The sequence below is a fragment of the Canis lupus genome, chromosome 2 (assembly GCF_048164855.1).
Source record: "Canis lupus baileyi chromosome 2, mCanLup2.hap1, whole genome shotgun sequence".
In the NCBI taxonomy this organism is placed as follows: domain Eukaryota; kingdom Metazoa; phylum Chordata; class Mammalia; order Carnivora; family Canidae; genus Canis; species Canis lupus.
The window spans coordinates 70,401,727-70,690,084 of NC_132839.1; the positions used below are offsets into that span (position 1 = coordinate 70,401,727).

General features: G+C 42.1%; 2 protein-coding genes and 2 long non-coding RNA genes across 18 annotated transcripts; 2 read left to right on the top strand and 2 right to left on the bottom strand.

Moving 5' to 3' along the window:
• Window positions 1–18,647: 18,647 nt before the first annotated feature.
• CLNK (cytokine dependent hematopoietic cell linker) lies at window positions 18,648–221,763 on the top strand. Of its 4 annotated transcripts, none has more exons than XM_072806178.1 (19): window positions 18,648–18,945; window positions 80,259–80,311; window positions 139,190–139,261; window positions 148,129–148,157; window positions 157,674–157,711; window positions 161,989–162,133; window positions 163,530–163,636; window positions 169,613–169,658; window positions 181,163–181,188; window positions 181,403–181,422; window positions 182,675–182,785; window positions 189,471–189,498; window positions 192,796–192,814; window positions 194,685–194,766; window positions 196,747–196,787; window positions 203,580–203,710; window positions 205,974–206,051; window positions 210,123–210,278; window positions 218,083–221,763. In XM_072806178.1, exons 1-19 carry the CDS (start codon window positions 18,943–18,945, stop codon window positions 218,227–218,229), a joined length of 1,332 nt encoding a protein of 443 aa, XP_072662279.1. In that variant the 5' UTR covers window positions 18,648–18,942; the 3' UTR covers window positions 218,230–221,763. The 4 variants fall into 4 exon arrangements, with proteins under 4 accessions (XP_072662279.1, XP_072662302.1, XP_072662294.1 ...); XM_072806193.1 differs by lacking the exon at window positions 18,648–18,945 and adding an exon at window positions 67,032–67,231; XM_072806201.1 differs by lacking the exon at window positions 157,674–157,711.
• Window positions 49,029–100,584, bottom strand: LOC140621182 (uncharacterized). 5 transcript variants are annotated; one of them, XR_012020933.1, is made up of 14 exons: window positions 100,374–100,582; window positions 82,270–82,417; window positions 80,120–81,673; window positions 77,345–77,418; window positions 67,131–68,095; window positions 63,935–64,086; window positions 62,902–63,032; window positions 58,424–58,701; window positions 56,976–57,159; window positions 54,044–54,224; window positions 53,260–53,471; window positions 52,485–52,540; window positions 52,341–52,394; window positions 49,029–51,817 (listed from the first exon to the last, which is right to left on the bottom strand). It is a non-coding gene; the product is annotated as an uncharacterized lncRNA (long non-coding RNA). The 5 variants fall into 5 exon arrangements; XR_012020929.1 differs by having other exon boundaries at window positions 52,341–52,540; XR_012020934.1 differs by lacking the exon at window positions 56,976–57,159 and having other exon boundaries at window positions 52,341–52,540; window positions 100,374–100,583.
• A 17,949-nt stretch (window positions 221,764–239,712) lies between the features above and the next one.
• Window positions 239,713–242,743, bottom strand: LOC140610481 (uncharacterized). Its single transcript, XR_012012123.1, has 3 exons — window positions 242,056–242,743; window positions 240,082–240,451; window positions 239,713–239,991 (listed from the first exon to the last, which is right to left on the bottom strand). It is a non-coding gene; the product is annotated as an uncharacterized lncRNA (long non-coding RNA).
• Window positions 242,744–246,389: 3,646 nt separating this feature from the next.
• On the top strand, window positions 246,390–263,477 carry ZNF518B (zinc finger protein 518B). Of its 8 annotated transcripts, none has more exons than XM_072806238.1 (3): window positions 246,503–246,517; window positions 253,870–253,960; window positions 256,838–263,477. In XM_072806238.1, the coding sequence occupies exon 3, from the start codon at window positions 257,042–257,044 to the stop codon at window positions 260,285–260,287; it is 3,246 nt and encodes a 1,081-aa protein (XP_072662339.1). In that variant the 5' UTR covers window positions 246,503–246,517; window positions 253,870–253,960; window positions 256,838–257,041; the 3' UTR covers window positions 260,288–263,477. The 8 variants fall into 8 exon arrangements, with proteins under 8 accessions (XP_072662336.1, XP_072662339.1, XP_072662363.1 ...); XM_072806253.1 differs by lacking the exon at window positions 246,503–246,517 and adding an exon at window positions 246,865–246,987 and having other exon boundaries at window positions 253,873–253,960; XM_072806242.1 differs by lacking the exon at window positions 246,503–246,517 and adding an exon at window positions 246,869–246,987.
• The last annotated feature ends 24,881 nt before the right edge of the window (window positions 263,478–288,358 follow it).

Below are 288,358 nucleotides of genomic sequence, written 5' to 3' on the forward strand. Positions count from 1 at the left end.
CTGGAAAATATAATCATTTCCTAACATTTGTATTCATTTCTCTGAGCTGTTGGCTTATTTCTGGATATTAATTTAAATCCTCTCCTAATTTAATTAGAGGTAGGATTTAATAGTGTTGGGTCTTTACTTTTTCTTTTTTTTTTTTTCCTTCCTCTTCTTCTAGGAAAGAATGTTAATTTCAGCAATCCAGGATTTAAAGTATCTGTATTTATTCTGGGACTTAACAGCAATGAGTGGGGATTAATATTTGGATAGGGAATATGGGAGTGCAATCACTGTGCCTTTTGAAATTAATTAAAAATGTTTTAAGATTTTTTTAATGGGTTATTTAGTTAAATTACTCTGAAGTAATGAACTAGAGTGAGCCCGGCTTTAACAGAAGTCTTAGGCATTTCAGTGGTTCACAGAGCCTGGTTTCGAGGACACCCACTGACTCACTTTTCACGTCTAGACTCCTCTCATTCATTCAACTCCCCACCATCCTACCTTCCTCTCACTGCACTTCAGACAGCAGTGCCATTCAGTTCCTCTTACCTTTCCTCAAACTCCGTGGCCATTCAAGCCCTCAGACTTCCTTACTCCTGTTCCTTCTGCTTGAACACCCCCTCCCTGCCCTTATGCAACCAGCAAATTCCTACCCAGTATTCAAAGCCTTGCTAAAGCATCCTTTCCAGTGAATCTTCCAGACAGAATTTATATATCCCTTCTTTTAGCGTTTCTATCCCTCAGACAACTACATATGTGTTTACTATACAGCACTGCATTTGCATTTAAATGCCCATTTGTCTTTCTAGAATTTAAGTCCTTTCAAGTATTATTTGCCTCTGAATTCCCCACCAGGCAGTACTAAGACTGTTCAGTAGTACTATTTTGTATCCCCCACCAGGCTTAATGTATGGCTTGAAAACCTGAACTCATCTCCCCTACCCTATCTTTTGTAAGGGAAAGGGATGTAACCACACAATGAAAGTTGACTCTTATTTTTAACCTACCGAGTAGATTATACTTCCAATTCATCAATAGTGTGGGTTGAATGCAATCACAGGTGGGAGACTCAATGCAATTCTTAAGTGCCATCTGAAAAAAGAAAAAAAAAAAAACAAGGACAGAAAACTATCGATTTTATAGCTTGGAATTTACAATTTTCTGTTTGAAGGAACACCATCGACATCAAGAATTGAAACGAAATAACAATGATATGGTCTGATTAAACTGGATGAGCAACGTAGCAGAATTTTTTCTGTACTAGGAGCTTTCCTACTTTGTGTTGTGAGGGACTCAAAAGTGAGAACCTTGATAAGGAGCAGAGCCCTGCTGCTTGCTTTCTTCCTTGGCTTCTGATTGTACCTGGGCACCAACCTGTGATGCATGGCAAGGATAAAGTGTATTTTAGAGACATGGAATGAGCATGAGATTCAGAAGTCATCGTCTAAATGGCTTTTTTTTTTTTAAGCTCAGAAATTTAACAAACATACTTAAAGCTTCTGCAACAGTGAAATTCCCCAGAGAAGCCTCATAGTCATTTTTTGAAACCTAGGATTTTATAAAACATACTGTCAAAAATGATTCGGTAGACTCAGCAACATCTGCTTTATTTTCCCTGTTCTACATCTTATTTTTTATAGCATCATGAGTGAAACACATGTCACACGCATACATGTGTCATACATGAGCTCAGTGATCTGATCACTGGCCAGCAGCTCTCCTGATATCTTTTCCTCATATAAATCATGCTGTAGCCCACATCAAGCACCCTGCACAGGGCCTGCCAAGGTAGAACGTGGTTGAGAGAAGGGAAGTCTCTCTTCCTACTTCCTCCCCTACCTCCCTTGAAAGGGAGTAAATTCACGTTTAAGCTTTCCACTATAAAGAGTGCCACGTTCTGATTTACCTTCTAGTTTCCAGCGAATTGAGAAATCAGATCACTAAGTTTATTTGACTTACATAAAAGAAAAGAATAAATGGAGCTAATGAAAATAAAGGAAGAAAATTTCTAGAAATTTATTTTAAAATGTATACCCAGGACAAGACAAGGGGTCAGTAGACTAGTGATGAGGCCACACTGAACAGCTTTCATCTGATATAAATCAAACATTCCTTCGACAAGCATTATTGCTTTGCCTACTGCATTCTGGTCAATATACTGGACTCTGGACTCAAAGATGAATTAAAATGGAGGCACCTGCTTGGCAATCCAATAGCTAACAATTTAGTGTGAGGACAAAGGCACCTAGTTTTGTAACCATCTACTTTCCCACCACTGTAATAGAGCAGATGTTCGGGCACAGAAGGGAGAGAGACAAAAGCCCAGGGCCCTGTTAGTTCTATTAGGGGAAAGTGGGTGCTAATTATCAGAGAATGCTTTGCTGCAAAGCACTTGGGGAAGGGTGCTGTGATAGAGAGTGGATCATGACCTGCAAGATATGAAGAGTAATCAACATGTTCTAGACTAGGAAAGGACTTGGTGGCATGACCAGATTTGTGTTCTGGAAGTGTGATATTCAGAAAGCTCACCTTTATTATGCTTTTCTAAGATCTTCAGTATATATTGCAATCTTCCCTAATTTGATGAGATGGTAACTTCTCATTATCTAAAAGTACCACCAGCGTAGAGGTGCCTGGGTGGCACAATCAGTTAAGCATCTGGCTCTTGGTTTTTGTTCAGGTGGTGATCCCAGGGGTCCTGTGATCGAGCCCTGCATTAGGCTCTATGCTCATCATGGAGTCGGCTTGGGACTCTCTCTCTTCCCCTCAACCCCCTACCCCTGCTCGCTCACTTGCTCTTAGGCATGCGTGCGCGTTCTCTCTCTCTCTCTCTCTCTCAAATAAATACTTAAAAAAAAAAAAGTATCACTAGTGTAGTAAAAAGTCTCACTCTGCAAGTTACCACAGTCCAGTGTCAGTAAGACTGCTCAAGGAGGCGGATCTTTTCTTGTCACGAGGACAGAAGGTGTCAGTGGGTGGTAGGAAACAAAACTATGTGGGTAGCTGAAATAAACAAGAAAACCCCATAGCTTCTAGTTTTGTTGCGGAAAAGATTTCAAATCTTTTTTCCTCAAATTTTCTGTGGCTTAAATAAAATCTTCTGAAAATGATTTCTTTGTCATGATTTATTGCTTTTCATGCCTCTTTTTGTCTTTCAACGGAAGGAAAGAATTGCTCAGTGTCTACCAAGTACCAGGCACAGTGCTAAGGTGTTTCCACACATTTTATTTCATCTAATTTCTCCCAAATATCTAAGGAATAGAAGTTGCCTTCTTCATGTTCTAGATAATAAGACTGTGACTTGAAGTTGGCATTCTTTGCCAAAGCCCACAGGACTGGTCAGCCATGGTTTTCAATCACTATTCCTTCCAGGGCTACCATGTTTGTTCAGGTGGGCTGTGAGTGGTATCCTGCAGGGTTGTACAGTGTAACAGCCCAATCATACCTCTGTGTAAACACCAAAGGCTGGTAAGAGGTGGTGCCTAGTACCCTGTCATGCCAACAGCCATCTTTACACCAACTCTCAACTGCATTAACATATGGCACTGAAGAATTAGCAAGAGGACTCCTTATACCAGAAAGTCAGCAAACTCACAGTGGCAATTCATCCATTTTGGAGATTTGTTATGTTCTCATAAAAATCTGTGTAGAAAAACAAAGAATAATAATTATTTCTAGGCTTTACTTAATAAGATCTAATTATTTGGATTTTCATTCCATAGTTTCAGCTCATTTACTTTACCCAGAATCTCAAGCTCCCCAGAACAGCTGAGAACACAAGGAAAGACAAATAATGACCCCAGAGCCTCCAGAATGCCCTTCAGAAAGTCCATGCTCTGATGCTAGGCAAATTATCCTCAGGGCTGACTTACGTCTTTCCTCCAGTCCACTCCTCATGTTCTCCTGAGAAACTATGTGGTTTTTCACTTAGAAAGGATTCTAACACATTTGATTGTGGGTTGACCAGCCCATAGCACAGGAAGTAACTACAGAGATGAAGGGATATGAGAAGCATAAAGAAACTAAAAGTCCTAATAGTTGACTATCTTTCCTGTGATGGCAGGCATCCATCCAGACTTCAGGAGGCCCCTGAAGGATTCAGTCTAGAGGAGTCGACAAACCAAGCCCACAGGCCAAATCCAGCAGGCAGCCTATTTTCATAAATAATGGTATATATACTGGATCACAAACAAATTCATTCTCCAATGCTGCTTGCATGTTGCAATGACAAAGTTGAGTAGTTTTGAAAGAGACCCTATGGCCCGTAAAGCCTAAGCTATTTATTTTATGGCTTTTTACAGCAAAGACCCGCTTTAGATTAATCAATGGTACAAGGATTTTTTCCTGGCCATCAGGTTAAGCTCAATTTTGTGGGTCACTTCTAGGCAATAACTCTCTGGAGCAGCTGGAGAATTATCTCGTAACCATGGTACTCACAAGATATTCTGAGCATCATCCAGTGAGCAAATTCCCAGAAATACAGTTAAGTCCTTAAAACTGTATTGATGCTTAAAATAGTAACCTTTTCTTATAGGAAAATTTGCTTAAGTGATATTAGTGGGTCTTTCTGCCTGGAATATTCCCCCAGATATCTGTATTTCATTTGGGGCTCTATTCACATGCTACCATCTCAAGGACCCCTGCCCTGACCCATGGTCTACATGGCCACACTCTTTGTTGCTGGACCTCTATCCTTTAATTTCCTTCAAAGAACTGAATGTTCCCCATCATTGTATTGTAGAATCATTTGTTAATTATCAGTTCCCTTTCACCAGAATTCAGGATGTGTGGAGGCAGGGCCTTTTTCACACTGTCACCACCGTAGCCACAGCCCCTATGAGTTACCCCTGCTTGCTCCATGAACACTTGCTGAATGAACACCTGAGTGGAGTCAAGCAATAGCACTAAGCAGATGAGACATTTGCTTTCCTCTTATTAGTGGTCAGGAGGCTTTGAAAAGAAAAAAAAAATCAAAACGTGAACTATTTCCTTTTTTAAATTAATTAATTTATTGAGAGAGTCTCAAGCAGACTCCACACTGAGCCTAGAGACCAACATGGGGCTCAATCCTATGACCACAAAATCATGACCTGAGCCAAAACCAAGAATTGTCTGCTCAACCGACTGAGCCACCCAGGCACCCCAAAACATGAACTATTTCTTTAACTCTATAGTATACTAAGAAGTCTAATCATGGAATCATGGAGAAAAATATTTCTTTTATTCTCTGGTAAGGCAATGAGACAGAGTAGTAAATGCATGGAATGACACTGGGCTGAGTTCAAATTCCAGTTCCACTTTTTAATAATTGACTTTTTTATATGTAATATACTCCAATACATATATACATTTATACACATATTTGCATATATATTTATATTTTTAAATGTTTATATATTTATATTTTATATGCACAAATATAGTACTTATATGTACATAGTTGAATTTTTATATGTAAAATATATATACATATATATGTTCAAGATACATATACTATATATACATATATGCATACATACATACATATATAAGTATAAAATGCAGTTATAATTAGTTACCATGATGAGTTATTAGGAATGAAAAGGATTTAACCTTTTTATACATAAAATACTTGAATATGTACACATGCATGTATACATATGAATATATTCAATATTCATATTTTATATATGAAATGCACAAATATTACACACATAAATATGGTTGAGATTAGCTTCCACAAAAGGCTACTCCGAACCAAGGAAGATGTGCCCCAAAGACTCAGTGGGAGCTTGGCTCCCGCCCTGCGGGCTGCTTGAGTCTGCCACAGACTGGTTGGGTCTGCCGCCGGCTGGTCCAGACATGAGGTGCCACTGCTCAGATCTGCCTCCATGGCTTTTTAGTAAGCCCCCAGTTCCCCTCTTTTCATTTTGAAAGTAAAAATGAGAAGCAAAAGTCATCTCCCAGGTGAGCGTGCTCCTTGGGTCACTGTCTCCTTTGTTGGGAGGGAGAGGCTGACTCACCTCCAAGGGAAATTCAGGGTCTTTGGAAAAAGGCAGCAATATGCTTACTATTTTCTAGAGTCTTGTTGGTCATCAGAGCCTGACTTGAGGCACCCCAGGGACTAGCCTTCTCACTAGAACAAAGCCCACTTTATGCCTTCAGTGGCCAGCAGCCTGGCATCCGAAAGGGACTGCTGGTTACCCCCTGCCTGCAACCAGCGCTTGCAGTCAGAGGGGACAGCTCTCCAAATCAAGGGTGGGGACACGCTCCCCATTCTCGACTCACTGCCAAATAGTACAACCACTGTAGACGTTTTTGGAATAAATAAATAAATAAATAAATCTTTCAGCATAAAAAGCGAATTTTATGCTCTAATCAAAATAACTTCCAAGTTTTTTTTTTCTTTTTTCTTTTTTTTTAATGCCACAGTTAAAAGGCATTCTATGAAAAGGGTGCCCTGGGAGAAGGAACGAGAAGTGAAGGAATGTTCTCAGCCAGACACTACCTCACTGTGGTAAGAAAAACAGAGTAAAATAAAATGAAATGAAAGATTTGCCTTTTGCTTTTGAGAAGGAGTAGCCAGCTCAGCAAACAAAGAGCCCTTCTGAAATTTTAAGGACTTCTAATTAGGACAAATAAGCTTGGCCTCAGGCTAATTGCCATCCCTAAGATTTACAACCTCCAGCTGCTTGGAGAATTTTTGTTCTTTAGTAGGATCCTTCCAGCGAATGGAGTCACTTCTTGTTTATCTGCAACACTAAGGGAATGGGGGATTTTAAGTCTATTAATTCAGGTCAGAAATAACTAATAAAACCAGATGTGGTTTCAAATCCCAGGTCTGTTACTTCACAGCCGTGTGATCTTAGACAAGATCTTAACCTCTCTGAGCTCAATGTGTCATTTGTAAGATGTGTAAAATATTGCCTAACTTTATTTTTTAAGGTTCTATTTATTTATTCATGAGAGAGAGAGAGAGAGAGAGAAGCAGAGGAAGAAGCAGGCTCCATGTAGGGAGCCCAGTGTGGGACTCGATCCCAGAACTCTGGGATCACACCTTGAGCCAAAGGCAGACACAACCACTGGGCCACCCAGGAGTCCCTGTTGCCTAACTTTAAAGGCTTGATAGAAGGATCCATTTTCAAGGTGTCTAGAACAGTGTGGCTTGGAGTAATTCCATCTTATTCCTTGACATCTGCATACCACACTTTAAGACAGTTGTTGGAAAATGGCTCAAGACCATAACTTAAAAACCTAAGACAAAAGTGATGGAAAATGAGATGCTTAGCATGGGGAAGAAAAGACTTAAGGGGACATGAAAATGATCTTGAAACATGGGCTATGAGGTAGGAGAGTGATTGAACTTGTCTAGGTGACATGAAAGGGAGGAAAAAAATTCGCAATTACAGGGGACATACTTCGGTTTAGACTTGAGCTAATAGGGGATATTAATTAAAAGTGGGTTGTGAAGTCAGATAGCTTTTAGTTATTTTATGAGTTATATGACTTTGGGAACATTCCATCACTTCTTAGGGGTCAGTTTTGTTTCTGAAAAATGGAGCCAATCATAATCCTCAGGACAAATTTAGGACCTAGATATTAAATGCTTAGTGATATAAAGCGCTCTATGCCTTGCTCATAAAAACATAATAAAATAGAATGTAACATAAAAATATAATAATAATAGCAGCTATTATAGTATCCTGACATACAAAGAGAGTGGTCAGAGAAGGAATAGTAATGATTCCTGGGCTATGATGTGCGGCTAACCCTGAAGTACCCATTTTCCAGGAGGGGATTCAAGCAAAGATCATTGCCCTAGACTTTCAAGATTCATCCTGACCTCAGGAGGGTAGGATTCTAATGTTGCTGTTATCCCAAACATCTTTTCTATTGTTGCTATTTACTTTGTTGGTGAAGGGTTTTTTTTAAACAAAAAAGACATATTAAGACATATGTCTTTATTAAGACATAAATCACATATCATAAGATCCACACTGTTAAACTCTAAAGTTCAGTGGGTTTTAGTATCCCATAGAGCTGTGTAGCCATCACCATAATCATGTTTAAGAACAGTTTCACCACCCCCTAAAAACTCCCATACCCATTTGCGGTCACTCCCCACCTCCCCCAATGCTTCTCTCCCAACAAACCCAATCTACTTTCTGTTTCTCTGAATTTGCCTACTCCGGACATTTCATATATGTAAGAAATCATTGGTCTTTGGGAACAAGCTTCTTTCACCTAGCATGTTTCCTAGGTTCATCCATGGTGTAGCATTTATCAGTATGTTATTCCTTTTTATGACCAAATACTATTCCATTGTATAGATATACTGCATTTTGTTTAGCCATTCATCTGTTGATAGACATTCGAATTTTTCCCACTTTTTTGCTATTTGGATAATGCTGCTATAAGCCTTCATAAGCAAGTTTTTGTATGGAAATAAATTTTCATATCTCTTGGGTATATACCTAGAATTGGAATTTCTAGTAACACTATTTAGTATTTTCTCCATATCCTAGACAATCATATTTTGGTTGTCTTTTTCTGTTTTGTTGTTTTTTTTTTTTTTTTTTTTTAGCCATCCCAGTGTGTGTGAAGTGGTGACCATGGTGATTTTTTAAAATATTTTATTTATTTATTTATTTATTTATTTATTTATTTATTTATGAGAGAGAGAGAAAGTGCATAAGGAGGGACAAAGGGGGAGGGAGAGGGACAAGCAGACTCTAAGCTGAGGGCAGAGCCCAACACGGAGCTCAATTTCAAGATGCTGAAATCATGACCTGAGTCAAAACCAAGAGTCTAATGGTCAACCAACTGAGCCACCCAGGCACTCCTTTTTGTGATTTTAGTTTGTGTCTCCCTAATAACTAGTGAGAAATATTTTATGTGTTTATTGGCCATTTGTATCTCTTCTTTGAAGAAATATTCTACATTTCTTTGGGAAAATGTTTATTCAAATCCTTTCCTCAGTTTTTGGCTGGGCTATTTGTCTTTTTATTGTTGAATTATAAGATTTTTGTGTGTATTCTGGATACAAATCCCTTTTTAGACTTTTGATTTGCAAATATTTTCTCCCATTTTCTTATTTGGCTGCTCACATTTTTACAGATATCTTTTAAACAGCAAACATTAATTGTCATGAAGTCTATCCTTTCTGTATGTTTTCCTTTTGTTGTTTATGCATTTGATGTCATATCCTAGAAACAATTGCCTAACTCAAGGTCACAATGATTTAACCTTATGTTTTCTTCCAGGGGTTTTATAGTTTTAGCTGTTCCATTGAGGTTTATAATTCATTTTGAGTTAATTTCTATATATTGTGTAGTATAGAGAATCCAACTTTATTCTCTTGCATGCATATATCCAGTTGTCCTGGAACACTGATTATTATACAATAATAATCAAAGAGATTAGTCTTTCTTTATTGAATTGTCCTGCAAAAAATCAATTGATGATGAATGTAAGGATTTATTTTTCCCCTCTTGATTCTATTGCATTGCTCTTTATGTTCATTCTTATACTAATGCCCCACTATCTTGATTATTATAGATTTATTGTGAGTTTTAAAATCAAAACACACCAATTCTCCAACTTTGTTGCTTTTTTCAGGATTGTTTTGGCTGATCTGGGTCTCTTGCATTCCCATATAGATTTCATTATCACCTTATCAAGTTCTTCAAAAGAAACCTCCCAGGATTTTGATAAGGGTTATATGAAATCTGTAGATTAATCTGGAGAGCATTGCTATCTTGACAATATTAAGCTTTCTGGTATATGAACATAGGATATCTTTTCATTTATTTAATCTTCCATTTCTTTCAAAAATGTTATATAATTTTGCAAGTCTTATATTTCTTTTGTGAAATTTATTTTTAAATATTTTAACTAGTTTTTAAGATTGTATTTATTTATGAGAGAGAGGGAGGGGGAGCTCATGAGTAGAGGGAGCAGAAAAAAGAGAGGAAGAAGCAGACTCCCTCCTGAGCAGGAAGCCCATGTGGGTTCAATCTCAGGACCCCAGGATCATGACCTGAGCCGAAGGCAGACAACTAGCCAATTGAGCCACCCACATGCCCAAATATTTTATTTTTTTGATGCTAATATAAGTAGAATCATTCTCTTAATTTCATTTTCAATGTATTCATTTCCAGTGTATGGAAATACAGTTGATTTTTGTACGTTGGTCTTGTATCAGTTTAAGCTTATGGTGGACATACCAGCCATACCTGTACCATGGTATATAGAAAACCGGAATTGCAATCTGGTGAATTCACAAGTAGAAGATGCTGACTTTTTCTAAGAGCATCAGTTAGAATTATGTTTTAGCTCTATATTTATCAGAAAATTATTTTAATTGTGCTTTTGTCTCTGAAAGACTTCATCAGAGGAGCAAACAGACTAGTATATCAGCAGGAGTGAGGACCCAGAGGCAAAAATGTGCTTTGCTCTGCATGGCTGTGCCAGCTACCTACAATTTCATGCTACCTTTACATTCTTGTAATAAGGGAGAGTTGAACATAGAAATACTTTTCTTCATTAACAATGTGCCAGAAAAAGAAAGGGAAAAAAATCCCAAGTCTTATTCAACGTGTTGTCCTCAGGACAATGTTTTTAGATTATAGCAAAACCTAAAGAAATCAATGATTTTTGTTCAATCTGTGCTTCTTGTTTTACACAATTTCAGTGTATTTTTCCCAGACTACTTCTGCTTTTGCTCCCCAGGGACCTTATTCCATTTTCAATTTTAACACCATTCTCGTTTTCAAAATCACTCGTGCTGCACACAGAAATAGAAATGTAGGCTACCTGAGTCAACCTGAAAAAGTAACTATCCAGTCCTTCCCCTTCCATAAGTGACCCCTGAGACACTGCAACACTGCACGCATCTCCCCTTCAGCCCTGTCCACATGGGTTACAGCTATAGGCTCATATATATCTGCCCCCACAAACCTCTGAAGAAAAAAGAAGCCTGCCCTTTACATCACTGCATCCTTAGGCATCCAGCACAATGTCTGGTCCGTAGCAGACGCTTAGAAAATGTTTTCCAAATGAGTGTGCAAGGGAACTTTCTTTTGAGAGTCTCAAAAGAAAGAGTCTTTACCTTTTCTGAGTCCCCAAGCAGCTTTACAATCATAACTGCTTTGGCATAATTTTTCCAAGCATTTCTTCTGACATTTCTTCTGGGAAATAATTTTACCAAAAGTCAACAGAGTTATTGAGCACCTGCTGTGTGGAAGACTCTGCCATATGTCATGGGGCACACAAAGAACAGAGCTTTTGAACTAACTGGGGACACAATTTGTTTAGGTGATAAAAATAAATGCCAGCATTGACCAAGTGCTTACTGTGTGCCAGGCATGGCGTTTGATGAATGTTACTCATTTAATCCCTGCAGCAAATTCATGAGATGGGCACTGGCTTTGTCCTCTACCACAAGTGAGGAGATGACACACAGGTGAGCTGACTAGCTTGCACAAGGTCATTCAACTCATCAATGGTTGAGTCAGGATTCAATCCCAGGCAATCTGACTCCAGAATATATTCACTTAACTTAATGTACTACTATATGCACAAGGCCCCAGATGACCGCCAATGGGTAAACATTCTTAATTCCTATAGTGATTTAGGGAAGCAGATGACTACTACCGTCTGGGATGTTTATTGAAGGACTCGAAGAGGTGGTAGATTTGAGTTGGCTGCATAAAGCTGAGCCAAATTTAAAGACAAACACAGGACCCGAAGCAAGGAAGAAGTATGGGCAACACTATGGAGGCAGGTGGGGGTTCCAGCCATTCTGAAGTGATGGTGAATAGTTTCCAGTGCACTATTCTGGGCAATGAAGATCAGATAAGGTGAAGTTCATGCTCCAGAACCCTTATAGAATAAATGAACTCAAAATAAATAAGTCTTATCCAGTGATGAAATGTGCTATGAAAAAAAAAGAATTTAAGTGAATTGAAAGGAACAACGGAGGTGTTACTATTTTAAATAGTACATGAAGGAAATGGCCTCTTTGAGAAGGTGACATTTCACTAGATACCCAAAGGAAGGAGAAGGAGTCACATGGAAAGCTGGGGATGAGGCATTTCCAGGGAGGGGGAACAGGAAATTCAAAGGCCAAATGCAGATTATTCTTATTGAGTTTGAAGAAATTCAGGAGGCCAGTATGGCTGGAGTAGAGTGGGTGAAGAAGTGGGAAGTGGGCCCAACAAGTAACTGGGGCCAGGTTCTGTAAAGTTTTATAGACCATCACAAAGGCTTTGGCTTTTCTTCTGTTCTAGACTGTCAATGCCCCTCCCATCTGACACTTGGGCAACATATAGGTCTTTTGTTTGATGAAGACCACTTTATCTGAGTGTTCCTGGATCAAAATGTAAATGAGCAGGTACCCAGGAATGTTGGAGGAGAAATCTTCTTAATATAATTGCTTATGTAGAGAAGCAGTGAGAATTGAAGCTGGAAAAAGTAGATTAGGAGTTGGTCTTGGCTGCCATGCTGACAAATTTGGGCTTTGGCCGTGTGCCAATCAAAAGGTTGGAAGAGGACTCTATACCAAATGGACGATACAATACTCATAGTCCCCATCTCAAATATCCTCCTATTTTATATGTCATGAACACTGATGATTTTCAGATTTTTTAAAAGATTTTGTTTATTTATTTATGAAAGACACACACACAGAGAGGCAGAGACATAGGCAGAGGGAGAAACAGGCTCCATGCAGGGAGCCCAATGTGGGACTCAATCCTGGAACCCCAGGAAGACGCTCAACCACTGAACAACCCAGGCATCCCGATTTTCAGATTTTTTAAAGTATATCTGACTAGGTGAGATGCAGGAAATCAATGAAACCAAACTAGCAAAGATATCACCATCACTGATCCTGGGACAGGTGAGATGGATTCCAGATGATTTTATTTTCATGATAGCAGATGTTTTCTGAGAATTTCCTATATATGAAGCATTTCCAGGCATTTCTCTGAAGCATGTTTTCTTATATTATCTCATTGAATCTTTATAAGAATGCAAGCAATCAGAAGAATCTTGATTTCATAGATGTGGAACTTGAGACCAGGAGAGGGTGGATAAATTAGCCACAGTCACACTGGGTGGGTCTGGGAGTGTTTTCATTAATATTTTATAGTCCTTTTTTAATATCATCATACAGTAGTATAAATATTTACAGCCAAGTTACTTAACCCAAGGTTTATGAACAATTCCCAGCAGTTCCTAAGAAATTGTTCATAATGGATGAACTAATATATTCTCCGTAACATATAAACTGAAAACCTGTATTTAAAGTTAAGAGAAAAAGTTGATGTATTGCACACAGGAGGACACATAGAAAAATGTGAGTTTTGCATTCCTCCATCGATCTTAGTGATATTGGGGAAGAAGAAGAAGGAAGAGAAGGAGAAGGAGAAGGAGAAAAAGAAGGAGAAGGAGGAGGAGAAGAAAATTCAACATTTTAAAGATAAGATTTAAAAATTTAAATATATAGGTTTCTTTATAAGATTCTTATAAATATCCAAATAATTACTTAGAAAGAAATTCAGTAAGGATTTAGTCCATATTTTTCATTTTCCAGGGGCTAAAAATGACTTGTTCAAGGTCCCACACCTGGTAAACACCTTCAGCTATACTAGTTTCAGTTACTCCTCTCCCATCCTGGGATTTTTTTAATTGCCCAATTGTGAATCCAGATCTGATTACCAATGTAGCTACCATAAGAGGAAAGGTCAGATTTACCAAGTTAACTCCGTCAAAACCCCACATTTCACTCCTGAAGAAAACATGACTTCCTTCTGCCTCTGAGTGTTGTGTTCAACTTTGTGGGCTGGAGATTTTTCCTATCAAATGCAGCTACCCCAAATTTCTCCATAGAAGTCAGACATAAGAGCTATGAGTTTCTCACATTAATGATACCACATATAAACCAGGAACACGGTGTCAGCAAACTTCCTTTTGACACCAGTTTGATTCCATTTAGCAGAAGAGACATCACGGCAAGAGGGCGACCACTCCTTCTAGCCCTCTTGTAACTACAGATGACTCCCTCCGACGCACCTGCTCTTCATTCCTGTTTGTATAGTGGATGGACTCCTATGGACTGAACATTCGATACCTGTCTTATCAGATACAATTGGCAAAAACATTGTTTTCTTATTTGCCTTCAAAAGAAAAGTAAATCAGTTGTAGGTGACTTTGCAAAATTAGGTACTGATTTTAAAAAATTGGTTTACCTTCTACCTTTCCAGGAAAGGAATAGAGAAGGAAATTGGCTAATTTGATATCAATAAGAGAAAACACCCTTTAGAATTTCCCAAAGAGCTGAATGAGAAAGTCACAAAGAATGAATGTGATAAGAAAACATTGGCTTTGCATCCCTGTGTGACCTCCCCTGAGCTCTATTATTCACCCACGTGTCCACCTACCTGTCTATCCCACTATCCACATCCACCCATCACCCAGCATCCATATCTGTCTATAAACTATGTATATAGGTAGATATCTATACATTTTAAAACTTTCTCATTTTATAGACATACACGGCTCTTATAGCATAGTCTATACATTAGCAGGGATATTGTGGTCATTAAAGACCCACCCTTAGCCTGCAGTATTTGTGGAGGGAGACTGATGAGTGATTATAATGACAATTGTGGGACACCCAGGTGGCTCAGTGGTTGAGGATCTGCCTTTGGCTCAGGTCTGGATCCCGGAGTCCTGGGATTGAGTCCCACATCAGGATCCCCCCAGGGAACCTGCTTCACTCTCTGCCTGTAACTCTGTCTCGCTGTGTGTCTCTCATGAATAAATAAATAAAACCTTTAAAAAAAAAAGTAATGACAATTGCATGGGATAAACACTGAGGAAAGGGTTAGCACAAGTGCTGTAGAGAGATGATGCCTGTGGAGACTCCACGGATGAAAGGGCATTATACAGTCAAGGAAAGGGAAAGAAAAAGCAGGCGGAGGATACCAAGATGTGGAGCTAGAGGACAGAAGTCAGAACCCGGTCAATCAGGAAAGGCAGGACCAGGCTAAATCTTTGGTTCCACTTTGAAGTTGTTTTTCAACAAAAGTCATGAATGTATTTGGAATCCTGCCCAGAACACCTGTAATCCAAATATAAATACTGTGGTGTGCTTTAATTCATCTTCCCAGAAAGAGGGGAGCACTAATGTCATGTATAACATTCCAACTGCCAACACAAACCTGAGCCTATTGTCAGTTTATATTATAAACATGAGTGCTTGGGTGTCATTTGACACTATCTGCAAAACAAGTTATTGGTAAGGGAGGGCCTGGGCGGGAAGAAAAAAAAAAGGAAAGAAACAGGGGAGAAAGTCATTGCAGTACTAGATGTGTGCATTCTGGATCACCACTTGGAGAGTTTGCTTTTCCATTGAATATGTTGCTCTCCCGGGTGAAAACAACAGAGAATTTCAGTTATTATCCAAGTAGGATTAAGAATCTGGTTTCCACACTGACGCACGGATCTAACACACTCTCCTCTTTGGATTCGGTCTTTTAAACACAGCCTATTAAAAGTTGCTTTAATTGGCATTTTGTTGGAAAGTTAATGCAAACTTACCAAAAATAGTTTGTGGGAGAAGCAGATAAGAACACAAAAGAAAAATACATCCTAATTGCACAACTTCTTTGCTTTCATTCAATCTTCTTTTCAAAGGCAGTTTTAAATATAGTGGCTCAATAACTTAGCCTTCGGCAATCTGGTCTCCCCTTGCCTCCATTATTCCTGGAGGGATCTCACTCACTTCTGCTTCTATTCTTCTGCTCATATATTGTTGGTGAGAAGGCTTTCTTATTCATCCAGCCAATACTATTGATGATGCGTTGCAGATGTCTCCTTGCTATACACAATCTCAGTTTGTTTGACTTCCTGTTCACCTCTTTTTCATGAAACTACATTTTCATGTGTGTCCTTTGAGAACTGCTTTAAATCCTGTGTCGGGGAGATTTCACTGCTGCTGACTTTTATTCCTTTTACAATGCTGAGTCGCATTGACTATCTTGTGCCAGGTAACAAGTGTAAAATGTATATGTAGTCCTCACCTCCAAAAAGTTCATTGTCTGGTGGGTAAGACAGATGAGCAGAAAATTACAGTAAAATGCAGTATGCAAAGGGTTAAAGAGCTATACAGAGAAAAAGAGAAAGACAAAAGAACACAGGTCAGCAGGAGGGCAAAGGGAAGTTTCAATTCTGGCTACCCAAGACAAATAGGTCTTACATGCCATGACGTGATATTAATCCCATGGATTACTGGACTTGTCCAAAGCCTCTCTGATATTTCCTTTATTTGCACACTCTTCATTTGCATATTCTTTTTGCATAATAATTATATGATTACTTTTTTCCTAAAGCCACAAAAGAGCCATTGAATATTTAAATAAAATCAACCTAATTTGGCTACTGGCTCTTTCTCCCTAGCTATATTTCTCTTCTAGTTCTGCCATATGCTCTTCTGTTTATATGTACCTTGCTTCTGCACAAACCCACACACCTGCTCACCTGTCTCTGGAGCAAGTGTGCTAGTAAGACCAGTAAGTATGACTCAGAAAGCAAAGCGGCCATCAGAGGCCGTGATCACATCACCATCAGGGCCATCGTAGAGACCACCACATCTGTGTAGCACTTAGCAAAGATGTTCAGTGTGTATTATATGCATGTCATCAACATTCATAAGGAAACTTCTTAACAACCCCATGAAGCTGAGATTATTCTCTCTGTCTTGCACATAAGAAAGTAGGTGTTCAAGGGAGTCAACACTTGACCAAGGTCATTCAGCTGAGCAGTACTGAGCCCTTCCTTTGAGAACTGAGGCATAGGCTGAGAATGTGGACCAGACTCTAGGTTAGTCAAAACTGGGCCAGAGTCAGGCTCACAAGATTGGTGAGACTAGGAGTGGTTCTAGAACTCCTTAAATCCCCTATTTTGGCACAATTCTAAGAGTTCTGGCTGGGGGGAGGCGAGCACGAAGCAGTCAGGACTGATAAGACAACTCTGAGTTCCCACCCTGCAGCTAGGAGAACTGTTCCCCCATCTTTGCTCACCTTGCTCTACATTAATCTCATTTGACATGTCAGAGCTGCATAACCTCTAATGGAGGACCGGCTTTGTTCAAGAGCCTGTAGAGACAAAGGACCCAGCAGGGATTGAAAGCTAGGCCTCTGAAGTTGTGCAGCTTATGCCCCTTTGCTCAGCCAAGGCTGCAGGCAACACATTAGCTAAAAGTTCTGAGTGTCAGGTCAGCTTTGTTCTGGTCACATCTGACCTCCTGCCTCAGTTCTGGAAATAGAATATCCTTGTCATTCCCAAGGCCAACTGCTCACATGATGGCTCAATACTAGTCCCAGGCCCTAGCCTCTTTTTCTCCCCCTGAACTCCAAGTTTGATAACTGGATTGCTACCACAACCCCTGGGCCTGAGGCTCTATTAATTACCCATTACTTTCATTAACCCCAATATTTCAGAGACTGAATCCCAAACTTATTCTTCCATGACTTATTTTCTATTCTCAGATAGAAGCTTCTGCTAAAACCAAACATGAAGTCTGAGCCCAGCTCCTTGACGTAAGACCCAGCTAGTACTACTAACTTACCGCCTACTAAATTCTAAGCACTTCCTGGCCTCACACTCCCACGATTCTGTCTTTCCTTCAAGCTTTATCCTATTATCTTACACATTTTCACCCTGATGTTAAGTATAAGATAGGACCAGGACCTGACACCCTACCACCCATAATAAAGTCTCAACCTCTTAATACGCAGAGTGTGTCTGTGATGACATGAATCCAGCAACCTCTTCAGCTTCCTCTCTTACTGTCATCTGTTACACCTGTGATGACCAAACTGTGTGGACTTCCTGAGTACACCATTCTGTTCAACTCACTCCCCATTTACATTTCTTGAGATATTCTCTTTTCTACTTGGCAAAAATCCTCTTCAAATCTAGAGCTTACATTACCTCCTTGGTGATGGAGAAATATACCTGTCCCTTGAGAGAAAGAGAGAATATGTGTGTTTTTCTAATATCTACTGATGGTTGATACTATCTGTGCTTTTTTCATGAATTTCTATCATTCCATTCACTTGCCCATCCAATGGGTGCACTGGTAGAAACCTAAATCGAAATCCATTTGACTACTTAGCTATCTTGCTCCAGGGCTATAAAATGGCAGCTCCAAGGGCGTTCATGGTTTACAACCGTTCTTAATAGATCATCATGCTCTTTCCTACTAAGCCTGCCCAGGTCTCAAAACTCTTTGTAAAGTACTGTTCTAATCTATTCAAAATGGAAGATAAGCCTCTATTCATCAAAAGATTCCATGAGAACTATAAGAAGGCAAGCATACACCTGGGAGAAGATATTTGAAATGTACATAGCAAATGACTAGCATCCGATCTCATACAATGCTGACAAATAACGAAAGAAAAGGCACATTTTCTACCTTCACTCTAGGAAGGAAGATTCCTGGTTTGGGAGTAGGGGCAGGGTGGCAGAGACTTAAGTTTCCTAAACTTAGCATTATGAACATATGAAAAGAGCACCACGGGAACATGCAACTGTTTGATGTCAATAGCAGGTGTGGGTCAGACTTTTGGCTCCACCTTGGCTCTGCTCACCTGCTTTGTCCCAGAGCCAGCAGACTCCTGCTAGCAGCTTTGTGTGCTTATGAATAGCTAGCAGGGACTTCAACTTGATTTGGTTCTCCTTGTTCACGGCACCCGTCAAATAGACCAAGGTATTTACAGATCCTTACAGAGGAGCCAGAAAGGAATGAGCTTTCTGAACAAGCACAGACAGAAAACATTTTGACAGTGAAGAAAATTCAATGGTTCTGTCTATTATGGCAGCTGGGATTTGGCTATAACATAGAAGACTCATGGTGAATGCAGATGCAAGTCATCCAGCCATATGTCTTGCTAAATTGTTGTGCTTTCAATGGTGAGTCCACCAAACTTTTCTTTTATAAGCTTCCTTCAACTATGAAAAGGACAAAATTGTCAATAGACTAGTCTTCTTAAAAGGGAACCCAAATAAAGAGAGAAAGATTGGGCTAAGGGATGTCATGTTTCCCTCATCTGATTCTATAACGCTGTTGCTTTTGCCATAATGTTGTGAGAGGTGATCAGTGTTGGCTCTAAGCCAGAATGCTGGAGCTATAAGATTATCAGTAGATTGATAGCATTGCATGCAGCAAAGTGGTCAGGCTTTGGTGTCAGGTGTGTTCAGGCTCTGCAAGTCCTGGGATTGGGAATAAGTTTCGTAATTTCTCTGAACTTTGGCTAACTCAATCACAAAATCAGTTGAAGCTCTTCACAAGGCTGTTGCAGAGAGGAAATGAGATCCCACCGTAGTGTAGACACTTGGTAGGTGCTTATTGGGTCTGTTATCTTTCCTTATTAGCACTCCTAAAAGATAGTGAAAGAGTATGCTGATCTAATGGGCTGGTAGTGAAAAAAAAAATAGACTAACTTTACAGATGCACTTTAAAGAAGTAAGTATTGATAACATGCTTCCAGAACCAACTCTTTAGGAGAATAGCATCAATGTATGGTAGGCATGCAGAAATGTCAGCTCTCCGGGGCCAGGCACTTCAGTATTCATTCTCTGTGGATCTCTAAGCACTTAGCTCCACAGCAATACAAAGCTAAAATTCTCTGAAAAGTTATAAAAGCACCTCGGGACAAAATATAACAGACATTGGGTAAATAGCTCCTATGAATCATGACCCCAGTAAGAGAACTTGGAAGACATGGTACCTGACACATAGCAGATACTCAGAATGAATAACTAAATTAATGAGACTTTCAAAAGCACATAAATGCAAGGAAGTCTAGGGAACAGATAAAGATAATAATCACAGAAGATAATTTGTTACTATTCACTGATGTGCTGAGAATTTTAATATACTCATTTCCTCAACACCTAACCTGGAAAAAAATGGGGAATATTCGTATCCCATTTTATAGATAAGAAAACTGAGGCCCAGAGATGTTCCCTAGCCTACCCAGTGTTGTATAATTAATACATCATGAAGGCAAGGATTTGACTGCCTCCAAAGCCATTTTTCTTAAGGCTAACTCCAGCCAGGATGAATGGGGTCTGACTCTGAGTGGACAGTGAAAGGGAGAAGGGGGGCTGCTGTCAGGAGTGTCTGAAGTAGCAGTGACCCAAGGAGTATGGTGCCAGGAGGCGGGTGGTGGCACAGGGTGGATGGGTGGACAGAGGTGCTGTGCTAGCTTCAGGGTTCCTGCCATGGGGAAGATTAGAGCAGACACTGGCAGATACACCATGAGATAGGCAGCTATGGAGGCAGGAAGCTGTGGCTAAACCTTGGGGGCTGAGAGGGCCAGAGACAACAGTGCCGTAGCAGGCACAAAGAGAAAAGAAATCTCCAGCAGATTATTTTCCCTCCTACTTGAGGCTCTTCATCAGTTTTCCTAATCTTGGGTTGTGCTCTCTGAAATCTCCTGCACAAGGAATTTCCTAAAATGAAACATTGCAGCATTTACTGTCCTATTCACTCCCGCCAAGAAGGAATGGCATAAATAACTCAAATCATTCTTTTTAGGATCTTGCTGGCAAAAATATATTAGCAGATATAATTGTCTGACACTTCGAGGAAGTGATGTTTCAAAAATAGGAATGCATGAAGAGGGAGAGAGAGAAAGAGAAAACACCTGACTCACTTTGCTTCCTGTGGCTATTTATTTTAAAGACAAGGCTTTTTTTTTTTTTTTTTTTTTTCCTGGCCTCAAGTTGCTGGCATAGTTATATACCTACTTATAATGCACAAGATAGCATGTTGAGAACCTCTTCTATCTGTCCTCAAAAACTTCAGTCTTTCTTTCATTATCACAAAATTTCAGAGTTGAGAAAGATAGTCTCTATCCAGAGCCGGAATCCTCTCCCTGTGCTTTTACTCAAATTCAACCAAAACCACTCAGTGACAACAGGAACCCTCCTTCTCCTCAATAGGCCTTTTCCAAGTACATTCTGATCATTCCACTTCTGCTTATACACCTGTGAGGGCTTCCCTTATTATTTGGGTGAAGAGCAAAAAGCCTTAGAGACCTGGCCAAGGTCCGTCTCATCACAGGGGCTCTGTACCTACTGCTACCTCTGTTGAACCCCCCATGCCCAGTTAAATCCACTCCATCCTTGTGCTGCTGGATACAATTTGCAGGGGCTCACAGGGCTGACTATTACATTTTCAAGAATATTATACGCTGGTTGTTAAACAGAGCTTTTATTTTAAAATGAAATAAATTATATTAAAACAAGGTAATAAATACTCAAAAGATATAATTTCCTGATTTTTTTTTTTTTTTTTTTTTTTGCTACATTGCCCTACTCCCTATGCTTTTTGTTTTCCAGGTTTGTTGAGATATAACTGACATGTAACCTTGTGTATGTTCAAAGTATACATGGGCTGATTTGATGCACTTATATATTACAAAATTATTACCACCATAGTGTTACCTAGTATCTCCATCATATCACGTAATTACCATTTCTTTCTTGTGTTGAGAACATTTAAGATCTATTCTTTTTTTTTTTCATGTTCAATGCCACAGTTTTATTTTTTTTAATTTATTTTTTATTGGTGTTCAATTTACTAACATACAGAATAACACCCAGTGCCCGTCACCCATTCACTCCCACCCCCCGCCCTCCTCCCCTTCTACCACCCCTAGTTCGTTTCCCAGAGTTAGCAGTCTTTACGTTCTGTCTCCCTTTCTGATATTTCCCACACATTTCTTCTCCCTTCCCTTATATTCCCTTTCACTATTATTTACATTCCCCAAATGAATGAGAACATATAATGTTTGTCCTTCTCCGACTGACTTACTTCACTCAGCATAATACCCTCCAGTTCCATCCACGTTGAAGCAAATGGTGGGTATTTGTCATTTCTAATAGCTGAGTAATATTCCATTGTATACATAAACCACATCTTCTTTATCCATTCATCTTTTGTTGGACACCGAGGCTCCTTCCACAGTTTGGCTATCGTGGCCATTGCTGCTATAAACATCGGGGTGCAGGTGTCCCGGCGTTTCATTGCATTTGTATCTTTGGGGTAAATCCCCAATAGTACAATTGCTGGGTCGTAGGGCAGGTCTATTTTTAACTGTTTGAGGAACCTCCACACAGTTTTCCAGAGTGGCTGCACCAGTTCACATTCCCACCAACAGTGTAAGAGGGTTCCCTTTTCTCCGCATCCTCTCCAACATTTGTTGTTTCCTGCCTTGTTAATTTTCCCCATTCTCACTGGTGTGAGGTGAGCAGATCAGCGGCCCCACCCCGGAGCCTCCAGGCCCTGCAGACGGAGTTCCTGCCGGAGCTGAATCCAGATCTATTCTTTTATCACCTTTTAATATGCCTGTGTATAGTATATATACATATATATGTAGAGAGAGAAATTTTATATATATACATATACATGTATATATATTCACAATATTATGAAAAACTTTATATATATACATATATATTCATGGTATTATTAATTATAATCACCATGCTATACATGATATCTACTGAACCCATTCACCTTATAACTGGAACATTTTACCTTTGACCAATATCTCGCTATTTCCTCCATCCCACCTCCAGCCTCTGGCAACCACCATTCAATACTCTTTTTCTATGATTTCAGCCTTTTTAGATTCTACACTTCAGTTTTCATAAAGATTTATTTATGTATTCATGAGACACAGAGAGAGAGAGAGAGACAGAGACACATGTAGAAGGAGAAACAGGCTCCATGCAGGGAGCGCGATGCGGGACTCAATCCCGGACCCTGGGATCACACCCTGAGCTGAAGGCAGATGCTCAACCGCTGAGCTACCCAGGCGTCCCAGATTCTACACTTTAGATAGAAATGTTAGCACACAGTATCTTTGCTCATAAGGTCATTTCTGTGTGGTAAAATTGCTGTATGATGGTGGTTACTGTACTTGCATATACTGTACTATTATAGTTACTATACTATACCCTCCATAGTCACATATGCCACATGATAGCCTGGAACCAGACATAGAAAGAACATATAGACCATGGAAACTGGCAGATGCTACATATCAGGGCTTGTTCCCTTCCCACGCCTCTGCAGAGCAAGTTGTTAAACCTTTAGCAGCACACCATTGCTTCAAAAATCATCTCCATCCTCACTTCCTGTGGACGCCTTCCCAGATCCCCCGTCTAGGTAGATCCTCATGTGCTGTGACTTCATAGGTTTGGATAGTTTTCTCATTTTGTAATTACCCATTAACAGTAAATGGCACTATTAAACACATAGAATTTATATTCTATGAAAGCAGAATGCTTACTGGATTTTGCACACTATTATGATGTCCGTGGCAACAAAATGATGCCAAACTCATAAGAAGTTCTTAATAAACAGTTGTGGGGATGATAGCAAACTCAAAATACTACAAATATTTAACTTGAGTTGAAATCTTCATGCCCTTTATAGGCAGAATAACAATTTATTATCTTAGCATATGAATGAGAATTATTCTTAGGAAGAAATTATCTTCTTTTGGAGTAACACTAATAAGCTTTGTGAGGTTAAAAGGAATGCCCCCTGAGGACTGGGTGTTAGCGGCAGCTAAGGCACAAAGGATGTGGCTAAACCCTCTGCGTGAGAGAAGAGGAATGGGTAGCCTAATAGCAGGAGGACCAGGGGCTGTGAACTCACTGGTGTGAAATCCCCTGTGGTTGGATGGCCAGAGGATGTTTAAGAAAGAGGATGTCTGGTATTTCATTTGAAGTTTTTGTTGACATGAGGTAAGTAACTCTTGGCTCTTCTCTTCCTCCCTAACCAAGCACAAGATGCTGTGTGTGGGCACATGAGTGTAAATTAAAGGAAGGGCTACATTTCATGCTTGAATTGATACTACAGAATGTGTATGATGACAAAAATAAATCATAAACTGAAATGATCGAACATGTATAAGAGTTGAGAATTTGAGGTAGTCATAGTCAAGAAGACTAGAGATTTAGGAAAGCCTCCTTGGGGGTTTTAGACTTCAGTTCATGAGGCATGTAATGTTTTGAGTTGATGGTTGCCATTAAGTTTGTTCCTCAGATCTCCAGGTGCTGGAAGCGCAGTAGTGGTCCTATTTCTAAACTGAGAGACCAGAAAATGCTTTATTTGTGTCTGAAAGTCCCCTTTGAGGAAAGCGAAGGTTTGGAGCCAGCTAGACCTATATTCAAATGCAAGATTAAGAATGCATTGTCCCAGCCCAAGGTCATTATAGTCATCCAACAAGAGCTACTGGAGGCTGAACTAAAGGGGAGCAGGAAGAGAGGAGTGGCAGATTTTAAGATCTATTTTGGAGATCATGTCATCAGTAAGACTTGTTGATTAATATAGAAAATGAGGAAAACAGAGTAGTCATAAAATCATTTTTTAGTCTAGTTTATGAGGGGATGGTGGTATCATTTAGCAAAATGGAAACAAACTACAGGAGTACCATGGTAGGAAAGGGAAATCTACACAGTGTCAGTTCAGTGGTGCAGTGATGGCTTCTGTTAGAGCAAGGATGGCACTAGCTGTTGGATGCTAACCTTCCACTTAGCAGGTGGGTGCCCAGAAATACTCATGGTGAGGTGATTAGGGTCACAGAGGCCCCATCTGTTGGTTCCTGCTCTTCACCTCATATTGTGCTGATCAGCATCCCGTGGGTTAACTTGGATAAAGTTAGAGGTTTGAGTCATATGAATAAATGTTTATATTTCAAATCCATTTCTTTTTGAGAAGCAAATGGCAGTAAAAATATCGGCTTGAGAATGCATATGAAAACTGTTCTGGGAAATTTCCAATATGCATCTTTCATGACTTATTTATCTAATCTTTCCTACTTGCCAGAATTATACATTAAACATTGAATGAAATGTGGTCAAGTAAATATTATGAAGGAAAAAGGGGCAGAAGGGACAGGTAATTATATATAAATTACCTTTTTCAAAACATGTAATATTGTTCTTGCAGTTTAAATTTTAATGAAGTGGGAGTGAATGGGTGACGGGCACTGGGTGTTATTCTGTATGTTAGTAAATTGAACACCAATAAAAAAAAAAAATAAATAAATAAAAATAAATAAATAAATAAATAAATTTTAATGAACATCAAGCGTAAACCATGGCATCAGGAAAATACAATTCAGATGTGACTTCAAAGAGCTTACCATATCAAAAAGCCACAGAGACACCTATATTCAAAGTTACAAAGTACCAAATGAAACATAAATACACAAATTCAGAAGAGGGAGATATCATTCTCACTTAGCAATGATCCAAAGGTTTGAGGATGTGATACTAATGATGGTTATGCACTGTCAGGAAACCAACAGAAATCATTCTATAATATGCATATGGATTGAGGCTTATGGGGAAAAAAAAGCCCTATAGAACCATGAATCGCTGTATGAAGTAATTAAACTAGGATATGTTTGGTACATGATAAATAGACTATCACAAATATAAGCTGAAATTATGAGAAAGGACCCATCACAGACCAGGGATTATAAAGTCATCATAAAGTAATGGCAAACCTGAGCCATTACTTGATAAAAGTGCTTGCTGATCAAGGGGAAACCTGGACATCTTGTTAATTTAGGCATTGGGTCATGTTATTTCCCAACATTAAGGTCACCTATACAAATGGAATATAACTATATAAAATGTGTGGCATGCATGCATTCTTCTGAACAAAATTTGCAAATACTGACTCGGAGGAGACGGGAGAGGTTTTGTGTGGGAGATATGTCAGGGTTTCCCTGACGTCATCACTATTGACATTTAGGGCAGGACAGCTGCTGTGCATTGTAGGACGTGTGGCAGTATCCCTGTCCCCTACTCACCTGGAGAGGCTAGAAGGCCTTTCCCAGCTGTGGCAACCAAACAAGTCTTGAGACATTGTCAAATGGCCACTGAAAGGCAAGAACTGTTGAGCTAAACCTGCAAAACGTAAAGGATTTGAGAGGCACATAGAATGTGCTCCTAACCACATGATCTGGGGCACATTTCCTGAGCTTTCTTGCTTTAGTGGCCTCATTTCTTAAAAAGGCATGATATGAGCAGGTGCATCATGGGGTTACTGCGAGAAGCCAGTAAGGGGGTGCACATGACCCTGAGAACTGTGTCTAGCACAAGGGCAGGGTGTAATCCATGCTGTGCTAGTTGCTAGGTGTCTTCACCATCTTTCCTATGTGTTTGTGCGGAATCTCAGGTGCAGAAAATCAAGTGGAACACACTCTTCAGGTCATGAGACAACATCAGCATTTGTTTAAAGGGCCAGGGCTTCTTTCTTTCTTTCTCTTCATCACTCATTCCTTCTCACATTTCCATTCTCATATGGAGGAAACTCTTTAGAATGAGGGTCTCTATTATTAAATATTCTTGTGCTTGGGTATGCTTTTAACTTAAATAAATTCCATTGAGCAAGGAACTTCCCTTCCTCCCTTCCTCTTTTTCTTTCTTCTTTCTTTCTTTCTTTCTTTCTTTCTTTCTTTCTTTCTTTCTTTCTCTTTCTTTCTTTCTTTTTCTTTCTTCTTTCTTTCTTTCTTTCTTTTTCTTTCTTCTTTCTTTCTTTCTTTCTTTCTTTCTTTCTTTCTTTCCTTCTTCTTTCTTCCTGACCTAAGACTATGTTTTTTTTAAAAGATTTTATTTATTTATTCATGAAAGACACAGAAAGAATGAGGCAGAAACATAGGCAGAGGGAGAAGTAGGCTCCATGCAGGGAGCCCGACGTGGGACTCGATCCCAGGACTCCAGGATCACACCCTGAGCTGAAGGCAGACGCTTAACCGCTGAGCTACCCAGGCGTCCCAAGACTATGTTTTAATATTGACCCATGGGTACCTCTACTTCAGTGGTTCCTGACCTCAAGCATATAACAAAATCTCAAGGAGGTCTTGTCAAAACAATTTTCTGGTCCCTACCCTAGATTTTCTGGTTCATTAGAACCGGGAGGGGCCCAAGAGTTTCTGTTTCTAACAAATTCCCAAGTGATGCTTATGCTGCTAGTCCCAGCACCACAGCACCACCGATGCTCTAGTCCGTATCTTCTAGCTGCTGCCTTAGTACTGTACTCATTCATTCTTCTAACGGTGGATGACCTGGCTGTCTTCACTTCTCAGACTTCACAAATAATGCTGTGGTCAGCAACATTGTTGTGCCTGTCCCCTCGCACATTGGGTGTGACTTTCTCTAGTTCTCTACTAGCAGTAGCATTGATGGCTCATGAGATGCATGTGTGCTTATTTCATTAGGTACTGCCTGACTACACTTCAGAATGGCTGAGCCTGGCTCTACTCCTACTAACTGTGCTTTATCCTCATTTAACAGCGGAGAAATTATAAATCATGAAGTTAACTAAACTGACTCCCTCTGCTCCAACCATTAACACAGCTAGTGAGTGAGGAGACTTGGTGGAAACCCTCGTCTGACTCTGCCCTGCTGGTTGCGTATTGGGTGATCTTTCAGTGGCTTTGTGTTCCACCACGGAATTTTCCACAACTCTCAAACTGGCCTTTGTTATGCACCTCACCCTAAAGTGTGCATATTTACCCTCCCTGGACCTCACAGTCTTATGCTAGCAAAAAAGAGCCATCATTTTGTTCAGAATTTTACCAATTAAAAGAGTAAAGGCACCTGATGTTTATGAGTTTCCCTAGATTTGGATTGAATCCACCAGCCTGGTCAAATTCCAATTTTTATATGCCATGAGTCAATTGCTGTCACATATCCTCCCACCCTGCTCATGCAAGTCTCAGATTTTTGCCTTGACCTCCACAGACAGGATGCTGTGTCTAAGGAAAGAACTCCAGATTAATTGTGATATTCCACAGACACCTATGGCATGTTGGCCTGTCACTTGCATTGTGACCTTAAAAAAATTACCCTTTATTCATGTATGCCCATTAGAATTGATAAAGCATCTTCATGCCAATGACCCCATTTAACCTTTATCACCTTTGCTAGGCAATGCCAGGTAATAAGTGATTCTAGGTCACGTGGCTTGTAAGAGATGGGGCTAAAGTTCTGAAGTGAGCATGTCCTTCCCCCTCCACCATACTCTGAAACATCTCTGACCTTCAACTTTCTTCTGTATAAAAATGAGAAGAAGTTACTGGTTTTTAATCTTCAATCATTTCACAATTGGAAACTTAATTACACCATATGTGGAATGAATTGTCTCCCCCAAATTCATAATCATACCCCACATTATCTCAGAATGTGACCCTATTTGAAAATGTGATCTTTGCAGATGTAACTAGTTTGAATGAGGTCATATTAGGTCCCACCCTACTCTAATATGACTGGTGTCCTTATAAAAAGGATGAGGTGAAGAGGCATACACAGGATGATATAGTAGAAACCAAGGACTGGAACAGATAACCAACAAACCACCAGAAGCTAGAAAAGAGCCCTTCTCCTATAGTCCTCAGAAGGAATCAATGCTGGCAACACTTTGATTTCAAACTTCTGGTCACCAGAAGTATACAAAAATAAATTTCTGTTGTTCTAAGCTCCCCAGTTTATGGTACCTTGTTACAGCAGCCCTAGGAAACTAATGTACATCCTAATATATTCACTGCATCCCAACTAGTAGGTCTCTTTCTCTTCAAATCTAGTTCCTACATGTTACACAGAATGTCTCTTCAGCTGGGTATGGGAATAGTGGGGGAAATGAGAGTAGAGCTTTCTCTTTCTACATCTGGGACCCATCTGAAGGGTAGTTACTGCTCATCACTGAGAAGAGGTACAGGTTTCTATGCAGAAGCTGTCGAGCCAGAGACTAGAGAGAGGAGGGCACCTCTTCTTCCGACTCCAGAGACTATCTTGTTGACTGTTTACCTTGAATTAAAACTGCACAAAATGTAGGTTGGGGCCCAGGCAAATAAGGTGCTGTAAGGTGATGTAAACATGTGAGTCCCAGGCCTGATATAAAGCCACAGAAGGTTGAGATTGTGTGCCTATGTAAGGCATTAGAATTAAATAATCTTTTCAAAAAACATTTCACCCCATGGGTCACAATTAGTTATCCCTGGCTTAAGCAAAAAACATCTTCAGCAAAAAAACTCACTTGCCAAACCAAAGGTGTTACAGGAATCTGAAAAATTATGCCCCTTGTCAAGGTTGTTTGGCTCTACTACACCACAGGAGAAACTGGCTGTGAGCTTAACAGTTATGGGGTCATGGGATCCCTGGGTGGCGCAGCGGTTTAACACCTGCCTTTGGCCCAGGGCACGATCCTGGAGATCCGGGATCGAATCCCACATCGGGCTCCCGGTGCATGGAGCCTGCTTCTCCCTCTGCCTGTGTCTCTGCCTCTCTCTATCTCTCACTGTGTGCCTATCATAAATAAATAAAAATTAAAAAATTAAAAAAAAAACAGTTATGGGGTCAGTAACACACCCACTTGTGCTCCGTTATCCCTTGGCTGACCCTCAGATTTCACCCACAGGCCTCTCTTCTCTTTGTCTCTTTCTCCACAAGTGTACTCTCTCCACCCTCTGCCCTAGGATCCAGCAACCCTCACCTCCAAAATAATACACCCAGTTTGCCTGCCTCCGTAGCTAAGAACCAACACCCCTGCCCCCCACCCCCACCCTATCAAGGGAAGCATGGGTTCTGGGCATGAGGTCTGCTGAGTCACCAAAAAAGGAGAAGACTCCCTTCACACACAAGGGCGAGGGTTTAGAAAAGAAATCATGGAGTCATATGAGCCTTGGGCTGCATCTGCTTCTGCCTTGGAGAGTTTCTAAACAAACCCATCTCTTCATCATGGAGCTCTTTCTTTCCCAAAGCTCCATCTGATTAATACTTTTATTTACCCAATATTGAGCACCTACTGTATGCCAGGCACTGTTCTAAGCACTTACTACACCACAGTGAACAAAACAGGTGAAGCTCCCTGTTCTAGTGAGGCTGATGTTTCAATGGGTTGGGGTGGGGCACAGGAAATAAACTACAAATGTAATAATCAAGTGAGCCATATATCCCAGGAGGTGATTTGAGCCACAAGAACAAGGAAAAATAGAGAAAAAGAGGTAGAATGGAGAGTGGGTGTTGTAGAATTAATTAGAGTGGCAGGATGGGTCTCCTCAAGAGGGTGATATTTGCACAAACACTTGTAGGATGAGCTAAGGTAGTTATTCCTGCAGATATCTGACAGAAGAGCATTCCAGTAGATTAGCAGGTGCAAAGATCAAAGATGGGACTCTGCTTGCCGTGTTTGGGGAGCAGCAAGGAGCCCAATGTGGCCTGAGTAAAGTGAGGTCAAGAGAGACATCTATGTGACTGACACACCAGGAATTCATATACATAATATATAAACCTATAAGAAACAATTTTGGGATCCCTGGGTGGCGCAGTGGTTTGGTGCCTGCCTTTGGCCCAGGGCGCGATCCTGGAGACCCGGGATCGAATCCCACATCAGGCTCCTGGTGCATGGAGCCTGCTTCTCCCTCTGCCTGTGTCTCTGCCTCTCTCTCTCTCTCTCTGTGACTATCATAAATAAATAAATAAAAAAGGAGAATTATAAAAAAAAAAAAATAAGAAACAATTTTACTGAAAGCATCCTTATTCTGAAATCTCTCACAAAGTGAAATACACTGAAATTCCTGAGCAAACTTATGTCCCCTCCACACACAAAAATAACCAAAGCCACACTTCCTTCCCTGCTGTCTCCCTCTCTCCCTGGCCCCTGGGGTATTCTCAGACCTGTCAAAGATTACTAGAATTTCAGTGAACATAGATTAATGTGATATAACTGAAAGAGGCCCAAAAGTCCCACGATTTGGTGATTTTCTAACCAGCTTTTTCAGTAAACATTTACTTACTATGTACCAGTAATATTGAACAGTAGATATGATTATTATTAGCAACATTATCATTACTGTACAAGAGTCCAAAAGCTGGGAATACTAAAATGAACAAGAAACAGCCCCCGCCTCAAACAAAGAAAAAAAGTGGACAGAAATGAAAAAAATATTTTCCATCATATAATAAAAGCTAACATTCCTCAGCGCTAAACACATTTCAGTTTTCTGAACATTTTCCACGAGTTATTCCTCTCAACCCTTATCTCAGTTCTGAGACATAATCCTATTTGCATCCATCAAGTCATAAAAAGAAAGAGGTACTGAGAGGTTAACAAGCTTCCTGAGTTAAAACAATAAGTATGTGGAAAAAGTGGAAGTCCTGTTCTTTCTGATTCCTGAGCCTCTTAATGCACTCTGTTGGCATATAATTAGAATTGGAACAACGTATAACATTTCAGTGCTACAGGAAAAGAGAAGAATAGCCATTCACTTTCCCTCTGTGGAGTAATAGGAAAGTCACCAAAAGCTACAGAACAGTGGTGCTTCAGATTTACCCGTAGGGAAAGGACTCCTGTGAAGGAAACACGCAGAGAACATGGAAAACATAAGGAGCCTAGTTGAGCTAGCAAGAGATGTGGTGGGAAAGGGACTTTGGGGCCATGTTGTGAGAGCCTAGTGATCCCTATTTAGGAACTTGTTTTTTATACTGGGTGTAATCAAATTCCATCCTGCTGAACGCACAATTTTACTCAACCCTATACAAAATTGGTGGATTACTCTCATAATTCATATCCACTTCGTGTCTACCCTATTTCCTGGGTTGTCAAAAGGCTAATAATTTGGCGCTCAGCTCTGAAAACATACTTCCTTCACATAGTCAATGAGCAGTTACAGAATTAATGAAATGTATACTCATATTTTTATGCCAAGCAACCTGGCAAGCCTTCGGAATAGAATAGGCACATATCAACATTGGATGGTTGATTAGTTTGTTGACTGGTTGGTAGTATACTTGGTTGATGAAATGTATAAATGAATTTCTATAAGATCCCTAAATTCAGAGCCCATGTCGTGTTTATTCCTCCATTCCTCTAGTGCTTAATACCATACCTCATGTATAGTTGGTCTCACTAATTATTGTTTGAATGAAAGATAAGATGAACAAGTGAATGAATATGTTTATAAATGAACGAATATATGAGCTTATTAGCAGAGAAACTGAGCGCATGAATAAAATAAATGAATAAATGTGTCGCTGTTCCACCCAATCTGTCTTTCCCTACATGGAATAGAGACTTTTACCTGCACACACCACATTCTTTCTGTATTTCTTTCAACCTCTCTTCTCCAAAACACAATCCAGAAGTAGCCTACATTGCTGGGGAGAGGACTATGTCACAGTGCGTTTTGTCATTCTTCAATTAAACTTTTAAAATTTGAGATGATTGCAGAATCTCATGTAGTTATAAAACATAAAGAGCTCTAGAGTACCCATTACTCATTTCCCCCCAGTGGTAATGTCTTGCCAAACTATGGTACAGTGCCACAATCAAGATATGAACGTTGAAAGAAACAAGATACAGAATATCTCCATCACTGCCAGGATCCCCCATGATGCTCTTTTACAGTCACACCCCCTTACCCTTACCTTTCCTTCCCTGTATCCACACACTTCCTTCCCACCTTCCCAATCCCTGATAATGATTTATCTGTTTTCCGTTCCTAAAATTTTCTAACTTCAAGAATATTAAATAAAGGGAATCATACAATAAGTAAACGTTTTGTTACTAATTGTTACTAATTTTGTTACTAATTGACTTCTCCCACTCAACATAACTCTCTAGAGATCCATCCAAGCTTTGTGTGTATCAATAATTCATTCTTTTTTATAGCTAAGTAGTATTTGATCCTATGGATATACCTCAGACTATTTAATCATTCACCTCTTGAAGGACATATGTGTTCTTTCCAGGTTTTTTTAGTACTATCAAGAATAATAACCTGTATTTGTGTACACATTTCTGTATGAACATAAAGTTTTCATTTCTCTTGGATAAATGACTGGGGTAGGGGTAGGGATCCAGCTGTTGAACATTAGTGCTTTAAGAATCTGCAAAACTGTTTTCTAGGGTACCCATATCTTTGTACCTGAGCGATCCAGCAAGGATATTAGAGACACTGGATCCCCCACACATTGCTGGTAGAAACATAAAATGGTACAGACTCTGTGCAGCCACCTTGTTGTATTTCAGCCATTCTAATAGGTTAGGTACTGATATTTCATTGAGGTTTTAATTTGCATTTTTCTAATAGCTAATGATGTGGAACATCTTTTCATGTGCTTATTTGCCATCTGTGTCCTCTCCTGTGAAATGTGTGCTCATGTCTTTAGCCTATTTTCTAATTGAATTTTTTCCTATTGAGTTTTGAGAGCTCTTTAAATAGTCTAGATATTAGTTCTTTGTCAGGTATGTGGTTTACAAGTGTTTCCTTTCAGTCTATAGTTTATCTTTTTTTTTCTCTTAATAGCCCTTTACAAAGCAGGTTTTCATTTTGATGAAGTCCGATCAGCCATTTTTTCTCTTATGAATTATGCTTTTGAGGTCAAGTCTAAGAACTTTTTGCCTAGCCCTTAGCTGGAAGATTTTGCCCAATTTTTTTCTAAAAGTTTTATAGTTTTACATTTTATATTTAAGGCTATGATCTGTCTTGAGTTAATATTTATATAAAGTATGAGACTTAGGTCAAGGTTCATTTTTTTTCATTGCCTCTGGATGTCCATTTATACCAGTCCTATTTGTTGAATAGACTGTCTTTCTGCCATTGATTCACTTTTGCGTCTTTATCAAAAATCAGTTGGACATATTTGTGTAGGTCTATTTCTGGATTCTCTGTTCTACTCCATTGCTCTGTGTCTATCCTTCTCCAAATACCACACGGTCTTGATTACTGTAGCCATATAAGTCTTTCAATTGGGTAAACTGATTTGTATGCTTTATTCTTTTTTTTTTTCCTTCAAAATTGTTTTGGCTATTCTAGTTGTCTGCCTTTCCATATAAATTTTGGGGCCACCTTATCTATAGTTACAAAAAAAAATCTTGTGATCTCTATAGTAATTGTGTTCAGAAAGTTCCCAGTATAAAACACAAACCAAAAAATTAATTATATTCCATACACTAGCAATAATATGTGGACACTGAAATTACAATACCATTTATAACCATTACAAAGAACAACAACAAAAAAAAACACTTAGATGTAAATCTAAGAAAACATGTACAGGATTTGTATGCCCAGAGCCACAAAATGTTAATGAAAAAAATAGAAGGTGATCTAAATAAATGTAGAGACATATTTTGTTCATGGATTGGAAGATTCAATATAGTGAAAATATCCATCTCTTCAATTTCCTTACTACTTACAGGGCAATCCAAGTGATCTATTTCATATTGGATGAATAGTAATGTTTTTTATTTTTTGAAGAATTAGTCTGTTTTATCTAGGTTGTCAAATCTATGTGTATAGAGTTGCTCACAGCATCCACTTAGTATCCTTTCGATGTCTTCAGAATCCGTATTAAACCTCCTCTCCTTGCTGATAGCAGTAATTTCTGTCTTCCCTTTTTTTTTTTTTTTTCTTTGTCAATGTTTCTGAAAGTTTGTAAATTTGGGACACCTGGGTGGCTCAGTGGTTGGGGGTCTGCCTTTGGCTCAGGACGTGATCCCAGGTCTAGGGATCTAGTGCCACATCAGGGTCCCTGTGGGGAGCCTGCTTCTCTCTCTGGTTATGTCTCTGCTTCTCTCTGTGTGTGTCTCATGAATAAATAAATAAATCTTTAAAAAATAAAAATAAGTTTGTAAATTTTATTGATATTTTAAAAGCAACAATTGTTTATTTCATTGATTTTCTCTAATGTTTTTGTTTTCAATTTCATTGATTTCTGTTCTTATCTTTATTATTTCCTTCCTTATGCTTCCTTTGGCGTTATTTTGCTCTTTCGTTTTTTCCTAATTTCTTATGGTAGAACTAGATTATTGATTTGAGATTTTATTTTCTCATATATGTAGTCAGGGCTATAAATTTCCACCTGAGCATTGTTTGAGCTATATCCCACAAAATTTTGTATATCTCATTGTCATTTTCATTCAATTCCATGTATTTTGTTAATTTCCTTGAAGACATCCTCTCTGACTCATGAATTATTTAGAAGTGTGTTGTTGAGTTTTCAAGTGTTGGGAAACTTTCCTGTTATTTTTATTAGTGATTTCCAGTTGATTGCACATGGGTCAGAGAACATATAATATAGGATTTGAAGTCTTGAGTTTGTTGAAGTTTCTTTTATGGCCTAGGATGTAAACTATCTTGGTATATGTTTCATGGGTCTTTTAAAAAATGTGCATTTTGCTACTGTTGGTTGCAATGTTCTATAAATGTTGATTACATCCTCTTAATTGATGGTGTTGTCAAGTTCTCCTATCCTTGATGATTTTCTGTCTGGTTGTTCTATTAATTATTGAGAGAGGGGCCTGATATTTCCAACTATAACTGAATTTGCCTATTTCTCCCTCAGTCCTATCAATTTCGTTTCTAAATTTTGTAGCTGTTTTCTTGATGCATATACATTTAGAATTGCAACATCTTTTTGGTAGGTTGATCTTCTTACCATATATGTCCCTTTCTGTGATAATTTTTTCTCTGAAGTCTTCATCTGATATTAATATAATCATTCCTACTTTCCTTTGATTAATATTTGCAAATTAATTAAAATAAGATTAATATCTTTTTTCATCCTTTTACTTTCAATCTACTTGTGTTATTGTATTAAAGGTGAGTTTCTCACAGACACATATAGTTGAGCCATACTCATGAGTTTCTATTCAGTCTGTCAATATATGTGCAGATTAAGGTGTCTGGTGGCTCAGATAATTAAGTGGCTGCCTTTGGCTCAGTTCATGATCCCAGAGTCCTAGGATTGAGTCCTGCATCAGTCTCCCTGCTTCTCAGGATGTCTGTCTGTCTCTCTCTCTGCCTCCCTTTCTCTCTCTCATGGATAAATAAATAAAATATTTAAATATATATGAGTATACACACATATATATATCCAGATTAAATGTGAATTTGACTATATTTAATATAATTACTTGTGTTAGGGCTTGAAACTGACATTTAGTTTTTGGTTTCTATTTGTTCCTGCTATTTGCATTTCTGCCTTCTTTTTCCTACCCTCCAATGGACTTTAATTTTTTTTTTTTTACTAATGACATTTCTATTTATCTATAGAGTATTTGGGTATATTCTTTTGAATGGCTTTTCTAGTGGTTGCTCTAGGTATTAACATGATATATATAAAACTTACCATGGTCTACTGGTGGTATCATTTTACCAGTTCAAGTAAAGTATAGAAACCCTACCTCCTTTCACATCCCTCAACCCTCTCTCATTTATAATCACCTTAAATATTTCCTCTGCATACATTTAGAACCACACTTGTTATAGTTTTCACTTCAACTATCAAACATAATTTAGAAACTCAAAAGGAAGAGGAAAGTCTATTTGTCCATATTTCAGCATACTGTGTTCTTTTGTCCTTTCTGGTGTTCCAAGATTCTTTTCTTTAACATTTCTCTTCTATTTAGAGAACTTCTTTGGCCCATTTGTTACAGTAGTTATGCTAGTGTCAAATTCTGTTTTTCCATTCCAACAAGGATGGGTGGAAGAAAAGTGGATCGCAGAATGGCGCTCTGTGCTGGATCAGTAAACTGCAGGCCATGTGGACAAAACATCCGAAGTTAAATTTGATTGGAAGATAGGAAATAAATTACTTTGTAAAGCAAGCTTGATCTTGAATCAAAAAGGTTTTTTGTTTGTTTGTTTGTTTGTTTGTTTACATAATTTAAGAACATGATGGTTTTTGATCAGGTGTGGCATGATCAAATTGCATTTTATAAAGACTAAATTTGGCAATAAAAAAATTCTGTTTTTCTTCACCTATCTATGTCAATTTCCCCTGCATTCTTAAAACATATTTTTACTCTACATAGTATTTTGGCTTTATAGTTCTTCTTAATTTTTTCAGCACTTGAAAAAATGTTGTACCATTTTTTTCTGATCTCCATAATTTCCCGATGATAAATCCACTCCTATTCCAATTATTTTTCCCCCAAGAGATAAGGTACTAAGTAATTTCTCTCTTGCTATTTCCAAGGTATTTTGTCTTTAGCTTTCAGAAATTTGACTATGATGTATCTTGGTGTGAATGTCTTTGGACTTACCTTGTTTGGGTTCACTCAGCTTCTCGAACATGTAGGTTTTATGTCTTTTACAAAATTGGGAGTTTGTCAGTAATTATTCCTTTGGGTATATTTTCAATTCTGCCCTCTTTTTCTTCTCTTTATGGGAACTTTCACTACACCACTGTTAGATTTTTTGTTATAGACCCATGTGCTGCTGAGGCTCCTTTTGTTTCCTTGTTTGTTTCAGCCCATTTTCTTTGTGCTCTTCAGATTGGATCATTTTTATTGTTTTCCATCCAGTTCATGATTCTTTCCTCCTCCTGTTTCCATCCTGCTATTGAGCCCACCCATTCAGGTTCTTGTAACTGTATTTTCACTTCTAAATTTTCCATTTGGTTCCTCTTTCCATCGTATATTTCTTTGCTGAGAATTTGTATTTCTTTGCTAAGATTCTTATTTTTTCATTTGTTTCAAGTATGGTCTGAATTGCTCGCTGAAGCATTTTTGTGATAGCTCTTTAAAATCTTTGTCAGATTATTCTAGCATTTCTGTCATCTCATTGTTGGCATCTATTGATTGCCTTTTCTTCATCAACCAGGACTTATTCTTAGTATAATGAGTTATTTTAAATTGAAAGTTTATAATATGGTCTTATGTTATAGGACTTTGGATCTTATTTTTTTTTAGATTTATCTATTTATTTATTTATTCATGAGAGATACAGAGAGAGGCAGAGACACAGGCAGAGGGAGAAGCAGGCTCCATGCAGGGAGCTTGATGTGGGACTCGATCCCGGGACTCCAGGATCATGCCCTGGGCCAAAGGCAGGCACAAAACCACTGAGCCATGCAGGTGCCCCTTGGATCTTATTTAAACCTGACATTTTAACTGGCATCCTCTGACACCACTCTGACAAGGGAAGGAGGTTGTTGCCTCATTAGTTCTAGGGGTAGTGTGATATGAAACTCTAGATTCTCCATGTGGTCTCCAGAGTATCCAATGAGAGGTGCTCCTCGTTAGGACTATGTGGAGGTAGAAGTTCTTCTCCTGACTGGACCTTACTCATATCCACTTGTTTGGGGGGTGAGAGGTAGAAGTACCTCATTAGAACTCTCACTTAGCCTCTTTTGACACACCCAGTGCGTGGAAGGGTGGTGAACACCTCACTACTGTCCAATGAGGAACACCACATGGTCTCCACAGACACTATGATGGAGAAGGGACTCATTATTGCCTGGCAGGCATGAAAATTCCAGCTTCCTGCCCAGTCTCCTCTGACACCATTCCAGCAGGAGGTTTGGGGTGCCTCGCGACAACCTGAGAAGATAGAAGCCTAGCTCCCCACTCAGCCTTTGTAGGCTTGGGTAGGCCAGTTTTTTGTGTGGTGTTTGGGAGCAAAAAGTGGTTATTTTCTAGATGTTTTCTGTCTTGCCATCCCTTTCCTGTTACTCAGGTAGTGAGGTTAGGCTTTTGATGAAGCTGTCTTTATTAGTGCCTGTTGGCATTTCTGAGCTGTTGGGACATGTGAAGCAAAAAAAAAAAAAAAAATCAGAGACTCATCATCTTATTTCTTTTGGTGGTCTAGAAGTCTTCAGCCAGTCAACCATTTCCCCACATTTTAGAGTTTCCATATACCTTTGTTAACATGTCTAAGGTGTTTAGTTGACCTGGAAAAAACTGGTCAAAGTACATCTCTTCCATTTTCCCAGAACGAGAAGTCTCAAGGCATTTTTCAAGGTTCCTATAGAAATATTACATTGTTCACATTTGGCCCCAACTGACACATTTATATATTTCTTAATAACCTATTTACTTGACTTTAACAGAATTCCAAATCTCAGACCAAACAAAAAGTCAGCAGGAGAAGAGGGGACAAAATCATAGAAGTTTTCCTGAGCGAGGAGAGTGTTAGCATTGCTACTTATAAAGAAGAAACCTCTTGAGAATTAATTCAGATAAAAACTGCTTATTTTTTATTTAATATTGCTGAAACCTCTATTTGGTGGCATTCACTCAGAAATCTCAATTTTAAAAATAATCTTGCATGCTCAACTTTTGGTTAGATACCATTAAAAAAAAATACTTCACTACCTTTTCAAACAGTAGAGACTCAGGAAAGGAATTCACTTCTTGATGACTCAGATCCTAATTCTAAGCTGCTTGAGCAGCTTTACTTTCTTTCTGCCAGGGAACGGCAAGCTCCCAATGCTCTTTTTCATAGATGCCATTACCACATCCTTAACTCCTGCTTATAGTTTTTTGGGGGATTGGAAATGAGAATACCATGCCTGGCAGAGTTGTGTGTAGATCAAGAGCCAAACGCTTGCATTGAGGACACAGGGTCTTTCTTACCATGCGACAGGGAGGGGATTTGACTCATGGTGGGTTTTATAATTTTAGTATCACTAAATAATTTAAACAATTCAATATTCTTTAGTTATTCTCTGGATGGCTGAGATTGCCAAACAAGCAGAAGTTAAAGCAAAAAAAAAAAAAAAAAAGAGGAAGAAGGAAACAAAGAAGAGAAATTAAGTGTTATTTTTACAGTGATGGGTTTACTATTATCCTGTTGGAAAGTGGTTGACTGTTGATATGAACCCAGTAATACACCAGATCCATTATGGATGATATTATTCTAACTATGTCCTACTTCGCAGAGTCATGGTAAAGAATATTACCCACATTTTTTAAATGAAAAAACTGGATTTAGGAAGCTAAATGAATTGCCTGAGGTCACACCCATCACAAACAAAGTAGCTGGATTAAACCCAGTTCTGCTTTTATCTTTTCCAAGATGACAGTGTAGGGTGGGTGCCGCAAAATCTAGTTAAGCACACAGGCAATAAATCTCATGCTCAGTATGGCTATCTAAAAGAGCGCTTCTCAACTCTAATGGGCATAGTGATTCCAACACAGTAGGTCTAAAACAAGCATTTGTATTGTATATTTCTGACAAAGTCTCAGATTTACCTGATGCTGCTGGTGCACTGGCTACATTTAAATAGCAAGGATCTAAAAGATCCACTTTGATATTATGTAAAGGCAGGGATATGGGTTTGATCTTTAATTGAATGTATTTCAGGCAATTCATTGTTTTGGTTGGTTTCTTTTTTTTTTTGCATTTAAAAAATGCAACATAGTCATAAAAATTACATGGCTGCTTTATTACAGATACTGAAACTGAACAGGAATGTTGATTTAAGGCAAAGAAAAAAATCTTAGGGCATATAAGTGAATTAAAAGAAAATGTCTGAACATAAAAAAGAAAACTAATCCCTTACTTATTACCAATAGTTTTCAATATTCTTTAGCTGCATTGACCATAACTACTAAATCAAAAATCAGAATTGATAATTTGACAAAGATTAAAAATGAAATTTTGGTAATGAGGATGACTTCTCCATTGAGATCTGGAATATGTCACCGTTAATATGGAAATAATGCCCCCCAACACACACAGACACATACATACCCCACTATGAATGTGTTACCTAAAATACTTTAGATTAAAAGAGATCTAAGGGCCTAAGGCTGTTTTTATACCAGCTGCTTATCCTGATTTTTGAATCTGCAATTTGTGTAAATCAAAATAATAACTCTCTGCATACCGATCTGAAAGAAAATATATAGCCCTTTGAACAACACATATCTAAGTATGTACTGGAAGATTCTATTTTTCATGGCCTTGCCTCTAGTTTCTCTTAAGTAACACAAAATAGTGATACATGGGTGGTTCAGTGGTTGAGCATCTGCCTTTGGGTCAGGTCCTGATCCTGGGGTCCTGGGATGGAGTCCCACATGGGGCTCCCTACAGGGAGTCTGCTTCTCCCTCTTCCTATGTCTCTGCTTCTCTCTGTGTGTCTCTCATGAAGAAATAAATAAAATCTTAAAAAAAAAAAAGTAACACAAAACATTCCAGTCAGCTTAAGTCCCAAGTACAATCTTGCTTTACTATGTAAAAAGTGTATTTCTAATTTTAAAAACAAAAATACACCAAAAAAGTGTATGTCTCATTTAAAAAATAAAATCTCAACCTTGATTTAGAGTCTAAGCTCCTCTCCCACCCTCAGTGGGGAGGCTGCAGTCAAGGAGGGGCTAGGTGGCTTTTGCTATTTCTCCTTACTAGCACTTTCTCCTACCACTCCCCTCAGAGTCTACCTGCATAGATTTGAAGCATGTGGATGAAGAAGAAAAAGAGAGTTTGACAGGAAAGTTATTTTTTGCCCAATAATGCTGTGAGTTGGTGGTCTGGGTTTGGCAGTTCTAATGAGGACCTTGAGGTATCCAAAAGACGGTCAACCTCAGAGACATCACCCTTGTGCCTGTTCTTAGCCATCTCTCCCTGCAGTTCTCTGATGTGGATGATGCCTCCATCTTCCTCTGGCTTTTCTTCTACCTTCTGTACCTTCTTTTCACTGAAGTCATTCACCCTTCTGGGTGCCATCTTGCTCAGGAGCTAAGATGACTCCATACCAGTGCTCTCTCTTGCTCCTGACACTCATGTTGTCTAGGAAAATACTCACTGACCTATCTTTTCTACAGAGAAATTCTTGAAGTACATGATATCCAGCACAGCCAACACCCACTCCCAGCACCCCCCCCTTCCAGCTCATGCATGTTGCAGCTAATCAGCTCTTAACTTGAGATTTGTCAAAGAAGACTCAGATTCCAGAACACTCTGACCACCCTCCCTCCCATTGCAGAGGACTTACACGAAATTCTCTGAGTGGTCCTGCCAAAGACCACCCCCTACTAGGTGTGAGGTGGTGAGCACCTAACTCCTCCCTTTCTTCTTTGTGAAGTATAAGGCTCTCATAGTTCAGCAATGCATTTTCCAAAAATATATATTCAAAATTTTTTTTCCCATTCTCCACCTTGCTACCTTTTTGATACCCTTATGTGGTGTGACATCCAACTAGCTTTTGATCATCTAACTTTGAACTTTCTGCATATAATCTAGTACTTTCTTTGAAAGGTGATAACCATTGTCTCCTGGTGCCTCAGCCAACTTTCTGTTAAATATGCTAATGGACCTCTGGAATCCCCAAGAGTGTTTCTGAAACTACTTCCAGTTTCAAATCTTTTCATGGGACACATCACAGAACTGGTTTGGAGCACTTTTTTGTAAATACCTCAGAAAATGGCTGGCATTGGAAAGGACATTAGAAATAATCCACTTCAATTCCTTCCTTTAGTAAAGAAGATGATCTGGAGTGCAGAACATGTATTGATAAGGTCAAGTCACCCAGATTCTGAGCAGGAGAACTGCAATGAGGCCAACTGCCTAACTGGCAGATTTCTCCACTTTGCAAGGGCCAGGAAAGAGTCAGAGGTCTCAGTGTTTGAAATTTTTAAAAACTGAAAGAGAATAAAAATATCTTACCTTTTTAAAATGTAATTCAACCAATATTTCAAAACAAAAAGAGTTGTTGAAAAAATATAAGCATTATGTGTTTCCAAGACTCTCTGAGACATCTTGTTTTATGGATTTATATATACTTTTATATTTAAAAACTATTTGGCAGTTATTCTTTGGGAGAGACTGTTTTGTGACTCAACAAGTATTAGGCTAGGAGGTCTTCTATGAGATTAAGAGATTAATGATCAGTCAGGGAGTTTTTTTTTTTTTTTCCCTAAGAGAAACCAGTGGTTCTTGTGTTCATGTAGAAAACCAGGCCCTGCACTGCATTAAAGAAGCTCAGTGGTCTTGTTGACCCTAAAGACCACAACATCAGTGCAATGAAGCAGTTAAGAACAAGGATGCTTTAGGGTTTCAGACATGGGTTTGACCACCAGCTCACACCTTTAGAGAAAGGAGAGTACGTTGCCCACAGGTTCAGAATTTATTACCTTGGGCTACAGAGTTTCCTCTTTGCAGAGAGGCTAGGACCTTCACACCTTGAGCTGGAAACCACGCATGAGGCCAAGATTGACCTTTGGGCTATGGTATCACTCACCCTATATTAATAGTCAAAGACCTCAGGCCCAGAAGAAGACATCCTTATAGAATCTGGTGTCACAGTCAAAGCAAATCAACTCTCCTACCTGACTACTTGATGATGATTCTCTCTTAGCAACTCAATCATTTGGCTTTTATCAGCAGAGAATATGTGAAGAGGACCATATAAAAAATTACTAAGACAGACTGGGAGCTTGAGGAAGGTGGCAGTGCAGTGTAAAGGGAGACAGCATGCCACTCTCTCATAGTACTTACCCTATATGTCTGAGAGGCATTGAGCGGTTCAAGAGAGAAAGCAACCTGACTCTGGGGTTAAATACATTAACAAGATGCAGTGAGTTCACCTCCTCAGTCAAGGTCCCTCATCTCCAGAGCAACAGTGTCTTTGGTCATAAAATGAGGATAGGATACCACCTGCCTCAAGGAGGTATTGGAAGGATGGACTACTGAGTTAAAACCTTCAAATCGGCTAGAACAGCACTTGGCACACAATCAGTGCCCAATACACATTAGTTCTTGTTATTAGAAGGACTATGCTAAGGAACATGTGCCAAATAAATGCATAGAACAGTCTGGTGCCCCTTCACTTCTTTACAAGTGTTTCTATAGCCCATCATTTTCCCCTCCTCATCATCATTCTGACCAGCTTCACTTTCATTCTCCTATCAGGAAGCTGGGTAGCCACCCCAGCACAAGTCAGTCCCTCATACCTGTCCATCCTGATTACTCATTGCCCTCAGACCAAGTAGCACAGAGAAGCATGCACTCCTTATGCCTCACACCTCTTCTCAGAAACCCAAGGGGCAGCTATTCACCAGAGCATCAATCTTTGCACTTTCTTGACTTACAATTCCCAGAGAGAGGGAGACCTGGGGTAACACTTTTTCACTTATTGTCTTTCAGAAATGATCCAGTCTAGATAATAAGCCAAATGGTTACCATATCAGTCATCAGTGATGCGACATAACAAACAAACTCCAATCCAATGACTTAATAAACATTTACTGAGCTTGTGAGTTGGAGGATTGGGGTGGCTGGGCAGTTCTGATCTAGGCCACACTGCATTGATGTGAGCTGCATTCATGCTTGCATCGGTGACATCACCAGGAATGTGTTATGATGACTGACTGACCTCCCTCACATGTCTGCATTGGCAGCTGGGGTGGTGGGGTTACCAGACCATGTGTCCCCCATCTTCCACAATTTAGGCTGGTATTATTTATGCCTGTTATGGCCCCCATAAATTCAAGTGTTGAAGCCCTAACCCCCAACGTGATGGAATTAGAAGGTGAAACTCCATGATGAGATTAGTGTCCTTCTAAGAGAAGGAAGAGACCAGACCCCTTTCACTCTACCATATGAAGACATATATGTCATCTGCAATCCAGGAATAGGGCCCTCATTAAGAACCAAATCAGACAGCACCTGGATCTCAGACTTCCAGCCTCCAAAACTGTGAGATATAAATGCCTGTTGTTAAAGAACTCCGGTCCTCAGTATTTTGTTACAGCAGCTTGAGCTTACTGAGCCAGTGGGCTACTTGATATGGTTCCAAGAGAGCTAAAGAAAGGATCCAAGTTTTTTTGAGGCCTGAGCTTCAAACCAGCACATTCATCTTCTACCTCAGTCTACTGGCAAGGCAAGTCTTAAAACAGCCTAGACTTGTGGGGGGCAGGGTAGTAGATTTCACCACTTGGGATTAGCAGGGAAATCGCATTCCAAGGGCCCACCTTCAACAAGGGATGAGAATTATGGCCTCTTTTGCTATCAATCTACCAATATCATCAAACTCAGAAATAGGAGTTTCAGGATCAGAAAAATTCAAGTTTGAAATTAGCTGTGAGGTCATGGGAAAATGATTTAATCTCCTGAGGACTCACATTTCTTCACCTATAAAGTAGCAATAGTAATCATACTACCCTCATATGAAAGTTCTAATGATTAAACAAGAAAATTCTATGAGTACGGTGTCTGGACATATTTAGCTATTAGGTATTATAGTGGTACTCAACAATCAGCTTCATAGATATTTTATGTAAAATACCTTCCAGTGAACAAGATTTTTTGAGTCTCCTGAGTATTGTATTTTATAAAGGGGAATACAGTCTTGTATTGAATTGAATTGAATAAGTCTCAATTTCAAAATTCCTGATTCCTGTCTGGCACCATACCACTATCCAAGATTAAGGGAATCTTATTAATATGAAGCTTACTTATTAAAACTATTGAATATCTTGGTTAAGTAGAGTATTTTAATGCTGTTTCCTATGTTCATCCAAACTGATTTGTTAAGCCAGGCTTTTTAATAGGCATATTTATTGCATAGGAAAACTCTGGAAAGACAGCTTTACAACATAATCATAGAAGTGGTCCCCATGGCATTGTGGCAGTGCAGAGTAAAATCTTGGTCTCTCCTCCTTTAATCTGTTACACTGTGACTTCTTTCTGTGACATTCTAAAGTCTAGGAATAAGGGCTCTTGAATCTCTTTGAAAAAACTTAAAATTTTTCCAATATCCTGCAAAGACAATATTCCATCTTATCCAGTCCAAGCCTTCCTGTATATGGCCACCAGAGTGATCATCTTAAAATGAATATCTGACAAGTCACACCACCCTCCCTTGAGCTCTCACAACAAAGCCCTTCATGATTGGGCCTCTGCCCACCTCCTCTGCTCAACAACACCCCGTCTGCCCTGCCAGGTGCTTATTATATGTTGGTGCTTATTATATGTTGGTGCTTTTTTTATCAACATACCTTGATAAAAAGTACAGCTACATCTGAATTCTGATTCTTCCTCTTAGCATGTAATCTTAAACAAGTTACTTATATTTCTGCATTTAGATTCCTTATCTTAGAAGAAAAAAATAGTAGTATCCAAAATGAAAACTTAAGAAAAATTAATAGGTATAAGACACTTAGACTAGTGTCTGGAAATAATAAATACTATGTTAGCTAATCTTCCTATTATCTAATATAACCATCCTGAAATGATACAGAATCATTTTTCTGCTTCCAGATGTAAAATCCCCTGTGCACAGAAAGATGGAATAGTAACCATAAGTGACACAGATGGGCTTTGAGCCCAGGTGTCTCTGACATCAGCACTGAGTGCTGTCCACTGTGCCAGGCTCCCTCCTGCCACCCTTCCCATCAGAGGGAACTGCCTACTCTTCTCGGGCAGTGCCAAGGCGTCTCTCCCCTCTGTTGTGCTGCCTGGAAACCCTGCATCCCATCTTTGTCCACTGAAGGCCTACTTTGCCTCTAGTGTTCAAGTCAAGTATCATTTCCTCCCTGGGAAACTGCTAACCTTCTCCATACAGGCTCAGGCAACTTCCTCAGATCTAAGCACACCCTACACTTTCTGCTGGGGACCCATGCTGAACTGTACTGCCATCACTTCCCTACCAATTTGCTGTAAGATGCTTGAAGGTGACAACCAGGTCTCATTTCCTCCCCTATCCCCTTAATGAATGAGTGAACTTTTGCTGTGCTCTTAGGAAACCTGTAATCCTTGGCACTAGAAGTGACAGCTCAGAGACCTTGGAAAGGAGATGCATAGTGCCTTGACCTTGTCAATAGCCAACTGGGTAATGTGGGCTTCACTTTCTTTTACCTGTACAAAGTTAATAACAAAAACCTTCCTCTGTAATTAAAAGATTTGGAGGAGAGATCAAATGAGGAAAATGAATGGGACAGCCCATGACATCCATAGGAGATGTATAGATGACACAAATTGTCCTCTTCCCCATTGGGTCCCCGTAACTGATTCCAGACTCTGGATATTTTCAGATGCCTCAGGAGGGATTGAAATGGAGTCTTCCCCTTGCCCACTGAAACCCTAGTGTTTATGGTGGCATCCTGCTCATAAACTAGGGAGTCCTGGCCTGTAGCCCTTGGCTGGTAACTTCTGTGTGGAGTCAGCTCAACACAGAAACAAATCCGGGATGGTTTCTAAGTGTCCCGCAAGTGGGCCCCTTTGGCTTTGAGTTTATAGTAATAGAATCCACAACCCCTGGGAGAGCACTGGAGGTGCTGTAGAGTTCAGACTCTACATGACTCTACATGACTTTTCTATGGAAGACCCAGATGAGAAGCAGAAAGGGGGCGACCTGCCCCAAGAAACTCTTGGTCTAGAACTCTGAGATTTTGAGGCAAGCGGGCATCCCACTATACCTGTTTCTCACATTCTTCCCGTTTCGCAGGAAATATCTGAAATATCTTTAATCCATATGCAATTATGTTAACCTCTCTAGAGGATAGAGCAAGACATTATCACAGATCCACCCCATTCCTGCTTCCTCCTCTTCTCACACTCGCTCTGTCTCCAGACAGGGCTGCTCATCCATGGGTGAAGAAACAGGTAGCCATCCAACAAAATGGCTTGCTAGATCACATAGTTCATGAACAGTGATGCCAAAACCAGAGTCTATGGTTTCTGAAACTAGTCCAGTACCCCTTACCCAATGTAAACAGTACATTTGATTTTGTGTGACAGTGCCAATGATGACAGTCCTCATTCCCAGCAACTGTAAATGTGTTTGTTGTGTTATGCAGCGAAGGGGAATTAAGGTTGCAGATTGAATGAGGTTGTTCATCAGTTGACCTTAAAGTATCCTAGATAATCTTGGTGGGCCCAGTGTAGTGACAGGGTCATTCATTGTAGAAGAGGGAAGCTGGAGAGAGGGTCATAGGGATACAACTTGAGAAAACTCAACCCAGTCTGGCTGACTCTGAAGATGCAGGAGGGGCCATGAGCCAAGGAACCGGGGCAGCCTCTAGAAGCTGATAAGGCTAGAACTTAGATTCTCCTATAGAACCTCCAAAAGGAACGTAGCCCTGCCTCACCTGAATTTTAGCCCAGTGAGACCAAGCTTGGACTTCTGACGTCCTGTAACCAGTATTTCCCAAGATCCTACCAACTGAGGAAGGACAAATGGGTCCTAACATGTAAACATCTGTGGTGTTCAATTCTTTCTCTACAATTTTGGTAGGAATTTCCGCCTTCAGACCCCATTCCCTCCACCTTGTTCTTTGCTTCAGGGAGGCACTTCATCTGCACCCACTTCCCACACTTAAGCCAAACCATCCTGTTTTCTCTATGCTTAGATACCACACTGACCACCGTGGTTCCACTGAGGCACTGGAGCCCTTGACTCCACCAAGGACAGTGTTGTTCCACAGAGTCTTCTATTCATCAGAGTTCAGCCTCTCCTCCCTAAGCCTCTCATCCAGCCTCCTCCCACCCCCGCCATGGACTAATGTTCAAGAATAAACCTATGTGGCAAATAACATCTGATTTAGGAAGCCCTGATTTCTGACCCCAGAAGCATTTCTATTGATCAAGCATATAGCCCTGACCTCGTGTTCATCTGGTTAAATTTACTGGGAATTCCTTCCATTCTTCTTGGGACCAAGGAGTCTCAAGTCCAGATGGACACATTTAGCGATGAATTTAGGAAAGGCAGGAAATCTAGTAGGGAGTAGGTCTGTTTTAGTTTATATGTACTGCAAACTGACTGTGTGACAGACATTTCACTAGACACTTTATGTAATCCTGTCATTTATTTTTCCCAGTTCAGGGCTCTGAAATTCAGAGACTTAACCCTTCCCCAATTCCACAGCCAGGAAGTAGAGTGTCTGGAAAGTCAGGCACAGGGAGGCTGGACCCCATGTGTATGGAAGCTCCACCTACACCAGCTGCTCTGAGCAAATATGTCATATCTGGAACCAAGAGTGGGCGTGCTGCCCTAGCAGCTTGTCCCTGCCCAGCGTGGAGGATGGACATGGATCTTCTCCAGAGTATGGCTGATCAAGGGAGGGAGGGAAGAGAGCTGAGGTAACACCATCCCCAGGGACTCAGGGTAGGCAGCTGACATCAGCCAGGAAGGAAAAAAAAGTTCATTTTTAAAACAGCCAAAGAAAAATTAAACTTGCAGTTCCATCATTTCATATAAAAAAAATCAAGGATGAAAATAAGCATGGTTCCAAGTTATTTTATTCTGAATTTATTTTTAATGCCAATGACAACAAAATAGCTCTTTTATGAGTCATTTTACAAAACAGAAAACATGATTTCCTGAAGTGGCATTTTATGGAAACTTAAAGAAAACTACTATTTGACATGAGAAAGATGGAACATAGCTAACTCTGTTCACCTGAGGGTCTTCCACCACCCTGCTCCCTAGAATGCTCCCCTCACTCTAGCTACCTCCCTCTTCTTTCTGCAAATCTCATTTACACTATTATTTCCTCAGGGACTTATTCTCTGGTCACCCCTGATTTTACTTTTTTTATTGCATTGTAATTCAGTTAATTAACATATAGTGTAACATTAGTTTCAGAGGTAGAACTTAGTGGTTCATCAGTTGTATTTAACATCCAGTGCTAATTACATCAAGTGCCCTCCTTAATGCCCAACACTCAGTTACCCCATCCCCCCCACCTCCCCTCCAGCAATTCTCAGTTTGTTTCCTATAGTTGAGAGTCTCTTATGATTTGTCTCCCTTTCTGCTTATTTTATTTTTCACTCCCTTCCCCTATGATCCTGTTTTATTTCTTAAATCCCACACATGAGTGAAATCATATAATTGTCTTTCTCTGACTAATTTTGCTCAGCATAATACCCTCTAGCTCCATCCATGTTGCTTCAAATGGCAAGATTTCATTCTTTTTGATGGCTGAGCAATATTCCACTATATATAAATATATGTGTGTGTGTGTGTGTGTGTGTGTGTGTGTGTGTTAAAGATGGCAAGATTTATTAGGTTTGGAATCCACCTCAAAGACAAGAGTTGGCACATGCCTTATGGGATTATCAGTGATAATAATCAAAATGTTTATCTTGTAGGCTGGCACATTCAGCTTTGAACCAGGAGCCACAGTCATTAACTATACCACTAGCCCACATGTTGTAGGTTGTTACTTTCCATTTAATTAAGTGTTTCAATGAATATTTATATATATTATTATAATATAATATATATTACTTATAATATTTATACAATGAATATTTATATATATTTATATATATATAAATATCTTCTTTATCCATCCATCTATCTGTGCTCTTTCCATGGTTTGACTATTATGGACATTGCTACTACAAATATTGGTGGTCATTCCCTCATTTTATAAAAGCCCCCATTATATAATCTCAAAGAACATTGTACTATCTCTTCATTGCATTTCCTGAAATTGTGATAATTATTCTGTATGTGTTTATGTGCCAGGCACTTAGACACTTGGATGTGCAGACCCAGACAACATTGCTCTTTTGGAGCTTACAGTCTAACTACGGGAGCTGGATAGTTTCTGTGTCTCTCTCCATCAATTATACTAAGAAGTGCAGAATTCCAGAAAGCAAATGGACTTCAGGCAAGAAGTGTGAGAGCAGATAGCAGGGGACATAGGCTAGTCATCTTTACACATTCGACATACATATAAACATATATCTCTTCTATAAGATGTTGTCTGTCTTGTTTGGCACATATTAGGTGATCGGTAAAGGATATCATTGAAACACTTAATGGAATGGAAAGTAACAACCTACAACATGTGGGCTAGTGGTATAGTTAATGACTGTGGCTCCTGGTTCAAAGCTGAATGCAGCCAGCCCACAAGATAAACATTTCTATTATTATCACTGATAATCCCACAAGCCATGTGCCAACTCTTGTCTTTGAGGTGGATTCCAAACCTAATAAATCACTTGCCATCTTTAACTTATTTGTTCTGTCACCTGGGTTCTGTTCCTGTTGACATCTCCTCCTTGAAGGGGTGATGATGTGACATGAGCTTTTGCTGATGTTCTTTTAGTCTCTGATGGTCCTTCTAACAGTCTTCTTTAGCCCATTTATATGATGGGCTTCTCCCAGGCTTCTCTCTCTGTTTCCTGCCCAAGGCTTAATGTGTACCCAGCAAGAAGAAAAAGTTCAGCTGCCATCTAGATGGGAGTGCATTTATTTATTTTACTTAATAAGTACTCGAACAGCAAAGACCACATTCCAGGCACTATTCTAGGCATTTTGTTAAATAATAATTCAATTAGGGTTAATAACTTTCACAATTCAAGAGTAAAACATGACTGGAAGCAGAATTCCAGACTCATATCCAAGAAATAGTGGTGCAAGTGGATGGTGTTAAAAGGACTTGGGCTGCTTCACAAACTCCTATAGCACCTCCTTTCTTGAAAAATAGCCAGTTGTCATATCACTAAACACCACTGTGAGAAGCCTCCAGTCACTTCTATGCAGAGTGCCACCTCTCAGTCCCTCCCTCCAGGTGCTGATCCCCACCATATTCATCCAAAATGTGCATGCATCATACCAGGCATATGTACCTTCAAGCAACTCTAGCCCTCCAAAATAGGGCTATCTTCCTCCTTCCTGCCCCATTGTATATGTTCCTATAGACCCATCCAACCTGGCCACAGTCCTTAGAATCTCCCTCTTCACCTGCCTAGCCCATCAGTTCTAAGCCTTCCAGTCCATATTGGGCACTTGGCCCTTCCTGACCATACTATCTTTCTGAACCCTAGATCCTAGACAATTGTGAGTCTCCCCACTGGTCTCTTTGCTTTGGGTTCCCTCTCTCTTCTCTAAATATATACTTTTCTAGGTACCAGATACTCTAGATACTTTACGAGACATTCTAGGTACTCTCCTTCACACCTCCTCCAAATGACCTCATGGAAAATGGAAATCAGATCGTGACATTTCTCTGCATAAAATTCTTCAGTGGCTTCTTATTGTCTTCAGAACACAACAGGGAAGTCTTTACCTGGAAGGGGCAAGATAAATATGCTGACGTGTCTAGTATTACCTTTGGCATATGAGTCTTCACACTTGTGTGCCACAGGCATCAAGCTATAGGTCTCCTTCCCAGTCCCCTCTGCCTCTGAATAGGCAATTCTGTCTGCGTAGAATCTGCTTCCCACTTTGTCTAACTGGCTAACCAGTCCTTCTTCCCTGACCACCAGCTGCAATGGTAAAAGATGGCAACTAAGTATATGAGCCAGTCTGCCTGGATTCAAATCTCAACCTCCATACCTAAGGGGTGACCTCATGCTACTGCTATTCCATGCCTCAGTTTCCCCACCTACAAGATGGTAACCTACTTCACAGAGTTATAACAAGGACCAGAAGAGCTAATATACGTAAATATATGGTGACCCATGGCAAGCACTAGGTGAGTTTTTTATTATGATCAACTCCTGCATATTACCAGCTTTCTCCACAAACCACTTATGTATATCTTTAATTTGTTCATTCACCAACTTGCCTGTTTATTTTCAGTCTCTCACCTAACTGCAAGTTCTTTGAGAGCAGGGGCTGGGTTTTATTCATCCTGCCAACATCTAGAACAGAACATGGAGAGGACCAGAAGTTCAATGGAGATTTGCAGTCCTAGCAAAAGAATGCCAGTTTTCAGCTGGGCTCTCACCTACCCAACCTGGTGCAGAGGGGCCAGGAGATATCATTTAATGTAGGACACTCAACCACACTGGTAGGAAAGAAGCAAGAGAAAGAGTTGTTTTAAGGAGAGGATTGCACTTCATGTTCACAGGCAAGAGATACAACCAAGCCTGAAATAGACAATGTCTTCTCGCAAAATCTGTAGCATGATTTTAAACATTTCCTTGTCAAAGTATTGACAAAAAATGAAACAAACATATCTTATTCATGTCCATAAAAGTTGGATGTGATGGCCCCATGAAATCTTCATTTAAAAAATGGAAGAATTCATTAAAGGCTTAAAGAAATTTTGACTAGGTAAAAAGTAGAACAGCTAAAACCTCATAGGTGCAAAAGATGATCAGCTTAGGACACTCTTAACGATCAGAAACAAACTGAGGGTTGTTGGAGGTGAATGGGGGGGGTGGACTAATTGGGTGAAGGACATTAAGGAGGGCACGTAACGTAATGAGCACTGGGTGTATATATAACTGATGAATCACTAAACTCTATCCTGAAACTAATAATACATTATATGTTAACTAACTTGAATTTAAATTAAAAAAAAAAAAGATGATCACCATTTTTCAGCAAGTTGGAATCATCACAATTTGCTGAAGTGTTTTAGGCAGTAAAACAGTTGAATGATACAATTTCTAAATGCAAAGCCTCTGCATAATTATATATTATATACACCATGCATATATTCTGCAATGGCATTTGCATATTCTTGTTTGCATTAGTTACACAAAACCATGTTTCTTTTACCTATGAAAAAGGAGATTTTTCAGGTAATTGTCCCCACCAGTTCTTGTTGCCTCATCAGCCCCAATAAGAATCTAAACTCCTTTATTGGTCCCCTGAAGAAGAGGAGATGCACATGGCTTAGAGTCAGGAGGTCTGAGCTCCAGTATGGTCACTGCATTCAAGCTGCATGATTAACAGGTCTCTTCACTTGGCTGAGTCTCAAGCTTCCTTATCTATAAAATTAAAAATAGAAATAGTACCCACATCACAAGTCAGGTTCTGAGGTTTGAATGAGGTAATGAGTGCTAAAATTTTGGAGACTGTGAAGCACTGTGGATATAAAATAGGAACCCACCTACATGTTTCAAGCAAAATAATTTATAATTCCAGGGTCTCTAAAATCACCATAAACATTTCTTTGGCTTTAAAGTTCGACAGGTTTGGATTCCTTTCCAGATTTCCTAGATATTTTTAACCACAGTGACTTCAGTTGCCTGTAGAATGACCTTCAGTTTTCTATAAAATAATCATATCAATCTCACAGCATTTACTGAGTGCTTGCAATGTTGGATGCATTAGTAGAAGATCTCATTTTATTACCATTGCAATTCTCATCTTCTTTACCCACAAAGTCAGCACATTCCCTTCCTCCTCATTCCTTAAATTCCATAACTAGACATTCTTCCCTTTGCCAAACCTGTCTCTTCTCTAATCCCTATTGAAATGCAAACACTTTATACATGAGTATATTAGTCAGGATTCTCCAAAGACAGGCAGACAGAAAGATAATAAGAAATTGGCTCACATGGTTCAGAAGCTGAAAAAAAGTCCCAAGATGCACTGTCAACAAGACAGAGACCCAGGGGATTGAATGTGTAGTTCCAGACTGAATTCAAAGGGCTGAGAAGCAGGAGAACATGTGGCTTAAGTTCCAGTTTGAAACTCGAGACCCAAGAAGAGCCAATGTTTCAGTCCAAGTCCAAAGGCTGGAAAAGATCATTGACGGAGCTCAGTCAAGCGAAAAGAGATCCCTCTTACTTAGTCTTTTTGTTCTAATCAAGTCTTCAAATGATTAGATGAGGTCCACCCACTCTTGGAAGAGCAATCTGCTTTAGTCTACTGATTCCCATATTAATCTCATGCAGAAATACCCTCATAGATACTCCTAGAATGATGTTTGGCCAAATGTCTGGGTACTCCATGCCTCAGTCAAGTTGACATATAAAATGAACTACCCCAATGAGAGTTCCATCACAACTTAAGTGGAATAATGCTCCCTTGCAGATTTCAGTTAGAAGGTGGAAATATCTGAGAAATATGAGGATTTGGGAAGGTGTGCCATCAAGGGACAAGTGGGTCTAAGTGTGGAAGGAAAAAGCAGAGAATACCACATACAAAATAACGTCACAGATTTTCAGAAATATGACCAAACTTGTCATATATATTGTCACATTTTATTTTTCCATTAGTCATCCATTCATGTATTTATGTATTTACTTTCAACTTACTTTTACTGAGGGCATAATACGGTCTAGGTATTACATGGGTGTAAGGGCCAAACAATCAATTAAAGTATGAAGTTTGTCCTCAAATTACACCTGGAAGCTGAATGCATGTTTTCAGATTTCTTCCAAATGATACACTTATGAAACCCTGGACCTGTTGGTTTGCAATCTGCTTTAAGTCTTATGTATTCCAAACCCACTACCACCAGTACACCACCATCTCCACCAAGGTCTTCTGACTTCTAGTCCCATCTACATAGACTAGGATTTCACAACCCACCATCTGAGTTAGCATTCCTTCGTTTTTCAGTTTAACTCTGAATGAAAAAAAAATGTCTATTTCAGCTTTTATCCCCACACTCCTATTTATGTCACACAAATCAACACAGAACAGTCAATAATTCCATAGATGCATATCCTGTTACTGTCTTCTTGGTCCAGTTTGATTACCATAATAATGAGATGATGATGATATTTAATAACAATTTCTTAAATTCCTATTCCATACCATACCCTTTTATAATTACTCTTTTGTTATTCTCACAACCCACAAAAGCTAAAATAGTGTCCATTATCCAAATAAGTTCACCAAAATTTAGACACAATGAACAGTTTACTCAATGTTCCCAAGATAGTCAAGAGCCAAATTGGGTTTTGAAGCCATTTCTGTGTGACCCTTAGTCCATTCTTCACCTGCCACACCAGGTAGCTTTGCTGAAAAGGAGCCAGCAAAGAGAAAATTAAAAGCAAATGTATCCCATACATACCCAGTTGTTTTGCTAGCTGCATGAAAAATGTGTTTTGAGTGTGAGAAGCCATTCTTGTTGGACCCTTGAACTTAAAGAGTGAATTATTTGGAAGAAAGTGGGTAATAATTATTTTTCCCTCACAAGTTCATTCATTGCTGAAATTGTTTTCACTATACAAATACTTGCAAATACTATCAGTTTCTTTTCCTCACAAAGAGAAATGATGGGCTGAAATTTCTTGGCCGCTCTAACCTCATTCTGTAAGGAGTTTCCTAATGATTATGCAGACTTTTAGAAGATTGTCTTAGTTTTGCCCAAATATCCATGTCCCCAAATTTTAGATGTTAAATAAATTACCCTAAGGCTCAGCAATTCCTAATGAGTAACTTTGGGATGGAAGTAAACATGAGACCAATCCAATGTCAGTAAGATTACTGCCCAGAATCTATGTGGTAGCCTCTGGTGACTGCAGGTACACAAATAACTTTTCTTGAATGGGCTTTAAGATTTCTTTTGCAATCACATGTCTGGAATCACTCACCAGTGGCAGGAAATGTATCATAGTTTGGGAGATGATAGGTGGGTTTGCAAGCCATAGCTAGACATTTCTCAGTTATTCAGGCAAATAAGATGTCAAGGGCACATACTCTGCTTTCTTCCTCAGTTTACCTTAGGCTGGAACACTGGTTCCCAGACTATGATATGCATGAGAATCACCCGAAGAGTTTGTTTAGAATGCACAGCACTATACCTAAACCCAGAGATTCTTTTTTTTTTTATTGGTGTTCAATTTACTAACATACAGAATAACCCCCAGTGCCCGTCACCCATTCACTCCCACCTCCCGCCCTCCTCCCCTTCTACCACCCCTAGTTCGTTTCCCAGAGTTAGCAGTCTTTACGTTCTGTCTCCCTTTCTGATATTTCCCACACATTTCTTCTCCCTTCCCTTATATTCCCTTTCACTATTATTTATATTCCCCAAATGAATGAGAACATATAATGTTTGTCCTTCTCCGACTGACTTACTTCACTCAGCATAATACCCTCCAGTTCCAGATTCTAATCATGGGATGGGTCCTTGGAAACTGTATTTTTGACAAGTGTCCCAGGTGATTCAGAGAAAACACTATAAAACCAACCACAGAGGAAACTTGTCTTAACCTTGTTCCCCAGAACACAGAGCTTAGAAAATTGGTCCTAGGAAAGCTGGAATGAAAGCCATGGGAATGTGACAGATTAGGAGGGAGATTCAAGGTGATAAGATGACACTAAGCTGGCTGAGCATTTTGTACCATGCCCAAGTAAGTGTTCCATCCCACTGTTACATGGTGCTATCTTCCTAGGGTCCTCAAACACTATTGTGTTCTGAACAGTCCTTTTTTGGGGAATGAAGGGGAAAAGCTTATCTGCCAGTTTATATTTCCCAATATTCTTTATGGGTTTTAACTCTTTATACTTCCATTTGGCTTTTACATAGATACCTCATGCTTCAGCAGCAAGTGAAGTGCTCAGTGTTGGAGGTAAGAGGCTCAAGGAGTAAATATCAGGTTAGGTGCTGGCTGATTGTGAAGTAGATGTGGCATAAACACAGTAGAAGTGGCTGAGGAAGCTCATGTAGAATGTGACTGCACCCAGAGCTAGGTCCTGATGGATATCCAAAAGGACCTGTGGTGAGAAACAAAAGCCATCTGATACAGAGTCCAGTGTCAACTTGCTCCTTACTCCATCTACCTGGAGAAGAAAGTCTATTGACCGGGACAAAATGGAGTCCTTAAAGACATCCAGGGGTCTGAACTCTGTGTGGGCTAATAAATGGAACTCAGAGCTAGAAACTCTCCTCACCACATGTATTTCCAATTTGGACAAGATGGACTGGAGAACCACATGGCTGGAAAGTTGCCCTGGATCAAGCTGGAAGGGAGAAGGAAGAGAGCCTTGAGGATGTGACTTGGGGAAAGGGTTTCATTCTCCCTTCTTATATCCTGTGTCTGTCACAAGAATATCTAGAAGGCCCTGCAGGGTTGAGATGGCTATAAAGAGAAGCAAGCATGGAGCAGGACATAGAGGTCAGTCTGGGAGGAAAAGCGGAGTAAGGAAAGGTTTCAAGTCCGCCATCTGTGAGTTAGGGCAAGGCTGGATCCAAGTGCTTTCTGGTTTGATAATACTGAAACTCTCAGAGATTCAATCTCCTTCTTTTTAAATAGGGATGATGCTCACTTTAAGAAGCTGTGCCAGGTCTTACCCAAAACAACATACATATAGTACCTGGAGATGTATAGGTATCCAACCAGTGTGAGTGAATGTATTCCTCACCTTCTTGTCCAAGGTGTAGTCTAGTACTATAATTAAAAGCTGCAGGCTTCCACTCAGTACCCCCAGTCAGATAGAAATTAAATGGAATTTGGGAATCTTGTGCAGACAGCAAAAGAAGGCTTATTGCACTATGTTTATGCCGTAGGTGCTTATGCTGCTCAAAGGCTGATGTGGCAATGGTAGGGTCCTGGAGGATGAGTCACCGATGGTTTCCCCACATCCCCCATAACCAAAAGCAGAGGCTGAAGGAGTTGGTATACCATATCAAGAAAATAGGACAGACAGGCAGAAGAAAGGCCTAGAAGATTTGAATACATTATCTCAAGTGCTAATTGAAGAGAAATTATAGCTGCTAGTCATAGGATCTCTAAACACCAGCATTTAAAGCTGTGATCTCCCCCCTACAACATATAAATATGGTCTATCATATTTGTATTCCTGAAAAGCCTCACATCATTTATTTAAAATCACATTATAAAAACTTTCTTTTGGTGAAGATAAAAAGGGGTTTGGAACTTGGTCTTGCAATATAATGATGTTTCAAAGTTATAAATACATGTTTCTGTGTTAGTTTCCTAGGGCTGCTGTGACACGTACTGCAAACTAAGTGGCTTACCACCACAGAAATGTCTTCTGTTACAGTTCTGGAGGCCAGAAGTCTCCCATCAGGGTGTCAGTAGGACTATGATTCCTCCAAAATCTAGAGCAGAGGATCCTTCTTTACTTCTGTCAGCTTCTAACAGCCCAGGTATTTTTTGGCTTGCCACCACATCACTTGGATCTTTTCTTTCATCTTCACATGGCCATCTTCTCCCAGTGTGTGGCTGGGTCTTCACATGGTATTCCCCTTTCTGTGTGTCTCTCCTCTTGTTACAAGAACACCAGTCATCTTGCCTAGGAACACCCAAAGGACCTCATCTTAAATTGGTTGCATCTACAACGACCTTATTTCTAACAAAAAGCTTGCATTCTGATGTACTTGGGTTATAATTACAACATATCTCTTTAGGGGGGGACACAATTCAACCCATAGCAGGCTCTAAAATCAAAACGTCACTAACAAAATCCAGTCTTTAATTATACCTAACTTTCACCCCTGAGTCTTTTCTCCATCCACACCATCAGAAGCACTATCACATTGCTTCTTACACATTCTCATCCCTTTCACACCCATTGCTACAATAGACTAGGCTCAAGAAAAACCAAATAAAGCAGCAGTCTTGCAAACCCAATAGCACCCCAGACACCCTGACACCCCAGAACTGGTTCTACTTCCCAACTGAAATTCTATTATATATACATTCATAAGCCTATAATGAAAACCCTGTCCCCTAATTGATTGATTAGAATATTCAATCCATATTCGGCAATTGATCAATACAGGAACTATGCCTTCATCCAGGACCTAGTTCTAACCCTGTGGAGTCTTAGTATTCAAGTTATTTGGCATCAATTAAAAAGCCTATTTAACCCTTTATTTTCTCTTTTCCATTTGCTAACCTACAAGGCTGCTTAAGTACTGTTCCAGGTGCCAGAACAGAGCATAAACAACACAGATCAAGCCCAGGCTCCATGGAGGTTGTATCATTCCTTTGTTAATATTCATTGAGTACCTACTCTGTCCCCAGGGATGCTTGCTATGGCAGATCCCAACAGGGACAACCTCCCCCCACCCCCTGCCCTGTCATGGAGCACCCTCCTCGTTCTCTCTCTAAAGTGCCATAGAATTCTTTCATTTTTATAAGCTTCTTCTTAGAATCTTAGTTGTGATGGACTGAACATTTGTGTTCCCTCAAAATTCATACTTTGAAATCCTATCCACCCCCCAATGCAATGGTACAAGTAGATGACACCTTTAGGAGGTGATTAGGACAAGATGAAGTCATGTGGAGAGGGGCTCCAGTAATGGTTCAGTGCTCTTGTAAGAGTCACAAGAGAGCTTGCTCCCTCTCTCTGCTGTGAGGATACAACCAGAAGCTGGCAGTCTACAATTGAAAGACAGCTCTTTCCAGAGTCTAATCATGCTGGCACTCTGACCTAGGATTTCTAGCCTCCCAAACTGTGAGGACTAAGTTTCTCCACTGTTGATAAGCAGCCCCAGTCTATGGCACTTTGTTACGGCAGCCCAAACTAACAAAGACACTAGTCTTCCTCTGGTGGCTATAAAATACCTTTAGAATTTGTGTGGTCATTAAGAAACCATGCTTCTGCTGCTTCTTCGAAAACCCCGGAGTCATAGAAGGTTCCCAACACACAGATGGCAGCATGGACTGTATGAGGAACTCCAGCCTTAGAATCCAAGTCACAGAACTGCCAGCTTCATGACAGCTTACTATGGACTCAGTCACTACCTTTTACTTTGTTGAGCCTCTGTTTCCCCCTTTTCAAGAAAGAAAAACTGTTGGCTTGGGCAAGTGACCTAAAATTTAGAGATCCAGGTTTGTCCTTGCTCAGTGGTTTCCCATCTGCAGGGAACTTGTGACTTAACTGTCTTTAGTCTCAAAAGTTATGCTGAGTGGTAGGTGTGTTATAGACTAAGATGCAAATGAAGAAAAAGTTCAGGAAAAGTGGGGCACCTGGGTGACTCCGTCAGCTAAGTATCTGACTCTTGATTTTGGCTCAGGTCATGATCTCAGGGTCCTGGGATCGAGTCCTGCAGGGTGTCAGCTTGAGGATTCTCTCCTCTGCCCCTCCCCCTTCTCTCTCTTGCTCTCTCTAAACTAAATCAATAATGTTTTAAAAGGGTAATAATCTAAAAATTATAGCTACTTTACTTACACCAGCTATGGTTGTTCCCTATTTGCCTTAAAGACAGAAAAGCAATTTTAGCTTCCTTCTCCTTCCTTCTAGAAAAGAGAAAATGTAAAAAGGAAAAAGGCAGAGAGAGAGAGAATGAGAGGCTAAAAGCCCTGTCTCTACTTAAAAGCCAAAGGTCCAACTCCATTTTTGGTGTTAAGTTTCACCTCCTTCCTCTCTTCTATTCTAAGTCCTGCCTTGCCCCACTGTCTCCCCTCGGGATAGTTCATCCCACATGCTAAGTGAAACCTATCAAGGGTTCCTCCGTGCAGTTAGTGCTGTTTGCTTTTTCTTAATCCGATTCTCGCTTCAAGACCTAAATTCAACCAATGTGAGGACAGATGGCATAGGGCCCTTTGCCCTGCCAATTTAGCAACCCTGGCAACGATTCAGCCCCTGCATGGAGAGGGAGTGATTTTGCCCGCATGGTTTAAAAATACCACAGTGTTTTAACCTCCGGCAAAAGTGTTTGGCAAACAACCCATAGCAGATTTGCGTGTGTGTGGATGATGTCATACTCCTCACCAGATTTGTCTAAACAAGGCTCTGCTCAAGATAAATGGCTAACTGTGGCTGCCATTTAAATGTAGAATCAGCAGACATAGTTGTGCAAGACTGGAAAAAGATTCAGCTGAGAAGCTGGAACTTGTATCACTGTCTTTGTTCTTCTCCTGACTCACCTCGGTGGTCAGTCAGGTTCCTCCCCTTCCTCATTTGAAAATGAGAGGTGTAGTTTACAGCCAATTCCTTTCACTGAATTTCTGGATGACACAGTAGGATTTTGATACTGCAAAGGACTCCAAGATGAGAAGCAACTACAGCCACCTTCAAGGAATTTATGATTTAATGACATATGAAGTTCATCCCCCAAAGCTCATCTCTTCCTCAACAATCTCTTACAGGGTTGCCTCCATTCAGAAATCCCTTCCTTCCAGACCTGCATCTGGCTGGATCCTTTTCCTCACTCAGACCTCAGAGTAAATGTCATCCCTGCAGAGACTCGACCTCACACTGCCTTATATGAAGCAACTCTACCCCATATGTCCCAGGCCACTCTCTGTTCTGTTATCCTGTATCATTCCGTCATTGAGGTGCACTTTCTTTTACATATTTCCTTCTCCCTGGCATTTCACCAGGTACACTAGCCTCTGCAAGTACTTGTTTCCATAGCCTTGGCAAGACACTAGTGTTCTGGAGTCTTCATGATGCCAAAGCTGTGAGGAAGCCTGTAAAGGCAGTGGGGACAGATGATTCTGAGGGTGGTGATGTTGAGACTCTGCTCTATCATATGGGTAATAGTAATAATTCTGCCAATATGGAGGCATTATTGTGATAATTAAATCATGCATTTATGTGAAGTGCCTAGAACAATGTCTTACTTAATGTTAGCCCCATGAGGCTCTTCCAGGGGAAAAGTAGCGTGAATTAAGCATTGATTCGTATTTAATGAATCTTCATTAATTGATAAACCATGTAGCATTTCTGTGAATAAAGAATTAAAGGAGACCAAGGAACCTGAACAGAGATTTAAGGGAAAAGTTCTTTCTTTCTGCATGTACTTATCACTTCCACCCTATGATTTCCAAAGAAATTTGGCTAGAAAATAAATCCAAAGGTCAGAAACCTTGTTATGTTCACAACGGCCCTTGAGATCTGACCCGTGAGCTTTTACACTAAGCCCTGGTTCTGCCTATTTTGGGGTTTGCCTTCATGTAGGATGTGTTAGGGTGGTCAGGCCAGGGAGCGGGGGATGCTTAAAGGTGATTTCTGGAAAGAACGGACTACTGTGGGAACAACCTCACCTGCTAGAACTTCCCAGACACCAGATGAGTTTGAGTATCAACTATGTTTATATGTTGAGGTTTTCCCTTGGAAGCTATTTCTCAGCAGTCATGAAAATTGCCCAACTGCAGCCATAGACTCGGTTGACATTGAGCATATCTGAAACAGCACGGAACTCAACTCACATTCACGCCAAGATTCCCCTTTGCAGAGTGCTCATGCAATGTGCGAGACGGAACACAGCTAATGGAGAGAGGCTTACAATGTGCTTCCTAGAGCAGATAGGATATAAGATGAAAGGCAATTAGCATGAGGTGAACCCCTCTTCGGGGCCTGGAGTCAAACTGCCTGAGGCCTGGACATAAATAGGTGCTAAACTATAAAAAAGTCAGAAATGCTTGTGCCAATTAACCTGGATTCTCATAAGAGCTCTCGTATAATTCATAAAGAGTACATGGATTTTGGTCCATTATAGGAGACAGTACCCTCAACTCGGAATTTATAAAACAAACACACCTATCATGATGGTGTTGAGCAGTCTCTCTTGTGCTTTGGGGTTTATAGATGTATTTGCAAGTTGCAGAGTCAAACCCAGGCCTTGACACCATCTCAAGACCAGCTATGTGACAGAAGCCTGAACTTGGCACCTAAAGGAGGACAAAAGATCACTCAGTATTAGGATGCTGACCCAGGACCAGCAATTTTTTTTAATCATCTGAAGTTATTTTGTTAAAAAATTTTTCAAAAGAAAACCAACGAGAGAGCAAGAACAGCAGGAAAGTGATTAGGCCAGGCTTTATCACCTTTTTTCCCCCCTCTCCAATACTTTGCCTCAGCTTTAGAGAAAAGTGAATGCTTCTGTATAGAACGTTTATTCATAAGAAATCAGTTTCTCCAGGGAAAACTGGGTGACAGGTACTCCACACGATCTCTCTATATGATTTTGGCAATTGCTTGTAAGTCTAAAATTACTCAAAAATGAAAATTGTTTAAGACAATAATTTTTAAGTATAGATATGAATTTTGGTTCCTACTTATGTGCATTAAATTCAGGTTGAAAAAATATTTAGAGAACTCTTTGAATGGGCTCTAGGTTGTTGACATGTAGTTACACTTTCTCTTCTACCTTCATTTATGAAGTAAATTTATCATTTTGTGTACTGGAAATGCTATGAGGTTAGTAGTGTCACACTCCTTTGTAAAGGTGAGAAATGAAAGAATCAGTTAAGTTAGATAACTTGCTGGAAGTCATTCAATTAGTGGACCCGGGAGGGATTTGAACAAAGCCAGAGTAATTCCAAAGCCCGACAGTCTTGCAGTTCTGCTTCCCAGCAGGGGCCTGCAAGAGCCAGTAAAACCTTTCTTTCCCTTCATCCTAGGAACTGTGGTCCTTGAACATGATTAGGTCTTGAAAGTCCTGCTTTGTGTTTTGTGTGTGTATGTGTTTATCTGTTTTTTTTTTTCCTGTGATTCTTCCATACAATCTACCCAAGGTCTTCATACCCTGAGTGGACTAACCAGATAGTGAAATCCACAGAGACAAACTCACTGTGTCAAGTATTGACAGAAATATCCCATTCAGACCCATAGGCAGCTCAGTCCATACACTGCATCCTTTGTCCACAGATGTTGTAGATCACTTATCCATCAGGCAGTGTTTCTGGTGGCCTTCTATAATGCATTAGTGGCATTGCAAAAGCACTCCAGAAAAAAACAAGGGATGAATATCAATTAGATGCCAGGCACAGCACTAGACACTTTGTAGGAGACAAGCAATGTAATCCTCACGGTAAATATTATCATCACCAATTTGCATATGAGACAAGTCCTTGGCCCAAAGCCAGGTAGACTTTCAGTGACACATATCAGTAATTTTGATCTGGCCATTAAAACCCAAACTCCTCTGGATTTTCCCAACATCCGCCAGGTTGACTCAGGATCCATGGACCCAATAAACTATGGAGGTGGGGTGTAGAATGTGGTGGGCAGGAGATAAGAATTCATGAATCAATTAACATAAAATAAATCATCATCCAAATCAAAGATGACTGTGAGTTAGTCCTCTCCCTGGGGATGTAAGGTGCACAGCAAGAAAAAGGGAGATGTGGATGGGAATTTGTGGGTAGCTGGCTCATACTCAGAGAACACAGCCAGTCTTTCTAGCTGCTTCTGCACTATGCCCTCTTTGTTGTCTCTGCCTCTCAGTCACCTTTGTTTTTTTAGTTTCTTCCAGTGAGCTACATATGCTGTCTCTTCCACCCTGGCATTTAGATATACAGTCACCTTGGCCCAGAACATTCTCCTTGACCTTTTCTCCCCCTTCTTCCCCTTCTGCTTCTTTCCCTAACTCTTTCCATTCTTCCTCCCTCCCTCCCTTCCTTCCTTCTTTTTCTCCTGCCTTCTTTCCTTCATGTCTTCTCCCCTGCCCCCCTTCCCCTCTTTTGGTCCAACAAATTCTAACTCATCATTAAAGACCTTTAAAATCACCTCATCCTGAGGGGAGTCAGTCCTCCCCAAGCCCTCAGAGTAGAATACCATCTACACTATTAACAACATTCTTGCTATACCAAACTATATTCAATTCTTCTTTGGTAAAAAGCAGGGGGTTTTCATATCATCAGGGTTTGAGTTCCCATTGTGGTCCAGCTGCGAACTAGATTCCAACATGGGTATTAGATTATTTCCCAAAGAAGGCCACAGTAACTACTTTCCCTGTACCTACCCCTTGGGTGATTTTCCCCCACATTCATTCTGGACTTGCCCATGGGATTTGCTTTGGCTAATGGGACCATAATAAACAGGATGCAAGCAGAGACTTGGAAAAGATTTGAGCCTTGAGACTTTCCCTCTCTGCTGCACCAGACCCCTGCAACTACCACGTATTTGAGCCTGAGTTAACCTGCTGGATGATAACAAGTCAAGTGGAGAACTGAGGCATCTGGCTGACCTCCTGCTAACCAACAGAAACAATCAATGTAAGGACCTCACATTCTCCAGCTGCCTTCTAGCCAACCAGCAAAGACCAGATAATCAGGTATTGCTATGGGTTGAATTGTGCCTCCCACAACCAAATTCGTATGTTAAAATCCTAACCTCTAGCACCTCAGAATGTGACCTTATCTGAAGACAGGGTCTTCAAAAGGTAATCAAGTAAAAATGAGATCATTAGGGTGGACTCTACTTCTGTGTGACTGGTATCCTTATAAGAAAGGGAAATGTACAAGCACAAGAAGAATTCAACATGAAGATGACGACCACCATCTACAAGGAAGGAACAGAGGCCTGGAAGGAACGAATCCTGCCAACACCTTGATTCAGACTTCTGGTCTCCAGAACTGGGAGGCAATGCATTTGTGTTGCTTTAGCTGCCCACTTTGCAGAACTTTGCTGTGCAGCCCTAGGAAACTAACACAGGCCCAGACCAAATGAGCCATGCAATTGTGAACTCAAGAAAATGGCTACTATTTTAAGCCCCTGGTGCATCAGAAGCTAATTGATAAAGTGAATAAATTACTTGAATTTCCCTAAATTTCAGTTTTCACAATCACAAAAGGGGTTTAAATGTCTTTTCCTCACATTATTATCAGTAAGATTTAGTAGGATAATGCCTACAAAGTGCTTAACACCATTCTTGGCACGTAATTAACATTTAATGAGTGCTTAGTTTAACATTACTTTGGGGTATATATTAAGTCAAAACCCGATTTATATACCCAAGAAGAGACACACTTCTACCTTTGAGTTTATTTTAAATGATGTTGGGATTTATTGTAGAATTCAACATCAATTTGGGCAGCCTGGGTGGCTCAAGCGGTTTAGTGCCGCCTTTAGCCCAGGACGTGATCCTAGAGACCCAGGATCGAGTCTCACGTCGGGCTCCCTGCATGGAGCCTGCTTTTCCCTCTGCCTGTGTTTCTGCCTCTGTGTGTGTGTGTGTGTGTGTGTGTGTGTGTGTGTGTGTCTCATGAATGAATAAATAAAATCTTTTTTAAAAAGAGAAAGAATTCAATGTCAATTTCTATAAAACCAGAAGGTCAAGTGTCGAGTGCCGGATTACACCAGGCACTTGCAAGATCTTGCTTCCAGCTGAAATGAACCAGAAGGAAGGCAGAGAGAAATTAAATATGCTGAGCACCTAACATGTGCTCCAAACCTTGGTACATGTCTTCATGTACATTATTTTGTTCATTTCTTGGAACAGCTCTAAAATATAAAATTTTATCCCTCAATCATAAACATGGAAGCTAGTTGAGAAATGGCAAATTGTCCAAGATCATAAAACTAACAATTAGTACAACAGGAATAAGAGCCAGGCATTTCTCGTGCTCCCTCTGTTGTACCTGAGGGATGTAGTTCATGTGTCTTGTGGTCTCAGGATGCCACTGGTAACATCAAGTCATAGGATAGATAATTAATTAGTTTCAGTGTACATGTGAAAAGGACTAGCAAAATCCATCTTTTATGCTTGAATGTTGCTCAGAAATCTGTTTTAGCATATTCTAGTAATTGTGAAGGGCCACTGAGGGACTCCATGTGTCTTTAAGGACACTCTTTTGGGTTGGAAGACCTTAGCCTCCGATGGCTTCACATACTGCACTTCAACTGAAGAGGAAGTCCTACCCACACACAGGTCCTACACCCTAATCTGTGGTCACATTTCACAGGAAACCAAGCCTAAAACAGACCTAGGAGGAGCTTTTTGCTAAAGGACACTGTTTAGCATTGAGAATAATTCACTGTCTTACGGATTACTGGCTCCTGGAGTTCTCTGCAATGCTGCCACAGGGGCTCCTCGCAGAAGACCAACATCTCAGCACGGGACCTTGTGCACGTCCATGCTCTTCAGGTAAACTAAGTAGGCCAGGTCCATCTGGGTGGGCATCTCACTGGCATGAATGATCATTAAGAAAGAGCTGACACCAAGCAAAAAAAGGTTTTTATAATGTCCAATGCTGGGCCTTCTTTAAAGCATTGAACAGCATAAAGAAAGCCAGCTCCCTTAACTCACTTTTTAAAGATCCCTTCATTCTGTTGGAAGAAAGAATCAAGATACCTACCCATTAAAAATTAAAAGACTAGATGTTTTCAATCTTCTCATCCTGGAGCTTGGACCCCCTGACTGTTTGCTACTAAAATCTAAAGGCCAGGCTGGTTGCTGGCTTTCTTGGCTGACCTTCATTAGGACAGCCCCCTAGAAAGGCAGCCTCATTTCAAAATAGGTCATTGAAAGTAGAAGTTAACTCCTGAAGCCCCTGTGGATATATATTTTTTAATATTCTAAATTGAAATCGTTTCCTTTCTGGTTTGGGGTGACTTTGGAATCATGCTGACCATCCTCTCACTCACAAGGATGAGGAGCTCAAATGTAAGAGTGAAGGTGGGTACAATGCTTGCCCTCCAAGATGCCAGGAGGCATCTCTGCCAGGTTTTTCTTGGAGAAAACAAACAAAATCTAAATGAGTGAGACAGAAAAGAGAGTGTAATCAAGGTCTGTTTGCTTTACAAGATATTGACATGGCCATAATTTATCAATACTGACTTTTTTATTGTGTACCAATGTTACTTATCTGATTATCCTCTTTATCTCTATTGTATTGTAGACCCTCGATCATGTTGCTCCATGCTGTTGATCCCTGAGGCTCCCTCAAACCATAGGGAATGGTTATTTCAAAACTCAGGAAGACAGCAGTAGGTCAGGCCAATTGGAGGTCTGCCAGAGAAATGACACAATTTCAGAAAGCCTCTGAGAAACTTAAGATAAAATATGCCCCAGAGAAGGAGGAAAGGCAACTGGCATTTACAACTCTGTCTCTTGCTGGCCAGTCTGTGTGTAATAACTCACTTGATCCTCACACCCCACCTTGAGAGTTAGGTAATATTCTCCTCGGTTTACAGAAGAACTTGAGTGGTCCGAGTAAATGTTCAAGGTTGTCCAGCCACTACTGTCTTAAGAGAATTCAAAAGTACCCTGATTGCTCCTGAGCTGACTGAGAGGAATGGTGTTTTTTGGCAGCTTCCTAGGGTTCATCTTGAAACTGTTCCTGGAGTAGTGTTAGAAATATCTAATAGTGATATTTCTCTTTCTTCTCTCCAAGGAGCCTTCTCAGATGACTCCATGAGCAAGACCATTCTAAAACCAAAGATTACACTTTTCTGTACCATCTGGCCAGCGCTGGCCTTAGCATCAAGGGACCCTATTTCTAGCTCACTCTGCCATGAGTCAGGTGCTGTCCTGGAAAGACTGTGGGATTTAACATCTGACAAGTTGGTCAGAATCCAAACTCTGCCATTTGGATCAGACATATTACTTTAGCTCCTCCAATCCTCGATTCCTGCATCTTTAAAATGGACCAAGATCACTTAACACTTGCACGGACAAACTATTTAGCTTCGATAATAAACTATTTGTATTAAATGAAATATGATATATATTTAACACTTAGTAAGCACTCAATAAATGTTGACTCACTCATCATTACTTTCCTCACCCCAAATCAACACTAACCTTATTCCTAAAACATGCCCATAATCACCATAGAACTTATTAATACATATAAATATGTGAATATTTGATTTTAGTCATCTCACTAGACAATAGTAATATATCACAGTTGCATAACCTTAAAGTAGCCTTAAATAAGTAGGCAGGATATTAGAAACGACAAATACCCACCATTTGTTTCAACGTGGATGGAACTGGAGGGTATTATGCTGAGTGAAATAAGTAGAAGGGGAGGTGGGTGGGGGGTGGGGGTGACTGGGTGACGGGCACTGAGGGGGGCACTTAATGGGATGAGCACTGGGTGTTATTCTATATGTTAGCAAATTGAACACCAATAAAAAATAAATTTATTAAAAAATAAATAAATAAGTAGGCAGGATGACATCGGGTCATTTAAAAGATGTTGCCACTAAAACTCAGAGAAGTTGAAATAGATAGAGAAGGAGCTTTGAGGTCAGTCAAAACTGTATGTGAATGTGACTTGTGACGTGTGTCTTTGGGTAAGTGGCTTAGCCTCTCTGAGCTTCTGTCAGCTGTTGCTGGTGTGTGTAACTCAAAGCTGGGTAAAATAATATACTTTAGGTGTGAAAATGAGAAGCAAATGTACAGACAGTGTCTGACACAGAAATGACATTCAGGAAATGGACAAATGGCCTCTATGCAGTGTCGCTGCCAAGGTCACACAGTGAGTAGTAGAGCTTGCTCTAGAAGTATCTTTTTATGAACACCACTACATAAAGTCATTATATTCATATGTCAACTATACTTCAATAATAACTTTTAAAAAGTAGTTATAGGCACCATTGCAGACAACTGCTAAGGTCTACCAAGACCTGAGTTCTGTCTGGACAGTTCCTCCAGGCTATGCCTACGCATTCTAGCGTGAGAAAAATACAGCACTTAGAGGGGTTACATCATTAAACAGAGGTAACTGCTGGAATCTAAATTAGGTTTAAGATTTTTGCAGATTGAAACAAAATGTCCAGTGATGTTGTGAATTATCAATAAGTGTAAGAAATAAGTCTGTTTAGATAAGTTCAGTATCAGTAACTTAAGAAAGAAAAATTACCATAAAAAACAGAATTGTGGGGAAAAAATCATTGTGGGAATATACTTTGTGGGTTTTGTTTCTTTTGTTACTTTTGTGAATGGAATACTTTAAGAATCATCATGATGGTTTACTCTATTTTTAGTAGATTTATTTATTCTTCCTCTCTACAAGAGAATGCTGAGGTTCAGAGAGATTCCCTACATTGTCCATTTCATACAGTGATTAACAGGGAAAGCCAGAAATGGGACCTGGGTCTACCTGAATCCTAAGCTACTACTTCATGTGAGATGCTTCATCCATTCTTCTCCTGAACGTGTTCAGGGTCACGCTCATAGCATCACTTTCCTTCAAACTAAACAAAGCATTTTAGGATTCTCAGATAGACCATGAGAAATAGTAAAACTGGTGTTTGATCTTGGTTATTTTATTTCATTGGCGATACTAATTGAAAGATTATTTCCCAAAGATTTAAGCATGAAAAATAGAAGTCTACTGTGCTGAAATGGCACTGTGTATAGCTACCTGCCATCTAAACCAAGAGGAGTCAAAAGATCTGAACATGACATGGAAAGTCAATATCCATGTGTTCGAAGACGCAGCCTTCCATTATGGTGGGTTTTCTTTAGAACTTAGTGTGAGATAAATATGAGGGGTGCCTAATGGCCCAGGCCTAACCTCTGAGAGGGTTAAGGCTTTGTGGAATCCTTGTGGACCCATATTTAATCATTGGCTTTGCAGATTTCATCCAAGGCATTCAAAGTTGATGGGATTCAGGGATGTTATCTCATCCTGGCATTCTGACCCATATATCTATCTTATGTGATAGATAGGGTTCAAGTATTAAAAGTGTATTCGGGTTGTAAGTTCCTTTCCAATAGACCAATCTATGCAGGACACCAAATTATTGCTGGAAGGTAGTTTTCTGAAAACAAAATCAGAGCTATGTCATTACAATCACTCGACTCACTGAGCTATTGATGGTCTGATGTCTTGATAGGCACCCAGGAGCCAGTCTGCCCCATGACTACTTATGATGGCCATAGATCACATCCCCCTTACTCCAGGACCTGTCCAGGGATCTCCTGATGAGCTTCATCTCTATGGGCATTCCCTGTTAGAACACTTCCCTATCCCAAACTCCGACTTCTGTTCCCAAGCACTTCCTACTTCACGGCTCCACCCACTTTTTGAGAAATAAATAACCTGGGTTTGGATTCAGACTGCTACTTCCTAGTAGAATGATTTCAGGCAAGTTATCTAACCTCTTCGAATCCCAAGTTATCCTTCATAAGATGGAATTGCAATACCTTTCTGGATGTGTGGGGAGGAATGAGATGTGGTATATAAAAATTACGTATGCACTATAGTGCATGGAAATTATTAAGAGCAAAGTAAAGGATAATGGCTATATTATCATTTTTAGCACCATTAATTGACATTCAGGCGAGCTTTTATTAGATTCTTTGGCCTCTTTTCTCTCTTTAAGAATTTTGACCTAAAGAAGTCCTATTTTAAGGTGATATCTCCAGAAAGCTAATCTCATCATTTTCATATTTATTTTAATCATTCATCTTTCAAAGCTTTGGTAATATCTTGCAACTTCTCAAATGTATAGATTCTCTGAAATTATTTATATTTAATTAAAAATCATAGAAGTTCTTTTAGAGTAGTTTCCTTGCCAATTTCAAATCCTCACTGTCCTTCACGGTACTGATAAATTTAGAAATTGGTCAATAGTTACTTGTTGAGCTAGACTGCATAACCGTTTATAGTTGACAAGATACTTTCACTGCCATCAGCCCACTTGGCCTTCAAACCCATCCTATGATCAAAGGAGGGTAAGTGTTTATAACCCCTTTTTTCCAGTTAGAGAAACAGAGTCAAGTTGCACAGTGCTCTATATAGTTCACCATACCTGGGCTTAAAGACTTGCTTCCCATCTTGCCCAGTGAGTGATTCTGAATAAAAGGAGGGGCAATGAAAGAGTTAATTATATGGAGGAAGCTCAATTCAGGGGTTAAGTTCTAAATGCACTTGAAGTTTCAAAGGAAGCAGTGACCTCATCTGAATCCATACTGTGCATTTGTTCACTAGACAGATTTGGCTCAAGAGGACTCTTGCTGAACAAAATGACAGAATTGTTCGATATTGAAAAATCTGGGTCATTTGGATTGTTGCCGTAGGATGAAATCTAAAGTAAACAGGGTGTCCTACATAGGGTTCTGGCATTCAGCAGACAGTGTTATTATTATTATTGTTGTTGTTGATTACATTACTCTCAGCCCAGTGCCTATTAGATTACCTGGCTTTTCATCCCCCATCTTTGGATTTAAAGATGCTCTCAAATTTCTTTAAGACCCACCTTACTATGAAACAGATCCTCTGAAAATGACCAGCATTATTAAGCAGGTGGTTAATAAATGACTATTTCAAGAATGACAGTACTTTCACCATCAGCCTTTGGATGTTAGTGAGGGAGGTAGGGTCACTGGACCTATCTCCAGGGCCGGCCTGTAAATTATGGCAGATGATGACAAATAGATGATAGATGGATGGATAGATAGACAGATAAGGGCCTGGCAGTACCAGCCCTAATCAGTGTGCTCCTGCCATGATTTATGAGAGCCAAATTCAAATGGGTTGAGGCAAATAAGTACACCTTTAAAAAATAATATGGAAACATCTGATCAGGCTCTCGATAATCTACGTTTTGTTTTTGCTACAGTCTAGTTTTATCTGAGCAATAAAACCACTTCAATGATAAGAGAGCAGGAAGAGGGAAGGACAGGAGAGAAGGAGGTGAAAGAGGAGAAGGAGACAGATGAAGGAAAGGACAGAAGGAAGAGATGGTTGTGAGGAAACAGCATGAGTGAGTGAGAAAAAGGATAAAGCAAGAGACTATTTACTACAAAATTGGGGGGAAAAAGAGAGGAAAGAGAAAATTCCTACCACAGAAGGAGGGAAATCCCTTCTGCAGAAGAGAAAAGGAGATGTCTTTTGAAAATAAAATGCACCAGGAGAGATATGTTCCAAAATCTATAGATTGCATCATATCATTAAGGGTGTTTTCAAAATCATTTTAAAAAAAAATGGATGCAGGTGCACATCGCCTCGTCTTGAGATACTTAAGGGAAGTAACTTGTTACCAAGACAGTTGCAAAATCTTTTTTTTTTAAATATTCCTGTACTTAATAGCAGAAAAACTAGGAAAGCAGTCTCCCATGTTCCTCGAAAAAAAAATCTATAATAACAATCCATTTGACTCCAAATGCCTCCATTTGTTGGAAATCCAATAAAATTAAATGTTATACTTAATTAAATGTAGCTGATTGCTCTGACCAGGGTACAGAAATAGAAATCCAATCAGCATACAGCTTCCTCTAAGTCTGAGCACCTCTAAGATGTAATTTTCTCATTTTTTGTGTGAAAACAGAAGAAAATCGTATATAATTGTGACCAAATTAATAAACACCTGCATCTGAGAAGTCAGATATTTCAATATGTTTGCTAAAAGCATATGCAAGCGTGCACACACAGACACCCGTGTGCACTCCCTGGCCCTCTGCCTCAAAATACTCACACGGTACCCCCCTCTTTCCCCGCCTCAACTCAAAGTGACATCCATCATTTGGAATCTGTCGGATGTGACTATGTAGAGAATCAGATGTGTACTGTATGCACTTTACGCTGGGTTCTTTTCCTGTTTTCGTGGTTTAATGAGAAAAAGCATTAAGCCCTAATTCGGACCCTCCTCTCCAGCCTTGACCCAGTTTTAGCTGCAGAGCTACATTGCACCTTCTTGACTGTCTCTCCTATTCTCCTCAGCAGTTCATAGTTTGCTTCTTCCATTTCTTGTGTCTGTTCAGGCACACTGTCATTTAACTAGCATGATGTTTCTTAACCTTTGAAATAAAGAGGCTAGCATGTTTATAAGCCTTATCTTCAAAGAATGAGTGAGAAATATTTGAGAGTAAAAAAAAAAAACTATTCTTCACTGTAAAAGCATTGTTTTTCCTTCATAAAATATTAATTTCGGATCAGGGCTCAGGTGAAATGCAGCAGAAATATTTATGATAACATGTCTCTTTGCAAGCTCTGTTTGGTAGCACTGGTGAATTCCCAATGGAAAACAAGAGTTCTCCAGGATAACAAGGAAATGTGATTTGTTGCTTTACATATTTCCAATTGTTTAAACTGCTTATGGTACCATAAGGGTATTAATTATTTTTGGATTAAGATCCGCACCCAAATCCAATCCATTTATAAAACAAGTCTCTCCTTCCTAACATATTCACTGAGACCCCAGGCGGTTTCAAGCTCAGAAGCAGCCATCCTGGTTTTAAAGCACAAATCTAATGTGTGTTCTTTGGGAATTCTAAACCAACGCCTATCTATAGGACCTTGCTTTCTTTATTTTAATAGTTTTCTGAAATATTAATGTGTTTTAACCATCAAATCCATTATCTTCTTTAAAAAATGATTTCAACCCACACAGTATTTAGTAAGCTAATTGAATATAATAATTGGGACCATCTGATCCTCCAAAATTGTAGGGTTATGTGGCCAAAATGGATGCTTAGGGCAGGGACCCCCACCCCTAATCTCAGGATCCCAGCCATGCTGTGCACCTCTCTTTGATAGGGTCTTCTTTATGCTTGAGAGCAGTGGATTGAGTTTTAATGGGAGGCAGCAGAGGGTATAGTAGTGTTTCTCAAACTGGGCTTCATTTTGGATCCCAAAGAGCTTCAGAGCCTTAGGTGTCTGTAAATCTCATGAGAACTCTATCAGTGAAATGAAAGCACAGATTTCTAAGTCAAAATTAATTAAAAGTGTATTGTTTCTTTTGTCGAGGCTTTGGAACCTGGTACATAGTCAGGCAATTATAGTGCCCATGTTGGTTAGCATTTAGGATTAGATTTGCACTGGCATCTAACGTTTAATACAGTTGACATCTCTCCTTGTTGGAGAAATAAACAGTCATCGTGAAAAGAGGTGGCCTCTCCCTGAGGACTCCCCACGGCCCCAGGATCTCCCGCCTGGCCCCTCCCTGACTGTGGGCCCCTGCAGGCAGAGTGTAGTCTCTTCTCAAGAACCTCATGTGCTTCTGCCAGCATCCCACCGCAGAGCCAGCCCTGGCCATATTAGTGCCATTTGGACCAAGGACCCTGCTGTGGCTGACAGATGGCACCTGAGGATCATTTCTCTTTGATCACAAAAGCCATGCTTAGGCTTTGTTTCTATGGCTAACTAGGAAGAGAAACTGAAAGAAATGCCCCAATTCCTATAAAAAATAAATGTGCAAACACATGAGATTTTCTCCCTGGCTACACCTTGCAGCCTCTCCTGGTTGCTGAGTAAGGCAAGAAAAGCAAGCATCCAATGATGCTCTTTCATCTTGGACAATCTCTAGTTCCAGAAGTCCCTTGATGGCCTGCAGGGGTCTCCCCCTTATTTCCATTATTATGCCCTAAGTAGGGCTCAGGGTGACTCATAAGGAGCAATAGAGGAACGAGTAAGGAAATCTTCCACTGACCCTGTAGGAGCTGTCTGAACCCCTCTGGGCATGCCTTCCTCCGCATTCCAATACCACTGTGTGTTCCTCTATTATTTACAGATACATATTTAATTTCACTCTGTACAATCGCTTACAGCACCATGGAGAAAACAAACCAGTGTTGTGAGGCAGGGCTTTGCTCTGTGGTCTCTAATTCCTCGTATTTAGATGGATGGTGCCCACCGCATAGTAGAACCTCAATAAACATTCACAGAACACATGAACAAATCCAAGCCCAAAGGACAGATGTGGGAGCCTGAGTTTTACTCACTCATTGCCCATAGATAAGACCTGACAGAGGAATTGCTGCTTGGTGAGATTAGAAGCCTTTCCCACTGTTAACTATGGCATCAGTGTTTGGACGTGATGGATTTGCTTTACACATCTCACTGAAAATTAACTTAGAAATAACTCTAAGCATGTAGAGGATTCTTTATAAGCACTGATGTGACTGAATTTCCATTTAGGATGAGCCCAGGACAGCAAGGCAGGTGGAAGTGCGCTCCTGTGACACTTCACTCAGGAATCTGAAAATTCCAGTGAATGGCACCAGGCAGATAGAGCTCAGAAGGGAAGCTTTCATGTCCACTTCCTTCTGCCACCATCGCCATCAAAATACCTGGGGCATTTTTAAAAATATCAATACCTGAACTACACCCCACAACAACCGGATCAAACTTTCTAGGGAATCAATATTTGTTAAAGCTCCCCAGGTAATTCTGAAGGGCGGACAGATGTGAGAACCCATGTTTGCCCCACCAGTGGTCATGAACGGCAGGGAAGTGCTTCTCATTTCTGAAGACTAAAACCTAAAAATCATGTAGGACATTTAATCTTAAAGTTCAACTTAGCCTCAATCACTATCCTTCCATATCTCAGATATCCTATGGATATCCTCACAAGAGCCCTACCATAGCTCTTGGGTTACCCCCACCTTATAGATAAGCAAACTGAGGCTGACAGCAGGTAGATTGCTGTCCCAACATATAACTAGAAAGCACCAAGGGGAATGGTTTGCAGCACCAGCTTATTGTACATGCAACGTAGGGTGTGTTACTTAACTTCTGTGAATGTCAGTTTAGTTTTGTATAAAACAAGAATGATAATATGGACCATACAGGGTTACCATGGTGGGGCAGGGACACCTAACAGGTGTTTGGTGTTCATCACATACAGATGCTCATTTTTTATAATATATCACCTTCATGAAGCCTATGGACATGAAATTCTTTCTGTCTGACTCGCCGTATCTCATTCTCATGACATCCTCTACAAAGTGACTGAGATCAGATAGAACTAGAGCATTCTGGGACAGGTCTTAGGTGCTCTGAATAAAGCAAAGAGCTGTTTGCCTCATAAAGTGCCATCCAGGGATCGCTGGGTGGCTCAGCGGTTTAGCGCCACCTTTGGCCCAGGGTGTGATCCTGGAGTCCCAGGATTGAGTTCCATGTCAGGCTCCCTGCATGGAGCCTGCTTCTCCCTCTGCCTGTGTCTCTGTCTCTGTGTGTGTGTGTGTGTGTGTCTCTCAGGAATAAATAAATAAAATCTTAAAAAAAAGAATTTAAAGAAATAAGTAAAGTGCCATCCATTACATCATGCCATTACTTGGATGGCTTGTTGTGGGTCACTAAGACCCCAAATTTTGCTTTTTAAATGCTAGAAAGTTTGGACTCCTTTCATGACATTTTAAAATTCTTTTTATACAGTAGGCTGTTCACATATCTTGAAAGCTGCTAGTAATATCTTTTTTGAACTCTTGTTAAGATTTTATAATACAAGCTGTTACAGATCAAATAATTCACAAAGGTTTAAGGACAAGGCAAAAGTTAAGGGGTTCCTCCCCAGTCCCTACCCTGTCCATTCCTGATGTCCTTCATGTGAGCGCTTTGGCAAAGCCTCTGCAATGTTGCTCTGGAGGAAGCTTGACTAGAGAAGACAATAAAATGGGAGAAACATAATTACATACATCCAACTTTTTTAAGACTATTTGTGTTACCAAATATGGAAGAGCTATAGTTTTTTTTTTTTTAAAAAAAAAAAAAGAACTATTTTACAGAATCTTTGAGCTAGAAAGGACCTATTTGGACCAACCTGATCATTTCTCAGGTGAAAAACTGAGGCAGAACATTTCAATGCATTGCTCAAGACAGTGAGTGCCAAGTGAGGCTGGAAAGCAGTGTCTTCCCTGGCCACCTCCCCAGGCCTCAGATCCAAGGCAGTAAGCCTTGCAGGGGACCATCCTGCACCCTGTGATTCCTTCACTCTGTACCTAAAGCTGGCCAGGAGCCAGGCACAGAATGGACCCTCCATAAAAATTGTCTTCCTTTTTCCATCTCAACACTGCTCTCTGATGCACTCGAAGAAATGAAGTGAGTGTATAAGCAACACATTTAAATGGTGGGTGGCCCTAATGCGAGGAAGGGGGTGCGAATCTGTCCTGAGTGACCATAATCAAGTAATTTAATTCCTCTGAATATTAATATCCGAAAATCAATGTCAACATAACCCTAGATAGCCAAATATAACACGGTGGATGTTAAAGCAACCTACAGGCTTTACTTTGTTATACAACTAATTGCCTAAGCATCTTTCCATAACATCTTATAGTTTGCAAAACATTTTCAGATGCATCAATTGATTTCATACTTAGAACAACACAATAAAAGAAAGATGTGGGCATTAGCATTTATAAATGAGGAGACGCCACCTATTCCTACAAGGTCACACAGCCAGTTAATGACAGCATGGGGACTGAGGAGCATTCTTCAACGTCCAGTACGGGACTGTGTTCTAGGGATAAAGGTTCAAGCCCTTTCCCCCACCTCTATGAGGAGACAATGTTCAAAGAGGCCAAGCACTAGATAGTCTACACCACATCCAGAGAGGATTGTCAGCGGATGAGAGCCCAGCAGCTCCCTCCCCTTTCCCTGTTACCACTCACTAGAAGCAGAAGGTGAGGCGGTGAGGCGAGCAGCTGTGAAGTCACACACAGGACGTCTGAGCACCTGGAGCTTAGTCTGGCTTTTACCAACTTTCATTGCCCTTCCTGGTCCAGGATCACATAGCTGAAGCCGAAAGCCCATCCTTTGTCATGCATGGTCCCTAACGATCAAAACCCAGTGGATCTTCCCAAGTTCTTTTCCATATACTATCAACATCCAAGTTGCTGACCCTCGTGGTCCCACCGATCTGGGCAAAGCCTCTCGGGAACACTACCTATTCTGACATCTTCATTTCTCTGCAGATGGCACTGCATTTGCCTGGCACACCTTCTCTAATTCTGAACCAAGAAGATGTAGAATTAGTCTAGAAGACTCAGTTCAAGTACTACCTCCTTTGTGATGACTCTCCTGTCCTCCAAGACATAGAGGATTTGTTTAGTTCTATACGCATCTGTTTTTACAAAGCACTTTGATAACAGCCATCACAGAGAGAGGCAGCATCTATATTGTACTGAGTTTTAGGAATGCCTTGAGGACAGAGGCTGTGTCTTATTGGGCACAATATTTGCAAAAGTCAGCTTTCAGTAAATGGCAGTCAGATAGATGGATGGATAAATGCCAACAGATGAGTGGCAGAATGATCTAGAAGTGCCTAGAGCTCACTGGGGGTGTAATATGGTGGCTGGCCAGGAAATGGCATCTTTGAGTTCTGTGCATTTGGGCTTTTCTTGCACATGAGCGATCTTGGGCACATAAGTTAACTACCCTGAACCTCAATCTTCTTAACACTGAAGTGCACTCCCTACTCTGCTACGGTCAGCTGGGAGTCCCAGGAGGCTGACGGAGAGAAACTCACCCTTGGCTTCCTGTTGAGTTTGGCCAGTGGGAGACAGCAGCAGATTCGGGCCAGGAGAAGCGTGAGACGGGGTTTTCTGCACATCCACCACAGGGAACTGTGTGTTCCCTCCCTGTGTGTCTCTTATACTGCAGAAGCCACAGTACCCTTCTCACTAGCCCCGTGTCTGGGTCCCAGTGACCCCTGGATTCCCTGGCAACCTCCAGGACCAAGCATGGTAAAAGCACCCCCAGGTCCTCCACTTTCCTTTGTGGATTCCCTATATCCTGTTCATACCTTTTAATCCATCTCTTTATTAAACTTCTCAAATTACTAATTTGAGCATGCTGTTTCTTGATGGAACCCCAACTGATACCGGGGGCAACATCTTCCATACTCCCCCGGGGCCTTTGTGTAAGATTAAATGTAATCATTGGTGTAAGGCTCCTACTGAATACTCCCAGGGTCTCTGTGGCTAATTTATATGGTAAACAGAGTTAATAATCTCTCCTATATGGGTGAACACCAGCCGCAAATAAAATATTGGTCCTATGCGAAGCGCTATAGAAATGTAGCTTCCAATAAATATTTCAAGGGAGAATCACGCTTGGAAAGGAGAGGCATCGTTCTTGCACGTGTCTGGGTGCCCTGAGCAGAGCCCGCTGAGCAGGGGCTAACGCGTCCTGGGTGCCCAAGGGAAGCACACAATTGCACACTAGGGAAAACCAGGCTCAGGATGTGTGTGCTCAGCTCCCCGGGGCAGACAGGATGGATCCTGACAGAAAGAGGACAGCATGTCAGGGGAAAGTACCCCCCCACACCCCACTCCAGAAATAAACCAATTATCTACCTGGATTGATTCTCTTCCCGTCACTTCCCCTAAGCTGGCACCTATATCCCATTTTAACAAGAAACGACAGTAGCGTGTTCACCAGAATTAAAACATGATGTGTCTGGCTCAGTAACGAGTTTACTTTTCGTTTCCACAGGCTGAATTGAAGATCCCTCTTATTTGCGGGGCGCCTAGAACTATGAGCAGACAGTAAGTACTGTGACGTCACTGTGGGTCCCAATCTCCCCTCTCCTGGTGGAGGAAGGAAGGGTGTTAACATGCCCCCGTGGGAAGGGCATTTCCAGTTTCAGGGCCCAGCTGGAGAGGATGTGTGTGTTAGGGTTCACTGAGCATGTTTCCCATAGCGCCAACGTTTTTTGTGGGCAGGCCACTCCTTGTCGCGCAGCATGGGGTTGTGGCCTGGACAGTGACGAGATACCAGAGAATGCCAGAAGGGCACCCCAAAATACCACCTATCGCTTCATACCCCGGTGCAGAAAGGTAGAAGGTATCTCTTTGTGGAACACCAAGTGGGGTGATGTGGTCAGTTTAGGATATTCTAATGTGAATCTGATGCAGCAAAAAAAATCCATCCTGGTCCTGATGTCTATAACAAATTAAAAAAAAAAAGTCTATGCTACTTTTTTTTTTTATTTTCTGCTATTTTTTCTTACAACCTCCAAGCTGTAAGAAATATTTATCATGAAAAACACACCCACAAAAAAAAAACTTTTATATTGAGAAAATTTGGTGTACTAATTTTAAAATCAATTTTAGGTATCTATTTATTGGCTACATTCTGCCAGTTGGAAAGGTAGCACTGTTGTTTCTAATGTCATTGTGTGAGACAAGGCATGAGTTTCCCAGTCAGGCAGACCTAGTGTAAAGCCCTTGTCCTGCCCCATCATTTTATAGCTCTGTGATATTTGGGGAGTTACCTAACCTCCTCTCCAGGAAGCGGGATGTGGCCTGGAGAAGGAGGACTGACTGGTTTCTGGGTGGATTTCTGGTGCTGGGGGGAGCCCAAGGAACAACAGCCCAGGGTAACCAGGTGATGCTTGGGTCTCCCAGGTGGGTGCTGGAGGCAGGGGAGGTGTCCAGAGTGACATAGAGGCAGCAGCTCTAGCACCCCAGATGCCCACAGGTGGTGGGGAGGGGGGTACCTGACACACAGCCAGGCTCAGGCCTGCTGCTTTTCTTCTTGCCACAGAAGTGCAGTGGGAGCTTCCTGGCACACAATTCACAGGTGGGCTCCACGTCTGGCTCAGAATCTAGCTTATGGATCATCTCCTCTGCGCCAGGTGCCAGGACTCCCTTCCTTTCTTTGATCCTACGGCAGCGAGTGGAGCCAGAGGGCAGGCACCGCTAACTTCTCTAAGCATCAGCTTCCTGGTCCAAGTGACTCCTTTGAGGCAGCACAGAAAGTGGGAAAGGAGCCAGAGCTGGAATTTGAGTCTGACTCCCAATCCAGTGCTCCTTCTGTTGATCCCAGCTCTGCAGGAAACTGAGAGAGACAGGAGGCTGGGCAGGCGAGGCAAGGGTAGGTCCGAGAGCTGGCTGATCCAGGGTAGCCTGACAAAGAGGATGAATTATAATCAGTGACGAAGGTGGCCAAGAGCAGCTTTATTGTAAGATAAACAAATAAATGGTCTGTGGCATGGAATGAACATTAAGGCAGATGCATCCGCTTCCCACCCAACTGGGTGGCTTAGAACAACGAAAAATATATTCTTTCACAGCTCATGGGGCTAGAAAGTCCGAAATCAAGGTGTTGGCTCACTTTGAGGCCTCAAGGGAAGATCCCTTCTGACCACCACTACCACTATCACCACTCCCTGCCCCTGGCTTCTGGTGGCCCCAGGTCGGCTTGTGCCCGCAACACTCTGCTGTCTCTACCCTCACTGGTTGTTTCCTCCGTGTCTGTACCTTCTCTTCCTCTGCCTGCCTTGGATCTCCCTCCTTTTCCTCTTATAAGGACATTTGTCATTGGGTTCAGGGCCCCCCTGGCTAATCCAGGATGATTTCATCTCAAACTCCTTAATTTAATGACATCTGCAAAGACCCTTCTTCCTCATAAAGTCACAATCACAAGTGCCCAGGAATGGGGCATGGAAATATTTTAGGGCTGCCATTCAACCCACTATAGCAAGCTTCAATTTCAGACCCACCTCCTTCTTTGAGGGCACTGTGGGATTACTTTGACGATCTCAGCAGTATCTGCTATGAATTTCCAACTGGTTCTGGGGTTGAGAGTCCCTCTCCCACATCCCTGCTTCTGTTTCCTCCTGCGATTCCACTCTATGCCATCAGTCTCCTCTGTAAAGAAAAGAGATGTCTCCACTTCATGAGGACTTTAGGTAGCCTTGGTTTTTAGTCAGACAGTTGATCTCTTGGCAATTGCATCTCATCAAACTTCCAAAAGGTAGCTTTAAGAGTTTGGTGTTAAAGTTGTGTGGGTTATGAAGCTCACAGAGGACAGACCGAATCTTCATAATTTCAAAAATACTCCCTTTCTCTTCTTAAGATGCTGAATCGGCATCTGTATTTTCACAAGCTCCCCAGTTGATTTCTAGCTACATTAATGTTTGAGATGCACCTGACTATAACAGTGGCCCCTGAAACTGTCTCCCCGCAGGCATTCTCAAGAAGCAGCTACAGCATTCACCAAGATAGGACTCAGAGAAGGGAGTCACAGATAGGATGTTGCGTGAGGATAGTTTGGAAATTTATGACTCTACACACACACACACACACACACACACACACACACACACAGATTTTGTCCTGCTATGCCTTGGGGGAGCACTCCTTCCTCTGTGAAAATCATTAACCCAGTTAACTCAGGGCAGTAGATTTTAAACCTGACTGAACAATAGGATTATCAAGGAGGCTCAAATGGAAAACAATTTCAGTGTCCTTCCCCAGACCAAAGGAATCAGAATACCTGGACAATGACTTTATTTATAACCCTTTAACTCAGTCTAATCTGCAGCTAGGGTTGCAGAATGCTGCTCCGAGAGGTTGTACAACTCTGTAACCTGGAATTTCTTGTCATTTTATAACTTAGAATCCTAAATGGTCTTTGTAGCTATGGCTAATTCCTTACTATCTCTCATTGGGCACTTTTATAATGAATGAATGAATGAATGAATGAATGAACACAAATGAAAGGATGATATAGAGATAAATTACACATTTACTCACACATGTATATATACATATATATCCACATATGTGTGTGTACATATACACAAGTATGTGCATATGTATTTCCCTATAAATATGTTAGTTCAGTCAAAAATATTTACTGCGTATACACGGTGCTGGGCTTCAACCTAGGTGCCTCCCTTATAAAGATGAGGAAGATGTAGTCCCTACCCTCCAACCATATAAGCTGTATGTTGGGCAGACCACTTTAGTCTCATGTAGCAAGTGATGGGAAAGCACCACCAATGCTAAGGAGTCTGGATGTCATCGTTCTAAATTACTTCTGAAATTAGCAGGCTATTTCATATTTAGTCTCCCTGCAACAAAGCTTTCAGCTTCTCTAACAATCGATCGAAGTATGTAAAGCCCACTCCTTGGTGCTGTTAGGGTAGACAGACCTTATTACTACATTGGGGCTGATTAAAGGGGTCTTGGGGTTTGGTTCCAGGATCTCTTCATCATTCTGGACAGAACTGATAAGAACCCTGGTGCTACAATTCTAAGTGTTTTGAAAGAGTTGGAGGTCACTAGAGTGATTGCTTCTGGGCCCTTCCAGTAAGCAAATGCCCTGCCCTGGCCAGGCTGCTTCCGGCACTCAAGAGGGAGATGCGCTCAGAGATCCCAGACTGGAGACTGGTGGAGGGCGAGCACCCCTGCAGCATCCACTTTGAAATGAGCTGAAAAGGTGTGACAGCAAACTAGCTTTGTTCTTTGTTAAAATTATTCATAGTCCTCATGGAAATTTTAGAAAATATGTGGAAGTACAAAAAAAGAAAACAAAAGTCACCATTTATCCTAGCATACAAAAATAACCATGATTTTGCTGGAGGCTTCTGAAGTCATTTTTCTGTATCTTTGTGTAATATTTTCAAATTTCAGCAAATCTATGTTTAAAACTTCTACTGTTTTCCTTCATTCGGTAAAACTGTTTTGTGTTATGAGCATGGTCCCATATTATTGTCTTCTTCAAAACTGCAATGTTTTAAGGCTAGTGCTTAAATAAGCTTCACAATCCTTTATCCATAATTCCAAAGTCAAAGCCTTCAAAATACTGAAAACTATTTGTAACTAATTCGGCAGCAAAACTTGAGCTGCAATAAAATGAAGTTACGCATGTTCCTTCCTTTATCCCACTTACTGTGAATATATCTACATATTTCACAGCAGAAATATTAGTGTGTTTAATGACAACGCATTGCTTCAAAATTTACGGGGGAAATTACTAGTATCAGTACACACACAATATTACTTTCCTAAAATCCAAAATATTCTGAGTCCGTAGCCCTAAGACATTTGGATAAGGAATGGTGAACGTGTATTTTATCCAGTGGTTTATTTTATCTTGACCTTGGTGTTGGACATTTCAGTTGTTACCCATAAAGTTTTATGAGGCAGTTTTATTGCCAAGATTAAACTTTATACTCTGAGAGTATTAGAGAAGGCTGTGTCACTACGGTCCCTAGCATGCAATGCTGTGTGTCCTGTCACATGTAAAACGAACTGTACAAGTCTATGATTACACAGAGACACAGGTTCAATCAAATTATCGGACAATAACCTATTTCTTCTCTTGCTTCAGAAAATTTGTCTTTCATATTCATTTACTTGGGCGAGAGGGTTTTTTTAAGATTTTATTTATTTATTTGAGAGAGAGCAGAACAAGACAGAGAGAGAGAGAACATGAGCTTGGGGGAGGAGCAGAGGCAAAGGGAGAGGCAGGCACCCCGCTGAGCAGGGAGTTAGATTTGGGGCTCAATCCCAGGACCCCGGGGATCATGACCCGAGCTGAAGGCAGATGCTTAACTCACTGAGCCCCCCAGGCACCCTTGCACAAGAGTTGTTTTTGTTGTTGTTGTTGTTTTTAAAGATTTTATTTATTTATTTATTTATTTATTTATTTATTTATTTGAGACAGAGAGAGAGAGAGAGAGAGAGAGAGAGAGAGGCAGAGACACAGGCAGAGGGAGAAGCAGGTTCCATTGCAGGGAGCCTGACTTGGGACCCGATCCTGGGTCTCCAGGGTGATGCCCTGGGCTGAAGAAGGCGCTAAACCGCTGAGCCACCTGGGCTGCCCCTGGGCAAGAGTTTTGATGGTAAACAAGGCAAACCAATAAAACAGATTGAAAGCTAGAGTCTTAGAGATATGGAATTCAAGCTCCCACCTGTCGCTGTAACCCCAGACTTGAGAGTCTTCATGAATACTCTTAGGATAAGGACTCACTACCTTCTGAGGCAGGGAGCTTAAAAAGTGGAAGAAAGTTCCTGTTTGTATTGACACCAACAAAGCTAACTTCAAGGCAGTGTTATTCATGGATCCTGTAATTTTACTAACCGTTTTACTAACCAGTGCCCCTCTGCAATACTTTTCCCACCTAAGTGGACAGTCTGATTGTGCGAAAAGAAGGGTAAAGAGAATAAACAGTACTATAAACCACCGGGCTGGCACAAACCACTAGCCATTTGCACAAGGATCTGTGCAGCCACTCATCACAAAACCCCACTCTCACGTCGCCACATAAGAACACCACCCAGGGTAAGAGGTTTCCCAATTCAGAGTCAGCTAAAGCCACATGTCTTGGATTCCAAAATCTGTCATCATCGTGCTATATTGAACTGCTTCACGATGATTAAGAATATCATCTTTAGGGATCCCTGGGTGGCGCAGCGGTTTGGCGCCTGCCTTTGGCCCAGGGCGCGATCCTGGAGACCCGGGATCGAATCCCACGTCGGGCTCCCGGTGCATGGAGCCTGCTTCTCCCTCTGCCTGTGTCTCTGCCTCTCTCTCTCTCTGTGACTATCATAAATAAATAAAAATTAAAAAAAAAAAAGAATATCATCTTTACGTATTCCTCATCAGGGACACATTTCCAAACTGAACGATTGTTTTGCTTATGAGAGGCATATTTTCTCTTTGAAAACTTGTGTGATAAAAGCCACTCAATCGCTGGGTGGGGATGGATATCAGATCCTCTCGAAAGAGCCCAGCTCAGTGTCTGGTACACAGGAGATGTCCAATAAATGATATTTCCCTCCATATGCATGCATGATAAAACTCCCTGTAAACTCTAGGTCATTATTTCCCTCCATGATCTATATGTACAACCCCTGCCTTCGACCTCAGGGAACAACTTTGTTTTGATTTGCAGGAATTCATAAGTGTAAATCCCACTGAATCTTGGGGAAAGGAGAAGCAGGAATTTTGGCATCCTGAGATCAGAGTCGTGCACCCAGCAGAGTGTGGCTGCCTTCCTAGTTACCCAGAAGTAATTATGAACCAGCTTTCGGGCCAGCCAGGCCTATCCACTGGTGCTATCAGAGTCGCATAGCTAGCATTCAGCTTCGTGGTTGGCTGGTAATTAAAAAGCTGCAAGCTGTGAGAAACACAGCTGAGATACAGGGCCAGCGTTTGCCAGAGGTTGCACACAAGGCCAGTGATTCCTGTGAGGGGTGGCAGGTCCCGCTGCTCCTGAGACTCATGGAGATGGGTGGGGGTGGGGCAATCGAGGACTTAAAGGTAGCCTCCTTTTCCTCTTAGTGGCAAAACTGCCAGCTGGTGAAGGAACTACCTGACTTAACTCATCTGCCACCACTTGGGAAACTTCCAGCTGAACAAACTTAGTCTCCTGCTGACTAGCCACAAGATTGGACATTTCATGCTTATGCCCTTTAAAAACATCACAAAGAAAAAAAAAATAGTAAATAAAAAAATAAAAATTAAAAATAAATAAAATAAAAACATCACAAAGAATAGAGAAGGCTGTGACTTATTCTAATATTGAGTTTACTGCTATCATACAAGGAATTTTCTCATTGGAGAAAATTTAAAAATACAAAGACAAGCATACAAAGGAAAATTACCATAACAGAACTACTGAAGAGTGGTTTACATTACTAGGTACCTTTAAGGGTCTCTTCTAAAACTATGCATTCTATGTTGTTTCTTAATATTAGCATAACATTTTTCCAATGTTAATAAACTCATTTCCATAGCTATACAATCTCCCATCATTTAGACATGACATATTTTATATTTTCCCACTGCTAGAAAACAACACATCTCATGAACCAATTTGACAAGCTCTATTAATACCACCATGTCTTAAGATACTGTGTTTTATTACCTGGCAATTAGCAAAACCAACCACTGTGGAGAATCTCATAAGCCTCTGCTCCACAAGTGGTTTGGAGAACCTGACCCACGATGACAGTTTGTAATGATCACATAGTATTTGATTATGTAAATGTGCAGAGAAATTGAAAATAAGGTCCAGCATTTCTGGTTGAGACCTCCATGAAGTCCAAACCACTAGTCACCCACCTATTCTAGTTTCCATATATCCAACATCCCCTACCAATAAATATGGAAAGAGAGGAAAGTTGACTTCATGAAAACCTTTGGTCATGTCCAAATACATCTGATACCAAAAAGCTGAAAAGCTTTTCGAAAGCTGTGGATGGACATGATTTGGGACCAAAATCAGGAAGTCCTAGAAAAAGCTACTCATTAGAAAGAGCAAAAGGAATTTTCCAAAGGCCTGGCTGCCTGGAATCTCACAATTCCTGGTGAAGAGAGATCAGATCACGCACAAGAACACAGAACAAATATCAAGTTGAAATTAGGAGGCCTTCCTGCATGGTTTCTTGCTTTCCATTCTTCCCCATTACTTTTTTCAGAGGGAGGGGGGATATTTTTTAAGATACGTATTTTAACAGCTTAAAATCATTCTGCTGAACTAGTCAAAGAAGGGAAGTATTAAAGTCAAACATTTATTTAGCTCTCACAATGAGGACGCCAAATACTTCCGTAATTAAGAGAGTGGGCTCTAGAGTGATCCTACTGGGATTATCAGCTCTGCCACTTACTGGCTGTGACATTTAAGGCAATTAATTAGCCTCTCTGAGCCTCGTTTTCTTTGTCTATTAAACGGAAGTAGTCGCTATCTCAAAGTGTTGTTGAGAAGGATAGTGACTTAATATAGGAGTATGTTTAGCACTATGTCTGGCATAGAGGGTGCACTCCATAGATGTCCATAGACGTGGTAAATTGTGCTGTCTGAACATGGCCACATGCTCTAGTGCAATGTGACCTGGATGCTTCCCATCAGAAGTGAATCTTTTTCTCCACCTTCTTTAACTTGTGTGGGCCTGTGACAGCACAGGCCAATGGAAGATGACAGAGGGGACCCTGTGCCAAGTCTGGAAAGAGGCTTTAACAGGCAGCTCTGCCTCCTGCCTTTGGAAGCTGGCTTCCACCAGTCATATGCTATGATCACCATGCTGGGACAAGTATAAGCCATGTGTGAGAAGCCCCCATGGAGAGACTGGGAGGCTAAAGGGCACTAGGCAACAGACATGAGCGTCTGAAGGCCACCTTGGGTGTTCAGCCTGGCCCAACTTTGAGGTAACCACCTAAATGCAACAGCGTGACCGAGCCGCAGAGGAACCCTCCCAGCTGAGAACCAGGAGAGATAAAAATAAATCCTCGTTTCTAAGCCACTGCTTTGGAGTGATGAGTTATGCAACAATAGATGACTAGAATAGATATTGTCTACTATTTTTACGACCACAATTATTACTTCATGCAAGACCCTTTCCTATTGAATATTCAGGATATAATTTAGAGATTCTTACGGCTTGATATCCCACCTGAAAGAACATCCATTCTAGATGAGAATGGCAATAAATAACTAATAGTGGGTGAGCAGAATGCTAACAAAGGGTTCTTTGCTCCAAGTGTGTGCGAAGTGCTAAGGGGACACCAGAGTTATTCTGCCTGGAAACAAATCTTGGGAAAAGGGTGCAGTGCTTGGTAGAAGAGACATCCTCACGGAGGGGGTGACAGTCGAGCTGAGCTTGAAAGCTGATGGGATGTCACTGAGCGGCTAACGGAAGAGGGAGCAGGGACAGACTAACTATCATAGCTGGAAAAACTCTATAAGGATTTAACATGAAGGGGTAACATTTAATTGACTGATGATTTGAATTTTATTCCTTAAAAACTGATTCTAAGTAATTGGAGAGAGAATTTCTTGGAGGTTTATGATGGATGGTAGACTTCCTGCATCTCCGGATTGGTGAGGAAAAGAAGGTGCCACAATCTATAATCAGAAAGGTATAAGGGCCTGGGTTTAAGTTGCAACATTTAAAAACTCCACATTGATGGGATGGATTCTGCTGCCCCTTGATGTTGTCTTTCGGACAGGATGCAATTAAAGGCATTTGTGCTGCTATTTGTGGACATTACTGGTTGTTTGAACAAAAATTCTTTGAATAATAAAATTCTACATCCAGATCCCTGTCTGTGGACTTTTCTATAGATTCCATCAAAGATCCAAGAGATGTTTTGAGGAAGAAACATGAGAATTTCCTCTGCCATCATTATTTTCTTCCTTTGGTTTCTCCAATTGCTTTAAATACTGATTAGAAACAAAACAATAGTCATAAAATATGCATTAGGTATAAAGAACAATAAAACAATTCAGATATGGGTGCTCATTCTGTTTTTAAAAATTATCACTGCTTTTGAAGTTTCACCCACTTTACTGTGATCACAAATCCCCACCCCCACAGGGAACAACTGTCCTGAATTCTGCATATATCCTTCACTTGCTTTTATTTTTCATTTATCACCTGTATTTGTATCATTAAAAATAATTTGTTTGGTTTTGCTTGGTTTTGAATCTTAGCCCCCCCAAAAAAAAATCATACCACAGGCTACCTGCTTGCACCCGGACTACCTGCTTTTGGCAGCTAGTTCCATCACTTATCAGTTATGAGATCTAGAGCAAGTTAGTAAATATCACTGTGCCTGTTCTCTCAACTGCAAAAATAAAATAATAATACTACCCACTTCTCATGAAGAAGCACTCATTTGTGTAAGACATTGAAAACAGTGCTTGGAACATATAGTGTGGGCTCCATAAGTACTAGCTAGCTATTATTCCACAATCCGTTTTATGACTGTCCCAATTTATATTTCAAAGAGGATCCATGCTACCATGGATAGCCATAAATCCTTTGATTTCATGGTTATATACTATTTCCTTATGTGCATAAAATACTATTTAATTATCCACTGTCTAATCAATAGACATAGAACAACAGGGTTGTTCTCCAGATTCTGTTTATACCAGGTCTGCTTAGAACATTCTAGTTTGTTTGAGCATATATTCTGGTCTTGGGGCACACATTCTAGAGTTATCTGTATGTAGGGGTATAATTTCAGAATTAAAATTGCTGGTTCACAGAGAAGGCATACCTTCAACTTTACTAGACAAAGTCACAGTTTCCAAAGCTGCCAGGCCATGGTTTACTTCCACAAGTATGTGTAAATGACCTGGTTGTTTTGCAACCTCATCCACCTCCATACTGGCAAGTTTCATTTCTACCCAACTGGGGGGTGATTTTAATTTACCTTTGTTGATGACAGATGCAGTTAAGTATCTTTTCAAATATTTATTAGCAAGATGCCTGGGTGGCCCAGTCAGTTAGGTGTCCGGCTCCTAATTTCAGCTCCGGTCATGATCTCAGGGAACTGGGATTGAGCCCTGCATCAGGCTCTGCACTCAGAAGGGCATCTGCTTGAGAATTCTCTCTCCCTCTACCTCTGCCCCTCCACCCACACACTTGCTCTCTCTAAAATAAGTAAATAAATCTTTTTTTAAAACCCAGATATATTTGTTAGCTATCATTTTTCTCGTATGCATACAGTATTACCTAAATCTTTTGCCCACCTTTCTGTCAGACATTTTGTCTTTTTCATGTTGATCGATATGAGTTATTAATTTACTGTGTACATTTTTCACAGTTTGGGACTTAAGTTTTCATTCTTCTTGGGTATTTATTTCCTTTGATGACCATGATTTTGAAGCAGTGGAGTATACCAAATTTTTCTTTATGATTTCTTGAGTTTGTATATTGTTTCAAGAAACTTTGTTTCATCAAGTTATTGAATTCTATTGAATTCCGGACATCATAAAATTCACCTTTCTCTTCTAGGTCTTTCATCAGCTTGGACTTGGTTACTTTGTATATGAGATAAAGTAAGAAGGATTAATTTTTTTCACTCAGGTGCACAATTTTCTCAGTACCATATACAAGTAAGCGATTCCTTCCACACTGATCTGCAATGCCAGCTCTGTCATACACAGGTGGATCTTTTTCTGGGCTTTCCCTTTTTGTGCCATGATTAAAGTATCTACCCCAAGTCAACTACACAAGTCTTAATTAGTATAATATTATAGTAATTCATGATATCTCAGAATTCATGTTCTCCGTATGAACGTCATCAGTGAGTTGGCTCTTAAATGTTTACTTTTTAACTTAAATGTTAGGATCAGCTTGTCAAACACACACACACACACACACACACACACACACACACCACTCTTGAGATTTTTATTGAATCTGTAGACAACTTTGAAGAGAAACAGCATCTTTATGACACTGTGTTTCCAGTCCCTGAATATATCATGCATTTCCAGAGAGAGAGAGAGAGAGAGAGGCAGAGACAGAGACAGAGAGAAAAGTTCCTCAACATAATTTCATAATGTTTTACAATTTTCCCAAAAAAAATGTGCTTTACAATCTTTTGAGAGATTTGTTTGGGGAATTTCACATATTTTAATGACACTGTAAATGTTAAGATACCAAAATTCCAGACATGCCTGGGTGGCTCAGTAGGTTAAGTGACCGACTCTTGGTTTCTACCCAGGTCATGATCTCAGGGTCCTGAGATTGAGCCCCCTCTCAGGCTCAGTGCTCAGTGGGGAGTCTTACTTGAGATTCTCTCTCCCTCTCCCTCTCCTGCCTTCCACCCACCCCCATGCTCACTCTCTCTCTTTTTCTCTCTCTCTCGCAAAAAATAATAAATTAAGATATCAAAGTTCCATGTTTTTGTGTTTGTCATTGGAAATACATTTTTAGAAATGATATAATACAACTGGTCTGATCATGCTTTATTAATTCTAATGTTCGTCAGTTTATTCCTTAGGGTTTACTATGTAGATGACAATATCATCTGCAAATGAATTTTATTTCTTCCTTTTCATTTTCTATACTTTTTTATTCTTGCCTGGTGGCACTAGTTAGAATCTCCAAAACAAGGCTAAATTAAAATAGTGATAGGGAGCACCCTTGTTCTCAGTCTTAAAGGGAATACTTTCAGTGTTACAGAACAGAGCATGAGAGCTTGTTTTCAGATTTTGGTAGGCTTCAAATACCAGATTAAAGACACTAGGTCTTCAGGAGTCTGTTTATTTTTATTTCAGATAAATATTAAATTTAATCATTTGTTTGTTGTGATGATTCTGTATATTTTCCCTTCTCTTTCTGTTAGTGTAATGATTTATATCAGTAGATTTTCTAATGCTCAACAAAACTAGAATTTCTGGGATAAACACACCTTGGTCATGACATTATTATTTTCCAGCATATTAGCCCAACGAGTCCTTAATGGGTATTAGTGAGAATGGCCTGTAATCTTTCCTCTTACTCTCCTTGCTAGACTTAGGCAATGGGTTTGTACTAGCTTTATCAAATGAGTTAGGGTATTTACCAATTTTTCTATTCTTGACAAGAGTGTGTAGTAGGGAATAAATTGTTCCTTTAGCAATAAAACTGTCTTGGACAGGTATTTCCTTGGGGGAAGATTTTCAACTACTGATTCAGTATCATTGTTGGTTATAAAAAGTATCATTGTTGGTTAATAGTCCTTCATGGGTAATTTTTGTTGTTGTATATATTTTTCTAAATATATGTTTGTCACTGATATTCTTTGAGCATCTTAACCTCTGTTGTACCCATAGTTGTCTCCTTTTTCATTTCTAATTTTGTCTGTCATGCCTTCCCTTTTATTTCTGATCAAGCTTGCCACAGGGCATAAATTGTATTAGACCTCTCTGTTGTAATTCCATCCTCTATTTTGGTAACTTCTGCTCCTTGCTCCTGCCTTCTGTTTGTGTTCTAGGCATTATCCTTTGGTTGTATCACAGATCTATGAAGTTAGTGCACCAGTGATTAAATGTTAGCTTTTCTCTTTTTCTAATATAAATATTTCAGTTCTATATTTCTACATTATTTTTCTTTCTTAAATCTTTTTATTCCCACTGTCATTGATTCATTGACTCATCATGACTTGCTAATTTCCAAATAAATTTGGATTTTTTAATTGTCTTTTTGTCACTGATTTCTAACCTCATCATATGATGGTCATATAAAATAGTCCTCATGATATTATTTTTGTGATTTTTTTAGAGAATCTGAATTACAATTATAGGGCCATTTCCTTTCAATATGAAGAATACAATTTGGATTTTTTTTTTTTAGCGTCAAGACTTATTATAAGAAAACACTTATTGGGCCAAAAAAAATCTTTATTTTCCCCTCATTCTTAAAATGATATCTTCATTGGACATATAATTCCAGGTTGACAATTCAAACCAGAGTTATTTTTCTACACTCTGTTCACTTACCACTACTGTTATTAACTATTGCTGGAAATCAATTATCAACATAATTGCCACTCTTTTGAAAAATAATATTTCTCTTCCACAGGATGCCTGTAGGTTCTTCTCTTTGTCTTTGGTTTTCTACAGTTTCACTATGATGTCTCTAGGTATGAATTTCTTATTTATCCTGCATTAAATACATTGCAATCCTGATGCTGTTTGGATATTTTTTTACCATTTCTGAGAACTAGTTCTTATATTGAAGCCTTTTCTTTTTTATTTAAATATGATGTACACACTTGGTTTATATTCTTTGTCTGATAAGTTTAACATCTTAAGACTGAGTAACTGATTCAGTTGTCTAGTGTTTCTTCCATCTTACTTTGGTGTTTTGTTATTTTAAGGTTATCCTATTTTGTCTGCATGCTCATTTTTCTTAGAAATTCCCACAAATTTGAAACACCACTTACTTATCTTCTCAAGTTGAAGATTTTTAGACAATCTAGGGTAAAATCCATGTGTATTTATGAATTCCTATGGGGAAACACTGTCCTCTTCACTCTGCACCAATGTTTGAGAGTGTGAAAGATGGGCTTCTCCCTAGTTCATTCTTAAACTGAGGCTCTAACTCTTTAGACTACAGTTTATAATGGGGTGGGATCTCATACTAGACTCTCCAGAGTATAGACTATCTGAGCCCTATTTCCATCATGTTCTATGAAGCCATGAAAATCAAAGACCATTTTTCCCTGTAGGAGCAATGCCAGCAAGGAGAGAGCTGACTTCTGTGTTCTGCTTCCATTTCTGGGTTCTCATCTTCATTCAAATTTTGGGCTCTCCCTGGGAAGTCCTTACTTTTTCTAACATTTGATTGCAAATAAGTTGCTTTTTTAAAACTGTTTTCTATGGAAGATTTACTCAGGTATCTAGCTTATTATGCTATAAGAAATCAAAGACATTCTCCCTATGGAATTCAATTTTTTAAACTGTGTTTTGACAAAAATTTAATTAAATAGAGAATAAAAGAGAATTTTCATGTTTTCAGTTTTATCAATGAGGTTTTTATTTTTATATAAAGAAAAATAACACATCCCTAGAACTGGTGTGTTCTTTGCTTGATGTGATTCATCAAGGTTTTGCAAATGCTCATTCAATGATCATGAATTAAGCTCTTCCTACATGCCAGACTTTGTGCTATTCATATTTGAATACATTATCTCATTAGATTTAATCTTCAGAAATAAAGGATTCAGGGGCTACCCTATTCATTAAAGTGGAAAAACTATCAGACAGCATTCTGTGCAAAGCTAGTATTGCCTGCCATGTGCCCAGCAGTATTAATAGGTTCGTGGGTGTCTGACAAATTAATCTTTACATGCATGAATGAAAAAACAAATAAATAAACACATCAGTAAATAAATCTAAAATACATGAACATCCCTATATGGTGTTATGGAATGATTATGGAATTTGGCTGTTACATAGGCTTTGCCAGTTGTTAAGATGAGAAGACTCAATTACTAACATCATCTCTCTGTGCTACAGATTCCTGAGTCAGTGGGAGATAATAATACTCCACCTCATGGCATAAAAATAGGGATCAAATAGGTAATATATATGAAAAACATCAGTGTTAACTCCCCCCCTCCCTCTTACTCAGTCAAATTCTATTGGGTGACTTCTCAGCTGTATGACCTAAAACAAATTACTACGCCTATGTGTTCCTCAGTTCTTCTTCTACAGTGTAGATAATAATAATACTAATCTTATTAAGTTATCCTAACTGCTAAATCATGACTTAATACAGGTAGAATGCTTAGAACGTGATGTTGAGGGAAGCCCGGCGGGGGAGGGGGGGGGTGCTCAGCGGTTTAGCACCACCTTCAGCTTGGGGTGTGATCCTGAAGACCCGGGATGGAGTCCCACGTCCGGCTCTATGCATGGAGCCTGCTTCTCCCTCCGCCTGTGTCTCTGCCTCTCTCTCTCTCTCTCTCTCTCTGTCATGAATGAATAAATAAAATCTTAAAAAAAAAAAAGAACGTTATCTTGAACATAGTGATCCTCTATAGAGTTTTAGCTCTGTTCAGTAGCTATTATTACCTCAATTTAAGAGAACACCTAAAAGGTACTAGGTTTTTTAATATAAGAAGTAAGATTTTAATTTTTTAAACATTTATTTATTTATTTATTTATTTGTTTATTTATTTATGAGAGAGAGACTGTACAAGCAAGAGAGAATACTAGCAGGGGGGAGGGACAGAGGAAGAAGGGAAAGCAGACTCCCCACTGAGCAAGGAACCCAACTTGGGGCTTGATTCCAGGACCCTGAGATCATAACCTGAGCCAAAAGTAAATGCTTAACTGACTGAGCTACCCAGGTGCCCCAAGATATAAGATTTTTTTAAAAAAACTTTGTTTTTTCTGGTTATAAATTAGGAACACTTTTCATGTGAAACACAAAGTCACAGAGGTACAGAAAAAAAGGTAAAAGTAGCCAAAAATGGATCTCATGTCAAAGATGACTGTATCATTCTATGTAAAGAAAAGTCTAAAAGGGTCCGCACTAAAACATTAATAGTGATCTCTCCATGTAGGATCAGGACAATTTTTAAATGGGCACATAATGGTGATGTTGGTAAATATAGATATGAATATAAGACTATTCAAGCTATATATGCATATGTAGAGATATCCAGCTGTCTCTTTATAATTCAGTCATTGAAAAAGGATCAGTTAGCAATGTTTAAATTAAGACTAGTGAATCAATCCTTTATTATCTTCTTTAGCTATATATTAATCCAATCCAGTGTCTGTTCATTTGTACATCCACTCATCCATTTATTTCCTATGTACAAAGCCCCATGCTGTCTGCTAGGAGCAAATAGATGGAAACATCTCAGTCCTGAATTTAACAATCCTGAGGAGCAATGAACAGTAAGGAAGGAGTTTCTAAGCAATGATATATATTAAGTACCAGCGGAAAATGAAGGGTAATGTGGGAGCACAGAAGTAAGGGCACCTATATCTACTCAGGTAGGAAGAAAAGGTGAGAAGTATTATACTGAAGACAAGCAGGAGTTTGCCAGATATATCTATGGAAGTAAAATTCTTTCATAGCCTAAGAATGTTTAGTAAGGTCTGAAAAACATGCTTCCTTTTGGGAAGACCACTGGTTCTGTCCTCCCAGAAAACCAGACTTCCCTTCTCTAAGAGATAAAAATAACGGTATTAGCAGGACACTAAGATTTTTAGTAAAAACCTAATGACTTTATTTTCTTTAGCTTTGGGCACTAAAGTGGAAGAGTCTAGGATTATAGATAGGGTAGCCAATGACTGGAAACCAGATAGCCTGAGTCCTTATCCTCTCTCCTGCCATTCACAAGTCCTTTGAACCCACATAAGATCTTTATGAGTCTTGGAATTCCTTATATAATAGGACCAGTTTTCTCCACCATCTTTCATATGTCGGATACTTGAAATGGCAGCGTGCTTGATTATGAAGACAGATGATTACGGTCTCTATGAAAGAAGATTATGTGAAAAGAGATTAAGCCTGAAATCAACCAGACCATGGTCCCAATCTTTCCCCCATCACTTTCTAGATAAGGGTTACATTAAATAATGTATGTAAATCATATGGGAAATGCCTAGCATCAGATGCCTCTTAATTGTTAATTCTTTGAACTTGGAGTCATAGATAGTAACAGCTCCAAAATTTAGTGGCATTTGAGACTCAGATAAATTGTCCTAGTTACCTCATTTATAAAGCAGAGATGTCTCAAGATGGTGGTCCTCTGATGTCACCTGAGATTATATGTGGGGAAAGTCTTAATTAGTCCAGGGGAAACAAAATGATATGATGTGTTATTACATGATAATTTGTACAAAGAGATGTTTTGCTGAGAAGATCAGTAATAAGGTGAGGAGCCTGACCTATAACACCAGGATACAAGTGAAATATAAAACACAATGATGCGGGCAGCCTGGGTGGCTCAGAGGTTTAGTGCCACCTTTAGTTCAGGGCCTGATCCTGGAGACCCGGAATAGGGTCCCGCATCAAGCTCCCTGCATGGAGCCTGCTTCTCCCTCTGCCTGTGTCTCTGCCTCTGTGTGTGTGTGTGCATGTGTCTCATGAATAAATAAATAAAATCTTAAAAACACACACACACACACACAATGATGTATCCTAGTTTCTGACCTACACAGAAGGGGAACCTGCCAAGAGCTAGAGTCCGGAGAAAAGTCACAGCAGAACAAGTGAATTTGGAATGATTGGAGGTAGTGAAATGAGCAATGACTTAGTGCCTTTTCTATTCAGAATCTGACCCATACTGGCCTTTTGAGGATCGGGGCAAAAATGTCTATGGGCTTTAGGGCAGCTAATGTGTCAGCATTCTTTACTTTTGTATCACTGTCACCTAGAATAGTGTCTCCTATAAGTCAGCTGAAGGCTGTAATGAAGCATTTTTTAAGTTAAATCCCTGTTCTGTGAAATGATTATAATACTTATCTCTCAGAATTATGGAGAAAGACAGAAAAGGCCTCACCTAGGACATGTCAGGTACTCAATATAGAGCCAGTTCTCTCTTTGCCTTGCTGAGGAGAGCCTCACCTCTGTATTACAGATGGATTTAATATGGCCTTTTCCTTTGAGTCCCACCAGAATGCTCAGTGAAATGGCGATAAACTAAGTGCTCTTTCAACTTTCAAAAGTCTCTGTCTAAAATTACCACCTTCTTCACCTGGGTGAATGATAACAAAAAAACAACAATTTCTGCTAATAATATTCAAGATCCAAAAGGGGCAGATATCTAGCTACTCCCTAGCCCTAAAGAAATTTCAAATTCATAATCCACCACTTCAAATGCTTCATATAAAATACAGTTGATCCTTAAACAACATGGGTTTGAACAGCATGGGTTCACTTATATGTGGATTTTTTTAATAGCCACAGTATTATACTATATAATGCATTTTCTCTCCTTCACTTCTTGATAATATTTTATTTTCTCTAGCTAACTTTATTGTAAGAATACAGTATATAATACATTTAACATATGAAATGCATTAATTGACTTTTTGTGTGATCGATAAGGCTTCCAGTCAACAGTGGGCTACTAGTAGTTAAGTTTTGGGGGAGTCAAAAGTCAGGTGTGGATTTTTGACTGTGAGGGTGTTGGCTCCCCTCATTCCCACATTGTTCAAGGTTCAACTGTAGTCAGATAGGAGAAAGAAGTGGAAGACCTTGAAGTTTCCCCAAGAAACCTGAGACTGTACCTGTACTTGCCAAGTCTCCCACTTGTCACCAGTCAAAAAAGGAAACAGTTGACAGAAGGAATAATCTCTTGATGGACAGCAAGTTCTTGGTTGCAAATTCAAGGGAAGCCTAGGATAATCCATGTCTCCTGTACGTCATGGAAACTGGACTCACCCATTAAATGCTGACAAGTAAGACCCAGTCCCTGTCCTGGACAGCCGACAGTCTAGGGCAAGCCTAAGGGATGCATAAATGACAATCCATATGGGGAATGCTGGGATTGAGGTGCACACAATGTTCAGTTATGGCAACACACGAGTGTGGGAAAATCTACCTGAGGGGAGGGAGGAAGGTCCAGGAAGGCTGCCTTGAAAATATTTTCTAAAAAAAAAAAAAAAGAAAAGAAAAGAAAAGAAAAAAGAAAGAAAGAAAGAAAGAAGAAAGAAGAAAGAAAGAAAGAAAGAGAAAGAAAAAAGAAAGAAGAAAGAAGAAAAAAAGAAAGAAAGAAAGAAAGAAAGAAAGAAAGAAAGAAAGAAAGAAAGAAAGAAAGAAAGAAAAGAAAGAAAAGAAAGAAAGAAAGAAAAAGAACTTCCCAACCTTGACTACAGTAGTGTAGTCATGCTCCCTGCCAAGAGGCACAGAGCGTGGTAGCTGGCTTCTGTCTCCTGTACTTGTCTTCCTTGGCCCAGGTTCACCAACTGTGAGGAATTTCTTCTTGACAAAACAGATTTTCCTGGGCACATCTGCTCCAAAGCTGATAGCTTGTCCTGAAAACCCATTACTGGACAATTTCACTCAATACCTCAAGGCATGGGTCTATTTCCCCAGCTGACACATAAGGGCCATAGACAGTCTCTTCTTCAAAAACTCTCTGGGTTTGAAAATAAACCTCCACCTTTCACAGCTCAGCCTCTAATTTGCTTTTGGTTGTGTTGTATTTAAATGAAGCATTAAAGTTTAAAAAATGCAATTTGAATTTGAACATTTCCAAACAGATACATAAAACTGTAATGTGTGTGTGTGTGCATATATGCACCATTTTAAAAGTGCCCAATAAATAAATAAATAAATAAATAAATAAATAAATAAATAAAAGTACCCAACATGTACCTGGTATATGCATTACGTCATAAAATCATCCTAAGGATGAAATGAGGATTAAATGTACTATTGTCTCCAAAGTTACACAGTTAAGTATGTAAACTCAAGCGTATCTGACTTAAGCATTTATGTCACTTCTACTTAACTCTGCTGATTTGTAATGTTCTTGCTTTGAGAAAGGGGAGGAATTGCTATTTCAAGAAGCATGCGGAATTTTAGAACAGCAGGGTTAAAAGTCCCCCCAAGCACATTCACTCACTTTGCAGGCGTGTAGTGAACTCTATTTCAGGCTGGGTACGGATGAGATGCTGAGACAGTGTGACAGGAGCATGTTGTCAACAATCCTCTCAGCCGTGCCTTCACACCACATCACTGGCTGTGAGAGGCAACAAGGGCTGGGTGCTTGGCATCACAGAGAGGACTGCCTGCCCCTTGGGCTGGAGCCCAGAGAGGAGGGGATCAAGGAAAGTCTTTCAAAGGAATTTTTCATCATTCTTTGCACACTGGCTTGTGGCCCAAGTTCTCACAGTACTTATTCACATTGGCCAAGATGTGGGAACAACGTGGACAGAAGGATAGATAAAGAAGGTGTGGTCTCTGCTTACCACTGAATATATTTGGGCCTAAAAAAAGAACTAGTGCCAGATACAACAACGTGGATGAGCCATGTGACATTATGCCAAGTGAGATAAGCCATAGAATCTCATGATTCCACACACATGAGATATCGAAAACAGTCAAATTCATAGAATCAATGGAGTAGAATGGTGAAAGGCTGGGGTAAGAGGGGGGAAACAGGAAGTTATTAATCAATAAGTACAGTTAAGCAAGATGAATTCAAGTTCTAGAAGTCTCCTATACAGCCTTTTACCTACAGTGACCAATACTGTATTGTGCACTTAAAAATTTGTTAAGAGTCGTGTAGATCTCATGTTCTTTCCACAATCAAATGAATTTTTTTGAGAAGAGATTCAATTCGAGCACGACAAGAAGAACAAACAGTACATGTAAATGCATGAGACATGTGACAGTTATCCAGCCATCAGCTGGATAACTTTCTAACCCTTGAGATCTAGCCAGGATTGGCACGAACACCCTTCTTACGCTTTGCAGCAGTTTAAAGCCTCACCTTAGAATTTTACGAATCCTAGCACAAGTAACTTCCCAGAAATATTCTGGTTCAGAGTGGAGGACAAGAACTGAGAAGCAGCAGGAAGATCTGACTCTCCTTACTATCACACTGAGCTATATTGTAGCCAGTGGGAAAAAGAAAATCAGTAATTACTCACATGGTCTTTATTTTGAAATTTGATTTTTTTTCAGAATGGATTTTTGCATGAATTTTCATTCGATTTTAAATATTGCTTTTCAGCCATATTCAGCTTGGTTACTATTGAGATTTTTTGGTGCCCCCTTAAATTTTGTTCCCATAGTGAATGCCTGGGAGACCTGCCTCACTCTGGTCTCCCTGCTGAGTCTCCACCATGTTCTGGGCCTCAAGGTATAGCCTATCTGAGTGGAAACTGGAGCTCTGCTTTCTACTAGTGGAGAGATCTCATACCAAAGATTAAGCCTCACTGTGCCTCAGTTTCCTCATCTACAAAACCGAGATGATACTAGCACAACAGCGGTTGTGAGGTGTACTTGAGTCAAGTGCATGGGATGTGATAGGAGAAGCCCTGACACGTAGTAAACATCATATTATTATGAGGGCACATAGGTATTATGAGCAATCATCATCCCGAGACTGACAGCCATTCTTTTGTCTCCATTTCTCACTGTAGCAGCAGCTGGGGTAAGTCTGGTCTGTGAAGCAAAGTAGTGAAGGGATGGAGACTTCATACTCACCACCACCCACCACTTAGCGCTCACCATCAGCAGACATCCATCCTTGCGGCCACATTTCCCTCCCACTCTACCTCCTCCCCACCCAGTGCTCAGCTTCCTGACATCCCCCTGGCTCCTCCATCTGCCCACCACCATGTATGAACCCTTCTCACCCCCCTGTTCCTGTGTCACCCAAATTCCACTCTATATTATGCAGAAGACCCTGACCTTCTCCAGTTCCTTCTTCCAAACTGTGTTGGAAATCCTGGGGCTGGTGTGCTGAATTAAGAAGATGCAGATTATGACCTGCTGTCTGAGGAGGCACAAGGCACTGCACAGTGGGCAGGTAGTTCCCTTGGCTTCTCAACTCCCACTTTGGGGAAATGAAAAGCCTGGGGCCATTTTGATTGGAGGTGCAGTTTCAACACACTCACACAAAGGAGACAAAGTCACAAGATTTATTAGGTACAGATCTCAGGATAGGGATTCAATGAACCAGAGGTGAGAGCAGTCCTCTGTCCACCCCCCCACTCCCCCACCCCCCCACCACCGTCATGAGTGCAAAAGAGAGAGAACAGGATCGCGCCTACTACTTATAAGGTGGTTGGGGCAGAGGTCACTAACTTTTCCTAGGCTAACTCTAAGTGGTTATTTGAAAAGGTGCCCCCGAGAAAAAGCAAAGCAGGAACTTGTGGCAAGCATCCTAAATTCAAGTGCTTATCTCAACGTCCAGACTCTGGGTGTGAGCAGGTTGTCATACTGTAAAATGCCTGGGCAGCAATGCAGGATGGCTGTTTTCTGGTCACACAAACCAAGCATCACAGAGCCAAGCTCATCAGGGTTGACAACAGAAAAAGGGATATCCGTGTACAATGATCTAGGGACCTACGGTTATGTACAACTTAGGAGATCAAAGAACCAAGGAACTGCGAGGTATTTGGTGTGGATGCCCAGAGATGTCATGATGGGATTTCTCTGGGAATCTAGGCATAGCTCTGGGACACTGAAAATTTACAATTGTGTTGTTGCTGTGGAATGTCATGACCTAGTTTTGAATGCTTATCCAGGGTGTATCAGAAAGTGAAGGAAGTCAGAGGTTATTGGGATGCTGGTACACACCTCCACCCTGTGACCATCCTGTTATTATACACCTGTGTATGGCAGTGTATCTTTCCCTGGTGCATTGCCTTTTGTTACTTGTGGCACCTATCCTCGTGGCAGCAGGAAATTCTGAGCTGGTAGTGATAGGTAAGAGAAAGGAGATCAGTCACTATAGACAACCATGATAGGCTCTTTTCTTGTTTCTGGACAGCAGACCCCAAAAGGCAAAGACTATGTCTCTCTGGTCACCTCTGTGTCACCTGTACATAGCACAGAACCTAACACAAAGTAGGTGTTCAATAAGCATTTGTTGATGGGTTTATTGCTAGAACAGTTGTTTGAAAGGTGAAGGGAAACTAAAGATGAAATCTGATGGACTGTGAAGTCATACGAGTTCCTCCTCCTGCAGTCATGCCAGGGAGAAGAAACTATGAAGAGGGATCTGCTCCTTTCAAGAGGATCCATTCTTCTCCAGATGACATGAGTTAGAAATACAATTGGCAAAGGGAACCAGGAGGCCAGAATCACAAAACAGCCAATATCCAGGACACTTATGTCTGGCAGTTGGACCAGCCACTTTTAAGCATCATGTCTGTGTGTGTGTCTGCCTACGTGTGTGTGCATATAGCCTTTTGTGTTAGATCCACCAGCCATCCAACAGTATGGACTTACAGATACCCACTAAAATAAAAAGTTTTAAATTGGGACTCACAGCCTCGCAACGCTTACCATTTTAAGTGACCTTCAGCATCCAGTGTCTTCCACTGTCTTACTTAGCTTTTCCTGCAGCTCTGTAAGAATATTGGGGCAAATAGACAAATTCCCACCTTGGAGTTGACTGAAAATTCAGATATGAAATCACAGTGCAGCCCAATGAGATGGGTTGGGTCATTGTCTTTTGCATTTTTTAAAAAAATTTCTGTGAAATGGATGGGGAGATGGAAACTCAAACATTCCAAGCTTCCCCAAATTCGTACAGGTCCCATAGGTGGCAGTGCCAGGCCAGCAAAGTCAGATGGCCTGGGTTTTCTTTCTAAAGCCCATATCCCCCCTCACTGTTACCTCCCTGCCCCTGCCCGGTAGCCTACTCTGCCTGGAATGACCTCCCTCCCCAATAGGGGACACCTCCCGGTTGTAAACCTGTAAATCAGATGACTCTCCTGCAAGAATGTGTCCTTTGTTCTCCCAGACCTCCCTGGACGGCCTCTCTGTCCCCACTCACTCCCACTCTGCCTCTTCGTCTCAGTCAGCAGCTCCCTGAGGCCAAGGGCAAAGTCACGGTCAGTTGCATGTGGCAGGTACCTGGCAGGAGGCACTGGGCGCGAAGTCAGAATGCATATGGCAGGATAAGCTGAAAATAGTAAAGGCCTGTACGTATGTCAGATTTGCTTATTTATTTTTACCCTCTTACCTTCTTTTCCAAAACTGACTTAAAAATATTTATGTCTCATGTGTTAGTTGCTGTAGGAGTGTTTTCGAGAATGCCAAATTAATGGATGATGTATTTGAATGATGCACTTCTGTCATCCATTCCTTCGTTTACTTCCTCACTCAGATGGAGAGGTCTGACACTTGTCTAAGCAGCATGCCCAGCAGCTGGGGAAACACATCCCCTCGGGCTCCCGGGGCATGGAGCACACCAGAGTATCCACTACAGAGAACCTCAATATGGCTTAGACTCCATCCTGAGGGCAATCAGGGATCCATCAAAGTGAGAATGATGTGTGCAGTTCACCCCCCGCTCCCTGTAAACTCTTGTTTTCTGCTGAGGTCACGCTGGGCCCTCCGTGCAGACCCAGATTTAAGACTGGGTCTTTTGGAACTACCCAGTTGCCTCTGCCTCCCCTGAGTCTTCTGCTCCAAGCAGCATGACTTTTGCAATGCACTGCAACTATCCGTGCCCCCATGCCAGTCCTCTATGCCGGGGGGGCTGTGGAACCCCCTCAGCACCCTGAACCCCCTCAGCCAAGCAGCCAGGTTCTTCCTCCCTGCCCCCTTCCCTCAAGGAGCCAATTCCTCTGTACTTAAAGGTTCACATTGGACTTGAAAGCACAATCTTATTCCCCTACAGCTTTAAGACACCCAGGGCAAAATTCATTCTGATCTCATACTTGATTATCATTTCACGTGGAAGATGGCCCTGATGTGCTCAGAGGTTAGCAAGGTGGGCAAGCTTCCAGAGGCAGCTGCCCTGAGCCCCTCTTAACTGTGGCTTCACCTCCAGCTGGAGTAAAGTTCTGCCTCTGAAGTTGGAAGCACCGGCTCCCAGGCGAGCGCTTCCCGCTGGTTTCAAGCATCTGCTTTTCATCTTCCTGTAAGTCAGTCTCACGTTGCTGTTTTGGGGTGTCACCAGGAGGACAGTTGTTAGGCAAGGAAGCAGAAGCCTGCAGTGCTTGGGAGAGGCACGCACATGATGAAAAAAGAGTGAGGCCCATCGTCGCAGCTCACGCCTGCACCGCCGTGTGCAGCCTGCATCTCACGTCTCCACCTGGGCGCTGCAGCCCAGCAACAGGATCCCTGTTTTATAAGTGAGCCGGGGTGATGAATTTTTATGCTGCTAGGTTGCTCAGTAGTTAGCAGCAGAGGAAGAGTTGTGATACAGGATGGATGTGTGTGTGTGTGTGTGTGTGTGTGTGCACATGACCAGAGACAAAACTTTTAGTCCAGCGTCCTGCCCACACCCCGATAATCACCCTGGCAGAGATTCCAGAGCCAGAATCTCCCTCACTGCCTCACAAGTGAGACTCCAGTGTTGATGTTAAAGACTGAAGAAAAATAGTCCGTTCAGCTTTATGTAGAAGGTGGCGTGGGGTAATGAAACAGAACCCAGACTTTAGAAATTGGACAGTTCTGGAGTTGGGTGTCAGTGGCTCTGCTTTACATGGGACACCGCAAGGACAGCTTAAGTGGTGATAATGTCCTCAGGGGGGAAGGTCTGGAAAGCACCCAGAGTGGTGCCATCCAGCAGGACTTCCTGTAGTAATGGAAATATTCCAAAGCAGGACTCACCAATGTGGTTCGCCACATGTGGATGTGGAGAGCTTAACGTGTCTAGGGCAACTGAGGAACTGAATTTTCATTTTATTATTTTGCAATTAAGTAGCCGCATGAGCATATGGTTGCTATATTGGGCCATACAGAAATAGAAGCTACAAATTTATAGGTCTCATGTGTTCTCCATGACAACTTTGTGAGTTACATGGTGCAGAAAGTCCACTCTCATTTTATTGACAAGGAAATGGAGTCTCAAAGGAGATCCTGGTAAGATCTCACCCCCTCCGCTGGCCCCTGAGTTAGGGAGCTATAGGCAGCCCCCTCCTCTTCAGTCCAGCAGGGCACATGCAAGCCCTGAGGCCAGTCAGGCACTGCCTGAGCAGAGAAAGCGCTTTGCACAATGAGCCAAAGCCACTGACAAAATATTATTCAGTGTGTCAGTGCTAAGGCTTTCTGTCTAAACCATTTCCCATCACCAACGGGAGAGTGCTGGCTGTAAGATGCTCAGAGTTGTTCAATCAATCTCACGGAGGCTCACTCAGCAGTACAGGAAAGGGCTTTGCACTGGCCAGAAATGTCTCCAACTCACCATATCAAGACTGTTTTTGAAATTCCTTCAATACAATGGATTTTGGCCTTGAACTATACCAGCATTGTGGGGGTGAGGATGGCGTTTATTGTGGGCTGAATTGTGTTCCCCTCACCCCACCAAAACCATGGTGGTAGGTTCGAAGTCCTAACCCCCAGCACCTTGGTGCGTCACTGTATTTGGAGAAAAGGACTTTAAAGAATTAATGAAGGTAAAAATGAGGTCATTCGGGTGGGCCCTGATCCAATATGAGTGGTGTCCTTATAAAAAGGGGGAACTATGGACATAGGTGTACACAGGGGGACAACCATGTGAAGACACAGAGAGAGGAAGATGGCCATGCCAGCTGGGGAAGGAGGCCTCAGGAGAAAGAATCCTGCCCACACCCTGCCTCAGACTCCTGGACTCTAAAACTGTGAGAAAATAAATTTCTGCCTTTTAAGCCACGAGATCTGCAGTTCTCTCTTATGGCAGCCCCAGCAAACTACTACATTTATTTATTTTTATTTGATAAATCTTCCCAGATGATTCTAGCAAGCAGCACGGGCAAAGAATCCGGCTCTAATTCACTAGAGAATGACAGTCATTAACAACACCCATGTCAGCAGCAAGGATGACGGTAATAAATTAAAGCTTTTCACAGTGAATACACCACCGTCACATACATTTTCACCAAGTGGTGAGGGTTAGTCATTCTTCCCACTCGACACATACGCACCTGGATCCTCGGAGAGTGGAGTTTGTTCAAGTTCACAGAGTCCCTAAATAACAAAGCCAGGGCACATACCCTAGGTCCTGAACTCCTTAATCAGATGAGCTGCTTTTCACCAAAACCACGTCTGAGCAGGGTGGCTGGTATGTCCAATTTGCCCACAACAGTCCAAGTTCACACTGTTTCCCCAGAGCAATTAGGAATGGTGCTCCCTTTCTCTCTCAAAAGCACTGAGAGAGGTTTTTGCAATTTATAACATGGTCACCTTATGAGTGGGTCACATTGATTGTAAAAGCCCCCACACCCCCACCCCAGGAGGTTATAAGTCCTCAGGAGAGTGCAGCAGCTGTCTCTATGGTAAGGGAAAGTCCTCGAGCAATTGATGGTCCCATGGGCATGGCTAGTGGTGTGGACACAGGCTGGATGATGGGCTGTAGCTTGGAGGACAAGGTGAGTTTGAGCGCTCCATGCAGGACACCAGTGCTTTGCCTTAACCTACCACTGTCTTACCGTGGGAGCTTAGGTCAGAAGAGGGGATCCTTCTAGACAACCTGGAGCTCATTCCAGCTTTAATTCTCTAGCTAATTTGATAAGTGCTGAATATGTTTAAGGGGCTGTGGGCGGGAGCAGGCAATAAAAGAGGAATGATCCACATGGCCCGGGGTCTTCTGGGGAGGTGGGACATGTGTATACCTCTTATATTCTGTCTCCAAACATCTGGAATATGTATTACTAGTTTGTCACAATAACAAACAAACCCCAGAAAGATCAGTTGCTTAAGGCATGAAGGTTTATTGTTTTGTTCACACACAGTTTGCTATGAGTCAGGCAGTTCCCCAGGATAGATCCCTTCATGAAGTGGTTTAGGGATGCAAGCTGGCATCTGAGCTTTAGCACCTGGAGCAGGTGTCCTGGGCTAGGGGAGGGGATAGAGAGCCAGTGGGTGATGACACACTTCCCTTTTAACTCACACCCCACTGTCCAGCACAGTTAGATGGCCCCAGATGGCCACAAGGTTGCTTTGATCATCCCTACCCTTCAAACTATAGTCCTAATCCAGCACTTCAACCTCATGGCCTGCAACCTCCTGCCTGCATAACCAAGCTCCAGACCCACTCTCAGGGCATGATAGGGAAGCCTATCATGGCATGCCTCCATGCCCTGGCATCAGTCACCCCCTCCTGCCACATCTCCCCTCTGCCCAGCACCACTCAGGCCCCAAGGTCCATGCAGGTGGTTCCTGCTTGTGCGAGTTTCCTAGGGCTGCTGTAACAAATTACCACAAATTTGGATGGCTTAAAGCAGCAAACATTTATTCTCTCGTGGTTCTAGAGAAGTCTGAAATCAAGGCTCTTGGATGAGTCATGCTCTCTCTTCTAACTTCCAGTGGTTGCTGGTGGTTCTTGACATTCCTTGGCTTGCCACTGCATCACATCCATCTCTGCTTCCAGCATCATATGGCTCTCTGCCCTCTGTGCGTCAGTGTCTTCACGTGGTGCCCTCCTCTGTGTGTCCGTCTCTGTGTCTCTTCTCTCCTTACCAAGATATCAGTCTTATTGGATTTAGGCCCCACCCTCTCTGAATATGACCTCAGCTTAAAGCTTCATGACATCTGCAAAGACCCTATTTCCAAACAAGGGCATATTCACAGAGACTGGGGGTTAGGACTTCCATGTGTGTTTTTGGAGGACATAAGGCAACCCAAATGGCTGCTGAGAAGTCTCCCCAGGCACCTATGAGCAGAACTACTGCCCCCACCTCTGTGTTTTCGTGGGTCACATGCCACATCCCTGAGCGTGCCATTGGTGCCAGTGTGGAACTCCGTGGTTTGCACACCTCTCTTTCCCATTTTGCAAACAAGAACAATGCCTTCTGCACACTGTGCGCTCCGGCAGCATCTTACCATGCCTGACCCCATCCAGGGCAGCCTGGTCTAGAAGAGCACTGGCTTTCTAGAGAGGTTTGAATTTCAACTCCAATTCTGCCAATTTCTAGCCATGTGATTTGGGGCAGGGCAAGGTACTCAACTTATAAGAATTTCCGTTTCTTCATCTTTAAGTTGGAAATAATAACCCAACCAAACCAGCTTAAGGCACAAAAGAAATTTATTCTTCCTTGAAGAATACCCGGCCCAACAGCGCATTTTACCAAATTTCCTTCCAGCAGTTATGTTCTCCGATCTTTCCTCGTCTCTAATGACTTTCACTAATCTGAATGAGTCTGAAGGGAAAAGTCAAATTGTCTCCTGAGCTCTGCACCAGAAGGAAGCAAAAAATCTTCAGAAGGCTGAACAGTGACAGGTGTTTCAAAAAACCAAAGTTTGATTGGGAAAGCTGGAAACACAGAGGTGCCTCTCAGAAGCAGTAGGGCAACCGAAGTACTTAAATTAATTAGCGCTAAAAATGCAGAGTCTTTCAGAGAATGGCGTAAGCCCGGTAGGCACAATCCAGGCTGTGGAGAGATTTTCTCTTCCGTTAGATCAAACATGGGGAGGTGGAAGGCATGAAGCTTGAGGAAATGACAGGCAAATGCAGTAAATAGAACTAATTAACTTCAGCTTCATTCCCCAGGTTACAAAGGGCGGAGCCCGCACAGCAAGCTGGCAGGGAAGCTGCGGGGTCTCTGGACCCGCCTGTGACAGGGGATAACTTGTAAGACGCTTCCCAAAGTGACAGCCCAGGTGTTCTCTCTGGTCTGAAGCTTCCCGGGAGCTACTTTTTCAGGGAAAATATTCAGTCTTGCTCTTTCTATCTCTTCTCAGTGTCCCCTCTTTTCTCAGAGGTTGACCCTAGTGACCTTAGTGACCTCCATCCCCCTTCTCTGGCACTGACCAGGGTCAGGGAGTATCATGCAATGATTAAGGACAGGGCGCAGGGTGTGGGGTACAACCGTCAGTATGAACCCAGTCTGTGGGATTTTGGAAGGATACTTCTCCACTCTGTGACTCATTTTCCTTGTCTGTAAGATAGGAGTCCTAATTCTAACCTCACTGGTTGTCCTAAAGACTAATGAGAATATGTAAACCCAACACAGAGCTATCATCTTTACGTAACAGAGCACCCAATTTATTTACCCTGTCCCATTACAACCAACCTCACAGGGTTGGACACAGGTAGCCAAGTGTATATGAAAGCACATAGCAAGGCCTTGCACCTCTCAAGATGAGAATGCCCATCCCACTGGCACCGTGTGGGTGAGTTCTTCCTGCTTCTTGCATATGTATCTTTCAGCCCAGGGACATCCCTGCTGTTGGAAAGGATGTGGAACAGTTATAAAAGCATGAAGTGGAAAGATGGCAGCATTCTTGGTCTTCAGAGAACTTGCAGCACCCAAGAGGGCATCATAGTCCAGAAGAAAGAGCTCCAGTTGTAGGGTCAGATGCTCCCAGCTTGAATGTGCCACCTCCACCAAGTTGCTCATTTTATGTCCCTCCCCTTCATGCCACAATCACACAGGGAGCAAAAATCAAATGAGGGAGTGTGGGTGACAGGTGAATATATCACCTGGCCCATAGCACATCTCAGTAAAGGCTGGCTTCCATCAGATCCCAAGAGAACCCCAGCCCTGTGCCAAAGATAGTGACAATGGTAACCATAGTGAACAGCCCAAAGACAGTGGTCTCAACCTGAGGACATGCAGGGCTTAACAACGTTTAACAAAGCTCAGTTCTAGAAATGGACTTCCAGATTTCTATTGGGAGGGACCTGGCCAAATTTGCTTATTTGAGCCAAAGTTTGAGAAGTGGCAAGGGTGTTGAAAGTGGTAGAACTAAAAATGGAGAATTTGAGTCATGTGGCATGACTCTTTTAATACTAGGAATGTTCTGGAATACAAGCAGTGAGTCTATTGTGTTTGAGAAGTATGGTCAATGTGCACCAACAGAACTTACCAAGAGATGAGGAAAGCAATCGTGAGACACTGGGCTAGACCTTGAAAGCCGCGCCTCCTGGGATGACAACATGACAGAGGAAGCAGATATCCCACAAATAATGATACAAAGGTCAGATATTCTGGATGAAAGGTGAATTTTGCAATATGTGTGAAGTGCTGTGCAAACTTCCAGGACAAAATCAGAAGTCCCCATCTTCCTCTTTCGTGTCCCTTCACATGGAGGACCCATTAGGGCTGGGCATGTTGTCTGCACCCTTCATGGAACAGGAAACAGGCAAAGGCGAAGGTGGGTGTGGCAGAGGTCAGCTGGGAGTAGTGAACAGGTACTTTGGAGTGAAAATCTCCAAGATCAGCAACGGCTTAGTCTGGGAGCATCAAATAGTAGAGAATGAATCCTGGACCCCTCAGCTGCACAACTGGGTGAGAGAAGGTGCTGTTTACAGAACCAAAGAAGCCTGAGGAGATGGACATTTGAAAGATGTGACTTACATATTGGATATTTCAATTGTTAGATGCCTGTCGGGCATCCCGCGGGAGACACCAGTTGGCTACCTATGCAAGAACCACTCATGCCTTCAACCACATCTAATACTACAACTTGATCTGCGAATCAGATGCACACACACTGGGTGAGCCCTCGATTCAGTAAAAGAGGCTAGGGTTTCAAACAAAAAGGCCTCAGAAGCAGGCACATCTGAATCCCTATTCCATTGTCCATTAGCTGTGTGACATCTGAAGGCCAATCAGGAAAATCCTTTGGCTATTTGAGCTCCACTCAAGAGGAGATATAATTCCTCTGTTACTAGCGGCTTTGGGAATGAAAGATGGAAAACCAATTGCCAGACGTTGTCATTGAACTAATTCCTCTTTTGCTTCATTTCCCTCTTTCTCCTCTATCACCCCAATTACATGGCAATGAGCTGAAGGGAATTAATATTAGACGTGTAATTAAAGATCATTGAAATAGTTACATAATGTTGAAAGGTTTATTTGGGGGGGGGGGCTTTATTTCAAGTTCCTGACTATTTCATAGATAGACCAGTCAATAAACAGATGGCATAGAGGGAGATGATAGATAGCAAAAGATGGACCTATCTATATGGATCTATCTATCTAGATACAGATACATAAATAACACAGACGTAGACCAAGTGTTCTCATCTTACTGTCAGACAACATGGTGATCTGAAAAGTTTCTACTCTCCTGTAATTGTGATCATTCCTCTCCAGCCATTTCACTTCCTGTTCCATGTCTGTCTGAGCACCTACAGTTATGGGGATATCTGTCTCCCCTCCAATGCCTCTAGTTTCCGGCCTCTGCTTCACCCTCTGCTACCTGCCCAACCACAGAACACAATTAAATGACTTCCCATGGTAGGCAGCTGGAGCGCTTGGCCTTTGTGAGACAGGATGCCCACCTTAGGCAGCTTGGAAATGTTTTTCTATCAATGTGCTCTGGGCAGGGAGTCACTCAGACAATGCCTATATCCTGTGGGGTTTGTCAGGAGCTGACCTCATCATGTTGACCCCAAGATGACCAGGCACCAGGAGGAGCAGGAGGGAAATGAATGGAAGGCCAGAAGAGAAGGCTATCATTATGCCATGATGGGGAGTGACAGTGGATTGAGACATGCTGATTCCCTAAAGTGGCTCTGGCATTTGATGTGATATGGTAGAGGGTGGAGGGCATCTTCTCTTGTTCTTCTCCTCTGTACTTACTCTAACACCTTCATTACAACCCTCATTCACATGCCCATCCATTTATTCATTCACTCAGCAAATGTATATGGAGAAATGTGTACTTGGAGATAAACATCACCCTCCATCCTGTTGCCTATTTAAGGGCCTATCCACAATGGCTTCCATAGGACAATAGTGCCTGCCTGGCTTGCAGTAGGTACCCCATAAATAATGAATTATTGGTATAATTGCTAAAGAAATGTGTGAATTTGTGATTGAATGAAAGGATGGACAGATTAAAGAATGAACGGGGAGGGATGTTCAGACCAGCCTACGAGATTGTGGATTATGTGGGTAGGAAATGGGAATGAGGCATGTTGGCAAAAGGAAGATAAATATTCCCACTCTTGCTGTGTTGCTATAATTAGTTTTATTGGCTCCTCCCTTTCTAGAGTTAACAGTCTATTTGGAGAGAGAGTGTCTCCATAATTTCTGAATCTACAAGCCATAGTGCAGGACTCAGCATAGAGAAGAAAGGAAGAGCAGCATTAGTGAGGTAGGCATAGGATGGATCCCCGCTCCACCACTGCCACCTGTGAGAGCCTGAGCCTCCTGGAGCCCTGGGCTCCCCATTGTTTCCTCTGTAAAATGAGGGTCAGGAAAGTCTATCTCTGTTTATCTCTCAGAATGGTCATAGAGTCCAAATGGACAAACATGTCATACTAAGTTGTTAACCAGCAAGCAAACTTGTTCAGAGGAAGTTTGTTTCTTGTTCCATCAGCAGATAGAAGGAAAAATGCATACAAAACTAACCAAATTCAACTTGGATGCACAATGTTTAATTGGCATCCACAAGGAAGAGGAATCTTCAAAGAAAATAACCCAACTCCTAGAGTGGGAACATAGTGAGACTATTCCAGTGTGTTCTTTAATTATTGTCAATCTTTCCCGATCGGGACCCTCAGCCCTCAGAGGTCTTCCCATTCAGTACTTCTCAGACACTGTGCATGGCCTAGGGCTGGCTGACAACATCAGAAGCACTGGGTAGGGCTTTTCTATTTTTAAATTTTTTACAAAATCTCTCTAAGTGTTGAAAAAACGGAGTTCCTGGGTCTCTCTCATGGAGGCTCTAATTCTGAAGTCTTGAAGTAGACCATGACCAAGACCTTCCCAATGGACAGGCAGGGCTAGGGACCACTGACCCACTCACCACCATGTTCCTTATCCTTTTGGGCTCTACGGTTTGGAAGATGTTGCCTCAAAGCCTACTCGGGCCTGTGAGACACCGGCTTGGGGTGGAGATGAGGGCTTTTCTCGTGGATAGAGGGGAAACTGCCCTGAGGTTGGCTGGAACTCAGAACTTCGCATTGAGGTTTTCTAGACCTGAGTGTCCTCTCTCACGGTCTTGTGGGATGGCAGTGCCTCCTCATTATTGGTGGGTCTGTGCCCACTTCCAGTTCCTGGGACATGTGAAACAGCAAGGGGCCTCCCAAGTGAACACTCTCTTGCCTTGGATCTCAGATTGCCAGTATGTCCTGGGAAGGTGAGCCCATCTCACCCCTCTTGCTTAGACCCCGGGCCAGGCAAGATCTAACGATCACCACTAGTCATTGAGGAAGACCCTTCAAGAAAGCCTGTGAGGGAGGCAGGCCCTGTTGTCTCTGCGGAAGAATGAGATGATGAGGACCAACACCACAGTTTGTCCCGAAGAGCTAGGAGTTGGGTACATACCCACCTGTCTCCAAAGCCCTTCTACCCTTCAGGGGTTCACCCACTGCTCCTCTCTAGAATCTCCCAGGTATCTTTCTATAGGTTTTCCTAACCTGTGAGCAATTGAGAAACAGATCCTAACTTTTAGAAACTTAACACGAAATCAGAGAGGCAGGTGGGGAAGTGAATAGTCTCACAAACCAATATTTGCAAACCATAGTAAGGCCAGGGATGACTTAAGAGTAGATAAGAAATGAGAAATCATGAGAGCTAGCTCTCTGGAAGAAACATAGCACAGAGCTCTCGCTATGATGCAAGTAAAGAAACTGAGGCACAGAGGTCAAGTGGACTGCTCAAAGAATACATGAGCAGTGAGGGGCAGAACTAGGATTCAAGCCCAGATACATCATTAAAGTATAAATCTGTAACCATGAATTCAGGAAATTGTTAAAATACAGTATAAGAGCCATATTATGGGGATCCCTGGGTGGCACAGCGGTTTGGCACCTGTCTTTGGCCCAGGGCGTGATCCTGGAGACCCGGGATCGAATCCCACGTCGGGCTCCCGGTGCATGGAGCCTGCTTCTCCCTCTGCCTGTGTCTCTGCCTCTCTCTCTCTCTCTCTCTGTGCCTGTGACTATCATAAATAAAAAAAAAGAGCCATATTATGAAATATTATGCAGACCATCAAATATGATTTCATGGAGGTATATTATGTACATATTTCCCCCCCAAAAAATAACATTTATTTGTGTGTGCTACAAGCCAGAGTATGTCAAGATCTGCACTGTGTGATTTTTCTTTTCTTGGCTTTCCTCGTATTTATTTTCTTAGTTTTCTACAATGTCCATGAATTTTTTTTTAGAGATTTTACTTATTTGAAAGAGAGAAAAAGCATGCACAAGCAGGGAGAGGGCACAGGGGAGGGAGAAGCAGACTCTCTGCCAAGCAGGGAGCCCAACAAGAGCTTGATCCCAGGACTCTGGGATCATGACCTGAGCAGAAGGCAGACGCTTAATCTACTGAGACACCCAGGCACCCCCATGCATTATTTTCATATTTAAATGTTATATAAATAAAAACATTAAAACCTAATTTTAAAAAAGAAAAGAAAGGAGAGAGGGAAGAGTGAGGGGCCGACTGTCCAGTTGTTGGAGAAAGAAAGAACTTTGTGTGAATAAACTAAAGGTCACTCAAGAGAATCAGAGGAACTAAAGACGGTGCTGGTGCACATCAGTGAAGCAGAAAGAAGAGCAAGAAGGAGAGAAAGAGAAACCGAAACAGAAACGTGGGGGCAAAAACTTGCTATCCAAAATCTATGCTTCTTAAAGATAATAATAATAACAAAAATATCCAGACCATTGCCCTCAGAGAAATCATCATTTCATGGATGTAGAAATTGAGGTCTGGGGTTCTGAGGCAATTTCCCTAAGACGAGACAGAGCTGGCCCCGGAGGACCCATGGTTACTCGGTGTAAAAAACATGGGCTCTGGGCAAAAAGATCTGGATGTGAGGCTGGCACCACACCTGCTAGCTGGACCGGACAAACCAGGATAGGAATAATCAATAATCAATCCCATGCCCATGAAGCTTCAATTAAATGAGCAGCTGAAATGAATGTGCCTGGTACAGAGCAGGTCCCAAGTATGGCTTCCTGTCCTAGTCTAGATGACCCCTTCTCCCCTCTAGATGGGTAACCTCCCCCAAGCCATGTCAGCCCTAAGCTATGTCAGTGGGAATTTGAAGGATCACACAATGAAAGAAGGCTTGGTTTTGGTGCCTCTCTGTCTGTCTCTCTTTTGTCTGTCTCTCTGTCTCTCTGTCACACAAGCACAGCCCCCGCCCCCCCCAACACACACACACGCACCCTTAGCACAATAAATGCCCAGTATTCTTCATTTCCAAAGTTCATTAACAATCTCTCTAGATCTAAAGGGAACAATCAATTGGGAAGAGGGAATGAGCCCAGGAGGGCCCAGCTGGGTGGAGAAGCAGTGAGAAAAACAAACACAGATTGTTAAAATAACCTTACGGTGGTGTCAGTCTGGTGCATTTACCTCCACTCTCCCCCTTTAAACACAGAACACCTCCCCTCCAGGGCAGAGGACAGCCATGCTTTCAATTACGTTGGTTAATGTTTCCCTGTTACAGCAAGTCTCAAATCCTGTCAGACATCCCCAGGGCTGGGTTGATTGGTCTGTTAAAAGTCTTGGGTGGTTTTACAGCTCCAAATGCAGGAGATGTTCATGTCAAAGGCATCTTGGAGCTGTGTTCTTGGTGTGCCTGGGGCTTCAGGGATGAAAGCTTGTTCACATTCACATTATGGTGGTTATTATTCTCCTGCCTAGTAAAATGACTGCAATTCATTCTTCTTGGAAACCACCAAGAAAGATAGTGCGGACTCTTTGCCCTATTATCAGTGAAGTTGAACCAAGGAAGATTTGAGGCCCACCTGGGTTTGCCACCAGCTGGGTTAGACATATGGGGCTGGTCACCCTCCATCTATAGGGCAGTTTCCTCAGCCCACACAAGGAGTTTGGTTGGAGTCACATTTCCCAAAGTGTGTTCCTCTGAGCACTCATCACTGAGATTCTTCAGAAGAATTAAATGAGTTGTTTCTTAACCAAATCATATGGGAGGCAGGAGAAAGATAAACCCTCTCTCTTGCGTATTAGCACATTAAAGTTACTGAGAAGTGCTACGAATTATGCTATGTTTACTATCCAACGGGCTAAACCAAACCACTTGACACTAGGTTGCTTCTCCTCATGGAAAGTCTATTATTTAACGTGTCTTGAGATTCAGGTCCAGGATTACACATTAGTGCTTCTCTGTCCCTGCATTGACTGATTTCCTTCTAACTCTAATGCTCTGAACTGTTTGAATGATGTAAACCTAAACTGCAAAAGCTATTTACTTTTCTACCTATGGATGGGGAAGAAAGAAAGCGATCCAGAATGCTGGGCTGCATGCACATCTCCACGTTTAGGTTAAACACACTTGCTCAGTGTGGCATCTAACCTCTTCACTGTCTACCTTGTTACACTGGATATCGGTGTCCTGACTAGGGGTCCCACTTGGGGTCAGGGTCCCCTCCGGTGGCAGCTGCAGCTCCACCGGCATCTTGGCCATTTCTGCCGCTAAACTCACAGCCACTAGAGGTCAGGGCACCAAGTTTGTAAATATTGTATCACTATGTGCCTGACACTTAGAAATAATATCCAAAATCAGTTGAGTGCTTATAATATGTGAGGCACCATCTTATTTAGTCCTTTGATATGTCCAGGGAAGTTGATGCTGGTACCACACCTGAGGCACAGATGAGGAACCTGGGGCTCAGCAATATGCACTGATCTTTCTTAAGTCCACATAACTACAAGGTTTGGGGCTGAGATTTGAATCCAGGGTATTGGATCCTGGAACTCTTGCTCTCATCACTGAATTATGTTGCCCAGAAGCACTGATGAGATGTTCAACAAATATGTATTAAAAGGAGAAAAGAGCAAAACTTTATTCAAGGAATTTTCTGGAAAGGGGTGCTTCTCTGATTATGTGCTCTCTGGATCTTGGGGCTAATGGTCTGTTAACCTTCTCTAATCCAGGAATTAATCTCTAAGACCCATAGAAGGACTTGTTAAGTCAGGAACTCCTTAAACAACCAGTGAGTTAACTGAGTTAAGGTGGATCCATTCCAGAGAATCTGGAATGAAAACTGTATATAGCATATATCTTTTAAATAATCCATTATCTTTGTTTAGTACATATCTTTTAAATAATATTTTAGCTACTCTGTTAAGGTATAATTTGCATAATAAAAATCATTGAATTGTACACTTAAAATAGATGAATGTCATAGTAGAGATTTTTTATTTATTGGTACTGAGGCTTCCTCCACCAAACCATGACCAAGGGTTTTGATACCAAAGTCATGCTCTTTCTTAATAAAGAACCAGCAGTGAGTGTGGTGGAGATATCTTTGCTATGGTGTGAAGGCCCCTTTCTGCCCCACACCTTTCAAATGAGGATTATACAAAGACCCTCTTCATGGGATCATGGCCCTCGTGCCTGTTATAGTCTGTCTATAACATGAGCTGTTAAATCCAGTTGCATTTAGTAAATTGCAAGCTCTCAGAGGAGGATAAGAAGAACCCAAGAATGAACAAGATAACATGAATGTCTGGAGAAGGGGCTTGAAATCAGGCGACCCAAGTTTGCTTTCCAGCATCACTCCTTTTTGAGCTGGGGGACTACGAGCCTCAGCTTCCTGGGTTGAGCTGGGTTCCAGGCTGGCTCTGCACCTAACAATCTACATGGCATTTTCCAAATAAAGGGGTAGAGCTCACAGGCATTTAAGTATTTTCTACTCCTGGAAATCTTTCGATGCCTAAAATGTCAGGATTCAGATTTCCCAGCAAAATCTTTTTTTTTCTTTTTTTGTCTAGGCTCTAAGCAACTATTGTTCCCAAATCACTTGCTTTTATGATCTAGACTGCAAATACCAAGTCCTGTTTTGCCCAGACGAAAGAGTGATTTGAGAACCATTTAACGGTGTACATTTTCTCAGCATCTCAATCACAGAAATACCTGGGATAAAAGGCTTAGTGCTGATCCGCTGTAAAAATTTGTGAAGTGTTCAATTACCCTTACAATTGTTCATCTCTTACCCGTGGAGCCCTGGTGTCAAGTCATGGGACAATGGACAGCCATTGGGAACTTTTTTTTTTTTTCCGTACACAAAAGAAGTTCACTATGAAGCCACAGGCCCCAGACCCCACCCGGAAAGTGAGCTGTCCTTTACTTTTCAAAATATGCGTCATCCTTTTCTTGACATTCTGTTCTTAATATCTTCCTGGAGAGGACAGAATAATAACAGTGAATCTGACAACATTGGCTTATGGAATCTGAGAACAGAATGATTTCAAGGGCTAGAGATTTCAGGGGCTAACATTTGTGGGTCTCAACTGGATGTGGTTCACTTGGGACACATGGCATATTTCTGGTAGCAACTCTCCCTGGGCCTTTAACTCAATGAACCCTAAAATGGAAAGGCCCCAATGACACTTAGTTTTCTCATGTTTAGTTACAGGCTTACTCATCCATTCCTTATTCTACAAATATTTCATAAATATCAATTATCTGCCAGTAACAGTGCTTGGGGCTGAGAATTAGAAGCTACACAAGATAGGTCCCCGCCCTCAGAAGCTCCTTGTCTCAAGATGTGTTGCTACTGTTCTGACCTCACCAGGATGTTCTTACCCTGTCTGTAGTTACAGTGTACTATGGTCAACATTATGAGAGCAGTACACGCAGAGCACCTGAGAGCCAGGCAACAGGCCACCTAACAGGTGGGGCAGGCAAGAATTGCTCAAGGAGACAAAGCGATCTTGGTTTTAAAAAGTGAGCAAGAGTTCTGGCTGAGGCAGTATGGGGAGTAGGAGGCACTCCATGGGTATGCAATGCTATATGCCAGGGGTAGTGCCTTTGTGGGAAAATGCAAAGGGACAAATGTGAAGGTTAGAGAGGGCCCAGCCAAGTGGCTCCAGATATAATCAATCAATGACAATACTTTGACAATTAAGTCAGTGTCTGAGTTTGGAGTCTTTATGAGAGGTGTTAGCATAGACACTCCGGGTACCAAAAACTCACTGAAAAGGATAAAGCGATTAGTGCCCCCCGCCCCCCCCCAAGAAAGACACAGAGTCCTAGTAAAATGGTGCGTCTTAGGAACAGAGTTATGTCTGGCTACTGCCTAGCTGTAGGGTGTGGGTACATGGCTCTGTTTCTGGATTTCAAGTCTCTCCTGTTTACATGAGGAGCTGTGAGCTCTAAGATTCTAAGATGGGGCGAGCTGGGGGGCCAGATATAAGAAGATGAGATGCAGGCTCAGTGTTTGTTCTGTATCTAGATACACAGCATCTCTCACTCAGGCTTAACAACCGAGGAGTAAGGAGTGTCCAGGCTACAGATTTCTCACATTCTCACGTAAGAAGAAAACCAGGGCTAATTGTTTAGGCTCCCCCTTCTCGTACATTTAGTCTCCATGAATGACTATTAGGATGGGGTGTTGTGGAAAGAATCCTAGACTTAGGCCCAAACAGGAATAAGTTTGTCTGGCAGTTCCCACTTGTGGGAAACAGTATTCAACCCCTCGCCTCAGTTTCTTTATCTGCAAAATGGGGATGAGGATGCCAGAAGTCTGAGAAGATGCCCTGAGGACTCTATGTGTAAAGCACAGAGCACGCTGTTGCATTTAAACAGCTTTCTATCTGTGTTCTGATATTTTCTTTTTGAGGGTCATAGAAATCTATTTCAACCCATTCATAATGCTAAACATCCTCTGTCCTTTTTCTATTTCCTTTTCTTTCTTTTCTATCCTGGTTACAGTCTACTCCCCAACCCTCCCTACACACACACACACACACACACACACACACACCTGTGTTTCCTATAGAAACAAAGCTACTTCTAACCACCAATTAGTGAGGTCATTGTCACAGGGAGAGTGGCCAAGGTGCTCCGAGAAGGATGGTAGCTCATAATGTTTAATTTTATTTCCAATCAGGTACTGACCACATTGTTATTACCCAAACACAGTCTCAAAGACTCCATCTGTCTCCAACTGATGTCTATTCCCGGTCTGCTGGCGGCAGCTCAGGAGTCTGGCCAGTCTAAAAACACAAAGTTCCTAAAACCAGAACCAGTTTATTTTCCTAACAGGTGATTACTGTGCTTGATTCTAATTTAGCTAAATCTGGCAATCATCTTTGAGGAGAGCTGGGTGGTGTTAGGACAAATTGGAGTACTTGGTCCAGAGGTGTGGGCCCATCTGCCGGTATAGCTCCAGGAAGACTAATTCATTCTGGAATCTCAGCCCCGGTGAGTGGTGGCCTAGAGCACAGAGCTACTCATGGCTTTTCTGTGGATAAGGATGCCGCAGCCTGGGATATTTCACTGATGATGGGTTAGAGCTAAAGGATGCTGCCAATATGCGATTTTCTCCTGAACCTTCTAAGTAAACTTATTTAGCCATTCAGTCAATGTCACAATTCAACTTTTACACAACAATTTAGCAAGTTGTGTAACTATCGCCATAAATCAGTTGATTTACATCTCAATTACATCTTTCATCCCCTTTCAAGGCTATTCCTAGTCCCCAGCTCCCACCCTCTGTCCCAGGCAACAACTCCTCTACTCTCTTGTGGGCTAGATTTGCCTCTTCTGGTCACATCCATTGTATACTATGTGGTCTCCTATGCCTGGCTTCTTCCACTTCACGTGTTTTTAAAGTCTGTCCAAGTTGGGGCATCTGTAAAGGTTCACTCCTTTTAATTGCTAAATAGTATCCCATTGCATGAGTAATACCACATGTCATCTGTCCAGTCACCAATCAGTGGACACTGGGATTGTTCTCCATTCTGGGCCCTAATGAATAATCCTTCTAAAATCATCATCCCTGTGCAAGTTTCTGTGTGGCTCTTGGGTACATACCTAAGTGTGGCATTGCTGGGTCATTTGGTATATTTGTGTTTACATTTTTAAGGAAATGTCTCCAGAATCTTGATTCTTTTGCGTAAGCTCATTTGCTCTTTCCTTCACAACTAAAAGGCCAGTGTTTTTAACACAAACACCATACCCCACTCACCCTTTCTCCCTACCTCCTTATAGCCTAGGATTAAAAACAAAAAAAAAAAAAACAAAAACAAAAGCTGTTCTTTCTCTCCTGGTTGCAGACACAGTGGAAGAGATGTGAAGGGTTAAAATGCAAAGAGAACCTACAGGAGGAGTTAAGAAAGTCATTTTTCTCTCTCCTGTTCCCTTTTCTGTATGGTTCAGGAAAGACAGAGGTTACCGGAAAATCAAGCCTTACGTTCGTTTCAGACGGTTGTCGTTGTGCATGAATTACTGAAGTCTTTATCTTTCTTTAATGCTCTGAGCAAACGTTAACTATTGTCGAAATAGAATTTAATTTACTGGCGAGTTTGGGTACCTACTTAGTGCCGAGCACAGAAAAAGATGTGAGTAGAGAAGTAATTTCAAATGAAGAGTACCCTCTCTCTCCTTCATCAGCTTGCAGTGTCATTGGTGAGAAGCCCACACCTTATAATTACTCATCACGTTGTAGTTCAGGAGGGGGTTGTGGATCTGCCCTCCTCTTTAGCTCACATCAATCCTGTTGACAAAGAATTCTTTTCCAGGGGGTAAAAGAGCAAAGCATATTTGAACTTGGAACTGCCCCGGGCATATAGCTCCTCCAGCAATAAAGGAGAGACGCTGGAGTTGATGCTGAGTACAGGGAGGGAGACAAGAAGTCATCAGGATATTTGGGAGGAAAAAAAAAAACTAAAAAAAAAAAAAAAGGATATTTGGGAGGGGAGCAGGAGGCCCACTGATTTACATACACTTGGGGACTTGGGACAGGGAGGGGCGGAAGGCAACACAGTTCTGTGGGATTTTGTTCCTTTTGTGTTCCTATACTTGAAAGGAGAATAGAATTAACATTTACTGGGCACCCAGCCTCACATCACATCTACGAGACATTAGTGATGTTGCCACTTTAGAGATAAGAAACATGTGGCTCAGAGCAGTCTAATCATCGCCCCGGGCCAGAAACCCAGAGCCTAATCACAGGTGTGCTATATACCAGCTATTTCTGGCACCAAAGCTGAGCTCATCCTGCCAATAGGACACTGTAAACAGTTATTGTTCTGGTAAACTTTAGTAAATGTTTAATAAACAGCTCCTGAGCTGGGCAGTGGAGGGCGGGGGGGACATATAAATGTACACAATCTGCTATAAATGTTGCTGATATCTAGGATGTACAGTATGCAATTTACAAATAATAATGAAATATACAGCGTTCTTTATTGTAAATTTCTGTAGAGCCAATTGATTCTCGCAGAATGACTTCACTGATTTTTGTTGAACTCATATCCCCAACCAACCTATGGTTGCAACTGACAAATGAGTACAGTTCTAACATCAATATTGACTGAAGTTTTCCTTTACATGAATGAGTAAAACAAGAGAAACAACAAACAAGCCTGCCAGAGCTTTGCTTGTCAGTGATGTGAGCAACTTCTTTGCTGAGTCGGAAAAATATCTCCTTAATTTCGGTGCTATTCACAATATCCAAGCAACGGACATGGCACACTTTTTTAAAAAGTTATTTATTTATTAGGGAGGGAGAGAGAGAGAGAGTAGAGTAGGAAAAAGGGCAGAGGGAGGAGGGAAAGCAGATTTCCTGCTGAGCGTGGAGCCCAACGCAGGACTCGATCCCTGACTCTGAGATCATGACCTGAGCCAAAGTTGGATGCTTAATCAGCTGAGCCAGCCAGGCACCCCTGACATGGCACACTTTTAAATTAAACCTACTTTATTAACATTTCCCCCAACATTTTCTTGCATTAGTCTATCAACAAAGCAGTAAGCAGACTCTGACTTATAGCACGGGCCAAGTTCAGTGGTGTAAATGTTCCCACAGTGGCCAAAGTCAAAACCGATGTGATGTCACTAAATGCAGGGTTGGGAAGGACGTACATGTTTCCACCACGGATAGAATAGGTGTGAATAGCATCGAACCACAGGCAATAGCAAAGGTAGCAAAATAATTAGGAGAGGATATGTTTGGGTATTTATTAGTTTTGTTTTTATTATAATTTATTTGATGGTAATTTTATGTAATTTAAGTTTTAACAAGTCATTTACCAACTGCATCTCAAATTCCTGCCATAGTTAACAATCAGCCCCACTGTGAAGTGTGAATGCACTCCAGCATGCCACCAATAACACCACCAATAGCTCCCAGTAGCACCCCTCGCCTTCTCCCACTCCATGTGGGTCTGAGGTGGAAGGCCTCCTCCATTACTGACACCTTACAGCTGGAGAAATAAGGTCTGGAGATAGCAAGCCCTCTGTGAGGCAGATGCTGAGTGAGAACCATTGGCATTGCCTGTCTTCTCCAGCCAGTGTGGTGGTCAGCTCCCCCCAAACCCCAATTCTCTGCTTCCTCTGGAATCCTAGGCACAGCCTGCTCTGTGCTCCAGGGGGGACAAAACATCTCCAGCAGGCCATCAAAGACGAAGGAAGTTGTTAGAATAATGCAAAATAGAATAGAGAAAAACATGAAATGCTGAGACACTTGCTTTTTGAATGGTTTCCAGAAGAACCAGCATTAATTAAGGAGAGATGAACTCTGTGGATGGGTTGGGAGAAGGTGTGGGGGGGAATGCCACAGAGTCTCAGTGATTGCTACAAGGGTGATGACACCTCCCCAGTCCCCCACAGCCCTGCTGTGCCTGTGACCTACCCATGCATCTTTCTACCTGCTGTGATTGCTTACCTTCTTTCCTGAGGACAGACATCCTTCTGTGCCTTTTCTATGGGAGGTAAGAATCTTAGCTTTGTTCACTGACATATCTCAAGCATGAGGACAATTCTTGGCCCATACTCTGCACTCAATGAGTACTGTTGAATTAATTCTGATAAAGATTTCCAGCTCAAATATTTATTGAGGACATAATGTATGCCAGGCCCCATTGTAAGCATTTTACATGCATTACACCTCATTTCATTCTCACAGTACACTCCAACCAGCCCCATGCAGGAGCAGGCCAATGGCTCATGATGGCCCCCATTAGGGTGCAAGGTGGAAGCTGCAGAGAGCTAGCTGTGGGAAATGTCAGGGAAACCATGGAAGGCCTGTTTGCCATGTTCAGGACATGAACTGTAAGTGCAGCGAGAGGCCCAGCCTCAACATGGTGGTTGGATGGGGGGAAGTGAGATACGGTGGGACTGGAGGGAAAACATTGCTGCCAATGGTGTTATAGATCCCCACAGGGAGGAGGGTGGAGCTGAACCCAGATGCTGGCAGCTTCTAGAATTTTTCCCATGCTCCTCTTAGTTCCCTTTCCTGTCTTGATTTCTCTTCCTTTCTTTGGACCTTCTGGAGTCAGAACATGTTAGGTGAGGAGATAGAGAAAAGTATATTATCTTGAGAGGCCACATGCTCTAGAAGCCTCTCTTGCTCTGTAAACAAGAGGCCCCTCCCTGGCATCCCTGCAGACGCAGGAGGTTAGTTATGTCCCCTTTTACTCTTGAGTTTTCACTGGGTGTGTACTAACCAGGCACAAATTGAGCATTTGTTCTGAGGGATTTTTTAAAAATACACATAGTGCTTCTTTCAAGGCATTTTCTATCCACATCCAGAATCTTTCAGGCATGCCCATCTATAAATTAAATTCCACTATGAATACATCTTTGGATGTATAAAAAGGGTAATTCACTGTTGTTATTGTATTTGCTCATTACATACCCTGATGGTCTATTAGAGGCTACATCCCCTGACAGTTAAGTCAGAGGAAAAAAAGAGAGAGAGAGAGAAAGCCTTTGAAAAGCTAATCTGTAAGACTTCTATTTTTCTTGGTTCATTTGTTTCCTTTAACTGAATCAAAATTTAAACAAAAAAAAAAAGGAAATGGGAATAAGGTTTTGTGGGTTTTCTTGAAAACTGGACATAAAGGATTCAGGATTACTTTCTTATGTTCTAAATTAGATTATCTCTCTTTTGTCTTTCTTTATTTCCTCAAGAAGATTAAAAAGAAAATGAGGAGAAATTATTTACAAGACACACAAAGGAGTTTAATTAGAAGGACAAGCACTGGGGAAGTGAAGGTCAAATGAATGGGCCTTGAGCACCACAGGTGTAGCCAGGAGCTGTGCCCAAACCTTCTCGGTCTGCATGTGGTTCACTTAGGTGGGCCATTCCACTTCTCTGGGTCTAACTTTCCCCATTTGTAAGATTAACAGCTTCCAGGAGAGGATATCTATCTTTCCATTCAGCTTCGTGCTCTGAGAACCTTTGAGGCTAAAATTTTGAAAAAGGAGCTAAATTCAGACACCACTCTCCATTCTGCATCTATAACCCACAGGCAGAGCTGGTCTCTTCTGGAATATTCTGAGTCCATTTTCTGCCTTAATAAACAAGAATGAGTAATTCCCTCAAGAGAGTCCTGCCTCTAAGTTTATAGATCTCGTGCACAAATATTTTGTCTGCTGTTATTCTGTGTGAGGGGAGTAACAGGAACTCAGAGTTTTGGTGGGAGATGTGTATACCAACAATGACCATGCAAGTGTCACTCCCTGAAAATCCAAGCCTGATCCATTTCAACAGAGAACCCAGAGCCTCTCTCTGAGTCAGGGGAAGCTAAAGGAGGGAGTATCGCCCAAGTGGATCCCAGGAGTCTAAAGAAAGTTCAGAAAGGGGCCACCTCCTGGCCAGCTATAAATCCAGTAGTCAGAAATCAAAGCTATGAACAAAAGAAAAATCAGGTCAGAACCAGGTAGACTGTCCTGAAATTGTGTAGCCATTCAAAGCAGGAGTAAATGAAGATAGGAAGCCATGGATAAAAGAAAGGCAGAGGGATGGGCTACTTGCTCACCAGCTTGGTTACCATTCATGTGGTTGCCAGCTTCACAGAGTATTTTCCACCTATATCTCCAGGCCAAATACAATGCCCAGCAAATAGTAGCTACTCAACAAATATTTGACTTGTGGAATGCACCAGGGTCTGCTACCCAATTTCAGTTTGGTTCAGTTAAGGTTTTGAGTCTTAGAGGAACTTGTTCCCACAACCATGAGAGGCAGAGCCTCTCTGGAGCACTCAATGAGGTTGCAGAAGGAGAGGGCTTAGGTCAAGGAGGAGGGTAGGGGCTTAGGAAACTTAGCTGTCATTCATTAAGGTGGAGAGCAAGCACCATTCTGACTCACAAAGAGACACGGGACATCTTCCTAAACACATTCTTTAAAAGATTAATTTATTTATTTAAAAGAGAGAGAGTGGGGGGCAAGGGCAGAGAGAGCAGATCTCCAAGCATACTCCCCATTGAGCAAGGAGCCCCACACTGGGCTCAACCTCACTACCCATGAGATCATGACCTGAGCTGAAACCCAGAGCCAGACGCTTAACTGACTGAGCCACCCAGGTGCCCCTTCCTAGACACATTTTCAAAAGATGCCTGGAAAACAGGGCATCTGTGCAGGGCCCAAAAGAACAAGAGGTGTTGAAGTTGTGCGTGTGCAGAAAAAAGAGAGGAAGAGAGAGAAATGAATCACAGGCAGAGGAGACCACATGCCAAAGAGAATCTCAGCGAGCTCTACTTCAGCCTAGCAGGAGGTCCAGTTTGTCTGAAATGTAGGCTTATAAAACAAAACTGCAGAGTTGAAATGATAGTGGAGACAAAATTGTAGGGGCTTCTTCCAGAGAAAGGGGTTGATGTCAAGGAGATTAATTAAGGAGCTCTTGCAGGGGGGCTTCAGTGAGCACAGGACCCATGAGTTAAGTCATCCTCTGCCAAACTTGTAAAACATAGTGCATATGCACACCCCACTTGTGACATGGCTTTTAAGACTCTGCCACTAGACTTTCAGTTACTTGTGAATCAAGATTCTTATTCACCACTGCTTAACACAGGGACAGGAAAGTGCTCAGGATACGTTCAGTAATGATTCATCAGGGACACACCGACCAGTCCTACCCTCTGATTTTATGCCTACACCATGTAGCGATGGTAGGCCCAAGGTGGTTAAGTGGTGTGAGACAACACGATGAGGCCGTAAGGTAATTGGGGCTCAAACCCTAACTCTAACTCTGAAGTTACTCAGCCATGCTTCTTCCCCTCCAGCTGGCTATCCCCAGAATCATCCAGGATTGTAGGTATAAACACAACAGATAGGAGACATTGGACAAGACAGACAGAACCCTCCGGGCAATTCCTTAAAACTGAAACTGGTTCAAAATATAAGTCTATCCTATATCCTGGCCATTTCCCTCACTTTCTGCCATACATGTAGTGTCAGGCAAGACAGGAACAGCCTCCAGAGTCCTTGAATTGTGATCTCCTGGTGTGCAGAGACTCGGGGAGTACTTTGTTGCATTCTTGTCCCTGAACAGGAGCCGAAATCATGAGTCATCAGCAGTGTTTGCCTCCCAGCAAATGTAACTTCCTATGGGATATCTAGGCATGGGTTCACTGCAACAATCCAGATGGGTGATAAGGCCATGTCCCACAGATGAGAGCACCCATTGTGTCCTCATTGGCAGCTCAAACCCCAGTGTGACTCAGGCATGGAGGGAGAAAGAACATCCCATGGTGGGGGCCATGGTAACCAGACACAATCTTCTCCCATGGCCCCACCCCTAGGTCTCCTCAGCAGAAACCAGCTCTAAGCCTTACTGAGCCCTAGAAGGATCCTTCAGGGCAAAAAGTCTTCTGTGTGCATATCTTTCCCCTTTCATCAGACACTTGCTATGGTGCACAGTGGAGTCTATTACATGTGGAGTCCATTCAGTGAAGGAACAGGTTCTTACACCAAGATTTGCCTAAGTATGGGACTGGAGCCCTGTGTCTTTTGACTGGAACCCTGAGTCTTTGTTTCATCATCTGTAAAACAAAAACAGCATGAATTGCCCTCATCAAATTTGAAGGTCTGTCATGAGGATTCAATGAGATCACCTAGGGCAATATCCGGCACATGGTAGGCACTTACTAGCTTTTAATTGCATTTTCTTTCTTCCCTGTGTGTTGAGAGGCAGTTCCCAATGAGTAAATGTTTGAGGAGTATTTTGGTCAGGGTTCTCCAGGGAATAGAACCAAAAGAATACATACATACATACATACATACATACATACATACATAGATTTATCTTAAGAACTTGGCCTACACGATTGTGAGAGCTGGCAAGTCTGAAATCTATACGGCAGGCCAGCAGGCTGGAAAGTGGAAAGTCATGTAAGAGTTGTGTTGCAATTTTGAATCCAAATTCTGCAGGGCACAAGCAGGAAACTTGGGCAGAGTTTCCATACTGCTGTCTTGAGGCAGAATTTCTTCTTCCTCAGAAAACCTCGGTCCTGGTTATGAAGGCCTTCAACTGATTGTGTGAGACCCACCCACATTATGGAATCTCATCTACTGTACTCCAAGTCCACTGATTTAAATGCTAATCACGTCTGGGCAGTTGAACCTTAGTGGTTCAGCTGGCTAAGTATCTGACTCCTGGTTTTGGCTCGGGCCATGATCTCAGGGTTGTGAGATTCAGCCCATGTCAAGCTCTGTGCTGAGCATGGAGCCTACTTAAGATTCTCTCTTCCCCTCCCTTCTGTCCCTTCCTCCACCACTAGCACACACACACTCTCTCTCTGTCTCTCTAAAACTTAATAAATAAATAAATGTTAATCACATCTAAGAAATACTTTTTCAATAACATAGAGACTATTGTTTGACCAGACAACTGGGCATCATAGCCCAGCCAAGTTGACACATAAAATTAACCATTAAAAGGTGTGACTAGGTGATGGATAGCAATTAAAACATCTCTTTATAGTCAACTCATTATTGAGTGGACTTCCCTCTCAAATTCCTCTGGAAAAGGTCACCAGCTCAAATCTTCAGGAGCCAGTCCACATAGAGGGAAGTGTAAGATAGCCAGGATGAGTGGTGGGCTTCATGAGCTTGGGGGGCATAGGCCCTATGTAAATATATTCAAGTTCGAAATTAAAACGTGTAGCAAAAAAGTTGTGCATGCCATTCAGCTTAGTTCTGACTGCAACAGTGAAGCACATTAATGCTATCCAGCATCTAGGCTGTGGCACATTAAGTCCCCAAGAAACTGGGCTTTTCCAGATGCTCAGGGAGAGCATTTCCTAAGTTTAGAGGAAACTATATACTATATACAGGAATATGCCACTTGAAGAAAGTTTGCACATACCACCCACACAGCTTAGGGACCAAGTAGAAGAAACAAAATGGGCACCGGTCACTTGGAAAAGTTGTTTGTGACAACTGATGTGGTGACTATTTTAAGGGAGTTAGAAGCACCACGTCCAGCTACAAAATACAATTGCAATGGCCTCTCATGCACAAAAGAGTTGGAGAACCAGTTTATTCTGGTCTTGGCTACAGCTTTCTGTAATTAGCTGAAAAACCTTCAAAAATTGGCCTGACATTTTCAGAGGTCATAGAAAGTCATAAAATAGGCTGCAGAAAGATTTGAGCTGGTTTGGTTTTTAGGTTCACAAAAAAACTCTTCTAGATGTTACTACAGTGTCATCTGTACTCATGTCTCCACACTGAGTAGACGATATGTGTGGCAGAGAGACACTAAAATCCACCCCCCTCCACTATCTATCTCCTGGCACTCATGTTCCTCTCTGCATAATCCTCTCCCCTGGAGTGTGAACAAGGAAATGGGTTGTCATTTCTGTGATTATGTTACCTAAGATTACAACTTCCTCTTGTCTTCTTGATTGGCATGCTTTGATGAAGCAAGTAGCATGTTAGAGAGGTCCATGTGGCAAGGAACTGAAGGCAGCCTCCAGCCAACAGACACGAAGGACCTGAGGCCCTCAGTCCAACAAGCCACAAGAAACTGACTCCTGTCAACAATCCCATGTACTTAGGAGCAATGGAGTTTTCCAACCCTGGCTGACACCTTGACCGAAGCCTCAAAAAAGACCCTAAAACAAAGGACTCAGCAAAGCCATGCTTACATTCCTGATCCACAAAAGTCATGGGATAATAAACATGTGTTGATTAAGCTGCGAAGTTTGTGATAGTATTAAAAAATCCCACAGACTTTATAAGGGAGTAGAAAAATCTCATGGATTGTGTAAAAGAGAAAGAAATCTCATGGACACACAAGTTAAAGTCCATGGTGACGTTGGTACTAAATTAAGAGTAACACATAGCCTGGTGAGGGTCATGGCTCTTGAACATGCAGTTGATACATGAGGGAAGTATTATAACTCTGCCCTTTCTTGTGTGTAAAATGGGGATTATGAGATAAACCAGTGACTCAGTCAGTTGGCAGAACCAAATTCAAATCCAGATTTAAATGTGCAAATGAATATGAAGTCATGTTAGTTGGGCTAGATCCAAACTGGGATCCCAGGAGACCCTATAAAACAGCTGGTGCCACCACCCCTTTCTAGATCAACTCTTCAGTTGCTGAAGACCCATACCATTGTATGATGTTCATCTGTCAGAGGTCGAGGAAAAAACAAACACAATGCTATTTCTTGAAGTCTTTTTTGAGGTTCTACAGCCAATCTGATGACAATATAGGGAAAGCAGTAGATTATGGTGTCAATATTTTCAAAGTCCTCATGAGGAACAAATGTCTTATAGCTAGAGATGGAGTAGCAGAAATTGACTTAGCAAGAGATCATATCATACAGACAGACATGACTTGCTCTTAAACTATATGCTGTGCAGAACTTCACTGGAGCATTCAAAGCCATTCACCAGGCACAGCATGAAAATTCTAGAGTTAAGGCCAATGATATAACCTCTAATGCCAATGAAGTATTGAATTAGATAATGAAGTTGAATTTCCTGCTTTAAAAAAAAAAGGACATGTTGGAATCCAATATTCTATTTACCTGGGAAAATACTGGGCAATTAACTTTCTGCCAAGGAAGCAATTGCTGCATTTAGATTAGATTGGATCCTCATGGATGACCACCCAGTACCTCCAAGCACCCAAAACAAATGGCTGGGAAAAAGACCAAAATTATTGAATAGCTTTATTTTACCTCTTGTAAAATCCCTATCAGCAGTAGGTCTCCACTTTTTTGGCTGATGTTTCTCACTCTCCTGAAGTTAAGGAGAGATCTATATTGGTATCCTCAACTATATGAAATAATAATCACAATGCCAGTTGTTCTCAAAAGAAAGATCAGAAAACAAAAAAGAAACCTACAGTCAAACAAATTAGGTAATATATAATGCCAGGACTTTGTAGCTCTTTAATCAAATAACCTACCTTTTTGACCTGGGTGAAATATTTTAATTATCAGCTGCCCTTCTCAACGCTATTAGTTGTCTATCTCTGGTAATCTTAGGTCATTCCAAGTAAGAATCAGGTCCTAAATAAGAAACATGACAATTAACATACAGTCAATAGATGAGGGAGGTACTATAACTCTGTCCTTCCTTGTGTGTAAAATGGGGATGAAGAGAGAAATCAGTGACTGAGTTAGTTGGCAGATTCAAATTCAGATCAAATACAAGTGTGTGCTCTTTTTTTTTTTTAAGACTTATTTATTTTAGCAGGGGGGTGGAGGCAGAGGGAGAGGGAGAGAATCCTCAAGCAGATTCCTGGCTAAGCATGGAGCCCAATGTGGGACTCAATTCCAGGATCCCGAGATCATGACCTGAGCCAAAATCAAGAGTTGGATACTTAACTGAGCCAACCGCAGACACCCTCAAGTGTGTGCTCTTAACTCTGTGTCCACATCACATTACCTTTATGGAAACTAGCACCTCTCTGACCTGATAGTCTCCTTCCCAGAGGACTTCCTTCCAATTTCCCTTCTCTCCTACTAAAAAATATAGCCAAGGCCCATTTTGACTTTGAGAACTCAGACTCACTAAAGAGTCAGAATCCAGTGTATTTTGTACTAGATTTTGTGAGTCTCCACCTACATTCCCCCTCAACCTCCTTTCAGAATTGCCTAGGTTGGATTTGCCTTACCTGGGACAGCCCGCATCCACTGACTGGTCCACCCAGGGGCACAAAACACCAGCCCTCCCACCACACCTCAGGACAGCAGGGAAGGGCCATCATGACAGCCTCAGAGCATAGTCCACATTCTTCCTCTGCTAATCTTGCTCCTTTTCTTTTCTTCTTTGGAAGCTGATCCCAGGAGCTCACCCTAATGCACTTCCTGCACATTCCAGGGTCTGTTTCCTCAGGAGCCCAACATGCATCAATTCCTGAGGAGATAGAATGAGTTGAACATAAGATGAAGAAATCCAAAAGAGCTGGGGATAGCATGGGACAGGTCTCACAGGGTGCTGTGAGGATTCAAATGGATTAATATGTGTGAAATGCCAAACAATAGCCAATAAAGCTGTAAATCTCATGTAAGTCTTGAGTTGTCATTATTATCATTTTTATAGTGTTATACATTATTACCACTCATGATCTTGGAGTTAACAACCCACCTGCACTAGGCATTGGAGGAGAATTATGGCTTAAAAGCAATATGTATGATTTCTTTTTTTTAAGACTGATTAAATCCCTTTATTTTTTTTAATTTATTTTTTATTGGTGTTCAATTTACTAACATACAGAATAACCCCCAGTGCCGTCACCCATTCACTCCCACCCCCCGCCCTCCTCCCCTTCTACCTCAGCCATTAGAAATGACAAATACCCACCATTTGCTTCAACGTGGATGGAACTGGAGGGTATTATGCTGAGTGAAGTAAGTCAGTCGGAGAAGGACAAACATTATATGTTCTCATTCATTTGGGGAATATAAATAATAGTGAAAGGGAATATAAGGGAAGGGAGAAGAAATGTGTGGGAAATATGTATGATTCCTAAGGGAGTCTGCAAGATCCCCATGAGTGTACTGAATGGGAAGCTCCTGGAAAAGCTGAACTTGATCTGAAAGTTCACAAAGAGAAGTATAGTTTCACAGCAGAAGAAATGGTAGTACTCTTCTGTTGTGGTCAGCCTGTACCAGCCACATTGAGTGTAGCTGAGAGTACAGGAGGTGAGAAATTGGAGGGGAATGACCAGGACAGATTGAAGCGGGCGTCTTTAGCTCTCAAAATAGATTGTCCCATCTTCCTCTCCACCTCTCGGCTCACTCGGTCATCTCTCTGGCAAATACCTATAGGTCCTTGTTCATCACTTTGGGGAAACAGCCCCCGACTACCTCCTCACTTAAAGATTTAACCTGTTTCTTCCCCCTTTTTCCTTTATATCATACATGGGGTGTTTGTTGTTATTTGTTTGTTTTATCATTGCACCTATCGTTTTGCCTTGATTTGGATTTGGGTCAAATTTATTTTCTGTCCTTTGGGACAGGTTAGATGTTCATGTACTAGTTTCCTAGGACTACCATCACAAATTACCTAAATAGGTGGCTTAAAACAACATAAATTTATCCTCCCACAGTTCTGGAGCCCAGAAGTCTAAAATCAGGGTGTCAGCGGAGCTGTGTCCGTCTGAAGACTCTAGAGAAGAATCCTTCCTCACCCAACACTTCCAGCTTTGGGTGGCTCCATGGCTGTCAAGTTTAATCTGACCAGTAGTGAAATGGAATAGAGAGGCCAGGCAAAAGTTGGTCGAAACAGGCTTTTAATGGGACACGCTCTCGGCGAGGTTCCACGGCCCACAGGGGAGGGAGAGAGTGGGGAAGTCATGGGCTGGGGAAGTTGTGCCCAGGCAAACCGCAGGGGGGTCTATAAAGAGTTTTCGGGCAGGAAGATAGGGGCAGGGCGGCATTCCAGTTAGGGCAAGGGTTACAGGTCTTTGTAAGCTAAGTTAGGGTAGGGTGGCAAGGCTGCGTTATTGGGAGGTTGCTGGCCTGGGGTCAGCAGTTTTGAGGTCCCCAGTCTCGCCAGCCCAACAATGGCCACATGGCTCCAGTCTCTGCCTCCATCTTCACATAGGTCTTCACAAAGCCTTCTTCCATGATCTCTTCTCTCTTCTCGAGAAGGCCTATTATTGGCTTTAGGGACCACCCTAATCCAGGATGAGCTCCTTTCAAGATCCTTAGCAGGATAACATTCTCAAAGAAACTTTTTTCCAAATGTAGTCACATTCACAGATCCCAGACACACATATCTCTTGGTAGACACCCTTCAACCCACTATAGCAGGTATGTATTGATTCCACCATGGAACTAGTCCACCAGTTCTAAACTATCAAGTAGATTAGGTCTACCAAAAAAGCAACAGGAATCACAAAAGGTATATTAAAAAAAAAAAAAAAGTTAAAAAGAGGGAACAAGAAAACGAGCATGTGAAGGGAGGCCAGATGGGTTTTGTTAACTGACCATGCAGGAGCTAGGAACAGATGAGAAGAAAATCAAAGATGGTCACAAAGGGTTGAACCTCAAGGGCTGGGAGGATTAATCAGAAAGAGAGGTTGGCTGGTGTGAGGTGATGTCCTCTTGCTCTGTTTCAGCAGGACGTAAGATGTTTGGAAGAACAATTAATTGGCTCACCCACTGGCTCTCTGTGCCTCAGTTTCCCCACAAACCAGCAGCACTTCTCACTTTTCCAGGATGTGCTGAGTTCTCTGAGCAATAAATTAATTTGTGTTGCTTCCCTACTGGGCACTTGACCAGGATCAATGACAAGTACTAGAGCAGCAGTTTAAAATGCTGATGTGATTCATTTTACGATGTGGGTGGGACAGGCTGAGTGGCCCACAGGAAGGACAGCTGGTCCCAAATGTTTGAGGCCTTGTAAAATGATGCGTATCTACTTACACTGCTGTAGTAAACAGAACTGGTATCCCCAGGCTCATAGAGGCAATGGCCAACTGGGGAACACTGAACCTTCCAAGGTCAGATCTCAATTTAATGCAAAGCAAATAATCCTGACCTGTGATGGTTAACATCCTTAATAACATTTTCTATGATAGACCAAAGCTTGATGATTCTTTCAACATTGTACATTTTTTTTTTTAAAAAGTGTTTCTAGGGATCCCTGGGTGGCGCAGCAGTTTGGGGCCTGCCTTTGGCCCGCGGCGCAATCCTGGAGACCCAGGATCGAATCCCACGTAGGGCTCCTGGTGCATGGAGCCTGCTTCTCCCTCTGCCTGTGTCTCTGCCTCTCTCTCTCTCTCTCTCTCTCTCTCTCTCTCTGTGTGTGTGTGTGTGTGTGTGTGTGACTATCATAAATAAATAAAAATTTAAAAAAATCAATTGGCTGCAAATAAAACAAATAAATAAATAAATAAATAAATAAATAAATAAATAAATAAAAATAAAAAAGTGTTTCTAAAAACTAGAACCCTAAAGAATGATTTAAAATAGAGAAACCCGGTAGGGAGTAAAACTGCGGACCTGGATATTTTAGTTTTCCCTGAGATTAGCAAACAAAATTCAAAGCCAAATAACTGGAAGGGAGTAGGACACGATCTTGGAACCTTTGATTTCTAATCTCTACTTTTTCCCATGCAATTTAAAAGTAAATAGACTTTAACTACTTACTATCCAAGTAAATGGCTATTGATTTACAAGCTTCCTTAACATTTTCTTTACATCATCCATTGTGGGAGGAAAAGCTCCTCCCTCCCCAATCCCCTGTCATTCCCCCCACCCCACCCTCATTTTCTCTCTGTTCCTCAGTGGTTTTCAGAGGTGCCTGGCCTTGAGCTTCTGGCAATCTCTGGCTCCCCTTTCCCTGTACTACTTCTGACATATACCTGTCAAGGGATCAGAGATCTGGCCTGCAACCAGCCTGGTCACTCTAGTGAAACCCCCTCTGCTCTCAGGTCCCCTGTGAGCATCTGGCTTTAGCTCAGGGCATGATCCCGGAGTCCTGGGATCGAGTTCTGTATCAGGCTCCCTGCTCAGCAGGGAGTCTGCTTCTCCTTCTCCCTCCACCTCCACCTCCTCCCTCCACCTCCCCCCCCCCCCCCCCCCCCCCCCGCTTGTGAGAGACAAAAAGTATGAGCAGTGGAGAGATGGAGTGAGAGGGAGAAGCAAACTCCTCATTGAGCAGGAGCCCGATGGGAGGCTCAATCCCAGGACCCCGAGATCATGACCTGAGCCAAAGTCAAGAATCAGACACTTAACTGACTGAGTCACCCAGGCACCCCACACTAAGTTATTTTGTTGTTGTTGTTGTTGTTGTTGTTGTTGTTTTTTTTTTTTAAGATTTATTTGTTTATTTGAGAGAAAGAAAGGGAGAGAGGGATCCCTGGGTGGCGCAGTGGTTTAGTGCCTGCCTTTGGCCCAGGGCGCGATCCTGGAGACCCGGGATTGAATCCCACGTCGGGCTCCCTGCATGGAGCCTGCTTCTCCCTCTGCCTATGTTTCTGCCTCTCTCTGTGTGTGTGTGACTATCATGAATAAATAAATAAAATCTTTAAAAAAAAAAAAAAAAGGGAGAGAGAGAGGAGGGGCAAAGGAAGAGGGAGAGAGAAGTAGAGGGAGAAAGAGAGAAAACATCTCAGGCAGGCTCCATACCCAGCATGGAGCCCAACACAGGACTCTGAGATCATGACCTGAGCTGAAATCAAGAGTTGGACGCTTAAATGACTGAGCCACCCAGGCACCCCTCACTAAATTTTTTATTTATCACATCACAGCCTGTAGGCTGCACACAAAATCCTAGATGGACAGTCCCCAATCACTGATAGGTATTTCCCAGAGTCCCTGATTCCTGAGACACAGGAGTATCCACAGAGAGCTCACTATGGGGATCCCTGGGTGGCGCAGCGGTTTGGTGCCTGCCTTTGGCCCAGGGCGCGATCCTGGAGACCCAGGATCGAATCCCACGTCAGGCTCCTGGTGCATGGAGCCTGCTTCTCCCTCTGCCTGTGTCTCTGCCTCTCTCTCTCTCTCTCTCTCTGTGACTATCATAAATAAATAAAAATTAAAAAAAAAAAAAAAAAAAAAGAGAGCTCACTATGGGCCAGGCATGGACCCCAGCCCCACAGACACACCAACCTGCACATCTCTGCCCTCACCAGCATGGTAGTTGAGCTGGCTTAGCAGACATGATCACAAGCTGTGAGTTAAGACAAAAGGAAGCTTACAACTCAGACAAGTGCTATGAAGGAGCCAATCTCAGAGGGCGGGGAAGGTTCCTCTAAGGACCTGGCACCTTCTCTGAGCTCAGAAGCAGGAGTGCAGGAGAAGGGAGACAAAAAACAGTATCTGAAAGAGGCCTGCTGGCAGCAGTAAAAACAAAACAAAACAAGCAAAACATAACAAAACAAAACAAAACCAAGAAGCAAGTTTGCTCCACATGGAGGGAGCCAGGAGTACAAGGGGGTCAGAGCTAAGGAGATAGCTATCAAGGAGCATTTAGAGGGGAATGTGTTATCAATAAACATCTGCTAAAGTTCACAAAATACCTGCAAAAGAAACCGAAATATATTTAATGTGGCTAATTAAATGAATGAGGAATGCATAATAGTAATGGTTTACGTACGATAGCGAAGGCTTTACTGAATTTAAACAGATTAACTCAATTTAAAATAATTTAATCTTTTCACAGAAAATGCCATAGCAGAGTATCCAAGTTATATGGAATTCCAATAAATATTATTTGAATCTGAATTGCTATTGCTAAGCAATCTGCCTTCCTACACTGGATGAGGTAGGCTAGCCCGGGGTCAAATGCAACTAACATAGGAAGCATCTAGAACATTCCTTGGCCCACAGGCACTTTCCTTCTTTGACAGCACTTCTAGAGCACTAAGAGACACGGCTTAGAGAGTGTGCCATGGTAAGCCTGCAATGTGGGACGGCCGCCCATGTTTCGATCTTGACCTGGGTGCTTCTTCCACCCCACACTACCGCCCCTTGTAAAATAAAGCTCTTACATTTAAAAATATATTTTTAAAGTAATTAAATTACTTTTAAACACAGATTTTTTTTAACCCCAATGGAAATGCAGAGATTTGGAATTATGTGTGAGATGTTCATTACTTAAATCTGACTGGGTGGTTGTTTCTATGAATGAATGCACTTAATTAATTTTTCCCCCTAGCTTCTTGCTATTTCCTGACTGTAATCTATTTTCTTTCATCCCAGGGGCAATAGAAGGACAACAAAAGAAGGATCCAGTGATATGAAATTCCAGAACCTCTGTCTGCCAAAAAATAGGTCAGAATATTTACTTGTTTATTAATAGAGGAGTGAAAATCTTGAGTCTATGGCAAATAAGCTGACCAACACACACACACACACACACACACACACAACATGTTAATGTGATAAAATTTTATTGCTGCCAGTGGTCTTAGAGACCTAGGTTCAGAAGGAAAAGAAATGCATATGAGTTAAAGTGCCATCATATGTGTGATGCAGGTAAAGTTTGGGAAGCCCCGAGGCATCCACAGCATTTCAGACCCAGGGCTACTTCCACCACCCACCAGGTGTCCAAACAGCCCAAGAGACAGCCACTAATAGGGAAGCTTCCATTCTCAGCTGGTGAACAATTTAAATGATGGGTCACGGATGCATCAGGCCACGAGTCCACCACCCGGTCTCACAGGTGAGGATAGAGGGAGCCATGTGCCTACGTGGTTTCTTCCCTTTGTCTTTCAGCTGAGCAAACATTTACTAAGCAGTCGTGGCCTTAGGACTTGCACAGGCTAGGTAATATGCAGAGATGAAAGACAAAGTCCCACCTCCAAGGGGCTCAGAGCCAACTCTAAAAGCCAATTGGAGTGGGGATTCCAATCCTGAAGCCCACTCCAGGTCTACCATTGCCCAGCATCCAGACCCTGGGCAACATCCTGATACCCCGAGGGGGTTCGAGGTCCCCCTGCATCCCACCAGAGCTCCCTCAGCAAACCCTGCTGGACCAGTCTCTCTGCTCAGAGGCACGCAAGGGTCTCAGCATGTTATCCTATTCCTTGGATCCCAACACACTCTCAAACGCCAAACACCCATTCAGTTCCCACTACGTGCCAGGCACCGGGGCATTCTTAGCGTCCTAAGATTTACTCGAAGAACTATTTTCCCTACGAAGACTAAATGAATGCTTGTAAAACAGAATATCTGAAATATTGTCAAAACCATATTAAGCAAAGGAAAATTTGTGGCTGTTCTCAGACTTGTTCAATGTTTACATTAAATACGTTTGAATAATGCATTTTAAGTCAGTTTTTCTTATTTCCTGACAATAGTAAGAGATGGGAGTTGGAAGGGTGAGAAGCCTTCCTTCAAATGAAGATGGTTGCAGCAATCACATACATCACAGTAATATTTACAGCTACATTTGAAAAAGAGAGAGAGAAAGAGAGAAAGAGCAGTGCTTTTTTCCGCAGCAAATTATTTCAGGATGTGTCATAGCATGCTCAAGATATATTAAAAAGAGCAACAGACGATGTTTCTGCAACCCGTTCCAAACCATTTATAAACCCAAATTAAAAAAAAAAATCCCATATGCATACAAATCTTTGTACCACTGCGTATTTTGTAATGAAAGTATTATATGAGTATAAATTAGTATTGAGATCTATAAATCAAATCAAAATGTCTGAACACACATTTTGGGTCTACTGTCTTACTTCAAGAACTATTAAACCAATGAATTCATTCTCTGTACAAATTACAATTATCAGCATTTGGCAGTCAAGACCGAGGGAGGGTGCTATGGGCAGGTGGTGCTGCACACAGATCCTGCCAGTGGGCACCGGGTCTCAGTGTCATCCCACCTGCTCACTCATGGAGTGGCCTCACTCTGACAAGCCCATTTCCCATCTCAGCGCCTCATATACTTTAGAAATGGTATTTGAAAGCGAGTGAGTAGACTGCCTTGTGCCCCACTGATCCCTGTACGAAAAGCAGCTTCCGTGTGTGGAAAATGAATAAATGGGAGACCCCTGTAGCACTCCGGGAACGTAGCAGGTCCACAATAAATAACAGTGGCTAATGGTCACTGAGTGGCCACCATGTGCTGGGTGCTGTTTTAAGAGTTTAATAGCTGGATCCCCACAATCCCAGGCTCATTAGTCTCCCTTTCATAGGAGAGAAGAAGGCATGCAGAGTATCAATACCTTCCCTGAGGCTGATGAGCTGGGTGGTATGGTCAACCGTAGACTTCCATATGGTTACTGGGATCTAAAACAGCCCTACTTTTGCCCTCAATACAGCCAGCCCTTAGGTGAGGCATCAGCCCGCTGACAGGTGCAGGGGGCTGGCCCCAGCCAACCTCGCCGCTACACTCAAACATGCATGCACCTCCAGGCCACAAATGATGCTCACAGAGATGCTGCTGATAGGGTCCAGATGATGATCCAAGAAAAACATGGAACCACATCCATTAACCACGACCTGTCCACACTACTGATACGAACGCATCCCAAAACTCCCCATGGAATTCATCGAGCTGAATCCCCAATATCCACACCTGTACTGCATCCCTAAGTGCAGAAAATGGAAACATACCATGTTTTCCAATCAAGTCCAAACTCAAATCCATAGGTAAGTGCCTGGACATGCACCAGCCACCACGAAAGGAATTTTGGCATTTAATCCTCACAATACTGCTCTGAAGTAGTTATTATAATTCCCATTTTCTAGATGAGAAAAGAGAGTCTAAGAGAGGTTACATTTGTGGTCAGTCACAGAGCTAGTCACTGGTGACAACTGGATTGGGATTCAGAGTGTAATGTCAAATCGAGGACCATTTCTGGGCTCCAAGTGACCACCACTTTCTGCTGTGTCGGCCTGATCCTGTGGATTTCGTTTTCTGTTCCTGCAAGTCTCCAGTCTGCTCCCGTAGAGACTCTGCTATGAAGAACGGGTGTGTGGACATTGCGCTCCTGAGAAGAAGGTCCAGGGCCATCGCACAGCCTCACAGCGGCACCTCCCGGAAAGCGGCCCCATCCATCAGCGCCGCCTGGGAGCTTCGGAGAAATGCAGATTCTCAGGCCCTGACCTACTGAATCAGAAACTCAGGAGTGGGAGCCTGGGCACCTGTGTATAAACAAGCCTCCCGCCCCCCAGTGATTCTGGTGCCCATTCAAGCCTGAGAACCTCCACTTCAGCATCCTTACTGAGAATGCAAGCTTCGGAACTGGAGTAGGAGGCCGCTAGGCCCAGCACTTCCTCTGCCCCTACCTACTACCTCCAGGAGACGGGAAGGAAGAAGATGCAAGACAGGGGCCCAGAGGGTAGGAGGAAGGTGGGAGAGGTCAGCGTGCTGGAGACCGGGAAATTCAGATGAGACAACAGCCCTTGCCCTCAAGAGGTTCAGTCTGAGGGGGGGGGGGAGTGAGGGGGTGCAGAGCAAGACTGGTACTCCAGATCACAAGACACTGCCCCGTGCAGTGAGAGAAAAGATGCAGGCCCTCAGGGGACCCCGGGGGTGGCTAAGGGCTTGCCCACGAGGTTCCCAGCCATGCTTTCCACTCCGAGTGGAGTCTCTGTTCCCATTCCTGACGACAGCGCTGTAGGTACTGTTGCTCACACGTCCCGCACTCAGATACTCCCTACCCTCACCTCATTCACTATCCATTTCTTCTCTTTTGCCACTAATGCCCACAGCAATAGTTAATTCCCAAGGAGGGGGGGGTCGTTGGGGAAGACAAGGTGCAGGTGGCTGTAATTCCTTCAGATGCAGCAGCCTTGTTGCTGCGCTAGGCAGCGCCCTCCCCGCCCCTCCCAGCAGCAGACAGCTCTCTGCCCAGGAGACACACGGGGTGGCGGGGTCCCAGGGCCTTGTTGCTCTTGACCTCTCTGGTTTCACCCCACCCCTCCAGGGGCCCTGGGCATCCACGGATGGCACTGACTGATCCTTAAGAACACTGCTCCCTCTGGCCTGCCTCACTGTGCCGACCGGGGAGTATCTTTCTGAAAGATGTGGCCAGCCAGGGGCTTTACAGAGGGCCCAAAGGGCTTTCTAAGAGGGTGCCCCATCCCTTTCCTGGGCCCCTCCACAAGGAGCTCCCCAGATTAGATGCACAGGAAGCATCGCTAAAGGGTCGGGAGGAAGAAGAATGAGAAGGACCCACCAGGAGGCTGTTGGCTTGGACTGTACGCCCAGTGCCTGGCACATACTAGATACCTAAATAGGTGATAGAAGGAACTTTCACCAGAAGGAAACTTTGGAGGGACGCAGAGAGAAGACAGGACAAGTCGGGGAGAGTGGAGGCTGTAGACTCGGGAGCCATTCACCTGCTGGAGGGGCGCCAGAGCTAACCTGGGCACGCAGGCCACCCCGTGCTGCCACGCTGCTCCCCTGCAGTGTAGCCCATCCAAATGCCAGATATTGTTATTTTCATCCTTCAGCATTTGTCAGGGACACAGATGAAGGGGATCAGAGCTCACATCACATGCTTCCTGTCCTCAGTGAACTTAAACTTAGTTGAGGAAAGAAAAAACAGGGTTTAACAATGAGATTTAAATAAGGAATTCCTGGGATCCCTGGGTGGCTCAGCAGTTTAGGACCTGCCGTCAGCCCAGGGCATGATCTTGGAGACCTGGGATCGAGTCCCACGTCAGGCTCCCTGCATGGAGCCTGCTTCTCCCTCTGCCTGTGTCTCTGCCTCGCTCTGTGTGTGTGTCTCTCATGAATAAATAAATAAAATCTTTAAATAAGGAATTCCTAACTCCACGCTGCCTTTTGACTCTCCAAGTGCATTAGGAGAGCAAGCAGCACCACAGTGCTCAGAGGCGGAAGGCTCACAGGCCATATTCTGTAATTAGGTGCCTGGTCTCCCATTTAGGGGCTGGGGGCCTGGTGGAAGAAGTTTGAGAACCTGAGGTATACTGTGATCTGCTCAGGGGAATGTGAGTTCCACTGGATAAGTGCCACTACCTCTTGCTGGGACATATGCCTGAACCCTTCCCTCGCCAGTAAACTCTAGGGACACCGGGGGGCCTTCTGGAGATGCAGCTCTGAGCATGCTTGAACCAGTGCTTTAACCGAGCTCCACAAGCCTCCAGGACTAGGCAGGCCCTCTAGCTCACCCCTGCTGGTTCCTCACTCCGAGCAGAGCACACTAAGCTTTTCTATACCTCGGCCCCTGCAGCTCCCTAATGCCAATCTGCACATCCCTCCAGTGCTAGAGAGGAAGGCAGGGTGCTCCCCTCCTGCAGACTGGCTGCATGTGAACCTGGCACCACCAACTCCCCTCGGGGGTTAACCCAGGCCTCGGTCAATGCAGCCACCAAAGGAAAAGGCCAGTTCCTGGTAATTGGCCCTAACACTGAGAGATTCTTGTCCACGGAGAGTTGCCAGGAGATTTGTTGAAATGATTTGTATAAGGCTCACACTTAACCAGTACAGCATGGGCATCCAAACAGAGGGAAAAAGGCAATGAATTTAGAAGTTCAAAGTCACTTTCATTTCCCTCTAGATTATATTAAAAATGAGGTTAGCAACTCTTATCAATTGTCTGACAAAAATTAGAATTTTAGTCTAAAGCGCTCTCTTAACGTCAGAAGCAGTACTTAAGGGGAGATGTGGTGCCGAGCCAGTTAGTCTTGGAGGTTTGGGACAGGGAGTGGGCTAGCCGGTGAAATCACCCTGACCATCTCCCAAGGGGCTCTGCTGCACATTCTGCTCCAGCAGTGGTACCTGGGGAGGCCCAGGGGAGGACCACACGCGTCACACTCCAGGGGGCGATGAGGAATTAGTCTCCACACCCACCGGGAGCTTGACCCTGGAGATGGGACCAAAAGTCGTCTCTATGGGACAGGAAAAACACACCATCCAAACTTTGTTCCCATGGATAAGTAAGACGCAAGTGCATCCTGCCTACCCAATCAGATCCAGCTCTCCCAGGCAGCAAGGGGGAGACGGAAGATGGGTTTAATTTAGTGCCCTTTCAGGATTAAAAATTATTAAGCATATTAAATTATTGAGAAGTATTAAAAATTAAAAATATTCAGAAATTAAAAATCTTTATTTGTAATAAGACTTAAATATTGAAATCCACAAACCGCTGGAGATCAGCCTCATTCATTTCATATTCCGCGAACTCCCCCCACCACGACGTGGACACCTGCCTGCGTAAGCGGGAGACATAGAGGCAGGCCTGCTGCCCTCAGGCCCAGAGCTGGAAGGAGCAGGGGGTGGGAGCAGCAGGGGGGCGGGGCTGCCGAGCTGTCAGACCATCCAGCCCTGGCCCCTTTGCATGTGGCCGTGTTATGGATGCTGTCGATGCCGCGGAGGAGCCAGGGCGCATCCTCGTCATTCCTTGGCAAGAGGCAGCTTGCTAACTAGCACGTGGGGCTTGCTTGAGCAGCAAGAACACAGCAGATCTCCACGAAGTTTGCTAGCAGCCTCTTTTGCTAATCACCCCGGGCTGTCAGGCTGCAAAGAGCATCAGCACAGGAGCCTTTTCGGGGAGCTTGTCAGCTGCTGGCCTGAACTCCAACCAGACACAACCGTGGAGTCCAGGTCTCCTCCGGGGCCCCCTCCTTCCCAGGCCCTCAGAGCAGGTTCTGCCCCCCCCCTTTGTGGGCTCAGCTGGAATAACAACGCTGCTCCCGGCCCTGCTGATGCTTCCTCTGCTAACTCATTCGGCTTGCACTGACGCACAGAGAGCCCCGGGGTGCAGAATCCCGGAGGGTATGACATATGAATGAGCTCCATCGCTCTGGGACCCCACCTAGGGGCAGAGTGGCTCAGAGAAGCCACTTCCAGATAGCCTGGACGATGGGGAGGAAGCTCCCAGGCAGAGAGAGCTGGGCGGTCTACATTGCTGAGGCAGGCTTGGAAATAATGAGGGTAGCCAGACAATTCCCGGCTCTGCCCACCGCATGCTGGGCCACTTGAGGCAGGTCACTTACCTCTCCTGAACTTGAGCCGCACCTGCGAAGTGGGGAAAGCCCACCTGCCAGAGCAGAGCCTCTCCGTGCTGCACAGGCTCCACTCTTCACAGGTGTCACAAGACCCCAGGCTGAAACTTGCAACAATAAACTGGACCATGTTGTCTCCGATTTGCTTTTTTTTTTTTTAGCATTAACTGTCTTTAATTCCAAAAACCAGGTGAAGCCAAGGTCAGAAGAAGGACATAATCCTAACATGAGAGCCAAAGTTCTTGCCAGGATCCCCGAGGAGAGTGGGCATCCTCTGCCTCATCCCTGGGCTTGGGCTTGCAGGCCGCCTGCCCCGGATGTGCTGTCCCCAAGTACAGGGCCTGGCTTGCCACGCTCACAGCAAGCTTACCGTACACAGTCACGAAAACATACCATTTGCATTTCACGTATCACCAGTGGCAGGCCTGGGGAGCCTTTTGAGGCCTTAGTCAAAGACGAAGATGTCAGGGAAGAGGCCATGTGTTGAAAGCGTCAAGAGAGAGCTCTCAGGCCCCAGATAAATGACCTGCTCCTTACTGGCTGATTTACTGATAATTTCTGCCGAATCTCAGGCAGCTTGAAAGGATGCCAAGAGCTAACCACAAGGGCTCCGAGACCGCAGCTGCACACTGCCTCTGGACTCACCACCACCTGTGGGCAAGGGCCAGGGAGGCGGCCAGGATTTGGAGATCTGACCCTCACTCTCAGGCTGTCAGATCCCTCACTCTCTGTGGGACCAGGCAAGTTGAAGGACGCTCTGAACCTCCCATTTCCTCATCTGTAAACTTGGGACAGTGACAGCCACTCCACAGGGCCTCCCTGAGTATTAAAATGGCAAACAGAGGACAAAGGGTAAGCGGGAAGCCAGACTCCTGGGCCGTGGTCTCCTGGTTACTCATGTCTCCCAACTTAACTATTCAGTGCCCGAGGTCCCAGCCACCAGGCAGGCCTCATAAATATTTACCCCCGGTGTGTGTTGCGATGCTCAATTAATTGCTCCTGTGACGTACTTTGAGAGCCTCGGAGGATAGGCGCCGTACGAGGCCCAGGATTATTAAAGGCACAAACAAGTTGGCTCACAGAAGCAGCATCCTCCAGAGCCTTCCTTTGCCCCAGAGCCTTGCAGATCTTTGCCCAAAATCTAGGCAAAAGGCATTTCCTAAAGCACCCTGCCAATGTGAATGTGGTGGCCAGGCAAAAGGCCCTACTAGAAAATAGACAAACACATACAGACAACTCACAATAGATAGTGGTTTTAGGCCACTTGGAAAATAATAATAAAAATTCAGTCTCACTAGGCATCAGGGAAATGAAACAGGTAAAATAAGAAATCGAGCACCACGTAGGCAAAATTATTTTAAAGGATGGATTTAAGGGTGGCGAGATCCAGCGATGGTCACTGACTGCTCTGTGACTTAGCATCTAAACTGACCCAACCCACCTGGTAGGCAACTGAGTGATCTACTGTGAGGGGCTTGGAAGACCCCCCATTGCCTGACCCTCCTCACTGCACTTGGCAGAGTCTCTCCACGGGAAGATTCGGGGATTAGATGAAAAACGCAAGCATGGATCCACCCTGCAACATTACTTGCAATAATAAAAACTAGCAAGAACCCAAATGAACCCTTTAAAAATCACAGCCAAAAGGGTGCCTGGGTGGCTCAGTCAGTTAAGCATCTGCCTTCAGCTGAGGTCTTGATCCTAGGTCCTGGGATGGAGCCCCGCATAGGGCTCCCTGCTTGGTGGGGAGTCTACTGCTCCCTCTTCCTCTGCTCCTCCCCCTGCTTGTGCTATCTCTATGTCAAATAAAATCTTTTTTTAAAAAAATCACAGCCAATAGATGTCATGTCTTTGAATAACAGCTAAAGATATATAATGCATTTTTAACATCAACAGCCCATACATTCTTATGCTATTTTTATACATCTGTCCATTTAGACATATGCACACACCCCGTCATACACGCATATAAATATGTACAGCAGATTTGCCAAAATGCTACCTGGGGTGGTTGCATTTTCTTCTACGTACATTTTTCTATTTTTCATACTCTCTATAATGAGGTGTTGTTTCAGATCCAGAACAATATAAACAGGAAGAAATCATTTCATAGGTTGATCTGAGAAATGCCTGTGGTGGCTGCCCACTCCTCTGGGGAAGGTGTGTGACCCGCATGCTGCTGACACTGACCTTGGTTCTCTTTTCTCCCCTAGGTCATGGCCTCGATTCAACAGTGCCACAGGTGAGTCAGGGGCCCTCAGTCGCCAAAGCCGTGGGGATGTCAGCATGGGCCTGTTACTCTTCCTTCCATTCTTCTCTGCTTTTCCTTCGATAAAACTACTGGCTTGTTCAAAATGGCATTACCCACTGATGGCCTCTTCCTCTGGCTCCTCCCGGGGTACAGCCTGGTCTGTGACTTCCACAAGCTTTGGAAACTAGGGCAGGCTGATGGGGAACCCTGGCTCTCCCTTCACTTTGTAGCTGTGTAGCCTGGGGTGAAGCACAGATCCTTCATCTGCAAAATGGGTAAAAGTCTGCATAAATGTCATTGCGTGGCCCCTCAGTAGCGCTCGTTCAACTAAACTCTATATAACGGGATCCCCCCAGAATATGTGTTGAATGGATGAATCGATCAGAAACCACATTTTATGATTCTCTTGCATGTCTTTTCAGAGCCTAGTTCCTGGTACCGGGCACTTACTAGAATCCCATTAAAGTTTGAGTGAAAGTATGTACTATTCATCTTAGAGCATTATTATTTCAGGGAAAGTCCAATAGAACGTCCCTAGAAAGCTGGCGAGGGACGATGAAAGGTGGCTAGAAATGATGGCTACAAGGAGACAGAATAAAGTGAAAAATAGACAAGAAGTGTGCAAAGAAGGTGTAGAATCATAGGGAGTGACGCAATCTGCAAATGAACTCAAAGGTTCATATCAGTGCATGTTGGAGCATGTAACCAGCTTTCAGCATGTCCCAAATCACCGTGAGAAGTGGAAAAAAGCAAAATCAAGACTGCAAGTATGAATATAAATAAGAAACAAGCACCTGGCTCTAATCCCTCTTACAGAAAATGCCTTTATTAACCTTCCCAGTCATTTCCTAAGGTTGCATCCTCTCAAGGTAGATGCTTCCAAACTGTACTAGAGCCTTTGATTCCAAATATACCTCCCTCCGCCAGCTTGCTACCTCCCATCCCTTCCCACAATGCACTTAAAGTCCTGGGGGTACTCTAGACACTTCCAAAGGAGATGGTGCCTGGAAAGGAAATTGCCAATCTGATGTGTTGGCTGGTCGGTTATAAACCACGTGATCCGTACCCCTTTCCCTTTGCCCACTCTCCACATTCATTAAGGCAGAGAAAAACGGAAAGGTGGGTATTATGTTTCATTATTCTAGAGAAATAAGCAGAGGAGGAAGAAAAACAAAAACAAATCAAAACCCCAAGAGAGCTGATTGAGATAAAGCTGCCCAGGCCTGCCCATACACATTGGAATCATATTCGGCCAAAAATATTAACAGCAAATCACAGCACCCCAGCCTCTGCATGCTTATAAACCACAGAAAGTATCTATTAAAATATAACAGAACTGATATAATGAAGGATGCACATGATTTACACAACAGGCTGTTTGCCATGATGATATTTTGAACATTTCTAGATATTTTTAAGTTGTTTGCAATTTTTTACCATGAGACTATTTGAAAATATGGTGGGATTTCCATATGAGAGAATACTACATAACCATTAAAAAGATGACATTGAAGCATATTTACCGACATGGATATGTTATAGGATGCTATTATATGCAAGAGCAGACAAGAAAACCATGTGCTTAGACCTACATAGCCTATATCATGTGTGTGTGCTACGTGTGTGTGAGTGATTAGGCTATAATCAAATATTTTTAGTGGTAGCCTTGGTATGAGGACCTTATATATATTAACTTTTATCCCTGTATTTTTTCACTTCTCTGTATCTTATAATTTTTGCACACATTTTTGTATGCTAAAAACAGTCTATCAAAAAAAATATTCCTGGAAAAGACAGACACAGATGCAAACTTGGACAACCCGTTAATACCAATACTTTCTGTGAGGCTGATTTACAGAGAACAATGCCATGTTTTTCCATAAAATAAACTCAGGAGCCTCTCTCCTTCCATTAATTAAATAATTAAAGAAGATAGCCCTATTTAGAAAGTGGTCCTTCTCTCTTAAGGCACCGTATACAATAAAAACCTTGATAAAGATATATATTGGCTATTTCAGTCAAATGGACAAGAAATTTCATTTTTGTCCAGGAGCACCTGTTTTGTTTTTGGTTTTTGTTTCCTAAGGAAAAGCAGTGTTGAAAGTTGGTTTTTCCCACTTTTAAAAGAAAAATTAAGAAGGATTTTAGGAGCAGGTGGAGGAAAGGCAGGTATGGGATATGTGAGCGTCCAATGCCCCCTGCTGGCCCTTTCTAGACATTGAAATACTTGTATTAGAGTCTGGTTCTCCCCCAAGGTGTTGGCAAAATGGGCAGACAGACACGATGTGAATGGTTCACGGGTGAATTGCTGGGAAAAAGTCTTCCCCTAGTTCCCATTAATACAAGCCAGGATTTCACATCATCCATGATTGGTAAACCCAGGGATTCACATTTGTCTTTAAAATGTGTAGTGTATCAGAATCACAGTAGTCACAAAAGTATATTCTCAAGCCCACTCCAGGGTCTATGCTTTCACAGATCTAGAGTGAGACCAGGGAGTCCCTGCCTTTCACAAGAGAACTCCAACTCGTGTAGTGCTAGGACTGTCTTTGGAAAATCACTGGTTGAAGCAAAAACAAAGAAAAAGGAAACTATCAAAAGTATCTCCACCAAGAAGCTGCCGTCAGCTCTCTGGACAACAACTGTCTCAGAATATTTTATTTGAATTGCAGGAGATCACCCAAGAAATGGGATGGAAGATAGCTGCCTTATCTGTCACCATCCATCCATTCATGCATGCATCCATCCAAGCAATTTGTGGTAGTTCTGACCATAACCAGCTTTGAGCACTGACTTTTAAGAAAATGAAATTGAAAGGTCCTAGGGACTCAGCTTACCTAAGATACTAATATTGTGCTCCACAGATGAGGAAATTAAGAATTCAAGAAAGGAAGTGAACTTCCAGGGGCCACCTAGTGAGAATATTCAGCCTGCTCTCCACACTCCCAATAAATGCTTCCCATGTAGCTATTTCTGTGAGTTTGGCCTATTTGTGACCAGCATGTCAGTGCATAATCTTCAGATCAGGTGACTGCGGTTCAGTGAATAAAACTGGAATGTCCAGAAGAGCTAGATCATGGAGCTAGTAGATAGATAAGAGACAGATGTGCCATATGTTCTATGTGCGTGTGTGTGTGTATAATCCATACTCATCTGTTTCTACACATCCCTTTCTCTCTTCTTACTATTTTCTTCCTTCCCTCCCTCTTCCCTCTCTTCTTCCCAAGCCTAAGTCATGTAGTCAAGGACATCATAAGCCTTTCCTCAGAGATAGTGAGAATGAATGCAAGGGAACTCATTTCCACCTCTCCCCATAGCCATGGTTTGATGCCAAACTGAAGATGTCCTAAAGTTTGGAACTTGCCAGGGGAAAGTGGGTAGATTATCTATTTTCCATCATGGAGATGAAGGTTAGATTGATGCCCTCAGTCCCCAGAGACCCTGTGGCTCCTAAAAGACAAAGAGTGATGAAGGCAGGACAGGTAGAGAAAAGAACCCAGGACCAGAGGTCTGGAGCCCAGAATACTGGTTCTCTGATGACATCAGCAAAACCTAGGACCTATGAATGAGAGAAAATGGAAAGAAACTTACATATATAATGAGTCCCTAGTTTGTGACAAGCATTTTATAGATGTTTCTAATGTAGCTGTCAGGTGCTGATAATACTCACAGTATAGATAAGGTAAACTGAGCCCAAGAGAATTAGATCCCCCAGGGAATAAATCAGCAGAACAGAACTCAGATCTGTCACAGGACACTTGTTCATGCTGTGTGCCAAGCAGTGCTTTCATCTTTAAAATGAGGGTCAACCAACCGTGTCACTGAATCCCTCGGCCTCACAGCTGGACGGGGGACCAGTTTGAGGGACCAATGGGAAGAATCAACAGAGCTACGTCAATGGAGTTGAACGTTGAGAAAGGCGCTGTTTTTATTTTAAAATGAGAACTCAGGAATGAACAAGCTCCTAACACAAATCTGACAGCAGAGTACTCATAATCTGGATTGAGTAGAAAAGATTTGGTCATGAAGTTGAACTTGAAACATGAAACACAGCTGTTCATGGGGGGCGAGGGGGACACACCGCCAGAGGGGTATTTTTTTAACCTTCTCAACTGCGGTTTGGGGCAGACACTCCTCTTCTCATTCTACAAGCTAATATTAGTTAACGGATGGCTTACAGGCCTGCCTGAGTGCATGTGGCCAGACACCGGCGCGGCCAGGGTTTGAACCTAGAACTTCTGACTTCTCATTTGGCTTCCATGAAATAGGCGTTCATGCCTTTCATTAGAGGCTCTGCTACATCTTTGGTGAATTCCATAGCTGACCTCCTCAAGGAGATGAAACAGTAAAGGCTGAAGACGTGTTCAGAAAGAAATCACGGGGGCTTGCGTGTGACGTGTGTATTTTCTCCCGTGTAAGTCAAGTCCAGAGGTAAGCAGTCCAAGGCTGCTTGCCGCTCTGCTCCTCCAGGTCCTCAGAGATCCTGCTCCCTCCCTTGTATTGGCCTCAATCTCATTGCCTAAAATAGTGATAGCTGTGCTCTGGGCAGCTGGAGGGAGGAAGGGAAGAAAAAGAAGAAATCAACAGTGCACAACACTTTCTCTTCAGAGAGCATCCTGCAGACTGTGAGTTGATTTTCCATCTCTTCCATTTACCAAAACTTAGACTCACGGGCACACAGGACTGCGAGGAAGACCGGGGTGTGTAGCAAGTCCTTGCTGTAGGTGCCCATGTGCCTAGCTGGCCATCAGGGCCTCCAGGACAGACGGAGGAAAGAGGATGCAGGGAGACACACAGCCGTCTCTGCTATGGATTCCTAGTGATGGGTCCTTGGGACCAGCTGGCCTCTCCCTTTTCACCACATATTTGGGAGCAGGCCCACCCAGCTGGCAGCCTCTGGAGTCGGAGCCAACACTCACCTTGGCCGTACCTCTCTCCACCTCCCCTGCCCTCCGAAATCTTATGACTGCAATGAAAACAGAAGCTGTGTCTGCTTGGGGAACCTGGCTGGTTTGGGAATGCCATCATCTGAAAAGCCCGTGGATTCCACTTCCCAGAGAACAGAAAGCACTAGAGCACTGCAGGCTCCCTACTTTCACTTCCCTTCTCTCACCAGAGAGACAGATTCTCTTGATGGGACCTGCTGGGAATTGGGTCAACCAGTGATTTCCTTTGATGCAACCATCCCATGGAGCCAGGCCTTGGGGGCACAGCCAACAGCCCTGTCCGAGTAAAGGCCCTAAAATGCACCAGCCTCACGCTTCCAGGGGCTTCCGCTCAAGGAGGTGTTGACAAGTACAGATAGTTGGAACTTCTCTCTAATTTTATCTGACTTACATGGCCCATCTCCCAACAGAAGGGAGTTGGAGCTTCTACATCAGTGGTCCGCAGACATCAGTGTGATGGTATCACCATAGAAGCTTGTGCAGAAAGGAACTGGTTTGCACTGGAGGGGGCGGGGGCAGGGGCAGGTTTTGCTTTCTTTCCTTTTTTTTTTTTTTTTTTTTTTTTTTAGAGGCACCCAAGATGAAAATGGTCCGGGGACCTTAACTTGATGGCCACTGGCCATAGGCCTTTATCATAACTTTGTAGTTGTGAGAAGAGGTGTGCAAGCTGATAGGCAAAGGCTGGGGTAATTGCCTCTGCGAATCAGGAAAGGTTTGGAGCCTTACACAACACATATTCATCTTCACTTCCCTTCTAAAAATAACTTTCAAGAGAATGTTGTCTTTTGTAAAAAGATGTTGTTTTCTTGTGAGGAATGCAGGAATCTGTTGTTCTCTGGAGCTGTTTGGTGTCAGTGGGTGATGAACGACCCTCTGCAGACACATGAGCCTAACTCTTCCAGGACAATGATGTGAAAAGATGCTGGGTAAACTTCTTTCATCTTTTTGGAAAGTGGCTCTCTCTGGGGAGCCAGACTATCCTTCAGCCCCAGGAAGATTCAAAGACCTGGAAGGATTTGGGGGGCCTCTGTGGTGTGGGTCCAGGGCCTGCAGGAGAGGGTGTCAAACTCAAGCTTACTCAGCCAGGGAGGAGATCAGGTTCTACTGGTGGTTCTGTCACTGGTTCTCAATTCTGGAGTATTTCCACACTCTATTCCACAGCTGGCTATGCATTCATGGTGCTTTTGCCATATCCTGAGTTACAGGAGTGATCGAGGGCCTGAAATCTCAGCACTGCCTTAGGGGAGGCAGGCACCGGGTCTGTAACTATAGAACATATTTATTGGCTTGCTTTGTTCCTACATGCTATGCAGAAACCAGAGTGTTTTAATCAGGAAGGGCTAACATCTATAATGCATAAAAGTACAAATGTTAGTGGTTTAATAAAAATAAAGATTTATTTTTTGATCACATCATAGTCGAAATGTGGATTGAAGGAAGTCATCTCCCCATGCACTCATTTGAGATTCATTCTCCTTTCACCAGTGGCTTCCATTATTATTGAAGACCTCAGGGTCTTCCATCTCTAGCCAGCCACAGAGGCAAGATGAGCATCAGGAGGGTCAAGAGAAGGAGAGGGTCAAGGAAGTCATCCTGGAATGATGCACATGCACACACTTTGTCCCAGTGGCCATAGCATCATGTCATGGCCACCCCATGTAAGAGACACTGGGAAATGTGTGCTGGCCACAAACCCACAGGAAGACTAAATGGAACTAGGTGAGCATCCTCACAGCATCTTCAAAGCCACTCAAGGAGCTTGAGTTAGTGAGGAGCAGGGCTGGAGAGGTACTCCTTCATTTTTACCTAATATTGATGGTCAGGGAGGGTCCCCCACCCCCACCCCAGCGAAGATGACATTTAAGATATGATCCAATTGATGAAAAGAACCCAGACATAGGCAGCATTGAGGAAAGAATGTTCTGGACTGCAGCACAGTGCATGCAGATCTCAGAGGCAGAAGGAGCTGGGTGTACTAGAGACACTTGGAAAGAAGCTGATGTAGCTAATTTCAGAGGTGAGGAAGGAACTGGAAAGAGATGAGATCAGAAAGGGGGCAGGAACCAGGCTATGCTGGGGGCCATGGCAAAGAATCTGGATTCCATGGGGCATTCCAAGGGCCATGAGTGACATGAACTGATTTACAGTTTTAAAACTATGCTTTTAAAATTACATTTCAAACTGCATTGTTAGTAACATACGTACTGCAGCAGATAAATACAACTCCTTCCCTAAGGGCACCTGGTTGGCTCAGTTGGTTAAGCATCCAACTCTTAATCTGGGCTCAGGCAATGATCTTGGGGTCATGAGATCGAGTCCTGTGTCAGGCTCTACACTCAGCACAGTCTGCTTGAGATTCTCTGTCTCTCTCTCTCCAGCACTGCCCCTCCCCCTGCTCATGTGCGCGCTCTCTCTCTCTCTCTCTAAATACATAAAATCTTTTTTAAAAAGGGTCAAGTACATACCCATCAAAGATGTAATCAAATGCTGCCTATTTTTATTTAAGTGTCACAATGAGACAGAAAGTTAAGTGTCCTGACAATTCCATGACATTCAAGTCACCTAGAGTGTTCAGAGAGGGAAACCCCAAGAGGATCTCAAAGGGCATTGAAGCATTATGGAAGGCAAAACAGAGGAAGTGGAGACTCCAGGTGGAATCAACACAAGCAAACATTCAGAAGTGGCATGAAACATATTTGGGGGATCCCGGAGAGTCTCAGGCTGCAAGTTCATGAAGGAAGAGACCCCAAGCTCTCTGTGGAGATGTCAGTATAATGAAAACATTTGATGAGGCCAATTTCCTAAAATAAAGTTGTCTCAGAAAGCAGAGCTGCTTTCCTAGATCCTATGGGCCAGAACAGATCCCCAAAATTTCGGTGCTCATTTGCTCCTTCCAGCCTAGCTGATCATTATGGGTGACCTCATTAATTTAACTCAATTCATGAGAGAGTACAAATTGCTACTGTGAAAGGCTGGAAAACCTGTGGGTTTCTCCACCAGGGCTCTCAGCAGGGGTATAATTGGCTGGGACAGGAAGGTGTCATCAGTGCCCCCAGGACAGTGGTGGCTGCAAGGCTCACCATCAGGATGGGCTGGGACCAGGAAGCAGGTGCAGTCAGACTCCTGCTCATTATCTCAAGGAGATTAGCTTTGGCTAGTTAACACTTCCCTGATGCACTGGTCCTAAGCAAATTCCAGAGAGCTGTGTTTCCACTGAGCCAAACTTTCATTAATTTACACATTATACTCTACACAAGGCTTGGGCATGCTGACACAAATTCCCAGCTATTAATTGCATATTTTGGTATGGTAAGAGAATTCGGTGTGGAAGGGCAAAAGTCTACGAACATGATGAAGCCAGAGCAAGATGTAAAAATACACATGATACTGTGGTCCTCTACGTGACTTGGACACAGGCCAGAAATCTGCCCTGAGATTCTTAACAACCAAAGGAGGAAGAGAAATATGATCTCTTATAAAATTGGTGTTTTTCATTAAATCAAAACAAACCAATCCCTGAGAAGCATGCAGCTCCCAAGACCCGCTAGGAACTTCTCACATATGTGCTAATAAAGAGGGTGTGATAAGAACATTTTCTGCTTATAGTGTTCCTCAATGCAGACTAACAGCATGAAACTATAATGCAATTTAGGAAAATTAAGTCTAGAGGAAGCAAAACACCCTGCAGATCATGTGAGCAGTTCTTTGATGGCTCTGCATCATCGGAGGGTAAAGTTTAAAGCAGAGCACTGACTGAGTGCACTAGATGACCCCCAGGCAATCTTTCATGAAACAAGTCCAAGCGAGGGGGATGAGCACTGAGAAACTTCACATGAGCAGTACTTACTCAACAAACACCTGTGAAGAACTCGTTTGTTCAGTGTTGGGCCCTATGCCTGGAGCTAAGGACAGATGAATGAGTAGACCTGTCCCCTGCCCTCAAAATATTTCCAGTCTGTTCAAGGAGATGAAGCTATGCCAGATTACAGCAAATGCAACGTGTGTGCCAGAGGGATGGGGAGGGGGCCCGGACGCCGCTGAGTCATGACTGGGCACATCTGATGGGCGGAACCCGGGCGTCCTTGTGACCGGATGCTGACCTGCCATAGAAGAAGTGAGCCTTCCTAGTTTGGATTTGATTGTCTAGCCCCCTTCTTCCTAGTTTGGATTTGATTGTCTCGCCCCTGCTTTGCAAGAGCAGCAGCTAGAACCAGAAGTATGGATATACAGGCTGCATTTTAGGCAATCACTGTCAAGAGAAACGAATGGAAATTAGCACAAAATTTCCAAAGAAATGCAAGGGCCACTCTTTTCAATGTTTGTTTGCTTGTTTGTTTTTTAAAGATTTATTTTAGAGAGAGAGAGTAAGAGCCAGAGGGGCAGGGGGAGAGAGAGAGAATCCCAAGCAGACTCTGTGCAGAGCACAGGACTCGATCCTGCCACCCCAAGATCATGACCACAGGTGAGACCAAGAGTTGGTCACCTAGCCGACTGCACCACCCAGGCACCCTCACTCTTCTCAGTGTTTTGCAGTAACGCTTTGATCTACTTCTGTTGGCAGGCCAGTACCGGACTATTGATGAGCCTCTTCTCCACTGTGTAAGTCAGCCACTTCTCCTCCTTACCTGTCAGTCTTTGATATTTACAAAGTGAGTGGTGGCTCTTTTCAAGGCATTTGGCGAATTTCAAGAAATAATAACAAGTTTTTCCAAATGGCATGATTTCCTAGCAGAGAAACTTGCATGTCAGTTCTTGGGTATAAACTGTATTCCCATAATATACATTGTAAATCAAAGCATCACACTGTACTTAAACTTACATAGTGATGTAGGTCAATTATGTCTCAATTAAACTGGGAAAAATAAATAAGTAGATAACAAGGCATTAATAGACAGAGAGGCAAAAAAAAAAACTGTCTTCCAATTTCTCAGCTATGGAATGCAGATAAAAATTAACTCACATGGCCACTGCGAAGATTAAATAAGATGAAAATACCACCACATGGTGCTGGCAAGGGAGTGACAAGAAAAGCACTTCCTAAGGCTCATGGTGAAATCTTAAAATGGAACTAACTTTCTGGAAAGCCATTTCATAATAACCAATCAACATAAAAATGTCTACTTTCTTTGGCCCAATAATTCTATGGTTGGGAATTTAAACTAAGAAACTAGTCTAAAACTTGGGCTAGTATGTAAAAAAAACTCATTTATATTTTATAGTAATATATTTAAACAGAAACCCTGGAACCATTCCAAATATTCAATGATAGAAAAAAAAAAACATTGAATAGATTGACATAGTCATATGATGAAGCTGTTAAGAATACTTACAAGAATTTTAAGGACTAAAGAAAATTTGAAATTTGTAACACGAACTCAGCCCCCTAATGTTATAAACAAGTTTACTGTTAAATTGTACATAATTTAAATAGTTTTAATTAGCATATCTACAGATGATATATGAAATAGGCAGATAGAAGAGAGGGAGAAAGAGAATCTGCTTTTAAAATCATTGATTCTTTACTCTTTGAAAGACTTCTTTAAGAATCAAAATAAAGCTATGGATCCTTACCTCAGGACACAGACACACAAAATCACAAAATATTTTATAAAGTAGGAGGTTTATGGACAGAAAATACTGAGTTTTTAGTTAAGTACCCCTGCTATTGACAGTAGATAGGTAATAGATAATTAGATAAATAAATGTAATTCATTATATTTAAAAGAAAATTCTGTCTCTTTCTCATTCTGGAAAGAGACAAACCAAAATTTATAGTTGGTCCTGGAGGCAAGGTTCTCAGGGTCTGGTGTAGATTCTCTACAGATTTGGGGTGGTGGTTGCCATCCCTCAGGGTAACCCTCTGTGCCCTGACGCCACAATAGAATTGGGCTCAAGATGAACTCTGCCTCAGATTCTTCCAGCAGGTCCAAGATTTCCCAAAGATATTACACTCCACAGAGTCTTGGTAATTGCCAGAACAGTATGTCAATGGTGCCCTTGCAACAAATGTCTGTCAAATCCTGAAAGGAGTTACTCCAGTTCAGAACTCATTTCTGTATGCAGTTCTGGGGGAGAAGAGCCCAGCCCCCTTCCCCCCTTTGCCAGGTCAATTGTGAATACCCCTGAAGTTCCCCCCCTGGCAGCTTCACTTTGCCCTGGGCACTGAGCTCTACCGAAACTCATCAACTAGAGAGGAGGGGATCTATCATGCCTTGAGCTCCTGTCATGGGCAGGTGTCAACATAGAACATTTATGTACATTTTACTTCATTAATATCCAACTACAACCAAATAAAGTAGATTTAGCCCTCTCCAATTTACAGACTGAGCAAGTGAGTCAAGGGGGTTATGTAATGTCCCCCAGGTCATACAGTGGACCCACAGTTTAGATCTAGGAGTGGGTGATTCCATCCTGGGTCCATGCTGCCCCTAAGCAGACTGGCCCTACCTGGTTTCCCAACCAAGAACTCCCAGTCCGAGTCCTGCTTGCCTCCCGAGATCAGACCAAAAAGGTGGGGCTTCATAGCTGTAATGCCTGGTTGTTAGGGGCACAGCATCCATGCAACCATGCCAATGGTCCCACTCCAACTTTGTGTTCAGTGACCTCACCTCTCTCCTTTGGGTCACCATGCTCACCCTTTCCATCCTCTTCCTGCTCCTGTCCTGGTCCCTGTTCTCTTACACCTGAGCCCCTTGAATTTTATAATTTTATAACTTGCCTGAGCCCTCAGTTCTTATAAGACTTGAGTCTCCCTTTCCTTTAAGATAGGAATCAAGGGAAAAAAAAAAAAAAAGATAGGAATCAAGGGCAGCACACTCAAAGCCATACTTTAGTCTTTAGGGAGCCCACCTCCTTCACGGGGAACACTCCCATGGAGAACACTGACTTACTAAATTGCATTCTGCACTCTCGCATCAAATAAGCAGGTTACTTGGAGCCCAGGTAAAGCCTAAAAGGTCTTCCAGACAGGGGCATTGTTTGCCTGGAAATCAGGCCCATCATGGACATTGTCTTTACCTGTACCAAACTGCTTTGACAGAGCAATGATGGAAAAAGTCATACACCTGGACACTTGGGGGTGGTAAGCAACTTGTCCACATACACTGGAATCATGCAGACCTGGCATTTAAACACAAGCCCCGAATACCAAATCTTTCCACTATAATAAAACCACCTCCTAGATTATTGTGTTTATACAATGAAATAAAGTACATAAAGCATCTAGCACATATAAAGTCCCTAACAAATGTTAGAGAGGCTTTAAGAGGAAGATTGGTGGCCTTGCTTTACCTCTGATTTTCTTCAATTGTCATTAGTACAGTAGCAGCCATGGTAGTATTTATAGCTACTATTTATTAAGTACTGACCATCAGGCATTTTCCTCAAAATTTTACATGCATTGTCTCATTTAACTTCTGGTTGCCAAAGTCACTCTATAACTCTAAGAGATTATATTAGTGTGTGTGTGTATCATCTATTCCAAAAATAAATTTGAAGCAGCTTTTGATAAATATATCTCTGTAACCAGAGAAATTATAATATAAATGAAAAACTTTAAATCATACCATAATGACATCCTAAATCGAATTAAAATCTATTATTTTATGTATTTTTGCTTACTTAACAAACATATATTAAGAATCTACTAGGTGCAAAAAATGAATAGAAATAGTTAAGGCCATAATGCAGTAACTTTGACTCTAAGTTTTCAGTCTTTGAGTATAAAATAATTGAAAGTCCAAAGAAAGAGTTAGTGTGCTGCCCAATTCATGTAGTGTGACCAGGATTGGCTAGAAAGAAGTGAAATGCTCTCTGCAGAATAACAAGGGAACTTAAAAACAGGATCTGAGCCCAGGCTCACGCTGTTTGCCACTGCACTCTCTGGTTAGAAGTCAAAATTATGGATGTTGCAACACAAGGAATGCCCTAGATTATTCACCCTTCGTCTTAGGCTCAGAACAACTTTAATACTGGGTGCTGGATTTTAGTGTGAATGTGATAGAAGACCTGGTTCTGCCCATCGATGGCACCTATGACTGTGTGGCTTTCAGATTCCACCATTCCCAATTTCTGTATTTGTAAAAGAAATATCTAAGTTCTTAATTCTGAGGGCCAAAGTGGAGGATGTGCATGAAAATTTCTTATAACTGGGCCTGTTATTCATAGCCATGGCCATTTGGAGTCTTAGTGGAAACTTTAAGAGAGATAAGGGATCCTTCTATATGAAAGACTATTGAGATTAGTATCGGGGCTGAAACACAGCACAGTGCTGAATCCAGATCCCAATACATAGGTATAGATTCCAGAATTTCCATGAAGATGATTAGATCTTTTGCTGAGTGGTACCCAATCCTGCCATCCCCAGTGTTCAGACTTGGAGCTCATTACTGGTATATAGATATACAACTGAAATTTGTGTATTGATCCTGTATCCTGCCACCTTGCTGAATTGTTTATCAGTTCTAATAACTTTTTTAGTGGGCTTCTTGGAATGTCCTATGTATGTAGGACAAGATCACATCATCTGCAAATCTCTTTTCTGCTTTGAAAGGCTGATGTGATTATACTGGGCCACTCAGGTGATCCAGAACAATCTCCTTATTTTAAGGACAGCTAATTAGTAATCTTAAGTACATCCTCAATGTCCCTTCACAGCAGGACTCAGATTATTATTTGATTGAATAACCAAGAATGGGAGTATATGAGGACATCTTTACGATTCTGCTTACCACAAGAATTTAACTGCCCAGACCCCAGATTCTTAAATGTTTCCGGCTAAAAGAATCTATACCACTCCCCTTGCTAGCACTGTAGCCCATCATCTTGGTTATAACTGTATCTTCCCTTGACTCCCTCAAATGTTCCCTCCCATTTAGGAAAGGAACTCTGCTGCAGCAGTCCTGGGTAGAGATAAAGACCAGAACGATGACGACTATGAAGACCCTGAGCTTCACATGGTAGAGGCATGGCAACCAATAAAAATTTTACCAGCCAGACCTATAAAGGAATCGGAATATGCAGGTAACATCTGGGACCTAAAAATCTAAGAATGCACATCCACGATGCAATACTGCACAGTAATTAAAGCCGCAGATTCCAAATTAAGCAACTCCAGGCTAAAATCCTAGCCTCCATGGCTTACTAGCTGTGCAGCCTTGATCAAGCCTAAAAAATTCATTTTCTCTACCTGAAAATGGTGTTCATAATAAAGGAACTTACCCTCTGAGAGTTCTTTTGAGTTCTCACCAGGGGACTTGGCACAGAGTCAGAGCTCTGTAACTACTGGTTGTTATTATCATGATTTTCTTCCTGAGTCTTAGGAACAAGTGGTGAGCATGGGAGAGGGTGGATGGGCAGGACTGTGGGCAGCATGGGAGATTTTTTTTAAAAGATTTTATTTATTTATTCATGAGACACACAGAGAGAGGCAGAGACATAGGCTGAGAGAGAAGCTCCCTGTAGGGAGCCTGATGTGGGACTCCATTCCAGGACCCCAGGATCAGGACCTGAGCCAAAGGCAGACGCTCAACCAATGAGCCACCCAGATACCTCTACATGGGTAATTTAAGACAGAGTTTGCATAATGGAGAGCAGCATAAAAGGGAAGAATTTTCAACTTGGCTCACTTGTTTTCCAGGGAGCCAGCATATAGGTAGCACGAGGGCATGGCAACAAAGCCAAGCTTCTTAAGAGTAAAAAAGACATAATTTCACAACCACCCTTGCCTCTTTCCAACTGGGGCACACAGGCAAGTTCTCTGAATTGTAAATATAGGACAGGGCTGTAAGGGAAAAGAAGAGGAAGCACTTGTGATTTCTGAGGGCCTGACCCACTGAGATGAGTCTACAGAGGTCCCTTTGGAAAGAATCACCTTGTAAATAATGATGAAACTCCTTTGTTCATTCACTCAATAAGCAATGACTGAGTATCTGCTGTGTGTATTTGCCGTGTTAGGATTGACCAAGTGACACAAAGGTAAACAAAGCATGATCCACATTCTCAGGAAGGTCACAATCCAGTGGCAGATGCAGAAGGATCACCAGATAAATAGGATAGACTATAATAGGTATATAACATAGAAAGGAGAACCAGCAGTGGATGGTGGTGTGTGGGACCTTGGAAGATCTGCAAAGGGCATGAGAGAGCACAGGGCTGGAAGGATGAACAGGAGTTCCCAGGGGCTGAGAGACTGAAGGATGCTCAAGTGCAGACTCTGGTGTGCACACATGTGGACTGGAAGGAATACAAATCCTCCCCCTTGGGCTTTAATCTCCTAATCTGTCCAGTGGAAGTACACCTGCTTGCCTCATACCTACGTTGTGACGATTCAGTGAGTTTTTAGATGGGCACATAGTTTGTAAATTGTAATATGCTGAGTCCAGCTAAAGTATGACTTTGAATTTTTCTCTTTTCACAGATACACGTTATTTCAAGAGTGCGATGGACACTCCCCTTTCCTTAGACACCAAGACCTCTGTCCCCATGGAGCACCATCACTGGCACACACAGATGGGGCTAGGAAAAGTGAGTACAGATTTGGCTGTGTGAACGAAACATGGGCAGGGCAATTCCTAGCAGCTAGGAGCTTCCGCATCTCTCATTCCCAAGGCATCTTGTTAGGTGATGAGCAAGTTGAGCTCAGTGAGGTGCTAAGGAACCAGTTCATCTGACTGCTAACATCATGGTCCTGGTGAATGAGCACAGAGAAGGGAGGAGAATTAGCATTTGTGAAGGTTTTTTGTGGGGCCTCAGGGTGGGGATTCTTCACAGACAGTGCACTTGATGCTTGTCTCCTTTTCCAGAAGCAGACTTTGAACTCAGATCTTGTTGATAATAACATATTATTTTGCCCAGACTGTAGGCCCAATGCTGGTAGTTGGTAACTGCGTGGTAAGAAGTAAGTCAAACAACCTCTCTGAGACCCTCTGTAACCTGGTCTATAAAACAGGAAAAAAGTCCCTACCGTGCTGTACTTCAAAAGGCTGTTTGGACACTACCAACAAGAAATCAAGAAAATATCCTGTAAATACAAATACATATATGAATATATATGTGTATATTATATATAAACATATAAAAAATATAACATATACTTAAAATATATAAATATATAAAATTTCATTTTTAAAGAACTTTTGCTAATGCTTCTTTTCCTTAATGCAGAAATGCATGAAATACAAATGAATCACCCCTGGAGTTTTAGGGTTACCAGTCACGACACTATGTTCCATTTTGTGTCCATATTCTCTATGCAGATAGATTTTATTCAAAGAGTCCCACTGTAGTACATGTCTGTTTTTTTTTCTTTTTCTGTTAAGTTCTAGTTATAAAATGATTTCCCATGTGACAAACAAGCATTAATAGCATAGTATTTATAGATATATCAGACCCCATTATGGGATTTTTAATTATTTTACTCAACCATTGAGTGAAAATATTTTAAAAGCTTTGATACCTATTGTGAAATTTCTTTCCTGAAAAATTGCTTCAATTTACCCTCCCATAAGTCCTGTATGATAATGTGCACCTCACAGAACTCTCACCAAAACTGGCTATTACTGTATTAATTGTAATTTTAAAGGGATTTCACTGTTCCTTTTTTTTTTAATTTGTACCATATTTATTAGTGAGTATGAACATGTTTTTAAATATTTATATCACATTCTTCCTGTTCATTATTTGTTCACATTGTCTATCTATTTAACTTGAGGGCTTCTGTTAATATTAATAAGCAAAGGAAACTACAAATAAGCAATGTCATTTACCCAGAACACATCCAGGAGAGTTTGGGAGAGCAGGATGGGGGATGAAATATTGAACACTTCTGCTTTACACAGGCACCAAGCTAAACTTTAATCATTCATTCAACAAATTCATTCAAGAAATATGTGTTGAGTGCCTGCCATGGACCAGACACAATGATAAGAACGCACATGCATTGGTAAATAACCAAGGCCCTGTGCTCATAAAACTTACATACTGGTGGGAGGAGACTGGAAATAAATAAATAAATAACAGACAATATGTTAAGTGGGAAAAAAATGATTAAAACATGATAAGGGTAGTCAAGGAAGGTCTTCCTGAGTAGAAATGGGAATGAATGAATAAATGAATGACATTTAATCCTTAAAATACCCTTAAAAGATGAATATTATAATCCTCATTTTAACAGCTCCAACTTTTATGAACTCTTTGAGTCAGTTACTTATCCTCTCTGAGCCTTTATGATCTTAACTGTAAAATCTCATCACTATTATGATAATACATAGAGCATGCAGTCAATAGATGGCCTGTCCTTGAGGAGAGGTCCCAGCCCCTAGTGCAGTAACTTTATAGAAGAGGAACTCAAGAGATATTGGTTAAATGGAGGAAAATGAACAAACTTTCCATCATTTGAACTAAATTTTGAAATGTAGGTAGCTATTTTAATAGGAGAAGAAAAAAAAAATAGGAGAAGAGATCCAGGTTTGACTGACTTCTGTTCCCATGGAACCCTTTTTCAACCTGATCTTCAAAGTTCTCAGGTGAATATTTGCTACTGTCAGCAAGATCTGCCACTGGGGCAGCCCCACGGGGGCTGTTTGACAGGGAGGAGGTCGCTTCAGGGCACTCAACACTGGAGCATAAAGCATGTTCAGATTACAGAATGACTGGACCAGTGGCTAAAGATACAAGTTCTGGTCTGGCTATGAAAGAATAGAGAATGTTCACCTAAAAACCTGAGCTTCCCTTTCCCCCAGTAATCACTAATTCAGTCTTCTCACTGTGAGAATTGTTTTAAAAAAAAATTCTTGTTGGAGGTTTTTTTTTTAAAAGATGTTATTTATTTATTTATGAAAGACACATGGAGAGAGGCAGAGACATAGGCAGAGGGAAGAGCAGGCTGCTTATGGGGAGTCTGATGTAGGACTCAATCCCAGGACCCTGGGATCACGCCCTGAGCCAAAGGCAGACACTCAACCACTGAGCCACCTGGGTGCCCCTCATTTGAGTTTTTAAAATAACTATGCCAGAACTGAAGCCTCCATCCTTACTTTATATTTCCTTCATAATATCTTTGTAGCTTTCTGTTACAATACAGATTTCTTCCTTTAGCTAGATCACTTTGCAAGTGGAACTATAATCTCAGCATATCAAGTCAAGTGAAATCATGTGAGAAAAAGCATACAGCAGACTCAGCACAACTTTGGCCAGGGAGGAGGGTGGGGAAGTTGGCTTATAAATTAAGAAGGATTTGACCTCAATTCAGATAAGGAGTTTACTCTTAATCGATGTTTGAATAATCACATTTTTATGAGAAGCAGATTACATTCTCCATTTACAGCCTCATTCCCAGGAGTTCATTCTTACAACTTCTGCATTCTGCACATTTGTGGTGAGATTAAACTATCTATGAAAAGGATCTTCAATAATCCTACTAGAGGCCAGTTCCTACCTAGACTCCTTAGGTTGGTTACAACTGTCTTAAACCACTAAGCCTTTGCCCATCTTTCCATTTATTGAGCACTTGGTATGTACCCAGCACTGTGCTCAACAATGGGGATGAAAAATGAGCCAGTGCCCACAGTCTAATGGAAGAGGCAATGGCCCAAATTGGCAGTTCCAATGTGATGTGAAGTCCTAAGACAGAGGTGAGCATGGTTCACAGAAGCTGCATCACTTAACCCAGCTAGAGGCTTTTAAGACTTCTGGAGGAAGCAGTGCAAAGCAGATTGTGACACCATTGCATGGTCCTCAGTAATTCTCATCAGGGACCATTCTGCCCCCTAGGGCATGGCTAGCAATATCTAGGGACAGGCTGGTTGTCAGGACCATAGGAGAGTGCTACTGACATCTAATGGTGGAGGACAGGGATGCTACTAAGATTACTACAATGCTCAGGGCAGCCGCCACTGAAAGGAATTATTCAGCTCCAACTCTCAATGGTGCTGAGGTTGAGAAATCTGTGTTATAATTAAACCTGTGCTATGATGTGTTATAATATGTTGTGAGCTCAGACCTGTGTACATATCTGAGTCTTTTAGTATCCAAGCTCTTATTCCTCTTTTTCATCATAATCTAACAATGATGCAGGCTTATGGTGGACACTAATAAATATTTATCTGACAGAAAATGGGAGCAGCCCCTTGGAGGGGCCAAAAATATTCCCAGCCCTGGGATCCTATACTAACACCATCAGAGGGCATCAAACTGCTGGGGAAGGTGCAAGACAAAGAAGCTCTCACACACAAAAGAGCCAAATGGATCCAAATGTCCAATGACACCAAATTAACTTAGCTACCAAAGCGGAAGCCCCATCCCTAAAATCCTAAGCATACAGGACCCACATAAGAGACAACAGAGGACCTCTCCTGCTCCTATAACCAGGCTAGCAATGGGAGGTGGGCCTAAGCATTGAGAGACTCCATCTGTAAGACAAGCACACAGAGGAAGCAAGAGAATGCCAAAAAAAAAAAAAAAAAAAAAACCGATCTGGCACCCCAGCTCCCACAAGCAATGAAGGAACTGGATGCTGTAAAGGAGGCCATAGCAATCACAAAATCCAAATGACACTCAACTCTTACTAGATTAATGGACCAGCCAAAGAGCCACACATATTCCAGGCATATACTGTGGGTCAGTGTGCATAGAGGAAAAGAGGTAGACATTGAACATCACACGGTAAGAAGTAACAGGGGATTCATCCACCTTTGCTACCTCAACTTGATGCCAATGAAGAGTAACACTAACGACCTGTATTAGTCAGGGTTCTCTAGAAACACAGGAGATGAGATAAGATAGATAGATAGACAGTCTGCTTTGCACTGCTTCCTCCAGAAGTCTTAAAAGCCTCTAGCTGGGCTAAGTGATGCAGCTTCTGTGAACCATGCTCACCTCTGTCTTAGGACTTCACATCACATTGGAACTGCCAGTTTGGGCCATTGCCTCTTCCATTAGACTGTGGGCACTGGCTCATTTTTCATCTCCATTGTTGAGCACAGTGCTGGGTACACACCAAGTGCTCAATAAATGGAAAGATGGGCAAAGGCTTAGTAGCCTTAGGTAAGTAGATAGATAGATGATAGATAGATAGATAGATAGATAGATAGATAGATAGATAGATAGATAGGCAGATATAAAAGAGTGATTATGGTGGTTCAGTCCCATGATCTGCCATCTGAAAGCTGAAGCTCCAGGAAAGCCAGTGATAAAAATTCCAGTCCGAATCTAAAGTCCTGAGAACCAAGAGAACCAATGATGTAATTCTGAGTCTAGGACAAGAGAAAACCAATATCCCAGCTCAACACTCAGGTACAGAGACAAAATTCTCTTTTTCCTCTGCCTTTGTATTCTATTCAGGTCCCAATGGATTAATTGATGCCCACCCACACTGCGGAGTGCAATCTGCATTGCTCAGTCTACTGACTCAAATGCCAATCTCATCTGGAGATACCTTCACAGACACACCCGGAAATAATGTTTATCCAATTACCTGGACACTCTGTGGCCCTGTCAAATGGACATATAGAATTAATCAACATAGACCCCACTGCTGACCTAGGCTTAGAAGCTTTCAAAAACACTGGGCATCATTATATCTTGATTTTCTTCTTCACCCTCTTGTCTAGCAATGGTAGAGCTCTTAATGGTTCACCAATGCCTTTAATAATATTAATAATGAAAACCAACAACTCTTAAGCTTTATTGGTGCCATTCCCTGTTTTAGGCACCTTGCATGGTGTGTCTCATGCAATTACCTCATCCTCATGATGTATTAGTACTTTTGTGACCTTAATTTCACAGATGAGGAAATAGAGGCTCAGAAGGGTAAGTGACTTGCCATATTCTCATAGCTGGCACGTGATGAAGATGAAATCCCAAATGGGCATCCCATACGAGGCCACTCTCTCATCTCCTTGCTCCAATACTGTCAAGAATCACTTGATCAGGGCAGCCCCGGTGGCGCAGCGGTTTAGCACTGCCTGTAGCCCTGGGTGTGATCCTGGAGACCCTGGATTGAGTCCCACATCAGGCTCCCTGCATGGAGCCTGCTTCTCCCTCTGCCTGTGTCTCTGCCTCTCATTCTCTCTCTGTGTCTTTATGAATAAATAAATAAAATCTTAAAAAAAATCACTTGATCATGTATATTGGTCTTCATAATAACTCAAGGATCTGAACTGACTAGTTTCTCTATTAAAAAAGATTAAAACTCTAAGGCTTATGATATGGCACATGCCTTTCCAAAGTTTCACAACAATAAGAGGCAGGAGTGGATCTCAAACACAAGTATTTTTATGCCAAATACCATCTGAGGCCACCACAGTGGTAAATGGCATGATGATTCCCATATTTACACTTATTTTCATGTATTGACTATATGCATATGGTGATTCTCTAAGAAGGATGAGTCCAAGGACTTTTGCTTTGACCTTAGGGAGTCTAACTATACAGAGTGGCAACACATTCGATGGTATCAGAGTCACAACTGAAGAGATAATGGTGCCATGTTGTCTTCCACAGGTGGATGAACCCATTTCCAAGGATTCCAGAAACCAACATGTTAAAGGTAAAGTCAGGTCAAAAAGTTTGATATGCAAGGATATTTCTTTACTTCCAAGTTCTTCTTGCACTTTGTCGGTGGTCACAGGTTATCTTAAACAAAGTAATCTATTGAGCTATCCTTTATTAAATAACTACTCTTGGAAAGATTCTCATACATCTTATGCCTTTTTATCACCTTACCCTATTGATGAAGAAATTGATTGTGAAACTTCATATTCCATGGTTGTGCGATTTCAGAAAGGAATTGCTTTGAAACATATGGGTTGCATTAAATATATAACTAAGTTATTTCTCCAAGCATATCCCCAGTAAAATCACAAGATAGAAATCTAATTTTAAAACGTTGATTAATTCATATGAAAACAGATTTTAAAGCTTTAGGCAAAGCAACTCAATTTGGAGATGAAGATACAGGTAGGAAGCTGAAAGGAAATAATCAATTTCAGTAGTGCTGGAAGCACAAATGGAGGACAGCCAAAGAAATTTAATTGGATCATACACATTATAGCTCCTCTCATCATCTCCCCCATGCTCCATCTTCTCTCACAATGTCCAACTGGAAAAGATGGCAATGATTTACACTTCCTAGTACTTGAAACATATCAAATTCATCTTTTGTGTCTAATGCTATATTCTATAACATATTATTAACATCACATTTTCCTTGATAAGGAGACGTTACACCTTAAAAAAAAAAAAAGGAGACGTTACAGTTAGGGTCCTAACAGGAAACAGATGGCACCCCTGAATTAGGATGATTTAAGGAAGTTTCTTTACAAAGGAACCATTTCCTGAGATCTTGGGGGTGTAGGGATAATATGGGAACTGGCGCTAAGAGCAGTGGCCCTGGCACCACCCCTCAACCCAAAAGGATGAAGGGACAGTTAGAAAACCAAAAGAAGAACACCACCTTGAGAAGAGAGACATCACCAGATCCAACTGAGCCTCGTGGAAGGGAAGCCAAAGGAACACATGTCCACCAACTTCCTTTTACAACCTTCCTCTGAATTCCTGCAGGGACTTCCCAATGGCTGAATTTGCAACCAGGATAACCCCAAACACAGGCTCTGCCCCTTCCTGGCTGTGTGACCTTAAGTTAGGCAACTAACCTTTCTGGGTCTTACTTTCCTCCTCTGCAAAGTGAGAAGTGAGCAGGGCTTTTATGACTATCCAATTTAGGAACATTAACCGAGGCAGGAAAATCTAGCTGTTCTCAAATTCTTTCTCCTTTCAGTCCTGAAAGACCTCCCATATGTCTTCCATCCATACCACTTCTAAACTCCCCCCCAAAATAGGAGAGCTTCCAAATCAGTGCCTCTTTACACCTTAAAATGTCAGTACCTTCAGTGTACCAACAGCACTTGATTCAGAGCTCTTCTCCATGAACTGATATATTTTAGTCCCTAGAAACCAGGTGAATTATGTAGACAAAATATTTTCACATCTCTTGACACAGAAAGGACCAGAAGCCCAGAGGGATCCCAGATCAGACCACAGTCATTTGACACACAAATGTTCCACATCATTCTAGAATCTTCACAGGCACCCATTGAGAAATGAGTCCTGGAGAGAGAGCAGACAAGAAATGGATGTCATAATTTCTTCCTTTTGTATAGTTCACCATACACATCCATTCGCTTCTTTGATTGCAGAAGCTTCTTTGACCATTATTCTACATATCAACATGTCTGTTTGCCGATTAAGATGCTTCTAATCCCCATTCCAACATGTGTGTTGGGGGAGCATTCCCCCACACACCCCCGCAAGCAGTTCTCAGGCAACAGCTGTGTCTACAACTCAACCCAATTCTGATACTATCTACAAAGAGGCAGCATCACATTCCACAGGTCGAGGGCTCAGTCCCACAAAGCTGCCTTCACTTCAGATGCCAGTCACAAGCCAAGATGGTCACGTGTGCTTCTGACAGACGTGTTATAGATTGGAGGTTCCACTGACCTCCCATTCTTAGGTTCCATAACTTGCTAGAGAGGCTCACAGAACTCAGAACAACATTTTACTCATGAGATTACAGTTTATAATAAAAGGATATAAGTCAGGAAAAGCCAGATGGAAGAGATGCACAGAATGAGATATGTGAGAAAGGGAGTGGCACTTCCATGCTTCTTCTATCTTCAACCCAAAAGTCTCAGAACCCAACCTTTTCAGGTTTTATGGAGGCTTCATTACATCAGCATAAGTGATGAAATCACTGGGCATTAGTAAGTGAACTCAATCTCAAGCTTCTCTCCCCTCCTTGGAAAGATTCTCATACATCTTATGCCTTTTATCACCTTACCCTATTGATGAAGAAATTGATTGTGAAACTTTGTGAGTTTGGGAGTGTGGGAACTACTAAAAGTTCTAACTCTCTAGTCACATGGTGAGCTCCCCCATTCCCCCTACAACCATGCCCAGATGCAGTCCAAAAGTCACCTCCTTAACATAAGAGAAGACACCTTTATAGTTCTCATCACTTAGGAAATTCCAAGGGATTTACAGGCTGTGTGCCAGAATCTTGGGGACAAGGATCAAATATATATTTATTATAAATCACTGTATCACAACTATCCATGCATATATTTACCTATACTTTGCCTGAGCTCACAAAGATATTGGGGTTAGTTAACAAAAACTTACATAGTAAAATAGAAGAAAATAAAAATAAAATCCTAGGGTAAATCTAGGTAGATTATAACACCGAAGCAAAGATAAAATTCAGGATCCTCAGGTACAAATTAAATTATTGGCTTGCCTCTCAGTTTTCTGGTAGCCTAAGCAAAAAGGGAATCATGCTTCTTTATGTGATATTAATTGCCCATAATAGAAAAGCAAACTAGTTCCTAAGCAAGCACAACAAAGACATCTTTCAGAGTTTTGTCAGCACTGTCCATTTTACAGGGAATGTAGGCTGACATATGGGGACCATGGCTGTATTTGACAAGGAGCGCCTGGGTAGACTGCATACAGGATGTCGGTGAAAGTAGGGCTCCCAGAATTGAGGCTTGTAGGGAGTACAAGGAGGTTGCATGGAAAACCTCTCCAGTAAGAGTCATTCTCTTTACATCCTGTCTTCCTACACTTCCCTAATCGATGGTTCTCCATCACCACCCAGAGCTCTAAGGAACCATACAGAGAAGGAAGCTCCAAGGGGGCGAAATTAATATGAATACTCCCATTTTTAGGATCAGGCATCTTGCTGGAGAATGCTTGAATGATTTATGTGTTTATTACAAAACTCTGTATTTTTGATGCAAACACATTTTCAGATAATTTATTCATTCTCACAAAATGTCATGGAAAAACCATATCGGGTGGTTCAGCAATGACAGAATTTTATGGTGATATTTTTCATCAAGTTGAGCAGTTATAGATTTATGTTAATGTACATTTCATGTCATTTTTCTTGCAATCGTATTCTGACATTATCTGGAAACTGTCAGACTTCAAGACCTTATCTTCCCTGAAGCTTGGATTTTTTTTTTCATTTCCAAAAATGGATGAGAGTTTATTTAGGGGCAAAGTGTTTATATATAATATAGTAGTATAGCTTGTTTATGATGAGCCATTAGCACTCACCACAAATCCAAAAGAAACTGTCTTCTTTTCAGAGAAGGATAGCTGTAATGTTCAAATATAGTGTGGCTTAGCTTCTTAATGCTGGGAATAAAGGACGTTAAAGTGAATTTCTCTTTGCTTCAGATGTGAACCAAGCACAGACTGTGAACCAATTTTCTTTGAGGTGACAAGCATACCATATGCAAGAATGAATTTATAACGAAATACAATAAACTATCCAAGAAAAGAAAGAGAATTATGCACAGGTGACTGAACGTGTTCATCCAGAAACATGAGCTTGGTTGAAAAGAAGCAAAATAGAATTCCACATAATGCCATCAAAAGACCTTTCTTCTCATTTGCTTTTAAAGGAATTTGGATGCCAACAAAATTAGAATCAGAGATGAGTTTGAGTTAATCTGGTTCAGCTCCCTCATTTTATGCAAGGAATCCTACCAAGAGAAGTGGCTTGCTCAAGGTCACAGAGGTCAGAGACTAGACCAGAGCCCAGGGCAGTGTTTCCAGGGTTTTGCTGTATTTGCTAGCATCTAAAATCCATTCTGCAAACTCCCCCTCCTGTCCCCTGTTAATCCACACATCCAAACTCTGTAAGGTTTAGTGCAGGACAAGAATTGATGGGCGATACTGCCCCCTCGTGGCACAGCGTGGCAACACAAAACATTGCAAAAATAATGGAACTTGGCGCTCCATAGATTGTATTTTTAACAAAAATAAGAAGCCTTGGGCCACAGAGATGATCAGAAATAAATTTAAGACAATTCTCATATAATTTTGGATTTAAATTTATTTCAGACACAACCCATGGCTCAAAAGCAACACAAGCACTGATAGAATATTCGGTTCAAAGTTGATGTTATAAATGTGTTATGAATGTTATAAATTTTGTAAAAATCCCTCATTAATGGGACTACAGGAAAGCATTTTTGTCTCCTCATCACACACAGAAAATAAGGTGGCTCAGAGAAAAGGAAGGGTGTCTGATAACTGCTCGTTTTAACAAATACGGTTTTCTGAAAGAGAAATTATAAAGTAGCCACAAACAAAGGAATAAAAAACAAGGGAGTTACCACTGTGCGTGATAACTGCCAGGGTAGCAGGTCGCTTTGTTTAAAATTACTTGTTCCAGGGCACTGAACAGCAATCAGACCGTAGGCCATGAGGAGCTCCCAGTCTGGTGCAGTCAACACCACGTATTTTGGGAACTCAGTAACGTGCATACTTAATTCTACCTGGAGGAAGGATTGTGTTTCCTAGGAAGGCTTCACAGAGCAAGAGACATTGGACTGAGGTGGGAGACAATGACCTCACAGGAAGTTAAGTATGATTTCTGATGCTCAGGAGCAGCTAAAATGTGGTTGCATGAATGTGGGGACATGGATCCCTGGGTTCATATCCCAACACGACTGCTTTCCAAATAAGAAAACCCCAAGAACCTTAACCTTTCTACGTTAGTCTCCACTTCTCTAGAATGGAGGAGAGGGGATCCCTGGGTGGCTCAGTGGTTTAGCACCTACCTTCAGCCCAGGGCATGACCCTGGAGTCCTGGGATTGAGTCCTACATGGGGTTCCCTGCATGGAGCCTGCTTCTCCCTCTGCCTGTGTCTCTGCCTCTGTGTGTGTGTGTGTGTGTGTGTGTGTGTGTGTCTCATGAATAAATAAAATGGGATCCCTGGGTGGCGCAGCTGTTTAGCACCTGCCTTTGGCCCAGGGCGCGATCCTGGAGATCCGGGATCGAATCCCACGTCAGGCTCCTGGTGCATGGAGCCTCCTTCTCCCTCTGCCTATGTCTCTGCCTCTCTCTCTCTGTGTGTGTGACTATTATAAAAAAAAAAATTAAAAAAAAAAGATACCTTTAAAAAAAATGAATAAATAAAATATTTTAAAAATAATAAAATAAAAATAAAATGGAGGAGATGCCAGCTTTATCATAAGATACCTGTAGTTGGAAAGGCAAGAACCAGTGAAAACCTACAGGACTGTCGTTGACACATGGTGGACCCTCCACAAAGGGCTACTAGAGTAGTCCTTCGCAGGACTCTGTATTCCTTCCAATCCTTGCCTTTCTTCCAGCACTCAAATATCTTCCTAACTCTCGAAGCTAAAACCATGACATTCTCTATCCAGTCTGGTGTACAGCATACAAAGTAAGTCTTGTAGATGAATATAAAAATAAGCTAGCTTCTCAATCACAAGGATCAAAGTTTACTGAACGTTGTTTTCCCTAAAAGAAACACAGAGCACCATGCTGAGTACAGAGTAGATGCATAGGAAATATTTATTAGGTCTAAAACTCAGTCCATTTTAATAGCATATCAGATCAGCATCACCAGGTGTTACTGGGCCACCTAGAGACAAACCTATGACTCTCAGTCATGCGCCCCCCACTAGCTGAGGGCCTATCCCACATCCCCCACTAACCCCAACATGGAGAAGTAGATGGTCAAGTGCATGTTGATGTCCATGCTCCTAAGATTGTACTCTCTGACTTTATTTGCACAGTTGCTAAAGAAAGTACATCCCTCTCAAATCCATGGCTTTGTCTAATTTAATGTCTCTCTGCCCAACCCAAAGAATGGTGTCAGCAATTTATTGTTGTAATTAATTTCTGAACACTTCAGACTTAAAGAGGTGTCTCAAACAGGCCTTGTCAAATCTACATTAGCCACTTGGATCATATGTTGCTTCTTAAGGTTCTTCCATAATTAATCATCAGGACATGCAGTCCTAATCACATTTATATATCATAAAACTCTTAGACATGATAAATACTGTGAATGAGTCCAGGTTTTATCCATTTTTGTCCAGAGTCTATTTCTCTAATTATAGAACTATCTATCTAGGTCTATCTCTGAACTGTTGATCTTCATGATCATATTTCATAGATAAAGGGTATGATGTATATTTAACACAAATTGAATGGCAGCTAAGTAAAAAAAGACAAGTATTATTTCATTCTAACCACACCCAAAAAACTATGCTTCGTGATCTGCATTCTACAGACTCAGAACCTGAAGCATAGAGCATTTGCAAAATTTGCCCACAGTCACTCAGTAAGTGATAGAGGAGGGATTAGAACCCAATGTGAATGATTTCCAAGATCCCATTTGTTGCCACTCTGTTGTGTCATTGTCCCTTCAATCAAGAAATACATCTACATATCTTTGTTCCCTGTTTAAGTCACAGATGAGGTTACCAAAGCACAAAGAGGCCAAATAATTTGTATTAAGTCTCTCAGCTCATTAATAGTAGTGTCAACACCAAATCACAAGTGGTAGTAAATCTAAAAACAGATCTCTGAGGGGGAAAAAGTATGAGAACAAATTTGAAGGGCTGACGCTATCCTACTTCCAGATATATACTATAAAGCTCTGGTAACCAGGGCAGTGCAGTATTGGTGAAAGAACAAACGCAGCAATGGAACAGAATGGAGAGCCCAGAAATAGACCCATATTTAGTCAACTGATCTCTGACAAAGCAGCGGAGGTCATCCGATGGAGCAAAGACTGTCCTTCCAGCAAACAGTGCTGGAACAACTGGACATCCTCTTGCAAAAAAAAGGAAGGAGAAGGAAAGAAAGAAGAAAGAGAAAGAAAGGAAAGAAGGAAGGAAGGAAGGAAGGAAGGAAGGAAGGAAGGAAGGAAGGAAGGAAGGAAGGAAGGAAGGAAGGAAGAAAGAAAGAAGAGAGAGAGAAAGAGAGAAAGAAAGAAAAAGGAATTAATCTAAACACAGGCCTTACTCCTTTACAAAGATTAACTCAAAATGGATCGGAGACCTAAATTAAAAATTGAAACTATAAAACTAGAAGATAACACAGGAGAAAACCTCGATGACCTTGAGCATGGTGATACCTTTCTAGCCAACAACACCAAAGGCACGACCCATGAGACAAATCATCGATGAGCTGGACTTCCTGAAAATTACAAACTTCTGCTCTGGGAAAGACAATGTCAAGAGAAGAAGACAAATCACAGCCCTGTGGAGAATATCTGCAAAAGACACGTCTGATAAAGGACTGTTGTCCAAAATATACAAAGAGCTCATAAAGCTCAACAATAAAAAAAAAAGAAACAGTCCAATTAAAAAATGGGCCAAAGACCTCAACAGACACATCACCAAAGAAGATATACAGATAGCAAATAAGCCTATGGAAGGATACTCCACATCATACATCAATCACCAGGGGGAGACGAATTCAAACAATCATGAGATAGTACCACACACCTATAAGAATGGCCAAAACCCACAGAATCCACAACCCCAAATGCTGGTGAAGATGCAGATGGACAGGAGTGCTCACACATCGCCGGTGGGAATGCAAAAGAGCACAGCCACTTGGAAGACAGTTTGGCGGTCTCTGATAGAACTGAACGTGTACGTGAAATCATTTATTTTTCAGTAATGGCTGTGTTTCACAACCGCATTGCAAACAAAGCAAAACAAAGACCACAAATAGGCCTTGTGATCCTTTCTTCTCCAGGATGCTTTGCTTTAACTTCGCAGAACCCTGCAAGGTGGACAATTTCTTCACGATTTCTCCCTAAGAAGCTACAGAGGTAACAGTCAAACCCAGTGCATCAGTTCTACAGCCGCGCTGCGCTCACCTCACCACGTTACCTCCGAAGCAGCAATAAATTTTGCGGCGGAAGTGGAATCAATCTTGTGGCAGGACCAAGAGCAAATGAGGACACTCTGTGGGCAGATGGTGCTAATTACACAGATGGCCACCAGATGGCGAGCACGCCAGCCTCCTCCTCCTCCTGAAACCCACTTGATTGAATTTCAAGAAGGAAAGGACCACACAGAAAAACCGTGCGTGTGTCTTCTTATGTCACAGATAGGGAGTTTTCCTAGCATTTGAGATTATCTGTGTGCTTCACAAGGAGAGTAGATTGCCATTCCCCCTCTAATTTTCCATTGCACAATAATGCTAGTAACTGGCTGTGAGTTACAGGCCACATACCTGAAGCACTAACCCATGTATCCCACACACAGATTCCAGTGGAGTGTGAGTATCTATTTCTCACTTTTCCAGATGAGAAAACTCAGCCATCCCTCAATCCTTTTGCTTATTTCACAAATATTTATTGAGAACTTGCTATGCTCTTGCCCGTAGTAGGTACAGAATCAAGATTCAAATTCCAAAAACTCTACTCCATATATTTCATCTTCTTCTATTATCCCAAATACCCGAGCTATTATGACTTTATTAAGCAACCCCCCCTCCCAAAACCAAGCTGGTTGGATTTTATGAATTGATGATGACATGGTACGTTGCCTATTTGATCCAGTTTTCTCACTTGTAGAATTCCTGAAATTCACGCTTACCTGCTAATCTGTAGGATTTCAGTTATCTAAGCAATGCACAAGTGAAGCTTGACAGCACCAATGATTACTAATACACATATCGGATAGAACCAAAATCTCTGCTGCTGTCGCTGATATCATATACAAGATTTTTTAAGTGAGGGGGCAAAACTAAGTGATGCCACAGAAAATGTGAAATTATAATGAAGACACAGGACACATGAACACTGTACCCAAAAGACAAAGCTCCTACCATAGCCTATAAGATGGCAGGTGATCTAGGCACTCTCCTACCTCCACAACCACCACTCACTCAAGCCGCACCTCCTTCTTGTTCATCTCACCTCAGGGCCTTTGCACTTGCTGTTCCCTCTGTCGGGAAACGCCTGCCCTCACAATCATGTGATGGGCTCCCTTACTTTTCTTGGGCCTCTGTTTTCATCACTTAACCAGAAAGACTTTCTGGGATCTGCCTATAAAACAGCCAACCCGCTCCCCCTTTTCTCTTGCATGACAGATGGAGAAGTCTTCATGGTCCTACTTTCTCCCTCATTCTGTAGCATTTTTCTTTGGAGCATTTGTCATCACCTGTCATTGTCATTGTATACTTGTATTTGTTTTCTATCTCCTGTCACTGAAATGTAAGTTACATGGGAATAACAACTTCTGTTTAAGCGTTATATTCTCCACCACCTCCATTAATAAATATATTAAAAATGAATCCATGCCTGACATATACTATGTGCTCAATAATAAGTCAATGAATTAAAGGAAGATAGATATCCTTTCCTGAGCTCAGTCACTGAGGCAAACAGGATAGAGATCTCTGAAACGATAAATGGAATATTCCTACTGAGTCCCAGATACTCAGTCTTTTTATTGAATTTTTTTCCAGTAATTGAATTGATCCCCCATAGATATAGTGGTAGCTATGAAGAAAGGCCTCTCCAAAAGCTGACATCTATAGCTTTGCAGGGAAAGGCATCAATATGAGCAGCGAGGCAGTCCACTGGGGAGCTCTGAGGGTGAAGCCAATGCAAACAAAGCGAGACGAAGTGCATCTTACACTTTTGACTTGCTGCCTTAAGAGGGTATCATGTAGTCTAGCTTTTTGGAAATACCACTGAAAGAGCCAAAGATCTAACATTAACTAGACTGCTGCCGTTGTTGAAATCCATCCCGGATCCTATTTTGTTTTTACGATGCCAAGAACATCTACGATTCCTGTTTGCCATTAGTGTTTGAATTTATGCAGAAAAAATCCAGTTTATCTATTTTAAAAGTGTCTTCCAAAAACAAAAATAAAATACGAAGTATGGTAATTTTCCTCCATTGAGTAATTACTTCAGACCTGGAAGAGCCCTCCAAATCACCCAGACAAGTATGTGCTGTGTTGTTCTGGGCCAGCTGGTCGTTTCCCCCAAAAGAAATCTGGAAGCAGATTGAGGTGGAGCCCCCTGTGACATGGGACGATGAGCCAGAAACCAGTCCCCTAGCCCTCTCGGCCCCTCAGGGAGCCCTGGGGGAGTCCAGGGTGCCCTTCAGAGGATGGTTAACACCCCCTGAGCCAGTTTGGCCTCACTGCCTCACACACAGGAAATGAAGCTCAGCGAAGCCAGCAATCAGCCAAGGGTGAAGTCATCCACAACAGGGGCCACGTTTTCCCATTGGCTCCTCCCACAACCTTATAAAACATTTACAACAGCACATCTGCTTTCATAGGAGGTTTTTTCTGACATCCCCCACTAACCTAAATCTCTCGTGTGTCCCTTTAATATCATGACCTTCTCTCTGAAATTCTGAAAGATTTTGTAGTGTTTCCAATGCACATCTACGCTCTTAGGTACAAGCCTGGTGGCAACAGGGACAGTGTCTTCCCGTCACAATTGTGTCCCCAGACCCCAGACCTTGGCCTGTGAACCCAACAAGTGTAAATCCTTTGAGGGAAGGGCAGTATTGTCTTTGTCCCCTAGCGCCTGGTTCTGTGCTAATTAGCTCAGAGTCGCAGCCTAATGATTACCTTTGAGTTGAATTGGATTGTGGAACTAAAACTACCTGGATGTCAGGAAAAGCCCTCCTGGCCTTCATTCACACCCTTCTAGAGTTGGGTGGTCTTGAGCAATTGTCCTACCTAGTTTGTCCTTACTTTCGTCTAATATAAAAGTTGGGTTTTAGAGTCTTAGAAAACCCTTCCATCTAGAAAATTCGGTGATGCTATCTATCTTCCTCTGCTCAGAAATGTCCAGTGAAGGTGTTTGGCAGGAATCTGAAATAATGAGGTAACTATATAAATATAGAAGAATGTTAATTATAAGTAAGAATTAGTGGCCAAGAGGCAGACCTTGGGAGTCCTACCACATGCTATGAAGTCTTCATTCTACCATTTACGGGGTGTCTGGAGGGTAACTTCCCCATGCCTCACTCTTCACTTCCAGAACAAAGGTGAGGATTAAATGAGATCCCAGAACTAGTAATATTAGGTCCTGGATACCTAATAAGATCTCAGCAAACTTTAACTGACATTTTCATCAAGATTATTCAAATGGGGAATAATTTCCACTCAAACATATGTAAAACTAGTTTGATGACATTTTCCATAAACTCACTGCTTTTCCTCTTATGTTTCAGGAGACAGACCCACAAAAGGAAGTAAGGTAAGAGAAGTCATTAAAATGTGTTTGCCACCCACTCTTTATTTTAGAAGCATGGGAATGTGGACAATGCAAAGGCTTAGATATCACTTGAAAAATATATCCTAGAAGTTTGGTTGGCATTTGTCATTTCTATTTGTAAACCCTCAAACTGTGAACTGTTAGTTCTGCTCAGAGAACAATACATTTAATTTCTGATTCTCATTTCCTTTTGCAGACTCCTCTACCACCTCCTCGGTAAGACACTTAAAATAGAAATTTTATTTTGCTATGCACTTAAATGATGAGTTCCAGAATCTGAAAAGCTCCAGAATTTAAAAAAGAAAAACACAAGCAGTTGATGTGGAAAAACTAGTATGAGCTGGCCAGTGAACAAGAGTGGACAAGCCTTTACTCAACGACATTCCCACTCACTCACACCCAACTAGCCACTCTTTGTACCTTCACTCATTTGTTCGTGATGTGGGCACTGCTCCTCTATCCTTTCCCGTTGCTTCCCTCCTAGAAACCTTCCAGATGGGGCACCTGATGGCTCAGCAGTTGAACATCTGCCTTTGGCTCAGGTCATGATCCAAGGGTCCTAAGATCGCATCTCACATCAGGCTCCCCGCAGAGAGCCTGCTTCTCCATCTCCCTATGTCTCTGCCTCTCATGAATAAATAAATAAATAAATAAAATCTTAAAAAAAAAAAAAAAAAAAGAAAAGAAAGAAAGAAGCCCCCCCCCCCCCAGATGATACCAGCACTTAGGAAATGCCTTAAAGGAACTTACAAGGTATAGGTATACATTTATATATGCACATGTATTTTTCCATATAATATACATAGAAATACTACTATTATTCTATCGTGCATACACATGAAGGGAAGAGCCACAGCCTGGACTTCACAGGCTCTGGATGAGTCGGTCACTCTGCTGTCCTACTTGGGCCCCGAGAGGACCTCTGTCACAGAGAGTAGCACCCTCACTTCTGAGTGTACCTTATGGCTTCTCTCTGACACCCTGGAGGGAAGCAAAAACGAACTGTTTTTGCTCTCTGCATCTCCAGCCTCCACCAATAGTGCCTGATATACTTTATAAATGAGTGAACAGCAGAATAAATGGGTGAGTGAGACGCTCATTGACTTTTAAACATTTTCCTATTTCTTTGGGGCGTTTAAAGAGCTCACATCTTCCAGTCGTCCTCAAACCCAGACAGGCGGCATGTTGAGCAATCTGTGATGCCCTGCAGAGGATGACATCATATCCTTTGGAAAACAGAACCAGACCAAAGAGCATGTTGTGGGGAGGGAGTTTTAGGCTCATTGGGAGTGACTTTAGAGTGTTCTGATCATCAAAGCTACCTGAAAATGATCAGATTGCCCTTTAAAGCAGCCAGCACCCCAAAACTAACTTCCCACCCAAAGCTGGGGACACGGAAGGCAGGGCTGGCTGAGGAACCACCTGCACAGCCAACCTTCTCAGACTCTCACTGTGACTCTTTCCACAGGCCACCCGTCACTCTTCCAAAGAAATACCAGCCCTTGCCACCCCAGCCAGAGAGCAGCTGGTCACCCCCCCCTCAGAGGCTCAGCTTTCCTGAAGTCCAGAAAGGGCCCAGGTGACAGGTTTGGTGTTGTCGCTGGTGGGTATGGGAGGGCAAGGAGGACAACCAACCATCTCTGGAAACAGGCTCCCTACTGTGCTCGGAGGGGCTGACCATGCCTGGAGCGAACATAGTCTTAGAAACCTGCACTTCGATTCTTTAACAGAAAATCCACCTTCTTTGTAATAAAATGAGTTACTGAAACAAAGGCTCACTTGAAACCCGAATTCATTATTGAAGAAAATGGTAAGTGCCAGAAAGGAATCAGGACTTTTTATGTAAAAACCGAAAGGGTGTTCAGGCTATCAGCAGACCAATTCCGACCCCCAGCTTCTCACCACCCAGGCTGCAGGAATATTATCACGCGTGAAAACCCATTTGTCAATAACGGGTTTGACAATAATGTTTTTGGCAAATAATTAAAAAGCCAACACTCTGGCATGAAGAGCTGACGACAGAGCCCCACTCCCAAACATGTGGGGCATCTGGCAGCCAGCAACAATCACGACATGTAACAAATGTGAATGGGCTTCCCCTCCTCCCCTCCAACAGAGTTTGAATTTCCAAAACTGCCTTATTTTAGAAGGCAGAACAGAAGTTAGCATTTCTCTTTGCTCCTGCATGGAGTGAATGACACTTTCCTACTGCAATCTTGAATCAGCAGATTGGAGCCAAGGCATTAATTAGTAAGCATTTTTTCAAAGATCCAGAAATTGAAAATATCAGGCATATTTTGAGCTTCTGTGGAAAACCCAGTCAGGTTCTGATGGGAACGTGGAAGAGCCTAAAATGCCATTTCCCCCTTCTTTTTCGGGCGAATGTCTCTTCATCTGTTCATCCTTTGCAGCCCCACGCAAACACACCTCCCGCTCTCCCCCGTGCAATCTCACCTCCTCTGCCGGCTTCTCCACTGGCCTCACAGTGTGGGGAGGGATACAAGCGCTCAGGTGTCGATTCCAACTGCCCCAGCTAAAATTTAGGTGCTCCTTCTTCTGAATGGGCACATTTGGGGCAGCAGTTCTCAGCTGGAGGTGACTTGGCCCTCAAGGGAAATTAGCAGTGTCCAGAGACAAATTTTTTTGTGACATGTCAATGGCAGGAATGCTCCTGGCATCTCGTGGGTACAGGCCAGGGACACCACTAAACACCCTACAGTGTATGGAACAGGCCCACAACAAAGAATAATGGGCCCTAAAAGGTCAATAGTGCAGAGGTTGAGAAAATCCTTTAGAGCAAATTACTCACCTTCACCCAGCTCTGGCCTTTTTCAGTGGTAAAGGGAGGATTGCAGTAATACCTACCACCTAGCTCATGGACTAATGTGAGAATTACACAAGCTTAATCATGCCAAGTGTTCAACGCTGCTTGTCCAGCATATAGTTGTGGCTCCCATTACCTGGAGCCATTTCCTGTTGCTGGCTTTCCCACCCCCGACCCCGTATAATTATTTGGATGCAAGACTGTCTGTTTCACCCCAAAAGGAGGCACTGACTTATTTCAGCGTGAGTAGTTCCTAGCACAGTGCCTGGCACACAGTACACTTTTGATAAATCTGTAATTCCTTCTGCAATTTCCAGAGGGTCCTAGCCAGACCGGGAGTCACCAAATGTGCTCTGTTTTGATTTCTAGTTTCAAAGTGTGAAAGACAACAGCCAACAGTAGACCGTCAACCCCGTGAAGTGGTGTCATCAGTATTGGAAATGTAAAATGTATCACTCCCAGAGACTACTGACCAAAGAGTCTAACATGTTCAGAACTGGTCAAAACTCAGAGAAGTAAGAAGATAGAACACAGGATGAACAAAATATCAGAGCTCATGAGGTTCTTCAGTGTGGAGAAAAAGAGAATTTTCTCTTCCTTCTGTTTCTTCGTGCTGGAAAGAACAGGTGTTGGGACCCAGCAGAACTGGGCTTGGATCCCAGCTGAGCCACTTCTGGCTGTATCAGCTCATAAAGCTCTTACAACAGTTCTGAGTTTCCTTATTTGTGAAAACAGCATAGCCATCCCCCTGTGACAGAGTTGCAGTGATTTCTCTAGGGTGCCTAGGATAATATCTGTCACTGCACAGGAAAGAAAGAAAAACACCTGAACATCATCTCCCATATGTACCCGACAGAATCAGGCACCTATAACCCTATTTTTCTCTTGAAATACAGGCTATATATTCTAGTGCAATGTTCCTCATCCTGGCTTTACATTAAAATAATCAGGAAAGCTTTTTAAAAAGTACTATTCCCCATTACCTGCTTCAATCACTCATAGAGATGAGAAGGAGCCGTCACTGTTTTTTAAAGCTCTCCAGGGTGAAGCTGATGCGCAGGCAGGGCTAAGGACCCAGAGGGAACCAGGTTCTAGGAATCTATCTGCAAAGCTTTGACGGGCCTTAGGCCTTCCCTACATATGCTCAAGCTTCCAGTGTCTAAAATAATGCTCACTTGAGGTGTAAATGAGTTCCTCTGCAGTCTGGATCACTACAGCTTATTATGCAGCCAACGCCATCGTGTTGGAATCTTTACAAATCTCCATTTTGCATCACTGGGGTTTCTGCAGCCATAATTAAATTTGTTTAATCACTTTTAGAAGTGATGAGAACCTGGCTGGGTCTCTTTACCATAAACCTCTCCAGAGGGTCATTACATCCCACCTCACTGTATCCTTCCAGGAGTCCTCTAAAGAATGGTTTTCAAAGGCTTGGTGGCTGGCTGATAGAAGGTGCCCGGTAAAAATCACTTCCCTAACCTTTGGGTACATAGGGTCACTAAGATTCACAGAAGTTAGGTGACTTGATCAAAGTTATAGGATTGGTGTAGGACCCCTGAGGGATCAAAAAAAAAAAAAATACAGAGCTTGTGTGAGACATCAGGAATGTCACCCTGAATGAGAAAGAGTTTTGCTATAAGAGGAGAGCTTCCAAATTCATTCTGAGTTGGGCACCATATTGGTAGTCAGATGGCCATTACTAATGACACACATGTTGACTGTCAACAACCACAGGAGGCTGTGGCTAGGTTCACTGTCTCTGAAAACAGAAGGGACACTGGAGAGCTAAGCTGCTTCAGCCCATTCAGGAAGACTAGGGCCCACTCCCCTCCTACCAGCTGCTCCTTAGGCTCTGGGGGATGGATGGCCCTCCCCCAGGGGAGGCAGTGATTGACAGGTAGCAGTCCACAGCAGCCACGGAAGGCAGCTGACAGCTGTAGCCCTATACAATGGCCTCTGCTCCCCTGACAGTGAATGTGGCTCTGGCTATTTCTGCATCCATTTGTCTCCCCGGGCTCGGCCAGTCTCCATTTGAAAGCTAGGTCTTGGCTTCACCAAACCATTGCTGAATAGAAGCACTTCTGTTAATGAACATGCAACTTAAATCCTTCATTGACGACTGAAAATTAGAAGAGGACTTTGAAGTCTGGGGAATGTTTGTGGGGCATTCCCTTCATGGACCATTATTATGATTTTTATCCTATCCATGTACTGAATTATTTTTTGCTCAGCAAATTTTCTTTAAGGTAAGTAAATTTATTTAAAAGGGAAACATCATTACCGTCACTACAACACAGCCAATTTCAGACCAAAATTTTGAGCCTGGGGCACTTTCTGTTTCTTAAAAGAGACGACAACTAAAATGCAAGAGCAGTATTTGGATAAAGTAACCTCTGTATTGAAACTCTCTCTTTGACATAATTAGAAAGAGATTAAAAAGGGAATAACTTTCCCACGATGTAGCCATTGTAATTTTAATACCATGGCACATGCACCAAATAAAAGCATCCTGAATAATTGTCAGAGGAATGGAACTTTTCTGAGTGCTTGTTACACAATGGACCCAACTCTGGGGTCTTGTGGATACTTTACCTCATGTAGTCCCCCAACCACACTGTGCAGAGAGCTGTATCACAACCCCCAGTTTACTGAGGGGGACGCAGAGGTCATGAGTTGAGACGTCTCCCTGCAGCTTTAGCAAACTCCAACCCCTCTGTGCAGGATTCAGCCAGAATGTAATTTAAAGAAGGTACCTGATATTTAACCACAAAACACCTGTTCGCCTAACTACAGTTTTCCCTTTGAACCAGCAAAGCTGGCACCGCATCAGTTCAAGCAATTTCAAGGACAAAACTGTACATTCTGATGATGTAGGAAGTGCAAACAAAAGAATCTATGGAGATATTGAGAAACTACAGTCCTTTAATAGAAAGGAAGCCTGGATTACCATGAAGATACACAAATTTGTACGGGAACAGGAACTTATGGATGGGAACTATGGATTTGAGAGCATGAATTTAATTATTATCATTATAGTTTTGCAAGATGTTGCCATTGGAGGAAACTGGGTGAGATGCACACAAGATCTCTCTGCATTACTTCTTACAGGAGCACGAGACCCATAATTATGTTGGAGCAAAAGTTTTATTTAAAAGAAAATATGACTGTTAAAGGTGTTCTGAGGACAGAAGGTGTTATTTTCTTCCAAATAGCTTTCATGTATATTATTTCATGAGCACCTTAATCAACCCTCCTCATTTCTGTGTGGGTTTACCCATTTTACAGGTGGGAAAATCAAGCTTCAGAGAAGGGCTTTACTTCTTGAGGATGAGGGAGCTCACAGGTGACAGAGCAAGGATTCAAACCCAGTTTATTTAAAACTAAGCAAAATCTAAGGGACACTCAAAAATGGCTATTTTTATAGTAAAGTGGATTATCCTCAAATACACAATGAGCACCGATTATGCAGAGAAAAGGATGGAGGGGAAGCTTATTCATGCTATGTAGGCAGTGACCATGGCTTATAGGCTGGCCATCTCCAAAACAGAACACAGGACAACTGACACAAGATGAAAGATGCTCTCAGGGAGGCAATGCGATGCAGTGAGGAGCCAAGTGCCCACCCTGCTCTGCCATTTTGTGACTGTGCAGGTCTCTCTATCTTCATAAATGTCATTTAAGAGGACCCCCGCCCCTCCAACCACCACCAAAGCCTGATGCCTTCATTTTATAGGTAAAGGGAGCAACTAACTTGTAGAATCTTGTCAACATAGGCATTTCCATGCCCAAAGACATTGCTGTGCACAGAAAACCCTCCTATAATGACTTGGGTTATCACTTAAAAATCCAGTTTTTTAATGTTACCACTTCCAAAGCCTAGCTTTCCTAAAGCCTCAAATTTCCATCAATAAAGTATATTGCTGTATTTATAAATTGAGCAATTTTATCTCAACGGAAGGACACTCTGTCACACTAGGTAGGTTAAGGAATCTAGACAGCAAGACTTATTTATAAATTCAGCTAAACCTCCTTAAGCATTTGAAATACCTTTATATATCTAACTTTAAACCCTAACAAGCAAAATTTTAAAAATTTTATAAATCTTATAAGGTAAATATATATATCTAGAAAAATTCAAGTTCCCTCAAACAGTTCAAATTCTTTATAAGTGGAGTCAAACATAGCTTAACTCTTGTAACTTAAAATCACAAGTCTAAAATCAATTGCACAATTTAAATTGAAGCCACATGGCCAATTGGTCAGTAGTCCTAAAATGCCAGATCTCTTAAACATTAAAAACAGAAATTAGCCTCAATTTAACCCAAATAATTAATACTATGGGTGTTTGTTCTACTTTATTACCTCTAGTCATATCTCTTTATCGTCTAATTTGCCTCATTGAAAGGGGGAGACAGGGAGTACCAGTTGGTACCGATGTACCAATTCTGATGGGCTGATGAACTGGTTACAAAATATGGCCCTTGGTCCAACTGCCTGCTGCTTGGTGGTCTCAGAGCAGGATACATGATCCGAGCACTGTGTGCTCTGGGGCTCATCTCCATCACGCTAGATCAACAGTCTCCATCTGAGGCTGGTGTTGCTGCCTCAACCTCCCCACATTCCCTCAGGGCCAGTTTCCCACCAGCAGACCCAGGCAGATAGAATGTGCCCACAACCCCCACACTTTTCATCACTCCTTATCTGACTTTGACCACATTCCAACAGCAGTGCTCACGGAGTGCCCCACATTGTCATCCTTATCTCTAGCAATCCTCACAATAACCCCCCAAGATGAATGGCTTTGTGGCCAGTCCACAGATGAAAAAGATGAGGCTCAGAGGGGTAAACTGACTAAATTGTCAATATCCATGAAAGGCTTGCCAGTTCTTCTGAGACCTGCCCAGGACCTCACATTACCGCACTGCGTGTTGAGTTCTTGTCTCATCATTCATTCCATGGTTTGTCTCAAACCCTCTCATGGAAGCCTCCCTCCTCTGACACATGGCTTCCTGGGATCCCACCATACCCTACAATTTCATACATAGGACTCATCACACTTCCTCAAAGCAAAACACTAACGGTTTGCAATCAAGGTAATAGTAGCAGATCTGACTGTGCTAATGAATCCAACACAGAAAACTAAATATAAGGAGAAAAGATGACGTTATTTAAATTCTCTGAAAATGAAAAGCTAGTTTATTCACGTCCTTTCTGTCACCATCTTTCATATTGCCTTGTAACTTCTTCAGTAGCTTAGAAAATTATGAGAAAAAATAACCTGGCTTTTGCTTTATAGAACAGTGATGAATATCACAGTGGACCATGGGCAGTTAATTTGGCAATGAAAATGCAGTCAAGGGCTTTTAAGGGCTTTTAAGGGCTCAGAGTGATTTTATCTTGATCATTATGAACTGTAACACCGTATTTCTTTTCCTTACAGGCAAATAAGCTTAAAGGACTTAAGTGAGGTAAGTGACAATTTTGTCCTCGGAAATAAAGAAGGATTTCTGTGCATTAGAGTCTGTGATGGGCAAGACACTATTTGATTCGGAGCCTTTATCACACTTAATTTTCATAATAGCTATGCTCAAAATGTATTATTATCCCTACTTTAAAAATGAGAAAACTGAACCAAAACACGTTAAGATCCAGATCTTAGACCAAGTCTTATTCTGTTTTATTTTGAGTAAATTCAGTACTTAGAGTTCCCTGGTCCAATGAATAGCATCCCAGTTTCCATGGAAGACATAAGGCTTCCACGGAAGGCTTCCAGTCTTCAGTTATATAGAAATAAGGTGTTGCAACTGTACTATACCTTGCCATTTGTTCTTCACAAGAAAGGCAACATGGCTCAGAACGAAAATTTTGATATACAAACCCACACAGACCTGGGTTTGAATCTAGCTGTGCCACATACCACCTTTGTGAACTTTGGCAAGTCTCTCCCCTGCGTGCACACACACACACATACACACACAATCCACCCTTCTTTTGGTTTTCTCGGCCATAAAATAGAGATATACTTCTTTGCAAAATGTTTATGAAAAAGTTAAAGTAAGTCAAAGCAAATGCATCAATGACCAAGTGAGCAGTAGAAGCTCAATAAATGGCATGAAAGTCGGGGGCTATGGAGCTGCCTTAGAGCCCCTCCACATTCAGTTCCTTGACCCCCAATGAGGAAGTTCCCTAAGAAGTGGTGGGTCTGCTGTAACTGATGGAAAGTCCTGGTAATACAACCAGAGTGACCTCATCTCATTCCCACTGGCTTCCTAAGGGACCTGGTTCTTGCCTTAATATGTCAACTATGCTCCTACATTGAGGTGACAGGTTAATTTATTTTCTTTCTTTTGTTCTGTCTCTCCATCTGTCTTTTATTTGGCTTTATGAAAATACTAAAATCAAACGTCACATTTCTTACTTGTCACTCAATAAGACACTTTTACTACCTTTCATCCATCAGACAATCATGGCAAGGAGGATGGTACATAACTCCTGAATGAAAAGACCTGCCCTGGTTCTCATCAGGACCTCACCCAGTTCCCCCTCTTTTGGGAGCTGTTAGATTTTCCAAGTGCCACCAGGAAGGAGAAAGGCAGGTGTGGCACTCTGCTGCTCACAGACTCCACCACTTTCTTCCTGTGGGTCAAATTGATGTGTCTCCAATAGCAGATGGCTGCCACCCAAGATGATCTATAGTCCACAAACTAATTGGTCAGCCTGCAAAGACAATAAGCCCTCCAATCACTAAGGAGCAAGAAGGAAGTAGTGAGGTCAGCCTTAGACAACAGGGGTCAAGCAGGACAATCTGTTTTCTTTGTCTTTGGTTGGCATTCTAGAAGTAGATATCATCTAAACAACACAGCCTAGTGGAAAACACATTCTTCCTCCTTATCTTTTGCCAAGACACTTCCCCATTGTTTGTCTGGGCCAAGAGTCAAGGCCATTTCTCCACCACAAAAGCCCATATCATGGGGCAAATGCCATCCTTGGGTGTGAAGTGCTTACTCACATTATATCTTGGGAACCTGAACCCATTCCCAGCAGAAATGGTGTGCTGCCCACCCCAACTCAAATTCACAGAGCACATCATAGTTGCCAAAGAGAGACTCATTGTCTCACTTAATTCTCATAAAACCCTAAGAGAAGAAGAAGCCTCAAGGAGGTGGAAGACTTGTCAGAGTCTCCACAGCAGCAGCAGACCAAGCCAGCCTCTGAAAGTCCAGGTCTACTCCCCACTCTATGACTCTCTACCTCAGGAAACAGAGACACCTCCAAGTGAAAGTAGCTTGAAAGAAAAAAAGAAGAAAAAGGAGGGGAGGGGAAGAGGAGGGAAAGAAAGAAGGACAGAGGGATGGAGGGAGGGACATAATGAGGCATTACTCTGTAGCTTGAATATGTTTATTTTTTAATAACCAAACAAAAAGGTAAAGTAGGTAAACTAGAGAGATTTTCCCCCACTTTTTTTTTTTTTTTTTTAAGATTTCATTCATTCATTCATGAGAGACACAGAGAGAGAGGCAGAGAAATAATAGAGAGAGAAGCAGGCTCCATGCAGGGAGCCCGATGCAGGACTCAATCCCAGGTCTCCAGGATCACACCCTGGGCTGAAGGCAGGGGCCAAGCTGCTGAGCTACCCAGGTGTCCCTTCGCCCACTTTTCTAATTGCATTCCACTTTAAATTCAGAGCCCTCAAGCACAAAGTGGGCTGGATCGCAATTAAACAAAACACTTGCTCTCCCAGACAGATGGCTTCTTAGCCATTTTTCTAGCTCTGCTCCCCCAACTCTTTCAACAAGCCTGAGATTGTCCTGGACAAGACTGTCTCCACAATAACCTCGGATTGGGCACTTTGAACTGCCAGGTCCAAAGTCCTGGGGAAGACCCAGTGGGGAGACTTCCAAACCACTCAATAGAATGTTCATGACCCTTTTTACTTAGCCTATAGAATTGCCTCATTTGCTGTCCATGATGAAAGTATGGCCTCTTTCCAGAACCCAAGGGGACACCGAGGTCTTCAAAACAAAGGGGCTTGTCTGTCGCTAGCTTCAAACAAGAGATTCAATGCTTCTCTGAGCTATTTGTTGCTGAAGGTTTCTTGTCTGCGAAGTCCAATTGAGTCAGGAGACCTGGGCTCCAGGGTCAGTACACCCACCCATACCCCCACACACACACCTGCAAGTAAATACAGAATAAGTCCAGTTTGCAGCCTGAACTTTTCATGTAACATTGAGACATGCTTGTAGCATAATGCTATTTCATACTCTACATAAATACTTGGAATGCATTTGTAATACTCCAATAAGTCAGTATAGCACCAATATTTACTTATCCATTCTCACTTAGATGGGCATGTAGATTGTTTCCAGGGCTTGACACTATAGGTAATGATATACTGGTCATATTTGTGCATGGAACTTGGTCCAGATTTCAGGTGTTTTAGGAACTATTGGGACGAGAATAGGAGCAATCCTAAGCAATCCTAATCCTTGTTGACAGCTATGGTTCAGTTGTTTTCACAAGAGTCAAAGTAACTTATGACCTCATCAGCAGACTGCATATTTGCCTGTTGCATCACATAGAGAGTATAACATTTTGATTATTGCTTCGTCTTTTGGAGAATTATTTGTAGGTTTTTAAAAATTTATACTAACAAAAATGTTGCCCAAATTCTACTAACCATTTGCTCCAAAACACATGGTTTAATGTAAAATTCTCTATCACCAAGAGTCACTCAATATTACTATTTTTTTGTTCATTCAATGCAGGTCCTAGGAACAGAGAGAGGTAAGCTGTTTACATTTGTTTTCATAACCTGATACCATGAGGTTGAGTTCCATTTCCAGATTTATGGCACTAGTTATTTTTTAAAAGGATTGTTTCAGGGCCTGGGATACACGAACACCTGCGTGTGTGCATGATGATGTAATCCAGACAAGCCCAGGATCCCACAGTCTACTCAAGAGCCCTCTGGTTGAAATAAGGTGATTTAAATTGGGGGTGAGCTGGAGGTCCTGCTTCTGCCACAGGCAACTGAAAAGAAGGAGGCCCACTGCCAGCCCCTGCACCACTTTAGAAGACATGGATGGCCAGTGCACTGCTCAGGAGAAGCTCTTGGTCTTCCCAGCTTTGATGTCACCCATGCACACACAGACATATACCCTCATTTGAGTGCACACACTCATAGACACATGTACACATTGTTGGTGTCATTGTGCAATGCAATCCAACATTCACTTGGTAGTTGGCAAGATGCTAAGTAGCAGTAAGTTCATGCCTACCTTTGAAATACCATTCACCATTTGCTTACAATAATGAATTATGTCAAAGCCAAAGGGCCTGAGCCATGGCCCAGAGTTAATACAGACAGCATAATTCCACAAAGCACCACTGGGTTAGGATTTCAGAGGCTGCCACCAACTCACTCTGTGGTTTTGGACACATTGTGTTGCCTCTGTGGATCTCAAGTCTGCTCATCTTTATACTGAAGAAGTTAGGCTTGAGTGGGCCTCACCTGGGTTTGCTGATTCTCAAGTGTCCCTGTCGGAGAAGTGGGAGCCAGCTGGCAATTCTAAATAATTTTAAAACCTAAAGGAAACTGTGTCCTTTTCCACACTGAAGCTCAACATCCTAATAAAATGTTCAGATGTTGTCACCTTGGACTTCCATGATTATCAGTCCAAAGATGTCATGTTGCTCCGCTCATGAGGGGCAGAGGCTCAGGGTTACTGCTGAGGACATGAAATGATTTTATGGGATGGGTGACTAGTAGACCAGGCATCAACCCCAATCATATTGCAAGTAATCATAGCCCTCAATTGAAGGTGTCCAGTCTGTGACCCACCTTGGACAGAGCAAGAGCACAGAGCAACAACCAGAACTAAGACATGAAGTCGATATGCTTCCTTAACTTTACTACATACAACAGCAACTGGAAGAATGTTTTATGGCATTTCATATCATAGTATGATTATATGCCCTTGGTGATTTGAATGCCAGATTAAAATCTATTCATGATGAAAAGGAAATAGTGGTCACACCCGTAGCATATGTAATTACTAAATAACTCCAGTTCATATGGTTGGCAGAACTTTTCAAAATTTAGAGATCAAAAGGGAAAAACTGAGAAAAATGTATTCTTGCTGGTAAGCAGGTAGAAAAGGCTGGTCTACATCAGAATCCTAGGAGCTCTCCAACCCTGTCACAGAGGAGATGAGAGACTTCTGGAGAGCATGGACCAAGCACTGGGCAGCCCCCTGGCCAGAGGAGTTCTCAGGTTTCACTTTTTTATTTATGTCCCTACATAAGTTTTCATTTGAATGTGGAATTCAACTTTGGTTCCCTTCCCTGTCAACCCCTTCCAGTACCAAATACCTTCCAATGTAATATTCTGCATTTCAGGAAGCTCAATGATGAATTCCAGATTCATTATTCTCCATATTTTTGAATATTCACTATTCAAAGCAGTTTTCAGAGCCTCAGAGAGAAGCTGTGCCCGGGGCCAGAGGAGTCATGGAATATGTAGATCACAGTTTCTGCTGACCACAAACAGCCCCGCTCCTACTGATCAGAGATCACATGGATGAAATTATAGAAGTTCCATTAGGTCTCATTTTCTTTGTACAATCTGACCAAATTATATGACTCCTTTATGCAGTTCCTCATTATCAGATGAAGCCTGAATCAATTCACCTGTCACAAACTCAAAGTATTCCAGAGATCCCCCTTGTCACTGCCAGGTAAGGAGCCAGGAATGCCTTGTTGGGAGGCAGCCTGGGGGTCAGGCCATGTGTTGTCTTGGATAATGACACACCCAGGCTTCCTGAGAAATGGGAAATCTTTGGTCTTTGAAAGCCCAATGATGAGGCCCAAGGGAAATGGGTGAGTCACAGTGTTAGGGAAAGCTAATGGCATTGTTCTTCCTGCAATTTACTAGTGATTGCTTGTTAGAGAAGTCAGGGAGATCTGAAGGCTTGGATGTTAACTAGACAGGATTTACTGAAATGGACGCAAATCGTTCTGGGGAGAAAAGTTGGTCATCTCATATTATTCTCAGTTGGTTGCTTGTAGGTTACCACACACAAACTTACAGTTTTGAACAAAACTTCATAGAGGGTTGGAGGTTGGAAATGCCATTATCTGATTTAAGACTTGCCTGATCAGGTTATTGTGACAACTGCTGTCCCAGCTGAAGATCTGAGGAAGCAAAGGCTCAGGCCCGTTGATTCACTGAGCAAGTTCACTACAAATTAGTGGTGACTTCCTTACAACAATATCCAGGGCCTCCAAAATTAGTGCTTCTAAGGTCTCCATGATCCCAGGCTGGCCGGTGGCTTTACCTCAGTTCATGCCACTTTCTCACAGTCTCAATCCCTGTTGTCACTGACTGCAGGACATTGGCACATGCTATTCCTCTCTCTATACCACTTCCCCCCATATTTCCCTCTCTCCATCCTCTCCCTGCTTGGGAAACCCTTCTTCAGCCACCAGACCCAGCTTAAAGTGACACTGAATTTAGGAAATAGTTTTGACCCACTCCCCAAAGGGAGTAAACGAGGCCCAAAGAGGCGGAGCTCCTTACCACTCAAGTCCAGCTTCAAAGCCCAGACACTTTTCAGTAGCCCATGCTGCCAATAATGGCTTGATTCTGAAAATGCATGGATGTTGACTTTCCCTGGTGCCCTGCCCACAGTTAAGATGCTATCTTTTATTTATTCAATAAATACTTACAGGAGTGTACCCTGTTTCTGGTAGAACAGAGTCGTGATTAGGAGAGGCTCACCAGAATCAGACTGCCCAGCGTCATCATTAGCAAACCATGTCTTTGGGCAACATTACTCATCCTACAGTAGAAGCTAAGAGCAGAGCCAGACCTGTTTCAAGTGCCCGATAAATATCAGCTCTCACTGCCATGGCCAGGCCTCCACATCAGGGGCACGACCTCCCCTTCCCTTACTTGCATATTGTTCTTTTTATTGTCTTTTATTATATTTTTAAAAGATTTTATTTATTCATTTGAGAGAGAGAGAGAGAGCGCAAAAGAGAGCACAAGCCATGAGAAGAGGCAAAGGGAAAGGGCTAAGCAGACTCCCCACTGAGCAGGGAGCCTGACATGGAGCTCCATCCCAGAACCTGGGATCATGACCTGAGCCGAAGGCAGACACTTCAGTAACTGAGCCACCTAGGCATCCCGTCTTTTATTTTATTTTTATGATCCTTTTTCTTTAAGGAACCCTTATATGGATTTCCTTATAATAATCCAGTTTTCTCACTTAGCTCACATTTCAAGATAGAGGAGCAAACTAACTTCTGTGCTCCTCTTGCTTGCTATGCCTCACTCTTCTCAACTAGTAAACAATTTCTATAGAATATTAGCCTCAACCCACCACCTATCATTTTCTATAATGACTTGTAATTACGAGGCAAGTCTGAATTCATGGCTTCCAAAAGCAAAGAATCATGATATGCACTCATTGAAATACAATAGGAAGAACTCGTATGGGTCAATTTGTTCCATATCTGTTGGCCTGCCTTAAGAAAAGAGAAAAAGAACCAGCCTCCTATTACCTTACAAAACAGAAATTCTTGTGACACAGCCAGTAAAATATAAAGTGCTTTGTAAGTGGGACTTAGTCCATTATGACTGACCTTGCCTTTGAGTGGAATTTCACCTACCATAAGAAACACCAACATTCTGTCAATTCTAATATTTCCTTTAGCTCACCATTCATGATGAGGAATCACAGTGTACAAAATAGAGGTAAGAGCACCTCAGGTAAGAATTATAAAACAAACAGGTAAGCCATCACACTACAACATTCCTGCGCTGTGACTTAGGTTTGTGAGCCTCAACATCATTGAAGTGATGCATGTAGGTGCAATTAGCTCATTTTCATTGAAAGATAGTATTCCATTATGTTAATATCACAATTTTTTGATCAGTCATTCAATATGATCACTTAGGTAGTTTCCAGTGTTTTCTTCTTAAGAACATTACGATGTTATGAACAACATTTTAGAAGTTTTCTCAGGTACACAACATGGTAACTTCTCTAAGAGTGAAATGTCTGGGTTGGAGGGTATGCCTCTCTTCAATTGTACTCGATGCATCTTCCAAAGTAGACATAGTAGTGTCACCAACAGCATATGAGTACTCCTCATTCCCCATCATCTCCAACAGTTGTTCCTGAAAAACTTTTTAATTTTTGCAAATCCTTTGGTTATAAGATATATTCTTTATAAGTGTGTCAAACAAAGGAAATCAAATTGACTCCTTTTACCAACTGACTGTAAAGATGAACATAGGATACCTGTCTGCAGAGATGCCTACAGCAGCATATAGTGTTATATTACTGTTGGTAGGTTTTTATTAGTATTGTTTTGTTCAAATAACTCTATCATGTTCTTTTGCATTTCTTTCTTCATTCCATATGCTATGTAGATTCTGTGTTCAGGTCTAATCCTGCAATCTCTTTCTGCTGAGCCACAAGAGGGCTTAGGGCTGAAAGAAGCAGACTCCATGGGATATAGTGGAATAGACTGAGGGCTCTACTGACCAAGTCCCAATGCAGCCTTTCTCCCTGCAATAGGGTCATCCTGAGCAGGTTAATTCTTGGATCCTCTCCCTCTTCCATCCATAAAATACAAACAATAATATGAATTCACAGAGTTAAACACACACACACACACACACACACACACACGCATGCACACAGCATCATGTGACACATAGTAGGCAACTGACACATTTTAATAAATACCCTACCTTCTCTAGGGATTCCCTATCCAACTGACCCATTAGAATTGAGTTTCCTACCTCACCTCCACCTTGTCCTTATTCCTCTTCTGCCCTATACTATCTGGACCTTAAATTGGAAAACCAATCTGGCAAGCTTATTTTCTCTGATGTGCCTTATTGCTAATAAGAGTTTCCCAAGAGAGGACTTCCTTTTTTAAAGGAAGGCAGTCAGAAGGAGCTGTGATTAATAGTATGGGCTCAATCCCTAAGAATCAAATGGCAGAAACAGTAGTCCTGGAGGCCAGATCTAGGTGATGAAGATAGAAAGACTTGGAGCATCCAGGGGTATGGTCCAGGGGCTGAGCAGGAGTTGTGAGAATATGCGGCAGGGATGGAGAGGTAGAATGATCTTAGAGAGAATCCCAAAGTCTTAACTTGAAAGACAAAACTATGCACAAGTGAAAAATGAAGAACAATTAAAGATCGGAACAGCAGTGTTCGTGAAGTGGATGGCCTCCACAGACATGAGTCCAGTCAAGCATCCTGGGGCTGGGAGTATATCACCAGGACTGAGGTTTGGCAAACTGTTCTCCACTCATGTCTAAGAAACAGTTTCTTAAGGAAGCAGCCCAGAATGGACAGGGGTAAGGTTTCCAGAGCCTTCAAACACCACTGATTCCTCTTTCAGTTATCAAACATCCATGAAGCACCTGGCTTGTATACAGAATTGGGCTGGGCCCTAAGAATACAGAACAGAGACAGGTCTTCCCTTCAGCTAACCAATGTTTTCATAGCTGTGATGTTCCTCCATCAGCTTACTGAGCAGGTATTCATTCTACTAGGTGAAAATTCATTTCTGGATCACCAGGGCTTGGCAGAAACTAGGGGCACAGAAAACCACACAATCCCAACACTCGGTTTTCAATCTAGTGGGCTCTCTAAAGCTTACTGGTTTTAATTTGAGTGCCTGAACTGAGGGAGGCAGTACTCTCTGGGCAGACTAGTGAAATCTACACTTCTGTCAATGTGGATATCATCATCCTTATTCCACAAATGAGAAAGGAATTTGGGAAATGCTTATTCTTGAGTTCAGCTACTACTTGATAAGCAGACTTGGCTCAATTCCCTGATTAATGAGTTCAAGCTAGGCTATTAGGAGTCTGATAATTCTGTACCCAACAATTCCAAAGTAGGGGGTTCCACAGCACCAGCCAATTCTCAACACCAGCTGGGTGACCTACAGTTCAATTCTATTCTGACACTACATGGAGTCCATTAGATCCCGCAAGTTAAGGTTTCAATCCCACAAGATTATACCCCACCAGCCCACATCAGATGCCAATCATATGCTCAGGTTGTCATCTAGGCTTCTACTAACCAGCTATAGATACAAGGTTTCAAAGTATCCTTCCCTAGATTCAATTAATTTGCCAGAAGGGCTCACAGAGTACACAGAAACATTCTTCTTGCTGGATTACCATTTTATTATAAAAGAACATGACTCAGCCACAGCCAGATGGAAGGGATTCATAGGGCAAGGTCCTGAACATAGGGGCTTCTGTCCTCATGGCATTTGTGTCCCTGTATGATGGCACGGGGATGTGTTCTGATTCACAAATCCAGAAGCTTTCTGAACCTCATCCTTTGGGGTTTTGTAGAGGCCTCATTATATAGGCATGATTTATGAAATCACTGGCTGTTGGTGACTGATTCAACCTCCAGCCCCTCTCCCGCTCTCCTACTAAAAATTTCAACCCTCCAGTCGCTTGGCTGGTTTACCTGTCAACCATCCCCCATCCTTAGGCACTTTCCAAAAGTCACCTCATTATCATAAACCCAGGTGTGGTTGCATTGGGGTTATTATAAATATTAAAGTACCTGTATCATTCTTATCACTTATGAAATTCCAAAGGTTTTAGGAGCTGCTGTTAGAAACTGACTACAACCAAATATATGCTTCATCACAGCATCACAGAACCTAAGCAAGTAGTTACCAGAACAACAAAAAAATATTTTGATATATTGGAAGAGGGTCCAGAAAGCTTTGGCTCTACTCCAAAATTATAACAACATTACTCTTTAAGCTTGGGATTGTGGATGATCTATGTTCTTTTTTGTTTTAAATTTTTATTTTCCGATGTTTTCTTTAAATATTCTTTAAAAGATATTGCCCTTTCTTAAAATTACTTTTCAAATTGCATGTAAGAGTAAATTAAAATTTGCCAATAAATATGTATGGATACCTGCTTAAAATAAAATGCTTCTATACAGCTTAAAAAAGGAAAGCCTAGAACTGTGTTTCTCTTATAATATTAACAACACAAGCAGTAGTGTTTTTTGAGTAATCAGTAGAGGTCAAACACTACATTAACAGATTTATATACAGAAGAATTTGGAAATATTAGTAATTATGGATATCAATATGATTCTACAATGCATGCCTTTTTATTAGGCTATCCTGCCTCAAATTTTATTGACCACCTACACAGTGTCCCCCCCCCCATAATGTTCTATTTACCCTATGTCAATCTCTTCATTAATATGACCCTGTGTTCTCCAAGTAGGAGAGTGCTATTTCATACAGTTATAAAAGTAAATGCAGTTTTATGTAAAATATATATGTGTAAATACATTTATATATGTGTGTACGTGTATACATATACATGTACATATATGATATGCAATATATATTTAATATATTATATAAACTTTCCAAAGATTAGTTGCCATTATTCTAGAACAAAATCAGTTAAATATTTGCAGTAAAATCAGTTAAACATACGCTCAGAATTTCATTCACTCATTAAATTAAGATCCGAAGGACGTTCAGGGGAAATCGGCACAGCAAAGTTGTTCTGTTTGTTGTTTTGCTCTATTTAACTCATTCTCTGCATAGACTCCAAATACATATAGCTGTTTCCAAATGCTCTTTTCAAGTAGGACTTTTTAAATATTCAAGCAAGGCACTCAGAGTGGAAATATAATAAATCAGTTGCCACAAGACAATGAAAAATTCATAATCACTGAACACTATTATGTAAACTACACAAACCAAGTGATAGACATTGTTGATAATGGTTATTTTCTTTTCTCAAATACACACTTACTGTTTCGATCCATGTTGAAAAGATAGCTACAGCCATATCAGTAATGTCTCTGTGTACTGCTTTACTAAAATTTAAAATAAAGTTTTTAAAGTGTTTTTAGAAATACTTCAATAGCTCTTTTAGCTTTCTCTTCATTCGGATTTGCCTGGTATACAGCCTCCATCCTCCAACTAGTGATCTCTCTGCCATTATATTTAGGTATGCTATTGCACATAACTAGAATTTTTAAACCAGTCTGTACCTAATTTTTAAATGCTTAGTTGACACTTTTGACATTTATTGTAATTACTAATATTTTAGATCAGTTTTATATTATTTTGTGACTCCTTTCTGCCCTACTTTTTTGACTATTTCTTTTCCTGCCAGATAGTGGGTTTATCTCTTAATTCCCCTTTCTTTCTCCCCCTGGAAGTTATACATTCCAATTCTATTCACCCATTGGTGACCTTTAACATTTTAAATAAAGGCATGCTTGAAGTTTGAAATCTGAAGTTCATATCGTCTTCTCAAGCATTACAAGAAACTCAGAATTCTCTAATTCTGATGGTATGGATTCTGCACTATTTGAAAATTAAATTCCTTTACTTATAAAATTTGAAAATCAGAGATGTCTTTAGCATAATTCCTATTTTTAAGGTCTTAAATTGGCGGGTGAAATTAACTTACTATGATGAATGTGATTCAAACTTTAAGTGATCAAATATTTTCCAACAAACATTTTGGTACGTAATTCCTATAACACATTCTTAAGCTCCACATTAAAAGCCACAATCCTTGGAACCATTAAAATATAATGTAAAATATTTTTCAGAAGTATTCTGTTATTCTTAGTAAACTTAGAGAAAAATTCAGCTTTTTGATGACAAGCAGAATAAAAAACATATAATAAACTAAATGCTATAGTAACTGCCATGTAAATATTTGCTATTAGTATTTTGTTTCAAAGTATACTGTCAAAAGTATCCACTCTTTCAAAGTTCTTGTTCAGCTACTAACTAGGACTGTAACATCAGTTATATTTTTTTAGGCTGAATTAAGACTATATATATAGCTTATAATTCTGCCTTCATACTAATCACCTTTCTTCCACATTATGTTATTACTGTCTAGTATTCTACTTTCATATTGTTTTCATACTCTCAAGGCTTTATGATTTTTTATAGAGTTAATCCTTGCCTTAAATTACAAATGTAGGGATCCCTGGGTGGCGCAGCGGTTTGGCGCCTGCCTTTGGCCCAGGGTGCGATCCTGAAGACCCGGGATCGAATCCTACGTTGGGCTCCCGGTGCATGGAGCCTGCTTCTCCCTCTGCCTGTGTCCCTGCCTCTCTCTCTCTCTCTCTCTCTGTGTGTGTGTGTGTGTGACTATCATAAATAAAAATTTTAAAAATAAAAAAATAAATTACAAATGTATTTACAAATATCTTTGCTTCATATTTTTCCTAACACTTCACTCCTTCCTTGTGGTTTTGATTTCATGCTTTATTAGCACTTATGAGAATGACAATGCAGTGGAAATATGCTATTTTCATTGATGTATAAAGAGAAAATACCATGTCAAAACTTGACAAGTGGTAGTATCTTAAAATCTAGGTTCCATGTGAAAGCTAAACTTTTTCCTTTTTTTTAATATTTTATTTATTTATTCATGAGTGACAGAGAGAGAGAGATGGGGGGTGGGCAGAGACACAGGTGGAGGGAGAAGCTGGCTCCATGCAGGGAGCCTGATGTGGGACTCGATCCTGGGTCTCCAAGATCACGCCCTGGGCTGAAGGCGGCGCTAAACCGCTGAGCCACCGGGCTGCCCTGAAAGCTAAACTTTTTCAATGCACTTTTTGTATAATGTTACTTTAAAGCCCTTTGGTCTATCTTGCTCTTTTAAAGAATCTTTTAACCTGGCATGATTTTGTAATATCACACATTGGTCACTTGGAAAATGATTCACAGATCTGAGACCTTTCTGATGTTAAGACATTTTATAATATTTTTAAAAATTACATTTGCAAGTAACACCACCAGCCTCATCAGAAAAGTGTGCTGTTATGTAATAGCGGTAGATACAAGTTTTTCCAAATTCCAGTTTGAACTAGAAAAATCTAATTTTATAATTGGCAACAAATACTGCCAGTTGTTTTCCATAAAGTGACAGGCTCACTTTGTTCATTTTTAATAAAATATCTGCCAACTGCCCAAGTCTGAATAACCATAATTTATCTGTTAGTCATTCTTTTAGGTTAAGAAAGTGATATTTCATAAAAACAAAAAGTTATTCTTTCAACTTAAAAAGTAATGTTTTCTGAGAACAAGCTCAGCTTATTTAAGAAACTGGACAAAATTTATTACGATCAGAATAGAGTAGAAAAAGTGGGATGGACGGATAGACAGAATTATTCTGGGCCCTCTTGTGAGAAGTAAAACATTCAGATTTTCTTTCAAGTGTAAATCATGGAGGCATTTTTACCATGTAGAATAGCAAAGTCAGAATTATATTTTGTTACGATTACTTCAGATGCCTTAGAGAGAAAGGGGCAAAAGCCAAAGCAAGAGAACAATCCAGAGGAGATTGCTGTCCCAAGTGAGATGACAGTCGTGTAGACCAAAAAGGTTGCCCCAGACACAGGAAGGAGTGATGAGCTCCAGTTCGTGGGAGAAAGGCAATCTGAGACACAAACAAAATCATATTTATATGTGAATTTCCTTTTTTCCAGACCATAAAGAAAGCATGCAGTTCCATCCTCAGAGATGTCAATCTCCAGCCCGTTACAGCCCTCAGGAAAATTTGCTTCACTATAAAAACACAAGCTGGAGAAAGCATTCCCCCACAAGTTCTGATGAAAAGGTAAAACAAATATTTCTCAGCCGTGTCTTTCTAGATGAACTTAGCATCAAAAGAGAGCTTTATTGAACAATTCCTAGGAGAATCTTATGATTGGCTTTATTTTTTCCCCTTTTGGTTATATATTACTGGTTTTCAATATTTTTTACAGTGATTCCACTTATGTGAGGGTAAAATAGGCAAATTTATAGAGACAGAATAGAACAGTGGGTGCCAGAGTCTGGGAAGGGGGAATGGGCTTTATGATTCAATGGATTTAAAGCCTGTTTAATGGATCTAGAATTTCAGTTTGGGCTGATGTCAAAGTTTTGGAGATGGACAGTGGTGATGCAAAAGCAACCATTTAGAATATACTCAATATCAGTGGAATATACACTTAAAAGTGGCTTAAATGGTAAATCTTATACTGTGACATTTTACCACATTTTTAAGTCATTTTAGGTCCAACAAAACAAGGCCATTAAATTGCAGCAAGATCCCACCAGTCACTAATGGTTCTCAGCACAAGGATTGTTCTGTTGCAGGAGAGATTAGAAATGCCGGAGAGATATTAAGGACATACTAGAACAAAAAGGAAACCTTCCTCTTGAATTATTCTAAGGGCTAGACAGAGAACTGAAAGGGGGCTACTTCTCCCCCAGCTAATGCGGAGTTATTTAATGCTGTGTCTGAGTACCACCTAAACTCACCTGCTGGCACTCATAACCACACCTGGAAAAACCCAAGACTATAAAATCTCTTAAGTGTGTTCTAGTTTGAAGAAGTAAATAAAGTTAGAAGAGATGAGAGGCACCACAACTAAGCCCTGCCAAGCCCCTGGACTATCTGAGACCCTCCAGAAGCAGCAGACCACTCTGAGCTCCAAGAGCTCCCACTTCAGAAGGAGATGGGGCTCTGAGGCTCCTTTGTTTCTGGAGCCTGTTCCAAGGCTCTGCAGGAGTGAGCAGGGCTAGTCCTGCCCTTGGACCTTCTCAGGGGGTAAGGACTAGGTATGTATTCCACAGGGGGTGTTAAATAAGAGATGACTCTGACCCCCCACTCGATGGAAGAGAATGGCAGAGCCAGGCAGGAGGAAAGGATGAGGCATGGGAGGGTGTCCGGACAACAGGGCTGGCTCATGCCAAGCGCCGAAGCTATGCATGTCCAGAGAACAGCAAGCCCATCTGGCTGGCCAGACCCATGTCCTTTGACCACCAGAGGGTGGCAGCCAGTGAGTTTGCAGTTAGGCTGGAGCTAGAGTACCCATTGTACAGAAGGATCAGGTATGTGCTGGGAGGATGGAGAACAAAAAACTGCTCTCTTGCCAACCATGTGACAGATGCTGAGTCCCTGCACTGTCCTGACATGCCTACCTCACAGGACTATTGCAGGGATGGTCTGGGATAATGAATGAAGAATGACCTTGGAGATGTTGGACTTAGGGGATAGTTTAATGTTATCATCCTTAGGATCCAGTAAAGGAATTGCAGATCCATGGTACATCTCCCTGATGGCTCTTTCTTCTGTTGTGGTCAATTATTTTTTAAGATTTTATTTATTTGAGAGAGAGAGAGAGCACACAAGTTAAGGGGAGGAGGGAGATGGGGAAGGGGGAGAAGCAGATTCCCTGCTGAGTAGGGAGCCCGGTGTGGGATTCAATCCCACAACCCTGGGATCATGACCTGAGCCCAAGGCAGATGCCTAATCGACTGAGCCACCCAGGCACCCTTGTTATGATGGATTTTATAATAAAAATAAATCAATTGGTATAATAAGGGATCATGGTACAGGGAGGAAGCCAGACAGACCAGGGTTCGAATCCCAGTTCCACGGCATGTGGTGTCACAGATGTGCTATAAAGATGCTCTCGATCTGCACCTTTCCCTCCCCTGCTGGTTTTACAAGGACTCAGGCCCCACTGGCTTCACAAACGATATGCATCCCTCCTTAGCTTCAGCAGGTGCAGATTCAGAAAGCATGGACAGTAGAGAGTTTATTACCCATTTTGAGTGTGGAGCCAAAGGACCTTTCTCAATAGACGGGGAGTGAAATGTCTGGTTTCTTTCAATGACAGATGGACTCTGTCCTGCCAGTTTCATAGTCCCTTAGCTGCAATTACTTTTTCTGTGTCCATTCCCAGGCCCAGGAATGGGACGTCTGTACTCCATGTTTACTATAAATCAAACTGTGGTTTGACCCTAGTGGGACAAAAGTATACTTTTGTTAAGTAATGAACGTTAGTACTTCTTTTTGACCCTAAAATATTCATCATTGACCCGCACTGCAGGACGTCCAGAACAACGACTGGTACATTGGAGAACACAGTCGCCAGGCAGTAGAAGAGGCATTAAGGAAGGAGAACAAGGTAATGCCTTCTAGAGGGCCCATCTCACCGTGCCTGCAGCCATCTTCAGGTTTTCTGCCATAGGTCCCAGAGCATCTTGAGCAGTGTGCTTTTATGCACCAGCCTATATCTCTCAGTGCTGGGGGGGGGGGGTTGTCATTAAAAGGGGCACTTGGCTGAGAACTTATTATTAGTCATGTGTTCTTATTCCAAAATATCTTTAAGCTTAGGTTTATTTGATAAATGAAAACAGTAAAATCAACCCTAAGGAACTATTTTGGAGATCAGATGTGGAAGCTACGGTATGAATGGAGGTCACAATGACCTTCTGCTTGCTCCCAAGTACATCTCATTACTCAAGGCCTGCCCAAAGTACAGGGGCGTCTTTATGTCTCCTGTCTTCAGGAAAGGTGCAGGGATCATGAATGCGCTCACAGTCAGGAAATGATAGGTTATCCCAGTAACTACCCAAGATCTCAGTTGCTTAGCATAGCAAAACTTTCTTGCTTGTGCTCCATGTGCTAGAAAGGTTTGGGAGCATAGACCTAGGCTGGTGAGGGCTGTGTCTCCACACGTGCTCACGCAAATCACACGCCAGCTCTTAGCACATCCCCTCAAAAGTAACACTCATCTGTGCTAACATTTCATTGGCCAAAGCAATTTACACAGCCAGGCCTCATCTCCAAGGCGATGGGGAAGGACAAACCTACCATTTGACCAAAAGGAGAAAAGAACTGAAACACTTGTGATCAGAGCAAATGATTACTAGAACCATTATCACAAATAGCAAAGTTATTAAGTAACTATTCTACTGTGGGCAGGAAGCTCTACTAGGTTGTGAGAAATATCTCAGAAGTGATAGAAAGGTTCTCAAGACAGTTGAGCATCAAAGCCTCTCAACTAACCAGGGCAATGTTTATTGTTGAATGAGGAAATACAAAAATGGATGAGTTAGTTAATTAGTAAATGAGTGAATAAATGATAGGTCTCCAATAAATTTTAATAAAATGTAGCTGTCAGAATTGTTATTATGAAATTTAATCAATAGAATAATGGTAGGGTAAATAGAATAATGCCCCCTAACAAGAAGCCTCACATTCTAATCACTAGAACCTGTGAATACACCATCTTACTTAGAAAAATGACTTTGCAGACGTGATTAGATTAAGAATCTTGAGATGCCACAGTGTCCTCTCCTTCTGCGCCCCCCACTGGTTCTCTCTGTCTCTCAAATAAAAAAATTCTTAAAAAAAAAAAAAAAAGAATCTTGAGATTGGGACAGTATTATAATATCTAAGTGAATTCAGTGCAATCACAAGAATCCTTATAAGAGCAAGGCAGAAATGTCAGTTGGACATGGGGGCTCTAAGTCAAAGACCGCTGACAGCCTCTGGAAGCCAAAGAAGGCAAGGAAATGCATTCTTCCCGAGAGCCTCCAGAAGGAACCCAGCCCTGTGACCCCTCGACTTTAGCTGGGTCAAACCCATATCAGAATTCAACCTCCAGAACTATTGAATACATTTGTATTTTAGTCCACAAAGTTCATGGTAGTTTCTTCTAGCAATAGAAAATTAATAGAGTTAACAGAGCATCTTGAACATATTAGGCGTCAATGGAATGATCTCATTTTCTAGATGAGGAATCTGAGGCTCAATCGAGGTCTCGGTCATAAAGTGGAAAAAGTGGCAGGACCGGTCGTTATTCGAGATCAGTGTTCTTGTCACAAAACCACAACTGCCTCCAGTAGCCATTAGCATTCTCTGCATTCCAGTGGGGAGTCCTAAGTGGCTAGGTGATGCCTTGCCTACAGGACCCTCCCTTTCCCCTCCCCAGGGAATCCCACCTTTGCTGACCTCTGCAGGGTAAATGGGAGAGCAGGGTGCCATCGCCAACCCTACCTCCTGCTCCTGGCTAATCAGTACCCAATGAACCACCGCACTCTCTGAGCCTGTTTTCCAACAGAAAAATTAGTCATAGAAGACCTGCTTCCAGGAACTGCTGTGTCGGTGGTGCTAGAAGAGCAATGTATACATCACATAACGTCCTTCCAACAACATTTGGGCACCCGATCAAGGCTCATTTCGCCCCCCTTCTGTGTGCCTGTTTCTCTACCTCCCACGAAAGCACTAAGAAAACAGCATCTCAGTTGCATGACTTCATATTTTCCTATTCTGTTTGTCTCCGTTTTGTCAAAACATGTTTCCAATTAATGAGAGATAATTTAAATAGTAGGATTGCCCAGATTCGTGGTGACAAACTCATTGCAAAGGTTAAGATGATAAAACCAAAAATTGGTTCCGTGTCTTGGCGTCCTCTCCCTTTCAAATCTCGGGCAATGTTCTGTGCTTGAATCTTAAGACTTCAATTACGGCTGAATGTTTTAAGTAGAACACATTCCAGAAAATTCCTCAATCCTGCTTTATGTACTTAGAGGCTGATACATTTAAAAGGTAAGTACTTGGGCTTGACTTTTAGGTAATCTACTAGTTAGCCATGATGTGTTAGTGGATTCATTTAAGCAATTTGACCCTTACCTGTAAAATGAGGATAAAATAACTTCTCAATTTTTTTGTAAATATCACATGAAGTAATGTATGTAAAATGCTTAGCATCATTTTTTTAATATTTTATTTATTTGAGAGAGAAAGCAAGCACAAAGGCAGGAAGGACAGGCAGAGGGAGAAGCAGACTCCTCGTTCAGCAGGGAGCCTGATGCAGGGTTCCATCCAAGGCCCTGATATCATGAGCTGAGCTGAAGGCAGATGCTTAACTGGCTGAGCCAACCAGGCACCCCTAAAATGCTTAGCATGTGGAGAGCAAGTCTCAATAAACCTTAGTTACCAGAATTATCACTTCATTACAGTTTCTTAGTATTATTTATAAACTTATAGTATTATTATACAGTATTAAAACCATTATCTGTACCTATAACTATACATATTAGTTATACATAATAGTTATATAGTGATATATAGATATAAAATATAGTCTATATGGAGACAATTATATGTAACAATTATAAATTATATATAATACCTATCTACAAAATATAGTAAGTCCTGCACACATCTAATTAGATCTATTCTAATAGGGCATTTATAACCATCTACACAAGAATCTATGCAACTACAGTTACAGATTTTTCGGCATTTTTTCATCATATAAAAGGCACAATGTAGCCACAAAACCAGCCTTGCAGGTGTGCTTCTATTCAGGAGAATCACTTAATTTCCTAGCTGTTTATGAGCAGACATCCAGCCTGAGCTATTCCACTGGGGTGGGCTGGACCGCACGGTCTTGCCATCTCACACTGTTGGCCTTCTCTTAGAGACCCTCCATCTTCTCCCTTGGCTCCCATCACACTGAAGCTTCTGTGTTTCCTGCTTAATCCTTTTGCTGTCTCCTCTTTCTTCCCCTACACCTTCCTTCTGCTCACCTGAGGCTATGTTATCCCCTCACTCCCATGTCTGCTCGTGCTGCTACCAATGACTGAAGCCCCAGGTCTTTTGGGGGACCCTAGCCCTATATTAACATCCCTCTCAGACGCCCTAGGTATCACGCTAAAAGCCTCTCCTGCGAAAGCCTGCAGTGGCTCGCATGGTCTCTAGAATAACACCTGAGCATCAGACAGAACAGGATGGACAGGTGCAGGAGGCACCCCCAGCAGGGGAGATGGAGGACTACACCCTGCAGATGAGGTGGCCAGTTTCATGTGAAAGCTGAGAGTCCAAAAGCAAGATGGTGCCTTTGGGAAACAGTGGCTTGGCTGGAGCCAGGATGCGGGGAAACAAAACCACAAGACAGGCTGGAGCATTTATCCACGAACATGATGCTAAGGCTGTAGGCATGACACTGAGGACAGTGGGGTTTGTGGAAAATTCAGAAGAAGGGACATGTAATGGTGTCATGTATACTTTCCAGAAAGTAGCAAGAACCCTTACACACACTGACACTCACTAAATTAAGTTGTACAAAATTGGTTTGCCAAAAAGAAAGCCATGTGGGAACCTGGTACATGCAAGTGTCACTATTGCCAGCGTTGTCCAGGGTGGGATGCTGGCATGCCACACACCATTCTTCCTTCTGCTGCAGGACGGCACTTTCTTGGTCCGGGACTGTTCCACGAAATCCAGGGCGGAACCCTACGTGTTGGTGGTGTTTTACGGGAACAAAGTCTACAATGTGAAAATCCGTTTCCTGGAGAAGAATCAGCAGTTTGCCCTGGGGACAGGACTGAGGGGAGATGAGGTGGGTACAGCCCAACAGCTTCCCTTCTCCAGACCAAAGACAACAAGGGGATAAGCTGGGGGATGCTGGTCAAGGCATCAGGCATCTCCCCTTGACTGCTGGGGTAGGACAAAAGAGGCCACCCCTGCGGCAGAGACTAAATCCCTCCCAGCCCCTTCTACAAGCATTCTCTACCCCCACCCGCACCTTATTACGCTTCAGCCCACAGGGCCCCAGCCCATCCTCAGCATCCCCTGTACCCTCCACACTGCTCTGCTGTTACAGGACAGTCATTCTACAGGACACAGGCCAGTTCTGCCTCCCTGGAGGCCGCCCCCGAAGCCCTGCTTTCCTGCCCGACCCCCACGCCAAACTCCCACGGCAGGCATTCCTCCCAACACCTGCTGGCGCTAGGAACCCTTAGGTTTGTGTCTCTAAATTGAATGTGAGCTTAACCACAGCATTCAGTGCCACGCTGAGCGTGCCCCCCCTCAGTACAGATCCACTGAGAGGCGGCTAGGTCAGAGAATCAATCAATCAAGGCATTTGTGAATAACTGAAGACAAAGGAGGAAGGAGGCTGATTTCCACTGAATGTGCTTACAGTAGGCCCGGTCTGTCTGCACCACCTCACGCTAACCCTCAACAGCTCCTTGACATAACAATTGCTCCAACCTCAGATGTAGGGAAACCGAGGCTCAGAAAAATATGTCAATGAACTAGAGACACACAAGTCATGAGAGGGTGAGGACAAGCTACTCTTTCAACTTCTCAGAAGGAAGGTAGGGAGAGGAGTGGAAGGGAAGCACAGGGTTCAAGTTCTGCATCACATTTACTAAGTCTAAGCAGTGAGCTCAGGCCCACTGCTTCTCTGGGCTTTAGTTTCTTCAAATGTAATGTTCTTTTCTTGTCTAGATTTCTTTAATTTAGTAATTCTCATTTAGCATCTCCAGACCTCAGTTTTTTTTAAAGATTTTATTTATTCACTCATGAGGGACACAGAAAGAGGCAGAGACATAGGCAGAGGGAGAAGTAGCTCCCTGTGATGAGCCCAATGCAGGACTTGATCCCAGGACCCTGGAATCACGACCTGAGCCAAAGGCAGATGCTCAACCACTGAGACACGCAGGCATCCCTCCAGACCTCAGTTTTATCCAATGGTCTACATTATGGGCTGAACAGTGTCCCCCCCTCTCCCAAATTCATATGGTGAAGCCCTAACACCTAGTACCTCTGGATAAGACTGTATATGGAGCAAGGGCCTTTATAGAAGGGATTAAGGTAAAATGAGGTCACAGGCATGGGGGCCCGGACCCACTGTGTCTGGTGTCTCTGTAAGAAGAGGAGATTAGGACACAGATACACACAGATGTAAAGTGAACAGCACAGCCATCTACATACCAGAAGGGAGGCCTCCGAAGGAACCAAGTGTGCTGACACCTTGATCCTAGACTTCCAGGCTCCAGGACCACGGTCTGTCTAGGCGCCCTCACTTCGCCCCACTGTGGTACTTTGTTACGAGGTCTGAGAAAACAAATACTGTGTGAAACCAGAACCTTCACACAACTACCTACTGTCCTTAAGTAGAGATCAAGATGAAGATCATGGCCAGGGCTGCCAAAGCACCTCGGGTGGGCGCCCACATGAGCATCCCATCAGCAGGTGTGTGAGGACTCCGGCTGAAAACCAGTGTTGGACCTGGAGCCCCTTCTAAGAATCACACGTGACTGGAGACGTGCGCTCCTCACCAGCCTTTGCCAGAGCCTGGGAAAGTTTGGGCATCCATGAGAGCATGTGAGGATGGATAGATTAATACAGAAATCGGCTAAATAGAGCCACAATAAGGGAGTATTACAGCGAGGCTAGAGAGAAAGAGCCAATTTTCCCTTTTGTGTTGAGGATTAGCGACTTCGCAGAATGTAAAACACTGAGCCGGCCGGGGACTTAGCCAGGCCACAGAAAATGTGAGTTATTATCTTTTCATTCTTACTCGAGTCGTTGCAATAACTGGGGTATAGTTCCCCTGCACTAGATGCCTGTGGTTAGTGGATGGAAGCTCCGTGCCCCTCTATCCTGCTCTAGCTTCTTCCAGCTCATAGAATTTCCCACGTTCTTAAAGAAAAAAAGCTGCATGACTTTTTTTAAAAAAGATTTTATTTAGTTTTTCATGAGAGACACAGAGAGAGAGAGAGAGAGAGAGAGAGAGAGAGGCAGAGAGGCAGAGACATAGGCAGAGGGAGAAGCAGGCTCCCTGCGGAGAGCCTGATGCGGGACTGGATCCCAGGACCTTGGGATCACAATCTGAGCCAAAGGCAGATGCTCAACCACTGAGCCACCCAGGTGCCCCCGTATATGACTTTTAAATGCTCGGGACACACACAAGTGGAAACCATGTGCCCTGACATGCATGACCTCTGCCAGCTGTTGTATCATTTGCTCTCTCTCCTGGACCTCAAAAACCTCTGGGAAGCCCTTTTACCAATTCCTACAGACCTAAAGGGGTCACAGCTTTTCCCTTAGCATGCCACACTTTGGTCTGCCTACAAAAGAGGAAACAGCGACTCTTACTCTGGGATGCCATCTGAACAGCGTTTAATCAGATTGTCAGCCAGTTCCCTGCCTCAGCAGGGAGGCATTTGCCATCTGTGACAGCCAAGATTAGACCATCAGCTTCCAGGTGAGCTGCTCTAATTATTACCACCAAGGATCCCTTAAGGATTCAAACGCCTATTTTAAGAAAACCCTTTTTGGGTTATTCCAGAATGTTCTCCTCCCAAGCATTATTCCCCCAAGCAAGTCTCCTTTTTCCTGCTATTTAACACTTGCATGTTTGCTGTGCATGGGACCTGTCCTGTGCAGTTAACAATTACTAAATTAACTTGATCGATTTCACCCTCCTAACAACCCAGTGACATCGGTGCCACCAATATTTCCATTTAATATATAGTGACACTGAGACACAAATGCTAAGTAATGGGCCCCCCAGTCACAGCAGGTACACGGCAAGGCTGGGCTTCATTTTTCACTCTGCAAAAATACTCGTATGGTCTCAGATAACATCATGACCAAATGCAAACAATCCCCAGCCTGCTTGAAAACAGGCCAGAACGTGGGATGAAGGAGTGTTAACACTTAAGTGAAGTGCACCAGGCACTGCATGAGAACTTACACTTTATACTTTAGAGCTGTACACTTTCCTGCCTGTCCACCCAAGGAGCCGGCTGCTGGTGCAAGGCTGGGATGGTCTAGCTTGTTCTCAGCTTGTTCCTGCCCCTCACCATGCAGGGGAGCCCCTGCCTTGCTGGGGGAGACGTTCCCAGCTTTACAAAAGGGAGAAAGAATTTGATACAGTACAGCTCTGTTGAGAGCAAGCCAGCACTAGCTACTTTATCTGGGGCTTGAATAAAGAAATAGCGTCTTAGTTTGACTCTGCAGAGAAAGGTAATGAGATACAGGGTTGTCAAGGATAATTTTGGTTTTGTGTGGCTTTTTTGGCTGCCTCACAAACTTCAGAATTTAACCACACATCCAACGCAGCGACACCCATCACAAGGGAGCCATTACGTGTCAGATGAGGGGATGTCAACACAGCCACGTAGAGGTTCAGACACATAGAGGCAGGTGCACAGTGAGTATGGGTTTCCACTGTAAGTGATTCCTGAGAGCCTGTGCATCAGGTTTGTTACCCAGGCCCAAGTGAGGCGCAGCTCTCCCCGGGACATAGGGGTTGCAAGCTCCTTGGAAGGCAAGCATGCCAGCACACCTCCCCAAGCACAGAAGGCAAGCAAACCCACACACATCTGCCAAGAATAAGCCTGGGAAGGTCCATTTTGCCGCATATTTAGGTATTTGGGTCATCCTGTTAGCCACATGGCTAGAAACTCATGTCTGAATTCAGATTTAGGAAAGACCGGTGTCTTTATTCCCTGGGGCCCATAACAAAGCACCACAAACGTGGTGGCTTCATCAGAAATGCCTTCTCTTGTGGTGCTGGCAGCCAGACATCTGAAGTTAAAGTATCAGCAAGGCTTCTAGACACCAAGGGAGGATCTTTCCTTGTCCCTTTCAGCTTCTGGTGGCTCTCTGGCTTGTGGGTCACATCGTCCTCATCTCTACCTCTGCACTAAAATCTCCCTCTTCTCTGAATGAGTCACCCTGTGCTTCTATCTAGTAAGGCAACACATGATGGCTTTTAGGGATAACCCAGGATTCGCTCCTCCTACAATGACCCTCGATTTATCCCATCTTCTGTCATGTGATGTAATATACAGTCTTTTGATATATAAGGTAATACAGATTCCTGGGATTAGGACATGACCTATCTCTCAGGGACCACTTTTCAGCCCACTCTATCCATCTGCTTAGTTATTTTCCAAGCATTAATTTTATGCTTACACTATGCTAGACTTAATGCTTCATTCTGAGGACACAGAATCCCTGACATCTAGGGGCAATCCTGCTCCATCTGCACCTATCTATGCATGCACCTAAGCAGAGGTGAGACTGGAAATATTTAGCAACTGCTAGAACACCAGGCCTGGCAAGAGAAGCACCTGCCGAGGCCCGGGTGGCTCAGCAGTTTAGCGCCGCCTTCGGCCTGGGGCATGATCCTGGAAACCCAGGATCGAGTACCACGTCAGGCTCCCTGCATGGAGTCTGCTTCTCCCTCTGCCTGTGTCTCTGCCTCTCTCTGTGTGTGTCTTCCATGAATAAATAGATAAAATCTTTTTTAAAAAATGAAAGAGAGAGAGAAGCACCTGCCATTAGTAACCCTCAGAGCTTCACTGGCTGCCAGACATTAACCTGCATCTGAGTTCAGATATCACATCTGTTAACGTTTCTGTGAAAGCTCATAGAAAAGAGCAGTTTCAATCATCAGACCTGCCCTTGTCTTGCAAATGGTTATGATAAATGACTGAAAATTATGATAGATGTTTACTGGATAAATCAAACTTTAAAGACTAGTAGGCGGAGATAAACAATGAATCCATGAGCTTATAGCTTTTCATTTCTTCCATCAGCTTCTCTCTTTTCTTCTTTCACTACTCTGGGCAGTCCCAAACAGATTTCTTTACCCTTCTGTCCGTGAATCATTGCCTATAGTTGGTACATAAGGCAAACAAACACAAAAGGTTTAAAGAAATTTTAAGATCGAACAACAGGATGACATTTGCTGCCCTCCTGGAAAAATCATTTAACATAAAAATAAGAGCTTAATTATAATATTTTTTAAAAGTTTCTTTACGGGAATATATTAGTTATGGGCCTATCACTAGAAGGAAATAATAAGAAATGACAGCCTGATTTATTGCTCCTGCTTTGCTTGCTTCCTACCACTTACTAAAATTACAATATTGTGTAAAATGGCATCCATGTAGTCGATTATTAAAACAATTAATATTGAAATCATTATTTCAAGACCATCCTAACGATAACAGGAATGAGAACAAAAAGCAGGCATTTTTCCTCTGAAGATTAGTATCAAGGAAGAGGCTTTCCTTTGTGCCACATGGGTTAACCACTTTTGGAAAAGAGTTCCACATGAGAAGTTTCTTTTCATCACTTACTTTTAGTTTTGTTGAATATGAAAAAAGGAAGAAAACTCCGTTTATGACTGAAGATGAAAATACCAAAAAAGGGGGGGGGGCCTTCCTGAAGGTGGACAATATTAGTCTATAAACTTCTCCAGTGATCTCATTGTTCTTTGTTCACGTTCTTGGCAAACCCACAAGGGATGAAGTCATAGTCATGACAACATTTATTGAGCACTCACTGTATACCAAGCTCTCTTCTAAATGGTGAATATGTGTTAGTTCAATTAATCCTCACAATGGCTGTCAGAGGTAGGTCCTGATATGACTTACCATTACTGTTCATAGACAGAGAAACTGAAACAGGGAGTAAGAGAAACTAACCAAGGTCACACAGCTCTTGAGTGGGAGTACCAAGTTTGGAACTCAGGCACATGGTCCCCATAGCCCCTTCACATCAGACTTCTTGATGTGTAACCCTTGTATTCCCCATGGCACAACCAGGAAACCACCTTACCTTACTTAGCATCAGGTCAGACCTAGTGTTTATTGTATACCTGCGAGGAGTGGACAGATAGGTTATCTCACTGAAATCAGATCCAGTAGCAGGTGCAGATGGGCAAGCCACAGATTTAATCAGGACTCTTTTAGTGTGAAAAGACAGAAGCTGGAGCACCTGGGTGGCTCAGTGGTTGAGCATCTGCCTTTGGCTCAGGTCGTGATCCCAGGTCCTGGGATCAAGTCCCACTTCGGGCTCCCTGTAGGGAAGCTCCCTAGCCTATTTCTCCCTCTGCCTATGTCTCTGCCTCCCTCTCTGTGTCTCTCATGAATAAATAAAATCTTTAAACAAAAGTAAGAAAGAAAAGAAAAGGAAAGAAAAGAAAAAAAGGAAAGCCAGAAGCCAAGTCAGATGAGCTTGGGTGGGAATAGTTGAGAAGCTTGTGGACTATATCCCAGTCTTTCCTCCATTGTGATACTTCATTATGCTTCACACCCTCCACAGGTGGTGGGAAGGAGGGGACAGCCATGGCGGTTACAGGTGATTAGCACTGTGTGCCCCTGAGGAAAAGGAGTTCCCTCCCAGTGGCCGCATGCAGCCCCCGAGGGAAGCTCTCCTGGAGGCCTGGTGATGCTCCTGAGTCCCAAGTACATTCTTTACAGAGCATGTTATACCTAAATGAAATGACCTCCTTGTACAAGGAGTTATCTTCTGTCTGCTCCCTCCAGAATGCAGTCTCCACAAAGACAGGCACCGTGACAATCCCACTCCCTGCCGGATACCCCGAAGGCCTGCAAACATGTGCTGGCAGCATCAGAGTCATCCCACCGAAGTCCCTCCCTTCAGGCTGTGTCGTCTCTGTCCTGGTCTGTTGGAATCCAGGGTCACAAGCCATAGGCCAAGTTGTATGAGAGAAAGGGCAGACGACTCATATCCAAAAGAACTAGGTTCCATTCCTGGTCCTGGACCACTGGCTGTGTGACCCAAGCAGATCAGGCCACGTTTCTGAGCTGCAGTTAGTTTACTTAGCTCTTCCATGAGGCCATTCCATGTGCCCTGCTCACCTCACGGGGTTGCGGCCAAGGAGGATCAAGCTCTTCCTACTTATAGTCATCCTCTTCCTTTGAGGATACACCCAAACTCAGCTCATCAGAATCACCACCATCTGTGTCCTCGTCTTCAACACCTGCCTTTGTTCATGCTTCTTCCTCTGCTTTTAGAATCCTTAAACCCTCTTGTCCCTTTATCCAGAATCACCCAGAAGGTATAGCCCATTTCAAGTCTGCATCTTCAGCAAAGCACATCCTGATTCCCCAAACTTGAAATAATCTGTCTATTCAGTTTGCCACAGCCCTTCATCTGCATATCTCCAGAAACACAAAAAGAGTAAAGATCTGCTGTCACCTAATTATCTCACAAGAAACCCAGGCAAGGAAGTGACATTGGCACGGTGGCTGGCTCTGCTCCTTCTGATTACCCCCAGGATTCACTGGAACACAGGGGTTTCCAGGAGGGGGGCTCTCTGCAGGTCTTCCCACCAGTTTACTAGGTGAAGATTGAGTGGTCTCCCCAAGCACCTTACTCTTCCTTGCTAACTTCTTTATCACACATCCTTCGAGAGCTGGTTTTCCACATTCTTTTTTTTTTTAATCGCTTTCTGACATACCTTCACACACACAAAAAAAGTTAAATGAGTGAATTTCTTCCCTAAGGAAACGAAGCATCTTATTCTGTGCTTTAACCCACAGACACAAAAGATATTTAAATTTTCATTAACTTTCTTTTCTGTGTTTCAGAAGTTTAATTCAGTAGAAGACATCATCGAATACTACAAGTATTTTCCCATCATACTAATTGATGGGAAAGACAAAACTGGAATCCACAAGGAGCAATGCTACCTGACTCAGCCCCTCCCCCTCAGCAGGTGCTTCTCACCTTGGTAGCCTGGGTATTGTTTTCAGTTCAATGGATCCGATACCTCTACCCACTGTTCATTTATTTCAAAAGATGATTTTCTTTGGCTTCAAGGGATCACTTCTTTGACATTGGAGAAAAGAAAAACATTCTATGATGGAAATTGGAAAATCAATCTCTGTTTTGAAAGCTCAAACTACAGAAAAAATATTGATAAGAAGCAAAAATAAAAGCTGGCTCTTAAAAAATATCTTATAAAGAGAAAACTATAAACATGGTCATCATACTTATATTCCAGATGAGAAAGAAAGGTGACAAGAAGCTTTGCTTAAATGTTTGCAGCTAGCACGGGACAAATCTATGTGAGACTTCTGAATCTATGCTCTTTATAAAACCTGGTCCTGCCTTTTTTTCAGAAGTGGTAGGACCTGTGAAGGTATGTTTTTTGAGATTCCTTATGCTAAAGATGTTGCTGAATATAAGCTTTATTTTATGTGTAATCCTGGAAACGCAATTGTAGGGAAGGAATGTAGCAGAAAATAAGAGTATTCACAAATATTACCTATAACACAGAAATGCTTTTGCACTAGTGTAAAAGGGCCACAGGCCCAGTCTCCAGGACTCTTTTTCTGGTGGCTTTAAGACAAATGGAATTACTAGATATATAGTAAGGGAGTAAGCCTAAATCTGAGTGAATTTTTTTTTTTTTAATTCCAATTGTGGACCTCCCTTCAAAGGAAGAGGACGGTCCTCAGATTAGTGCTACTTTGAAGAATACTGCATGCCTCCTGGTGCTGTCACCTCCTAAAGCTAAGAGAATCTTACTCTATTTTACAATACAAATGAGGACTAAGAGGCTCAAAGATACTGATCTCGCTCTGTGTAAGAGTCCACATCTTTATCTATTTTGCCTGGCCCAACCAAGCACACTTTCCCAGGTATATTCCTGCAGAATTTTACAATCAAGTTCAAAAGCTAAATTGAAGACAGAGAAACCATTTGAAACCATGGCTGGTTTGAAATACAGATTTGCCTGTGTTAAAATATAAAAATAAATAAACTCTTTAGTGGAGTACGTTTTTAAAAAAGGAGGGCAGGGTTCCTGGTTGAAGTCAATCTACATAATGACTTCAAATGTTACCAAAGCTTACACATGAAATTTATGGAATATTTATACAATGGTAGCTTTAAGGTGGAAATAAAATCAAAATAGAATCAGAAAGAAAGAGAATGGAAACAATACTTAGGCTTATCTCATCTAAAATGGCAGCCAAGAAGTGGTCTGAGAGGAGCTCTGAGCACCTACATCAACTAGACAGTTGTACAGATTCTGCTTTCACAAGGTCGGTGGAAAGTTATAACTCTAAGGCAGATCAGGAGCACCTGATGAAAAGCTCTTTGTCGGTTAGCACTCCTGATCCCCCACTGAGCCTCCCTTCAAGCGCACCTGCCCAGGATAACATATGAACTAAGAGGTGAGTGTGTCTAAACTGAGGCTTGGCTACTACAGAGCACACTGTTCAGAGCTGAAGGCTTTATGGTTGCTGATCACTCTCAGCTGGACTTTGGCAAACTTAGGCTGGCATGGAAAGAGACAGCAGAGGCCACTGCTTACGTGCAGAAAGAATCTGACCCTCACCCTCCCTCTACAAAGCTATTGGGAGATGCCTGAGAACTCTGATTGGCTTGTTTGAGCCATTCAACACTGTGTGCTCGAGTCATCTGAGTCTCCTCAAACACTGTTGTTGTTAAAACAGGTGAGCATCAGCTGGTGTCTAACATTTTATGAGGCTTATGCTTTTCAAAATGCTTTATTCATAAATGCCTGATATGATGGGAAGAGGAAAAGAGGTAGAAGTCAACCATCTTGAAATTAAAAGCCCACCATACTTATACATAATTAAAATCTCTGGAAGGAAAGATAACATTCAAAATATTGATGGGGTTGCTATGTAGATGATTTGTGTTGGAGGGACCATGTTAGTTGGGTCTTCTGGAACTCAGGTGCCAAAACAGGAATTAGAAATGTCAACATTTGTTAGAGGTAATGCCAGAGAAAGATGGGACGGGAGGAAAGAGTAGGACTAGGTAGGGAGAGACTTCAGGCTGGGATATGATCTGGACCCTGTGAGAGCAAGAAGGATAGAGACATGAGTAGGAAAACCATCCAGCAGAGATGCAGCTCTGGGAGCATCCTGGCCAGCCCACTGATATGATCCAGACCAAAGATTGCTCATAGATGAGAGAGAGTCTAATGTGAAACAGAAATGGCTAGGTCTTACAACAGCATGTAAATCATTGCCAGAGGATGCCTTGGATAAACACAAGCTTCAGATGCTATGGGAGATCCAGAAGATTCTACAGCAGCAGGCTGTCAAATAACTCACTGATTAGCAAGTTCTCTCAAGGGAGAACTAAGTGACCCACCACCATGCCTGCCACAGTGACTCTGGTTTTCAGTGTTGACTGTAATATGGACATATTGCTTATACATAGACTACTGAAGAATAAGGATACACAAATTTTAATTGTTCTTGATTCTCACAACAGTTCTGAAGAGAAGGCAGGCCAAGTATTCTGAATCCACTGTATAATTGAAGACACTGTGCCTCCTTGGCCTATATCTTAAGGTGACACAGCCATAGCTGGACCAATGCCTTCAGACACAATTCTATTCAGTGTCTAGCTGCTTTTTTATAACTGAAAAAGTTCAGTGATTTGGGTTTGGCTTGCCCAAATTCCAAAGGGTTCTAATCTCTCAACTAGTATTTCATTTTCAATGAAGAAGTATCACTTGACTCCTAGCTGCCAGAGAGTAGTGAAATCTTAGCTTCATCTGATTATAGCATCTATTACGTTCAAGACATTTCTTGTTGGCTAAATAACTATCATTATGGATCAATTTATATCTTCCTCATCTTTAATAGTATCTTGCTATGAGCACTTGTTTGTGTATGCATATATTGCTAGGCACTTTTGAGGACGTTGGAATTATAGTGGTTAATTAAGTGGGAGAAGTAGACAGAAAGTACCCAATAAATAAGATAATCTTCTTTACTGTATTTTCATTTGAACACTTCTCACTGAGTGCTTGTCAGTGAGGCCAACATTAGACATTTTGATGAAGCTTATTTGAGATGGTTTTTAAAAGTTCTGAACCAGAAAATGTTAAATTTTACCAAATTTACTTAATGGAAAATTCTCCTACTTAGGTATATGTGTGTGGGAGAGGATGTGGATATATGAATAACCATGCCACAGCTCAAATCAGTTAAATCTTCTAGGTTGATGACCACAGAGGAACCAAATTTTACCCTATTGTCAAATTTAGCCCATTTCCATGTGTGTACACATAAACACATTTTTTATAAGATGGTCTGTATTATATACGACTAGCTATATTTGTGTATCCATTTTTGTATACTAATGTTTGTTCCAGCTAAGCACACTTTCTTTTGAACATTCATGATTATGATTTACAGCCATGTTAAAATAAAGCAAATACATAATTAAATGTCATAATATCTCTGTAACTGAGTATTAAAGAAATGATTTCAAAATAGTTTACTTTTGTTCATTTCATGCCCTATTAGCCTCCAAGTCCTTCTGAAGTGATAGGATAAACTTATGACAAAATTTCTGGAACAATTTTTGACATATGAGTATTAGCCCAAGCTAGATTTGGGGAGTAAAGATGAAAAGACCTAATCCCAGCGATTGAGGGCTAAGAGTCTGGCACGCAAGATACACAGGTAATTAAAATCATGTAACACAGAATAATAGATTTGCTAATGCTCTCCCTTGTGCCACCATTGCATTGGTAGGCAGAAATGGATGTTTGGGGAGGATGCAGTGAGGGAGACCTGCCCAGGGGAGAGATTCAAGCAAAGAGTTGAAGGATGCCCCTAGAACCCAAGCTTTTGAGGTACAAATACTTTGTCAGTCTATTTCTGAGTGCTCTAATCTTTAAGGCTCTATTCCAGGCCATTCTTGTCACCAGTCAAGCAATGACTACCTAGTTAAGGAGTATGTGAACACAACAGAACTGGCATCCATGGGGAAAGGACAGATGATTTATCAAGTGGTTCTGGGGAAACTGGCTCACTATATAGGAAAAACATAAAATTATGTCTCTACATCAAATCACATACAAAAATAAATTCACCACAGATCAAATAGCTAAAAATGAAAAGAAAACTTTAAATTGAGTCTTGTGTTTTCTTCTAATAATGTTTATGATTCGGGGATATGAAAAGTGTTCCTAAACCACATGGAAACATGAATCATAAAGGGAAAAACTGAAAGATTCATTACACCAAAGTTTTAAATGTTTGCAAAAGTCAGACAAAGTCCAAAGGCATTTAAACAACTTTATAGAAATATGAGCAAAGAATATAAACAAGCAATTCCCACACACAAAGAAGCCTCTTAGCCCTGTAAGATGTCCAGCCCTGTTATCATAACTGGACTGTGATGGATTGACACAGGATATCAAGAGACGCCATCATGCAATGGAGCTATCTACAAGGACAAACGATGTGGAGCCTAATGGAGCAGAGCAGGAGATGGAAACGTGACTCCTCTGGTCCCCATTCCCACAGCTGGGCATGAATCCACATGAGGGATAATTTAGTGAGAATGTTTAAAAAGAGGCAAGAGGTTAAAAGAGTGAGCAATCCCAATGAGAATGGCAAGCAAGCTTCCTGTCTGCCCAGGGATGTAAGCAAAATGGGCAAATGAAAGCTAACCATTCCTCTGTGCTCATTGACAGGCTTGCTGAAAGCCAAAGGCAGCTACCCAGGAGCCTCCTCCAGCATGCGTGGGCTTCAGGATCATCTAACTGTACTCCCACAACAGTAGCCAGAGAAGTGGTAATTAAAATAACATTTATATAGCTCTTTCCACCCATCAGATTGGTCAAAATTAAAGATTTCAGATAATATCAAAATAATATCCTGGTGAGGATGTAAAGAAGTAAAAATTCTCAACTACCAGATGGAATGTGAATCAGTACAGCACCATGGGAAGCAATTTAAAAATAGTAAAATATAAACTGTATGACCCACTGCAATAAGAATTCCAATTAAAACATGGCTAAATATGAACTTAACCTTGGTATCTCTGGAAACTCCACTATACGGACAACAGAGGAATTGAAAAGTCAAGAATATGTGATAAAAGAAATAGAAGAAAATATGGCAGAAGAAGAGAGACATCAACAAAATTCGGGGTGAAGGAAATTAAAAGGACAAATAGTAACAGAGTTAACAAAATAGAAAAAGCTAAAATGTAAGTCTGCTAAGAGGAAATTCAACAAGAAACAAGCTAGTTCCCCTTAGAAAAATCTGAAAAGCCTCAGAAATTGGAGTCACTAGTTACCCTTACATACCAGTAAAGGGTTTGGGGTGAAAAGGGGATCCACGGATGGCCATTATAAGAATCATTTATAATCAACACCCCTCCCCTGGGAATCAGCAGCTTAGACAGATAGAGTCCCTCACCCTGAGAGTACACTTCCAGAAAATATTGAGACTTAGGATACAAGATCCTGTTGAAAGTGGGAAGTATATGCTGACCTGAAAAACAGGGTTTAAGCTGAAGTTCCCAATGTTTAGAACCACAACCCCCCCCTTTTTAAAGACTTATTTATTTGAGAGAAAGAGAGCACTTGCACACAAGTAGAAGGAGGGGCAGAGGAGGAGGGAGAGAGAGACTCCCAAGAAGACTCCCTGTTGAGCACAGAGCCTAAGACTCAAACCCAGTACTCTCAGATCATGACCTGAGCTGAAATCAAGAGTCAGGTGCTCAACTGACTGAGCTACCCAGGCACCCCAGAACCACCACCCTGCTTAAATACTTGGTTTAAGCTCCAGGCGGAGCAGATAGACTCACAGCCCTAAACCCAAAAGCAGAGTAATACTGCTACCAACACTAGTGTGTGCTGGTGCCCAACAAAGAGCCAGACCCCCCACCCTATTATTCTACACTGAGGTCCTACCAGTAGGCAAATAAGTCCCAACTAGCATTTCCATGCCTCACTCTTAAATATGAACAGTTAAGACAGCATACACTGAATCCATAGAATGTGAATAGAATGCTATGGAAAGAAATATTCAGAAGCCAAAATAGAGAACACTAAAAGGAAGAAACAAGCAAATTCACAATGATAGTTGGAAATTTAACGCACATTTCTCAGATACTGAGTGAAAATTTACAAAGCTACAAAAATTTTAAGAACACCGTCAACCAAATAGACCTAATTGTCATTTACAGACTAGTTCACAAAACTAATACAGTGTACATATTACTGTCTAGTCTACAAAGAACACTTACCAAGAAGGATCATCTCTGGGACCTAAAATAAATCTAAATAAATTTCAAAGGACTGGAAAAATATGGTATATTCTCTAAGCCCACATTCCCCAAAGAATTAAATTAGAAATAAATAATAAGATGTCTAGCAAAATCTCCAAATATATGGAAATTCAACAACACATTTCTAAATTACCCATGGTCAGGTAGTGGAAAGGGAGGTGGGCAGGGGGTTGGGGTGACTGGGTGATGGGCACTGAGGGGGGCACTTGGCGGGATGAGCACTGGGTGTTATGCTATATGTTGGCAAATTGAACTCCAACAAAAAAAATTAAAAAGAAATTTTAAAAAATAAATAAATTACCCATGGTCAAAGAAAAAAAATCTAAAAACATTTCAAAATGAATGATAATGAAACACAACATACCCAAAATTTAAGGGGTATAACTATCCTTTAAATATAACGATTTAATAAAAGCATTTATACCTTAAAGGTCTTAAATGACTATATTAGGAAAGAAAGGCCCATAATCAAGCTATAAAGAAAGCATAAATTAAAATCAAAGTAAGTAGAAAAAAGGAAATCATAAAATAAGATCAGAAATCAAAGAAGCAAACAAACAATAAAGAAAACAACGAAGCCAAATGTTGGGCTTTGTTTAAAGATTAATTAGAAAACAGCTAGCTGAAATAAACACATAAGCAAAAGAAAACACAAATTACTAACCAGGAATAAAAGAAAGGAAAACACGGCGATCCTACAGACATTGAAAAGATATTAAAGGAATGTCAGAAGCACCTTTATCTTCCAATGAAGTTGAAACACACAACTCCACAGTCACAAGACTACAATAAGAAAATAGAAAATCTAAAGAGCACTTCATCTTTAAAAGAAATGAGAAACTTTCCCACACAAAAGCTCCAAACCATGACAATCCCTCAAAAATTTTAAACCAATAATACCAAACTCACAGACCTTTTTGGTAGATGAAGAGGGAATACTTTCCAGCTTTAAGGCTGGCACAAACCCAGCCATAAATAAATAAACAAATAAGCCAATCAGCCTGACACAGATAATATAAAGAAATAAATTTACAGATTAATATGCCTCAAAAACATAGATACAAAAATCCTTAACAAAATATTGGCAAATCAGGGGGGGGAGAAAAGATGCTGACCTAAATAGTTTTGGAACAGAGAGGAGACTGTAAAGCCAAAGACAAAAGAATGAGACATAGCATTGTACTCCAGCTGGTAAAATCATTTCTCCTGCAGATATGTGTATACATACATAGTGGGATTAAACACAATAGTATATGGACGCTAGGCGGTAGGAGCCAAGATTCTTCCTCCTGGAATGGAACATGCCAGATAAGCAGGGGGATAAGGTCAGAATGAGCCATGTGACACTGCATTATAGTTGGAGACATTAGTATGAATTCATGTTTTGCTAAAAATAGGTACATACGTAAATATAGGTAAACATAGAAATAATTACAAATATGTGTATAAGCCCCAGCATAACACATACATTTCCAAGCTCTGTCCATTTAGAGGACCTGGAAGAAATGGCACTGTCCTCTGTCAATGACTGTCCACATGGAACTAGAAACAATGACAGTCCAGTGGCAATTAACATGCCCAATGGCCCAGAACTTGATTTTTAATACCAATATCAAAAAAAAAAAAAAAAAAAAAAGGAAGCGAGGCTCCTTGGAGGAATGGTTGATTTTAGAGCTGGAACAGGGAACATATATGATGAGCCTGGAGCATCCGCTAGAGCCAAAAAGGAAGGAAATACTCAAAAGCCACTGTGGAATGATAGAGGTAAGTCGAAGGACACAGAAGCCAACAAAATAAACATAGCATTGCATTATAACCAAATGTATCCATAAATATTCATGAGTCCACAATGATATAAACAAATGGCAGACAAAAGAAATAATTCACATACAGAAGAATTCTGAATAGTTTATATAGATACTATACTATCAGGGAGGAGGACCATAATTCCCTACTTTCTAAGTGTGGGCTATGCACAGCGACTGGCTCCCAATGACTACTAGATGGAAAGAAGGGAAAAATGATTAACCTTACGGTGGAGAAATCTAACAAGCATTAACTAGGCCAGATGATCACACTTTATATTATCAGTGATAACTACTGCTCATGGTATGTGCCCTTGACAAGATGGGATGAGAATGGCCCTTTACCTCAGTGGTCTTCCTCTCAAAATCCTATAACCATAATCTCATCATGAGAAAAATATCAGACAAATCCAAAGTGAGGAATATTCCACAAAATACTTGTCCAGTATACAAAACTGCTAAGGTCATCAAAAACAAGGAAAATCTGAGAAACTGTTCCATCTCGAGAAGCCTAAGGCGGCATGTCAGATAAATGCAGTAAGGAATCCCAGATGGGATCTGGGGACATAAAAATTAGAATAGGTAAAAACTAAAGAAATCAAAATGGGGGACGGACTTTAGGTAGTAACAATGTAGCAATATTGCCTCATTAATAGTAACAAATCTATGTGTAAGATGTAAATCTTACCAATGTAAGTTTTTAGCAACGCAAGAAATTTAAAAAATTGAGAAGATATCTAGAGACAAATAAACATACAAAATACACAAACAAAAACTAACAGGAGGAAGCAAAAGCAGTAGAAAAGTTTCCAGCAGCAAACAATTACATTTAAAAAGGAGAAAAAAGAGATCTCAAGTCGACAACCTAATTTCACACCTCAAGAAAGAAGGAAGAGAACAAACGAAACCAAAAGTTAGCAGGAGAAGACACTATCAAAAGAACCAGAAGACAAGCCACAGACTGGGAGAAAATATTTGCAAAGGACACATTTGATAAAGAACTATTGTCCAAAATATAGCAAGAACTCTTAAAACTCAACAATAATAAAGTAAAAAACCCAACTAAAATGGGCCAAAGACCCTAACAGACATCTCGCCAAATAGGACATACAGCTGATAACTAAACATATGAAAAGGGGATGCTTCACATCAAAAATCATCAGCAAAGAGCAAATAAAAATAAGATACCCCTACACACCTAGGAGAATGGCCAAAACCTGGAACAAGGACAACGCCCACTGTTGGCAAGGATATGGAACAACCGGAGCTTCTCAGTATTGCTAGTGGGAATGCAAAATAGTACAGCCACTTAGGAAGGCAGTTTTGCAGATCCCGTACTCTTACCACATGATCCGGCAATCACACTTCTCGGTATTTACTCAAAGGAGTTGAAAACTTAGACCTGCAGAAAAACCTGCACGTGGATGTTTATAACAGCTTTATTCATAACTCCAAAAAATTGAAAGCCACCAAGATGCCTGTCACTAGGTAAATTGATGAATGAACTGTGGTACATCCAGACAATGGAATAGTGTTCAGCGCTAAAAAGAAATGAGCCACCAAGCTGTGAAAATACGTGGATGAACCTAAAAGGCATATTACAAAGTGAAAAAGAACAACAACAAAGTGAAGGAAGCCAATCCTCAAAGGCTGCCTACTATATGATTCCAACTATATAACATTCTGGAAAATGCAAAACTATCATAATGATAAAAGATCAGTGGTGAAGGGATAGGGAGAAGAGAAAGATAAACAGGCAGAGCACAGAGGATTTTTGGGGGGCAGTGAACATATTCCATTAGCTATTACAATAATGGATAAATGTCATTATACATTTTTCCAAGCCCACAAAACATATAACACCAAGAGTGAACCCTCAGATAAACTTTGGGACTTTGGGTGATTATGCTGGGTCAACGCAGATTCACTGATGATCACAAATATCCCTTCCTAGTGAATGGTGCTGAGAAAAAGGAAGGCTCCGCATATGTGGGAAATCTTTGTACCTTCCTGCCCATTTTATGGTAAACTTAAAACTGCTCTTAGAAATTAAGGTCTTTCTTAAAAATACCAAAAAAAAAAAAAAAAGCTAAAAGAAGGAAAATGATAAAGATTACAGGAGAGATCAACAAAACAGAGCATAGAAAAACAAAAGAAAAAAATAATGAAAAAATTGATAAACTCTTAGCAAATGAAAAAAAAAAAAAGGAGGGAGAAGTTCCAAATAACTAAAATTAGAAATGAAGGAGAGGACATTACAACTGATACTGCAGAAATAAAAAAGATTATAAGAGACTACAATGGACAATTATATATCAACAAATTGAATAACCTAAAAGAAATGGATAAATTCCTAGAAACATATAATCTACCAAGACAAAACAATGAAGAAATGCAAAATCTAAATGGAATAATAGCTAGAAGGAAATTAAAGCAATGATCAAAAAAACTCTCAACAATGAAAAGCCTAAGACTAGATATCTTCACTGGAGAATTCTACCAAATATTTAAAGAATAATTAACCACAATCTTCCTCAAACTCTTCCACAGAATTAAAGAGCTGGCACCTTTCCAAACTCATCTATTACACCAGAATTACTCTTACATCATAAACAGACAAAGGCACAAAAAGAAAACTATAGACGACCAATATCCCTGATGAAAACTGATGCAAAAATCCTAATAAAAAAAAAAAACCCTTAATCAAAATACTAGCAAACTTCATGCAACAAAAGAGTATCACACACCATAAGCAAGGGGGATTTTTACTTGGAACGCAAGGACGGTTCAACATATCAAAATCAGTAAATGTAATACACCACACATTAGCAGAGCAAAAGGTAAAACCCACATGATCATCTCAATGGATGCAGAAAAGCTCTTGATAAAATGCAGTACCCTTTTACAATAAAAAGAATTTCTTAAAAAGCACAACAAATGGGGTATAGGAGGGAACTGCTTTAACAAATGACAAACCCCCAGCTGACATTACACTCAACTGTAAGAGAATGAAACTTTCCAAGATCGGAAACAAGGCAAAACAGGAGTTTCAGGTGCTAAAACATTAAATTCTTGCAGAATATTGCTCTGAGCATTCTCTGTAAACTATTGCCAACTTTTTTTTTAACTCTCCGTGGGAGAATGCCAACCTCTCCTATGCAAATACATTTGAGATGCATCAACTTATGAGTGTTATATTTATCAAATTTGGAATAAAAACATTTTTTAAAGTTAAAAGAAAGAAAGCAAGGATGAACACTCCGACCATGACTGTTCGATATAGTACTGGAAATCCTACACAGAGCATCATCCAAACTAGGAAGGAAGAAGGGTATTATCTCTGCTATCAGATAACATGATCTAATATCTAGAAAACTCTAAAGATTTCACAGAATCAACATGCAAAAGTCACTTGTGGGCAGCCCCGGTGGCTCAGCAGTTTAGCGCCGCATTCAGCCCAGGGCCTGATCCTGGAGACCCGGGATCGAGTCCGACATCCGGCTCCCTGCATGGAGCCTGCTTCTCCCTCTGCCTGTGTCTCTGCCTCCCTCTCTCTCTCTCTCTCTCTCTCTCTCTCTCTCATCTCTCATGAATAAATAAATAAAATCTTAAAAAAAAAAAAAGTCACTTGGGGCAGCCCTGGTGGCTCAGCGGTTTAGCACCGCCTTCAGCCCAGGGTGTGATCCTGGAGACCCTGGATCGAGTCCCACGTCAGGCTCCCTGCATGAAGCCTGCTTCTCCCTCTGCCTGCGTCTCTGCCTCTCTCCTCTCTGTGTATTCTCATGAATAAATAAATAAAATCTTTTTAAAAAAGTCACTTGTGTTTGTATACACTAACAATAAAAATTGGAGAAGGAAATTTTAAAATAATCCCAATCACAGTAGTATCAAAAAGAATAAAATACTTAGGAAAAAAAAATAAAAAACTAACCAAGGAGGTGAAAGACTTGTACATCAAAAACTACAAAATATTGCTAAAAGAAATCACAGAAGACACAAATAAATGGAAAGACATCCTGTGTTCAAGAATTGGAAGACTTAATATTGTTCAAATGTCCATACTACACAAACCAATCTACAGATTCAATGTAATCCCTATCAAAATTCCAATGCCATTTTTTGCAGAAATAAAAGAAAACCATCTTAAAATAAATATGGAATCTCAAGGGAATCCAGAATAGTCAAAGAAATCTTGAAAAAGAAAAAACGAATTTGGAGTCCCCACACTTCATGATTTCAAAACATACTCCAAAGCAACACTAATTAAGATAATGTAAGTATTGGCATAAAGACAGATATATAGACTAGTGGAACAGCCCAGAAATAAAGCCTTGCATATATGACCTAATAATCTTTTTTAAAAAAAGAATTTATTTATTTACTCATGAGAGACACAGAGAGAGAGAGGCAGAGACACAGGCAGAGAGAGAAGCAGGCTCACTGCAGAAAGCCTAATGCAGGACTCAATCCCAGGGCCCTGGGATCACAACCTGAGCCAGAGGCAGACGCTGAGCCACCCATGACCAAATGATCTTCAACAAGTGTGCCAAAGCTACACACCGGGGAAAGGACAGTTTCTGCAACAAATGGTGTTTGGAAAATCACATATCCATACGCAAAAGAGTGAAGTTGGACCCTACCTTAGACTACATACAAAAATAACCCAAAATGAATTACAGACCTAAACATAAGATATAAAATGATAAATCTCCTGTAAGAAAATATAGAGGAAAAGCTTCAGGACATCACATTTAATAACGATTTCCTGAATAGGACACTAAAAGCACAAAGTAGTGAAAACATAAATTGACAAATGGGACTACATCAAACTTAAAAACTTTTGTGCAGCAAAAGAATAACAAAGTGATTAGAAACTAATGGAAGAGAAAACATTTGCAAACTATATATATATATATATATATATATATATATATATATATCTGATAAGGGGTAAATATCTAGATTATATAATGGACTCCCTACAACTCAAACAACAACAAATAACCTGATTAAATGGGTCAAGGACTCAAAGAAACATTTCTCCAGAGAAGATATACAAATGATGTACATGAAAAGATACTCAACATCACTAATCATCAGAGAGATTCAAACCAAAACCTCATACTAATTAGTATGCTCATTATCAAAACAAACAAACAATAGCAAATAACAAGTGCTAGAGAGGATATGGAGAAATCGGAACACTATCCATTGTTTGTGGGACTGTAAAATGCTTCAGCTGCTGAGAAAAACAGCATGGAGTTTCCCCCAAAATATTAAAAACCTGATTAACATATGATCCAGCAATCCTACTTCTTGGTATGTATCCAGAAGGTCTGAAGACAGCATCGCAAAGAGGTATTTGCACACCCATGTTCACTGCAGCATTATTCCCAAGAGTCAAGAAGCAGAAGCAATCTAAGTGTCTATCAACAGAGGAATGGATAAAGCAATGTAGTATATTCATACAATGAAATATTATTCAGCTTTAAAAAGGAAGAAAATTCTGTCATACTGTACAACATGGATAAACCTTGAGGACATTAAGTGAAACAAGCCAGTCATAAAAACACAATACTGCATGAGATTCCACTTATATGAAGTATCTAAAGTAGTCAAACTCATGGAAACAGAAAGTAGAATGTGGTTACCAAGGGCTGAGGGGGGAGGAGGAAATGGGGAGTTGATGTTTAATGAGTAGAGAGTTTCAGTCTTGCAAGATGAAAAAGTTCTAAACACCCATGGCACAAAAATGTGCATATAGTTAACACCATTGCACTGTGGACTTGAAACTGGTTAAGATGCTAAATGTTATGTGCTTTTACCAACTTAAAAAAAATGCTAAGGGGCAACTGACAAAATGTATGTGTATCTGTGTGTGTACCCAGCAATGTATATATAAAGGTAAGTATCTCATGATGAAGTAGGACTTACTTATTCTAGGAATGCTATGTTGGTTCAACATTTGAAAATCAAGGGCAGCCCGGGTGGCTCAGCCCGGCCTTCAGCCCAGGGCCTGATCCTAGGGTCTTGTGATTGAGTACCACATCGGGCTCCCTGCATGGAGCCTGTTTCTCCCTCTGCCTGAGTCTCTGCCCCCCCCCCCCCTCTCTCTCTAGGTGTGTGTGTCTCATGAATAAATAAATAAAATATTTTAAAAAAAAGAAAATCAATATAATTATCCACATTAACAAACTAAGAAAAATTATTCGATCATCCCAACAAATGTAAAGAAAGCATTAGAAAATAATTTACCATTAATTTCTAATAAAACATCTAGCAAACTAGGAATAGAAGAAAATTTACTCATTCTGATTAAGGGGATCTACAAAAGCCTTCAGCTAACATGATAATGGTGAAATACCGAATATTGAAAAGTTAAGAATTAAATGGCATCTTTAACCCATTTTCCCCTGTTAGATGGGGAAAGCTCCTGGAAAAGATAGAAGGAGAGGTGATCTGATTTGATTTCCTTATACACATGAAATGGCAACCTCTTGGAAAGAAGCTAATGGTCCTTAATAGTAGGAAAATCTTTACCTGTGGAATCCATTCCAAAGGATGGACAGGCTTGCTTATAGTAAACAAACTTGGTGCCTATGGTTTTATAGAGCATTGCTCCCTGAAAATGTTGTATAACTATCAAAGTGTAAAACAAAGACACATTCATGACTTAAATGGCTCACTTATAGTGTAAATGATGTGAACTGCATTCATTATTTAAAAAGGTACAAGAGCATATCTGGTGTTACAATAAAGGACCTGAAGAGCTCTGTCGATGGTTCTAAACTTGTTCCTGCTTCACCTGTGTAATCTGCCTGCGTTAACATCTCTGATTTGGATGAGTCTGCTTTGATAATCTGATCCTTGTTTTATCACAAATATGTTCATCCTAAAACCAGGAATAGGCAAAGATGTTTGATTCATCATTGTGCTAGAGGTTCTAGCTAGTGTGATAAGGCAAGAAAAATAACACCTAGAAGGATAAATATAAGAGGAGGTAAAACTGTCTTTATTCCAAATGACATGAATGTGTACTTAAAAAAACTAAGAAATCTATAAACTACTAAAATAGTAAATTTAGCAAAATCATAGGATATAAGTTAGTATACAAAAAATAATTGTATTTCTGTATCTTTGAAATTAACAGTTGGAAAACAATTTTTAATTCCATTTTGAATATCATTAATATACTTAGGAATAACCTCGATGAAAAATGTACAGTATCTTTTAACCAAAGCTAATAACATGGCCAAGAAAAATTAAAAGAGACCTCAGTAAATGGAGAGGTGCCATATTCATGAAGTGGATGAAACACTCTATACTGTTAACATGTCACTTCTCTCCACATTCATCTAAAAACCCAAGCAGATTTTGGTGGAACTTGAGGAGGTGATTATAAAATTTACATGAAATTGCAAAGGAGGTAAGTCTTGCCAAAATCATCCTGAAAAATGAAGAACAAAGTTTGTATTAACATGAAGATTGAATAAATACATTGATGAACTGAGTCTAGAATCCAGAAATAGTATCACAAAGGTATCATCAATTGATTTTTGGCAAAAACATCAAAGCTATTCAGTGGAGAAAGGATAGTCTTTCCCATAAATGGTGCTAGAGAAAGGAGATATCCATGTGGGGAAAAAAATGAACTCAATTTCACACTATATGAAACAAAGCAAAAATTCCAAAATAGATCATAAATATAAATGCAGAACCTAAAACTGTAAAGCTGCTAGAAGAAAACAAGAGTATACTTTCAACCTTGGGTAGGCATTTGTTATAACACCAAAAAAAAAGCAACCATAAAGGAAAAAACTTAATAAGTGAGATTTCATCAAAAAAATAGTAAGTTGTATTTCATCAAGATTTAAACTTTCTGTTCTTCAAAAGAGACTATTAGGAAAGAAAGAGACAAGCCCCGAGTTGGGAGAAAATATTGTACATACATTTGATATATATTTAATATCTAGAAAATATAAAGAACTACAGATCAAATATAAAAGACCTGAAGAAACATTTGACAAAATAAGGTATAAAAATGGCCAATAAACATGAAAAGATGCTCCACCTCATAGGTCCTCAGAGAGCAATATGGTGGCTTCCAGAGAGCCAAAATAGAGACAGGAGATGGGAAAGAAGGCAGGTGATTTCTGTTTTCCATCGTATACTTTTTAGTGCTATTTGACTTCCCAAAACTAGGGGGGGATGGTATGGTGTTAAAGCAAAAATTCAGTTTTAAAAATGAGCATGTCCTGGGGCACCTGGGTGGCTCAGTCCATTAAACATCATACTTAGGCTTAGGCCATGATCTCATGGTCCCAGGATTGAGCCCCACATTGGGCTCTGTGCTCAGTGGGGGAGTCTGCTTGTCCCTCTCCCTCTGCCCCTCCTGCTCATTCTCATTCTCTCTCTCTCATAAATAAATAATGAGCATTTTCCATGAAACCAATGTGTCCATCTGGTCCTCGTAGAAAACATCTCAAATGTTTGAATGAAGAGCCCTTTACAAGGCAACTCCTTAGGGAGGAGCAGACAGGATGAAGGAGATGATGGATGGTGAAGTACCCAAACTGGCAATGGTGGGAACCTGTCACCCTTCTCAGGGCTCACTGGACAATGAGAGAACACAGAGCCCAGGCAAACCTGGAATAGGAGGGAAGGATAGATGTAAAGGATAGATTCGCTTCCAGAAATAAAGCACTGAAACAAAGAGGGAGGTCAGGAAAAGGTACCCTGACCCCTCCGTCCTATCCCCTAGTCTCCTGCTAGGGTCTCCACTGGCCAAACCCAGTGGGAAGGCAGTGGGTGGTGTAGTCTCCATGGATCGTCCTGCATCCCAGGACAGAGCAGCCCAGGAAGGATGGAGAATGGATGGAGAATAGCCAGCAAATCCAGCAACTCCACTTTTTGGATACGTCCTTGAGAAACTCTCATACATTTGGGATGAGATGTGCACAAAAAGACCTGGACAAAGATGTTTCCCTTTAGTATTGCCTGTATTGGGAAGACATTATGTTCCCTTGACAGAGAACCACACAGCCGTTGAGAAGAAAGAACTAGAGTATATATTTCAACATAAATGGTCTCAAAAACACATGCATAATACTGTCGCAGTAAGTTTTGAGAACATATGAAACAATACCATGTGTTTGTTCAGGGGTACATATAAAAGATAAAAAGTATGAATCCTAAACTGTATGTGTGCACATTACATAAATGATGTGGAAATGGAACTGAGGAGCATATAACAAACTACATTTCAAGAACTCTAATGTGTGTCAAGTACTGTTTTAAGCATTTTTAGATGCATTGGGGATTTTTTTAAGATTGGTTGATTGATTGATTGATTGGAGTCAGGGGGGAGGGGCAGAGGGACAGGGAGAGAGAATCTCAAGCAGACTCCCTGATGAGTTCAGAGCCCAATGCAGGGCTCGATCCCATGACCCTGAGATTATGACCTGAGCTAAAATCAAGAGTCAGCCACTTAACTACTGAGCCACTTAGGTGCCCAGATATATTGGGGGATTTTTAAAGCTTTTATTTTTAAGTAATCTCTACACCCAACGTGGGGCTCAAACTCATAGCCCCGAGATCAACAGTCACATGCTCTACCAACTGAGCCAGGCAGGCACTCCTTGATGTATTGTTTCATTAAACATTTCCAATGGGCCTGTCACTTAGTGGCCATTATACTCCTTTATTTTTAGAAGATGGTAAGGAAGCAGAGAAAGGCCAATAACATTCTAAAGGTTCTTCGTTTTCATCCATCCTTTCCTTTATCCAGAAATTATTCCATTCTGTGCCAGGCATTGTTCTAGGCACTCAGATGGCAGTAGGGAGAAAACTACGGCTCCTCCAGCTCTCACTGGGGAGAGCCAGGAGAAAGATGACAGACAAAAATTGTAAAGTCTAGACATTATAAAATATAAGGTCTGTTACCCCAATGTTTTAGAGCAGCAATGTCCACAATAGCCAAACTATAGAAAGAGCTCAGATGTCCATCAACAGATGAATGGGTAAAAAAGATGTGGTATATATATATGCAATAGAACACTACTCAGCCATCAAAAAAATGAAATCTTGCCATTTGCAACAAGGTGGATGAAACTAGAGGATCTTATGCTAAGTGAAATAAGTCCATCAGAGACAATTATATGATCTCACTCATATATGAAATTTAAGAAACAAAACAGGATCATAGGGGAAGGGAGGGGAAAAAAATCAAACGACAAAATCAGAGGGGGAGACAAACCATAAGAGATTGTTAACCATAGGAAACAAACAGGGTTGCTGGAGAGGAGAAGGGTGGAGGGATGGGGTAACTGGGTGATGGGCATTAAGAAAGACAGGTGATATGATGAGCACTGGACGTTATAGAAGACTGATGAATCAGTGACCTCTACCTGATACCAATAATACATCATATGTTAATTAACTGAATTTAAATAAAGAAAATTTGTTTAAATACTTTACTAAGGGCAAAAGGCAATCTTAGCTTAACATATCTGGGCCTCCAGGATCCTGTGAGTCTGTAACATACAGAAATTCCTTTGGAAAGTTCCTTTATTTCTATCCCCCAAGATATGTGTTAGCAATCATCCACCAAACATCTGACCCACTAATATATATCTGAAAGGTCTCAAGACTAAGGTTTTACCTGACAGTAATGAATGACCTTTTCCCAACAGCTAGCCACTCAAGGTCCTGGAAACCTTGCTTGAAATTCCTTAGAGGCTTATCCTATCCCTAACCCCCTGCCAACTTGAAAATATGTGATGGGCCACTCCTCAGGACCTCAGTATAGGTATCCTGTCCATGGGTCCTGTCCCTGTGCTTTAATAAAACCACCTTTCTGCACAAAAAAAAAAAAAAAAAAAAGTCCCTTAGAGGAAATTGAGTCATAAAGAAATGAATAGGGGAGAGAAGACAGTAAGTGCCAGACACTTGGCGATTTTAAATAGGCAGTCAGGGAAGGCTTTGCTAGGATATGACATTTGAAGAGGATGGAGATGATCTCATAAGGCATGTGGATTTCTAGGGCAAGGGCATCCCAGGCAGAGAAAGTTAGTATTCAGGACTGAGGCAACCACATGCCAGCAGTTCATGGAACAGCCAAGAGACTAGTTCCTCCTCTCTGTCACATGTTTGTCCACTGGAGTGTCCCAAGTGTCTATAGCAGTGCCTGGCACATAAGCAGGCACTCAATCAATGTCTGATGAATGAATGAATGAACGACTAACTAGTTGAGAAGCACAGTAATCGGAGGGAGGTCAGAGAGGTGACAAGAATTGATGATGTGGAAACTTGCTGCCCTTGGGAAGATGGGCTTTGACTCTGAATGGGGTGGGAGGGCTCTGGCAAGATTCAGAAACAGCCCAAGACTTCAGTTTAAAAGGATCGTGATGTGATGAGCACTGGGTGTTATATGCACCTGATGAATTATTGAAAACTACATCTGAAACCAATGATGTACTATATGTTGGCTAACTGAATTTAATATTACAAAAAAAAAAAAAAAAAAGGATCACTGGTTGCTGAGTTGAGAACAATCTGAAGACCAGGGAGGGCAGAAGCAAGGAACGCAGTCAGGAGGCCACCGTAACTCAAGCAGGTGACACTGCTGTCTTGGGCTAAGAGGCAGCAATGGATTAATGAAGAAGGTGTCACCTATTTTAAAAGCAAGGAGATCCAGGAAGAAAGGAGCTCAGAAAGCCAGAGATGGGGCTGGGATTCAATCCAGAGAGTCTGAAGCCAGGCCAGCCCAGGCGCTGAAGCCTAGCTGTTCCCTGAGGGACCACGGAACCCTGAGTGGGCACCTGGGGTGTGCAGCTTTCACTAGGATGAGCCCTCTGATCTCAGGCAGCTGCTGCTAATGTAGGGCTTTTGTGTGCATTAGAAGGCACCCTTCAGAGTAAAATGGGCTCATTTGAGACCAGAGCACCAGCTGCTTTTCACCCTACACCCTCTCCACAGCCCAAGCAATTTCCACCGCCTGGAACACTGCAGGAAATTAGTAGTCCATGTCCGCCCCCCCCCCCCCCCCACCATGGTCACTTTCTGGGAGTGTGAGAAGAGTAAGCCACCATTGGGTGCAGGATTTGTGATCCCAATCATCACCGGAGAGAATGCTTGATCAAATCAGTCCAATTCCCCTTTGGACCAGCAAAAAGAGGTAAAAACAAATTAACAACAACAACAAAAACCCTTACACTTCACACAGAGGATGAATGTCAAAGAATACCTAAGAAAACTCAGGTGAAAAAAAATACATAGTGGAGAAGAGGGTGAGGAGGTAATCTTGCCTTACGAGATTGTTTTTTAACAGAAAGCCAGCCTAATGTTTGAAACATACTAGAAATTCAAAAGTAGGAAACATAAGATGTAAAGGTAGTATTACACAAGTCAGTGGGAAAGGGGTGGCTTGTTTAAATACATATTGCTTCATCCAAAACTGCCTACAAACGGGGTGGAAAAGGCAGATTCATTCTTCCTTTTATCTACATTTAAAAAAATTTCATGAGAACGAAATCTTTAAAGGTAAAAAATAAACAACTATTTAGAAGAAAATCTATAAAGATATGTGTATGCTCTTGGAATTTGTGTCAGTGTGTATCTGGGAGATTTCTTAAGCAAGGCAGGACAATCAAACAACAAAAGGAAAATTAAGCATTTGATTATGTAACTATTTAAAACATGACAAAAAAAAAGAGAGAATAAGCAAAGTCAGAAAGAACAGACTGTGACAGACCTTTGAAGCACAGTAGGTCAGATAAGAGATTCCTATATATGCTACTTTAGTAACTCCCATAAATTAAGACTATAAGGGAAATAGTCCAATTGAAAATAACTCAAAGGATAAAAATAGCCATTTTATAGAAGAGGAAATCCAGATGCTCATAGACAAATGAAAAGGAGTTCAACCTCACAATTATCAGGGAAATGCCAATTAAAGTAACAATGAGTTAACATGTTTTTCACCCAACAGGTAGCAAAAAGTTCAGAAGAATGTTACACTCAGTAGGGAGGGCAAGGGGACCCAAAGCCAAGCAGGAGGTTCTATAAATTGTTAATAACAATGGACACTGGAATTACTGCAGGGCTTAGAAAATTAACCTGGCAAGCTCTATTAAAAAAAAAAATATATATATATATATATATATATATATATATATATAACTTTCTACTCAGCAATTCTAATGCTAGAAATCCATCCTATGGAATTAAAAGTAGAGTAGTTCATTTATGTTCTAAAAATCAGGCATCGTGTTTCGGTTTGAGAATAAAATGTGCTCAAAATATAGGTGACAATGCAAGGTACATTCTGCAGCACTGGAAATACAGTTTTCATGACTGGCTACCTAGAATTTTCATATTTTTATTTATAATTGATAAAGATTTTCAGATAGGTACCTGCAAGCACTTGTCTGCAAATAACAGGTCCTCAGTGTAGGGGGGTCTTTATTTCCAATAAATGTAAAGCCAAATTGGATATTATAATACTGGATATAATTTTTTTATTATTTTTAATTACTTGAGGAATCTTGATACCGATCGCCATCCTGCTAGCGAGCAATGTTCAGCCTGGTGAATGACATGCCAGCTGAGTACCTGATTCTGAATACATGCATCTGACCCTCAGGAACCATGCATGATATGCACACAGAGCTCAGCCTGGTGAATGACATGCCAGCTGAGTACCTGATTCTGAATACATGCATCTGACCCTCAGGAACCATGCATGATATGCACACAGAGCTCTCTTCCTATTTAAAGAAGGAAGAGAAGACCCAATGCCCTTTACTCTGAGATTCCAATAAAAACAGCCAGAGCCTTCGCTTACAATAAGAGATGAGATGGCCCTCACTTGATATCTTGATATCTGGAGAGTTTTGAAGGGGTTCGGATGGAGACTACTTGTATTTCTTCTGCAGACTTCTCACTCTGACCTGTTGGTTCCACTGATTTGAATTTGTAGATCATCCAACATACACTCTTCACTTTTCACGCCATGTTGGCTCCTGCTTTGTCCCACTGTCCCAAACAATGGATGGGTTCATGTTAGATTTTCCTGTAAGCGATAGTAAATCCAAAATAGCAGTTTATTTCCCTTTTAAAATTAAGTCAGGGGACAGCTCTGTGATTGTCAGGAACCCAGGTTCATTCTTTTACCTTATTGCTCTATCACCCTCAGTAAGTTATACTCACTAGCAGTGCAAGCCCAAATCATCACTTCTTCATTCTTTTATTCAAGCCAGCATAATGAAGAAGGGGTTGAGAACACATCTGGTTGTCATGCATATTCTAGGTCTATTTATTTCCCATTGACTAGAACCCAGTGACATGATCCATCTAGCTTCTCCAAGTTAGACTTGAAAATTTAGTCTTTCCTTCTGAAAGTTTCTTGCTGTAAGTTAAAAGTACCCAGTTAAGCCAAACTCTCCGTTTTGCCTCGGCAACTGGCAATACATCAGTTGGTGGCTGCTTTGTCAGCATGGCTGATGTCAAGGAGCCAAGTTCTTGGCAATCCATGGTGGACATATGGCATAAGTGGAAAATAAACCTAGGTCTTTTTTAAAACACTGAGATTTGGAGGTTGTTCATTGCTACAGTATAACCTAGCCCGTCCTAACTGATGCAATAGCTAAATCACCTGGGGCTCTCAATCTGGGCATCTCTTAAGTCTTCTACAAAGTTAACTCATCTAATGTTCATATCCTATTATTACCCTCATCATATCATAGATGAGAAAACTTAGAAATGAAAGAGTAGAGGAACCGTTAAGGGTAGATATTTGGACCTGGGGATTCCAAGTCTGCTTTCATGCCCTGGTCATTCAAACCAAGATGGTAGGCACTCAACCATTAGAGAGTGTCTGGTGAGTGCCAGGCCCTCTCCTTAGATGAACAAGACAAGCCAATAATTTCTTTGATCGTGTAGGATAATGAGAAGACCCAAATACACAAATGATTGCAGTTTGTCAGGAAGAATGTAAACACAGAGATGAGCTAGGGTGCGGGGAGGTGACGGCTGTGGGAGATTCAATCGTTAGAAAGACTTCTAAGAAAGGGGGGGGAGCGGTTTGCAGGGATCCCTGGGGGCTCAGCGGTTTGGCGCCTGCCTTCGGCCCAAGGCGTGATCCTGGAGTCCCGGGATCGAGTCCCGCGTCGGGATTCCTGCATGGAGCCTGCTTCTCCCTCTGCCTATCTCTCTCTCTCTCATGAATAAATAAAATCGAAGGAAAAAAAAAAGGGCGGGGTTTGAGCTGAGAGGAGAAAGACCAGAGATGTCCCAGACAGAAGGAACAGATGCTAGGACCGTGGGACAAGAGAAGCCCCATGCATGAGCCCTGCAAGGGGGAACCAGCGCTGCAGAGCACAGGAATGAGAAGCCAGGACGAGATGCTGTCGAAGGTCAGGTCCCGCAAGGACTCTTCAGCTGGGGAGTGGCTCCAGCTCCAGCCGTGTGCGCTGTGGAAGGATGCTCTGGATGCTTCAGCACGGATGAGGGTGGAGGCAGGGAGGTGAGGCGGCTGGCTATCACCGCAGCCTAGACCTACCTGCCCTCATCCATCCTTTCTCAACACACGGGCGTCCACTGCATGTGGCTAGATCGCAGCCTGAGCCACGAGCGACCTGAGTTGGGGTACACCGCCCGCCCCCCCCAACTCCCTACCTTGCTCCGCGCATCCCGCGCTGGGCCGCGGACGCTGCGTCTGACGGCGGTGAGCGCTCCCCTTCTGCGCTCCGTTTCGCGCCTCGCTCGGGAACCTCTTCGGGGACGCCCTGTCCTATTCAGGCTTTGGCTCCCCCTGGTCCAAGTCCAAGCAAGGCGCGACGCTGGCGGCTCAGGCCGGCCTGGCCATGGAAGCCGGGTCTGTTCCGGGCCTGGCATATGCCAACCCTGGCGCGTCCGCGAGGAGCAAAACAGCCACGACACGGACACGACACGTGCGCAGGTGGAACTCAACAGCCCGGCGGCGGGGGCGCGCGCGGACTTGTCAGTCTAGGCAAACGCCAAGAGTGGGAGGCTGTGAGTCATCAGGAACCCCCTCGACCCACTCTACTGGTCCCCAGGTAGGCATCTGCCTTTGCTTAAATTAAATACCAACTTTGCAAACGCTGGTCGCGAGAGCGCACGCGGCCGGGCAGGGGGCAGGGAGTCCCCCGTGATCTCGCCTGCGCGCCGTCTCCACCCCCGCCGCTCCCGCGGCCTCGCAGAAACCGGAGCAAAGCAGCACACCTGGAAGAAGTCGGGCGGGAGGAGGGCGCGGGGCGGGCAGCGCCAGCCGCCAGGTGAGCGCCGAGCTGCCCGCGCCGGTAGAGCTCTACAGGCGCGGACCGCAGGGCCGGCCGCGCAGCGACGCCACCGGCCGCCGGCGGTACTGCAGCGCTCCCGGTCGCGGCCGCGGGGCGGGGGGCGGGGGGCGGGGAGGCGTCCAGGCTGCCTCGAGTGGCTCCACCGGCCGCGCATGCCCGGTGCGCTGCTCGCGGCTGCGGCCGCCCCACCGCGCGGTCCCGCGGGGCTCCAGAGGCGGCTGAGCCGGCGAGTGCCGCCCGCAGCGCCCCCCGGTGGCACGACTCTGGAGTTGATAAAAGCGTCTCAGAGACGGGCAGTAACTTGCCCAAGGTCACACAGCCCGCGCAGAAGAATAATGGGATTGGGATTCGGACTCTGCAGCCTCCTCCCTCTGCGCCCCAGGAATGGGAGGAGCAGGGAGCTTGAGTATCTTGGTAGTCCTATAGGACCGTGGGGACCCTGAGCAAAGAGGCCTTTCTCCCTCCTTCACAGGTGAGCCAACAAAGGCTCAAAGAAGTTACTGGATACGCCTGAAATATTTTAAACAAACAAAAGCCACTTCTAGGGTTTCCTGTTGATGCCGTCTTGAAATGCCTGAGTTTACAAGTCTTTGTCCGCCCCGCCCCCTCGCTCCCCCGCAACTAGCCCGAAGTTCCAAACCTGGTTGTTAGAGACCTGGTCTTTTTCTTTAGGCGCATTGAGGCCGAGTACCTTCCTCCAAGCCACAGGGTCCTCACTGACAGAATCCCGGTGAATGACCCCTTAAGATCACAATTTCGAAGTGCCCAGGATGATCTAGGGCCGCACTGTACTTCCTTCTCTCCTTCAAACATTGGCAACTCTGCCCACCCCAGGGTCTTTGCACCTGCTCTTACCCTTCGTGTGAAGCTCCTTCCATCTTCCCATGCTGGTTTCTACTCGTGGCTTAGAGCTCATCTTCAAAGTTCCCTTCACTGAGCCTCTTAGATTATCCTTTCCCTTGCTTTGCACTCCCTTCCACCACCACCCAGTTTTTCCTCTCTGACCTCTAGGGCTCCCTAATGCTAATTACATATTCCATTCATTGTCTGAGGTCACCACCTCCGGTAACACCAGTGCTCCCTGAAGGAGCCTGGTCTTGCTCCTTGAGTACTCTATCCTCAGCACCTAGCTTATGTCTGCACTAAATAGGTACTCAGTAAATGTTTGTTGAATGAATAAGTAAATGACCCGACATCTCCCAATCCTTATACTCAGTGACTGATTTTGTTCATATGCCTTCCCTCCTCTCTCCTATTCAGTAGGCAATCATATCTGAGAGCTTGTCTTCATTTCTTAGAGCTGCAGTAACAAATTTATTCTCACAGTTCTGTAGGCTAGAAGTGTAAAATCAAGGTGTCAGCAGAGCCATGCTCCCTGGGAATGCTATAGGGGAAGATCCTTTCTTGCCTTTCCCAGTTTCTGACAGCACCAGGTGTTCCCTTGGCTTGTGGCATCATAACCCCACATTGGCCTTGTCTTCGCATGGCGTTTTCTTCCTGTATTTCTGTGTCTTCGTGTGGCATTCTCCTCTCTGAATTTCTTCTTTGTGAAGGACACCAATCATACTGTATTAGGGCCCACCTCATGACTTCATTTTAACTATGTCTGCGAAGACCCTATTTCCAAATAAGGTCACATCCACAGGGGTGGATTTGCATTCATAACAGAGGTGATCTTTGGAACACTGGAAAAGAATTTAGGCAAACTCAGCAGGATGGGGAAGGAGACACATGGGCAGCCAGCCGCACATGTAGGACATGCGCCCTGGTTGAATGTCCAGCAATAATATTTCCAGATGAACTCTGCCTGCATCCAAGAGGGGATGATATGCCAATTTTAAGGATTTCTATGGGAGTGGTCTCTATTCCTTCTTGGCCCTCTTCCAAACTGCAAACACCCCCACTTCCAGGCTCTCCAAAAAGCATTTTATCTGCCTTAATATGGTCTTCTGAGAACATGTAAATCTGCCAGGGACTGTGCTAAGCCTTGACCTGATTTCTCTCCTTTAATGTTGACAATTGGCCTGTGAGCTGGGTCCTATTGTTCACTGAATTTTACATGAGAAGCTGAGGTTCAGACAAGCTAGGGAGCAGGCTCACAGCTGGGATTTATAACCAACTCTATCTAATTCCAGAAAAATTGCCAGGAGAGCCAGAGGTACTCTTTCATCAATTCTGTGTGACCCAAGGGGGCAGAATTGCAATGCCTGAGTCAATGTTACAAGCAGAAGCAACAATTCGGCTACATTTTAGGAAAAATTATCTAATGCTTAGACTTCTGGTTCTCCAATGCTTACAATTAGCAGCTTTTCCTGATTTAGCTCCTTATGCCACTAGCGATCTCTAAGCAGTGCCCAGTTTGGATTCTCTGTGTTCTTCCCAAGCCCTCCCCGATCTTGAGGGGGACAGAATTCTTTCTACATAAATGGGGTTTGTTTTTTCTGAGAAAAGGTCTGCTAGCTTGAATGAGCCATAGGAGATAGAGGACCAGGAGGCTCCCTTATGAGGAATCAAAGTCGAGCCTTGCAGCAAAGAGCAGGAGGAAGAACTTGCTGGTGGTGATCCATCTCTGGGTTGGCATTCTCTCCGCCCAGCTCTTGCTATTTCAGTGGCGGGCTGCCGGTGACTGACGGGGTCTTCCTGAACTCCCACTTCCCCGTGTTGAAGAACTGCCTTCAGCCCTGTAGCTCCTTCCTGCTTCTGGCCAATGTCCACACACCCTGACCTCTGGCCTACAACAGGAAGGTGTTGGAAACCAGCCGCGCTCCTTCCGGAGCTTTGAAATCAACTGTGGCTGTTACTCCTGGAGAAACTGCGCTTCCCGCCGTCGCTGCTCCCTGCCCACACCGTCTGCGTTCCTAGGGAGCACTTTTATTTTGTGGGGAGCAGCATCCGAGTCACTGATTATTGGGACCGGGCCTCTTTCTTTTCTAAGAAAGGGGGTCTATTCTAGACACACTTTCTTTCCAGAAGATCAAAAGTGCTCTTGTGGGGGGGAAAAAAAAAAAAAGTGCTCTTGTGTTGGGAGTGCATCGTGGTTCCCAGAAAATGGTATTGGGAGTCCAAGGAGCAGAAAAAAAAGAAAAATGAAAAACACTGGCATTAAATGAGCTCACACCATCTCCAGACTGTCCCAACCACCTACGCGATAGATGAAGCTCTGTCTTCAGGTGTGGCCTTCCCCGCCTTTAGCAGCGCCAACGCTGAGCCTCGGAGAGGTCAGGGGGTCAGGGGGTTTCTTTGCCCAAGGTCCCGAAGCTAGGATGCAAGAGTCGGGATTCGAACGCGCCTCAAGGCCGTGTCATTCACTGCCGCTTTCGAAAGAGGAAGAATCTGGAGGCTGGAGAGCCGAGCTCCCGCTCGCTGTCGCTGCTGGACTTCAAGCTCCTCGCGGGCAGGGAGCCGCCGCGCCCTCGGCTGGGGGCTTGCACCCAGCGGGCGCTCCCGAGCGGTCCTCCTCCCGGCGGCGACGGAAGGGGCTGCGCTCTCCTTCCGAGCCTGCGGCCGCCGCCTGCGCACGCTGTGGACGGGCTGGGCGGAGCGCGGGGCCCAGCACCCCCGACCGCGGCGGGTCGGCTCCCCGGGCGGCGCGGAGACCCCGCGGGGGCCGGGCGCAGCCTCGGGAATCCCGGGCGCCGGGCGCGCCGCAGCCGAGCCTGTGCCCCGCACTGCGCACGCGCGCCGCCGGCCCGACTCCGCCCCCCCGAGTAGGGACCTACAGCGGGCGCGGCGGCGGCGGCGGCGGCGGCGGAGGCGGCTGCGGCCGGCGGCCGGCGGTGTAGACGCCCCTACCCTGGGAGCCGGGCCCCGCCGGCCGGGTGAGTGGTTGAGCCGGGGGCGGGGGGGGGTTCGCGCGCGGAGGGGGGGCCGCGCGGGGCGGGGGCGGGGGAGGGCCGGACGAGGCCGCGCCGGGGCGGGACGGGGCGGGCAGCCTCGGGCCGGGGGGGGGGGGGGGGGGGCGGGGGGGGTGCGGGCCGCGACCCCGCGTGCGGCTTGGCCGGCGGGCGTCGTGACGCAGAGGCGCCCCGGGACGGGGGGGGGGGGGGGCTGCGCGGGCCCCGGGGCGGGGGGCGGGGGGCGGGCGGGGTGCGGGCCCTTTGTGCCGCCGCGACCCGCAGGCTGGCCTCCCGCGGCGGCGGCGGCGGCCCGAGTGGAGGCCCCCGGCCGGCCCCTCCGCCCGCCCCCAGCGTTTTAAATGATGCATCTCCTGCGAGGGTTCCTACCGGTCGGCTCCGAGCAGGAAGTGTCGTCAGGAGGCCATTTTTAAAGCCTCCTGCGGGCCTCGGAGGTAAGCGTTGACGTGTGCGGCCGCCCGCGGTTACCGGAGAGGAGACCCCGCGGCCGCGCCCCGGCCCGGCCCGGCCCGACCCGGCCCCGCCGCCCCGCGCGCCCGCCTGCAGCCCGCGTCCCACCGGCCTGGGCGCGCCAACAATAAACTTGAGAACCCGACTGGCATTGTGTCTCCTCGGGAGTTCGGCGGCGTGCGCCCGGCCTGGGCTTGCCACGGACCACCTCTGCAGCAGCCCCGGCGGAGAGCGGGAGGGCGGGGGCCGGGGGCCGCGGGGGCCGCGGGGGTTCGACTCGCTCCGGGGCTCTGCAGGCTGCCTTTGCGGGACCGCCCCCATCTCAGCTGCACCCACCCCTTTTTTTTTTTATCTTGCGATCTATGGGTTGTGTTGGGCAGTTTCAGGCCGGGTGCAGAAGAGTGAATAGATTTCTTCACCGGAAAGGGAGACCAACGGAGAGGGAGAACGAACAAGTACAGTCCTTGTAGGCAAGTGTACCCCCCCCCCCCATTACAACAACCCTGACTTTCAAAACCAGGGCAGTGTCGGACAAGTGTATCAGCCTGACTGGCATTCAATAAGTCGAAAACAGCGAAATAGCACGCCGCCCTGTGTTGGAGGTCTACACGGCTGCACTGTAATGTGTTACGGCCTTTCAGGATCCTCTCTCTCTCTCTAAGTTTAGAATTGAAGTCATCAGGAGTGAGACAGCTGTGGTCTCCAGGAGCTTGCAGTGCTTTCCTAGAGGAACGGAGAGAGAATAGGAATGTATGTATGTGTCTTTATCTTTTCTCTGAGTCACGGATGCAAAGTTCAGCCCAGCCTGTGATGTGTGTACACAACGGGAGATACCGGCCAAGGGTTCTGGAAGCCCAGCAAATAGCTCTTTAGAAACCAGAACGCAAGTAGAATGTTTGGCTCTGTCAATTGTCTAAGGTCGACGTTCTCTCACCTAGGATGCACTTTTTAAAATCATTTTTTTTTTTTTTATCTTGGATGTAATATAACCATGAAAAATAACCCTTCTGTATGTATCCGGTTTTGTTCTGCTGATAACATTCATTACAGATGCATTTTTGAAAACAAAGGAGGGCATTGTTTTATCGAGCCTCCTCCCTGATGTGTCAAACTAATGTAGATTTTTAAGAATTCATTAATATTTTTAAGTCTTGATCTCCATTGGTGTTTTTGCCTTTAAGTAAGGGAATCTGGGGCAAGTTTTCAGGCAAGAGGAAGAAGGAACATTTGGATGATTGTTGACACAAAGGCTGACCTTTCTTTCACTCACTCATTCATTCATTCATTCATTCATTCCTTCAACTAATGTATATGGAGTACCTCCTGTGCCAAGCCCCATGCTGTTGACTGTGATAAATGAGGTCCTCACAGAGAGGCTTCCCAGTCTTGATTGCTCTCAAGCTGCTCGGGGATAGACTGCATTTTCTTTGTTTACCTATGCCAACCCCTCCAATTGTAATTTCCAGAATCCATCCTTGGAGTGAAGGGTCCACAGACTGTAATCCAGATGTTCTCATCATGGAGTGGGGATGGTGAGGCAGCAGAATCCCTGGGAAGGATTGTAAACTGCATGCCTCAGCCCATCTCAGGAACAGGGCAATCTGATTTATTAGTTCACCTGAGCCCTAGGAAGCCTTTTCTTCTTTTTTATTTTAAGCTCCTCTGTTACTTTGCAACACATCCCTGCTCAGAGAACGTCTTGGGGGCTCATTCTTATTTTCTAGAAGAAAAATCCTGGTGCAACCGAGACTGCACAGACTCAGGCCTTACATCCAAGAGCCTGGCTTCTGCTGCAGGGCATTTTGTGCAGTGCGTGGAAGCCTCACGGGGTGCTGGGTGTAGAAGCCTACGCCAGGGCCTGCAGTTAGGAGGCCAGATGGGGCTTGGTGCCTGAGAAGACAAGACCTGAAAGAAGGAAGAGCCCTGGAACTTGCCACGCTTTTGACTCATCTGCAGCTCTCCGGCACCAGGCAGGAAGTAAGAACAGTACTTGAGTGGCAGCAGATGCCGTGTCTTCAGTTCACAGTTTCACACAGTCCGGTAGCAGAAAGCAAAGAATTTAGATTAGACACCAGCGGATCAACTCCATGACCTGGGAAACGACACATAGCCTCTCCAGATCTGTTATCTTAGAAGAAGCAGATAATTGAAGGTACACTTTCAGGAGTATTGAGGTAACGTATGAAGGTGCCTCTACAGGCCCCTGGCACCCCTTCCACCTGACTTGGGTCAAGATGCTCCAAGATTGCCAAACACAGCCAGCCACTGAGAGCTTCCTGATCAGATCACCGGTACAGCACTTGCCGCCTCACTGAAACCACCCTTTTAGGACTGCTCTCCATCTCCCATTACACTCCTTAAAGACAGCAGCCCATAGCAAGTGTGGGGATAAACAGTCCTGGTTTGTGCTCATTGTACTAGCGCCCTGCCAGGAACATTTACATTCCCAAGAATCTGTAAAGTGGTTACTTACACACCTACAGAGAGTATCAGTGATGATATTTCCAAGGTCAAATGGCTAAACAGGAGCAGGACCCAAAGTTGGCTTGCCCAGCACTCCACCCCCATCCAAGGCCACTGCCTTGCCCCCTCTCTAGCACCCTTGGCCGGGATGGGGATATAAAAGATTGCACAAGGATGTTCATAATATTCTTGCCTTCCCCCTCACACTCCTTTGCGCCTGTTTTGTCAGGGGGTTAAGAACCTTGGCTGTACGTGAGATTTACCTGGAAAGCTTTTAAAACCCCCGCACACACAGTGGGGCCCAGGCATCATTTTCAAAGCTCTCCAAGTAATGCTGATGTGCAGTAGGGTGACCATCCCAGGGACCTCCTTCAAAAATAAGTTTAACATCCTGGGCATATTATGACAAGTTGGTCACCCTAATGCAGCCAAAGTTAATAATCACTGGTGTAGTAAGATTTCTTCTGTGTTTGTGTTTTTTATTAAACTTTTAATCCATTTCATCTACAAATTTGGGTTTTCTTTAAGCCAAAAAGAAGGGGGGAGAATACAAAAATGTGTCCTTTATTTTTGTCACTTTAGAGACCTGAAGTTCCTAGGTGTCTTCAGTAACACACAATTCTGTACTGTTGTTTGTAATACTACTTTGTTTTTACCTTGTGCTTTTTTTAATGCTAACAAAAGCATAATTTCCCCTTAACATTTTTTTTTTTCCACCTAGAGAACTGTAAGTTTTATACTTTAAGAACTCTATCACTGGTCATATTCTTTCTTTTAAAAGGTCTTCTCTTAAACTGTTAAAAAGAACATCCGTGTAATAACTTACTTTGCTTTCTGGTATAGTCTCAGTTGAAGAGCTTTACAGTGTCAAGTGGGTCCCCAAATAACTCCTTCCTAGATGGGACTGGGGAGAAGATCCTGGCCCCCCAGCCCCCTGAGGACAGCCTGCTGTGAGTCCTTTATCTCATCAGGCTGATTTGTTAAGAGTTTCTGCTTTTCAGGAGTTTACCAGACTCTTCTACATTCAAAGGAGACTTGCAAAAATAGGTTTCTTTCTAACGGAACATATACTGCTTGCCAAACATAAGGTTACCTGCTGCCTGCATATACCTCTTCCTTATATCAGCATGTGAATTGGGCATCATAAGTCCCACTTTACAAGTGAGAAAACTCAAGCTCAGAGCAGGTTAATAAATTCAGAATTGCACAGCTCTTAAGTCCAAAACCTAGGTTTTAAACATTGTTCTTGAAATTCCAAGTTCATTGTCCTTTCTACTCTTGCACTTTTCCCCTAGAAAGCAGAGGAACCCGAACAGGGGCTTTCTTGTCCAGCCTTCTTGCCCCATTCTGTGACCTAAGTGATAATGTTTGGTTTCAGAAGGAAATCTAGAATCCCATAGGTGGTGTGTTTGTCTGCAACTTTTGGAAGTATATCTCTGTCATTCAGGGGCCATCAATTTTCAGTTCAGTCGTTTTGAAGTGCAAAGTAGTTTGACAGAAAAGATCTTACTTAGCTGTTTTTCTTTTCTTAGAAGTATTTACCAATTCAGTTCAATTCTGATTCTTTGCAATGGTTCTTGCTGAGTGAGGTACCAGTTTCTTTCTAAATGCCATTTTATCTGCGCAGTGTGAGCACTTCACAGGCCTAATGTTGGGGTTGGGTTCTTTTCCTCTGATCAGGTGTTACTTGTCTACATGCTGCTGGGCACTTTGAGGTAGAATGCTTTAAATTTTTGCTTGCTGGGAAACATTTCTTAGACCAGTTTTTGCTATGACTAAGTAGATAAAAAGGAACAGAAAAGAATTTTTGAGCACTTGTGCCACAACCTGAGTGCTTTGCATATGTTACCTTGTTTGGCTCTCCTAATTACCTTCTAAGTCTGAAGATCATGAAGCCTGTTTCCTTGCCTGACAATGAGCAGAGAGAACCACTTGCCTAAGGACTCAACAAATAGAAATCAGAGTTTGAGCCACAAATCTTCCAGTTGCATTCCCTTTGCTCTTCGTGGGTCCTGCAGCTCCATCCCTGCCCTGGCACTGAATTTGGCAGGAGCCACGTGGGAGGATTTCTGGAGAGAGCTTCCTAAATATGCTTCTCCATCCAAAAATGATGCAGTCAGTCAAATTCTGATGACTGAGTTTGGTGAGCTTCTCAACGAACAGAATCTTGATGACCCACGAATTACATGCATGTGATATAATTGGCCAGCCGCTGTTCACATTCACATCCAACATCCAGTTCATGCACTCGCAGGAATATTTCACAATTCACCGGAGCTTGGAGAGGAACAGGTAGTTCAGTAACTAGCCAGTACCTAACCTAAGTTGTAGGGAATACTGTCATATGTAGTTGAAGCATCTTTCCATGTTAGCCCTTTGCCACTAAGGCTAGGTGATGATCTTGCCCCAGAGATAAATTGTATTTTAGGCTATACAACCCAGGAAATGTAATTAAAATCATGAAGTGAATTTCAGTGTATATTCTGGAAAGAGCAGTTGCTAGGCAGGGAAGCAGCAAATATTTTAACCCCTTTGTGATTGGTATGATTTCTTTCTCCATTTACTTCATGAAAAGGGGGGAAATTATATTTGTAACAGTTTAACACTGTATGTCCTATTATCACGTAATCCTCATGACAAGCCTAGGACATAGGTACTATTAGTGTTGGTTTTACTGATGAGGATTCAGACAGTTGGCCTCAGGTCATACACCTAGAAAGGGATGGCACTAGGTTTTAAATCCCTGTAATACAATTCTAGAATCTGTAGGTTTATGTCATATTGCTATTTATTTCTTTTCTAATTCTGTTGAGCACTTGGCATTTCCAGTATTTACAAGTCTGATGCTTCCGTCTTAATAAGAATTTGTACAATCCTCACAGTTTCTATGGGCTGCAGTGACGCTGTCCTGGTGTCTGACAAGACTCAAGTCTTTTTCTCCATAAGTCTCCATAATAAGCATAAGAAAAACCAGGGCAAGTGAGCTCAAAGTCAAAAGAAAAACCAGCAGCAGTGAATGCTGCACAGCCTTTTCCTCAGGAGGAGAAAAGACTCAGTCTTGAGGAAGCACACTTGTGTCATACGGTGCACTTCTCTTTGGGGTGTGTCCGTCATCTTTGGCTGTTGCTGTAGATAAATCTGCATTAAAAAGCTCATGGTGTGCTGTGAAAAAACAGACAACTTAACAGTCATTGGACATTTTATTTATTGTGTCCAGGGCTAATAATACTAAGTATTTTCTGTGCTTTTGAGACTCTTCCTAAGGCACCCCCCCCCCCCAAAAAAAAAGTATGTTTCCAGTTCTAGGAGGTCAAATGCAGAGGTTTGGGAATAGAGGCATGAGTTTGAAAGGTAGGTAAACACCAAAACCAAAGTTAGCAGTTTGCTGAGTGCCCTCCCATGTCCAGGGCATACAAGGGCTTTTATCACCTCACATAAGCCTTGGTCATCAGCCCACTGGGCAGCAGTTTGCCAAGAGGACCCAACTCCCCAGGTGGTTGCACCTTCCATGAGGAGTGGGCCCTCGAGCCGGTCACTCGGGTACACCCACACGCAGTACCAGAAGCAAAGCCACCTTAGTTCTTCCCTGCCAGTCACTGCATCCATTCACCCCTGTCTTTGGATGCACTCAGACCTTTTCCCCTAACAATTAGCCACACACGTTGCAAAGGCCAAAGAGAACTTGTTTGGAAGAAGCCTGATATCTTTGTCACCTGGACTGAAGGAAGTACCAGTGTAGAAATATTGCATTACTTTGAGAGTGGTTTAGAAGCCAGGAAGACACTTGTAAACAGGTGACCATAATTCAGATAAGGCCTAGATGTCTTGCCTTGCATTAAACTGTATTTGCTAATCACAGCCTCGCATTTCCTACAGGCCCTTGCTCCTAAGGATTCTTAATTCAGAATATCTGGTGAGATAGTTTTCTGGAAACACCTCTGAGAGGACTACACTCCTTCACCACTGTAGCTGGCTTGCTTAATCCCCCTAGGGAACTTTCCTCCATCAGCATGCTCTCTACTTCTTGCCAAGTATGTGATCTTACCATCCAGTCTGCTGAGATTTTGAGTCTTCAGTTATTTAGGAGGAAAGACATCCCCCAAGTTTTAAGAGGACTTGGGAAAAAAAAAAATGGCAAAACTGCTTTCTATAAATTTTGAAGAACCCTGGAGGCCGGGAAAGGTGCTGGAAAACTAAAAATGCACAGTTGGAATCCTGGTTTGGGTGAGTCTTCAAATGAAGAAATCTCATCACAAGAGTCTTGAGAATTTCTTAGCGTTAATATGTGAGATGTTGAAGTAGTTGTTAAGCAGTTTGTACCAGGCAAGTAAGTTTCTTCTTTCCTCCCCTCTCTGCTCTCCCTTTTTCCTCCTGTCTTCTTCCCCCTCCCTCTCTCTGGTTAGTAGGATTACAAGGCTGATAGCAGATACAATATCAACTGGCATGCAGATCTTTGGAAGAGAGTTGAGAACCAGGGACTGAATGACAGAAAAGGTGTGTATTAATATAATGGTTTATGAAGAGGGATTATGTTTGTAGCCCCAGAATCAGTATATAAGAAAGTTACAAAATCACTAGTTTCATTTACATTTAAGGGCAAATTCTCAACAACGAGAACTACATGAAAATAAAATTAGCTGCCTAAAAGGCAGAAATTTTGTTTATGGCAATGTTAGACTGTTGGTTGTATGATCAACTGGTGAAGATGATTTTAAAAGATCAAAATGTTGCTGGAAGTTTTAACTAGCGATTTCTAATCCTGGCTTTTACCAAAACTACAGTGAGTGCTTTTATAAACCACAGATCTCTACCTCCTCCCCTGCCTCATCAGGATTTAGACTCACTAGCTCAGGGGTAAGTCCAGAATTGTCTGTCTCAACTATGATGCTGAGGCTCCTCCATGTTTGGGAACCACTGGGCCAATTCCCCTTTAGAGTCTTCTTCACCTGTGGGTCCTTGGAGCCAGCCTTCTCTTGGGTTCTGGTCACAGATATTTCTCCCTTTGTTTTATTGGGATGAAATTGCCCACATGACCACATTGTTGGCAGTAGCATTCCTGGATGGTAGGAAAACTGATTTCAGAGGTCGGCTCTGGGAGACTGGGCTTGGAAATCACATAGATGAACAAGCAGATGAGAACAGGTAGCTCGCTTGAGATTACCTGAGTAGTTGCAGGTTATGCTTCTAGAAGTTCTGGTACTAATAGTGTCACTGGAGTCTCTCCCTTCACTAGATCCAGTTTATACCTGGAAAATGAAATGCATGTGAGTTTTATGAGTGAATCTTGAAACTTCTACCTGTCGTGTATACTAGGAGTGCAAAATGGAAGTTCTTGTCTTTGCCCATGCTTATCAGTTTGCCAGCTGGAAGCACCCACGTGTCCTGCCCCCTTCACAGTCCCCTTGTATCGGTATGTGTTTGAACGCTAAGGGCAGAGGTAGCATTTTGCAACCCCACGGGGCCTCTGCCCACTTGGTGTCTAAGTATACATACATGCTTGGAGTGGGGCACGTCTGATCAAGTCTTAGGTGCCACCAGGGTTCAACAGCATACTGGGAATTGCTTTTGAAAGGAGACCGCTATCTTTTGCAAAAGCAAAAGGGAGAGACAACACTGCCAAAGAAAAAGCATGTTGTCAAACATAGTGTGTTCTTACGGTCCTTTCCAAAAATGCTTTTACAGGGCAGCTTTTAGTTTGGATCTGAATATGCAATAATTATTTTTCTTGACCCTACAGTAGGACCTTCTGCTCCCCCAGGTTGGCCCTTCAGACTTATTTTGCATGGCTCTTGGCCTGTGATCATGTGCCAGAAGAAAGCTGCTAATTCCACTTCCTATTGCTACTCATCATCAGTCAGACACTGGGTACCTCTGTGTGCCTCTTGACACTTAAAGAACCACTTTAAAACTTCAGAAGTGTTCTCTTCTACCCTTGAGTGTTTTAGTCATCGTGGCAGCGCCATGAGAGAGGTTGGATAAGTATCCTTCCTTCTCATTAACAGATGAAAAAAAAATGAGGCTCAGAAGGCTTCAGTGTTTTTTATAAGGTCATAAAAGAAAGGTTTTTTTAGTAGATCCCCAGCTAGAATGTTTTTTTGTTTGTTTGGCTTATGGGTCTTGTATATTCTGAAAAAAGAACTTGTACTTAAAGATAATCATTTTTATAGGAGTATCAGTGTTACACATATTATGGCATTTGCTGTAGGGACATTTCTGCTTCTGCCACCACTGCCCAGGCTGCCCCCCCCACCCTCACCTCAATCCCCCACACTCTCATTCCACCCACAGATGCTTGTCTGTGCAGCAGTTAGAGGCTCTGTTGGGATATAAATCACATCAGGCCATGTCACTGCTCTAGTCTCCCCTGGTTATCTTTCTCAAGTACAGGAAAAGTCACGTCCTTATGACTCTGTGCTAGAGCTTTCCTTAACCAGTGCCCCCACTGACTCTGATCATACCAACTGCTCTTTCATTTATCTCCTCTCCTTGCTGACTGTCCTCTGTTCTCAGCCTCCTTGCCATTCCTCAGTTGGTCCAGGCCCACATCCCACAGACCTTTGCCTTCTTTGCCTGAAATTCCCTTCTCCCAGACAATTACAGTACTCACTCCCTGCTGCCCTGAGGTCTCTGCTCAATTGTCAGCTTAACTGGAGTCTTTCCTGACTCTCCATACCTCTATATGCCAGCTCTGCAACCTCATCACTTAACTGGATTTTGCTAACTGCCCTGCACCACTCAGAACAGTGCCTGACACGTAATAGATGCTCAATAAAATCTTGAAGGAATCAGTATTTGTCTACCTAATATTGCCAATGTATTATTGACTTCTTACATTTGTGAAAGTAAATGTAGCATAGAGAGAGCTGGGAATCCAAGCTGCTAATTAACAAATGACACCTGAGCCCCAGCCCTAGCTTTCTCCATGACCTGATAATTTGTGTGTTTAAAAACTGAAATAGAAAAAAAAAATAAAATAAAATAAAAACTGAAATAGTATTCTCCTGTACAGGTATAATATGATATTATACCTATGAAATTGCTGGGATGTTCTCCATGACACCTAAAAATAACTCACTTATTAAGGACTGTTCTGAGTGGCAGCTGGGATTTCCTTGTTCCTGGCCTATCTACTTATGGTTGGTCTAAAGAGATGAGTTCTTAGAGGGCTGAATTTAAAAATATCTTCCGTTTAGGCTTATTTGCCCCTTCTGTGGTACTGCGTTTTACTGTCGGTGTATGTTTAAGAAAATATGTGAAGGTTTAGCATGAAATATAAAGATCATTGAAATACAGGATAAGTTTGGAAATAGCTTAACTAAACCTTAAGTTCACATATTAATCATGCTTTCTGATGTCTTTTTTTCCCTTTAGTTTTGCCCGGAATATCAGAGAATTGGGAACAATTGTATTTTGGGATCATACACCTACTGTGGTGGTTTATAAGCAAGGATAACCGACTATGCCCGCCCAGGAAGTCACTGCTTCTCTGCCAGTCGGGAAGTTAAATGAAGGATGGCCCCAAAGGATTTTATCCTGTGAAGTCTTCCTGGATTTTTTGGCTTTCCCTTTTTAGAAATGCAAATAAAGAAGATGAAGGATCTTGGACAGCAGTTATATACCACTCAAGTGAACAACAGACATAATTCCTTAACCATGTCACCCAAACAGCCTACTGCTAATAGAGCAACTCGACCAGATAGACAAGAAGCGCAGGCTCTTTTGTGTCAAGGCTCAGAGGCAGAGGCTGCCATGATGACTGTTGCTACATGTGTGAAGTGCAAAAGTGTTCACAAAATCCCGCTTCAAGATTTGAAAAAGGGTACCGGGCCAAGCCAAAAGGAAGACAAATACATTTGCTTCAAATGCAACCTAGGTGTGGCTGCTCCCCATTTTCATTATGTGAACAGCAATCCCAACGCTACTCCTGTAGGAAATAAAGCCGAAGCCATCTCAAGTTCCGTCAGTAACAAATTTAAGGTAAGGAACTTTAAGCCAGGCAAATACTATTGTGATAAATGTCGATTTTCCACAAAGGACCCTCTGCAATACAAGAAGCACACACTTCAGCATGAAGAGATTAAATTCATCTGTTCTCACTGCAACTATGTTTCTTACACAAAAGGGGAGTTCCAGAGGCACCTGGTGAAACACACAGGCGTATTCCCTTATCAGTGTGAGTACTGCGACTATGGTGCTATTAGGAATGACTACATTGTCAAACACAGGCGGAGAGTACATGAGAGGGCGGGGGGAAAGCGGCTGCCCAAAAATGTTGCCAAACTGGAGCCGAAAAGAGTCAGCACATCCAAGCAAAACACAGAGCTTTTCAAAGCTCCCAATCCAAGGACTGCATTTCAAAATAAGTCATCAGATCAACTCTCAAGGTTCTCTCTCCATACGAATAAAGACAAAATGCACAGTATCATGTTGTTGCCTGAATCAAAGGAATACCAAAAAGATGTAGTATGTGTTCCAAATAAAGTGACCCTGTCGGAGCCAAACGAAGGCAGTCTGTTTGAGAACAAAAGTGTGGAGGTGGAAGTGCTGTCTCCAGCAAAAGAGCCTGTCCAGCCGGGAATGCCGTTAACTGTGGTGGCACCAGCAGAACTCGTCGTTCCTGCAAACTGCTTAGCCCAGTTGATAGATGTGAAGGTTGTCAATGGGACCCAGCAGCTGGTCCTGAAATTGTTTCCTCTGGAAGAAAGTAACCGCCCTGACGCTGGTGGGGGCGAGGGGGGCAATTCTGAGCGTATGACTAGAGAGAAGCGTTTAGTTGAACCAGAAAAAATGGTTTCTGCAGGCCAAACAAAGTCACTGGCAATTGAAGGGAATGTTGGAAAACTGGCAGGCATTGATAATCTTCAGTCGTCAGTTCAGAAACAACTTAAAAATGTGAAGTGGGTCAGGTCTTACGATTTTTTCATGTCCAATTCTAGTGTGCACGACCGTGGAGAATCCCTCCTCAACCCAGATACAGTTGAGGATTTCCCGAAAAAAAGCAGTATGTACCCACACAGACCGGCTTTTCCTTCTCTCTCCTTAAAAGGTCATTCTCCAGCATCTCTAGTAAAAAACAGTATTTTCCACAGTCTTGGAGCTGCATCAAATCCCTTTCCATATAAAGCTGCTGTTTCTTTTGCTGAAGATGGAAGGAACTTACACGGTGACTTGCAGCAGTTGCTTCCCCTAGCTGCATCACCTACAACCATGTCCTTCTCTGGAGAAAAGGGCTCATTGTCTGTAAGTACAAATAACTTGGAATCTAGAAATGAGATCAGTGTTCCTATAAAAATGGTTCCCTCTCATCGGAAGCTGAAAGACAAGCAGATGGAGGAACACAAGGCAGTTTCAAATACAAGCCAGATTTCCTCTCAACATAAAAGCGAGTATTTACACATAAATATGCCAGGAGAAGATAGAATCAGGTCTCAGCCACCTAGGGAGGAGCCTTTGGAATTAAAGAATCCTGAAAGGACTAAAGACTCTTTTGATGGTCCAGTCATCTCATCAGTATTTTCTCTGAGCTCTGGGTCTGAAAATGTCCCTGAGGGTGTTAAGTGGAATAGTTCAACATCCAAAATAAAGTCAATTGAACTCTTGCGCAGAAAGATAGCTCAATTAATTGAATCCTGTGGTAAGCCATCATCTTTGTCTGCAAATAATGCACATCGCCGTTCTGTAGGGCAGACGTCGAAGGAAACTTCAAAAGCTGCTCCTGAAGGTATCCACGAAATTAACGTATCATTTACTGGCACTGGCTATTCCACAGGCACGCTCCCAAAACCTCAGGATGATGGTGGTATTAATGGACAGCTTACTCATCAGCAAATATATCCACAGTTTATAGAAGGCAGCAATGGGAATACTGAACGGGTAACCAGGAAGGCCCATGTTGCTACTCCAGTATTGATCCCCAAAGGGGCTGTATTGAGGGTTCTTAATTCTTCTGAGGATGCACACATTATAGAAGCCACGTGTGAAGCACCTGTCAGCATACCTTGCAGTGAGACACAGTTAATAAAACCCATTCCGTTATGCCCAGTGAGACAGACAGACTCAGACTTACAGTCTTTGACAAGTGAAAGTGGGCCAATAGATATGTCTCAAAATTTTGATATACCTCTTCGGCCAAAACCAAGAAAAGAGAGTTCTTTTTGTAGCACCATGCCTAAAAAAACTGGCCCCCTGCACAGTCAGCAAGGAAGCAGTGAACTGAGTAAGCAAGGGAAACTGCTTTCCAGAAGTCTTCCTATCAGTAAAAATAAAACCAAACAAGTGAACTCATCCAAGAAGAAAAGTAAAATCCAGGCTGATCCCAGCCGCTATCTCAAGGATCCTTCAATTTTCCAGGTTGCAAGACAACTTCGACTGGTAGCTGTTAAACCAGATCAGTTGATTAAATGCCCACGTCGGAACCAGCCCGTCATCGTATTAAACCATCCTGATGTTGACTCTCCAGAAGTGACCAATGTGATGAAGGTAATAAACAAGTACAAAGGCAACGTTCTCAAAGTCGTCTTGTCAGAGAGGACTAGGTGTCAGCTAGGCATCAGACGGCATCATGTTCGCCTAACATACCAGAATGTGGAGGAGGCCAATCAGATAAAAAGGCAAATGATGTTGAAAATGAAACTTAAAAAAGTTCATAAAAACAACTACCAGGTGGTAGATTCTTTGCCTGATGACTCATCACAGTGTATATTTAAATGCTGGTTTTGTGGGCGACTGTATGAAGACCAGGAAGAGTGGATGAGTCATGGCCAACGGCATTTGATAGAGGCAACTAGAGATTGGGATGTTCTTTCTTCCAAGGGCAAATAAGTAAAAAATGGTTTTTGAAGCAAATTATTTTCTTACTTTTAGTTTATTCTAGTTTGTTTTTTCCCCTCCCTCCCTGACTCAGTAGGAGAAATACAGATTGTAGAAATGGGAGGATCATTCATTCTTCAGAAACCTTGTAGGAATGTTGAGAGCCAGGAGTCTTAACCGGAGATAAGTGACCAGACCTTGGAAGCTAGTGGAAGCCCCTGAAATCGTACGCACAAATCTATGTATACGTGTTTTTCTGGAGAGAAGTGAAACTTCCAGATTTCCAGTGGGATCTGAGACTTTTCTTTGTTTAGCACCCCTTTTTTCTGAGTAGTTACATATTTGTTGTGATCTATTCAGAGGGACAAGTTTAGTGTTTTACATATTGCTCTTTATACAAAATGCTACTGAGGAATTAAACCCGTATCTTGGTGTGCACATCCATTTTTTTTCTGCATTAACTTATGTGCTGAATATTTGGTACATAATGGAAATTATACCTTCTACTTTGTTATCTTAAATTTGGTTATAGAAAAGTGGCTCTTTTAAATTCCTCACCCACTCTGCAGTACTCAGAAGTGTCTGTAGCACAGAGCATTGTGCTTCCGTTGGCCATTTTGAAGAATGATTCTGAGGGTTTGCCTGAATTTATTACGTCAACAGTAGATGTTAGGGGAGGAAAGAAACATTTTCAAACCTTTAGTTTCTTTTTAAATGTCTTGATTTATGACAGTTGGGGAGGGAATGTGCCTTAAAAAAAAAAAAAAAAAGGAATGGTCACAGATGGAAAATAAGATTAAGGCCACTCTCACGAACATAAAGTAACCCAATTTAAAATGTGAATCAATAGGCTTCTTACAACATAGATAAAGTTCAAGGCAGGACTGTGAAGGGAGTTATGACTTTAATGTAGCCATTAGTTTTCATTTGAGAACCCATGCACAGACCATGGGCAAAGGCTGCGCGTGATTTCTCCACCACTTAGGATCCAGGATGTTGCCTCCAACCTAGCTCATAGCCTGCTCTCCCTCTACCAGTTTTCCGAACAGGTTCTCCTTTGGAGTGAGACACTTCCCTACTCACCTCCTGTCCCCTTCATTTTGTGCCTCTGAGGCACCTTAAGGCTTTCCCTCATGAAAATACTAAAGCAAGAACCAACAAAATAGAAACATCCCGCTATCTTTGTGGAGGTTATAGAAACACTACTCCTGGTTTTCACTGATAATCACAGTACACTTCTAATTTACCTTCACCTTCACAGTCTGTTCTCCCTCTCACTCACCTTTCCTAGGTAGTAACTCGTGAACACCTCCCCTCTCCACCATCAGATGCCGGGACCATGGCTGGTCCACACAGCACCTTTGTGTGCATTAGGAAAAACTCCCTTTGCACCTTCACCACCTGTTGGGCAGATAGGTGGCCAGGCACAGGGAGCTCAGGCTGGATTTCATCCTCACCAACCCACCTGCCAGGCACCAACCGTCTCAGAACACACAGGCACGGCTACAGGGCAGCCCCCAACTCTGCATTTTCCTCCCTTTTAAGACTGCTCCTTCCTTAGGCAGTTAGTGCGGTGAATGAAACTGGGAGCCATTATATCTGAAAAAGACTTGAGTGAGATTTTCATGTTGGTTAGTTGGAACTTTGATTTTTTTTTTTTTTTTACATGTGTGAAAGTCTTAAACTATCTTCTGATAGGTGGAGTTATAATTCTTTGTAGTTGGTTCTCAAGATAATCAACATTTCTTATGTTTAACTGAATACATGATCATGAAGTTGGTTAATTGGTTTTTATTGGAATTTAAAATTTGGGTTTTTTATATGTGTATATATGTTTATATGTGTGTGTACACATATAAATATTTTTTACCATATGAAAACAGCTAATTTTCTGATTTCCTATTTTATAATGAAATTATGTGGGCTGGAAAAATATAAGACACTTTATATTCTAGAAATTATTTTGGAAGCACATTTTTATAATGGTATGGTCTCATTTTTAGAAAATGAAAGCACAAGTAAGTGATGAGTCTGATTTATATGAACAAACAGGAGTAGGAATCCCTGAGGATCATTTCATTGCAGTATTTCATCCCCATGCATTTCTAGTTGGTGCTTTTTGGGAAATGAATCCTATGTACCACTTCACCACATAGAGGAGAGTGCTCTCAAGTGAACCATGTGTGGATATGTACCCTGCCAGCATGATAGAAGGCTCCTAAGTTAACAGAAGAAAAGGCTGTGATTTTTTTTTTTTTTTCTCCTATACCTCACTGCTTAGTAGCATCTTTCTTGAGAGGCTAGAGCATGACCTTTCAGGAAAGATGACTATGAATCAGGTCACAGTGTTAAGTGTCAACATGAAATATTTATACTTTGTAGCATCAACCGTTTTCCAAGTATTACCTAAAATTCAGCTTACATACTTTATGGACCTAAATTTTATGAATAAACTATGTAGCTAAGCTTTTTGAGGATTTCCTGAGCTACAATACTTTTTGAGGAATTAAGAAGGCTCCTGAAAGTCATAAAAAATGAGAAAGCAAAACATGTCTGTCCTCCCTATATGAAGAACTTTAGGAAATAGCTTAACGTGTAGGTAAATGTCCTAAAACATTTCTAATGAACGAGGTAGGGGTAGAATTGTGTTGAGTATTTATGTACTCCCACCTTGATTTTGAAGGACCTGTGCTCATGAAATTTTATTAATATTTACTAATAGAATTTTAAACTTATTTCTTAGAGTTTTTTACTTTTGGGGGTCAGAAATGATATGATCTTATAGTTATGACAGAGTGAAAATTTTTAAAAAGATTCATAGTCTCATAGATCATATTTTACTCAAATTTTTATCCCCTGCCCAAAACATTTTGTGAGCCCCACTCTGGGCCAAATGCTGTTTGTTAAACTACACTGAACACAATATATTAACCCTCAAAGGTTCCGTCCCTCTTTCTTCACAACCTACTAAATAAACTATCCCAGGAAACAAAAATGTGATGTTGCTTGGCCTTTGGAATAATTTTTGAACCTGTACATGTCAATATGAGCAGAAAACAAAACATTGCATAACATGTCTGAAGCATTAGTGTAAGTCCTGTGTTAACAGTTTATGTGTCTGCTGCTCTGGTTTTGAAACACGTTTGTATATAGATCTAGAAGTTGGCGTAAATTTTGTTAAATAAAGCAACTGTAAAACGTTCTCTGCCCTTTCATTTCAGTGATAAGAGGGCTTTTTATTACATAGCCTATCTTGTGGGATACATTTCTGATATGTAAAGGCAGCCATCTGTACAGCACAGGTGCTCTGAATTCCATCCAGGTATATGTTGAGTTAGATGTACTGCTGGTTAACCATGCATGCTCTGAAATGGACCAGGTCATTTTGCTTTGTTTTGTTTTGTCTTTGTCTTAAATTCACAAGAGATGCTGGTTTAGGCAGCAGTAACAGTTTTCATCCCATGGTCCATGGCCTCATCGGAGATGATAATGTGGCCACTGAACCTGGCCTCTCAGCTGGGAGGGGATTGGAACAAGAGAGCTCCCAAGGGGTTGATGAGCCTGCTGGACCACAGGAGCAGCTGCACTGCTGATGCCATCTTCCCAAACATCCTCGCATCTGACTCCACGCATACTTGAGAGGAAAGACGAGAATATTTGGAGGGGGTGCTTGGTTCATCATTCCAAGGAGCCAAAAAAAGAAAAGAAACGGACTTGAGTTTTGGCAGACCCTGAAGAAAACCTAGAGATGTGAGTTGATGTAAATTCAGCAATTTGCTGTTTCAATTTATTAGCTGAGAGGAGTTGTCATCCTCCATCCTATAGTTCTGGTCCAGTAAATTGTCATCTTTGGTTGTTTAGAAGGAAGTGGAAATCAAGGCAGTGGAAGCCTCAAGGGAGGTTCGAATTGGGTGTGGACTACCAGAGGTGGCTACGGTATGCACAGAGTCAGGGACTGGGCAGACACTGACGCCAAGGCCAGAAAGTTGAGTGGCAGTCGCCAGGTCACATTTTATTGTGAAGAAAACTCCAGTTCAAGAAAGATGAATGTTAAAAAAAAAAAATTTTTTTATGTTTACATGAAGGCGAGTGAAGTAATATGCAAGCTCGTGTTTTGGCAGGAAGTGCCCTGGCGTCTATAAAGCTCTTTACAACATGTAGAGCCTTTGCTGCCACAGGTTACACTTAGGATGAATTGACTTCTTATGGTTCTAGCATGTATCAGACACAGGAGTTAGGATGAGATACCATTCTGAGGAATGTGGACTTAGTCTGGAGCCATGCTGTCCAATAGGAATATAACATGAGCCATATACATAATCTGAACTTTCTGGTAGCCACATTTAGGAGAGTAAAAAGAGCAGGTGAAATTAAATGTTTCGCCAATACATCTAAAATATTGAGATATTTTGTATATGTTAACACATATACTAAGTGTATATTTAGGGATGCCTGGGTGGCTCATTGGTTGGGCATCTGCCTTCAACTCGGGGCCTGATCCCGGGATCAGGGATCGAGACCCATGTCAGGCTCCCTGGGGGGAGCCTGCTTCTCCCTCTGCCTGTGTCTCTGCCTCTCTCTCTGTGTCTCATGAATAAATAAATAAATCTTAAAAAAAAAACACCGAAGTGTATATTTATATACATTGTTTAAAACAAAATCGATTTTCAACTTAGAGAAGGTTTAAATTTTAATGCTAAATTTTCATTTATAATGAGATACAGTCTTATCAAAACACTTAAGCTGTATTTAGTGGCAAGATATTAACTGTTTAACATTTTCCAATTTAAATGAGAAATTCAGTTCTTCAGACACTAGCCACATTTCAAATGTTCATTACCCATGTGTGCCTAGTGATTACCACATTGAACAGCCTAGGATAAGACAAAAATATTTACTGTGTTGTAAATATTAGCTTAACTTGTCTGAGCTTCTTAATACGAAGAATTGGATTTTATCTATGTACCTCTAAAACTAGGGTAGACTAGGATGGGTTTCACTAATTTACATTTATGAAATGCCAGTTCTGTGCCAGATTCTGCATGAATGCCCCACAGTTCTATTTCTAGACCTATACCTTAAACTTATTGCACATGTGACTTTTTAAGGTGACAACATTTATTTTGCAACCCGAGCTGGTCAACCAACCAAATGTTTATTTCTCATTGACACTATCCACAGTGCCAGAGACCTGAGGGAGGGTCCCATCTTATGGCTGCTCCATCTGAACCACTTGGGCTCCTTCCTCAGTGTGACAGCAAGAGGGGTGGATTTTGCACAGGCAGGAAACAACATACAGAGCTTCCACTCACCACCCACTGCCCCAGAAGTGGTCACACAACTTCCCAAAGGGGCTATGCATTCCCACTGCCTTTGTGTGCAGAACAGCATGCTAACCGCTAGTGACATCTAACAGTGGCTTACAGGCTGAATGCTGGAGAGGCATGAATAGCAATCGCCCTGTGTGGAAAGCAGCTTCTCAATCTGATAGTTGTGAAATGATAACAGTCTGCTAAGAGGTGGTGAAGATATGGAGAAATAGGAACTTCAACATGGTATTTGGCAATATCTAAATTTGAAGAAGCCATGTATTGTTCTCATTTGCATTGCCATAATTCCAAGTGAGATAGTATATTTTGCAAGTATTTATTGGATACTATCATTTGGGGCTATATGGGACCTTGGCTTGTATGGGCTGCTGGTACTCCTTGTCCATTTACTATTTTAAACTCTTAAAAGAAAATATAGACACTATTAAAAATCCATGAAGAAAAAATTTTTCCTTTGGGTTTGGTGTTTTTGTGCTTTATTTTAGAAATCCTTCCCTACCCTGAAATCAAAAAGATAGTTTTTTGTATTTAATATTAAACTTCCATACAACAGTGAACACTATAACAAAATACAAGCTGTCAGATATAGGCTTTGTAAAAAAAAAAAAAATTGCAAAAGGATCGGGGTCCAAATCTTTTTATATGTCAGCTTCAAGTGATTTACTCAGTTGTCCTAACACCCACTACCAGAGAGTCTATACTTTTATCCCTGTGTGGGATATATCTCCATATATCCAGGTTTCATATTTGTGTGGATCTATGGTTGGGTCGCTGCATTGCATTACATGATTTACTGTGATTCTTCTTCAAAGTTAACTCTAATAACCTAGTTTACCATTGACGGAGTTATATTCGAAGTGAGGACACTTTCCTTGGCAGATATTAGAAAACTGTATAATGATCTTGGCTATTCTTGGTTTGCTTTTCCCTATGCATTTGAAATCAGCCTGTCAATCCCTGTTGAGATTTTGGTTAGAAGAACACAGAATTTACAGGTACATTTAGAGAAAATTTGCATCACATGGATGAAGCTAGAGGGTATTATGCTAAACAAAATAAGTCAATCAGAGAAAGACAAATATATGATTTCACTCATACGTAGAATTTAAGAAACAAAACAAGAGGATCATAGGGGGAGGGAGAAAAAAATGAAATCAGAGAGGGAGACGAATCATAAAAGACTTAACTCTAGAAAACAAACTGAGGGTTGCTAGAGGGGAGATGGGGGTGGGGGTATGGGGTAACTTGGTGATGGGCATGAAAGAGGGCAAGTGATGTAATGAGCACTGGGTGTTATACACAACCAATGAATCACTGAGCTCTACATCTGAAACTAATAATACACTATATTAGTTGAATTTTAATAAACTTTTAAAAAGAAAGAAGGAAAATTTGCATCAGTGGGAACATGTTATTACCATTTAGTGTGATAATTGATTTGAATATGAAATAGAAATAAAGTTCTGCTGGCCAATAACGTTTTATAATTTATTCCATTTATTTGGGGAAAAAGATTTCATTCACAGTAACAATAAAAACTATAGGTTGCATAATTAATTAAAATCATGAGAAAGGAAGAAAGAATTTTAGGTCACCATATCACATGGCAATAGGAGTAACAAGATTGCCAAGTGCAAATCCAATATTTTAAAAATCAGTGTAATTCCTATACATCAGCATAGAAATAGCTCTCTTGGGAATGCTTCTATCACCTCCATTATTCAACAGTTTAAGAATAGTCCTAACCCACCTGCACCCCGATGTTTATAGCAGCAATGGCCACGATAGCCAAACTGTGGAAGGAGCCTCGGTGTCCAACAAAAGATGAATGGATAAAGAAGATGTGGTTTATGTATACAATGGAATATTACTCAGCTATTAGAAATGACAAATACCCACCATTTGCTTCAACGTGGATGGAACTGGAGGGTATTATGCTGAGTGAAGTAAGTCAGTCGGAGAAGGACAAACATTATATGTTCTCATTCATTTGGGGAATATAAATAATAGTGAAAGGGAATATAAGGGAAGGGAGAAGAAATGTGTGGGAAATATCAGAAAGGGAGACAGAACGTAAAGACTGCTAACTCTGGGAAACGAACTAGGGGTGGTAGAAGGGGAGGAGGGCGGGGGGTGGGAGTGAATGGGTGACGGGCACTGGGTGTTATTCTGTATGTTAGTAAATTGAACACCAATAAAAAAAAAAAAAAAAGAATAGTCCTAACCAATGTAATATGAAATTATAAATTAAAATGGGCCTCTTTGTATTTTCTATGCAAGCAAAACATTAGAGCTTGAAAGAAATATTGGAAGAGACAAAAGTTTCCTTAGAGTTTCACTATAATTTTTGCCATAGGTTTTGGGAAGAGAAACTTTATCAGCTTAAGGCAATTCCCTTCTATCCATAAGTTGCTTAGGTTTTTTTTTTTTTTTTCCACAACTACATTTGTTAAACTTATATATTTGAGTATATTTTCTCTCAAAATTCTAATATAGTGTATTACTTGAATAAGTTTTTCTTATGTTAAATCTTCCTTATATTCCTGGGATAAACCATACTTTGTGATGATCTATTCATATGTATATATTGCTGAGTCTCCAGATCTAACACTAGAATCCATGTAAGCAGTACTGGTCTGGGATTTCCTCTTTTAGTACTGTCCTTATGCTATTTTATCAAGATATACCACTCTTATAGGATGGGTGGGTCACTTTCTCTACATCTCCATTTATGCAAATTGTTTCAGAGAATAGAGATCAGTTGGTTCTTGGAGGGTTAATCCTCCAGCAAAAACATCTTAACCAGGCATCTTTAACAAAAAAGGAGAAATATGGATGAGGGAAGGGGAAGGTTGGAAAGTCTCAAATACTGATTTGACTTGTACAATGAATATTTTTTTAGGGGTATCTTTTTTATTAAGTTAGTTGTGCTTCTCTATTCTGTTCAATTCCATATACCTAGAGAAATATAAACAATAGTTCTGGCTTTTTGATGTTTACATGCAAGATGGTGCATCTTATATTATTTTGTGGGACACACAGTCTATATGCCATTGTGTAGAAAAATACATCCCATCTGACCAAGTCAATGGAAGTTATAAAATCAATCACTTGAAAAGGTGTGCATTCATAATGTTCCAAAAATAAGATTCCATTCAGTTCATGAATGCAGCCCATAAACCTCTGAAAGCAAGGTTTGCCTCATGGCAAACATGCTTGGAGACATGCCTCCATATGGATAAAGAACAGCTAGACAACAAATGCCTCCTGGCAGATAAGGAGCCAGGTTGCAGAGAATAGTCACTGTGCTGCTGTTGCTAAATCTTTTGTCTTCAGGCGTTTCTCAGGGCCCTTGTCATGCATTTTTAGCCCCAGTGCCTAGCATCTAGGCTCTCCCATTGGCAGGACTGTGGCACGCCTCATCTAGAGTGGGGGTGATGCTCCCGTTTAGAAGGCCTAGAATGCCAGACAAAAAGCCCATTATGCAAAGAGTTGTCTTAGAGCAACACTGAGCCCATAGTAGTTAGAATAACATGATAGCAAAATTCAAATTTGTAGTGGTTCAAATTCAGCTAAGATTTATATATCCTTGTGCCCGCTGCAGGTTGGCAACATTCCTGCAATCTTACTGTGGGGGCCATAAATTTTAGGTAAAGTACAAAACAGGCAAGAAAGGGGTAAAGGAGGAAATAGGGTTGCCTCTTGATTGCCTCAGCTAGTAGGTGACACATGCCATGTCCCTGACAGTCCATTGGCTCGAATTAGTTCAACAGTTTCAACTAACTATAAGGGAGATTAGGAAACGTAGGGGAGCTCATGGGATATCTGGTAAGCAACAACTTGCCACAATAACTGTGTGACTCTGAGCAAGGAACTCAACCTCTCTGTGCCTCAGTGCATGTAGTATTAGCCCTGATTTTAGAGCCAAATGGAACATATTTTAAATCTTGCAGCTTACAAGAAATCAAGCAGCCAGGTGGTATCTCAGATATTAAGTGGTCGATTCAGTTAGTATTTATTCACTAACCTATTAAACACTTTTTCTGGGGTAGACACACATGGTCTTGATATTGCAGTGAATAGAACAATAAGATCCTCACCTTCACATTTCCTGGAACTTTCTTCTTAAACTATGATCCATGGGCCAGTAGCATTGGGAACACCTGTTATCTTGTGAGAACTAAAGAATCTCCAGTCCCATCCCTGACCTCCTGAATCAGAATGGACAAACCCCTGGGTGACTTGCATGCCCATGACAGTTTGAGAAACACTGGCCTAGAATACTGATCCTTCTCTTCTGCCTTCATCTGGCTAATTCTTTGTTTCCTTTCTCAAGAACACCTGCTCGGATTCTCTCAACCCCACCCCCATCTCGAGGTTAGGGGATTAGACGTTGCCATGGCACTGCTATTGCTCTTAGAAAATGAAAGTGGAGAAAGTACTCATGGTCCAGTGAGGAAGCAGGCATACTCTGTGTTATCAGAACAGGCGGCATATGCAGAGCCATAGGCTATAATTAATGGTAATGGGAACCAGGGGGAAAGGTGGGGGCAGCAAGCAGGAAGGAAGACTGTAGGGAACTGAATGAAGGACAGAGTCTTGGGCTAGACAAGCTGGGCCCTGAGTCAGAGAGAAACCCAGGTGCTGTGGTGGCCAAGTGGTTAAGAGCCTGCTCAGGATTCATCTCTTAAACTGCAAGCTGACCTCGTCCTTTCTCAGTGCCTGTCATTTTATGGCCGCAGGTTTACTGGAGAGCTGGGGCTGAGGGCAAGACCTCTCTGAGTCTCCTGCATAGTAAGCTTGAGAGTTAAATTCTGAAGTTTGAGAAGTATTGCTTCACTGTGCATACAAATCACGAAGGATCTCATTAAAATACAGATCCCAGCTCAGTCTGATGATACCGATGCTGCTCTTCTAGGGGCCATGCATTGAAATCTTAAAGTTTTATTTTATAAAAACAGAACAACAGCTGTTGGAAAAAGCAGTTTAGAGCCTAAGTATTCTTACTGATATCTATGAATTGATATAGAAAGCAACTTCTTTGCAATTTGCCTTTCTGAGCTCAATACATGCAACCATAAATTCCTCAATCTTATCTCAAAAACTAAAGGGCAAATGATGAATTAGACTGTGGAATAGCCAGATCTCTGACATCTCAGCAATTCAAATGAGGCTGATCCTAAGTACCTGTCTCTGAATCCCTCCCCTTCAATGTTAAAGTTGAAGATTCTGATCCTGAAGATTGCTCATAAGGTAATTTGAAGTATGAATGTGTATGCTTCACCCAGGCTTTTTAAGATTTTGTTTATTCATGAGAGACACACGGAGAGATGCAGAGACAAAGGCAGAGGAGAATCAGGCTCCCTGTGGGAAGCCCAATGTGGGATTTGATCCCAGATCCTGGGATCATGAACTGAGTCAAAGGTAGACACACAACCTCTGAGCCACCCAGGTGTCCCCACCCAGGCATTTTGAATAATGATTTATAATGAGCTAGAACCATCCATTACATGGGTGGGCCTCTGGAGTTCCTGGAGCTGGTCACATGACTTTAAAAATCACTGGGGTGGGGCGCCTGGATGGCTTAGTCATTTGAGTGGCTGATTCTCGATTTCAGCTCAGGGCATGACTTCAGGGTCCTGGGATAGAGCCCCATATTGGGCTCCATGCTCAGCAAGGAGTCTGATTGTGGATTCTCTCCCTCTGTCCCTCACCCAGCACTCTCTCTCTCTCTCTCTCTCTCTCTCTAATAAATGAATAAATAAATCTTTTTAAAAAAATCACTGGTGAGTCCAGGCAGGGGTTTCAAAACCAAGCAGATGGCACTAAAGTTGCAACCCCCACCCACACTCCAGCCAGAACCTGTCTTCCTTGTCACTATTGTTGTTGCACTTAATTGTGGAACAGAAGCAAACTGACCCTTTGAAAAACTAATTTAGCCTTTACCCTTTGTTTTAGAAATCATAAACATGACAAGTCCTTTCTTTCAGCCTCAACATTATGCAAATCCCTATCCATTAGAGGATTGAGCATTATATTTAGAAGAAAAGGGTGTTCCTCTTTCTAGTCTCATTTTGGCAGAGATTTCACTAAGAAATCCATAAAAGAAAATTATGATTTAGAACGCAGAGGTTTCTCAAATGAAAGATCATTGTTGGCAGTTACATTTGTAATTCACATAAATACCCTCTAAAAACTGGGAGTTACTTGCTAGTAGTTCAAATACTACTAAAATTGAGATTTGAAGGAAAGCTAAAAATAATAAAAGAACTATCCATGATAAATATTGTAATGGAATATTTCTTTCAAGAGCAAAATACATTCTAACCGGTAAAATGTGGGAGGTGGACAAGATCATAATAATCATGCTTTGTATTATTACTACTATTATCAGGTAGAGCTGGAAGGGACTTTCAAATACAGCTAGACCACATTCTCAAATGAGCTTCCTGATGAGGCGGACATACTTCCATTCACTGGCATGGCTGGTGACCTGTTGGTGCCATAGCACAAGAGCACACAGCACATGCCCTTCTGCAGGTGGGCAGGCGGGGCGGGGGGGTAGCAATGAAAGTGAACATAGAAGGTACCAGTCCCTCTGTGCTTTGTGTTGTTTTTTTTTTAATTTAAATTCAACTAGCCAACATATAGTTCACCATTATTTCAGATGTAGTGTTCAATAATTCATCAAGTGCATATGACACCCAATGCTCAGGCCATCATGTACCCTCTTTAATGTCCATCACCCAATTACTCCACCCCACCCCCCTCCTCCCTCCAGCAACCCTCAGTTTCTTTCTTATAGTTAAGAGTCTCTCATGGTTTCTCTCCCTCTTTGATGACTTCCCCTTTAGTTTTCCCTCCCTTCCCCTATGATTCTGTTTTGTTTCTGTGGAATATGAATGAAACCATATGATAATCGTATTTCTCTGATCAACTTATTCACTCAGCATAATACCTTCCAGTTCTATCCATGTCAATGTAAATGCTAAGTATTCATTCTTTCTGATGGCTGAGAAACAGAAGAGAGAGCCCAGAAACAGACCCTCAACTCTATGGTCAACTAATCTTCAACAAAGCAAGAAAGAATATCCAATGGAAAAAATACAGTCTGTTGAATAAATGGTGCTGGGAAAATTGGACAGTCATGTGTAGAAGAAAAAAACTGGACCTTTTTCTTATACCACACACAAAAATAAACTCAAAATGGATGAAAGACCTAAATATGAGACAGGAACTCTATATGCTTTTAATTGCTTAAGCCATTCTTTTCCCTGTGGGGCAGAGCAAGTGGGGGTGGGCACCAGTGGAAGCGGGTCCCTGAGCGCTGTTCTGCACAAGACCCTTTCTGGCAGCAAGACCCTTCCTGGCAACATTAGGTTTCCCATTATGATGCAAGTGTGCTGCTTGCCCCTTTGGCATTCAGCTTTGTCCCCAGAGAGGCTGAACTCTATGGACTAAAATAATTATGTTCCTTAGCCCTTTGGCTTTGCTTTGGGCTGCAGGATAAAGAGATCAATTCTCTCATTGCCTAGTTCCATTTTAGAAGGGTCCGTGTTTCTCTGCCTAAGGCCACAGTCAGAGCAGAATGACCTTTGTGGTGTGGTGTGCTGTAAACTTGTGGTGGACAAGTTTACACAAACTTTGAGCCCTCCTTAAGAAAAAAAGAGTACAAAAATTTTATAACTACAAAGTTAGGTATAAAATGAACAGGTGTTTAGAATGAGAAGTGAAATCACAACAACTTGCTTAAAAACTTACTGGTAGGGGATCCCTGGGTGGCTCAGCGGTTTGGTGCCTGCCTTTGGCCCAGGGCGCAATCCTGGAGTCCCAGGATCGAGTCCTGCGTCGGGCGACCAGCATGAAGACTGCTTCTCCCTCCTCCCGTGTCTCTGCCTCTCTCTATGTCTATCATGAGTAAAAAAAAAAAAAAAAAAAAAAAAAAAAAAAAAAAAACTTACAAGTAACACAAACTTAAAATCTATGCATACCTTAATAAAACCTTTTCTGTGCATTTTTATCTGCTTTCTCTTTATCATGAAGATTTATTTCAACAACTTGGTAATATTTTCAACAGAGAAAACTAAAATTTATTTTTTTTAGCTGCTTGAACACTGCTATCACTGCATTATTAACATGCCAAACTTTTTATATAAATAGGAACAGGGTGAAATAGAATTTATTTCTGATAGGAGACTGTTTTGACCATGGGGTCAATGCAAATTGAACCCTCTGCTTATAATTTTACACATCTGTTGGCTGGAAGAATTTCCCACAGACTACCTTCCAGCTTTGTATCCTTCAAATTCCTTCTTTTCCCCTCACGACACACACACTTCTGGTAGCAGGGTCCATAAGCTGTAACTGTATGGCATTATAGCCCATGGTCTTGCAACTTTGTGTCCCAATACTTGGGTGCGTTGTCACAGAAGACACCAAAGTTTCAGAGGCCATTCTTACATGGCAGGTCTCACAGTAATTGTCCATGGAAGGGACTGGGTTTGGTGAAATACATGTGAACATTTCCTACACTCAGCACCTCCTGAGCTATATTTAAAATACTTCAAAACCACCCAACAGGAGGGGAAACGTGATGAAGGAAAAGTCTGAGTGGAAAGAGATCATATGCAATAATGGGTTAAAGATCTCACTTTGGAACAGTTTACAAAAGCATATGACCATGTGAACACATTGCTAGCTACACGCTCCGGGTCCCCAAACTTGAGTTTGTTGGAGGGTCCCTCCTGCAACTGCACCTGTCTCTGAGTTCTGGTGGTCACCTCCTCCCGTTGCTCCTTTATCCAGGTGTCCTTGACTGTACTTTCTTTTTTTTTTTTTTTAATTATGGCTTTTTTGTTTCAAGTTTTTATATGCTAGTAAGTTAATATATAGTGTAATATTGGTTTCAGGAGTCAAATTTAGTGATTCATCACTTACATACAACACCCAGTGCTCATCACAAGCAATGCCCTTTTTAATATCTATCACCCATTTAGCTCATCCTCCATGTACATCTCCTCCATCAACCTTCAGATTATACTCTATAGTTAAGTATCTCTTATGGTTTGTCTCCTTCTCTTTTACCCCCTCTTTCCCTTAAGTTTATCTGTTTTATTTCTTAAATTCCACATGAGTTAAATCATATAGTATTTGTCTTTCTCTGACATGTGTTGTTTAGCATAATATTCTCTAGCTCTATCCCACGTCGTCGATGCAAATAGCAACATTTCATTCTTTTACATGGCTGAGTAATATTCCATTGTGATACACTCACACATGCACGCACACGTATCTTCTTTGTCCATTCATCAGTCAATGGGCATCTGGAAAATAGTATGGTGGTTTCTCAGAAAGTTCAAGATAGAACTACCCTACAATGCAGTGATTTCACTACTAGCTATTTACCCTATATATATATATATATATATATATATATATATATATATCCTATATTTTTTTATATATAAATATAAAAATACAGATTTGAAGGGTATATGCACTTCAATGTTTATTGCAGGAGTATCACCAATACCTTGACTGTACTCTTAAACAGGCCAACTACTTCCAGCCAGGTCCACACTGATATGCACCCTAACCTGCCAGCAATAACAATGGGGCCAGGCAGCCCCGGTGGCCCAGCAGTTTAGCACCGCCTTCAGCCCAGGGTGTGATCCTGGAGACCCAGGATCGAGTCCCACATCAGGCTCCCTGCACAGAGCCTGCTTCTCCCTCTGCCTGTGTCTCTACCTCTCTTTTTCTCTGTCTGTCATGAATAAATAAATAAAATCTTTAAAAAAAAATAATGGGGCCAACATTTATCAGGTCCCCAGTGTCCCAGTCATTGTGCAGAGAACTTGGCGTGTATTGACCCATTTATCTTTACACCAACCCAAGAACGTGCTACAAGTATTGCCATGTCTTGAGCCCCTACCTGTCACTCAGTAGTTCTGTGACTTGGAGGCCTAGACAGTTCAAACAGTTTGACCCCAAGATCCTTGCAGGCAAAATCAGGACAATCTAAATCTGTACAGTATTTGACAGGGACAAGTATGTAAATAACTTGTCATAGTTATTGGGGATGGGAAAGGAAATAGATCCAAGTGAAGAAAATTGAGGAACAGCAGCTGAAATAGTGAAAAGCATCCCAGGACAGATACAGCTTCATGGATGATGAGACAAGAACGAGAGTATGGGAGCTGTACTCCAAGAGAGTACAGTTTAAGTCTCTCAATATAGTGAACAGATTTCAACACATGGAACTTCAGTGACATGCAACTACAGCTGGCAGAGTAGAACCAATGACTCTGAACAACCATTCCCATGACAAGCTCCATTTGGGCCCCAGGAAGCCATTTCTCCAAAGCTCCTGCTTTGATGTCCTAAGAACAAAAGATGAAGGTGTCAAAAAAAAAAAAAAAGAAAAAAAAAGATGAAGGTGTCTGAATGGTAGGTTCTTGGGCTGTGCTGCTTCAGACTACATACGGTGTGGACATTTGAGCTGTGCAAATTATTTACAAAGGAAAAAGATTAAATGCAATAAATTTTTATGATGAACAACCTGTTAGTGTTACAGAACATCCATTTTATTGCTTTCTATGATGCATGTAGTCCCAGAGGTACTCACAAATTACCACGGTATTTATAATTACACATGGTGTCTGAGAAGCATTTCTCAAAATTAAACAATTCATTTTGCTCCTATATTTTCATGTATGCAGATCTAGATATAATGTATGTGAGGCACAGCTCCGAGTCTATGTTTTGGTGATTAAATGGATATTGGATATTAAATTTGCAAAGAGTTACATTTTTATAAGAAAAATTAATTCTGTTGATTGTATACTTTTAAATATTTTTATGCATTTGAATTTAAAATTTTATGTTCACAATATTTTTCATTTTCCATTTAATTTTTATAGAAGGTTTAATCTTTAAGATTTTATTTATTTATTCATGAGACACACAGAGGGAGAGGCAGAGGGAAAGGCAGAGATATAGGCAGAGGGAGAAGCAGGATCCTTGCAGGTAATCTGATGTGGGACTTGATCCCAGGACCCCAGGATCATGCCCTGTGCCAAAAGCAGATGCTCAACCACTCAGCCACCCCAATGATTTAACTTTTTTTTTTTTTTTAAAAAAACAGATTTTATTTATTTACTCATGAGAAACAGAGATACAGAGAAGCAGAGACACAGGCAGAGGGAGAAGCAGGCTCTATGCAGGGAGCCTGACATGGGACTCGATCCTGGGTCCCCAGGATCAGGCCCTGGGCCAAAGGCAGCGCTAAACCGCCGAGCCACCCAGGCTGCCCTGATTTACCATTTTTTTAATTTTTTTTTTTTTTTTGAGAGGGAATGAGCAAGTGAACAAGGGGAAGGGCAGAGGGAGAGGTAAGAGAACCTCAAGCAGGCTCTCTGCTGAGTATGGAGCCCAAAGCAGGGCTCAATCTGATAACCCTGAGATCATGACCTGAGCTGAAATCAAGAGTCAGATGCTCAACCAACCGAGCCACTCAGGTGCCCCAATTGTTAACATTTTTAAAGTATATGAACTTTTTCATTTTTTTACGTTCAAGTCATTTCCATCAACAGAACATGCACCGTGAAAATCATGATTATAAAAACATAACTGGCGAGTTAGCTGAGTTGAAAGCCAAATAAAGAGGATGGAATGCTAACTTAATTATTTGCAAGTCATGTGTGTTTATTACACATCTCAGTACTGCCAGCCCGTCAGCACAAACATGGACATGCATAATTAAATTCGGTCATTTTGACCTTTTGCTGCCATTTGATTACATGAAGCCATATATTTGCACCTATTTTTTAATTTTTCTTGTTATTAGAGTACACCTGTCAGAATAGGAGGATAGAACATATCAAGCAAGCTAACAAACTGACGTAAAGTACTCTTAAATACGCAGACAAATGTATCAGAGCCTCCACTGGGCTTTTACACGGGGACTTAAAAAAGTCAGGGCTCTCCCGTGTTCCCCAGCACGACCTGGAGCTTCCCTTGGACCGGGCGTATTCTGTGTAGATCCAGTTCACTCCAGGGTCTCTGCCTGAGGAGTGTTTTGAACTATTATTCCTCTTTAGTGCTTCTGCTTCTATTTGATTTACTGCTCTTTCGTAGTTGGCAAAACAAAAGGAAAATAATCAGGCATTTTGAAAATTAAAGATAAAATTCTTATCAGGCTCTTCATACAATGACTGTGTGTGTGTGTGTGTGTGTGTGTGTGTGTGTGTGTGTGTGTACGCACACATCCATTAGTTTGCTGGGACTGCCATAACAAAGTACCACAAACAGCAGCTTGGAGCAACAGAAACACACTCAGTGCAGAAAGCTAAACTTCCAAAATCAGGCTGTTGGCAGGGCCCTTCTCTCCCCAAAGTCTCTGGGAAAGAGTCCTTCCTTGTTGCTGCTAGGATCCAGAAGGTTCTAGCAATCTTTGTGTTCCTTGGCCTGTAGATTCAGCACTTCGGTTTATGCCCCGGTCTCCACCTGGACTCCTTCCCTGCGCATCTGTGTCTCTGTCCAAATTCTTCTTCTCATACCCACACCATGGCTTTATTTAACTTGATTACATTTGCAAAGACCCAATTTCCAAATAAGGTCTCATTCGTAGGTTCCCGACTTGAACATAACTCTCTTGGGGACACAACTACATCCAAGACAAGGCACATGTGTGTAGTTTCTCTGGTATCTAGTTTTTAAACTTCTAGTTGACCATTTGGCCTCTAAAATAATCAAATGGAATAGCATGTACCCCCTTGCCTCTTCTGGCTAAGTTGCCTTATTTAGCTTTTTGTAAACAACTTTAAGAGTTCCTATTTCATCTCAGGATGGCTCAGCAGCATTTGGAAGTTGCCGTTCCAGTCAGTTTTCTTTCCTGAGACTCTCAAATCCGTTCTTGCCTGATTTTCCTTTTCTTTCCAAATCCTCCCTCAACTCTCCATGTCAGGGATTCCAAGACCACATCAGGGATCCTGGATCCAGCAGTTTGCTAGATGAACTCACCAGACTGAACTCAGTTGTAATCCCAGCTGAGATTTATTACAGTGAAGAGATACAAAACAGAACAAGCAGAAGGAGAAGGCATGTGGGGCCAAGTCTGGGGAACGTCGGGCACTAGCTCCTGAGAGCCCTGTTACAGCAGAGTCCTACAGGGGGTGTTTCATTCCTGCACCAATGGGTTGTGGCAATGCCTGTGGGACTGTCCACCAGGGAAGCTCAGTGCAGACTGCTCTGGGGCTTTACTAAGGGCTGGCGGTATATGTACCCTCGACCTCTCATATAACAAAGTTCCCAACCGCCGGGAGAAAAGCATGTGCTCAAGCACGAACCACAGTGTTTGCCCAAACAGTCTAGGCAGTGACCCACTCTCATCACTGAGAAGACAGATCAGCGTAGGAAACTGCTCACCAGCCCAGGGCCAACCTTGCATGCAGATCTTTCAGAGGATCGGTCTTGGGGTTGCTGTGTAACCCCTCCGCATACCCCTCAGTGTTTACTGCCTCCACCCACCCACTACCCTCCTTGTGTCCCTCCCTCAGCTCTTCCTAAGCGTGTATCCCTCCAGATGAATTAAACACTTTAACATTTCAACTAAACCGTTTTTTTTTTTTTAATGGTATCACTTGAGATGATCATTTATGGTCTTATTTATGGAGAGCTATTGCCACTTTCAACATGTTGAGAGGAAGGATGGATGACAAATAGGCAGAAGGACATCACGGGCTTGGAGAGGAAAGCTCAATGTTATTAAGCTTGGTTCATGTCACTTCTTAGGTTTATTCTTATGTGTTTAATGGTTTTATCTTGATGGTATAAATATGATCTTTTCTTCCACTATATTTCAAATGTGTCTTGTCTGAATATTTCTTAACCCTATTAATTTCTATAAATTAAAGTGGCAACCATCCACATTTCTTAGATTAGAACCAGTAGATAAAATAGTTGATACCAAGAAAATCCAGGGAAAAATTGGTATAAATATTTAGAAATAATTATGGCAAGTAATAGTTTTACCCAATTCTTTTAAATTTTGTTTTACTTAAATTCAATTAACATATAGTATATTATTAATTTCAAAGGTAGAGTTCAGGGATCCCTGGGTGGCGCAGCGGTTTGGCGCCTGCCTTTGGCCCAGGGCGCGATCCTGGAGACCTAGGATCGAATCCCACATCGGGCTCCCAGTGCATGGAGCCTGCTTCTCCCTCTGCCTATGTCTCTGCCTCTCTCTCTCTCTCTCTCTCTCTATGTGACTATCATAAATAAATAAAAATTTAAAAAAAAAAAAACAAAACAAAAAAAAACAAAGGTAGAGTTCAGGGACTCATCAGTTGCATATAACACCGAGTGCTCATCATATCACACACCCTCCTTAATGTCTATTGCCCAGTTACCCCATCTCCCACCACCTCCCCTCCAGCAACCCTCAGTTTCTCATTTTTGTTCTTTTTTTTTTTTTTTTTTTTTGCCATTCCACTGCTTCTCCTGATATATTCAGAATGATACTAAAGAGTACTAGTAACTGGTTTACTTCTGATGCTTCACTCTCACCCAGGATGGTGGCTTTGGGCTGAGAACTATGCTGATTAGGAATACAATGACTCTTGCTATTGTTCTAGACTGATATAGCTCTATATGAATATGGGTTTCTCTGCAAACATATGGTCCTGTCTCACTGATGTTTTTTTTTCTCCTGTACTGTACCCTTAATTATTGAAGCTTTATAATGAACTTTAACATCTACCATTTAAAAATTGCTTTTCAAAAAAAATAAAATAAAATAAATAAAAATTGCTTTTCAGATGGTTGTTGATTTTTTTTTTTTTCCAAATGCCTTTTCCACATTAAGATGATCTCATGTTTTTTCTTCTTGGGACTATTAATAAAGTGAATCATTAGCCCATCCTGAACCCTATTTACTTGATTTATTACTTATATTATTGTTACATCTAACAAAATACAGTCTATATGTGTAATCACTGTAGGCTTCCCAATATTTCACACTGATTTAGAGATCCAAAGCATTTCCCCTTAAAATTAATAGCAAACATGACATTCCTATATAGTTTAATAGGCATCTCTTTAAAAAGTAGGCATCTATCTTCTTACATAAGTCAGAATATTATTATATGTAACAAAATTATAAATAACTCCTTGGTATTTTCTAATACCCAATCCAATTCAAATATCCCCAATGATCTGAAAAAGTATTGTTCAAATTAAGATCTGAACAAAGTCCTTAATTATATTTGATTGCTATTTCTTTAGCTAGCTAAATGGTGTCCACCCTTGGCTCTGAATGCAATTCTAAACAGTGTAAATAGGAACTGAATTTGGGGCAGGAGGTCTAGGGTTAACTTCATATGCCCTACATGAATCCTACAAGAATGCTCTCAGCCCCACACAAAATATAGCTGTTTTTTTAAAATATTTTTAATTTATTTATTTGAGACACAGAGAATGAGAGAGAGAGAGGGGGGGGGGGGGGGAGAGACACAGGCAGAGGGAGAAGCAGGCTCCATGCAGGGAGCCCGATGTGGGACTCGATCCTGGGTGTCCGGGATCATGCTCTGGGCTGAAGGCAGCGGTTAACCGCTAAGCCACCAGGGCTGTCCTATTGCCGTCTTTTTAAATACTTTTTTTAAAAGGTATTATTTATTTATGATAGTCACAGAGAGAGAGAGAGAGAGAGAGAGAGAGAGGCAGAGACACAGGCAGAGGGAGAAGCAGGCTCCATGCACCGGGAGCCCGACGTGGGATTCGATCCCGGGTCTCCAGGATCGCGCCCTGGGCCAAAGGCAGGCGCTAAACCGCTGCGCCACCCAGGGATCCCTATTGCCGTCTTTTTAGATTGAAGTTCTGGTCTGCAAATTTGGCTAAGAAACAGTAAAACCAGGGACATCCAGCAAGGTCTAGTCAGCCATGCGGGAAAAATTTGCATATTTGGAATGGAGCCTTAAACAAAGCTCAGGGATGGTTTTCCCATAATTGTTGCCTCAGCCACACTTTGCCAAGGGAATGGCTGCACATGCCCAGGCCAGATTGGGATGAGCCATAGAGCATTGTAGGACTCCTGCTTCCTAAGTCCTAATCAGCTTGATCAACTAAAGACAGCTGCTAACTTATGAGCAATGCAAAAATAAGCTCTCTGTCCCACCAACTGCTGTTATATATATATTATGAGGTTTTATACCTTTTGGCTAAGCCCAAAGCCTTGATCTTCCTCCTCATTAATTTTATTCCCAGACACCAAAATTTGTGTCTCAAAGTCCCTGGCCAATGAATCAAGATATTAGCATTATTCATTAGCCTTCCTAAAACCCTTTTATCTACTCCCAAATTTGTAATCAACTGAGAGAAAACACAGAAATCAGACAGATACAGTTAAACATGTCAGCTCACTGCTTACACAGTAGATTGGAGGGGGAGGGGTGTGGTTTGTATGTGTGGTCACCATGGCCTCCTGCAAGCTCCCACTGATGTAGAGACCTGAAACCCAGCCCCTGACCCTACTAGATGAATATAATCTTCCCTATAGGACCAATCTGCCCTAAGGACCCCCAAGAGGAAGCAGGACAGAGCCTGTGTCCTGTGGGCAAAGGTGAATCAGAAAAAGATGAGCATTGAGGTGGCTGCCAGGCATGTTCAGTTCATTCCCCCTGGACATAATAGGACTTACTGTCTCCTCCTGCTCTGGGCAAGAGTGAAAGTCATGGGAAAGAGAGCTGGATGTGTTCCTTATATACTTCTGGGCAGCATTGAAGCAGAAAATGCCTTCTACATGTGAAAATGTGAGAAATGGGGACTAGAGTAACAGAACACCCATCTCAGAAGAAACACTGAAAATCTAAAAAGAAGCATAGTACCATTTTAGGGCCAATCTTTCCAGTACCAGGCATGTCAGAAGGTGTTAGGTGCACTGAGTGCCAGCACTCTGCTAGGTGTTACCTATACCTTCCATAATTTAATCCTTCTGACAGCCCTTACAGGAGCTAAATATTAACACTTACTAGCACAGTGATCCTGAGAAGATTATTTAACCTTCTAGAGTCCTGCTTTTTTCATCTAGGAAAGAGACAAGACATTCAAAATCATTTCTAAACCCATTGCTTTTCTCACTTTTCTCACAAAAACCAAGCAGCTTTCAGGTCTCTGATTCATGAAACAAACTGGATTTACAAACCTTTTCCCCTGGGCATTCTAGTTCCAACTCCATAATTCCAAGACATCGTAATGATCTAGGAGCCACGTGTGGACCATCCGTTCATTGAGGTTCTAGGGGGAGGCGGGTAAAAGGTAGAGAGCCTGGCAGGAGCTGAGTATTTCACGTTCCCCTTGACTTACTTTCTTGCAGAAAGCTTTAGACTCTGTGGCTGGGCCTAGTCAACATGCTGTCAAGAGAAAAGATGTTGATTGGATTTTCACAATCCATCATTCCAAGGCCAAGGAACAACAACAACAAAAAAAAAAAGAGCTGCTTTTGTTGGAAGGAAAAGAGAGTGTCTGTCAAGTTGCCTCTATTCTTTTGCATTCACAAGCCCAGTCTCTCCCAGTGTGTTACCTGTCAAGCCTAACAGGATGGAAGCAGACAGGTATAATAGATCTAAATCACCTGTGCTGGGAAAAACAAATGAAAAACATCAAGCGAGAAGATCCAAGGAAAGGAGTATCGCTGTTGCTCAGTTCTCTCATGCTCCCCGTCAGAGGCTGAGGAAGGGAACCAACATTTTTATTAAACTCAATCTAAAAGTTGTTAGGAACTAGAGATGTCAGGATGAAGATACCATCTTAGCCCTCGAGGGACTCAGATGAGAAGGGGAAGCTGAGGATACAGCAAGGCAAGAGCAATGATAAACCTGGTCCCACATTGCACAAAAGCGGCCACCCCCACTCCCAGAGGTCTTGGAAGACCTGAAAGAGATGATATGGGTGCTGAGTCAAAAGTTGGGAGGGAGTGAGCCAAGCAAGAAGAGCAGTGGGATAAACTCAGCAATGAGAGAATTTTAGACAGAGGAAATACTGTCTAACACCAAATCTAATGGTCTTACAGTGCTGTGACACATGCTTTTCACAAAATCTCTTTGACCTCTAATAAGAAATATATATTTAGTCTTGATCCCCCTTTTTGGCACAGAGCTCCTAAAACTTAGAATTTCCTAGTGTTGAGAATGTCTTTTGTAATGCTAATGAGAGGACTTTTGGACTTTGCCTAAGGATGGGGGGCTGGCTGTCATCAGAACCAATGCTTTGATGAGAGGGTTAGAAATTTCAGTCCTACTCCTCACCCCTGCAAGGCATAGGGGCTGGCAATTGAGTCATCTGCCAATCAGTCATGACAAAGTAATGAAGGCTCCATAAAAACTCAGAACGATGGGGTTGAGAGAACTTCTGGGTTGGTGACCACATGGAGGTCCTGGGACAGTGACATGCCTGAGAGGGAAGAGAAGTTCTACACCCTTTCCCATGTACTTTGCTCTATGCTTCTCTTCCATCTGGCTGTTCCTTTTATAATAAACCAGTAATCCAGTAAGTAAAAGGCTTTTCAGAATTCTGTGAGCTGCTCTAGCAAATAAATGGAACCCAAGGAGCGTGGGGGGTGGGTGTTGGAACTTCCAATTTATAGCCAACTGGTCAGAAGCACAGGTAACTGGGCTTGTAACTGAAGTGGGAAAGGAAGAAATGCAGGATATTCTTAAAGTAGAACCCTGAACTTGTAGAATCTGATACTCTCTTTGGGTAGATAGTGCCAGAATTGAATTGAATTGTAGGGCACCCAGTTGGTGTCTCAACAATTATTGGTATGCAAACACCCCCTGCAACCCCCAGAAACACACACATCTGTTAAATTGGATCTGGAAGCTTTAAACTTTTGTGGCAATATGTTCATGAAAGCATCCCTATTTCTCAAAGAAGACAATGGAGGTTAGAGAGGATAAGTGGCTTGCCCAAGTAGAAGTTGTTACGCACCGGAACAAGGATTTAAATCCAGGTCAGTATCATTCCAGAGCCGAACTTTTAGTAGGGACAGGCTAGGCTGCCTTCCCTATGTGATGAGCAATAGCAGAGAGGTAGCTTTGTCCATGGGTACAAAGAATGCTGTTTCTGGCTGGTGATGAGGAAAGCAAAGAATAGCTAAACATTACATGGAAGGTTTTGTGTACCATGTGAAGAGGTTGGATGTTATCCTGGGATAACAGGGTATCAAAGGGTCTTAAGCAAAGAAATGCCAAGTTCAGATGAGTTTTACATCAATTTGTTTTCTTTGGTCTCACCACAGTAACATGAAATAAGACCAGAGACAAAAAGACTAGTTAGAAAACTCTAAAGGTAATCCAGAGAGGTGGTGGTGGGTGTCTAAACTACGTGGTGAGAGTTGAGATGGATCAAACTGGGGCAATTGGAGAAATAGTGGAGAGCTAAGAGCAGGAATGGTGGATCCAAGGGTATAAAGAAGATGCAGCAAAAGTAGTTAAGGCAGACTCTGAGTCATTAGTTTGAATGACTGGGTGAATGTCGGTTCTCCAGTGGAAACAAGAATTTTCTGAGAAAATGAGTCAACATGCTGAGTGTCTATGACTTGAAACCATGAGTCTAATCTAATGTGGTGGATTCCTAATTGTATTAGCTTTTTCCCATTTTTACAAAGTTACTTTGGATTGATTTTGAAATGCCTCATGGTTATACCTGCCACAGCTGGATTCAGATACTCAACCAAAGTCACGAATAATCTTTCAATTCCTCAGCTCAAATTTCCTTTGTTACCTCAACTCTTGGGCTCCTTCACAGCAGTGATAATGGTTGGCAACTCCAGGTGGTACTATCCACCAATCACCACAATCGAAGAGGCCCCTTGTTTTTTTTTGTTTGTTTGTTTTTTTGTTTTGTTTTTTTTTACAATCATGCCAACTCTTAAGGAGAAACTCTACAGCCCACATTGAGGCCACATGTCTGGCTCTGTAAAATCACTGAGTGGAATGAAGAGATTCTTGGAACGTGATTGTGGATTATGCATCCTTCTCTCTGGTGGGAGGAATAGGGTCAGGGAAATCCCTGAGAGGGAGTCCCAGTACCAAAAGAGGAGTTCTGTTTAATAGGCCAAAGCAACAGAAATTTACTCCATGGAAAAATATCCATCTGAGGTTGACAAAATGACTGGAGTGTGGAGGGAGAAGTCAAGGTTGCAAGTTAACACTTGGAAGTCATCAGCAATGTGTTAAAATTAAAGGAGACTATAAATGTTATGATGATTACTAGGTCAAGGATGAAAGTACTTGGGGAATACCCTATAAGACAGGAAAATGAACACATAAACTAGAAATAAAACAAGGGAGAGGGGCAACCCCGGTGGCTCAGTGGTTTAGCACCACCTTCAGCCCAGGGTGTGATCCTGGAGACCCAGGATCGAGTCCCACGCTGGGCTCCCTTCATGGAGCCTGCTTCTCCCTCTGCCTGTGTCTCTGCCCCTCTCAGTCTCTGTGTCTCTCATGAATAAATAAATAAAATCTTCAAAAAAAAAAAAAAAAAGGAAGAATCATGTGCCAAGGAATGTATGAACATTGTCTCATTTTAATTTTCACTATAACACCATAAGGAAGGTAGGAGATTTTTTTCCATATTAACAGAGGAAGAATTTAAATCTGACCTTTTTGTCTTGCCAGTGGCCAAACACAAACTGACAGATGGAGTTGGATTGGGACCTTTGGTTGTAAGACTCCAAACTCCGTTCTACCACAGGGAGTATGGAAATCCCCACTGAGGACAAAAGGGCTAAGGATGTATTCTGTTCCCAGGTGTTTTCTCCTATCATTTGGGAGGATTGTACTTTTAAATACCTACTTGCTTCTTGGCAGTACATGCCTTTGTTCCACAAAAAAACAAACAAAAAAAAACCACCCCAAATTAAAAACAGTTCCAACCACTCTGGCTTCAGAAGAGTTTGTACTTAAACATTTGCAATCTGTCCTTGATTAAGTTTATACAGACTTGAGAAAACCTAAAAGTATGAGAATAAGACCATTGGAATTCGTCTCATAAGGGATCCAGTGATGGATTTCAAGAGGATCCAAAAAAACCTTGGAGTTTGGATATAAAATCGTGTTTGTGCATAGAGGGCTTCTCTTTTGGGAACAGAACCATAGTTTTCTTTGAATTCTCAAAGGAATATAAGAGCCCAAATAGCCTCACTTTGCAGGTGTAGAAATGGGTCAAATCACTTATACCCCCCATGGGCCTTGAAGCCAAACCATGAGACCTCAGCAGAATCAGGTCTAGACCTTGAGTCTCTTGATTCCCAAAGCATGATACCTTCATGAAATCCCTCATTATAAGAATCTTGTGCTGAAAGAAAGGCTTTTGGCCCTGTGATCACCTATAGATTTTATGGCCAGCGGGGGGAGGGGGGTCTTGTAACGTCATTCCTTGAAAAATAAAATATTTTTATTAAATTGTCATATACAGGAACAGGGAATGTGAGGTGCAGAATGGACTATTTCAGGGATGGGAACTGTGTAGGAAGAGGGGAACAAGGAAGAGGGAGGGGGGAAGGAGGGAGGAAGAGGAAGGGGGTGGTGGGCAGGAAAACTGACAAGGAAATCCACATCAGCTGAGGCACTAAAAGAATAAGTATAGGAAGCATCTCGGAACAATCTCCAACAACCCTCAGTTTGTTTCCCAGAGTTAAGAGTCTCTCATGGTTTGTCCCCCTCTGATTTCTTCCCATTCCATCTTCCCTTCCTTCTCCTATGATCCTCTGTGCTGTTTCTCATATTCCACATGAGTGAAACCATGTGATAATTGTCCTCTGAGTGACTTCTTTCGTTTAGCAGAATACCCTCTAGTTCCATCCACATCAATGTAAATGGTAAGTATTCATCCTTTCTAAAGGCTGAGTAATATTCCACTGTCTATATAGACCACATCTTCTCCATCCATTCATCTGTGAATGGACATCTAGGCTCTTTCCACAGTATGGCTATTGTGGACATTGCTACTATAAACATTGAGGTGCAGGTGCCCCTTCGGATCACTACATTTGTATCTTTGGGGTAAATACCTAGTAGTGCAATTGCTGGGTCGTAGGGTAGCTCTATTTTTAACTTCTGAGGAACCTCCATACTGTTTTCCAGAGGGTCTGAACCAGCTTGCATTCCCTCCAATAGGGTAAGAGACTTCCCCTTTCTCCTTTCTGTAGTGTTCCTGACCTTAGAGGAAAAGCTCTGTTTTCCCCCAACAAGAATGATATTTTCATAGATGGTTTTTATGATATTGAGGTAGGTTCCCTCTATCCCTACACTGCAGGGAGTTTTAATCAAGAAAGGATGCTGTATTTTGTCAAATTGGGTCAGTAGTCTTGATGTTGGTAAACAGACAAGGATTAGTCAAGGAGCATTTGGTGTGCATTTCCTCACTTTAGTCCTTCAGTAGAGGGACAGTAGTAGGACCCATGTTGAGGGGTGCTGGTATTTGCTTGGGTTTGAGTCCATCATGTGGTTCCCTGGGCTCTCTCAGAAATTTGTTCATGCTCTTGTTATTTTTTAAAAGATTTATTTATTTATTCATGATAGACACAGAAAGAGAGAGAGAGGCAGAGACACAGGCAGAGGGAGAAGCAGGCTCCATGCCAGGAGCCTGACGCGGGACTCGATCCCGGGACTCCAGGATCATGCCCTAGGCCAAAGGCAGGTGCTAAACCGCTGAGCCACCCAGGGATCCCGCTCTTGTTGTTTTAAATGGTTCCCTA

Excerpts from the sequence above, each read along its gene's own strand:
- ZNF518B (XM_072806235.1), top strand. The coding sequence starts at position 257,042 with ATGCAAATAAAGAAGATGAAGGATCTTGGACAGCAGTTATATACCACT.
- CLNK (XM_072806178.1), top strand. Across the intron at positions 162,134-163,529 it reads AAAGGAATCGGAATATGCAG|ATACACGTTATTTCAAGAGT; the intron begins GTAACATCTGGG and ends CTCTTTTCACAG. Across the intron at positions 206,052-210,122 it reads CATTAAGGAAGGAGAACAAG|GACGGCACTTTCTTGGTCCG; the intron begins GTAATGCCTTCT and ends CTTCTGCTGCAG.